General features: G+C 42.7%; 3 protein-coding genes and 1 pseudogene across 10 annotated transcripts; 3 read left to right on the top strand and 1 right to left on the bottom strand.

Annotated features, from left to right (window-relative positions):
• On the top strand, positions 7,456–16,379 carry PTH (parathyroid hormone). 2 transcript variants are annotated; one of them, XM_018058986.1, is made up of 3 exons: positions 7,456–7,546; positions 15,678–15,768; positions 15,888–16,169. In XM_018058986.1, the coding sequence occupies exons 1-3, from the start codon at positions 7,456–7,458 to the stop codon at positions 16,147–16,149; spliced, it is 444 nt and encodes a 147-aa protein (XP_017914475.1). In that variant the 3' UTR covers positions 16,150–16,169. The 2 variants fall into 2 exon arrangements, with proteins under 2 accessions (XP_017914475.1, XP_005689654.1); XM_005689597.1 differs by lacking the exon at positions 7,456–7,546 and adding an exon at positions 7,568–7,683 and having other exon boundaries at positions 15,888–16,379.
• On the top strand, positions 18,140–18,756 carry LOC102168369 (annotated as a pseudogene). Its single transcript, XR_001296551.2, has one exon. The product of XR_001296551.2 is annotated as a 60S ribosomal protein L17 pseudogene (transcript).
• On the top strand, positions 33,539–110,507 carry BTBD10 (BTB domain containing 10). Of its 3 annotated transcripts, XM_005689599.3 has the most exons (9): positions 33,539–33,700; positions 57,978–58,132; positions 85,656–85,852; positions 87,903–88,188; positions 90,527–90,629; positions 92,085–92,205; positions 103,276–103,473; positions 105,875–105,985; positions 109,391–110,507. In XM_005689599.3, the coding sequence occupies exons 2-9, from the start codon at positions 58,032–58,034 to the stop codon at positions 109,699–109,701; spliced, it is 1,428 nt and encodes a 475-aa protein (XP_005689656.1). In that variant the 5' UTR covers positions 33,539–33,700; positions 57,978–58,031; the 3' UTR covers positions 109,702–110,507. The 3 variants fall into 3 exon arrangements, with proteins under 3 accessions (XP_005689656.1, XP_005689658.1, XP_005689655.1); XM_005689601.3 differs by lacking the exon at positions 57,978–58,132; XM_005689598.2 differs by lacking the exons at positions 33,539–33,700; positions 57,978–58,132 and adding an exon at positions 62,293–62,779.
• On the bottom strand, positions 111,242–221,365 carry ARNTL (aryl hydrocarbon receptor nuclear translocator like). Of its 4 annotated transcripts, none has more exons than XM_018059578.1 (20): positions 221,199–221,365; positions 188,062–188,134; positions 147,097–147,225; positions 144,128–144,252; positions 143,282–143,428; positions 141,024–141,062; positions 140,477–140,518; positions 139,021–139,178; positions 137,182–137,261; positions 132,248–132,340; positions 131,071–131,188; positions 128,162–128,311; positions 125,489–125,735; positions 124,048–124,154; positions 122,562–122,712; positions 121,695–121,783; positions 120,088–120,196; positions 117,016–117,109; positions 112,869–112,971; positions 111,242–111,910 (listed from the first exon to the last, which is right to left on the bottom strand). In XM_018059578.1, the coding sequence occupies exons 5-20, from the start codon at positions 143,419–143,421 to the stop codon at positions 111,750–111,752; spliced, it is 1,881 nt and encodes a 626-aa protein (XP_017915067.1). In that variant the 5' UTR covers positions 143,422–143,428; positions 144,128–144,252; positions 147,097–147,225; positions 188,062–188,134; positions 221,199–221,365; the 3' UTR covers positions 111,242–111,749. The 4 variants fall into 4 exon arrangements, with proteins under 4 accessions (XP_017915067.1, XP_005689659.1, XP_017915068.1 ...); XM_005689602.3 differs by lacking the exon at positions 221,199–221,365 and adding an exon at positions 192,094–192,281; XM_018059580.1 differs by having other exon boundaries at positions 111,250–111,910; positions 125,489–125,732.

Below are 276,648 nucleotides of genomic sequence, written 5' to 3'. Positions count from 1 at the left end.
TATCCAGTGTGGGAACAAGTGAAATCATCATGTGTAGACTGAGCAACTTCACTTTCACTTTTCACTTTCCTGCGTTGGAGAAGGAAATGGCAACCCACTCCAGCATTCTTGCCTGGAGAATCCCAGGGACGGAGGAGCCTGATGTGCTGCCGTCTATGGGGTCACACAGAGCCGGACACGACTGAAGCGACTTAGCAGCAGCAGCAGTGTTGAAGAAGAGGGGAATCAGCACTGATGACAATATTCTTTTTTGTCAGTGGTTAAAAATTCAAAAAGTCATTGATCAAGAGATGAAACGTCATTCTGAAGAAAGGAAAAAGTAGTTCATGTGATGAAAGATGGTACCAAGAAAAGTAGTTCACACCATGAGCAAATTTGAAGAGAAGATCCTGGAGTTGGTTTCATTCCTGTACAAATTCAGGATCCCCCCTTATATGATAATCTTGAGCATTTTTTCTCATTAATATGTGTTCAATCCAGAAAATAATAAAATAATTTGGATGTAGTCATTATAGAAGCTATGTAACAATGTAGCTGGAACATAGACTGTAACTGCAAGAAATCGTACAAGCAAATTCTACAAAATAGAAACTATTAAGAAAAGCCAAATCATAAGGGAAATATAATTAAAGAAGGAGGTATGGAACTCGGATATTTATTTCAGATAAACGCAAATAATTTTTACTACACACATGGCCCATGCAATATCCTTTTAAATTTCAGTATGTATTTGCATAGGTACTTAGAAATAATTCAAATTTAACTGGTTGTCCTGTGGATTTTTAAATTCCTGTGTTGTTGTTGTTGTTAAATTTTGGGCCATGCCACGCAGCTTGTGGGATCTTTGTTCCCCAATCAAGGACTGAACCTGGGCCCTTGGCAGTGAAAGTTCAGACTCTTAACCACTGAACTGCCAGGGACTTCCCTAATTTTTTTGTTTTAATTGTAGATAAACCATTTAACAGGAGATTTAGCCTCTTAATAAAACTTTAAGTATAGCATACATTATTGTTAAGTGGTGTTCCTGTGTTTTTATTTTTGAATCTAGTGATCCTACTGATGTCAGGATCTGAATTCAAGTCTTCTGACTCCAAATTTAGTGCTTTTTCCTTCCTTATAATTGATTTTATAAAATAACCAGCCACACGAATATATTTGGAATTGTTTCACAGTGACTTTTTCATAATTTACTGGTGCCCTGGACATCTGAAGAATGTCCTTGGCAGGGAAATATAAAATCTCATTTTCATGTCTCTCTTTGTACCCATTAGATTATTCTTCTGGACAGTTTGTTGAGTTAAACCATGCTGAAGATTCTCTTCATTGTTGAACGATGAAGTCAATAGCATTCCAGGTAGCCTTTAGATAAGCTCTGTGATGTTTGAAATGTCAGGCAATCAGCTTGAAAGGGGACACCAAAGCTGCGAACTGGAATTACACGACCTTAAAAGGATTTATAAAAATAATTATTGTTATTAATAGTTGTGATTTTAATCAATACCAGGTAAGCAGTTGACAAAATGCATTCATTATTCTATGTGATCCTCACAATAACATGACTTATCCTGGGTTTTACAATTAATAAGTGCCAGACCTTTGCCCTCATCTTCCATCTTCAAGTCCTGAGTGTTTTCACTGCATAGTGTTGCTAGATGGATGGATATGAGAAGATCATAGCTTCTAGGGCTGCCTGTCAGTTTAACTTGTGTTGGAATCCACTCTTCAACATTTTGTTGTACATTTTGTTACCAACAAAATGAAGATATGCTTAGTTTTTAGTTTAAAATTTACAATTCCTTGTGCAATTCGCAAATTTAAAATGAAATTTATGAACACCACAACCATCTACTGCCTCAGAATTCTCTGCACTTCAGGGGGCTGGGCTAGTGGATCTTGGTGGAAGAGAGAAGATTGACTTCAGGAACTCAACACTGTCCATGTTTACTACTGGGGACTCCCAAAATGAGGATGGATCTATGTGAGAGAATGGGCAAGGGACACTTTCCTTCCAGATTGAGATTCAATATGCATTTTTTGAATGCCAGTTACATGTAAAATACTTTCACATAAGATAGCTCATCTCTGAAAGGGAAGGCAGTGTTCTACTTTGAGATGTGGAATTTGAGATCTGAGAAAGTTAAGAAGCTCCAACTTTAAAAATATCATGAGAAAACAAAGTTCAGGGAGAAGATTGTGATCAGGGAAATTGCTACTGTTGCTTAACTAGTTGATTTTAGGTGCTCAACAAATCTTTATTATGTTGGATTGAAATGGTAATTTAGATTGACATGTTGGCATTCCTAACTCAGACTCTGAGCACCCAGATTCTTCAACTTAAAGCTTCACTAATAGGAAATCAATACTCACTGTCCTGCTATATTTCCCGCACACTATTGTAAAACATAAAGAAGGAATCAAGGTAGACAGCCTATTGGCTCCAGTTGACTATTGGGAAGGGATGTGAAAGACACTGTATTTTTTTCCCCTGATATCGTAAATTGTGTATGATATTCTACCAAGAGTAAAGGGAAAGTGGAGTGAAACTAAGAATCTATTTCAAGGGAAAATACACACTTACTGAGGAAAACATATTGTCTATACTCCAAATAAGAACCCTTGATCTGAAAAGTGTGAGTAAATTTATGAGATAATACAAAAAGAATATTTAGAATTAGCAGTGACATCAGTGGTCTTGTCAGCTCACTGAAGAGAGTCGTTAAAAATGTGAGACATTACTTCTCCATTAAATTGTTATGGTTATCCAACTTCCTTATGGTTCCTAAATAAAAGCTCTCAATTGAGCCTACATTCCCCCTACATCCATTTCTTTAAGAAACAGAGATTAGAAATAAATTAAATCTCAGGGGGCTTTGGAATGAGGAACACTCAAGGACTTGTTCTAATCTTTCACAAAAACATTACAGAGGTATCTGCACAACTAGAAATCTTTTCAATCAATAAAGATTCAAAGACTTCCTCAAGTGACACCCTGGTTTACACTGTGACAAGACAGAGACATTCCTCGTTGTATTTAGAAAAGCTGTCTCATCCCTGGCATCCAGAATCTTAGTATTTATTTACCCTCAGCCCCCACCTGTAGAGATGCCTCTTTCTGACTATGAAAACAGGGCATATCATCTTAACACTCCTGCATTCCAAATAAACATGGCAAAGGCTGTAAACACTTGCAGGGATGCACACTCACGAATAGAATGAACAAAAAGCAACAACAGTATTTTATAACATTTGTGAAGGTAGCTGTACTTTTTATTTTTGAATGGCTACTCAGGTATAATGGATCCCAGGGTTTATAACAGCCCATACATATAAAGGGATCAATGGCTTATTAAATACTGCCTATCAGAGAACCACACTCACAATATCCATCAATACAAGGTTATGGAAAAAGAAAAATGAAAAACTATTACCAAAAAACACATGGAAAATCCAACAGTTGCTATATGCTGTCCTTTAACACATTTTTGAAAGTCTGGGGGTTGGTGAGTAGGAGGGAAGAAAGTTGTTTCTGAAAGATCAAGAGCTCAGTGGCTCAATATCCCACAGGAGAGCCTGAAGCAAAAGAGTAGGTGAACTGTTAAGACAGTCATCATCTGATCTGTCAAAACATGGAATTAGGAGACCTAGAGTATTTTCTAGCCCTGGAAATTTCTTCTTGATGTTAAGTTCCCCCATAGTAATTCCTACTGAACAAACAGAAGGAAAAAGTATCAGTCTTAGATTAAACCTCTCACAATGCAAGATAACACATGATCCTTTGTCCTTCCCAAATATGAGGAATACAGTAGGTTATCTGACCCAGGCTTCAGAGAATTTGAGAGCATTAAGAAAGGCTGAGCTTTTCAAAGGAAAAAGCTATGCTCAGCTTTTCCCTGTCACTGTGACATCAGCTTCTTGTGCCCACATAGCCCTTAGCCCTCTTATTTCTAAATGGTTTCCTTCTAATGTCTGCAGTCCCAAAGGTTGATGGTTCAGATAAACTATGAACCATATCGTGGTAGCTATATCTCTTCTTTGTGGGAAGGTCAAAGTTATACTTTACATGTAGTAATTGTATGCCAGAGCCACTCCAGTATTCTTGCTTGGGAAATCCCATGGACAGACGAGCCTGTATAGTCCTTGGGTGGCAAAGAGCTGGACACATGAGTTTAGAAAGGACTACAAAATAACCCCCTTAGGCACATCACACAGAAGCCTTCCACAATTTGCACCACACTTACTATTTCAGGGTCATTACCATGTCCTGTCTCCTGCCATTAGCACATATTCAGTCCTCATGGCCTCCATGCCTTTGCACATGCTATTCCTTTTTTCTTTTCTAACTTTCTGTGATGGAAAACTCATATTCCTCCTTGAGAATACTTTAGCTTTTCAGTAAAACAGCTTCCAACAGCACCAGGAAATTAGTCACTTCTTCCTCTGTGCTTTTTATAAGCCTCTGTTAATGTGACTACTATAACACCTATTATATTATATTCTAATTTATGTGTCAAATTTCAGGGCAGGGATTGTGTCTCAATAATGCAATGACTAACACAGTCTATGGCAGATATCTAGCAATGCATTTTTTGAATGAGTAAACCTTGTCTGTTTTCTTTATTTTCCTGTAAAACTAGTTTAATAATGTGATTGTCTTCAATATGGCAATTTATTCTTAAACAATTGTAATAAGAGGAAGACAGTGAAAACACTGTTTTCAATATTCCTGAAAGGTTGTCAATTATATCAAACTCACCCAAAAGAGCAGAAAAAAATCTCCAAATTACAATGTTAAACGTGGCTTTATAATAATAATGAAATAAATGTGCTGATGAAATCATTTGTTTTCCCAATTCTTCTTCTTCTCAACAGAGTATAATAAAAAATGATACACAAACATCAGGTTTAGACTTTACATCAGAAGACTTTTAAAGGACCAAAACAATAGGGTTTTTTTTGTCAGTCAAAAAGGACCTCTTGGTTATCTAGTTCAACTTTCTGCTCTGTATGAATCTCTATGGTATCTTTGATAAATGCTTACTGAGCTTCTATTTGAATACTTTCAGTGATTGGGAACTCACTATTAGGAAGGTATTGATTCTTTATTTTAACAATCATAACATCCACGTTGAGCTCAAATTTGCCTTCCTGTAGTCTTTAGCCATTGGACTCAATCCTTCCTTCTTAAACCACAGAAAATATCCCTTCTTCCTTATGGAAACCCTATGAAGAATTAAAAACAGCTATATCATCATTCCAAGTCTTTCCCAGTTTTATTCAATTCCTTCTGAGATGTCATGTTTATCAACATTTTCACCAGCCTGGTTCATATTCTGCAGACATGTCACAGTAAGTCTCTAACACTTCTGAAATGAAGCCTGGAGCAACTTCAAGTGAGATTTGACCAGTGTAGAGGATTTCTCAGAGCAGCACTAACATGTACCTTTCACTGTAGACTTTGTACTGGTATTTTAAATTTGGATTGGCTCTTCCTTGATGTAGAGTCAAACCTTGGCAAGAGTCAGCAGGAAAGAGGATAAATGAAGTAGGTGCACAGCTAAGAGAACTGATCCAATTCTGGGCCTTTTGTTGGGAGGCAAGCTGCCTAAATGAACCTTAGACATACCAAGGGGATTCAAGGGGTTTTGGTCAATAGATGGGAACCAGGCTGTAGCAGTATTTGAAATTAGACGGGTGGCCTCCATAGGTTTTTAGAGCAGGTCCTCCAGCAACGGGTGGGAAACATGAGAAACAAGACCCAGTTCCTGTGCAAAGAGGCTGCAAAGGGTTGGGCAAATTAGAGTGAAGAAGACTGGGGTTCAAAGAAGGGCTATATACTTTTTTTATGTTTTATTTTTAATTGGAGGATAATTGCTTTACAATGTTGTGTTAGTTTCTGCTGTACAACAATGTGAATCAGCTATAAGTATACATATATCTCCTCCATCCTGAGCCACCCGCTCCATCCCACCCCTCTAGATTATCCCAGAGCTGAGCTGCACTCCCTGGGCCACATAGCAGCTTCCCCCTAGCTGGCTATTCTACACGGCAGTATGTATACGTCAGTGCTACTTTCTCAATTTGGGCTACATTTCTAAGGGGAAACTGAGGTAATAAGAATCAAAATAGCTCTGGAGTCATAAAGACTGTTGAATTCTATCTTCTCCACTCTCCAACCCCAGTAGTTTCCTCAAGTTAAAATGGAGCTAATAACAGTATTTACTTTAAAGGATTGGTATGAAGACTTAGTTGGATAATATATGGAAGGTCTTGCATATCGTTATTGTTGCTTATTTGCACAGTCATGTCCGATTGTTTGCCACTCCACGGACTGTATCCTGCCAGGCTCCTCTGTCCACTGGATTTCCCAAGCAAGAACACTGCAGTGGGTCTGGGATACAGTTACTGCTTTTCAAGTGTTTTTATTGAAAACTAAAATTAAAAGGGATAAAAATATAAGGTAAATGAATTTTAAAATAGTTTTACTTTTGAAGCCTTTAAAATTATGTACTGAGAGCATATTCTCAAAATATTTTTAACACTTCCTTTAAGAAAAGCACTATACATATTTTTTTGAAACAAGATCAGGAATGATACAGACTGGTCCAATATGGCTTGTAAAGTAAGCATAATGTAATATGATTCATTATATCCTCATAATAATTGTGCCAATGTTATGGCTGTAAGAAATATACTTATTTTCAATTTCACTTTCAAATACAATAAAATGACGTGGTGGTGGTTTAGTTGCTAAGTTGTGTCCAACTCTTGTGACCCCATGGACTGTAGCTTGCCAGGCTCCTCTGTTCATGGGATTCTCCAGGCAAGAATACTGGAGTGGGTTGCCATTTCCTTCTCTGGGGATCTCCCCGACCCAGGAATCAAACCCAGGTCTCCTGCATTGCAGGCAGATTCTTTACCAACTGAGCTACGAGGGAAGCCTGCAATAAGATGATGACTTAACCATAAATTTTTGAAATCTGACTTTTTAAAAAAATTTTGTTGCTGTTGCTCAGTTGCTAATTCATGTCCAACTCTTTACAACCCCATGGACTGCAGCACACTAGGCTCCCCCGTCTTTCACTGCCTCCCAGAGTTTCTTCAGATTCATGTCCATTGAGTCTGTGATGCTATCTAACCATCTTATTCTCTGCCACTTCCCTCTCCTTTTGCTATCTTTCTCAGCATCAGGGTCCTTTCCAATGAATTGGCTCTTCGAATCAGGCAGCAAAAGTATTGGAGATTCAGCATCAGTATCAGTCCTTCCAATGAATATTCAAGGTTGATTTCTTTTAGAATTACTAAAGGAATATATTTTTGGAATATAGAGTCATTAATCCAATCAGAATTACAATTTACTATTTGTTAGAAATCTTTGCATAAACACTTTTCCCAGCCCACGCTGTTTTGCTTTTAATATCCAGTTATCTAAAATTTAAGAAGAATGAGCACCGCCCCATGGGAGTGTATGTGCTGCTCTCTGATCCTATAGTTAAAATTCAGAGAATTGGGAGTGACGTCATCTGTAACAATAAAAAAGCTTCTCAGTGTGTGGAAGGCTTATATATATAAAAGTCACATTGAAGGGTCTACAGCTCAATTTATCAGCTTTCTCAGGTTTACTCAACTTTGAGAAAGCATCAGCTGCTAATACGTTTGAAAGAAGATCGTGTCCTAAGACAGGTGGTAAGTAATTTTTATTTTCTCTTTTAAGTTTCCATGAGTTATTTTCTTACAATCAAGTAGTCATTTAATGTGTACCATTTCCTACTAATATCATGCTGTTTGTTAAAGGTAAAATGTTAAGGGAGGGTTTGAATTATATTTAATATTAAAATGCCACAATAAAAAATAAATTTATGCTACTAAAATATTGTTGAAACACTTGCTTTTGTGATTAAAGTATTTTGAGAGACCTTGCTATTTTTTTTTAACTCATCTGCAATTACACGGAAATAATTAAAATTTGGCATGATGTGCTTTAATGATATCTTGTTAAAATTTTGAAATAAAGCAGCCTAGTGAGAAATGAATAATCCTGATTTAAATAATCAATGTAAATTTATGTCTCTGAGTTAAAATTCCATTTTTCCCACATAATATCCTCACAGAGAGCTCAATCTGTGTACTGTAGTTGGAGAAACTGTTTTACTACTGAATATTTGGTCCCTTTACATAAAACTTTTTCTCGTTTTCTATCTGAAAACTATACATGAATTTTAAGGATGTTTTACACGTTTCTAATGACCTTCTTGTAAGAAGCTCACCTCTCAATTAAGAATAGGAAAGAAAGGCAGAGGCACTAGGTGTAGGTGACAGAGCTGGGACAAACTCCTGTCCTCTGGCTACAGTGATTTTTTTCTCATATAAACCAAAAATGAAGAATATCCATTTGGTGCTCCTCCAATAGCTTATATTGCACAGTGAAAACAAATATAGTAGGTTATAATGGCCCTTATGCTACTTCTAAATGATGGAGTTTCCCACAGCCACCCTATGTGTATGTTAAAATGGAGAACAAGAAGTATTAAGAAAAGGTACTTCTATCATGAAAGCTTTTGCAGTTGTTGAAATGCAGACTAAGGTAAGACTTTTCTATTTTGCGATAAAAAGCTGAAAAGCAAAAGAGCAAAATTCTAAACATTATACTCAAACAAAATTGTTAATAAAATGAGCTGAAAAGATAGAGACAAGCATTTTATATGGAATCAAAGCTCTAAATTTGTATAACAAGTAATTAACTAGATGATGCTTAAATGCTTTGACACATTCTTTTTAATGCTAGAGAGAACTCTGTGTTAAGTTAGTAAAAATCTCTAAATGAGAACCTATTAATTTGGCATTTATAGTTATCATGACATTGAAAGGAAGTTTACTCATGAAAAAGAAATTTGCTAAGTAAACAGACGCTGTTGACAATTTACCTAATTAAGAGAAGTAGCCATTTTCAAGCAAATTAGAAGCATTTAGTCATAATTAACACAAAATGTGGGAGGAAATTCTAAACAGTGAACTTTTTGATTCTTCACGTAGCTTAAAATTCATATAACTTGCACAAGAACTCTCAAAAAGATACCTAAGAAAGTAAAACTCATCTGTCTCATTTCTAAGCCAATTGGGTTATACTTACTATCTACTAATTATGTGTATATATATAATTGTTGTAGCCACACGTTCCAGGAAACAAACTCACTCAGAAGGACAATGCAGATAGTGGAGTGCAGTTTATTACACCGGCGGGCCCAAGGCAGAGTCTCCTTTTAGCCAAGGACCCCGACCAGCATTTGTGAAAATCTGTTATACCCCATGTGTACATGTCTGAATCCACCACTCCAAATTCCTTGAGACTTTCATAAACCAAGGAAAATACAATCCCAATAACCCATCATTCACGTGCTATGTGCTCATGTGCTCAAACAGTCAAACAATTAGCCAATAATCAATAAATCTGAGGTTACACTCTGATAGACACAGAAAAATTTATGGCCTGTCTGGAGGAAGGGTGATTAGTGTATGTTTTCTTTTAGGCGATGAGTAACCTAGATACGATCTTCAAGGTTCCCCTGTCTGGAGGGGGTCTTATCCTTCTGTTGTTGTTTTCATAGGCACTAAACACAGAGTTCAGAGCCCATTGGAAAGGTGGCTGAGCATGATCAGCATGAACAGGCCTAAGATGGAGTCCAGGCCCTATGAATTCCTTCTTCATTCCCCCGTCTTGATGCTCTTAACTCACATTATGAGCACATTCATAGGGATATATTGCACCCTGGCTCTCCGACCGTCAATTTGGGAGAATGACATCAACCTTCGGGTTACTAAGTTCATAACACATTGTAAAATTCAGGGTCCACAAAGCAGAACTATCAAGACAACTATAACAGTGGTAAATACAGTTTTCCACCCTTCACCCAAGATAGAACCGAAGTCCAGAAAGGAATGTTTTCATTTGACGTTGCTTTTTCCTGGTTTTTCATGTCATCTAAAGCAGCCAATACATTGCCAGATAAGTCAGGAATGTATACACAACATTCAACCTTAATTATGGCACAGGTCCCTCCTTGAGCAGCTGTGAGTATGTCCAAAGCCATGCTATTATGAATCACTGCTTTTCTCATTTGGATTTGCTCTTCATTTAAGGCTTGGATGGCTTTTGTTCTATCTAGGAGGGCCTGTTGTGTGAAGTTAGTCAAGGCCTCTGCTTTAATCATTGATATCTGTTGTCCCTATAGAGGATACGAATAAGGCAGCAATATACTCATATCATTGAAACATGGATCTTGTCCATCTTGCATGTAAATAAGGTAGATTTACCAGGGCTACCGGGGTAGATTTACAAGTAGGTTAGGCTTTTGTTACACTGGCATTTATATCAAACGTAACCCCATGACCTGAGTCTATTGAGTGTAGGTCTTACATCAAAAGAGCAAGGAGAGGTTATTGACAAAAGAGAGGAAGGTCTCTTTTTGTCATCCAAGAAAGAGCAGAGTGGCTTAAAATCTCCTTGGCAGAGCGGTGACACCCACCAAGGAAGTCCATCCGTCACTGACAGAGGCACAGCCCTACACACCCAGCAGCTGGGAGTGTGGAAGTCTGCGTGGGAATGTGCCCATGAGATGAAAGCATTGTCCTGAGTTGAAACGGAAGTTAAATTCAAAATCACGTTGGTGAGGCCAAGCAGCAGGAGTTGGTTGTGTGGCTGCATCCTGAAGGGGCTCCTCCAGGATCTTCTTTTCCTTCTTCTTAAGGATGGTCTTAGTCTCTCGAGGGTCAGCGGGGTCCCTCTGTGCAGTCCATTCAGTGTTTTTTGGGTCTGCGTGGTATGTTCTCTTCACCCTCATATGATTGATCCAAGGGACAATACCTGCAACTTTAACTGCACTAGGGGTAGTTAGAATAACATAAGGGCACTTTCACCAAAGGGCTAGTAAATCATGTTTCCAACCTTTGACCCATACTTGGTCACCAAGCGTAAACTCATGAATCTGTTCCCGAGGGGGAACGGCACCCTCTCTTGTACAAACTTAGTTACCCAATTTATTACCTTACCCAGTTCCATCTGCTGTGAAATCCTATTCCCCCTTACCTGAGGCAAATTGGTTGATACCTGTTTTATTATGGGAGGGGGCCTCCTACTACAATTTCGTATGGAGAATAGCCTTGGGACTGTGGGGTCATCCTGAGTCTGAGCAGAGCCCTAGGAAGCAAGTCCACCCAGGAGCAGTCAGTCTCTGTGGTCTACTTGGAGAGTCTCTTTAATGTCCAGTTGGTTCATTCCACCATCTCAGAACTCTGGGCCTATATGCAGTGTGCAGTTTCCATTTGATGTTTAAAGTTTTGCTTACTTGTTGTACTAAATCAGCTACAAAAGCCAGGTCACTGTCTGAACCAATGCTAGTAGGAAGTCCAAATTTGGGAACTATTTCCCTAAGCAGGCACCAGGCTACTTCTGATTCTCTTTCAGTCCAGGTAGGAAAAGCTTCTACCCATCCCGAGACCGTACATACCATGATCAGCAGGTAACGGTAGTGTCGGTGAGGTTTCATTTCAGTGAAGTCCACTCCCAGGTGTTCAAAGGGCAGCGTGCCTTTCCGCTAAATACCCAGGGGTTTTTGTCTGAATACCCGAGAGGCAGCATTAACCTGTGAGCAGGCAGCATGGCCTAGGTGGGTCGCTAGGTGTGTTTGGCTTACCAGATTGTGTGCCAGCTCCTCTGGTACCAATAATTTGCCACTTGGCAATTCCCACCATCACTTTTCAGTCTTAATGGCCCCTTCCGCTTTGGCTAACCTGACAGCCGTTGTCCTTGTTTTATCAGGCTAGTGCCATCAGTATACAGGACCCAACTAGGGTCTGGACCCTTGTGTCCTTCTTTAAAACAAACCCCAGATACCTTACCTCCTCCTTGCAGATCTGTGCCTTCTTCTTCAACAGCCAGTAACCTGCTTCCATCAGCAGCTGGAGCAGTGCTTTTTTCCCTTTCCAGCATTTTTCCTTGGTCTCGGCGGCCAGCAGCAGGTCATCCCCGTAACGTAGGAGCCAACATCCGTAGTCTTCCGGATGGAATGAGTTCAGGTCAGAAGCCAAGGCTTCCCCAAAGATGGCTAGGGGGTTCTTAAACCCTTGTGGGGGAGTCCAGATGAGCTGTTGCTTGGTGCCCCCGAATGGATCCTCCATTCAAAGGCAAAGATGGGCTGTGACGCTGGGGCGAGGAGTACGCAGAAGGCATCCTTGAGATCTAGCAAGTATAAACTTTAGTCCTCGGCAGGAGGAGGCTAAAAGGTATAGGGGTTTGGAACAGTGGGGTGTAAAGTCACAGTAGCCTGGTTGACTAGCCTGAGATCCTGTACAGGCCTATAGTCCTATCCTCCTTCCTTTTTGACTGGCAGGATCGCTGTATTCCTAGCCGACTGGCACTCTACTAGAGTGCCCGCTTGTTTCAATCTATTGATATGGGGCAGTATGCCGGTCCAGGCCTCTATCGGTAGCAGGTACTGGTGCTTTCTAACCAGGGTGGTGCCTGGTTTGAGTTCTGTTATCACTGGGGCTTGATGTCTAGCCAGCCTGGGTGGGGAGCAGGGTTTGTCTTTCACTCAGACCTCAGGGAATAATTGAGTTAGCTCTCTCTCATGCTCTTCCGGCCCACCTGGTTCTTCCATCGGAGGCTCATGCAACCTCCACTCATCTTGGGGTGGTATTGAGAGAGAGAGCAAATAAGTCATAGTCCATCCAGAAGATGGGCCTCTCCTCAGGGGGAAAGTCACTTGTGCTCCCAGTTTGGAGAGCAAGTCTCTTCCCAGCAGGGGTACTGGGCACTCAGGAGTGTAGAGGAATTCGTGAATCACTTGGTGCCCCCCATCTGACATTTTCTGGGCTGGCAAAACGATTTAATCATGTCTTCTCCCCATACCCCAGTTACAGCGGTAGTCTTTTTGGACAGTGGTGCCACAAATTTTGTTACTACCTACAGTTCTGCTCCTGTATCCACCATGAAGTCAATGTTTTGGTCCCCCACTTTTAAGGTTACCATGGGCTCTCGGGGACCTGATATCTCTGAGCCCTGGCAGCCCTATTTAATTTCCAAGTCAGCAAGCCTCACAACTGCGGGAGCTTCTTCTTCCTTTCTTGCCTTAGGGCATTCATTCTTCCAGTGGCTAAAAGCTTGGCACCAGGCACACTGGTTTGGCTGTAATGGGGCCCGGGGCCTCCGTTGGGACCGGCTGAAGGACTGTCCTGTCCCTGGGGCAGAGGAGGTTTTCCGGAGGGCCCGAGATAGACTTTCCCAGAGCAGCAGCTAGCATTGCAAATCTCTTGTCTGGTCTCTTCCATTCCCTCCAGCTCTCTGGTAGAGCACAGTCTCTGCTTAATTCCAATGTCTCCCTTCCCTTCTTGTCAGTACTCACAGGGAGAGACGGGTATAGCTTGGGCAGTTCAGCTGGAGCCAGATCCTGGAAGTGCTGGCCAGAGGCTCTGTCACTGGGATTGGAGCCTGCTGAGGTGGCAGCTCTACGACCTTGGGAAGAGCTGGCAGAGGAGCAGCGGCTGCTGCAGGACTTCACCTGACCCTGGACTGGGCATTAAGCCCGCCTCCAATCCTGGTGGAGCACGGAGGCAGGAGTGTCATTATCCAGTATGGGGGAGGGGTCAGGTCGTCCCGTCCAAATCCTGTAGAATTTCCTTTTTTATCATCAGTCAATTTTTGTGCTATTAATGTTTTCCCCTTTCCCTTCTGGATACAGAACCTTGTCCAAGCAGGAGGGTCTTGAGCTAACCCTAGCCATGAGTCAATATATGGATATTGATCCAGGTGCCCTGGCCCTCCTGTGACTACTGTATAGACTGCTTCCACTATTTTTAAGTTCATGGTGTTCTCTGGTGGCCATCCTACTCCCATAGGGGGCCATTTGACCTCACAGAGTATGTGGAGGCTGTTAGGCTTCATCTTCACCCCATAGTCTCCTCCTAATCCCTTCTCAAAATTTTTAATCATGCACTCCAATACAGTTGCCTTAGATTCACTTCCTCCAATCTTGCTTACCTTCTTGAACCTTCTTCTAATTTTCCTTTTCATTCTGTCTACGAAGTTCTCAGTACCCTCTGTACTTCTGATATTTCCACTCAATGACACTTAAATTGCCATTCTGCCTCCTTCCTATTTGGGGTGAGAAGAGCCTTACCTGCCAGATCCCAGAGGGAGAAGGGGGATCGGTGTGCCTTCACCTGCCGGTCAGCATGGCCAAATCGGAACACCACGTGGTCCAAAACTGTTCCTCCCATAAAGTCCGTTCTGCCTTGGTGGGCTTGATCAGGTGCAGATGAAAACACAGATGGGTTAAATATACCATGTCCCAGGCCATCTCTGGGAAAGCCAATTCATACTCACTTATGTATCCCCTTCCTTCTAGCCTAACAATTCCGAGGGGGTCAAGAATTTCACAGCAGATGGGACACCTCCTGGGGAAGGGCAGAATATGAGCGTACAAGGACGAGTTTCCTATCCTAAAAATCCCCTGGCAATTGCTCGTAGTAATATTCCCTGAGACGGCGTGGACATACCTCCTAAATGACCTTCACAAATTACCTTCCTAAACCGTAGCATGCTCATTGATCTATGTACCAAGCAATCGCTGCTGCCTGCCTATTCTAGGCCCCTGTGGGCCCATGCCCCTTCTAGTCCCTCCCAGAGGGGTGATCAGGCCCCCTTTTCCACCCTGCCGGGTGGGTTCATCCTCATCTGATCGCTCAGTTCCCTTGCTGCCATTCACTACCTGCCAAAGCGAAGAAACCAGGCGTTGAAAGGCTGAATTCTTCCAGAGGGGCGAGGCGCCTTCCCCCCTCTAGGAGATTGAAGCCACAAAGCCTCGGGGTGGCCTCAAATGAGACCTGTCTCCTCAAAGTGAGGAGTTTCCCAGCCAAAGCACCAAATGTTATAGCCACGCGTTCCAGGAAACAGACTCACTCAGAAGGACAATGCAGATAGTGGAGTGCAATTTATTACACCGGCGGGCCCAGGGCAGAGTCTCCTCTTAGCCAAGGACCTCAACCAGCATTTGTGAAAATCTTTTATACCCCATGTGTATGTGTCTGAACCCACCACTCCAAATTCCTTGAGACTTACATAAACCAAGGAAAATACAATCCCAATGACCTATCATTCACGTGTTACGTGCTCAAACAAACAGCCAATAATCAATAAACCCAAGGTTACACTCCGATAGACCTAGAAAAATTTATGGCCTACCTGGAGGAAGGGCTGACTAGTGTATATTTTCTCTTAGGCGATGAGTAATCTAGATACGATCTTCAAGGTTCCCCTGTCTTGAGGGGGTCTTATCCTTCTGTTGTTGTTTTCATAGGCACTAAACACAGAGTTCAGAGTCCATTGGAAAGGTGGCTGAGCATGATCAGCATGAACAGGCATAAGATGGAGTCCAGGCCCTGTGAATTCCTTCTTCATAGTATATAGTAATTATGTGTATATATATATAATATATATACTTATATAAACTGTAAAATAAAGAGACTGATTCCAAAAGTCTCTCACAAAAAAGAAGCCAATTAGTCACTGTCACATTCTGTGCAAACTTGTATGGTTATAAATATAAACTACTATAAACTTAATTGTACAGTTTGGAATATTAAAAGTATTTTTAAATACCTCCATTTTTCTTTTTCTTTTTTAGTTAATATGATGTCTGCAAAAGACATGGTTAAGGTAATGATTGTCATGTTTGCCATCTGTTTTCTTGCAAGATCAGATGGGAAGTCTGTTAAGTAAGTACTATAGCCTATTCTGCATGGTGAGGTCAGGGGAATTGGATTTTTAAGGTTGGCTTTATGATTTGGAAGAGGGGAACTAATGGAGTGATCCTCTCTGATTCTGTTCCCTCCAGGAAGAGAGCTGTGAGTGAAATACAGTATATGCATAACCTGGGCAAACATCTGCGCTCCATGGAAAGAGTGGAATGGCTGTGGAAAAAGCTACAGGATGTGCACAACTTTGTTTCCCTTGAAACTTCTGTACCTTACAGAAATGGTAGTTCCCTGAGACCTCGAAAAAAGGAAGACAATGTCCTGGTTGAGAGCCATCAAAAAAGTCTTGGAGAAGCAGACAAAGCTGATGTGGATGTATTAATTAAAGCTAAACTCCAGTGAAAACAGATATGATCAGATCACTGTTCTAGACAGCATAGGGCAACAATATTACATGCTGATAATGTGTTCACCTGCTATTAAGATTAAGTGCCAATATTTCTATGACCAACCTTTATTGCTAGCTGTGATACCTACAATTTTAATTGAGTATTTTGATTCTACTTTATTCATCTAAGAGCTCTTTTAATAATTCTATTTCTATTGATTCCAAATAAATGAAGTTAAGTATTTCTCACTTGTTATAAAAATATCTTTTGGTTATGAGTAACACCAATATGTTAAAATTGATCATGACTAAGAACAACAACACAAAATGTTTTTTTAACCATATGTTTCACGTTCTGATATTTTGAAATTATCCTTTTAATCTTATCAAAGTACCAGCTCCCTGAATCATTACTAGCTTGATACTATTGTCCTCTTCACTTCAGGAAAGGAATTGAAATGCTTGGCAAGGAGAGGCAGAAAGTGGTCAGAAACATGGCGAAAGCATTTGCCTATACACAAAGCCACTGAGCATATCCCTAGACTGGAAGTCAAATTGCAATAGAATAGAATTTTTGTATTTAAAAGAATATAGCTGTTCATTTGTCCTTCCTCACATGCATTTTTAATAAAGTGAACTGACTTTACCAAAGACAATTTAGAATATCAATGGTCGTTATGGGGAACTTTTGAAATCCCCAAACTCAATCTTCTTAAAACCAATTTGGATTACTATAGCGCTAAGATTTCCAAAACTGAATGAAATGCCTATTTTGATTGGTATTTTGAAGCCTCCGAATATCACCAGCACCCTAAAATTGCCTCTTTACAAAGTAGGATTTTAAGATCAACTGAAGCAAACAAGCAACTAAGGAAAGATAAAGTGACTTCAGAAGCCTCATGCTCCTCCTTTTGGCTCCTTATGATCAGGCTTCACCTTCCCTTCTGTACTACCCACACCTTCTCTACACCCTCAGCTCCCCCATATTAATCCTGTCACTGAACTGTCCTATTTCTTTAAAACACTCCCCACTCCCTTTTCCTCTGAATTTATCAGAACCTGTCCTCTTAAAATTAAGCCTTCTGAGGACCCAACGGCTAAACCCTGAATTTCTTATATTCCCTGGACTAAAGGTGAATTATAAGCCATAGTCAAAGATTTTCCCAAAGTAACTGAAGATCTTCACAGATTTGCTGAGGAATTAAATATAGTTTTTTAAACTTGGCAATCTTGTTTCTCTGACTTAGTTCATATGCTTGCTGGTAAAGGCCAGGCCCACCCAGCACTGTGAAAATTGCTAATTGGAAAAGGAGAAGGAAGAGGAGGAGGAGCGGATGAGAAAGAGGAATAAGAATCCGGACTGGCAACCTTGGGAAGTCAAGGCTGTGGTGGGTAGAAGAGTGCACTTAAGGCTATTTCGGGTTGTCCGCCCTTGGAAATGAGCCCCAAGAAACAGGGCATGTAAAGCAGAAGACTACTCAGATTCCTGAAAAATAAAGGTTTTTGTTAAAAAAAAAAGAAAGAAAATTCCCAATTGGAAATATCCTGAAAGGTCTCTAGAATTGCAACTGGAAGACCAGCTGCTAATTCGTTAAAAGATCAGGATTGGATAGTTGCTGAGTAACTTCATGGAGCAATTCCTAGGGCTTTTCCAAAGCCTGTTGATTGCAGCAAATTTTAGGTTTGCACAAAATATCTGATGAATCTGTTCATGACTATTACAATTGACTTCAGATTACTTTAAAGAAAATTCTGGTCTTCCTTCAGATGTTTATTCCATATTCCACCTGGGTAGCTTTAACTTTATGTTTATTAAGGAGTTGAACTAGAGTCTTTCCTATCTAGTAAAAAGGATCAGGATGGAATGGGAAACTATGTCCACTCCAGACTTACTTAATCTGATAAACTTGCTCTCTTGCACTCTAGATGATTCACCTAAAAGAAATACCACTAGGGAGGGAATTCCCTGGTAGTCCAGTGTTTAAGACTCAGGGCTGCTTCCTTTTCCAGTAAGCGGCCTGAGGTGACTCCTAAAAATGGTGCGCTATTCACTTGACCCAGAAAACCCCACAAAATCATGCAAATCAAGAGGTTCAAATCTTCATGTACACTTTAAGAACACTCGTGAAACTGCCCAGGCCGTAACGGGTATGCATATCCGAAAAGCCACCAAGTGCCTGAAGGATGTCACGTTAACGAAGCAATGTGTGCCATTCCGGCATTCCAACAGTGGAGTTGGTAGGTGTGCACAGGCCAAACAGTGGGGCCGGACTCAGGGTCGATGGCCCAAAAAGAGTGCTGAATTTTTACTACACATGCTCAAAAATGCAGAGAGTAATGCTGAACTTAAGGGCTTAGATGTAGATTCTCTGGTCATTGAGCACATCCAAGTGAACAAAGCCCCCAAGATGCGGCGCAGGACTTACAGAGTTCACGGTCAGATCAACCCCTACATGAGCTCTCCCTGCCACATTGAGATGATCCTTACTGAAAAAGAACAGATTGTTCCTAAACCAGAAGAGGAGATTGCACAGAAGAAAAAGATATCCCAGAAGAAACTGAAGAAACAAAAACTTATGGCCTGGGAATAAATGCCGCAAAAAATAAATGCAAATAAAAGTTAAAAAAAAAAAAAAAAGACTCAGGGCTTTCAATGCTATGGCCTGGGTTAGATCCCTAGCGAGGGAACTAAAATACTACAAGCCATGTGGAATGGCCAAAAAAACCCAAAACAAACAAAGCAAAATTAAGATTAATTTTTAATCTTCAAATCCAGCAAACAAAGACTCTGTAAACAAAACCCTTCTAGTTTCTATTATTGCGAAGAACTAGAACACTGGGAAAAGACTTTACACAGTGGTAAAGAATCTACCTGCAATGCAGGAGATACAGGAGATATGGTTTTGATCCCTGAATAGGGAAGATTCCCTGGAGAAGGAAAAGGTAGCCTGCTCCAGTATTCTTGCCTGGGAAATCCCACTGACAGAGGAGCATGATGGGCTAACACAGCAACTAAACGACAGCACCATACATTCAAGTGTTTCAGGCACCTTTGGCCTTCTGACAAGTCTTTCCAACATCCTCCCAGTCCTTGTTGGTGGGGCTCTGAGAAACTACAGGAGCTTTTCCCAAATATCCATCTTAATCTGCTAGGAGAAATGTTTCTCCAGATTGGGTATAAATTTCTTCCAGTCCTAACTGACACCAGAACCACACTCTCTGCTGCTCAACTTCACTAGTATAAAACAGCACCTGCCTCAAAGTACTAAATCAGTTCAAATAGGGGGGGATCACTATTCAGCCTCAAGAGATGCCTGTCTCCGAACCTGTTTCCTTTTGTTTTGGCCCTTTGAGAAGTATACTACCTTTTCTTCTTATTGCCTCAACCCCATTCACATATCAGGCTTAGATTTCTTAGAGAAGTATCATGCTGGAATTTCTTTCTTCCAGAAGGATAAAGGATAAATAATTCTAGAACTTGACAGTTGTCATTAAAGTAACCAACCAGGTGAATTAAATAACCCCTTGATAGCTCAGTTGGTATAGAATCGCTTTCAATGCAGGAGACCCTGGTTCAATTCCTGGGTTTGGGAAGATCCACTGGATAAGAGATAGGCTACCCACTCCAGTGTTCTTGGACTTTCCTTGTGGCTCAGGTGGTAAAGAATCCACCCGCAATGCAAGAGACCTGGGTTCGATCTCTGGGTTGGGAAGATACCCTAGAGAAGGGAAAGGCACCCACTCCAAGTATTCTGGCCTGGAGAATTCCATGGACTGTATAGTCCATTGGGTAGCAAAGAGTTGGACACGACTGAGTGACTTTCACTTCACTTTGATGTCTTTTACAGGGTGGGTGCTTATCCAGGACCTTTGACTAATAAACAGCTTAGTTGTCCCAACATACTTCTGTTCCTAAACCTCATACACTGCTAATATCCATTCCCAATGGAAGTGGTTTCTTTACTGTAATTGATTTATTCAGTGCATTCTTCAGTAGTTCAGCCGATAAAACTAGTCAACACCTTCTTTACTTCACTTGAAAAACAATTCACATGGACAATAATGCCTTAGGACTTACCTATTGCTCACAAATGTTGAAGACTTATCCAGGTGATAAAAAGTTCCCTAGAAGTTCTATTTTGTTGTAACATGTGAATGAAATCTCTTTGCTCTCCTTCTCAAGCCTCTTCACAGGAATAGGCTAAAGCTTTCAGCTTTAAAGGGACATACAGTTGCCAAGGAAAGAATGCAGTTTGCCCAAACCCAGGTTTGGTATTTAGTTGGGCTTCCCCGGTGGTGTAGTGGTAAAGAATTCACCTGCCAGAAGACCTAAACAGACATTTCTCCAAAGAAGACATACAGATGGTAATAAACACATGAAAAGATGCTCAACATCGCTCATCATTAGAGAAATGCAAATCAAAACTACAATGAGACATCACCTCACACTGGTCAGAAGGGTCATCATCAAAAAATTGCTCCATTCATCCCACCCTCTCCTTCCCCTTTGTGTCCACAAGTCTGTTGTCTACATCTGCATTTCCACTGTTGCCCTGAAAATAGGTTCGTCAGTACCATCTTTCTAGATTCCATATATATGCATTAATAAACAATATTTGTTTTTCTCTTTCTGACTTACTTTACTCTGTGTAATGGGCTCTAGTTTCATCTACCTCATCAGAATTGACTCAAATGTGTTCCTTTTTATGGTTGAGTAATATTCCATTATATATGGAATATATGTATCTTTATCTACAACTTCTTTATCCATTCATCTGTTGATGGACATCTAGGTTGCTTCCATGTCCTAGTTCCTTCTTCTCCACACTCTCTCCAGCATTTATTGTTTATAGAATCCGCCTGCCAATGCAGGAGAGACAAGAGATGCAAATTTAATGCCTGAGTCAGGAAGATTCCCTGGAGTAGGCAATGGCAACCCACTCCAGTATTCTTGCCTGGAAAATTCCATGGATAGAGGAGTCTGGCGGGCTACAGTCAATGGGGTCACAAAGAGTGGAACATGACTTAGCAACTGCACAACAACAACCTTTGATCCTAGTACTCTTCTCTCCACCACCAATGACATCCCTCATGACTGCTTAACACTGATGGGTCACCTCCTGACTCCTGGTGACAATCTACAGGCAATTCCTCTATGTAACACTGGTTTCTCATGGTTCACTGTTGGTTCTTATTCAAAAGATGACAGTGGCAAACATTGCGCTGAGTAGTCTATTGCAACTCCTTTTGATACTGATGAGTCTAGACCTAGACTTTGGCCCAACAGCCTGAATTGTACACTGTTACCCAGGCTTGTGCTTTAGTCAAGGGCAAAACTTCTAATATGTATACTGATAACAGATATACTCTCAGAATAGCTCATAGCTTTGGAATGTTTTGAAAGCAACATGGCTTCCGTACTTCTAGTAGATATGAAATGTTAAATGGTCCCTTTGTTCAGGAATTGTTGGATGTAATACTTTTACCTGCCACTTTAGCTACTATTAAGATTCCAGGGCATTCTAAACTTGACTCTCTGGAAGCTTAGGAAAATCACTTTGCTGACATTTCCATAAGAAATGCTGCCCTTAAAGGAACCAAGAGAAATCAAATCTCTGTCACGATCCAGAGGGATATTTCCCCAAATATTGTCAGATTAGGCAACTGACTAGAGAAGCCCAATAGTTGGCCTCAGAAAAGAAAAAACAAGATTGAAAATACACAGTTTTTGGTTTGAAAAAAAAAGAGAAATCTCTGATTCAAACCAAATAACATCCTAGTCCTGCCAGAAACTCTAAAATTCCCACTGCTAACCATTATACATGCATTAAACGATTGCTCTATTCACAAAATGATAGCATTCATGCATCATTGTTGGTGAAGAAACATTAACAAAGCTACAAAAAGTCCCTACCCTACTTGTCCCACTTGCTCTAAATACAACCCAGGAAAGTCTGTTTGTAGCTCTTAGACATTTTAAACTGCCTAATGGACCATTTGAGTTCTGGCCAATGGATTTAATACAGCTTCCTCCATTTCATGGATATACATGTTTTAGTAATGGTCTATATGTTTTTCACACTGGACTGATGGACTACTGCCTGTTCTGTGGCTAAAGTCCTTTTGGATAGGATTATCCCTACCTAGGAAGCTGCTCTTGAACTTCATAGTAATCAAGGAACCATTTTATTGGTCAGGTACTTCTACCAGTCTGCTCTGTTTGGCTGGTTTTGTAACAGCTTCATTGTGCTCAATCCTCTCATTTGGTTTAATGTACACAGTGTTATTAAGATTCAATTGACAGGGACTTCTCTGGTAGTCCAGTGGTTAAGACTCCAGGCTTCCACCGCAGGGGGGGATGAGTTTAATCCCTGGTTGGGGAACTAAGATTCCACATGCCACCCTCACTCCCAATTCAACTGACAAAATTTGTAGAGGTCCTCCAAAGACCTTGGCCAAAAGCATTGCTGGTGGTCCTAAATCTCAGATCCACCCTTTTTGGAACACATCAAATCTCACCCTTTGGGACAGTCACAGGATGCCCAATGCATTTGGCTCCTGCCTCTTTTGACCCACCGCTGATGAAAGGAAAGATACTGCAATATTGCAAAGATCTAGTTGCTTCTATTACAAATAATCACAGAGCATTCTTTTCACCACGCATTCCTGGAAGAGGAAGACCTTAAGCATCATACTTTGCCAACTGGAGATTTTGTCTATTGGAAAAGGCACCTCCACAAAGACCCTCTTTAACCTTGCTGGAAAGGCCCCTATCAGATACTGCAAAACCAATCTTTGTGCTACCAAACTCCAGGGAAAAGACTTGGAGATTCATGTGACACGTCTAAAGAAAGCACTGGCCAGACCTGCACATTATCTAGTGATCTGAAAGTAAAGATTCCTGGAACTGAAGCAGACAACTTTTGATAAGATAGTTTTCCAAAGCTATCTGGACCATGCCTGTTGGAAGTCTGTCTGCCAAACTCGATGATGACATAATGCTTCAGGTGATCTCCAATGCATAATATCTTGATACTATATAAACTTCAGAGAAAAAGTGCCTGAAAGTTCTCTCACTTACATTCTTTATTACTCAAATGTGACTTCAATAGGTTTCCAATTTGTGTACTTTTTCTGAGGTGAGACACTATACTCAGGAAAAGTCTTTCCTGACATTGAGGGACAGAGAGCTGATAAAATCAGAAAACCTGACCCTTGATCAGTGATTTTTTCAAAGAGAGATCAAGATTAGAAGAGGAAAATATTAAAAAAAAAAATTAATAAACAGAAACGTCAAATCATCAGGAGACCAGAAGGGGGAGCTCTAATGCCCTGGTTCCAAAGCAGGGCCCAACGGGCAGATCTTTTCTCTCCTGCCAACTACTTGGCCAAGGAAAAGTTCTGGACTGTTTATTATAGCTCTCCCAACTTCCATTTCCCTTCTGTGAAAGGGTTCTCCTTCCCTTGCTGTGTGAAGACTTACATGTTGCTCACCATGGTTGCAGATCCTGAACTGTAATTCATTTTTTTTTTTTTTTTTTTGCTGGAGAAATGACTAACAGTTTATTTATTTTAGGTCAACACCTTAAACTATGAGCCTCTTGGGTTTAGTTCAACTTCATCCCAGACAAAGCCCAGTATTTAGACTTAGGTTTTAAAATCAATTTTTTGTTTTAGCAATTCTTATCCTAAGGCTTCATTTTCTGTTTAAAAAAAAAAAGATAATTTTCTCAATCATGTAAACTCACAGTAATATCAAAAGAGCTTGGGGGCATATGATCCATTAGTTTCATGCTATACACTTTTCTTTTGGGATAAGAGATCCCATATATCTTTGAAAGGACTATGGCCAAATTTTAATATTTGTAGCTTTCTTGGCACAAATCTTCACAGGTTACATGTTTTCTTCCTGTCTTGGGATCCCAGGGGAAAAGGGTGGGTACAGGAGGCTCCAAGATAAGACATATTTGCGAAGATGTATAAATGAGAACCATCAGAGGCATTGAAGAATAAAATGGCTTTCAGGTTCCAATCCAGAAAAATCCTCATCTTTAAGTTTGAGCTCACATGGAGAATAGTCCTGGTTTTTGTACTGGCAGTGACTTAACGTCTCTGCCTGGGGCTCACAACTCAGAATCCCAGACCTGATAAGGTCATTCATGATATGCAGATTCCCTGCAAACAACCACAGACAATTTCAGCCTTTATTCAACTTCCGCCTCCTAATAATGACAGCCAGAAGTGAAGCAGAACAACCGCAGGACACAAGCAGCAGAAATACATGTTTTGGCATCCGCTGGTGGTCTTGTCTGAAACTACCTCCTTCAATGCTCTGCAAGTCATTAAGAGAATAAGAGGAAGTTACTGTTTATAGCCAGATTTAGAGTCATTCTCACATAGAATCTCAGCACAGGCATCATCGCTTTGATCTCAGTCATCAGTTTCCTCAAGGCCATGCTGGTCTGGATTCTCTGGATCCTGGGGATGTCCAGACACTGGAGTCAAGAGAACAGGCTGTCCTGATTACCCCTCTCCAAGTGCCTAAGGCAGGTAAGGCATAAATTCTGTTTGCAGAATGTCAAACAGGGATCTGGTCTTTTTCTAGTTTTTTCTGCCATGGGCACATTTCAATACAGCTGCTATTGATTTTGTGCTTCTCTTGGGTACTGAGGGCTTCCTTGGTGGTTCAACTGGAAAAGAAATCTGCCTGCAATGCGGGAGACCTGGGTTTGATCCCTGAGTTGGGAAGATACTCTGGAGGAAGGTATGGCAACCCACACCAGTATTCTTGTCTGGAGAATCCCTTTGGACAGAGAAGCCTGGCAGGCTGCAGTCCATAGGGTAGTAGAGAGTTGGACACAACTGAGCAACTAAGCCAGGGTACTGCAACTTCTTAACTGGATCCTAGACTTCTCATAAAGATACTTTGCTTCATATACTACTGCTAAATCAGTGTTTCTGTGAGGAACCAAGGGCTAGGACTTTCTATTCCACCATATTGTTGACTTTGCTAACAGAGGTTTCTTTATTTATTTATTAAAGATATGTGTATTTATTTATTTATAGCTGCACTGGGTCTTTGTTGCTGCACATGGGCTTTCTTTAGTTGCATGGGCTTCTTGTGTTGTGGCTTCTCTTGTTGTGGAACATGAGCTCTAGGACATGCGGGCTCAGTAGTTGTGTTGCACAGGCTCAGCTGCCCAGTGGCATGTGGAATCTTCCGGGACCAGTGATCGAATCCATGTTCCCTGCGTTGGCAGGTGCATTCTTAACAAATGGACCACCAGCAAAGTCCAACATCGGTTTGTTTTTGAATTCTATGTATTTATTGTTATATTGATGTATTTGCCTGTTCCTGCATACTTTATGTACACACACACACATATTCTTCTTTATAAACCTCTTTTTTACTATTCAATAGTTACATGGAGTTTGAGTTCTTTTCTAAAAAATCCAGCTGCAGTTTTATCTGGATAGTATTAAAATTAAATGTTAATTCTAAGAATTGTCACTTTATTATATTGTCCTATTCATCAACATAGTAAATGTTTTCACTCATTCTAATCTACTTTGGTGGTGGTGGTGGTTTAGTTGCTAAGTTGTGTCCAACTCTTGTAACTTCATAGACTGTAGCCTCCGAGGCTCCTCTGTCCATGGGATTTCCCAGGCAAGAATTTCAGTTCAGTTCAGTTCAGTTCAGTCGCTCAGTCATGTCTGACTCTTTGCGACCCCATGAATCACAGCAAGCCAGGCCTCCCTGTCCATCACCAACTCCTGAAGTTCACTCAAACTCACGTCCATCGAGTCGGTGATGCCATCCAGCCATCTCATCCTCTGTCGTCCCCTTCTCCTCCTGCCCCCAATCCCTCCCAGCATCACAGTCTTTTCCAATGAGTCAACCCTTCACATGAGGTGGCCAAAGTACTGGAGTTTCAGCTTTAACATCATTCCTTCCAAAGAACACCCAGGCTGATCTCCTTTAGAATGGACTGGTTGGATCTCCTTGCAGTCCAAGGGACTCTCAAGAGTCTTCTCCAACACCACAGTTCAAAAGCATCAATTCTTTGGCGCTCAGCTTTCTTCACAGTCCAACTTTCACATCCATACATGACCACTGGAAAAACCATAGCCTTGACTAGATGGACCTTTGTTGGCAAAGTAATGTCTCTGCTTTTGAATATGCTATCTAAGTTGGTCATAACATTCCTTCCAAGGAGTAAGTGTCTTAATTTCATGGCTGCAATCACCATCTGCATGATTTTGGAGCCCCAAAAAATAAAGTCTGACACTGTTTCCACTGTTTCCCTATCTATTTTTCATGAAGTGATGGGACCAGATGCCATGATCTTCGTTTTCTGAATGTTGAGCTTTAAGCCAACTTTTTCACTCTCCTCTTTCACTTTCATCAAGAGGCCTTTTAGTTCCTCTTCACTTTCTGCCATAAGGATTTAATGGGAGACCTGGGTTCCATCCCTGGGTCAGGAAGATCCCCTGGAGAAAGAAATGGCAACCCACTCCAGTATTCATGCCTGGAAAATCCCATGGACCAAGGGGCCTGGTGGGCTACAGTCCATCGGGTCGCAAAGAGTCGGACACGACTGAGCGACTTCAATTCACTTCACTTCACTTCAAATAGAGTTTAAACATTTTTTTTGGTAGAAAAATCTTATGTATCCTTTGTTAATTGCTAAATTCTAAATGGTTAATGTGAAAGGTATCTAAATGTTTATTATATTTTCTAATTGGTTAATTTTGGTATAGAGAAACAGTGTTCATTTTTCTAATTTTCTTTTATTACCAAGAAACTTGCTGAACTGTCTTATTAATTCTAATATCTTATTTACATTTGCTATTCTATATAGATGATCACATAATCTCAAAAAATGACACTGTTCTCTCTTTTCTCCCTGTGATTATACCTCTTTTTCTTTTTTTAATATTATTATCTAGTACTTCAATACCATGTTAATGAATGAATGTGCTTCCTTATCATATTCTGGACCTTAATAGGAATATACATATAATTTCTCAACAAGACAATAGCCTTTAAATATTGATGACATTCCCTTATGTAACTAGTTTTCTAAGGGTTCTTTTGAAATTATAAAAGAACCTTATAAAATGCTGTTTCTCAAAAAATATGTAACTTTTCACCTTTAGTTCATTAATGTAATAAATTAAATATTTTTGCATGCCTGGAATAAAATCTACTTTATATTGATGTGTTTTTACTTTTTAAAATAGTAAAATTTATTGTACATAGAAAATTTATTGTACATATATATATAGATTTTTAAGGAAAAGAAATTTACTATTTAGATCGTGAAAGAGAATATTGTTACTACCTCAGAAATTCCTTGTAAGCCCTTCCTTAATCACATTCCCTTCATCCTCACTTTATCATTATTCCTTTACTCTTCTTTATAGAAAATCAATATCCCTTGATTAGATTGGATGGTCTAATAAATATTTTTCATATTTATGGTCTGCATAGCAAAGGTTCTATTTTTCTAGCCTGTGGTGTCTATTTTCTCACTATCCATTATGGCTAAGCCTTTGCTCCATATTGTTAGGTTTTTACCAGTCACCTTTTTATCCATTTAAAGGTACTCATCTCTGAATTGGCTAGGGTGAGCGAATTGCTCTAATAGATCCCAAATATACACCCACCTAAATTAAATAGTATTTTATTTCTTGTTCACATAATATTACTGGAATGTTATACTACTAGGCAGGTGAACAATTCAATAGGATAGCCAGGAACTCAACTTCTACCATGGTAGCCCTAACGGTCACCTATCCAGATAAGTGGAAGTGAAAAAGGAATGCCACGTGGGAAGTTTTTACTGGTCAAACCTGGGAAGGTGACATCATCTCTTCATATTTCACTGATTATAATATAGTCATGGAACCATACTTAATATTGTAAAGAAGGGTGGGACAGCTGAAAAATTAAGTCTCTGACTGGGTAGATGCTTCCTAGTAACAACTCTTTATTTTCTGTATAGTATGGTAAGTCTATATTTAACTTAAAAATCTACCAAAATTTTTGCCAGGTGGCTGTAATATAATTATGTTCATGCCAGCACTGTGTAAGAACTCTTCTCCCTATTTTCATCTACACTTGCATCTGATATATTATATGCATTCCAGTGTGGATGTAGCATATTTAATTGTGGTTTTGATTTACATTTACTTAATGACAATGACATTTAGCACCCTTTCCTGTGCTAATTAGTTAGCTATTTGTATGTCTGCATATAAATGTCTTTGCAAGTCTTTGCCGTTTTTAAATTGGGTTGTCTTATTTATTAGCGAGTTGTAAGAGTTCTTTATATATTATGAGTACACATCCTTTGTATGATTTGCAAACATTTTCTCTCAGTCTATGCTTTGTTTTTTCATCCTCTTAATACTATCTTCTGAAGCATAAACTAAAACAAATTCTATTTTAGTGAAACCCCAATTTCAATTTTTTCTTTTATGCTTTGTGATTTTGGTATCATATCTAGGAATTCTTTGCCTAAACCCAAATTGATCAAGATTTTCCCTCTAATTTCTTTTAGCAAATTTATAGTTTTAGTTTTTATATTTAGGTCTATGTTCCATTTAAAGTTAATTTCTTTTTGAAATAAGGATCCAAGTTTTTGTTTGTTTTAGCTTTTTTTTATACAGATATCTAACTGTCCTGGCATCAAACACCATGATTTTTAAAAAGCTATCTTTTCCTCATTGAAGTGAATGGTCTTGGTGCATTTGCTGAAAATCAATCAACCATAAATGTAAGGGTTCATTTCTGGACTCTCAGTTCTATTCCATTGATGTATTTTGTTAGCTCATTGCCAATACCACATCATAAAAAAATTTTTTTTATTGTAGTACAGTTGATTTACAGTGTTGAATATCACACTGTCTTGATTCCTATAGCATTGTAGTAAGTTTTGAAATCTTGAAGTGTTAAGTTCTTCAGCTTTGTACTTTTTCATAATTCTTTTAGCTATTCTAGAACTTTTACATTTATACATAAATTTTTGAATCAGCTTGTCAATTTCTACAAAGCCAGCCTGAAAGCATTTGTCAAAAACTGTGAAAGATCTGAGATTTCACTCTATCACCAGCTAATAAGTTACAGAAAAAGTAAATAAACTTTTACTTTTAATCTAACATTCCAAGGTCTTTTTGTCCCAATTTCAATCTTCTTATTCTTTTTAATTGCTACTGTTCTCCCTACATAAGGGCTTTCCTGATGGCTTGATTGCTTGGCAGTAAAGAATCTGCCTGCAATGCAGGAGATGAGGGTTCGATCCCAAATGGGGAAGATCCCCTGGAGGAGGGCATGGCAATCCACTTCAGTATTCTTGCCTGGGAAATCCCATGGACAGAAAAGCCTGGTGGGCTGTGATCCATGGATCACAAAGAGTTGGACATGGCTAAAGCATGCATGCGACTGAGGACCCTACAAAACATCGAGTTTAGCTATTTATATGCCTTTGTTGATCTTTCCATAGGAATGCCCTTTCCTACCATAGCTTCAAACCAGACTCCTATCTATTCTTTACAACCTCTAAGACAAACATTCTTCTTTTCCTCCCCTTTTCTGCACCTTTTTCATATTTTCAGTTGGAAATCATCTTTCCTATTTCTGACCTCCCATAGTGCAATTTCTCAATCTCTGTATGACCCAACTTGTTTTCTTTTTGTTATTTAATTACACATCTCTTTTTTTTTTCAGTAGAACCTGTATATTGATAATGTCTGTTATCTCCCCTTACATTCTTATACACAGTCTTGATCAATAAATATATTTGCTGAGTAGAGATACAGATCTTTTGTGTGTATGATTTTCCTGTTCCTGATGTTAGGTGACAGTGCTTAAATAGTACAAAGAAATCTAAGGCTTTAAAGTTAAGTAGGATACTGGGTATGTGGCTTATCATTCATTCTCTGAATAAATATTCAACTAGAGGTCTACCTTATCTGCCTTGGAAACAACCTTGTGTTAGCGTGCTATGTGGTACGATAATATAGACAACTGAAAAAACTTGTCTGTTCATTGTCTATGAAATTTCTCTATTTCTGTTTTGACCTCTTTGATATATAGATTGATATTGTGGAAAGAAGACTTGTATTAAGGGTCTGTACCTTAGCTCATTCAGTCAGCTAGCATTTATAAATTATTGCACAAAAGTTTTTGATCAATAGCATTATCTACTAGGTGTAAAGCTGCTACTATGCCCCAAAAAGTTGCTTGTTTAAAAAAAATGACAATGATAGCTTTATTAGATTTTCTTTTCTTTTTTTAAAAAAATTACAGAATAAAATGAACTGTAGGTCCTTCAAAGCAAGGTTAAAATGACTTAAGCTGATTCTAAAATGGAATAAAAATTCCATACTTCATCTGAAATCTTTCACTAATTCTTCCAATGTTCTCCGGAAAATTCCTAGAACTTGGAATTGTTACTGTTTCAGTCATCAAGTCGTGTCTGACTCTTTGTGACCCCATGGAAGCCAGGCCTCCCAGTCCCTCATCAGTTCCTGGAGTTTGCCCAAGTTCATGTTCACTAAAGTGGTGATGCCATCCAACCATCTCATCCTCTGTCACCCTCTTCTCCTTCTGCTTTCAATCTTTCCTAGCATCAGGGTCTTTTCCAGTGAGTTGGCTCTTTGCATCAGGTGGCCAAAGTACTGGAGCTTCAGCTTCAGCATCAGTCCTTCCCATGAGTATTCAGAGTTGATATCCTTCAGGACTGACTGGTTTGATCTCCTTGCTATCAAAGGGACTCTCAACAACTGTGTGAATTATGATAAGCAGAGCCCCTGACTGGCACACACAAGAGTCTGAAGTACATTTTCTAAAATTTTTAATTTAAAAAATTGAGGTATAATTTATATTATTTTCAGATGTATAACATAATAATTCAGCATTTGTTTATGACTTAGGCTTATTTGTATGGAGCACAGGGTGAGCCAAATGTTTGTATAGTATACATATACATGTGCGTGTGCTCAGTCGCTCAGTTGTGTCCGACTCTTTGTGACTCTATGGACTGTAGCCCACCAGGCCCCTCTGTCCATAGAATTTTCCAAGCAAGAACAGTGGAGTGGGTTGCCATTTCCTTCTCCAGGGTATCTTCCCCACTCAAGGATCCAACTCGTGTCTCCTGCATTGCAGGCAAATTCTTTAATCTGCTGCGCCACCTGGGAAGGTTGGATAGTATGAAAATAATGTCTAAAGGGAGATTGGCAGAAATACTACAGTAGAATATCAGGGTCTCTCTTTAGGAAACAAAAAGTGAAAACTATTCAGTCATGTCTGACTCTTTGTGACCCCATGAACTGTAAGTCTGTCGGGCTCCTCTGTCCATGAAATTCTCCAGATAAGAATATTGGAGTGGGCAGCCATTTTGTTCTCCTGACCCAGGGATCAGACCCAGGGATCTAACCCAGGTCTCCTGCACTGCAGGCAGATTGATTATCATCTGAGCCACCAAAGAAGCCCCTCTTTAGGCAATGATAGCTTTTATTTTGATACAGGGAAATAATTCCTGTTACAGGGAAATAATTCCTGTTTGACAGATCTCACGAACCTTAACTTGGACTGTAGAATTTCTTCTCTTGATCTTGTCTTACAGAAGAAAGCCATGGTAATACATAAAGGTTAATGGGGTGTTTGTTGTTGTTTTGTTGCCTGAGGGTTTTCTTGAGGTTTCTTCATGAGATATACCTGTATTACAAAACTATTAGATTTTCTTTCTTAGAAATCTTTGAAGATTTCCACATTAGCAGAAGGTGGCAATGATAATTTGGTGTACTATGATAATAACCTGTTTCCCTGGTGGCTCAGATAGTAAAGAATCTGCCTGCAATGCAGGAGACCAGGGTTCCATCCATGGGTTGGGAAGATCCCCTGGAGTAGGGAATGGCTACCTACTCCAGTATTCTTTCCTGGAGAATTCCATGGACAGAGGAGCCTGGAGGGCTACAGTTCATGGGGTCCAAAGAGTGGGACACGACTGGGAGACTAACACAACTATGACAATAACCTGTTTCCCTTAGGTCTCTCATATGTAGGTGGCCTGAGATGTGGAGGAGGATGTGCCCTATCCTCTACTGTGCAGGTCAACTGCTCATCTCCATGAATATTCGTTTGAAAAAACATTTTTGTTATCACATGAAGGAGTCACGGAGTTTTCTCTTCCCAACCAAACAGTGATTAACAGGTTTTCAACAAAGTTCTTTCCGCAAAATCTGTTTCCATAGCAAATTACTCAAACCCGGTCCTCTCCCTCTTCGCTTCCTCTGGGGAATGAATGCTCCTCCCACTCTTCTCAGAACTGGGGAACTCTTACCTATCCTTCAAGATTCAGCTCAAATGTCATTCCCTGTTGGAGATTTCCTCAACATGGCAGGCCAAGTCAGTTTCTTCCTCTCACAGCTTATAACTTGGCCTTTACCACAATTTAACATAGGACTTCCCTGGTGGTTCAGACAGTAAAGCTTCTGTCTAAAATACGGGAGACCTGGGTTCGATCCCTGGGTCGGGAAGATCCCCTGGGGCAGGAAATAGCAATCCACTCCAGTACTATTGCGTGGAAAATCCCATGGACAGAGGAGCCTGGCAGGCTACAGTCCATGGGGTCACAAAGAGTCGGACACGACTGAGTGACTTCACTTTCACAGTTTAACAGGATTGTCTGTTTCAGGGTGGGTCTCGCTCCCAGGGCGTGAGTTTTGAGATCAGAGACCTTCTTTCATTTTTTCCATTTGTGTAGTCTAGCATTTGACAGACAGTAAAGATGAGTGACCGAAACCCTATGACTGGCAACCTTCTGCCGCAAGGAGCAATATGCCATCCACGTTGCTATAGATGTTCCATAGAGGCCCAGCTGCACAAGTTCCAGCTAGTACACGGATTCCCGCTCACCCAGTGTTTAAAAACAAACAGCTGCGGACGATAGGAAATAGAGGATGGCTCTGACGAAAACCGTTCTTCCTTAAGTCAGATCGGTTAATAACCGCCGGCTGAGCCGGCAAAGGCGTTCGGAGTTCACCCAGTTGAGGAAAACGCCTTCCTTGAGTAAACTCAGAGTCCTTAGGTATTTCTCCAACTCTGGGATGTCCGCTTTTTTCTAACGGTAACAAGAAATCAAGGGAAAATGTGGTACTGAAAGATTTGGAGGTGACAGCTCGCAGCCACTCAGGCTCGAGGATCGCAGTAGATTCTGACGTCTGTGGACACAAGCGCTTCCCGTTTTGGGGCACCCCCAGGCTGAACGCCCACCCAAGGCTGCCACTCCCTCAACCGCCGGCACCCTCTGCGCCCCGCCCAACTACATTGGGCTCCGCTCCATTCTCGCGACGACTCAGCTAATCTCGCCTATTCGATCTGAGGGATCTCGCGAGAAGCAGCCTGGAGCCGGCCTGTAACCTGCTGGGGCGGCTTTAGTAGCCGCAGCCGCTCGAGCGGCCGCAGCCACAGACACCTCTCTGGAGGGATCTAGTTGGGGAGGAAGCGAAGGTGTCGCTGGCCCTGGCCTGTGCCTGGACACTCAAAGGGGACTACAGGTTCGAGGGTGACTGGACTCAGTTGGGGAACTCAGTGGGGGCGGCGCCGGAGCCTGGGCTTGGTGGGGGCGAAGGAGGAAGGGGGCGGAGGACGAATCTGGGCTTGAGAGCTCAACTGCTGTGGCGGTGGTCTGGGCGTCCCAGATCCTGCTGGGAGACCGTGGGTGGGGTTCTGGGGTCCGGCCGCTGGCTCCCAGTTTGGAGAGGCAGCGAAGGGACTTGGGTTTCGGGGGTGCTGTTTTTGGGTTGGAACTTCTGAGGCCTTTCCCCAGAGATGAAGGCGATACCCTCAACCCTCTTTCCCAGGGCAGGGGAGCCCTGTGCCCCGCCCCTTTTCTGTCATTCTGGGTTAACGCCGCCACATCCTGAGGAGGGCGCATCACAATAGGGGCTAAGTTGGCCCCAGTCTCGCTTTGGGTGAAGAGGAGTGAGACCCCAGTAAGGTGTTGCGTGGTTTTATGCTGTAACGATGTGAAGTGCGGTAAAGCTTTGTTTTCCCAAAATTCGCCCAGAAAAGCTGCTTATTTTTTTCTTCTTTAGATACAAGTCTTTTGACACCCTTTATCTTCTTGAATGGTGTGCAGGGAGGTTAGACATCACGTAGTAACTTGTTAGTGTGGGGACAGTATGACCATCATTGGGCCGCACAGATTTCCTGCTAATTTTTCTCTTTAGTACTTTGAGTCCGTGATGAGAAGTCACTAGTCCAAACATGCTAGAGCATCAGTCTCTTGTCGCTTTATGCATTTAACATACACAGTTTATTTAAACTTTTTTTTTACTCTTTAAGAATCTTCATTTTTATTTAAATTAATATCAGAGAAAACTAACAGTATGTTGATTTTCTTTGTACAACTGGTATCCCCACCCCCTTACACAAATTTGATCAAGACATTTTAGAGAGGGGGTTATAGATAAATTTTGAATGAAATAGACTGTAGAAATTGGAATAAGAGATATAATAAGGAGTGCAACTGTAAGGGCCAGAAAAGTTTCTATACTGGAGAACCCATCTAGGACTGAAGCCCAGGCTTTGAAAGTGAGGACTATAGTCATTAGAATACAAAACAGAAAACCGTAGAAATAACTCGGGAGAGGATTTGATGGTGAATAAAGACTATTAAAAAAGTGTGTGAGGAGAATTGTTTTTGAAGATGTATATGTGTTTTCATAAGTTTCTATTACATTTCTCAGAGTTTATGGCCTAACTGCTGTTGTTATACATAAAGAGAAAGTGGGAAGGGAGGTTCTGAAGCTTGGAGTGTGACAGGGAACTGGAGTAACATAGGTTCAATTAGGAAAGCTTTCAGTGTCTTGACAAATGTTTTTGAATTTTTACCTCTTTTTTTCCTTCTAGAAAAACTTTCAGGTGGGCTTTTTACATTCTGTGTTACCCTTCCACCAGTCTGAATTTTTTTCTTTCTCAACCTTTCTTCTAAGTCTTGTAAAAAAATTTTTTATCATTAACTGTGAGGTTGCAAACGAATATGTCCTGCTTTGTTGCTTTATACATTAGGTGACTTGTTGAAGTGGTCTGGAAAATATGCACCTTTCAACAAACTTACATGCTTCAGATACTAGAAAATAAAAATGAGTGAAATACACTAGAGAGTTTATGCCTCATGTAGAGAGGAATATCCAGTTCTCAGGTTCACTTGATTAGTGCAGTAATGAATTTGGGCCCAGTCTTCAACCTTCTCAAGAGAATACAGGAAATCTAGATTTTTGCTTGCCATTCTCCTGACTTTTAAAAATATTGACAACTACTTGAAACCATTAAAAATAACTTCATGTGGCTCAACCAAACCAAACCTGTCAGTTATTGTATCCTGCTCTCTAGGTTTGGAGCGTTGTTCTAAGTAAAAATGAATAATTGTACAACTAAAAAAGATTTTAAAGCAAGTATGCCAATTAGTTTGCAGTTTCAAAACCAGGAGTACTTGGGGGGAAAATACCGGTTCTAACTGAAAGCAGTTAAGTTTAATAGCCTTTAAATATGGTTGGGCAAGTTGAACTGATGCTTAGTAATATTTTAAATAATTTAAATTTTTAAATATTTAAAAACATATTTCCTTGTATGGAAATAAGGGAAAAACTCTCAGTATATATGGTTTAATAACTGAGGATTCTGAACAAAGCTGATTTGTAGGTTTCTTGAATTGATATATTGAGAAGCTTTTTATTGTACTTGTGATTAATACATAAAATCTTGGAGACCCTCTACTCATCTGTGGTTTTGAATGTTTATTGTTTCTACCATCACTTGTCTTCCTAGTCACTGACTTTTATTGGAAGCAATATTGATTCCTGGAGGATGGGGTAGGGAGAAGGGGCACTGAGATGTGAAGAAATGGGAAGAGAAGAGTGTGAGGTGAAGCAGGCACTCACATGCTTCTCTTTTACACTGTCCATTACAAGATTGATTTAACTAGTTTTCTTGTAAGAAGAATAGGTACTTTGATTAAACACATGGCGCCTTGTATGTAGTAGAGCAGAGCTTAATGATATTTGTGGAATTGAACCCTGTGGATTAAACCACATTTACCCATTAGAGGGAAATACTTTAATCACATAATCTGATTCATACTTAGTTGGACTGAGGGGAATGGGAGTTTCGAGGTCAGTTCTAAGAAACAAGTGAACCTCAGACATATAGAGGGCAAGGTGAAGGTCTTTGGAGGGAGTAAGGTTGAGAAAGGCTAGGTGAGGGAAAGAGTTTTAAAAAGGAAGATAAAATGGTTAAGTACTACTTTATCTTCTGTGCAGCTTTACAAAGAGCTCTGCCTTTTACAAGACAGAGTTATTTATCATAACTTATGCAAAGACTGCATAGAATATTGGTTTTCAATCAGGTCTACTTTGGGAATTGGCAGACTTAGTTTTCTTTCTTTAGCCCAGTCTTTTTAGGTCAAGTTAGTCTAACACCTCTTCACCCAATCCCTGCCTCTCTGGTGCGGGAAGTGAAACAGGAGAAGATGGTATGTTTTCTGTGAGGTGTTCCTCTTTGAGAGTTTAAAAAACATCCTGAAGAATCTGTTATGTAGTTTTGGAGATTATGTTTGTTGAAGGAGGAACCATCATTTTCCTCTCTCCATGTATCTACATGACTTGTAAAGTAAGGAAGTTCTCTCTTGGAAGTATTTTTCTCCTGTCTTTCAATTCCTTGAGTGAGATGCCTTCCCAAGGGAAGATTAGATGAGGCCTGTGAAGCAACTGAATATGCTTTTGCTCAATGCCTTCTGGTTCTATTTTTAGAGCCTTCAATTCTTAGGACATAACACTCTCTACTCCTCTGTATGGTAGATGCATCTGAGCAGGCTGGACGCTATGAGGGAGAAGGAAACGAAACATCTACAGTTCTAAGTTTAATTTACAATGAAGTAATAGGAAGCTTTTTTAGCCACTCATTTCAGCTGTATTTTTATCTTTGACTCGCTTTTTTGTTTGTTTTTTGTTGGTTATGAACCTACAATAAGGGAGAAAGATGCTCATTAATGGAGGAAGAACTACTTTGAAATGTTTTCTCCTCTTGGATAGAATGTTTATTAGGGCTTAAGCTAATGTTGTGTTTTCCTACTATGGCTTTCTCTTGTTTGCTTTGTCATAAACTGAGTCTTGGCTTGTTAAGGAAGCAGAAATCTAGAGCTCAGCTTTGGAAGATAAGCAATCAGAATTCAAAGAGATGCTCTTTGGGAGAGGATTAAGAAGTTGGTAAATGTTCCATGTAGAAATAATAGAAACTCGACATTAAAGGGGAAAGATATTATCTGGAATATGTGACCTTATGTCACAGATTTTTGAAGATTTGTAAAATGTTAAAAGTATGCCAATAAAAGAAAGCATCTTTACTTATCCTAATAGTTTAATTATATATTTTTGTTTAAAAAATGTAAGATATCTGATTACATGGTACTTGTTTTTATTTTTTTGTAGTTGAATGACCTATTAGTACTTTTGGTCATGAACTGAAATTAACATTTTTGATATTTGGTTGAGGGTGAGAGTCTGTCATAGTGAAATCACTAACTGAAATACTTGATTAGAAACTATTAATAACACTTTTCTAAGCTCATTTAACATTGTAGTCATACTTTTCTACTTGGAATACCTTATTTGGGATCATTTAGATCTGTGTTTAAAGCTAACTGTTAGGTCTATGACGTAAAAGTTACTTAACTACTCTGAGACTTTGTTGGCTCACATGAAAAATGGAGGTTGAACATAATTGTCAGGAGTTTAATAATGAAATAAATTATGTAAAAGTGCTGTGTAAATAGTAAAGGGAATATAACTCGTTAACGCTTTATACTGTGTTTATTCTCAGAAAATAACATACCTTCTGGTAATCTTAAGACACATCGGGGAAATTTACATTTACATCTAGCTGTCTCATTTGTAGGGATAATATGGCAGTTCTGTTTTTAATTTTTTGAGAAGCTTCTATACTGTTGTCCATAGTGGTTGCACCAGTTTACATTCCTACCAACAATGTAACTTTACTGAAATTATTTGGTTAGTGGGTTTTAGTAGTGTATTTAGGATTTTCTGTACTTAGTATCATATCATCTGTAAACTAGGACAGTTTTACTTCTTCCTTTCTAATTTGGATTTCTTTTATTTCTTTTTCTTGTCTGGTTACTAGGGCTAGGACTGCCCAACACTATGTTGAATAAAAGTGCAAGAGTGGGCATCCTTGTCTTATTTCCGATTTTAGAGGAAATGCTTTCAGATTTTCACTGTTGAGTATGGTGTTGGTTGTGGTTTTGTAATATGTGGCCTTCTTTATTCTTCAGCTTGCCAATGTGGTATATCACTTTGATTTGAAGATTCTGAAAAATCCTTGCATACCTGGGATAAATCCCTCTCGATAACAGTGTGTGATCCATTTTATGTATTGTTGAATTTAGTTTGCTCATGTTTTGTTGAAGATTTTGCATCTGTGTTCATCAGTGATATTGGCCTGTAATTTTCTTTTTTTGTGGTATCTGTCTGGTTTTGATATCAAGGTGATGCAGGCCTTGTAGAATGAGTTAAGAGGCATTCCTGTTTCTTCAGTATTTTGTAATAGTTTAAGGATGAATGTTAGCTATTCTTTAAATGTTTTGAAGAACGTACCTGTAAATTCTGTCAAATCTGTAAAATCTACCTGTAAAATCTGGCCCTGGACTTTTGTTTGTTGGGAATTTTTTTTAAAAATGGATTCAGTTTTATTATTGGTAATTGGTTTACTCAGATCTTTTTACTTCTTCCTGATTCAGTTTTTGAAGATTGCATGTTTCTAGGAATTTATCCATTTCTTCTAGGTTGTCCATTTTATTGGAATATATTTGTTCTTAGTAATAGGGTCCTTTGTGTTTCTGTGGTGTCGTTTCTATTTTATTTCTTTTCATTTCTGATTTTATTTATTTGGGCTCTCTTTTTTCCTTGATGAGTCTGATTAAAGGTTTATTAATTTTGTTTATCTTTTCAAAGAATTACTAATAATTTTATTGGTCTATTATTTTTTTAAGTCTCTTTCATTTACTTCTGCTGTAATCTTTATTATTTCTTTCCTTCTACTAATTTTGGGTTTGTTTTTTCTTTTTCTAGTTCCTTTTGATATAAGGTTAGGTTGTTTGAGATTTTCCTTGTTTCCTGAGATAGGCCTGTATCACTGTAAACTTCCCTCATAGGGAGAGAACTGCTCTTGATGTGCCCCATTAGATTTGGATTGTTGTATTTCCATTTTCATTTGTTTTCAGGTATTTTTTCATTTCCTCTCTGATTTCTCCAATAAACCATTGATTGTTTAGTAGCATTTTTTTAATCCTTCTCATTTTTGTCTTTTATAGCTTTTTTCCTTGTAGTTCATTTCTAGTCTCATGCTGTTTTCAGAAAAGATATATATACTTTTACTAAGAAAAGATACTTATAATTTCAGTATTCTTAAATTTATTGAGAATTGTTCTGTGGCTGAGGGGCTTCCCTGGTAGCTCAGACGGTAAAGCAGCTGCCTGCAATGCAGGAGACCTGGGTTCGATCCCTGGGTCGAGAAGATCCCCTAGAGAAGGAAATGGCAACCCACTCCAGTATTCTTGCCTGGAGAATTCCCTGGACAGAGGAGCCTGGTAGGCTACAGTCCATGGGATCGCAAAGAGTCAGACACGACTGAGTCATTTCACTTCACTTCACTTCTGTGGCTGAACTTTTGATCTACTGATTTGCACTGAAAAGGATGTGTATATTCTGCTGGTTTTGGGTGAAGTGTTCTGTATATATCTATTAAAATCTGCTCTAATGTATTATATAAGGCCAGTGTTTTGTTACTGATTTTCCATCTGGATGATCTGTCCATTGACATAAGTTAGGTTTTAAAGTTTGCTGCGGTTACTGTATTACTATCAGTTTCTCCCTTTATGTTTGTTAATATGTCTTATATATTTAGGTGCTCCTACGTTGAGTGCATGTATATTTATAATTGTTTATATCTTCTTATTGGATTGATAACTTTGTCATTATGTAATGGCCTTCTTTTGTTACAGTCTTTGTTCTAAAGTCTGTTTTGTCTCATATAAGTATTGGTATACCAGCTTTCTTTTCATTTCCACTTACATGGAATACCTTTTTCTAGCCCCTCATTTCATTTTGTATGTATCTGTAAATCTGAAGTGACTTTCTTATGTGAGCTTATGAAGTTAAAGTGTTAGTCTCTCAGTTGTGTCTGAATCTTCACGACCCCATGGACTGTAGCCTGCCAGGCTCCTCCATCCATGGGGATTCTCCAGGTAAGAGTACTAGAATGAGTTGCTATTTCCTTCTTCATGGGATCTTTCTGATTCAGGCATCTAACCCAGGTCTCCCGCATTGCAGGCAGACTCTTTACAGTCTGAGCCACCAGGGAAGAGCATAGGAACGTATATATGGGTCTTTTTTTTTTTTTTCCACATTTCGTTGGAGCATTTAGTCCATTTACATTAATTATTGATAGGTTTATACTTTGCCACTTAAATTATTTGCTGATTGCTTTCGTAGTTATTTGTAGTTCTTTTGCTCACTTCCCTTGTGATTTGATGACTGTCTTTAGTGTTATACTTGAATTTCTTTCTCTTTTTTTGTGTATGTATCTATTACAGAGTTTTGGTTTATGGTTACGATGAGGGTAATAAATGTATACACACATATATGGTTGTTTTAAATTGATAGATCTCTTCATTTTGAACAAATTCTAACCACCCTATATTTTTATCTCATATATATTTATTACTTTTGACATCATATTTTAAATCTTTTTGTATTTATTATGGCCATACATTATTTTATTACCTTTGTCTTTAGCCTTCCTGCTACTTGCTGCTGCTGCTGCTAGGTCACTTTCCTGGTGTTATAAAGCCAGTAAATAGTAACTATTCTGGTTCTAAAATTTGCAGTTTCAATCATGATGCCATCCTGTCTCCAAATATTTGATTTTCTTTTCACCTTAGATTTTTTAAAAAATGAAACTGTTCTTTAGTGTGCATTGTTAATTGTATTAAGGAGAATAGATGTCTTTCCTTAATACTTTGTCTATAAATTAGCTAGAGAAAGTAGGTTTGGCAAGGTAGCTAAGTCACTTCAGTCATGTCCAACTCTGTGCAACCCCATAGACGGCAGCCCACCAGGCTCCCCCCTCCCTGGGATTCTCCAGGCAAGAACACTGGAGTGGGTTGCCATTTCCTTCTTCAATGCATGAAAGTGAAAAGTGAAAGTGAAGTCACTCAGTCACGTCCGACTCTTAGTGACCCCATGGACTGCAGCCTACCAGGCTCCTCCGTCCATGGGATTTTCCAGGCAAGAGTACTGGAGTGGGTTATAATGGCTGATCTATTACCTTTACTGTATGTTTATCTTTAAAGTTGTTTCTTTCCTTTCATAATTTTCATGTTTCTAGCAGTGGACCTTTCTTTTTTACTTATAGAAGTTCTTTCAACAATTCGTGTAAAGCTGATTTAGTGAGTGATGCTGACCTCTTTTAGGTTTTGCTGATCTCTAAAGTCTGTTCCCCTTCAAATCTGAACAATAACCTTGTTGGGTAGGGTATTCTTGGTTGTAGGTTTTTTTCTTTCTTCAGTTTGAATATGTCATGTCACTCCCTTCTGGTCTGCAGCTTCTTCAGAAAAGTCAGCTGATGGTCTTTCGGGAGTTCCTTGTGTGTGACTAGTTAGCTTTTCCTTCACTGCTTTTAAAATTCTCTTATCTTTAACTTTTGCCATTTTAATTATAATTTGTTTTGGTGTGATTAAAAAAAAAAAAGGACCCATATATATGTTCCTATGCTCTTCGTGGTGGCTCAGACCGTAAAGACTCTGCCTGCAATCTGGGAGACCTGGGTTTGATCTTTGGGTCAGGAAGATCCCATGGAGAAGGAAATGGCAACCACTCCAGTGTTCTTACCTGGAGTGGACGTTCCATGCTTCCTGAACCTGAATGTCTTTTCCTGGGTTAGGGAAGTTTTCAGCTGTGATGTCTTCAAGTAAGTTCTCTGCCCCCTTTCTCACTCTGTCTACTCCTTCTGGGACCCCTATAATGTTAGTATGCTTGATGTTGCCCCAGAGGTTTCTTAAACTATATCCTCATTTGAAAATTTTCCATTCTTTTTTTCTGTTCAGCTCAGGTGATTTACAGTACTGTGTCTTCCAGATTGCTGATTGGTTTCACTGTATTTTTTATTTCATTTATTCTATATGCTTTGTTGTTCTTTGTATTTCTAGCTGTTAAACTTCTCACCATGTTTATTCATTCTTCTGATTTTGTTGAGTATCTTTATGATCACTACCTTGAACTTTTTTTTCAGGTAGATTACGTTTCTTCATTTAGTTATTTTTCTCAGATTATGTCTCATTCATTCATTTGGAATATAGTCCTCTATCTCCTTAGTTGGCCAAATCTTTGTATTTCTTTCAATGTCTTAGGTGGGTTATTTATGTTTCCTTATCTTGAAGTGGCCTCATGTAGGAGATGTCCTTTGGGGCCCAGCAGCACACTCCACTCTGGTTACCAGAGCTGTGTGCTCTAAAGGTGCCTTTTATGTGAGCTGCATGAACCGTTATGTTGTTCTGGAGCTGAATACTGTGAGTGTGCTGCTAGGCAGTACTGTCCTCTGTCCAGTTAGCTGTGCCTTGCGTGGTGACTGCAAGCCTCCTGGAGGGCAAGATAGGCTTCTTGTATGGCTCTTTGCAGGGCCTGGTGGGCACAGGGCTGCTGCTGGCTCATTGGAGGGTTGATTGGGTCCCTGGCACTAATAGACTAGAGAGGACATTCCAGAATGGAGATTGCCTGTACTAGCATTAGCATGGTAGGACCAGCTCCCCCAAACCGCTGTTGCCATCATTTTCTCCCCCAAGGAGTGTCCCATTTGCCTCCTGTCTCTCTGGGAGGCTCTCTAAGATCAGCAAATGGGTCTTGCCCAAGCTTCTTTCAAACTACTGCCTCTGATTGGGACTTGGAGCATGTTGAGATTTTGTGTGCTCCCTTGAAGAGCAGAATCTCAGTTTCCTAATGCCCCATACCCGCCTCTCAGGCTCCCAAACATAAGCTTTCCTGTTTTCAAAGCTAGACGTTCTGGGGACTTGTTTCCTGGTGCACAACCCCATGGACTTGGAAACCTCTTGTGGGGCTTGAACCCTTTTCCTTGGGCATGACCAGTTGTAATATTTCTCCTATTTGTGGGTTGCTAAGCAAATGATGAGGGTCCTGACAATACAGTGTCTCCACCCTTCCTACCTTTCTCATGGGGTTCCTTTATGTCTTTAGCTGAGGAAAATCTTTTCTGCAGCAAGTTTCCTGCAGCAATCTAATCTTCAAGTTGTTCCTTTAGATAGTTGCTCTGTGAATAGTAATTTTGATGTGTCTGTGGATGGAGATGAGTTCTAGGTCTTCCTACTCCACCATCTTGGCCATCTCCTCTATTTTCTGTAATATGAATGCCAGGTGGAAGAGTAGAGAAAAGGGAAAAGAGAATATACTGTAGAGAAAAATGGCATGACATTTTTTTAAAAGTATTTTCTTTTTTATTTAACGGCATGACATTTTAAAAATCATCTCTTTGTTGACTACATTAAAAGTAAATTTTAAAGCTCAGATACCTAAGGAAGTATTTCAGGTGCATAATTGTGATCATATTATTCAGGAACCCATTCTGGTGCTTACTGGTCATTGCTTATTATTCTAGCATAGATGATAGTTACAGCCACATTAGTTTAGTTCAGTTGCTCAGTCGTGTCCAACTCTTTGTGATCCCATGGACTGCAGCATGCCAGGCTTCCCTGTCCATCACCAGCTCCTGGAGTAAGTCCATTGAGTTGGTGATGCCATCCAACCATCTCATCCTCTGTCTTCCCCTTCTCCTCCGGCCTTCAGTCTTTCCCAGCATCAGTCTTTTCCAGTGAGTCAGTTCTTTGCACCAGGTGGCCAAAGTATTGGAGTTTCAGCTTCAGCATCAGTCCTTCCAATGAATATTCAGGACTGATTTCCTTTAGAATGGACTGGTTGGATCTCCTTGCAGTCCAAGAGACTCTCAAGAGTCTTCTCCAACACCACAGTTTGAAAGCATCAATTCTCCGGTTCTCAGCTCAGCCACATATTGCTATTCAAATTTAAATGAATTAAAATGGAAAATTAAAAGTTCATTTCATTGGTTGTACATTTCAAGTGTTTCATAGCCACATGTGGCTAGTGGCTACTTTTTGGACAGTGCAGACATAGAACATTTTCATTATCACACAAAGTTCTATTGGGCAATACTGCAGTCAAGAGAGCTTGAGTCATGCTTAAGGCCTTTTTTGTCTTATTCAATTGAGGGCAGTTAAAAAAGCAAACATCTGAAAGGAATGGAAGGTAATGGAATAATGAATGGGTCAAAATGCAACAGCATAGTAAAAGTTATATGAAAAATATCATGTAACTTATTTTTAAAACCTCTCAGAGGGGAAAAAGAAGACATTGTTTAAAAGTTTGACTTTGTTTAAAGGATCATTGAGGAAAAAATAGAACATTGCTCAAGTCTGCCTTTGTTTAAAGGGTTCTTAAGGAATTGAATATAATCTCCTTTGATTTAGGCACTTCATCAGCTTATTGGAGATTTGCCTATATTAAATTTTATGTCAAGGTGATTTGCTTCAACTGAGATGTTTCTGGTTTTGAAGACAATGCTATTTAGTCATAGAAGAAAATGAAAAATAGGGACATACACATAGAAAATAAAACATTGATACTTTTTTAAGAAAATTAAAAAAAATCATATATGCCTTTCAGTGAGTTTTAAGAATTTAGCACTGTAAACAGCATCTAGTTCATTATAATGCTAATTATGTAATATAGGCATTTAGAAAATGCCTAAGATAGAGACAGATTCTTCAAACATTGATTGAGCTGTTAAAGATGGGGAAAAAAAAAATGATTCTTGAAGTGTTAATGTCTTAAGACGTTAGCAAAATTTCAATAGAAATTCTATAAAAGTGATAAAATCAGTTAGCTCAGAGATTTTATCTGCAGGTCACCTCTGGAAGTTCAAGGAGTGAATATGAGCTGACTTTGGAAGTCTTACATTTTGGTGGATTTGATAAAGAAGTCTTTCAAATAGACAAAGTACCCTACTTTTAATGGAAAATTCATGCAATTTTATTAAATCTGTTGGTTAGGGTATCCCTAGCAGTTAGCAAATGCGAGGAAAGATACTGAGTACTCAATGAATAGATTTTGAATGAAAACATTATTCAATTGAATTTGATATCCTGAAATTATTTACATAAAATTTAGTCAGATATAATCTAGTATAAAAGTACCAGAATAAAATTCTCGGTTTTATTTACTTGCTTTATTTTAATTGTATCAAATTAAGAAAGAATGCAAGTCTTGAAAGTGCTTCTGTGAGATTTAGACAGGCAGCTTTGAGGAATCTTTTGGGGAATATTAGGGATCATTTGATAATATCTTTAAAAATGTTTACAGGAATGTTTGTTATGTTCCATCCTCTAACGCCACTTTTTTAGTGTATAGTTCCTAAAAGTGAGTGTTGGCATCAGGTAGTTTTTGCTCATTTGAGGGTAAAATTGGCAAGAGTGGTGGGTATGATTGTACAATACAGTTCCTTTCAAAGATAAACAACTAAGTTAAACTAAGTTAAAGTGAAAGTTACTCAGTCATGTTTGACTCTTTGCGACCCCATGGGCTATACAGTCCATGGAATTCTCCAGGCCAGAATACTGGAGTGGGAAGCCTTCCCCTTCTCCAGGGGATCTTCCCAACCCAGCAGTTGAACCCAGGTCTCCCTCATTGCAGGCGGATTCTTTACCAGCTGAGCCACAAGGGAAGCCCAAGAATAAGTAAGTAAGTGTTAGTCGCTCAGTCGTGCCCGACTCTTTGTGACTCAGTGGACTGCAGCCCACCAGGCTTCTCCGTCCTCAGTCCATGAGATTTTCCAGGCAAGGGTACTGGAGTGGGTTGCCATTTCCTTCTCCAGAGCCCAAGAATACTGTAGCCTATTCCTTCCCCAGGGAATCTTTCCGACCCAAGAATCAGACCGGAGTCTTCTACATCGCTGGCGGATTCTTTACCAACTGAGCTCTCAGGGAAGCCCAAACTAAGTTAAAGACTCTCTGTAAATCTTCATAGTAGTGTATTGTGTTAAATGAAAAGCGCTTTAGCTTCCTTTTATCTTAATTTTATTCATTAAAATATTTTGTAAAAGCTTACATACAACATGTACTAAGCTGTGGGAACACAAATATGAGTCAGACTTTGTTCTTGCCTTCAGGAGTCTTACAGTTTTAAGGGAAGACATGGCAGAAATATATTCTACCAATGCATAATGATGGGGTTCAGAACATGCTACCCCAAAGTATGGAACCTTCATATATGAAATATTTTAAGCTGAAGGAATTAGAACAACAGCATATGCTGGAGGAGCTCTCTGACCTGCCTCTAAAGCAGGTTATAAAGTCCTCATGAGAAGTTTCTTTCCTATTCCCAGAGGAAAGAGCATCTTTAGCTCCAAAGGTGAAGGAACGTAGAAATCTGAACAACAGCTAATACTAGTAAGTTCACTGTACTCAGCTCATCCTCCTTGTCCTGTTGTATCTTTCCATGATTTTCTGCTTTTCATCAAACTTGGCATGAGAACACTCAGGTTTAATTGTTTCTTCAGGTGTTCATTTCCTTATGAAGGCTCCAGTGTCAAGTATTGGGTTGGCCAAAAAGTTTGTTTGGGTTTTTTGTAAGATCTGAAGAAAAAAAACGGATGAACCTTCTGGCCAACCCAGTAAAACTTATATTAAATAAATTTGTATGCTTTTCTCTTGTTAATCTGTCTTGTTACAGGGCTCCCAGTTGAAAACTTAGGAAGGGTAGGGGAAAAAGATTTTTCCTCCCCTACAATATGTATTGACCATATTTAAGCAGTCAGAAACAAAAACAGAATTATAGGTAAGCAGTAAAATTAAACAAGACAGAAAATTTCTGTAACAAAGCCATCTCCAAATACTTAATCCCCCCTTTCCCAGTTTTGAAAACAATGTGTCAAATAGTATAAGAAGAACAATGAAAAGTAAAGTGTTAGTTGCTCAGTCGTGTCTGACTCTTTGTGACCCCATGAAGTGTAGCCCGTCAGGCCCCTCTCTGTCCATGGAATTCTCCAGGCAGGAGTACTGGAATGGGTAGCCATTTCCTTTTCCAGGGAACATCCCGACCCAGGAATTAAACCTGGGTCTCCTGCATTGCAGACAGATCTCTACCGTCCGAGTCACTAAGTCTCACTTCAGCCTTTCCTCAGAGGCAACTGATTATAAGTTTTATGTGATACTACTAGACATTTTAAAAATATAAAAACATGAGTGAGTGTTTGCATACATATTTTAAGGCTATATTGGAGTGCGCAATATGTAACTGTACCATGCTTTTTATTTTATTTATTTTTAAAAGGATTTTTTTAAAGATTTATTTTATTTATGGCTATGCTGGGTCTTCACTGTTGCACATGGGCTTTCTCTAGTTGTGCTGCATGGACTTCTTATTACAGTGGTTTCTCTTGTTGCATAACATGAGCTCTAGGATGCTTGAGCTCAGTATTTATGGCTCATGGACTCTAGAGTACAGGCTCAATAGTCATGGCACACTGGCTTAGTTGTCCTGTGGCATGTGGAACCGATTGAACCCGTGTCCTTTATAATTGCAGATGGATTCTTTACCACTGAGCCACCAGGGAAGCACTGTTCTGTGCTTTTTAGCATACCATTATATCTTGGAATATTTTTTCTTTTCAGTATATATCTCATTTTTACTGGCTTCATGATATTGTGCAGATTTTTAACCAGTTCATTTCTGATGGACATTTAGATCAATTCTAGGGTTTTGTTATGATAAATAATGCTGTGAAGTCAAGGAGATTAAAAAATGTGTTTTGTGTTAGTATAGGGATATTATAGTTCAGTCAGTTCAGCTCAGTTGCGTCCAACTCTTTGTGACCCCACGGACTGCAGCATGCCAGGCCTCCCTGTCCATCACCAACTCCCAGAGCTTGCTCAAACTCATGTCCATCAAATTGATGATGCCATCCAACCATCTCTCTGTTGTCGCCTTCTCCTCCTGCCTTCAATCATTCCCAGCCTCGTGGTTTTTTCCAGTGTGTCAGTTCTTTGCATCAGGTGGCCAGAGTATTGGAGCTTTAGCTTCAGCATTAGCCTTTCCAATGAATATTCAGGACTGAAAATTATTACAGTTAGCACTATACTAACACACGTACACACAAAGCATATACATTTCTTTTATCTCCTTGACTTCACAGCACTATTTGTTACAGCAAAAAGTGGTAGGTATGTATAATTAGAGGGCTTCCCAGGTGGCTCCGTGGTAAAGAATCTGCTTGCCAATGCAGGAGACTCCAGAGACATGGGTTCAGTCCCTGGGTTTGGAAGATCCCTTTGCATGGGCACTGGCAAGCCACTCCAGTATTCTTGCCTGGAAAATTCCCTGGAGGTCACAAAGAGTTGGACACAACTTTGCACACACACACGTGTAATTAGAAAAGGCTGAGCACACTTTTAGTGTTATAGTAAGGTAGAATGTTTTGGACAGTATGGTGACAGACCCTAAGGTAGTTCCATGAGCCCTGTCTCCTGGTGTTTGTGCCTTTGTATAATCCCTTTCCCTAAAGAGTGAGCAGAATAGATGGGGAAACAGTGGAAACAGTGCCAAACTTTATTTTGGGGGGCTCCAAAATCACTGCAGATGGTGATTGCAGCCATGAAATTAAAAGACGCTTACTCCTTGGAAGGAAAGTTATGACCAACCTAGATAACATATTCAAAAGCAGAGACGTTACTTTGCCAACAAAGGTCCGTCTAGTCAAGGCTTTGGTTTTTCCAGTAGTCATGTATGGATATGAGAGTTGGACTGTGAAGAAAGCTGAGCGCTGAAGAATTGATGCTTTTGAACTGTGGTGTTGGAGAAGACTCTTGGAGTCCTTTGGACTGCAAGGAGATCCAACCAGTCTGTTCTAAAGGAGATCAGTCCTAGGTGGTGTTTGGAAGGAATGATGCTAAAGCTGAAACTCCAGTACTTTGGCCACCTCATGAGAAGAGTTGACTCATTGGAAAAGACTGTGATGCTGGGAGGGATTGGGGGCAGGAGGAGAAGGGGACGACAGAGGATGAGATGGCTGGATGGCATCACCGACTCGATGGACATGAGTTTGGGTGAACTCCGGGAGTTGGTGATGGACAGGGAGGCCTGGCGTGCTGTGATTCATGGGGTCGCAGAGAGTCGGACACGATTGAGTGACTGAACTGAACTGAACCAAAAGAATATGCTAAAGGTAATGTAATCACTGACTCAATGGACATGAGTTTGAGTAAGCTCTAGGAGTTGGTGATGGACAGGGAGGACTGGTGTGCTGGAGTTCATGGGGTCGCAAAGAGTTGGATGTGACTGAGAGACTGAACTGAATGTAAAGTTACTTCCCTAATTATGTTACATAAGACTCCATTTTACTAGCAGACTTCCTATCTCTACATCATTGGCTTTGAATCCTCATTCCATAAGGAAATGAATTTGTTACAATCTCAGTAACCTTGGAAGTGAATCATTCCCCAGTTGAACCTCCTAATGAAAATTTAGTTAGAGTTGACACCTTGGGTTGTAGCCTTGTAGGAGACCCTGCTAAACTATACTGGATTCCTAATCCACAGAAGCTAAGATGGTGTTGTCAGCCACTGGATTTGTGATAATTTGTTATGTAGCAAGGAGGCTGTTACATCCCAATGAGAGAAAAAATTTAAAAATTTTAAGCTTCTTGGATATGGCAAGAATATTCTGATTAAAAATAACTGAAGGAATTTTCACAGAGGTTAAAAACTAGGATAATAGGTCTATTCTTCCAGAGATTACAATGTGCTTTTTTAAGCTAAGAGTATTTGTTTTACATCATAGTTACTATAGGAACGATGTAAGGTTTTGATTTAGCTCCTAAACTGTTACCAACTATGATGATATATTCATCTTTTTATTCCAACCATGTAGCACGTTACAGATGCTCAATAAATGCTTAGCAGCTGTCTGGGAATTCTCATTTCCAGTGATCTCAAAAGGCAAATAGAAAGTCATGAATGAACTAATGAAATATTATGCAAAATTTGTAATAAGTAGTCTACAAGAGAAATTCAGCAAGGTACCCAGCACTGTGTTACTATATAAGGTGTCCTGTCTCATTTATTCTTTATAATAATTTGATTGGCAGTTATGTTAGTAATAGATAAAATGATGGTAATGAGAATTGTATTTTCATCATTTCACATTTAAAGAAGTTGAGCTTAGAGGTTAAGAAGCTTGTACCAAGTCATATAACTTAGTTTTATCTGATTCTAAAACCTTTTCTGTAAGTCAATTATTATTGTGGCAGAAGTAGAAAAATTCTCACCAGTGTTTATGATTGAAAATTTGTATGTGTCTTCTATGGCAGTGGGAGGATGGTAAGAGAGGCAGTATGATGGGGGGGTTTTGATCAAAAAACAGTTTAATGTCACGCTAATATATTTGATACTTGGATTAAACATCTCTGCTGCTTTTTTTTTTCTTTTTAAATTTACATACGATAAAATTCTAGTGGGCCGTTCTCAGGAGTTTTGACAAAGACATACAATTGTGTAACTGCCACCACCACAATTCAGATACAGAATAGTTCCATCACCCCCCAGAGTTACTTTGTGCTATCCCTGTGTAGTTCCCTCAACTCTGACCTCTGCCTGTTTTATCTATAATCCCTACAATTTTGTCTTTCTGTGTTATATAATGAAATCATATGGTATGGAATCTTTGGTTTGGCTTTTTTCACTTACCATAATGTTTTTGAGATTCCATTTTGTTGAGTATATTAGTAGTGACTGTGATTACTTCTATGCTGTATCATTAGATGCTGTCTCATCTGTGTTTGCAGAGCTGTTTTTCTTTAATCTTTCTATTCTGTGGGTGGAGTGATTTCTGATGCTCTGTTTTTAGGTTACCTGAATTTTTTGTTGTTGTTCATTCCATCTGCTGTTGTGCCCATCTATTAGATTTTTCATTTTAGTTCTTTTCAGCTAGAGCTGAATTTTTTTTTCTTTTTTATTTCACTTCTCTATTAAGCTTACCTTTCTGCCACTCAGGGCCATTTTCTTATTCTGTACTTTGTATATACTTTCCTTAGATTGTTTAAATTTATTTATAATATATGCTTTGAAAAGTCTTTATTTGCTAAATCCTACATCTAGACCTGATCTTGGAGAGGCAGCAGTGAGCAGTGGCATGAAGTAAGATCTTAATTTCCTGGCCAGAAATTGAACCTGGGTAGCCTGGATGAAAACCAGGAATCCTAGCCACCACACCAGCAAGGGCTAGAGGCTAGAAACTATTTTTCCCTGGCTCTTGCTCCCAGTGAAAAATACATTTCTCACAGAGGCAAAAACCATAATTGCAGGTACAAAGTTTATTATTAGAAACACAGCATAACAACAAATGACAGAGCACACAGAAACTGTTAAGATAGAAACAAGGCAGAGAGGCACATCGGAAAGAAAAAGTGTGTGCGGCTTTCCTAATGAGTGCAGTACAGAGGTGGTTACATGATTTATATAGGGCAGTTCTTCTGGGTCTTTGCCTTTGGCCAATTATCTATCTGGTTTCTTTTTTCACACCTGCCCTTGCCCTAGGACCCTCCCCAATGCGCGTGTGCAACTTTTTTCCAAGATGAATTCTAGCCCAGAGGCCTATGGGACAGTCTTAGCATCACATATTATGGATTTTATGGGGTGGTGCCCCCTCCCCGCTTTTTGACCCCCAAGGAGCCTTTCTGCATGTGCAGTGTCTCCCTTACCCAAGAGTGTTCCGGAAGTATATGGCATCTTGATCCTTTACTCAAACAAGGTTTAGCCCCTCTCTATTCCTACCATGACTGTTATCTTAAGGTATCCACAGGAGACAAAGCCTTAGTGGCTCAGTCGTGCCCCAACTATTTGTGACCCCATGGACTGTAGCCCACCAGGCTCCTCTGTCCATTGGATTCTCCAGGCAAGAATACTGGAATGGGTTTCCATTTCCTTCTCCAGGGGATCTTCCGAACCCAGGGACTGAACCCATGTCTCCTGCATAGCAGGCAGGCTCTTTACGGATGAACCATTGGGGAAGCTCACATTGTATGAGACAGTTGATACCTGTGCTCAGTTCTTTCTTTCAACTACTTGTCTTTTCACTTTGGTCTCCTGGAGAGTAGGATAAGGGTAGGGTTCTCTGTACCTGTGTAATTTGGTGGTCAGCCAAAAATTTGGGCAGAGTTTATAGTCAAATTTTGGAGCTCACCTTCCCTGTGGTTCCCTACTTCTGGGGATTTCCTCCTAATACCTATTTTGTTTGCCAGTAGTAATCTCTGTCCTCTGACACCTCCAAGCCAGTAAGGGCTTCAGCTTTCTGCTGCTTGGGCTGTGTATGGTTGGGGAATGCATTTGGTTTAAAAAGCATCAAACTTATATAGATCTTACGCCATGCAGCTTTCAATTCTTCTATGGTCTACTGTAGAAACTACCTGGGGTCTCTTCTCCACCCTCCCATTCATGTGTAATTTAACTGAGCAGAGTTTATGCTCAGATTTTTGTGCTCTTGTGGTTCTTCCATTCCTGGTAAGTCTACCTTAAATTTCTAGCTGCACTTCAATCCCTGAACTGTTTTGCCTACCACTTTGAGCTTTGTGACTGCCTTCACCTTATCTGTGGGGGGATAGGAAGGGCCCTCAATAGAAAAACTTCAAGTTGATCTCATGATTCTGTTCCCTTCCATTTGGAGTTTTTCAAGAGTAAACTCTTCTTTTACTACTGTGTATTTTGGGCACTTTCCAAAAAATGCTTTAAAACAATTAAAAAAAATTTTATCCAGGTTTAAATAATTGTTATTTGCAGGAGACTTGCACGATCATTTCTCTCAGCTGTGCAGGAAGTTCCTTCTCATCCCTCTGTTTCCTTTTCTTTAAAAGTTGCTTCCACCTGTTCTTTTTTCTTTGACAGTTACATCTATATTATGTATTTTGTGCCTTTTAGATGGTACAGTCTCTCTTTTATGGCTATAAGAGGGAATCTCATCAAATGATCCCTTAGGTTTCTAGCCCTTCAGAAGTTGTTCTTACATCTAGACCCCTCTGACTATGTCAGTGTTTAGGTGTTTGCTCTTTCAGTCTGCCAATCTCAAAATGACTCATTTGCCCTGTGGGACTATCGCTCCTTTTGATCTTTTCCACCAAAGGAAAAGTTACCTTAGGACATTTTACTAGCTCAGGTGCCTTCTTGACTGCCTTTTGTTCAGTCTTTCCTACCATACCTCTGGATATTTGGCTTTCTGTGCAGCTGAAGACAGTCCTTGGTGATTGCCCTGGGTATCAATGTGTGATTCTGTTCTCTTCACTGGTTTCTTTCTCTTTAAGGTCTTCCTCTCCAATAAACACCTCACTTGACTTAGTTTGTTTGCAAAATTTGAGAGATAAAAACAATTTCACTTAATAGAAAAGCTTTTGTATAGTGACCCTATTTAGAGTGAGATCTCAGTAGTTTGGGAAAAGCCACAAGATGGCTGCCGTTAAGAAGCTACATCTGTTAGCAGTAAGGAGCAAATATATGAACTTGTGTGTACTTCGCTTATTATGTTGGAAAGAACATGGGCTTTCAGTTAGGCTGAGATTCTCATCTTAGCCCTAACATTTCCTCACCTATGAAACAGGGTAGTAATTTTGGGTTGTTTTGAGCTTTAAATAGGAGAAAGTATATAAACTTCCTAGCACATTGATAATAGTAAGGACAGAATAAATTGTATCCATATACCATCATGATTTTTTTTTTTTTTTAACTCTTCTCTGGGTCATTGCTGTCAAGTAATGCCTGGAAGTGGTGTCCTAGGGAGTGCTTACTTATGATACTATAGTTGTTAAGATTCTGGTTCCCTCCACAACTTTTATTTTTAAAGATACTAATATCCAAGAGGAGAAACAATTGAATCACTTTTTTTCACAATTGACTTTTGGCAGTGTCCTGAATGCATTCTTTAGCCAACAGGCCAAGTTGATCTATACAGTTTATTTCTAGATTATTTAGAGTTTACATTATTTCTGTCATACCTAAAAATAGTAACGAATTTTGTCTATTTGTTTTGTCTATTTGTTTCCAATCACCTAGTAATTATTTTTTAATGATTACAAGATCCCAACAAGGTATTTATTTTGCCTAATATGAAGTAGACATTGGGGATGCAAATGTCAGATTTTAAAGAACTTTTTATGGTAAAGAATTTAGATCAGGAAATAAAGAGCCATTAAAAGTTTTTAGAAAGATAATTGTGATTACAGCAGAGCAAATGTGGAATTGAATGAGATAAAGAAGTCAACTAAGAGGTTTATTGATGGATGTTAAGGATTTAAATGAAGGCAACAACCTTATGATTGATAAGAGAAAGAAGGAGTCAAAAGAAGAATTTGAAGTTAGATTTGATGGTAGGAAAGGAGAGGTCAAAGATGACTTCCGGATTTAATTCAGTATATATTGTGTGTAAAACATGGTGTTTTCAAGGGTTTGATTCTTATTTCTTTGTCTGCTGTCTTCCTGGACCTAGCAGATGAAGATGGAATCCCAAAGAACATCCAAGATTTAATGAGGTTGAAAAATTGGGGTGATGGCACAAAATTACTCAGGTAGGAGAGATACAGGAGTAAGTGGTATAGAACTGTTAGTGGAGTCTTTTTTTCCCTTACTACAGTGAACTTTTTGAGCACAAGAACAACGTCCAAGGGACTACCCTGGTGGTCCAGTGGTTGGGAGTCTTCCTGCCAATGCAGGGACCTTGGGTTCAATCCCTGGTCTGGGAAGATCCCATATGTGGCAAAGCAGCTGGGCCTGTGCGCCACAACTACTGAGCCAAAAGTAAATAAATAGAATTTAAAAAGGAAAACAAAAACAACATCCAACTTGCTTTAGCATCTGTAAATTTCTTAGCATATCATATTAGGTGTTCAGTAAGTGCATGAATGAATAAATGAAATAAGATAAATATAACTTCACTGAGTATGGCACAGAGATTGGTTAAAATATAAAAGATTAGCATTTGAAAATATTAATAGTATATAATGTGTCATTTGCTTTTTTATCTATTTCTAGTTAAATCTGTTCAGTTCAGTTCAGTCGCTCAGTCGTGTCCAACTCTTTGCGACCCCTGTAGTATTTAAAAATGTGCTAACGTGTAGGCAAACAGGCATATTTTTTTCCAACTTCATTTATATATTTGTACCCTTACTATTGGGAATCAGAAGTGGGGGTGAAATCCTTCACATGGTGATACTCAAGTTTTATTAACAAATGAAATGTAAATATGATTTTTCAATTGACTTTCAGTAGTCTTCATCTGAACATTCTTTACTTTCTTGTGGCTGGCTGCAATTTACATGTTGTTAATTTCAGTAGGATTGATTTGGAATACATACTGATATTTTCTTGCTACTAGATATGTGCTACCCTCTATAAAATAGTGGAAAATATGAGTCAAAATTTACCTTATTCATTCCTTGGGGTTGTATTTTGTAATCAGTGTCTCCCATGGATTAGGATTGTTCTTTTTGTTCATTTGTTTGCTCTGCCATGTGGCATGTAGGATCTTAGTTTCCCCCTGCACTGGGAGCATGGAGTCTTAACCACTGGCCCCCCAGAGAAGTCCAGGCTTATTATTACTTTACTCATTGGCCTGTGGGTTTCCAGAAGGGTGTGTCTTATATAGTTAAGGGTTAGAAGCTAATGTGCCCCTTGAAGGAAATGCTAATAGCTGAAATAGCTTCCAGGAAAACCTATCCATCCAGTAAGGAGAAAAAGCTCTAAATCTCATTCTACAGATCGTGCTAAGCCTCTGCATCTTTCTTTCCCCCCTTTATCTGTTTTCCCTACTATTCTTTTCTACCTTTTGGGTCTCTCTTGATCTGTGGCCATTGTTTCCTATCTGAGTTTCTCTTTTATCTGATTTGTCCTCTTTTACATTTCTCTTTTGCCTCATCTTTTCAGTACAGATACCTAACTACAATACCAAATTGAAGTTTAAAAAAGTTTATTTAGTAAATACATTTTAATTTTTCTGATTAAAAAAATCAAATGAGTTTTTTTGTTTTCATAACAGTTTTGTGGTTTTTATATTCATATAATATATGACTGATTTTTAATCATTCAGCAGTCTTTCAGGAAACATTTTCTTTTCCAGAAGTATTAAGCAAATAAACTGTGTGTCATTTGCTGAGGAATTTGAATTAGCTGTTGTATAATTTTCTTCCTTCTCCCTTTACTATTTTTATTTCACTGTTTGAACTCTTTCTTTTCATATTTATTATATTAACATGTTTATGTATTATTAGGTTTTTTCAGTTGTTTTAGAAAGAAAGTACTAGGTAACTATGCAGAAGAAAATTAAAACATAGCAAAATAGTTTCTTTAAAATTATCTCTTTTAATGAGCTCTGAGATAGACTTAACACTTTTCATGAGTTTATCTTTGGCATTTTTGGTGAAATTGTACTGGAATAGCCTATACAATTCAGTGAGGTACAGTATTTCCCCAATTCTGGATTCCCTTTGCCTTTGTTTATTTGATGGAGAATGTGGGCATCCATCCCACTACCTCTCACCCCTTGTCTTTTATGCATAACTCCTTACTTCCCTCTGTCAAATCCGACTTAGAAAAGTATATACAAAGCATGCAGGAGTGGGTGTCTGGAAACCTGGATTCTAATCCAGTTTATATGACTTTTTTCAAATTGTTTACCCTTATTTGTTTTTCTTTTGGTATTTGTGCAGTCTTTGAGTCAAATCTGACATACTATTTTTAAACAAAATACTCCAGTCTGAGCGTTTGAGCGTTTTTCCATCTTTCAGTATCAAGACTTTATTCTGTGTAGTAATACATTCTCATTGTTCTTTAGAATCCTGCCGTTTACCAGCATTGTGACCTTTGGCAAAGTTACTAAACTGTTTTCTCTTCTGTATTCGGGGAGTATAATGCCACCTTTGTAAGTTGATTGTGAAGATTAAATTGGATAGTGAATATACTTTAAAGTGCTTCGTTCAGGTATTTTGTAAAGCTATTGTTAAATGAGTTTTCTTATAATTTCAGATGACTGTAGTAGCACTAACAGTCATAAGCCTTACATATGAAAAGGCATAAAATATAAGAATCATTGATAAAATGTTTTTTGATAATTGCACTGTAAGGAAACATTAGGATGTTTACATACTTATTAGTTTTGAACAAATATTAAATTTTTATTCATGGTCTTTAACTTGGTTTAAGAAATAACAACATTGTCGTCTTACTAGGTGTTTTGTTAAGCGTCTTAAACTTTTAAGTAATTAAGAAATGTATTCCAAATGAAATTTTGTCTAAAAGAATCATTCTTTTGTGGAATTGCTTTTGTCTTTTTGGCTGTATATTACTGTTTGGAAACATGAGGCATAAGGTACTAAAATGGCAGTTAAGTATATTTGCTAAATACAAATGGCATATTATTAAAATGTTGTACAGGAATGACACATTTAATCAGATAATCATATGAAAAGTACCTAAAAAGATGTTGGGTTTATTTGAATCTGATTTGTGACATTTTGTGTGTCTGATGTTTAATAATCCTGTTTATCACTTTAAAAAAATCAATAATATCAGAAAATATGTACAGTTCTGTGACTGTTTGATTCTTCATGGAACAGATTTAAAGGCCCACCTGCTCTCTTGTGTAGGTGTGGGCTGCATGTGTGCTCTCAGAGCAGTAGTGTGAGGAAGCTTGCAGTGGGATGGCAGGACGGCCTCACCCCTATGACAGTAACTCCAGCGATCCAGAGAGCTGGGATCGGAAATTGCATAGTAGACCTCGTAAACTTTATAAACATTCAAGGTAGGTAGAAAAAATGTATTTCACATATCAGAACTCTGCTAAAATTGATTTTTATGAAGAACCAAGCTGTGTTTGGTTGTGGCAAAGCCTGTCAGAGGATGGGGGCCAATTTACAAAATACTATGAATATTTGCATTTCTCTTTAAATAGCTTTTAGGGAAACATCTTCCTTTTAATTTTCTTATTTGTGTTTATTTAGTTCTCATTTATATTTTTATGAATTTTTGTTTCTGTTTCTAAATAATGTTAAAATATCCTTAGTTGACCCCATGAATCAATGCTATAGTTAATTTAATTGGGAACTTTGGCAAGACAGAGTAATCCTTTGTATTTAAAACTCTCTAATAGAAATTTATTTTATGCTCTAAATATATTGTGTATAATAATTTATAGGCTTTTGTCAGTCTTTGCCTCTGTACATATTTAACTGTGTGTATTTATGTTGGGTTATCATCCTGATCCTAGTGATAAAATCAGTCTATCTGCTGTGACTCACCTGGTTTATTTAAAGTTTGATGCATTAAATGAAACTCAGTTCAAAAGTTTCAGCCCTTTTATATATTATTTTTAAAGCTTTCTTTTTGTGCTGTGTGACTTAATGAGAAACAGTTCATTTAGAACACTTTATGATCTGATATTTTAAGGTATTAGCAGCTCATAAACCTCACATAATGCAGGTATGTAAACATTGTTTTCATAGAGAGTTGTGCTTTATGAATATTTACTTGAGGGATATTATTGAACATTTAACTTACTTGAATGTAAAATTATCCTGATTAGGATAACTAATACCACCTTTCTTAAAGAATAAAACATGCAGTGATATTGAAATCCTTTCTGTAATTTTAAAGAAATGATTCAGCTACTTTTAAACCATATACATGGCTAGAAAATATGAGTGATGAGTACTATTCAAGTCTCCTGACAAGAAGTATTTTTTATTGTGGGCTTTTAATGTGGTGAGGTCTAAAATGAAGATGTTGAAGATGTTGAGTTGTTTTAATTATAAAGTTCACACCAATGGTGTGAGTGTTTTTTGGTTTGTTTTTTTTCGTGTGTGTGTCCTTCAGTTGGTGCTCTAGTTTTCTTTCTGCAGCCTCTTTACATAGATATTTATTTTGTTTTTGAGGTAAAGAGATACTTGTTTTATCTCATTAAATGTGGGGCTTTATTTATAGCTGATATATTGTATACATTTTTTCAGGTGATTTTCAACTTATCCTTGCTAGTTCTTAATATTTTTCTGATGTACAAAACTGCATTGTATATTAGGTGGTGACAAGGTAAAAATAAGCTATTGTTTGCTTTATAAAAAGCAAATGTGCAAACAGTGGGAAAGATTTATTAAAAACGGTAGTTTTAAAATTCCTGTTATTTAACTTCAGTAACAGATATAGCTCTTCCTGATTTCTATAACATCAGTACCTTTCTGATGCTCTTAAATATGATTGCAATAAAATTGGTTGCTTACGTGAATACAAATTTATTGATTTTTTTTTAAATGGAAAGATGAGGAAGTCCTTTGACCTTATTTTAACTTAATTCGTGGAAAATCTGCCCATGGGAAAACAGTTTACTTTTTGGGAGCTTTTGTTCCTATGTACTTATGAACATATAACTTATGATGCTTTAAAAAATAATTCAGTTTGACTTTTTTAAAGTGGCAGTTTTTTAAATTAATTGTAAATTTATTGAGCAGTATTAAAAACTAATAGTACAAGTATTGTTGAGAACCTGTGATCAGTTCTGGAAAGATTCAGCAGTTTGTCACAGTACCATCATGAAAGACTTTAATATCCAGGTATGGAACAATTAGAGGACAAGAGGGCAATAAATTGTGGTAATGAGTTGTAGTAAAATAAGAGTTCAGAGAAGAAATCAGTGCCAGCCTGAGTAGGTAAAAATGAGACTTGAACTAATCCTTGGATAATTGGATAGATAGAGGGCATTCCTGCCAAGGACCTTCTGGAAATTACCTTGACTAAATCTGAAGGTTGAACTCTATGAATAGTATTACTGTCTCCAATTAACAGATGGAAAAAATGAGGTTAATAAACTTGTCTAAGACTATCAAACTTGTAGATTACAAAGCTGGAATTTATAAACAAGCTGCTTATTCTTTTTATTTTTAAAAATTTTCAGTAACTTATTTTGGTGCATTTAAAATACATGTAAGAGAAAACAGTTATAATGAACCCCTATGTACTCATTCGCCAGCTTCAAGTTATCATTTCATGGCTAATTTTGTTTCATCTGTCCTTCTACATATTTTTGCATCTTTTTTTTTTTTGAATCTTGTGTATTTTATTTAGGGATATTTGAGTAAAAGCCAGAGTAAACACTGGCTTAAGTTAGGGTGTTATTTTTTTTGTACACAGAAGTCCATAGGGAGGCATCACCTGATGTGGACTTAGTGTCTTAGTATCCTTAAGGATATTAAGGTCAAAGATCTTTGATTTTTCTCTTGTTGTTTCCTCATGATCACAAAATGGCTTACTATACAGTTCCAGCCATCATGTCCACCCTCCAGACAAGGAGGAATGGAGACAGGGATAATGGGAAAGAGGTTTCTTTTATATCAGGAAATTAAATTTCTCAAAAATTTCTAGCAGGCGTCTGCTTATAAATTATTGACTAGAACTATGTCATATGGTCATCTCTAGATCATGGAGATAGAAATGTAAGTGCTCACACACCTCAAACAGAATTGGGGATTTAAATCTACAAAAACTAAATGGCTCAGTCTGTTAGGGCTGTTATAACAGAATACCATAAACTGGGTTTTGTTTCACATAGTTCTGGAGGCTAGGACGTCCAAAATCAAAACGCTGGCACATTTGGTGTCTGGTAAGGGCTTGCCTGCTGCTTCAGACTTTTTTTTTTTCTTCTGTGTTCTCACATGGTGTAGAAGGGACTGGGGATCTTTCTGGGATCTCTTTTGTAAAGGTATTAGTCCCATTCATGAGTGCTCTTCCCTCATGAGCTAATTACCTCACCTATAAATATTGTATCAGTATGTGAATTTTGGAACTAAAAACACTTAGACTTAAGCAATAAAGAAATAAGCATATTTATTGATTCAGTTTTTGCAGTTTTTCTAAAAAGTTGTCTTTTTACATATTGGAATAGCCTGCTTTCTGAAATCCTTTTCCTTTGATTTTTTTTTTTCTCTACTTTTCCTAACTGGCAAGGATAAAAATACATTTCTTGAATTATAAAAGTAGCAATAGTAATTACTATATTCATATGCTATGTTGGAGGTTTGAGGGTTTGGTGAATATTGAATTATGATTTCTCTTTTACCTAATACAATTAATAATACCTAATAATACTTTTCTTTTGTGAAGTTTCTTTGAATGTAGATTTCATAGGTATAACACTGATATAAAAGACAAGACAGGGAAGCTGATCTGGACATGGATGAAATTCAGGGTCCCTATGATTCCTCTGCAAGTGCATACAAGTTAGTTGAAAAATTACTCAACTTTTCTTTCTGACTAGTAGTTGTATAGTTATTACTTATATTGGGGAGTTTGGTAGCTTGCTGAGAAGTTAAAGATCATTTTATTTGAAGTTTATTTGGCCTGAATTATGACACCTTTCTTTAAATTATAAATTAGAGGAGTTTTTGCTATTTAAAAAGGAAAAAGAAAGAGCACCTTATCTATATAACCAATGTTAAAATGCCCTAGAGTGACAACATGCTAAAAGCTCTTGCATATTTGAATTGGGTCGAATACAGCTATTTAAAACTCAGATCTGCAGTCTGCTCAGGTTACTAAAGATAAATGCATCATACATTCAATATCAGACTTTGCCGCAAGGGTTCATTCCCACATAGAAGTACGCATGCTCCTTTCTTCTGCATGAAGATTGAGCTTTCCAGTTTCCTTTTTAAGTCACTCTTTAGTCCTAGCAGCAGTTTAGAAATGGAAAAGTTGGGTTGCTTTAAAGAGTAGTTCTTTTAGTGAGTCCTTAAAGTACAGATAATATTTTCTCTTTGGTTTTAAAGAGAAGCTTTATTGCCCAGAAAAGGTACATAATAAAATATTGAAAGGAAAAAAGAAAGGTAGCTGCCTCCTAGTTTTTTAAAACCTAGCAAGCTGGCAGAGCTAGAATTAGCTTTACAGATGGTATTTGGCAACATATCTACATATCACTAACCCTCATCTCCTGAGTTTTCTTCATCCTGTCTATCAATTACAATATCCAATCACTGCACAGAGATGGAGAAATGGGATGATCACAGCTCACACGATGCTGTTTGGTTAGAAACGTCAGTGCTGCACAACCCACGGCTGAGTCAGTGTCTGTGAGAAAATGAACTGAATTAATACAGAGCGGGGGTTGTATCTCTGAATATTTAAGGCCAAAATAACTGCAATAGCATTATTACACAGTAGAGGGAGGAAAGCTAAAGGAAGTCTGTAGACAGGTGAGGTAGGGGACTGGGAAATTTTTTCATTGTTCAAAGGAATTCTGAAGATGATGGAAATATCAGATGTGCTAAAGTTTCCTAGTAATGCCCAAGGATGCTGACCTGGCTTTCAGTGCTGCATTGTTTGAAAAAGCAGAGTCCCTTTATTCTCTGATTTCAAAATTTTTTTCTTGTTTTTGTGTGTCTGCCTTGGCATATACTAAAGTAAGGTGTGTATTCATTTATTACATGATAATATGCTGGGTTATAATTTTATAGATTTATAAATATGAGAGAGGTGGAGAGATATGTTTGGCTTTTGTTTCATTATGATCATTTATGTTTTTGAATGTTAAAGATCATATGTCTTGATTGTCAGTTTAATGGCACGTTATTTAAAATAGTATGTGTTTTTTTTATTTTCATGGATTTGAGGCTTTGTTTCCTATTTCATTTAAAGTCTTAGTAGAATCATGTAACTTGAGAATGCATTATGTTTGATCTTGTTTCTTATGAATGTCATACAAAATTTTATTTAAGGAAAAGCTAATTTTGAAATATTTTTTATATATTTGAAAATGAAATTCAAGATAAATGAAATAATTGAAATAATTTCCTAAAGAAGGTGAATGTAGTTTTACTTTTGGGTGAATTAAGGATTAGTTGATCCATTTTATATGTATTTTATAGAAATGAATGTATTTGAATGATAAAGTTTTAACTGGTGAAGATGACTTTTTTCCCTAGTCTTTTAGAACACGGACGCTGAGTAGATGATCTAGATACTGCCATTGAAAGAGTAAATCAGATAAGTTTTAGGATTATTATAAATTGATTTTCAATGAGAAAAACATTCCTAAATAAAGAGAATTATTCTTCCTATAAGATTTTAAGTCTTTACAGGTGACAGTGCTTACTTTATTAGGAAATTCTGGCACAAGTTAGAATAATTTGATTAATGGTATTTTTCCTTTTGTCTTCATTATCCCTATCTACTGAGTCTTCATTTTGTAGAGATTTGGTGGGATATACAACATTTTAAAATTATTTTAAATGTTATTAAGTAGTTTGTAACATTCTTTTACTTGAAATGTGAGGAAGTTCTTGTGACTTTCCCCATTTAATTTCTGAAAGTGTGAACAAATCGTTACAACTTGTTTGTTTAGTTAGACTAACTGGTGGTATCTTGTTTTGGCCTTTTTTTTTTTTTTCCTGGTTTGGTGTCCAGAATTGTTTTTCTAAGCTTGCTTAAGTATAAAGTTATAAAGGCAGAAGTCTCATGTTAGACTTTTTGGTCTCATACTTTATAGAATTTTTTTTCTCTAGTTTGGCTGATTTTTAAAAAGATAATGCCTGTGTTATTATAAGAGAATACATATTTATTACATAAATTTGATAAAGAAAAGCACATAGAATAAAATACACATATTATCAAAAGAAAAACTTTAAATATTTTTGTATATAACCTTTTTTTCCTGTGTATATATAAAAATGTAAATTCATATGTATACACTTAAAAAGATTTAGGGATATTACTACATGTACTGTTATATAACCCCCCCCTTTTTTAATGAAAAGCAAGCTTAATCATGAACATTTCCTGTGTCACGGGGTAGTCTTCTATAGCATAATTCTTAAGAATTGCATAGTGTTTTCTGTATATATGTTTTGTAATGTATTGAATTTGAGTTTTTCTGGTTCTTGATAAAAGATCAGTTTGATTTCACAGCATAAATTTCTCTAAAAAAGAAGAATATCTTAAGGAGTTCAGTAAAAATACAATTTTGATACTTTTCAGAAGGAAAAAGATCCTTAATGTGATTATACAATGAATTCTTTAAAGATGTGCACATTATTTTTAAAACAGAGCAAATAAGATTGCCATAATAACGTATAGAAAAATTTTTTTAAACATCAAGGAAATGAGCTCAGATGAGCTGAGACTTTTAAAAAGCTATGGCCAGCCAAAAGAGTTTCTTATGTTACACTTTCAAAAGGTTGTCAATGAAAGTGTAATACTAGTGAATGGGAATGAGAGAAGGAAAAAAAAAATCCATCAACTCTTATTTAGGAGCTTCTTTGGCAGAAAGGAAGAGCAAACTACCACCATCATCAATAATAATAGCAAACACATTTCTAGTAAAGAATGAAACCACCATTAATATAGAGATAAGTAATGTATCTGGCTAAATGAATTGTCTTCTGGAACATCTTATAGTTAAAAAAGAACCTGACTGTAAAATCTTAAAATTATCGATATTATTTATTGTCTTTAAAAGGTTTTAGGAGAATACAAGAAGTACTAAAAGATGGGAGATCCTAGGCCTGATTTTGAAAAAGATAGGAGATTTTAGAGCAAAAAACAAAAGATAGTTTATGACTAACTTGAAGGAAAAAACAGGTTAAAAATTATCCAGAATGGGTTTGCTAAAAATAGATTGTCAGAACAACTTTTAATTTTTCTCTGATGCAGTTGGTAGTTTAGTAGCAATATATATTTGTACTTCACCTTCATTTTAACTTAGTTTTTGGTGAAGTCTTTATATATATCTCCCCTTGGGTGAAGAAAAATGAGTTGACCATTAGTAGATTGTGTTAATCAACACAGTTTTCATTTTGAAGGACCCTGTTCAGAGGTTATTGATCTTAGAAGGTAGCTGTGTTCATTGCTTTGTCTTACTGCTTATGGAGAAGGAAAGTTCTTAAATTTATAGGTAACAGTGAAGAAAGGATAGTAAATAAAAACCTAATGATCCAAAGTGATTTCCAAATCTGATTTGTTGAACTAAATTAAAATGAACTTCTGAAGAATATAAGTAAGAACTGAAAAGCAAATATATATTGTTAGCAGGACTTTATAGCATCACATTTGGAAAAGAGGGGTAGTTGTTCGCAATAAACTTGATATAAAACAAAAGTACAGTATGGCTGCCATCATCCCATCTTTTCCCCTACCACCGCTCCCCTTAGAAACCATCATAATGAATGGGAAAGAAGGTTAGAGCCACTTCATTACACCAAAGTATTGTCTTTAGTTCTGTGTAAATTCAGAAGGAAGGATGTGAGTACATTGGATGCCTTATCAGCTTAGGAAACTGAATTTTCAGAGGTCTTGGGGGCAACTGTGATAGATGTTAAGGAACCTCACAATAAGAGTTGTGTCTTCAATATGTGAAGTTGTCTTCAAATACGTGAAGAATTGTCATTTGGAAAAAAAACTAGACTCACATTCGAGTCAGACTTGGTTAAGGTTAAAAGCATGAACTCTAAAGTTGTGCTTCTTAGGTCACATCTCAGACCTGCCACTTGCTTAGCTACATGATTTTAGGTAAGTTGTTTAGCCTCTAAACCATCATTTTCTCAACTGTGAAAAGAGGATGGTTTTGTGGATTAAATGAAAATATGTGTAAAGTGCTCACTGTTGTTCCTGACATATTCTGAAGGCTCAAATGTTAGTGTTGTTGTTATTTGGTCCTAGAATATAGAATAAAGACAGTGGTTCTCAACCAGATGGTTAATGGTTTGCACTTCATTGAGCACTTGGTTTAATCTTTAATTTTATCAGTCTAATTGCAATGTAGTTCAGATTTTAAATTTTAATTCTTAAAATTTTAGTATGAAGCATAGGAGGAGGGAATTTAATGGAACAAGTTAGTTTGTGTTTTCAAAAGGCCATTTAGGGGACTTCCCTGGTGGTTCAGTGGTTAAGACTCTATGTTTCTAGTGCAGGGGGTGCGAGTTTGATCCCTGGTCAAGGAACTAAGATCTCACATGCTGTACAGCCCCCATCCCCCCCAAAAAAGGCCATTTGAAAATGAGTGATTGTGGGATTGCTTTGATTTCTCTCTAGAATCTTGGTTTGTGAAAGTAAGCTTTGTTAAAATATTCATGGTCATGATAAATATTTCTAAAACTAAGTATTGTATTTGTACTTCATATATTTTTTTCTATTGGTTTTACTTTTTAGTAGAAAAAGATGCTCCCTAGGTCTTAAAAAAGGAACTCTTCCCCTCCTCTTTTCTGAAACTGAAAGACATGCAGGATGTTAGTTCTACAGAGATCTGACCTGTGTCTCCTTTTATTTGCCATGAAGTGATGGGACCAGATGTCATGATGTTACTGTTTTGAATGTTGAGTTTCAAGCCAGCTTTTCACTCTTCTCTTACCCTCATCAAGAGGCTCTTCAGTTCCTCTTCATTTTCAGTCATTAGAGTGGTATCATCTGCATATCTGAGGTTGTTGATATTTCTCCTGGCAGTCTTGACTCCAGCTTGTGTTTCATCCAGCCTGGCGTTTCAAATGATGTGCTCTGCATAGAAGTTAAATAAATAGGGTGACAATAAAGGAGTATACAGCCTTGTATACTCCTTTCCCAATTTTGAATCAGTTCAGTTCCATATCCAGTTTTAACTGTTGCTTCTTGACTTGCATACAGGCTTCTCAGGAGATAGGTAAGGTGGTCTGGTATTCCCATCTCTTGAAGAATTTTCCAATTTGTTGTGATCCACAACAGTCAAAGGCTTTAGCATAGTCAATAAAGCAGACTGTTTTTTTCTGGAATTCCCTTGCTTTCTCTACAGTTTAACAAATGTTGGTAATTTGATCTCTGGTACCTGTGCATTTTCTGAATTCAGCTTGTACATCTAGAAGTTCTTGGTTAACATACTACTGAAGCCTGCCTTGAAGGATTTGGAGCATATCCTTACTCGCATGTGAAATGAGCACAGTTGTATAATAGTTTGAACATTTTTTGGCATAACCCTTCTTTGGGATTGGAATGAAAACTGACATTTCCATTTCTGTGGCCACTGCCGAGTTTTCCAAATTTGCTGGCATATTGAATGCAGCACTTTAACAGCATCATATTTTAGGATTTTAAATAGCTTAGTTAGAATTCCATTACCTCAACTAGCTTTGACTTCACACTCCAGGATGTCTGGCTCTAGGTGAGTGACCATACCATCATGATTATGTGGGTCATTAAGACCTTTTTTGTACAGTTCTGCTGTATATTCTTGCCATCTCTTCTTAATCTCTTCTGCTTGGTCCTTGCTGTTTCTGTCCTTTATCGTGCCCATTCTTGCATGAAATGTTCCCTTGATATCTCCAGTTTTCTTGAAGAGATCTCTAGTCTTTTCCTTTCTATTGTTTTCTCCTATTTCTTTGCATTGTTCATTTAAGAAGGTCTTCTTATCTCTCCTTGCTATTCTCTAGAATTCTGCATTCAGTTGAGTATATCTTTTCCTTTCTCCTTTGCGCTTTGCTTCTCTTCTTTTCTCAGCTATTTGTAAAGGCTCCTCAAACAACCACTTTGCCTTGTTGCATTTCTTTTTCTTTGGGATGGTTTTGGTCATTGCCTCCTGTACAATATTGGGAACCTCCTTCCATAGGTTTTCAGGCACTCTGTCTACCAGATCTAATCCCTTGAATCTATTGTTTCTTCACCTCCACTGTATAATCATAGGGATTTGATTTAGGTCATACCTCAATAGCCTAGTGGTTTTTGCTACTTTTTCCAATTTAAGCCTGAATTTTTCAATAAGGAACTCATGATCTGAACCAGTCAGCTCCACGTCTTGTTTTTGTTGACTGTATAGGGTTTCTCCATCTTTGGCTGCAAAGAATATAATCAATCTGATTTCAGTATTGATCATCTGGTGATGTCCATGTGTAGAGTCATCTCTTGTGCTGTTGGAAAAGAATGTTTGCTATGACCAGCATGTTCTCTTGACAAAACTCTTACTAGCCTTTGCCCTACTTCATTTTGTACTCCAAGGCCAGACTTTCACCACCAGACATATCCACAGCTGAGTGTCATTTCCGCTTTGGCCCAGCCTCTTCATTCTTTCTGGAGCTGTTAGTAATTGCCCTCTGCTCTTCCCCAGTAGCATATTGATACATTCCAACCTGGGAGGGCTCATTTTCTGGTGTTATATCTTTTGCTTTTTCATACTGTTCATGAGGTTCTCACGGCAAGAATACTGAAGTGGTTTGCTCTTCCCTCCTCCAGTGGACTGTATTTTGTCAGAACCCTTCATTTTGACCTGTCCGTCGTAGGTGGCCCTGCATGGCTTGGCTCATAGCTTCATAGAATTACACAAGCCACTTTGCATGACAAGTCTGTGGTCATGATTGTGTGTGATCTGTGATCATCAGTTCAGTTCAGTTCAGTTGCTCAGTCGTGTCCGACTCTTTGCAACCCCATGAATTGCAGCACGCCAGGCCTTCCTGTCCATCACCATCTTCTGGAGTTCACTCAGACTCACGTCCATCAAGTCAGTGATGCCATCCAGCCATCTCATCCTCTGTCGTCCCCTTCTCCTGCCCCTAATCCCTCCTAGCATCAGTCTTTTCCAATGAGTCAACTCTTCCCATGAGGTGGCCAAAGTACTGGAGCTTCAGCTTTAGCATCATTGCTTCCAAAGAAATCCCAGGGCTGATCTCCTTCAGAATGGACTGGTTGGATCTCCTTGCAGTCCAAGGGACTCTCAAGAGTCTTCTCCAACACCACAGTTCAAAAGCATCAATTCTTCGGCACTCAGCCTTCTTCACAGTCCAGCTCTCACATCCATACATGACCACAGGAAAAATCATAGCCTTGACTAGACAGACCTTAGTCAGCAAAGTAATATCTCTGCTTTTGAATATGCTATCTAGGTTGGTCATAACTTTCCTTCCAAGGAGTAAGCATCTTTTACTTTCATGGCTGCAATCACCATCTGCAGTGATTGTGGAGCCCAGAAAAATAAAGTCTGACACTGTTTCCACTGTTTCCCCATCTATTTCCCATGAAGTGATGGGACCAGATGCCATGATCTTCGTTTTCTGAATGTTGAGCTTTAAGCCAACTTTTTCACTCTCCTCTTTCACTTTCATCAAGAGGCTTTTTAGTTCCTCTTCACTTTCTGCCATAAGGGTGGTGTCATCTGCATATTTGAGGTTATTGATATTTCTCCCGGCAATCTTGATTCCAGCTTGTGTTTCTTCCAGTCCAGCTTTTCTCATGATGTACTCTGCATATAAGTTAAATAAGCAGGGTTACAGTATACAACCTTGACGTACTCCTTTTCCTATTTGGTTGTGTGATTATAGTGATTATCAATTTTTCAGAAATATTTTATAATTTTCTATGGTAGGGCTTGAAAATACAAAGTATATAATGGTTTTTAATTCCCCAATTTTTATCTCTAACCTGGACTTTTCCCTATACTTTAGACTTGTATATCTAACTCCATATTTGATATCTCCACTTGGATGTCTAATAAGCATTTCAGTGTTAATGTGTGTAAAAAGCATTTATACTTTTCAAACCTAATCCTCCCACTGTTATTTTAACATGGGAAAATAAGTCAGAATCTGAAATGTTTCAGTTTTTCAGGCCAAAATCAGAGTCATCCTTGATTCCTCTGTCTCACCTCTTACTTTTAATCTATCAAATTCCAAAGTCTCGTTCTTCCGAATATATAGTCTAGTCCAGTGTTTGCCATGTTCACTGCTACAGCCTTGATCCAAGTCACTTTGGCTGTCGCCTGGATTATTTGTAGTAGCCTCCAAAATGATCACTGACCCTACTGTTACCTTCTTTCTTTCATTGTCTGCTTCATCTAACATAAGTTAGATCATGTAATTCAAATTTTATTGGTACCTGTTTCACTCAGATCAAAAACAGAAAAGCTTTGAACATTCTTTGAAGGTCTTTCATAATCTGGTCCTAGTCTTATCTCTGAGCTCATCTTTTAATACTGTCCTTCTCGCTCTCTGTGCTCCAGCTGTCCTAGCCTTCCTGAATGCCTTTAAAAAGCCAAGGATTGCTTTTGGCACAAGATCTTTTTTATCTACCCTTCCCTCAGTCTCATAGTTTTATGTCTTACTTTGTTTTTGCTCAGACATCTTCTCCTCTGAGAGTGCTGCTTTGACCACTGTGTGAAATAGAACCTTTCACCTGAAAATGATGACTCTGTCCTCTTAACTCTGCTTTATTTTTCCTCATAGCACTTACCAGCATATGGTATTTAATATATTTATTATATATGTTCTGTGTTTTTGTACACTTGAATGTATAAATTTTAAGGGCAGAGACTTTCTGATTTATGTCCACCATGGCTAGAATAATAAGTAGTATATAATAGATATTCAGTGAATATTTGGTAGAATGACTGCATGATAAAACTTAAAAGCATTGCTAGAGGAGGGAGTAAGAATAATTTTAGTTATTATGGAGTATAATTACTGTATATTGCAAGTACCTAATGCTTTAGTGATGAATTAAAACCATGATTATTTTTTAGAAGTAAAAAAATTAGCAATGTAACAATTAGATAACTTCTTTTCAGAGACTCATCATTTTGGAGAGGTTCTTTCCTAGCAACATCTTCCTTTATTAAAAAAGTTCAAAATCTGAGAAACCTCTGTCAAAAGAAACCTTTATTTTAAAGTCAAAAGAAACCTCTGTCACTGTCTGCATGAAAATAATTTTTGTCAGTTAGGAAAGCTGACAGTTACCTTGATAGTAAAGTGTTAAATGTTTTTGACCAATAAGAGTTCCTTTTCCAGTGACAGTGCTTTAAAAAAATCAGTTAATCCTTCTAGACAGAGGAATCTATAGAATCGAGAAAAAGCTTAGGGGGGAAAAAATGAGTATCTGGAACTTTTCAGGCTATAAAATTGGCCTGAAATATCAATAAATATCTTTTCATATATAAAAAAAAAAAGAGTTCCTTTTCTGTCAGAGTTCTTAGGATCTAGGTCTTCATTTCACTTCAAAGAAAAGATACTCTTAGAGTAGTCATACAACAGTATATAAGGCTCCCTTGCTATTGCTACTGCTTCTCACTAGAGTTGCTGACGTGTCTGACAGTGAGATTTTAAGAAGAGAAAAACTAGTATTAAAACTTTTCTTGAGCTATATTTCTTGTCTTTTGGCGGCATGGGGGGAGGGGAAAATCTGGGACTTAAGTATGGTTTAAAATATTTATGGACAGTATGTATCAAACAACATACTAACAGATGGCCTTTTAGAGCATAGCCCCTTCTTCAGTTGAGAACTGCCTTTTCAGTGATTAGTTTTTGTTGGGAAACTGACCATAAATTAAGAAGAACAAAAAGCTTATAGAAAAGGCAAACTGAAAAAAAAGGGAAAAGAAGGGAGAGAAATTTGCATTAAACCTGTTGAAAATAAGTTTAAAAGTTTAATTGCATTTCTTTTTTCATCACAGTTGCTGACACTTAACGTGAGGATCAGCAGAGTTTTCTGTAAAAGGCTGGATAGTGAATGTTTTTGGTCATGTGGGCTAGAGTCTGTCAAAATCACTCAGTTGTGCCATTATGGAATGAGAGCAACCATAAGCAATATGTAAATTAATGGGCATGGTTGTGTTCTAATAAAACTTTATTTATAAAATGAGATAATGGGTTGAATTTGGCTTTGCAAACTCTTCACCTAACATATTAAAAATGCTTGTAAAAATCATATGCAAATTGATTGCTTAAAATATATTAATATAAGTTCATTTAAATGGTTTAGTTAAATCTAAAACAATATAGAACATAGTAATAGAAACACCTTTTCTTCCCTCAAAATAATATTGCTTCTTTAATATGGACAGACTAATTAAAAAATGGATGGAAACATCTAATATGAAATTTACAAACATACTTACCTTGTTTTTAAGAAAAATGATGCATTTTTAAAAGATTAAATGTTTAAAACACCTCATAAACTGTAAAGCTTCATGTCTGTATCTCTACAGACACAAATACATATACATGGAAATATTTGCAAGGAAAAAACTGTTGATATGGGAAATGCTTAGATGTTATATATCCTGAAATTTCAGCTAAATTCAGCAAACATTAAGAAGATGCACCAGGATATGATGTTGCTGGAAGTATTTAAAGATAATTCCTCAAAACAGGAAAGTGATATCATATAAGGTTGTATTTCCCATCTGTATACTATATAAGGGGACCATACATATATAAGGGGACCATACATAAGTGGGGCTTCCCTGGTGGCTCAGAGGTTAAAGCGTCTGCCTGCAATGCGGGAGACATGGGTTCGATTCCTGGGTTGGGAAGATCCCCTGGAGAAGGAAATGGCAACCCGCTCCAGTATTCTTGCCTGGAGAACCCCATGGACAGAGGAGCCTGGTGGGCTACAGTCCACGGGGTCGCAAAGAGTCGGACATGACTGAGCGACTTCACTTTCACTTTCATACATAAGTGAGTACCACTCACTTTGTAGATATTTTAGTTTTGTGTATTTGTTACAATATTTTCTAGCAGCAGTGCTGGTAATATTTATTTTTGGAAATTTTTCGTGTATTATTTCTTTGATAACCCCCTCTTTTCTCTGTTCTGTGTGGAACATATATTATTTGAATATCGAGTGTCTTCCTCTATTCAGGGCTTCCCTAGTGGCTCAGAGGATAAAGCATCTGCCTGCAATGCAGGAGTCTTGGGTTGGGATGATCCCCTGGAGAAGGAAATGGCAACCCACTAAAGTATTCTTGCCTGGAGAATCCCATGGACAGAGGAGCCTGGCGGGCTACAGTCCACGGGGTCGCAAAGAGTCGGACGCGACTGAGCGACTTCACGTTTTCTCTTTCACTTTCCTCTATTCTCACCCTTTCACTTTCATTTTTTATTTCCTTTATCACCAGTTTTTTCTTTCAGCCTTCTTCTAACTTTTAAAAATGGCTAAGAACTCTTTTTCATTCTCTTAATTAAAAAATTCCTGTCCTTGTTTTATGGATATTTTGTTAATAGCTATTTCAAATCCTGAAAGATGATGCTGTGAAAGTGCTGCAATCAATATGCCAGCAAATTTGGAAAACTCAGCAGTGGCCACAGGACTAGAAAAGGTCAGTTTTCATTCCAATCCCAAAGAAAGGCAATGCCAAAGACTGCTCAAACTAATGCACAATTGCAGTCATCTCACATGCTAGTAAAGTAATGCTCAAAATTCTCCAAGCCAGGCTTCAGCAATACGTGAACCATGAACTTCCAGATGTTCAAGCTGGTTTTAGAAAAGACAGAGGAACCAGAGATCAAATTGCCAACATCTGCTGGATCATGGAAAAAGCAAGAGAGTTCCAGAAAAACATCTACTTCTGCTTGATTGACTATGCCAAAGCCTTTGACTGTATGGATCACAGTAAACTGTGGAAAATTCTGAAAGAGATGGGAATATCAGACCACTTGACCTCCCTCATGAGAAATCTGTATGCAGGTCAGGAAGCAACAGTTAGAACTGGACATGGAACAACAGATTGGTTCCAAATAGGAAAAGGAGTGCATCAAGGCTGTATATTGTCACCCTGCTTATTTAACTTACATGCAGAGTACATCATGAGAAACGCTAGGCTGGAAGAATCACAAGCTAGAATCAAGATTGCCAGGAGAAATATCAATAACCTCAGATATGCAGATGACACCACCCTTATGGCAGAAAGTGAAGAGGAACTCAAAAGCCTCTTGATGAAAGTGAAAGAGGAGAGTGAAAAAGTTGGCTTAAAGCTCAACATTCAGAAAACAAAGATCATGGCATCTGGTCCCATCACTTCATGGGAAATAGATGGGGAAACAGTGGAAACAGTGTCAGACTTTATTTTTTTGGGCTCCAAAATCACTGCAGATGGTGACTGCAGCCATGAAATTAAAAGACGCTTACTCCTTGGAAGGAAAGTTATGACCAACCTAGATAGCATATTCAAAAGCAGAAATATTACTTTGCTGACTAAGGTCCGTCTAGTCAAGGCTATGGTTTTTCCAGTAGTCATGTATGGATGTGAGAGTTGGACTGTGAAGAAGGCTGAGCACCGAAGAGTTGATGCTTTTGAACTGTGGTGTTGGAGAAGACTCTTGAGGGTCCCTTGGACTACAAGGAGATCCAACCAGTCCATTCTGAAGCAGATCAGCCCTGGGATTTCTTTGGAAGGAATGGTGCTAAAGCTGAAACTCCAGTATTTTGGCCACCTCATGCGAAGAGTTGACTCATTGGAAAAGACTTTGATGCTGGGAGGGATTAGGGGCAGGAGGAGAAGGGGACGACAGAGGATGAGATGGCTGGATGGCATCACTGACTCGATGGACGTGAGTTTGAGTGAACTCCAGGAGTTGGTGATGGACAGGGAGGCGTGGCGTGCTGCAATTCATGGGGTCGCAAAGAGTCGGACACGACTGAGCGACTAAACTGAACTGAACTTGGTAATAGCATTAAGTTAAGTGGGCCTTACAAAGCATCACTATAAACAAAGCTAGTGGAGGTGATGGAATTCCAGTTGAGCTATTTCAAATCCTGAAAGATGATACTGTGAAAGTGCTGCACTCAATATGCCAGCAAATTTGGAAAACTCAGCAGTGGCCACAGGACTGGAAAAGGTCAGTTTTCATTCCAATCCCAAAGAAAGGCAATGCCAAAGACTGCTCAAACTACCACACAATTGCACTCGTCTCACATGCTAGTAAAGTAATGCTCAAAATTCTCCAGGCCAGGCTTCAGCAATATGTGAACCATGAACTTCCAGATGTTCAAGCTGGTTTTAGAAAAGGCAGAGGAACCAGAGATCAAATTGCCAACATCTGCTAGATCATTGAAAAAGCAAGAGAGTTCCAGAAAAACATCTATTTCTGCTTTATTGGCTATGCCAAAGCCTTTGACTGTGTGGATCACAGTAAACTGTGGAAAATTGTGAAAGAGATAGGAATACCAGGCCACCTGACCTGCCTCTTGAGAAACCTATATGCAGGTCAGGAAGCAACAGTTAGAACTGGACATGGAACAACAGACTGGTTCCAAATAGGAAAAGGAGTATGTCAAGGCTGTATATTGTCACCCTGCTTATTTAACTTCCATGCAGAGTACATCATGAGAAACGCTAGACTGGAATAAACACAAGCTGGAATCAAGATTGCCAGGAGAAATCTCAATAACCTCAGATATGCAGATGACACCACCCTTATGGCAGAAAGTGAAGAGGAACTCAAAAGCCTCTTGATGAAAGTGAAAGAGGAGAGTGAAAAAGTTGGCTTAAAGCTCAACATTCAGAAAACGAAAATCATGGCATCTGGTCCCATCACTTCATGGGAAATAGATGGGGAAACAGTGTCAGACTTTATTTTTTGGGCTCCAAAATCACTGCAGATGGTGACTGCAGCCATGAAATTAAAAGACGCTTACTCCTTGGAAGGAAAGTTATGACCAACCTAGATAGTATATTCAAAAGCAGAGACCTTACGGTGCCAACAAAATCCGTCTAGTCAAGGCTATGGTTTTTCCAGTGGTCATGTATGGGTGTGAGGGTTGGACTGTGAAGAAGGCTGAGTGCTGAAGAATTGATGCTTTTGAACTGTGGTGTTGGAGAAGTCTCTTGAGAGTCCCTTGGACTGCAAGATCTAACCAGTGCATTCGAAAGGAGATCAGTCCTAAGTGTTCTTTGGGAGGAATGATGCTAAAGCTGAAACTCCAGTACTTTTGCCACCTCATGCGAAGGGTTGACTCATTGGAAAAGACTGTGATGCTGGGAGGGATTGGGGGCAGGAGGAGAAGGGGACGACAGAGGATGAGATGGCTGGATGGCATCACCGACTCGATCGGTGTGAGTTTGAGTGAACTTCGGGAGCTGGTGACGAACAGGGAGGCCTGGCGTGCTGCAATTCATGGGGTCGCAAGGAGTCTGATACGACTGAGCAACTGAACTGAACTGAATTTATTGATTATAGGGTTTTTGTTTTCTGTGTCTACGTTGTCTTTTGCCTTTTTGTTTATGTTTATTAAACTTATTGTTAAAAATCTTTATAAGAAGTTAAAAAAAATTGTACTGTGAGTTCCTGGGTACTCTTCATCCAGCTTCCTTCTATGATAACATCTCACTTAAGTGTATCAAACTGGGAAAATGACAATGGTACAATTCTGTAACTGACTATAGACATCGGCTTCTATATGTACTCTTTTTCTGGTATTTATTGCTTGATGTTTTTATCACATACAGATTTGTGTAACTACCACTACAATCGGGATGCAGAACTTTGTATCACCATGAAGAAACTTTCATGCTGCCCCTTTAGAGTGTTACCCTTTCCCCGTCCCTAACTTCTGGCGACCTCTGATTTGTTTTCCATCACTGTAATTTTGCTGTTTTGAGAATAATATGTAAATGAAATCAGATAGTATGTAAACTCTGGGGTTTGGGTTTTTTCATTGAGCATAATGCATTTGAGATATCTACCACGTTGTTGAACGTGTCAGTAGTTCATTTTTCTTTTAAATTTTTCAGTAGTATTCCATTGTATCTATGTGCTACACATTATCCATTCTGAGAGTGGCATGGGTTTTGTTACAAACTTTGAAATATTTTTGAATTAAAAAATTTCTCTCTATATATTACTTTAGTTTTATTACCCCCAACCCCTGTAGGAATCGATCTTTTCACTGTACAAAATGATAGAGACTCTAAAATTTCTCTTTGTTAGGAACTTGTCTATCATTGGAAGTTGTATATATATATATAGAATTTTTTAACAAATTAGGTGGCAAAGTCACATGTGTAAATTCATATGAAATTAATATTCCAAAGTTTGATATAAATAGATACTTGCTTCTGAGGGTGACTATTTTAGTAAGATTTAAAAACTTTTGGAGAAAAAAAAAAACCTTTTGGAGAGACTTACTGCCTGTTGATTTTGATGTTAAATGAAAGTTGGTATAAGATGAAGTCAGAAGCTCATAAAGTTGTAAATTTTAAAAGTGAAACTTTTTTTGCAAAAAAAATATTAGGATTTGTATTTAAGATGGGTTTGTTTACATATCTACAGGTGCTGGAAGTCTTTTTTAAAAAATTTTTATTTATTTTTATGGATACACTGGGTCTTCGTTGCTGCACGTAGGCTATCTCTAGTTGTGATGAGGAGGGTTACTGTCTAGTTGCACATGGTCTTCTCATTGCCGTAACTTCTCTTGCGGCGCATGGGCTCTTGGCTGGAAGCATTATTTCTTAGTTAATAAAAATTGTGATCTTAGAGGATTCATGATTAAGGATTCTTATTTGAGTTCTGTATTAACATTATTGGATAGTAAATTTGATCTGTGAGATTTTCAAGTGGTAATCAGTTGGAGATGGTAGTTGGAGATGGTAGTCTGATGGTATAAAAACTTCTGGTTTCATGAGAACATGAACCATTTTAAGAGGCGGATGCAAGAATCTATGTAGTTTTGTGAAAGATAATTTATAATTTAATAGGAGAAGAAAGGCATGGCTTTTTTTACTTGTGTGTAATTGAAATGATTAAGTATCAGCTTCCTGGAAGAGTAGTCTTAATTGAGCTATGTTTGGCCAAGAGGCCAGTTTTGCTGTATAGTTTGGTAAGTTTTGATGTATGTATGCACTTAGGAAACCTCATCACAATCAGGGTAGTGAACAAATTGATCACATGGAAGTTTCCTTGGGGTCCTTTGTAAGCTTTTCCTCCTTCTTCGAACTTCCATACTCCATGCCTGGACAAACCACCAATCTGTTTTCTGACACAAGACATTAGTTTGTATTGCCTAGAATCTGATACAAATGTACCATATTTGGGGAAGGAAGGGTATTTCTCGTCTTTTCACTGAGCTTAATAATTTTGTATGTGATCCATGTTATAACTTGCATCAGTAGTTCATACTTACTGTTGTTGAGTAGCATTCCGTTGTATGGTATACCACAAATTATTTATCCAGTCGCCTGTTCATAAACATTTAGGTCATTTCAGGTTTTGCTTTTTTAAATGATGTTGTTTTTAAAATTTAGATTTCTGATTGTTTGTTGTTGCTAGTATATAGGAATATTGTTTACTTTTGAATATTGATCTTCTATGACCATAGTAAACTCACTCTTTAGTTCTAGTAACTTTTTTGTACTAGAGTCTATAAAAGATGATTATCTTCTCTGTAGATCAGGACAGTTTTGCTTCTTTTTATAATCTGGATGCCTTCTATATCTTTTTCTTGCCATATTGCTCTGGCCAGACTCTTCAGTATGCGGGAGAAGAGAAATGGTACAAGTGGACATCCTTGTCTTGTTCCTGGTCTTAGGTGGAGAGCATTTGGTCTTTGACCACTAAGTATAATGCTGGTTGTAGGTTTTATCCAGCTGATGAAATTCCATTGTATACCTATTTTATTGAGGGTTTTTGTTGTTATTTGTTTTTTAAAATCAGAACTGGATTTTGGATTTTGTTAAATGTATTTTCTTTGCATATTGAGATACAAGTTTTTCATTAATGTGTTAATATGGTGAATTATATTGATTGATGTTTGAATATTTAACCAATGTTGCATTTTTGATACAAAAATCTATAGATCATGTTTTGACAGTTTTGTATATTGTTGTATTCAAATTACTAAAATTTTGTTGAACATATTTGAATCTATGTTCTGAAGGTTGTAGGTTTATAGTTTTCTTGTAATATCCTTCTCTGGTTTTGGTATCTGGGTAATGCTGGCCTCATAAAATGAGTTAAGAAATATTATCTTTTCTTTAGTTTCTAGAGGATTTTGTGTAAGATTGCTATTATTTCTATGTTAAATGCTTGGTAGAATTATCAGTGAAGCCATTTCAGCCTGGAGTTTTCTTAGAAGGAAAGTTCTTAACTACAAATTCAAATTCTTTAGTAGACATTGAATTGTTCATTCCATCTATTTCTTCTGGAGTGCAACCCTATGAACTGTAGCCCACCAGCTTCTGTGTCCATGGAATTCTCCAGGCAAGAATACTGGAGTAGGTAGCCATTCCCTTCTCCAGGGAATCTTCCTTACTCAGGGATCAAACCCAGGTTTCCTGCATTGCAGACAGATTCTTTACCCTCTGAGCCACCAGGGAAGCCCAGTTTAGCTAGTTATTTTATCAATTTTATTGACCTTTCCAAAGAACTAGCCTTTGTTTTCAGTGATTTTTTTTCCCAATTCTTTTTCTATTTTCTATTATTTTGATTTTCACTCTGTTCTTTAATAATTTTTTCTGCTTTCTTTAGGTTTATTTTGTTCTTTGTTTAGTTTCTTTAAAAAAAAAAATTTATTCAACTGCTTGGGTCTGGCTCTTAGCTGTGGCTTGCAGGCTCAGTAGTTGCCGCGTGTTGCCTTTCTAATTGTGGCTTTAGGGCCTAGTTGCTCCGCAGCATGTGGGATCTTAGTTCCCTGACCAGGCATCAAACCTGTGTCCCCTGCACTACAAGGTGAATTCTCAACCACTGGACCACCAGGGAAATCCCTGTCTAGTTCCTTAAGGTAGAAACTGAGGTAATTTTTCTTAGACCTTTCTTCTTTTCTATCATAGGCATTTAAAGATATAATTTGCTTCCTAACTAGTGCTATAATATCATGCCATTCCACAAATTTTGATTCATTGGGCTTTTTCCCTTCAAAATTTTCTCTTTTCCTTTCTAATTTCTTTTTTGCTCCATGGGTTATTTACAAAGATGTTATCTAATTGCAAATGTTTGGGAATTTTCCAGGTATCTCTCTGTTACTGAATTTTAATTCACTTGTAATCAGAGAACATATTTTGTATGAATTTTTTTGAAATGTATTAAGACTTGTTTTATTGCCCAGAATATGGTCTGTCTTGATAAATGTTCTATGTGCATATCAGAAGAATGAGTTTTCTGCTCTTGTTGGATAAAATGTTCCATAAATGTCAGTTAGGTTAAGCCAGTTGATAGTGCTGTTCAAATCTTACTCATCTTTACTGATTTTCTGTCTGCTTGTTCTGTTAAATATTTTAAGAGGGATGTTGAAATCCATTACAATAATTGTGGAGTTCTCCTTGTAATTTTATTCCTTTTTTTGCTTCATGTGTTTTGAAGCTCTGTTACAAGGCAGAAGAACTTTGGGGACTGTTAAGTGCTCTTAAGGGCTTCCCTGGTGGTAAAGAATCTCAGCTGGTAAAGAATCTGCCTGCAGTGCAGGAGACCCCAGTGAATTTACCCCTTTATTCTTATAAACTGCCTTGGTAATATTCTTTGTATTGAGGTCTACTTGGTCTGATATTAATATACCATTCTTGTTTTCTTTTAACTAGGATTAGCATAATTTGTCTTTCCTTATCCTTTTATATTGAACCTCTTTCTACCTTTATATTTAAAGTGTGCTTCTTGTAGATGGGGCATACTGTTTGTTGGGTCTGGTTTTTATATCCAGGGTGATAATCTCTACCTTTTATGGCTTAGACCATGTACATTTAATGTGATTGTAGATACGGTTAAGTCTGTCATCTTGCTGTTTATTTTCTGTTTGTCCCGTTTGTTCCTGTTTCCCTATCCTCCCCTCACCTTTTGCCCTCTTTTGGATAGTGTCTTTTTTTATGATTTCATTTTATCCCCTTTATTGGCTTAGTGACTATAATTCTTTGACTCTGTATTTCAGTGGTTGCTTTAAAGCTTTTAATATGCATCTTTAGTTTATCACTATTTACCTTTATTATATTAAATAATTCTTGTGTCATATGAGAGCCTTATAATATTGTACTTCTGTTTCTCTCCTCCCAAACTTTGTGCTATTTCCAGTATTCTTAATTCCTTTATGTGGCTCAGATGGTAAAGAATCTGCTAGTAAGCCCTGGGTTGGGAAGATCCCCTGGAGGTTCAGTCCTTGAGTTGGGAAGATCCCCTGGAAAAAGGCACAGCAACCCACTCCAGTATTCTTGCCTAGAGAATCCCATGGACAGAGAAGCCTGTCCGTCCATGGGCTGCCATCCATGGGGTTGCAAAGAGTTGGACATGACTGAACAATTAACAATACCATATTTTCACCTGGAGTTATTTTTTTCTTCGGCCTAAAGGATGTTCTTTAAATTTTATTTTTCTGTGTGTATGTCTAAAAATGCATTTCCCTTTTATTTTTGAGAGATATTTTTACAGGATATAACAATCTTAGGTTGCTAGCCGTTATCATTTTGGGTTTTATTTTTTATTAAAATGTGTTCGGGATTTGTTGTGCATGTTGCATCTGTAGGTTTGTAATTTTAATTACATTTCAAGACATTCTTCAAATGTTTTTCTTTTCCTCACCTTTCTTCCTTTGTGGACTCCATTTATACCTATATTAGGACTCTTAAAGTTGACCCATAGCTCACTTATGCTTAATTTATCCTTCTATAATGAATAGTGTATTCATTTGGGTATTTCCTACTGCAGTCTTCAAATTCATGAATCTTCTGTAATGTATACTCTTCCATTAATTCCAGATGAATGTATTTTTCTTCTCAGATACAATTTTTGTCTCTAGAAGTCTGATTTGTATCTTTTTAATATTCTGTATTTCTACATAACTTTTTGGAGGAATATGGTTATAATGACTCTTAATGTTTTTGTTTCTAATTTTAAGATGTGTGTCTAATTTTAAGATTTTCTTATTTTAAGATATTTGGGTTGGTTTTAGTTGAGGTTTTTTTCCTTCCTTTTTGCTTGCCTGGTAATTTTTAACTGGATGCCATGTATTGTGAATTTACCTTGTTTGGCTGATGGATATTTTTGTACTCCTATAAATTTTCTTGAGCTTCATTTTAGGATTTAGTTTACTTACTTGGAAACGATTTGATTCTTTCACATCTTGCTATTAGCATTCGTTGGATGTGACTAGGACAGTACTCAGTTTAGTTTAGTACTCAATTATTTCCCACTTCATAGCCACAGATTCCCCCTCTAGTGCCCTTTTATGAGGTTTTCTAGCCTCACTGTGGGGAGAGAGGGACAGGCCCTTTTCCTGGCTCTCTGCGAGTCCTGGGCAGTGTTTTCTCTAATTCTCTGAGTCCGTTGTTTCTCCAGCTTCATTAATGAGGTTTCCTCATGTGTGTGTTAATTAGTACTGGACTCTGCAGATTGCTGAGGTTTTCTCTGTGCTGCTCTTCCCTCTCTGGTATACTCTTTCCTTAGAACTCTGCCACCTATTGTCCCCAACCTCTCAGCTCTTCATCCTTAACTCAGAGTCCATCAGCTTCTGCCTGGGTTTTGCCTCTCTTGTGTTTCACTTGAGAACTCTTCTCAAGGTAGTAATTTGGGACAGTGGTTGGCCTTTGTTGTTGTTTAGTCGCTAAGTCGTGTCCAACTCTTTGCCACCCCATAGACTGTAGCCCTCCAGACACCTCTGTCTGTGGGATTTCCCAGGCTAGAATACTGGTGTGAGTTGCCATTTCCTTCTCCAGTGGATCTTCCCAACCCAGGGATTGAACCCATGTCTGCTGCATTGGCAGGCAGATTCTTTACCACTGAGCCACCAAGGAAGCCCATGGTTAGCCTTATCTGATTTGTTTTTTCATCTTCCAGGGATGACTCTTTTTTCCAAATGTCCTATGTCTTGTCATTGTTTCATATATTTTGCTTTTGGGTAGTTTCAGACAGGAAGGTAAGTTTAGTCCTTGTTTCTCTGTCTTGGCTAGAAGCAGGTATTGGGGCTGATTCACTTTTCATCTCCTTTCCTGTTCTCAATTCATGTATCCCAAACTCTTAGATGCAACATGAAGCAGAGTTATCCTCTATGAACTTGCTTGTCCTCATTTTCATTTGCACTTGTTAATTATGTTTGCCCTTAGAGTGCTTTCCTGATCTAAAATTATTTAATTAAATAGAGTAGGACATAATTAGTCTCCCATGACATCTGATTTTGAAGGTCTCATTCAGAGTACATTCCATTTGAGAATGAAAAAAAGGAACAGGAATATATTATGACACCGTTTGCATTTGTTTAATGTCTGAACAGTTTAGAAATGAAGCCAGTATTTTAGCAAAATACTTAGTGGTATTTAATCTTTCAGCTATAAAGATGTCTAGTTGAAATCCTTTTTCAATTAATCAGTTGGCTTGGTCCTTACTGAACATTTATCCTTCATTTGCCTTAGTTGTAATTGTGTTTGTATCTTATCTGTTATCAATTAGATTCATATTTAGAAAATGTGTTTATTAGTACATTTAAAACTTAGCTAGAATAATTTGAGGGTTTTTTCTAGTATATAATGCTTATTCTATTATTGTGGATTCCTTTCTTTTTCCTACTTTAGGAGATGAGTCAGAAATTCCATTGTTCCTGTTGTAAGGTTTTTAACTTAAAAGTATGATCTTTGGATTTGTTCTATTTAAAGAAAAAAATTATGTTCCAATGATGTGATCCTGCTCTGATCTTTTTCACTGGAAGGAAGGTGGGAATAGAGGGTTGTTTTGTTCTTTTTTTTCTTTCTGTAGATTTATGAGAGACAGATGACTGATAAAAACTGGTCAATTGCCTTTATTTCCTTAGAAATCACTCTTAGGGTAGATACAGAGTCAGCCTTATTTATTGTGTTTTTAGTCTGTTATAGTGAGATGATAACGATCTTCATAATGAAAGAAACCACTCAAATAACAGTGTTACAGCTAATAAATCAGAGGAGATGATCCCTGAGCACTGACTCATCAAGATTAAATTTTTAAATAATGTAGTTTTGGTGAAGGACAATAAGGTAACATCATGGAAGAGGCTACTGGAATAAATTGAAAGGATTAGCTTACAGTGTTATGAGCATATCTACTAAAATTCTATGTGACTCTGAGTACAATCTTGTGATTTTGAACTTTAATGTCATCGCCTGTTAAAACTAAATAAAGTAACATTTAGTGGGTGATTCTGTTGTGCCAGGCACATTATTGGTCAGTTTACTGATTATACCTCATTTAATCTTCATATTAAACTTAGAAAGTCAGTAGGATCTACAGTTTACAGATGAGGAAACTAAGGTTCCAAAATGTTAAGTTAGCATTCAACATGTTGAGCAATTAAGTATTAAAAGACAATTTGATTTTAAGTCTTTATTACGCTGAAGCCATGAAGTTCCTTCTATTCCTGTCTTTCTCCTGTTTCTGAAAAGCACTTAACATTTTAAAATGATGAACTATGTTATTTGCTAATAAGGTGGTAAATTTTCACCTGCCTTAGGTTAGGCTCTTTCATTTTTGTTCCTATCAGTTGTCTTACTTGCAGTGTACTTTGATTATTAAAATCTTAGCTATTTGTTTGTGCCAGGTTCACCAGCGATTTACAGTAACATCTTGTGAGATCTTAGAGCATTTATTGTCTGTCATTCATTTATTAATTGTATTTGAGATACATTTAACTATTTCATATTTTAAATTTGGGATAACATTTGAATTGTTTACATTGTTTAAATGGAATAATTCATGTATAGCTGCTGCACTTAAATCATAAGCATTCTAAGGAAGCTAATTCTATCCTGGCATGTAATAGCATTGTGCACATAGTACATATAACTTAATAAATAATTGTGTGAATGAATGCTGTCAACTAGAATATCTTAATCATCCTCAGTTATTCACTTCCCATGGGCAAATTTGTTCTATGTAAGATGTTTTAAAATTTTAGATTCTGTAACTTTATTTAGTCAGTGCTATTAGCTTTTTAGAAAAATGCTTTTCAACATTTCAGAAATGCTTTTCAAAGAGAGTTCAATCAAAATGAATTGATTGGAGTTAGCATGTATTCTTTTTTTTTTTTTAAATTACTTTTTGACAATGTTTCATGGCATGTAGAATCTTAGTCCCATGCTCCCTGCATTGGCCTTGGGGGGAGTCTTAACCACTGGCCTACCAGGGAAGTCCCTAGCATGTATTCTTATTTTATTTGGCAGCAAGACCAATTACTTTGTCCCATACCTCAGTGTTTAAGAGTTCCAGAAGCTGATGCTCACCGTCTCCTTTTCCCTTACAATCAGAAAAACCAGGAGAACACTTGAGTTATGTTTAAGAGATTTGGATGTTGTCTACTGCTATTACTACTGCTGCTAACTACTACTGCTACCTCTTCTGCCATGCTACTAACTCAACATTCAGTTAACCTTTCTGGGCTTTAGTTTTCTCATCCTTAAACAAACTGAATTGGAGTATGTGATCTTTAAAGACATAGTCTTCCAGAATTTATAAAACCTGCAAGTTTAAAATAAATTAGGTTTCAGAATTGTTAAGTGTAATAGTATTTGACTGTTGCACTTCAGAATATTAGTAGTTTTATATTAATTGGGAGTTTTTTTGGAAAGCATTTGCAATTTCATGTTCTACTTCTATGGTTAATTTTCTTTTCTAATTTATCAGCACTCCCTCACGTGTTGCTAAAGGAGCTGTTGACCACACCAAAATGAGTCTGCATGGTGCTAGTGGGGGACATGAGAGATCAAGAGATAGACGAAGGTCAAGTGACAGATCACGAGATTCATCTCATGAAAGAACAGAATCTCAGCTCACTCCTTGTATTAGAAATGTTACTTCTCCAACACGGCAGCACCATATTGGTATGTAAAATCAACTAAACTTCCCAACAGGTTTCAAAAACATGCATCTACCTTTTTTTCTTTTTCTTTTTTTTTATTTGGCTATGCTGCATGACTTGTGGGATCTTAGTTTCCTGACCATGGGTCAGACCTGGGCCCTGGCACTGAAAGCGCTGAGACCTAACCACTGGACTGCCAGGAAATTCCCAGTGCATTTACCTTTTTAAAGTAGTAATAACAGTGAATTATGCCTAATTCACAAGTAAAATTAACATCTTACTTCTTTTCAGTTGCTTCTGTTTTAACTTAGCTTGATTCTTGCTTTTTAAAAAAAATCTTACTAAATGAAACTTTAAAGTGAATTTTTTTTTCAGAGTTTGGGACAGTCTTAGAAATAATTTGAACAGCCTTTACAACTGTAATATGTAGATATAAAATTTTTTCAAGTAATTTTTATCTTGTGAGATATATAGCAGTGGTTTATTTAAAATAATATGTAGTAAATTATTGATAAGAATCCTTGTTAATCATAATAAAAAAGGAAATGAAAGAGTAACCATCATGGAGTCATTTACCTTGATTTTTGACAGTATTTTAAATTTAATTAAAAAACAGAGAAGAAAAAGCAGGGTGGAAGTAGGTTTTTTTTCCCCCTTGACTGCTCAGATCTTTATTCCTCACTACTCTTTATTATAAATGAATGCTATTCCTCCAGGTAAATACATTGTGTGACTATAAAGCACCGCTTCTTAAGTAGATGTACATAAACAATGTGAGCTTGCTGATTTTTATTTTTCCCTCAGAAGTGGCAAATTAAATATTTTGACTTACTATTTGAGGCAGTTTCTGATTACCTCATATAAATCAAAATCATATATTAGGTCTAACTATATGGAGAGATTGTCAGTATCTAAGTAGGTCTTTAAAATCAGAATAATACTAATAAGCTAAAAACCAACAAAAGTATAAATAAGAGCTGAACAGTTTGTTATATGGAAAGTTTAGTATCTGGGAAGAGAATAGGAGATATAATAAGTTATTTTATTGCTTTAGCAAATTTTACTTTTAGGGTGCTACCAACATTGTAGAAATAGGCACTACAAGGGAGGTGTCAGGGTATCTCTGGAGATACAGCAAGCCTAATTATATAACCAGTAAAGCTGTACAGAGTGTTCTAAGTAGCCTGAGTCATGAAAGAATTTGGCAAAAGCTGATGAAACTGATGAGATGGAGGTACATTTTTAGGTCACCTTTAAAGTTTAGTAATCTAATCTCTAAAGAAAACATCACAAAATCTTAGTTTTAATTTCTCTTTTGTACACTGTTGGGACAGCTAAAGAAAATTTTCTGAATTTTAACAGTGTTTCTTTATATTAAAATTGTAGGTAATAATAATATGATCCTATAAAATTTTTAGCAGTGCTTTTTTCAAAAATGAGAGTGAGAAGAAAGCAGTATATCATCAGCTATTAAACTAATTTGGTAAAACATTAAAAGTCATTTGAAAACATAAATGCTTCTTAGTGTCTGTGGTAAAAATATTTTCTTTCTTTGGTACCTTCCTTTTGTGAGATAAATTGCTTGTTTGGGGGTTTCCTTATTAATGTAGTTAAGAGTCCAAAGTTTGTACTTTGTGTTTTCAGAATAGTATTAATACTTTCAATATTTAGGACAGTTAAAATTATTGTTAATCTTTTACTGACTTTCAATGCTTGCTTATTTGACTTAGAATATTGTACTCCTTTTGTTTCTGTATATTTTTAAGTAGAGCAGTAATATAATTCAGTTTAATTTTGATCTTAGTCTGGGTCAACATTGGTTAGGTAAACGTCTTTTTTAAAAAGTCTACAAAATTAATTGTTTTAGAAAACAATGTAATGTTTTAGGTTTTATTTCTAGAAAATAAATGAAGGTTGATGATGTTCTGTGAAAATGTTATTTGAAATAAAAAACAGCAGAATTGCTATGATATAAAACTACTTTTCTAAATCACTATTTTCAAAAGATATATATGTATCTCTTGTATCTTTTAAAAGAAAATTTGCATAAATTTGTTTAACCTCTATTTCAGAACGTGAAAAAGATCACAGTTCCTCTCGTCCAAGCAGTCCTCGTCCTCAGAAAGTGTCTCCAGATGGATCCAGCAGCAGTGCTGGGAACAGCAGCAGAAACAGTAGTCAGTCAAGTTCAGATAGTAGCTGTAAGACGTCTGGGGAAATGGTATTTGTGTATGAAAATGCAAAAGAAGGAGCTCGGAATGTAAGAACATCAGAACGAGTGACACTTATAGTGGATAACACTAGATTTGTTGTAGACCCATCCATTTTTACTGCACAGCCAAATACAATGTTGGGCAGGTTTGTATTATTGTGATTCTTTGTATTATTAATAATAAGCACTTTTCCATTGCCTTTTTCTTAAATTTAAAATTTTACAGTAATTCTCTAGTAGAATACAGTGTTGCTGTTGAGCTATGGAATTTAAATAACTTGTTCAAGTTAATCCAACTAGAAATTGTAGAGGCAGATCTTGAGCTTGATTTGATTTTGAATAATGTTTGCTGTACCTAGAAATAGCAAATGCAGTAGTTAAATGAAGACAGGATACTTAAAGATCTGAAAACGTAGATTGTATTTGACAAGATGAATTTAACAGTGATGTTTCCTTCACTTGCGGCTTCCAAATTAAATCTTCAGATACAGCAGGTATCAGCATTTGGTTAGCTGAAAAGTCAGCATAAGTTATCAGTTTGATGTATTTACTTTAAAGAAATAATGTTAACAATTAGTCAGTAGAATGAAGGAGAAATAATTGTCTCAATCTGTACTGGTCTGGAGTAATAAATTAATATAAAATTTGTAGTTAAGGGAACCACATTCTAGAATTGGTAGAGACAATATGGGCTGTAGTTATGGGAACTTCAGTATAGAATTGATTTTCGAAGTGTTCAAAAGTAGGATCAAACACCTTTTAATTATAAAATTAGTGCCTTTTTTCTATTCATTCTAATATAAAATGAAGGAAACACATAAATGGAAGTTTGCATGAGGTTAAAAATGAAAACTAGAATTTTTTGCTTGGTTGCATTTGAGTAGCTATTCGGGGTACCTGTGTATGTGTGTGTGTATGATTTGTAAGTATCTCAGAATCCAGAACAAATGCCAGCATGTGACACTGTTTACATTTTGGGTAGACAAATATTTCCTTTTAACATTAGCTCTAGACTTTACATCTGTAAGGAAAAAAATGCTTGTACTCTATAGGCTTTTACATATTATTAGAAGCATAGGAAAGACTCTTTTTTAAAAATCAAAGCATGTTTATTTATTTATAAGACATTATAACAAACAGTAAAACTTTAAGGAAAGATTGTTCATGGGAGATTTTTAGAAGGATAACTTGACACTGATCATATTTTATATTTTTACCTAAAACAGTTGAAAGGCAGAAGTAGGTATTTGAAATTTTTCTTCAGCTGATAGGCTACGTTTTCTTTTAAAAATAAATCCAGAAGATTTTTTTGTTTGTGATCCATATTGATCTGAAAAGTAACTTTCCTTTTTTGTAAAAAGTTCAAGTATTTGAGAAAATTGCATGACATTTGATTCCTGAAAGACTCACTTCTTTCTTTTCCAAATCAGTGAAGGCTTCTTTTCATGTCAGTTGACTAAAGCATGTCTTTGGGAATGAAAATTAATATTCATGGGAACTGTAAAAAGCAGTTGGCATTCTTTTGAAAACTTTGAAATAAGAAAGCTTTGTTCTTAATAGGTTCTGTGTTATAAGAAAAGAGGGAACTATTTAAATTGGGAAATTGTTGAATAGGAAACTTAGATCAGCTATATTGACTTTAGTAATGATGTTGTCATTGAATTTAGAGATTCAGATTCTTTTAATCACACTTTAAAAATTTGCTTGGAAGTTAGGCATTCAGCTTTTTGTTTTGAAGGACATATTTAGCAGATTGCTTTTTTTCTAAATATTTACTGTTAAAGGGCCAACAACATGACTTGAAAGAATAGAAATTCATTTGCATCTTCTTTTTATAAAAATTAATATTATGAGCTTGTTACTTATTTAGAATCTTCATTCTTTTCTTCATTCCTCTCTACCCCAGTATTTGATTGCTTATTTTTCAGTTCTAGGATGCCAGTGTAAGAGTTCTGTGCAGGATTTGTTACATTTATAGTTTTGTGAAAAGTAAAATAACCTAATCTGCCTATACTTATTTTACTTTTTTCTAGTTTAGATTACCATACATGCTACTTAATAGACTAACATTGCATTGAAGATAGTAGTTTCCCCTTTCTCCCTCTCTCCCTCTTCTCTCTCTTTCATTTTTTTCTTTGTCTGGACAAAATTAGTATAAGAATCTCTCCTAGGTTGATTTGTTGTTTTTTTTTTTCACCCCTGAAGAAAAGGAACTGGAAAGTTATTTAGGTTTTGAATCTTATTAATTGATTTTATTTTCTTATGGGGAATCTTTACTACTGTTTCCTCCCACAAAAAAATTTTTTTATAATCCTTCATTTATCACATTTGCCAGAATAAACGTCTGATAAATATTCATGGGCTAATTTAATGATATAACTTAATGCTAAACTTATAATTCCTTTTTACTTTTGTACATGAAAACAATTTTCTCTTTTGAAAGGATAGCCTGTTGATTTATTTCTCAATTACTTGCTACCATAGGATGTTTGGATCTGGCAGAGAACATAACTTTACACGTCCTAATGAGAAGGGAGAGTATGAAGTGGCAGAAGGAATTGGCTCGACAGTATTTCGAGCAATCCTGGTAAGTGCTGTTTCTTGTGTGTATTGATTGGGTCAGTTGACCCTTTCTCGGTAGGTACTTAGACTGAAAGCAGAATTGTATTTGGATATCACTATGGAAGTATCCAGTGTATTTTTTAATATCATTTAATTCATTTTCTTTTGGTATGCAAATATAGCATGATAAAAATAAAGGAATTTTATAACTTTTGCAAAAATAAGAGGGGATGATTCATCTCTTAGGTCTGCATAGGCAGCTCTTTCAAGGGTTTAGTGGTAACCTTTCTATAGTCAGACGACTCCATTTTCCCTAATTCTATTAAGTACAAGAAGTTGATAATTTTTTGCTGTCACAATAAATGTGGCTACTGGAATTCTAATGTTTTGTTGCATATAACTAGTGGTGGACACTTAGGAACGTTTGAAAGTCAGCTCTAAAATGTATTTCCTATCGTTTTTTATTAAAACTTAATTTTTTAACCTATTTTGAGAAATATTTGAATTAGTACTACAGTCACTAGTTGTGATTTTAATCAGTGATAAAGGTTTGATTTATAGCGTGTGACAGTTTATTTCACAGTTTGAAAATATGGTTTCCTTAAATAGTTTTGTGGGAAGAGGAGAGGGAGAATCCTGAGGTACAAGACAGGAAAAGTAGTTGATCATGATCAGTACTAACAAGTACTGGAAAAGTACCAGAAGATGTCTTGGTTGATTCATGTAGCAACTTCAGAAATGGTGTTAACTGTGGCTCTGAACATCAAGAAGCTTGAGGCAGATCTTAATTTTTTGAGAAGTGCTTTTTCAGTTGCCCATACTTCCATTTGTCCCCTAATGGTATTGACTCAGCTATGGAGTAACTTATCTGTAGCTCTGGGCCAGCCCCTAATAGCGTTTCAAGTAGATTTTGGAAGTAATAGCTGTTATTGTTTGTACTGATGTGGGAAATACCAAAGAACAGTATTTGGAAGAAGAATAATTGTGTGTTCTGTTTCCATATATTTGAATACTTGGAAATGATTTTGAAGTTCCTTACTAAAAGCCTCAAGTTTTGCTCAATTCTCTAGGTAATATTTAAGGTAATGTAAAGTATATCATTTAACTTCCTTAAAATTTCTTTAAAAAATATAGGGTAGGTATGTAGACAAATAACTTGTAAGGGGGGAATACATGTGAATTAGCATGGTACAGTAGAGAGAAGAGATGCATAAATAATGAGGAGACACGGGTTCTAACTTTATCTCTCTTGTTAAATAATTTAATAACTGGATGAGTCAGTGAATCCATTTGGACATATTTTTCCTGTCAGTAAAGTGAAAAAGTGGTTAGGTGAACTGAGGTCCTACCTAACTTTAAAATTCCACAATTCAGAAATCTCAAGAGTATCACAATTTTAAAAAATTGTATCAGCCCAATCTTAAATATACAATTTGTCTACCTTGTGCATTCTTTTATGCATTCTTTATTTTTTTTCCAGGATTATTATAAAACAGGAATAATCCGTTGTCCTGATGGCATATCTATTCCTGAATTGAGAGAAGCTTGTGACTATCTTTGTATCTCTTTCGAATATAGTACTATCAAATGTCGAGATCTCAGTAAGTATGATGTTTTGTGTGTGAGTGGTTTGTAGAGTTACAATGTATTGGAATGAACTACCTGAAATAGTGCTATTTACCTAGACTTCAAGTATTTGTTTAATTGAATTCTAAAACACAAATACCGTGAAGATTATTTATGAAAGTCCACAGAGATCGTTTGGTGCAATTTTCCAAAACTTTCTTTCAACTTAATTTTTTTTGTTTGTAGAGTCTCCCATATTTATGCTTCTATTTGTTCTTCCTCTGTCATTTTTTGCCAGTCTGTATCTTCCAGCTTGGTAGCCCTGACTTTGTCCAAGTGTGTATTTGGCTTCACTCCTCAGATCACATCAACCAAGAATTTATAATTTCTTCTTGTATTTGCCATGTAATATAACATCCTAAGCAACTATGGAATATACAAATCATTCTCAATAAGAGTATTTGTCATTAAAGATCTTAGATTGAATACCAATTACCAGCCCTCATTTATACAAAGAATTAAATAGCTTTATTCAGGAACTTCAAATATAGTCTTCGAGCAAGTCTAGAACTTTGGAAATCCTAACTCTTTGATTGATATTTTCCTGTCATGCTACCCCCCGGCCCCCATGCCCATCCCCTTTACTGTTATATTATGCCTAAGAAAAAAAGGTGATTATACACAGAAAATTCAAAATGTATATGAAAATTATCAAATGTTGACTTGGTTATTAAGCGGTTGGAAAAGCTCAGAAGAAGGAGATGTCATTGTGGGCCAGTAGGATTAGGGAAGAGTTCAGAGGAGACAGGTTGTAAAGAGTGAACAGGAATGATTTAGCAAGAGTAGAGTAGGAAGGTTAGGGGATTACAGACATGAGTGGTATACTTTGGAAATAACCTATATAAGAGAAGGAGATGAGAATAAATATGGGGGGCCAGATTGTGAAGGTCTTAATATTACATTTTATGCTGTATAATGTGGGAAGCCATTGTAAAACTTTGCTACCTGTGGTTATAGATGTATGTTAGTCCCAAGTATATGGTTATGTTTACTTCATTACCTAAATGTAACACTAGCTTAGCAAAGTGGGGCCATACTTTCTGAAACATTGGTGTGTTAGAGATTGGAAATGGGAAACTTGTAGAGCATCTATTATATATTTAAATATAGCTGTCCTTCATGCTTAATTATGGTCTAACTTCTTGAAAATGAGTGGTCCTTATTAGGTCTGTCAAGTACCAGTTTTTCTTTGTTTGGCCAAATATCCTTTTAAAGTCTCCATAAAAATATCAGTAGGTGAGACAAAGAAGATTAGATGGTCCACCTCTGAGTCCATTTCTATATAAATGATATTTAAAAGTTTAAAACCAAATAGTTGGAGAGCTGAAGCATACAGCTGTAAAGTTGAACAAATTTGCTGTCTTTTCACATCTTAAAAAATGTTTTTTGTTGAAATCAGGAGCATTATTCTAATTTATAAATTCTTGACTTCATAAAACCTTCTATAAAGGTTTTGTGTTTTTTAATTCATGGGAACATTTTAATTTAATTGCATATGACTAAATGTTGAATTTTGGTGACTGTCAGATTAAAAAGACACTAGAATTCCTTAAAGATAAATGGATTTTAGTTCTGTAATCCTTTGGACATTGTTTACCTTGTCATCACTATTAAATATCATTTACTTGTTACAAAATTAGCAATTCTCATAGACTTTATTAAAAGAATACTATATAGAATCTGAAGAGATAGAAACGGTCTTGTAAAATATGAAAGTGTACTGTAGGAGTAGACTTGAGTCCAAAAATGATTTTTATCCTGGAAATATGTGCTTTTACTGAATATTGTAATGGTACTTTATACTAAAATGTCTGTTTATCTCTTACTTAAAATTATAAAAGTACTCAGTGTATTGAATATATTGAATACAGCATCCTGGATTTCTTGGGCAAGTTACTTAAAACCTTATTTCTTAGTTGCCTTATCTTTAAAATGGGAGACTAATATTACTTACCTCACAGGGTTGTTTTGAAGATTAAATGGATAGTGCTTGACACATAAGAGCTTTCCAGGTGGTTCAGTGGTAAAAAAAAAATTTGCCTGCCATTGCAGGAGAAGGAGGAGATGTGGGTTCAATCCCTGGGTCAGGAAGATCTGCTGGAGGAGGAAATGGAAACCCACTCTAGTATTCTTGCCTAGAAAATCCTAGGGACAGAGGAGCCTGGTGGGCTACAGCCCATGGGATTGCAGAGTCGGACATGACTTAGCGACTAAGTGTGCATTCACGCTTGACCCATAGTGTTAGATAAGGGTTTGCTTTAAAAAAAAAAGAGCAAAATTAGGAAATAAGGTAAAGTAAAATAAAAATAATAAAGGATCATATCACACATTCTGTTTTGTATTTCCACATGAAAATATATTGTGAATAACTATATTAGAAGATATCCTTTAGTAACAACTTATTCAATGGTTTACATAGTTATTGCTCATTTCTACATTTTTATTGAATGCTCATTTTATACCAAATACTAGGTATGTAAAAGGAAACAAAAAAAGACAAGATCCCTTCTCTTGTGATGCTTGCAATGTAGTGGAAAAAGCAGATAAGTAAATTATATTGTGTTAGAGGAAGAATGGGGTACTAGATGAGCATGTATGAGCTGTATTTAACTCAGGGCTTGAGGAAGCTTTCTGGAGGAGAGGGAATAGGAAGTGTGTTTCAGGCAGAAGGAATGCTATGTTTGGAGGCAACTAGGCTTTGATTTCTTCATTGTCCTCATTATCTTCCCAGGCAAGCACTGTAATCCAGAAGAGGTTTTGAGAACCAGGGCTGAACTCAGGAATGAAGGCCTGGGGCTAAGAGAAATGAAAATACAATGTCCCAGGTGAAATTGGTATTTGTTCAGTCTCTAAGTTGTGTCCTACTCATTGTGACCCCGTGGACTGCAACACGCCAGGCTTCCCTGTCCTCCACTGGATTTTGCTTAAATTCTTGTCTGTGTCGTTGGTGATGCCATCCAACTATCTCATTCTCTTAAACCCCCTTCTCCTACTGCCCTCAGTCCTTAGCCTCGGGGAATTTTCCAATGAGTTGTCTCATCACATCAGGTGGCCAAAGTATTGGAGCTTCAGCATAAGTCCTTCCAGTGAATATTCAGGGTTGATTTCCTTTAGGATTGACTGGTTTGATCTCCTTGCTGTCCAAGGGACTCTCAAGAGTCTTCGCCAGCACCACAATTCCAAAGCATCGATTCTCAGTGCTTAGCCTTCTTTATGATCAACTGTCACATCCAAACACAGCTACTGGAAAGCCTTAGCTTTGACTATTCGGACATTTGTTGGCACGGTGATGTCTCTGCTTTTTAATGCCCTGTCTAGGTTTGTCATAGCTTTCCTTTTAATTTCCTTTTAATTTCATGGCTGCAGTCACCATCCACAGTGATTTTTGGTGCCCAAGAAAATATAATCCGTCACTGTTTCTACTTTTTCCCCACATATTTGCCATAAAGTGATGGGACTGGATGCCATGAGCTTAGCTTTTTGAAAGTAGTGTGGAAAATGAAATTTAAACTTTGCAAAAGGACAAGTTCAGAAGGCCTAGGAAGAAAGGCACCACCCTTGTGGTGGACAGTGGGATTACAAATGAACATCAAAAACTGAAGTTACATTTAATTTAGTTTAAGAAAGGATATTAAGAGGCAGAGACTACTTTTGGAGTCACAGAAATAGAGACACTGAAACAACAGACACTTGTATGTTTTCTCTTTGTCTTTCTCTGTCTTGCCCTTATTTTCAGTTTATAGCATTAAATCAGTTGAATTTGAGGATGGGGACTATACCTTTTTTTTTTAATTTTTTAATTATTATTATTTTGGGGGGACTATACCTTTTCACTCTGTCTGTAGTGTCAGGCACATAGTAAGGACTCAATAAACATTTGTTGAATGAATAAACTCTTTTATCCCCTCATGCATTTATAAGACACTTTTCCCCTTATTGTCTTCTCTAGTATCATTAGTCTTCCCCTCTTTATAAAGTAATCCTCAGGCTTAAACATACTCCAGTCTGACCTGTGTCTGTTGTAGGCATTCAAAAATACATCATTTGAAAATTTTTGAGCTTTACATTGATTCTTTGAAGTTATTTTTTGGTAAGAATTAGCAGAACTCTATTAGCCTTTGCCCTGCTTCATTTTGCACTCAAAGGCCAAACTTGCCTGTTACTCCAGATATCTGTTGACTTCCTACTTTTGCATTCCAGTCCTCTAAGATGAAAAGGACATCTTGTTTTGGTGTTAGTTCTAGAAGGTCTTATAGGTCTTCATAGAACTGTTCAACTTCAGCTTCTTTGGCATTAGTGGCTGGGGCATAGACTTGGCTTATTGTGATATTGAATGGTTTGCCTTGGAAACAAACTGAGATCATTCTGTTACTTTTGAGACTGCACCCAAATTCTGCATTTCATACTCTTTTGTACTGTATCTTGCTCTTTGGAAGAAAAACCATGACAAACCTAGACAGCATATTAAAAAGCAGAGATATTACTTTGCCAACAGAGGTCCGTATAGTCAAAGTTATAGTCAAAGCTATGGTTTTTCCAGTAGTCAAGTACAGATGTGAGAGCTGGGCCGTAAAGAAGGCTGAGTGCTGAAGAACTGTTGCTTTTGAACTGTGGTGTTGGAGAAGACTCTTGAGAGTCCCTTGGGCTGCAAGGAGATCAATCAATCCTAAAGGAAATCAACCCTAAATATTCATTGGAAGGATTGATGCTGAAGCTGAAGCTTCAATACTTTGCCCACCTGATGGGAAGAGCCAACTCATTGGAAAATACACTAATGCTGGGAAAGATTGAAGGCAGGAGGAGTAGGGGGCAACAGAGGATGAGATGGTTGGATGGCATCACTGGCTCAGTAGACATGAATTTGAGAAGCTCAGGAAGATGGTGAAGGACCGGGAGGCCTGGCATGCTGCAGTCCATGGGGTTGCAAAGAGTCAGACACTACTGGGTGACTGGACAGTGACAACAAGAATTAACACATTTATTATACTGCTTCCTATTCCAACTACTATGTCTTTCCATTTATTCAGTTTTCTTTTGTGTCTTCTGCAGTGGTCTAAGTTTATTCTTTGATAATTTGTATTTTTGTTACTGTTATGTGTAGAATATGTTCAGATTTTCTAGCTGCTAGCATAAAAGAAAATTATTGAATTTTCTATATTTGTGTTTAGCCACCTAACTGAGAAGGAAATGGCAACCCACTCCAGTACTCTTGCCTGGAAAATTCCATGGACTGAGGAGCCTGGTAGGCTACAGTCCATGGGGTTGCAAAGAGTCGGACACGACCGAGCGACTTCACTTTCACCTAACTGAACTCTGCTTATTTCTAGTAGTTTTTCAGTTGTTTCTTACATATTCTTGGTAGATAATTGACCCTTTTGTAAGTAAAACTTTTTATATCTTTTTGTCTTGCTGAATTGACTATAATATTTTGAACAATGTTAAATTAGTGGTAAATCTGGTATCTGTCTTTAAAGGCATTTCCTTTAGGTTTCACTGTTTTTTTTCCTTGACTCTTTCTTCAATACTCTGGCCCTTTGACATCCTTCTTTAGATCTTCTGCTAATTTTTTTTTCTCACCTGCTTCCTGATCATTTATACCTTGAATGTGTTCCTTGCCAACAGTTTTGTCTTCAGCTACCTTCGCTCTTACAGAATCTATACACTTAAATCTAAGTAATGCCATTCGTCACTGGGACTTCAGATATTACCTATACACCATAGTTATCCAGCTCTTTATCTCTTAATTCCTGTGTACCAGTTTTATGTTTCTAGTATACTGTTTAACTTCTGTAACTTTTTTCCCTTCTTAATCAGGCTTTCAGTGAGTTTCATATAGTACATATAGTGATGAACAAGAAAGACTTTGTCCCTGTATTTATGGAGTTTACAGTTTAGCGGGGAAGACAGGCATTCAAGAAGTAATGAAAAGCTGTGAAAATAGAGTAAAGAAGTGAGATACTATGACAGAATTACCACAGAATACTATGGTAAAGGGGCTATGGAAGATCATTATCTGACTCAGTGACATTAAAGCTGAGACTTAAGGGAATGGGAAGGAGAGTGAGACAGTCTCCAGGCAGCAGAAATGGTATTTGCAGAGGCTTTCAGGTTTGAAGGAATATGACATGCTTAAGGTCCTGGAAGAAGGGAAGTATGGCTAGATTGGAAGAGATAGTGTTTGAGTGATGAGACATAAGGCCAGAGGATAGGGAGAAACAAAACTAGTTAAGTGTTTTATTAACTGTTCATTCTGTACCAAGTCCTGTGCTAAGTTTGGGGGATGCAGCAGGAGCAAACCAGGCAAAACTTCCTGTTCTAATGGAACTCTCACTCTTTCGGGGGACACAGCCAACAGACGAGGTAAGCAAGTAACATGAACAAATAACATGTGATATGATAGACAGTGATATGTGCTGAGGAGGGAGAAGAAAGGCAGAGGGATAAAGAGTAGTTTGAGAGGCCTTCATTGCAGAGGAAAATTGAAGTAAATTTCAGGCAGAGGTTAACAGTGAGAGCAAGTGTTGAAGCAGTTTGCCTGGTAAGTTCGAGAGCAGCAAAGAGGAGTTGGAGTAGAGTGAGTGAGGGTGTCAGTAGTGGGAAATGAGGTGGCATAGGGCCTTTATCTTCTGACTTTACTGAGTGAGATAGGAAGCCATCAAAGGCTTTTAACAGAGAAGTGATATGATCTATAAGGATGCCATGTTTTACCATTTCATGGGCACACTGTTCACACAGAATTCACTGATTAGAGTCATGCAGTGGTGTATTCCTGATGTGATATATATTTTAAAAGAACCACTCTTGGCTCTTGGGTTGGAGATGGACTGCAGGGGGAACTAAGGTAGACACAAAGAGGGAATTAGGAAACTGTTATCATAATTTAGGTAAGAGATGATGGTGGCTTAAATTAAGGTGGAAGCAATGCGAAATGATCAAATTCTGAATATATTGGATGGGAGAGTTGTAAGGATTTACTTGTTGATTTGAATATGAGGCTGAAAAGAGAGAATAGTACTTAAACTATCTAGAAGTATGGAGTTAACCATTGATTGAAATGGGGGAAGACTTCATGGGGGCAAATACTTAAAAGCTTGGCTTTGGACCTAAGTTTGAAATACCTGTTAGACATTCAAGTGGAAATGCTGAGCAGAACATTAGGTATACATGTCTAAAGAGAGAAATGTGGACTAGATACTTATATGTGGGAGTCATCAGAATTTAAAATATTTTTCTTTAAATACTATCAATAGTATTTAAAGAAAAAAATTTTTTTCAAGTATTGTAGACACTGATCTATAACCTCCTTTTTCACATAACAGGCTTAAGGACCAGGTTGAGGATTTGGGACTTTTTTCTGAGATAGCACAAGCCATGAAAGGTTTAAACTAAAGACGTCTATTTGTATTTTTTGGGCTACTGTGGAGAAAATGAAGGCAAAAGCAGCTCATGAGTTTTACAGTGGGACAACTGTAAGGCTGGGTTCAGTGAGGATTGTCAAACAGAGTATCTACATGTGACCTCTTCATGTGGGCTCAAGCCTGGAGACTGGATCAGAGAGGAAGCATCTGAAGAGCAAGCATTCCCAAGACCAAGGCAGAACCACAGGTCATGTACCCGTCACCTCTGCTGTGCTCCCCTAGTTACAAGCAAGTCAGTATAACCAGCCTAAATTGAAGGGGAGAGGAATTGGACTTCTCCTACTGGGAGGAAATATCAAAGTCCCATTGCAGAAAAGTATGTGGCATGAGAAACTTTTTAGCTGTCTTTGGAAAATAGCATCTTTCAGAGAAAGAAATAGCACAGTTCAAGATGTATTTAAGATGTGGACTTAATAGAGCTTGAGGAATGGTTAAGAGATGAAAGAGGAATCAAATATTCATTTATTTTACAAATATTTACAAGACTGTCATATGACTAATATTCATCTGACATGGTTCTGAGAACTTGAGTGCTTGGTGATGATGCCATTTACTCATTTGAAAAACTGCAGAGAGAGACTGAAATGATTAAGTTCAACTTGGAATATATTGAGTTTGAGATGCCTGTGAAAGGGCATCCTAGTGGAGATTTCAGGAGGCAGTTTGAATACAATGCATCTGGAATATAGCAGGCAGAATTAGTAGAATAAATTTGAGAATTGTCAGCTTAAGGTGAGAGAGAATAAAGAACCTACCTAGAACTTCCCTGTGAAATATCAATATATAATGGCCAGCTAAATATTTAGGAAATATTTAGATAATTTCCTAAAGGAAATCAGCCCTGAATATTCATTGGAAGACTGATGCTGAAGCTCCAATACTTTGGCCACCTGATGTGAAGAACTGACTTACTGGAAAAGACCCTGATGCTGGGAAAGATTGAAGGCAAGAGGTGAAGGGGATGACAGAGGAGGAGATGGTTGGATGGCATCACCGACTCGACGGACATGGGTTTGAGCAAGGTCTGGGAGTTGGTGATGGACAGGGAAGCCTGGTGTGCTGTAGTCCATGGGGTCACAAAGAGTTGGACAAGACTGAGCAACTGAACTGAATGGCCAGCTAGAGGAGAAAAAATTGAAAAAGGTGACTGAAGAACAGCAGCCAGAAAGGAGAAAGAAAACCAGGGATAATGATACCAAATCTTAGTGATGAGAGTGTTTATTAGAGAAATGCAAATCAAACTATAATGACCTCACACTGGTCAGAATGGCCATCTTTAAAGTCTATAAATAATAAATGCTGGAGAGGCTATAGAGAAAAGGAGACCCTCTTAACAGTGTTGGTGGGAATGTAAATTGGTGTAGTTAGTACAGAGAGCAGTATGGAGGTTCCTCAAAAAACTGAAAGCAGAGTTGCCATATGATCCAGCAATCCCACTCCAGGGCATATATCCAGACAAAACTGTAGGTACCCCATGTTCATAGCAGCACTGTTTATGATAGCCAAGACATGGAAACAATCTAAATGTCTATCAATAGACAGCAATGGATAAAGAAGATATGGTTTGTGTGTTCTTGTGAGCATATAAACACACAATGGAATATTACTTAGCCATAAAAAGAATGAAATAATGCCATTTACAGCAACATGGATGAACCTACAGATTATCATGTGAAGTGAAGTAAGATAAAGACAAATACCATATGATTTCACTTATTTGTAGAATCTAAAATAGGACACAAACATACCTATGACACAGAAGCAGACTCAAGACATAGAGAACAGACTTTTGGTTGTCAGAGGGGAGGAGGGTAGGGAAGGAAGGACTGGGAATTTGGGATTAGTAGATACAAACTAATATATACACACACACACACATACATACAGGATAGATAAATAAGAAAGAACTACTGTATAGCACGGGCTTCCCTGGTGGCTCAGAGGTTAAAGCATCTGCCTCCAATGCGGGAGACCCAGGTTCGATCCCTGGGTCAGGAAGACCCCTGGAGAAGGAAATGGTAACCCACTCCAGTACTCTTGCCTGGAGACCCATGGATGGAGAAGCCTGGTAGGCTATAGTCCACGGGGTCACAAAGAGTCAGACACAACAGCAATTTCGCTCACTCACTGTATAGCACAGGCAACTGTATTCAATGTTCTGTGATATAATGGAAAAGAATTCGAAAAACATTATATGTATAACTAAATCATTTTGCTGTACAGCAGAAATTAACATTGTAAATCAGTAAAATTTTTTTACTTCAGTAAAATTTTTTTTTAAAGATATTCATTTTCTTTAACAATCCAGACTTAAAGATATTCATTTTCTTTAACAATCCAGACGTCATTTGGAGACTATATAAGAGAATGTATTTATATGTATAAGAATTTACCTATAAAGGGAATTTTAAAAAATCATAATGGAAATATGCAGCCTAGAGAGAGACATGGCTAAATAATAATAACATAGTTAATTATTTAATTGTTTATTATATTAATAGTTACTAAGTAACATGTTGTAGAGAGGAAAAAAGCTCTGATTTGGGAGATTATAGATTTGAGTTTTAGTGTCTTCTCTCACTGTCCTGGTAGTTCCTGAGGTAATAGATCCTTAGATAAGAAATCGGACATTGCTAATGAAATAGGAATAAAATAAAAATGATTAGGACCCACTCCAGTGTTCTTGCCTGGAGAATCCCAGGGGCGGGGGAGCCTGGTGGGCTGCCGTCTATGGGGTCACACAGAGTCAGACACGACTGAAGTGACTTAGCAGCAGCAGCAGCAGGTTGGTGCAGGTGAGTTTGTGACTGCGTATTTGGAAAGTTAAAGTTGTTTGTTATGTCAGAAGAAAGGTCAGGTGAAGTGTATCTTTCATTCCTCTCAGTTCTAGGGTCACATAGCTATGTGATTCCTGTGTGCTCACTCGTGTCTGACTCTTTGCGACCCCATGAACTGTAGCCCGCCAGACTCCTCTGTCCATGGATTTTCCAGGCAAGAATACTGGAGTGGGGTGCCATTTCCTTCTCCAGTGGTAATTCCTGTACCATGCTGTATTTTGCTTGATCTTTTGCCACCCTTATTCCCAAGTCAAGTGACCCTTTTCATCTCACTCTGCTTCCTACACAGTAATATCAGTGTTGTTTGTAAATAATTTTCTGAGAAAGAAAATGTGGGAAGTGGACTGTGGGGACTATTTTATTTCATATGGATAATCTGCAAAAATATCCTTAGAGTATACTTTAAAATATAACCACATACATTGATTGAAGACGAAATGATATAGTGAAAAATAACCTGGACTGAGAATAGAGTCAAGAGGGTGGATTTAATTCTGACTTTGAAAATTAGTTTTGTAACCTTAGGCAGATTGCTTCATGATGTGTAAAGTGAAGAGGCTTTTGTTGGATGACTTTAATTGGCCCTTCTTGCTATAACATTCTGCAGTTCCATAAGAACTCTTGCTGAGAAAAGTTTTAGTGACCGAAGAATAACCATTGTATTATCTACAGGGTCCCGAAGTAGATGCTGAACTAATGTGGTGTTTTGTTTATGTGTTTGTTATTTCTGCTCTTCTTTTACTTATCAGTCACCCCTAAAGCGAAGTTATTTTTGTGGGTTTTATTTCAGGTGCCCTAATGCATGAGTTGTCAAATGATGGTGCTCGCAGACAGTTTGAATTTTACTTGGAAGAAATGATCCTGCCTCTCATGGTAGCCAGTGCCCAGAGTGGGGAACGCGAATGCCACATAGTGGTGCTTACAGACGATGATGTTGTTGATTGGGATGAAGAGTATCCACCACAGATGGGAGAAGAATATTCACAAAGTATGTACTGTGGTATATTTTCTCTCTCTTAAATCACCACAGATTTTCTCTTTATCGTTTATAATACTGATTAAAGGACAGTTTTTATAAAGAAAGTTTTCTGAACTCTTTCTTATACCAGGAGTGGACAAACTACAGCCTGTGGGCCAAATCCAGCCTTTTGCCTGTTTTTATGAACCAAGTTTCATGTATTGTCTATGGCTGCTTTTGCGCTACAATAACTGAGATGAGTAGTTGGAATGAAGACCGCATGGCTAGCAAAGCCCAAAGTATTTACTATACGGCCCTTTACAGAAAAAGTGTATTCACCCATGTCATGCATAGAAATGGTTTGCTCTTTGTTGAGTATCCAGACCTTAGTTTTTTTTGTTGTTGTTGTTTTTTGGCATTTAGAAGCATCCAAGAGAAATAGATCCTGGAATAGTAGATAATGAAAAATAAAGCTGTTTCTTATAGAGATGAATTTTTATTTGTATATAAAATAAGAAGCTTCAACTCACTGATAACAAGGATGACTTTTAAGTTCTAAGACATTCCTTTTTTAATGTCATGTGTGTTCTTGGAGAATACATGACTCTTCTGAAAACTTTGTGGAACTTTAGGTATTTTTGGTCAAAACAGCACAACTTGAGCAGCAGTGACTTTTTTCATACCGTACTTCTAAACTTCTAATTAGAACCTTTGCTTTTTTTTTTTTCTGTTAGAGAGTATATATCATATTGATTTTGTTTGTTTGAATGTTTGTTTTTTGGTGAGCCCAATATAGTATTTCTGAACAGTTCCATAGATTGAGAAAAAATTACAGGTAAAAGAATGATTCAAGAACAGGATTTATATGAAGTATTAGCACCCTTTAAGCTCTGGTTTTTCCATTTTATTTACCCTTTTCTAAAAACAAAGCAGACTTTCAAGTGGTATGCTTTTTTAATTTTAATTCCAAAGATTTTCAGATGATTATTTCAACACAGAGTATGGTAGTAGTTTTCAGAATTTACGTTTGAGACGTTTCCTTTGCATGATAACACTTGAATGAGTACTGTGATTCTTTTGTGGACAGTTGCAGTAATAAAATGTTGCTGTTTCCTCATTCCTAGGCTTTTTGCTGTCCATGGTTTTCTATAATATGTGGAATAAAAAGTTGAGCTTTAGTTTTCAGAAAGTTTGACTTCAAGAGAGGAGGGCCAACCGTAGAGCACAGAGTGACATTATAGTGATAGAGGAATAATATTAGACCTGGCTTTTCCTTTTTAGTTATTGAGCTTTTCATTTCAGTGTTTTTTTGGTTTGTTTGTTTTTTTGTTTGTTTCTTTTCTTGAACTTTGAAGTTTAAAAGGACTGGAAGCATTTTTATTTAATTTGTCTAAATATATATTTTATGCCAAGATGTTCCAACCTAAAGAAGATAACATTTGAGGAGATAAGAGATAGCCTCTTTCTTCAGGCTGATTTTCCTAAGAGTGACATACACTACCCATTCTGAAATGTCAAAAAAAATCTTTATCTTAAAGTGTCAGTAATCTTAAGGATGTGGTAATAATCACAACTTTCACCCCGTGAATAGCTTCTGTGTACGTTTTTTCCTTTTATTGGCTCTTAAACCAGCATGTTTGGTTTGTGAGTGTGTTTTTCTTTTTTTGAAAAAACCTTTGCAGTTCACCTTTTAAGGGAGATAACTCCACCTGAAAGAGAGAAGGCGAGGAAGGTCCATCAGTCTAACTCCCTGAAGTGCCCAGCACATTTGGAAGACTCAACATGTTGTCAGTGGAGTGTCTGTCCTTTGCAAAACCAGTTTGCTCTAAACAGACTAACCTAGGCAGAACATGCTCGAATCTGCCATTTTTAACATCAGTATTAAATGGGGCTGTTCGCCTGAATGGAAAACAATTTGTGGGGAGGGTCTTTGCCTTTTGGGGGAATTATTAATAGTTGCTCAATCCATGAAATGTAAGATGTATCCATTTTGTACTTTCTGACAAAGCAGTTTTTTCCCCTCCAGATGAGGCCTTGTAGGCATCCTAGCAAAGTCTTTTACTTTGCCTGCTTGATAATGATGTGATACTGATACCTTTTTTTCATTCTCTTTATTTGAAGAAATTGGGGCAGACCCCATTCCAGTAAGTCTGTGTATGATATATCTTTCAGAAGGAGAGTCTTCCTATGGATTGGGTTACCTGATTGGTTATTAAAGCTTTTCTTGTTTCATCTTATGTAGACATTTGCTTCTATATTAACTGTACTGAATTGTCCTGTCATGTTGGCTAGTCATCCTTTGGCATCACTGCATCCATTATTTGGGCTTTTAGGGTTGTCAGGCCCCTTTGATGATCAAGATAAATAAGCTTGAGTCATCTCTAAGTACTTTGATTTTAATAAGAAAATATTTTTGTCTCTTTGTTTCCAGTTATTTATAGCACAAAATTATATAGATTTTTCAAGTACATTGAAAACAGAGATGTGGCCAAATCGGTTTTGAAGGAGAGGGGTCTTAAGAAGATTAGACTGGGAATAGAAGGTAAGACATTTTCACTTTTTTTTAAAAAAATTAATTATCTTTTGGAACCAGCAAGGTTTAAAAGCTGGATCCCATTGAGATTATATTTTGAATATTTTGAGAGAATTTCAGACAAATGATTACTGAATGCTCATGCAGTAAACAAATAACAAAAGTCAGCTTTCTTTATCTGAGAAGAGAAATAGAAGGCCCTTAAAGATTAGTGTTTATTCTGTAAGATTCTCTAGCAATATAGAAAGATGAATTTGTCTTTTCTGCCATCACTCTACTTAATGCATTTTTCACTAAGCCCATGTAGTGTGTTTGGCACACGTGTGTATACTCCCGTAAGAGATGACAGGACTTTTTGCCTAACGGTAATTGTGATCTAGCCCAACAGAACTAAAATCTAGTACTTTTTTGAAAATTCATGTAAAAACTGGTGGTGGTGGTTTAGCCACTAATTTTCCAAGATTTTACCTAGAAAATCCTATGGTCAGAGGAGCCCGGCGGGCTACAGTCCATGGGTCACAAGACTCAGACACGACTTAGCAACTAAACCACCAGCATCACTCTTTTTACATGAATTTTCAAAAAGTATTAGATTTTAGTTCTGTTGGGCTGTGATCATGATTACTATGTGTCTTAAGGTGTCTTAAGGTATGATAATAGCTTATTTTCAAATTGAATGTCCATGTACTTCATCTTACTTAAATGCAAACTTTTTAGATTGCTTTTTACCTTGTGATTTAAATGAACTTTTACAGATGCTACCCTCAGATCCTTCTTTTATTTTAAAGTGCCCATACTAAAAACAAAATATCTTCCTTGGCCTAGAGTAATGAGTAAAGGTTCTGGAGCCAGATTGCTTGTGTTCAAAGCCTATGATTTAATAGCTGTATGACCTTGGACAAGGCACTTTACTTTTTTTTGCCTTTGTTTTCTCATCTAAAATGAGAGTATTAATACATACTTTATAGGGTTACTGTGAGTGTAGAATGAGTTAATTCATGAAGAACACTTTAAATAGGGCCTAGCACATAGTACTTTCTGTGTTTGTGATGGTGATAACAAAGATTACGGTATTCAGATCAGTGATCAGAGGAGCTGTTGGAGATGATGATGACGGACTCCTGAGACATACAGGGAAGAATGACCAGAAATGAGGTCTTTGCAGGAAGAGGAGGGGAGGAAATTTGGGGTTTAAAAAGAGGGCACATTAGCTTCACCAGTATATGTCCTCTTCTGTCATTTTGCAAACAGTGAGTTTTAGCTGCTTGGTTTCAAAGCTAAAGAGACTGTATCTGGAGGGGGAATTACTTTAGCAGGCCCCTAGCAGGTATTTGAACTGATAACAAGTGGGTTGGAACTGTGTTTAAAAAAGCCTGATACACTGTGCTAAGGAATATGGACCTTCCCCTTTAAGCATGAAGAAACCATTGGTAGTTCTAAAGCAAGGATGTAATATGATTATACTTGTGTTAAGAAAAAAAAAAGTGGTGATTCAGTGTGGAGAAGAGATTGGAATACAATGAGATGGGAATTTAAAGACTTTCTAATAGTCCTGGAGCAATCAGGGACAAGGGAATAGAGAAAGGGAAACCTTTCTGACCTCTGGAGCTGCCCTTCAGATGGTAATTGGAAGTATGAAATGAAGAAGACATTCTATAGAAGGTCTTTAGAAGGTGTTGGCCCTGCTTACCCCTGTGCCTCCCTCACCTCAACCACACACCCCCCCACCCACCCACCCCCCACCCCACACACACACACACACACACACACTCCACACATGGCTAAATATACTAGCTGCCAGTGATGCCTGCATAACAAACTCCTATGCAGGAATCCTTAATTAAACCCCGACTACGTGAGGCCTGTGTGGTGGTGGGTTTTTTGTTTTTTGTTTTTTGTTTTTTTTCTGATTTTAACTGTGGCCCATAGGCCAAATCCAACTCACTACCTGTATTTTATAAATTAGGTTTTCTTGTAACATACTCATTAATTTATGCATTGTCTGTGGCTGATTTCATTTTATTATGGCACAGTTGAAGTGTGATAAAGACCATATGGCCCACACGCCTGAAGTATTTACTGTCTGGCCCTTTACGGAACATGTCTGCCTGTGCTTGGTCTAAACTAGCAATTCATGCTAGCAGGAAAGAGAAGGAACTTGTGATAGCATCTAAGGAAGGTGTATCTTTAGAGAAACTGCCATACTGGTTAATGACTGAAATGTTCCCAAGACTGGGATGGTTGTTACCAGTTGTTACTCTTTAGTGACTATGATTTAAGAGAAGGAAGATGTATAATTACTGGGGAAAGCTGTGTCTACTGAAAAAAAGTGTTGTACAACTTGGAAGTTCAGAATTATGTTTTATTTAATGGCCTTACTGTCAATTGTAGCCTTGGATATAGCCTCTCACATTACCCTGAGAAACTGTTCCAAGGAGGTAAGGGAGAAGCTGGGATATGTAGGAATTTTTGCTGGGACAAGAGAAAAAAATGATCAAAAGATTACTGCTAATCACAAAAAGCAGACATCTCAAGTATTGATTTTAGTGCCTCTCTGCCTTTGGGGAAATGCAGGAGTCTGGGCTTGTTGAAATTATTCCTTTGATACACATCTTAACTATCTAGGGCTATTTTTCCACCCTGAGTTCCCCTCAGCGGCACTGTTGGGTCAGGGGTGGGCTGCAGGGGCAGATGACTTGATGGCCACAACATTTCTATTTACTGAAATGACAGGCAACTTTTTTTTTTTTTTTTTTTGGTCCATGCTACTTTGGAATTGCCAGTCTGAATGAACTTGATTGTTCAGAGTAGTAACATTTAAATGATATACAGGTTAAAATACTGGCTTTGTTGACCTAGACACAGAAATACCTGGAATCAGTGAAGCTGGAGATCACTACAGCTTCTCGCCACTTGAACAGTAAAAAGGAAAGAAAAAACCCAAAATGATGTAAAGATGAGATTTAGGTTTAAAGAAAGTAGAAGGCTTATATGGCAGTAAATTGCAGGTCCTGAGGCCAAATAATTGTGTGGGGAAGAGATCAGGGATATCAAGGTCCACAACCAGAGCCCATGATACACTGGATTTCTTCCCATTGTATTAGGGACCCAGCCCCACTATGCTCTCTGAAAGTTTTTCTGGTGGTTGGTGAGAGGTTTTGTGAATTATATCAGTAGGATTTCAGTTTCTTGCTGTTGAATTAATGACCAAAGAGAATATTGGTTTCCTTCTTTATTTTAATCTATGTTTTGTTCAAGAACTATAGTAACCCTCTTTAGGTTAAATTGAATGAGGAATGTGGGGACCTGTGTGTGTGTGTGTGTGTGTGTGTGTGTGTGAGTGAGTGTGTGCACGCACACGCGTGCATAGGTGTGTGTATGCATATCCTGTTTTTAAAAACTTCTCTCCTTCAGGTTATCCTACCTACAAAGAAAAAGTAAAGAAAAGGCCTGGGGGCCGCCCTGAAGTGATTTACAACTATGTCCAAAGACCCTTTATTCGAATGTCTTGGGAGAAGGAAGAAGGAAAGAGCAGGCATGTAGACTTTCAGTGTGTGAAGAGTAAATCTATCACCAACCTTGCCGCCGCTGCCGCAGACATTCCCCAGGACCAGCTGGTAGTCATGCATCCGACTCCGCAAGTGGATGAGCTGGATATTCTACCCATCCATCCCCCTTCCGGCAACAATGACCTCGATCCTGACGCACAGAATCCGATGCTGTGACGGTGATGTTTCTTGAAACCATAGCATGCTACTCTTCACAGTGATGCTGTACTCTCCTCATCCTGCACTGCAAGGCCACTCTCTTCATTGTGAGATGCACAGAACAATGTTTAGGATATTGCAGTGTAGGCTTTTTTTAAAGACCAAAGGTAGCTGAATGGTTTTTTAAATGAGTACAACTCTAGCATCTTGAGGTTCCAGTTATATAAATGTATTTGTTTACCAGTAGGTTTGTGAAATTGGTTCTTTGTATGGGGGACAGTCCTTTTTCACACATCTAGATCTTTCCAGAAGTGGTGGAAATTGGCAGCTGGGGTACTTTGTCTAGATTGATATTCATCACACCCCAGATAAAATGTAGAACATTATATAGTTGCACTTTATAAATGGTGGTTAAGTGGAACTGTTCAAGCCATTTTTATAGTTGTGATGCACAATATAATTTAAATAAGTGCTTCTATCAAAGTATTCCTTCAGTAAAATGTGTATAGTTTGCTGCCCATGATGAGCAAAAAATGAGTATCACTGGGCTTATTTGAATGATGAGGATGAGATTCAACCATATCTTATCAGTTATCTCAGTGCCGTTTTCATCCTTTTCAAGTGTCACATGCAGGGAGTGTGAACATCAGAGGTGGGTTATTATCCGGTCTGCCTTACCCTTAATCTGTTCACAGATATTTATTTACTAATGATTTTTTTTGAAAGTTATGGGATAAGAAAATGAAGTGTTTGCTCTTCATTTACTAAATGATTGTAAACTCGTTTTTCATCCAAATAAAATTCCATTGTTTTAATGTTTCTGATCTTTATAACCATCTTGACCAGACTTTCAGTTTTATATTTTGCAGATTTCCTGTTTTATTGGTGTCAGTATAATTAGAAACCAGGAAGTAGCTCAAGAAACTCCAGTTTGATACATGTGTGATGAGGCACTTATATTCTCCACTAACTATAAAATATACTATAAATCCAAAACATCATTAGAGCTGAAAAGGGAATATTTTCTAGTGCAACCTGATATGAAAATACTTTTACTAGGTTCTATAGTAACCTTAAGTTTCAGACCCAAATTCTGATACTAGTTCAGTGCTTTCTTCATTATACTGTGCTATTCTGCCAAGCAAATTGTTTATGCATGTTTTTGCTTTGTTTTTTAATATTTTGTGACTCAGTTCAAGAAGAAATCAGAAGTATTTAGATGCTTTCAGTCTGGGGTCACTTAATGTCTGAAGCCATACAACTGGTAATAGAGAAGAGTTGTATTAGAGAAGCTAGTTTGTTCTAATCTTGAGTTTGTAATTTCAGAGGACTTGAAGTTTGTGTTTAAGCAGTAATATCTTTGTTCTCACAGAAACTAAAATTACAGTACAGCTAAACAAGTGACGCAGGAAAATTATGTATGTCCTAGAATTTTTATGAAGACCAGAAAGGCACTGTAAACGTTTTTGGTGTGGATCATCCATAAACACCCACCCTGGAAAATCAATGATCTAGCCCTATAGCATTTTTTCCTTCATTATGTGAAATGTGAACAATATTTATAGAACAAGGGAAACATTTATTAAAAATATTTAACTAATACATTATACTTTAACCCATATTTATAGTAAAGGATTCTTACAAGGAAGAATAAACAGTTTTATGATACAATTAGTATAAGAAATATCCACATGGGGAACTTCTTTGTAGTGTAAAAACACCATACATCTGAAATGACCATTTGCATATAAAAGCTACCAATGATGCTTCTGTGCACAATGATTAAAAAATTCAACACAAACAGAATCCAAAATATACAATTAATGCAAGCTATCCACAGCTAGCCCAATAATCAATGATGAGGAAACACTGGAGCAGGCTTTAGTTCCACTTTTTCTGAAGTTACACATAGTTAAGATTGACTTGTATCAATGGCTCTGAGATGGCTTTTATGAAGACAGTACATAAAAGCTGTTCTCTCCTTATCCAGTAAGCTTCACAGACTGTATAACTCCATCAGTAATGCACTTTGATACTGTAGCTGTCGCCAAAGCAACATATAGTGTTTACAGCGGCCATGGCAAGTCACTGAAGTCAACAGGGCCACCAAGTCCAGCATCTGCTTCCAAGAGGCTCATTATGACAGCCATTGCTGCTTCATCATTACTGGGACTACTTGAGCCTTGATCATTGTCTATCATGTCTATGCCTATGTGAGGGTTTTCACCTGTGGGAGGAGATAAAGACTGGTGAGTGATACTTTAGTAAGTGGTTAACTTTAGTAAGCAGTTCCTAAGTACACTTTTAATAAGAAAGTTAAACTTAACAGTAGGGCAAGAAGGCTGCTTTGCCATTTTTTAAAAAAATACTCGTGTTTTTCAGCTGAAAGACCCAACTTTTTAAGAAGGAACTACTTAAATTCAATAAAAATTAAAAGTACGAGCTGACCTCAATTTAATATTCTGATATAACCAGTTATAAGGAGAGAATTATAGAAGGAAACCATGCAGGAGACCCCGGTTTGATTCCTGGGTCAGGAAGATCCGCTGCAGAAGGGATGGGCTGCCCACTCCAGTATTCCTGGGCTTCCCTTGTGACTGAGCAGGTAAAGAATCCGCCTGCAATGCAGGAGACCTGAGTTCAATCCCTGGGTTGGGAAGGTCCCCAAGGAGAAGGGAAAGGCTACCCACTCCAGTATTCTGGCCTAGAGAATTCCATGGACTGTATAGTCCCCGAAGAGTCGGACACAACTGAATGACTTTCACTTTCAGAGATTAGAGGGAAAAGATCTAGAAAGAGAGGTAGAGAAAAAGATGGGTCGAGTGGGAGAAGCAAACTCTTCATTGCTTAGTTTCTTTCAATACCCTCTGAAATGCTTTTTGATCACTCTTTCAGAGGTTCTGTCTGAATCTGCATGAGCTCTCCCTCTGAAGATATTATGTTCCACACATTGGGAGAAACCTGTGTCCAGGCTGCCGGAAACCCCTCTTGAATTCTAGAGACACCCCCACCAGAACCCAACCATTAAACTTAACTTTGAAGTAAAGATTTAAATAAATTTTAAACCTTTACTTTGTTCTTAACAAGTTTACCTAGAACTGATTTGTACATTCAGTTCTTAAAACGGATGTCATACCAGATGTTTTTTGCAAGCTCACTGCAATAGAAGTAATAATGCTACTTACCAAGAACAGAAGAGCTATCAGAATATGGATAACCTGGGTTCTCCTGAGCCTGCCCTGGTAGTAGGCCACTGGAAGGAATGTCTGGAGTCCCTCCATTTAAAATCTACAAACAAAAGTGAAGTTTTCATGTCATCAACAGTTTCAATCGGTATTTTACGCAGTGTCACTAAGAAAATGAATTGTGTTGAAAAGAGGAAGGTGAGGAGAAAAAGCTTCAGGTGGCTTCGGTTTCTTATTGAATGATTTCATACCAGAGACTGTTAGGAATGGTCACAGTAAGGAGAAAACCTCTCCCCCACACTAGTATTCTCTACTCGATTCAGCCCACACAAGCAAGTTAAAGGCTGAATAAAATCCCTAGAACACTCATTACCTTGGACTAAATCCCAATGAACTCAGGTGGGCAGGGCCCCTCCCCTGTTAGGGAGTAAGATTCCTTATAGCAACAGATGCTGCTGAAGAATCAGTAAGAAAGGGTGGTTATACTGGAAAGAGACACAGCTCTGAGGAATCACAAATGAACAACAGAACACTAGAAGTAGATGATCATTAGTTGTCCCACAGGGGCCAACATTAGTAACCAGTGGCTTAAGCTCAGAGAGGCTACTGAGAAATACTGAGTATTACTACCACTCCTCAGTAGAAGAACTCTGTCTTCCCTCAACTGTCTACCCCCTTCACCCTCCTATGACCGATTCTCACAGAAAAGCACCTCTGAGAGGTTATCTGGATGTGGATGAGGAAACTGGTAGCGGCTAGATTTCAGGAGAGGCAGTGATTTCAGACCTTGCCAGTAGATGGCATTACAACTTTATTTCCACAGTTCAACTGTCTGAAAAAGTGTTAAAAAAACTTTATACTCTAAAAATGATTAAGGACTCCAAAGAACTTTTGTTTATATAGGCTATATTTATCAGTATTACTATATCTGAAGTTAAAACCACTAAAAGTTACAATAAACTTTTTACACATGAACATGAATAGCATTTTAATGAAAAAAATGATTTTCTAAAATAAAAGTTGGAAGTATCATTTTATATATATATACACATATATTTTGCAAGTTGAATGTCTAGCCTAACAATTTAATTGGATTCTCACTTGCTTCTCCATTCAGTCTGTTTAGGTATGCTGTCTCAAGTACATGGCTGAAGAAAATCTGACCTCTCATAAACAGGCAGTTGGAAAAAGGAGGCACTTTCATGGCCTTTTCAAATAACCGTGGTATTCTTCTTTGATATTACATCAGAACTCAGCAGGTGGAGGTTTCTTAAAAGATAAGGCACAATGTGGAATCTGAAACCATATCATTGAAATTTTGGTACTCTGTAAAAATCCACTGGTGTATATTAGTATTTAGGATGTATCTTTTTTTACCTTCACACGATTCTGAAATATATTGGCCATTTGGAAAATACTGGCTTACTGAGTTATGCAGATTTTCCAGATGTTGACACACTTCATTGTATAACGTTAAAACATCACCGCTGTTAATATTACCTATGATCAGAAATATCTTAAGCTTTGGCAAGCAGTCAAGCTCAAAGCAGCAGACACAAGTTTTCTCCCAAATTCTAACTTTTGCTTGAAAGCTAAAATGTTCTCACTTGCCAGTTGTTTTTCCTTGAAGTTGCAGGTTCACTCATTTTCAAGAAAATGTATGCTAAATACCCAAGTCTGAAAAGCCATAGTTTGCGATAGTAAAAATGGTGTCCTATGAAAAAAGTGATTGATTGGTTCAGTTTAAAACTTACACCGTCGCACAAGCACTTTTTCTTGATTCAACCATCATACTTTGTGTGCAGCATAAGTGCTTTAAGCACATGTCTCATTCTGTAACTATTAAAAAGATTTACTCAAGGATTTTATAAAATTATTTTACTGCTTTATTAAGGACATTCTTAAATGAAACTGGCTTTTAAATTTATTGTTTTTTTATTGCAGGTATATGGTGGTGAAATACAGTGACTGTCAGTACAGTTTGGTGCCACAGGCTTAATTTCTTGCAAAAGCACCAGCAGTTTTGTCCAACATTGCTTTTGCACTGTCAGTTCACATAACAGCGCAATCAGAAAAAACTTTTAGCATTGTTACGAAAATACTTTGGACCACACAGACTCCTGAAAAGATTCCCCCTCCCTTACCCCCACCAGAAGACCATAGATGATGTTTAGGAAACTTCGGCTTTATCTGACCCTGCCTTGGTGCCTCTGGAGGTCCAGAATCGCCTGGAATCTGAGGCTCACTAACCTTACCCCTTTTAACTTGACCTTAATTGAAACAACTGGCAGGCCAGATGACTCATTTTTGGACCTGCCCAGTTTGAAAGTGACTGGGAAGTGTTGGAAGCCCGGGCCCACCTTTAGTCTCGTGGCTTTGGTATATAGCTAACGCTGTCTTTTAAAACTCTGTCTTGTTTAGATGCCCTTCTTATAAGTTCTGCTGCTGCTGACTCAGAATACATTCTGAATTCCTTCTCAGATCCACTTTTATAAGTCCAAAGGAAAAGAAACATTTTCCGTAAATGCCTCAAAAATACTTGGGCTCTGTGATGCACAGTATACTTTCAGATCTCTGGCAGTTGTTGGTATGAAGAGAATCAGAAGTCAAGACACCTGAATTTAGTTTGGGGCCATACTTATTAAATTCTGGGCTAGTCATATACCATTTGGTAGCCTGGATTTTGCCAACTATGAGGTTGTGAGGATAAAATGAGAGATTGTATATGAAAGTTATCTGAGTAATATTTAAGCACTGAAGTGATGACCTTCCAAAATAGAATAGTGGGATTCTTGGTAATACCAGAAAGTCAAGTGCCTAAAAGTTGAATTGAGACCCAGAGAAAAGGATACCACACTAAGACGGTAGATCCAGTATGGAAGAAGGACCCAGCAGTGTAACGAAACATGGCTAAGAGCTCAGCCTATGAGCAGTGGCGGGGGCTGTGCCCAGGCCAGACTTCATCTGTGGATGCAATACTCAAGTCAGTACCAACCAGGCACTTCCATGTATATTGTCTCATAACAGGACTTCATGTGCAAAGATGCTGGCTGCCCTAGCTTATTATTAGCCTCATTATAGAGAAATCAAGGGCTTAAAAAATTAGACAAGGCCACACACCAGTGCATGGCATAGGCAGGCTTCAAACCCAGGTCTCTCTTCCAAATGTGCTCTTCCCCATTAATGGCTTTCAAACCTTTTTCCAAATAAAAATTGTTATGGAAGACTCACACATCATAAAACAGAAATAAAGCTACCCTGGTAGAAGCAGGAGTCCTGACCTTATCTTTCTTATCAGCTGGCCCCCTTCCAAGCCCCACCCTACCTAGCAGCACCACAGCTCCTGGTAACCTGAGCCTCTGAGAGGCCAAGTTTTGAAAACCCATGCCCTGCTTTTGATACAATTTGTGCCTCAGGAGTCCAATCTGGGTAAATTCTTTCTTTGTGTCTATGTTTTGGGAGATAGATAGGGGAAGGAAGACTTTATGTCTCAAGATGCTGTTGGGTCATCCTAACCTATGTTAACATCAGACACTATAAATAGATTTATGATTTACAATTAACACTGAAATGAAAACAGATTACTGGTTTCTGAGACTATAATGTAGTCTTCTGGTCAGTTCTTCATTAGGGCTGGCAACAGATGAACTACTTGTACTTAATGCTGTCCCATCAGAGAAAACCAGACAGATCCCTAAGTATTCTGCAGCTGCACAGGCATGACTTGCCTTCCAAAGCACCACTGGCATCACTGTTTCCAGGGCCTGCACTAGACACTAATGATACTTTCTCCCTTGAAGACTCCTGGCAGAGAACTAGGTAATTTTACATACCTGTGAATCCTTCCTTCATGGGAGCTCTTGAATTCCTCCTTCCATGCAATGGACTAACAGCTCTCCAATCCTTACAATGATCTCTTTCTGCCTGCCTCTGCTCACATGGGATAAACCCTCTAAGGATGTCAGCAAGCCTCCCTGGTCCACTGGTGTGTTTTGTGCCTCACCTAACACAGATGCATTTACTTCAAGGAGGAAAAAAAGGCCCTACTTGTTTCAGCAACCACAATTACATACTCCCAGTATTTCAGAACTTGGGCAAGAGCTCTCTACATGAAGAAGGGCCTTAGTCTAAGAGTCATCAGCCCTACCTTCTTGCCTCCTGGAGAAGAGGCATCAGGGGGAGGTGTACTTGTGATGTTCAATGGGCTGGAGCCACAGCTGGAAGGCGATGACCCTCTTATCCTGTCAGAGAAAAGAGGAGTTAGTTACATTGCCTTTCCTTTTTTTCCAGTGCAGTGTGTGTGTGTGTTGAGGGATGGGGGTGAGAAGATCTAGAATAGGGATTGGCAAGCCTTCAGTAAAGGATAGGAGAGTAATTATTTTAGGCTCTGTAGGCTATATGGCCTCTGTCACAATTACTGAACTCTGCCACTATAGCTGGAAAAAAAAAAAAAAGCCAAGACCATATGCAAACGAATGGGTGTAGCTGTGTTCCAATAAAGCTTTATTTACAGGTGATAAACTGGATTTATCCCATTGGCACCTGATCTAGAAAATCCTGGAGGCAAGCTTCTCACTGACAAACCCCTCGGATTAAGGTTTGGATTTCAGGTTTGTGAATTTCAAGTAGGTGGCCAATTTCCTCACAGCCAGATCTCAGAGTGGATTGGCAGAACTTTAGAAGTCCAAATTTATCTCTGATAGATGGACTAGACTCCACAGCAAATGATTTATCCTCTAATCCACAAACACTGCTTTGCTAGTGAATACTCAGGAGATGGAGGGTGCTGGGGCAGCTCAGCCACGCCTAGAAACTAGCCTTACAGTCGCAGTCGTCATCGCCTAAGGAAACAGGTGATGAAAAACGGGTTCAAGCCCTTCTCAGCTAGCTTATTTCTCAGCATAGTAGGTTTACAGAGGGAAAGCCTTAGAACTATAAATCCACATAAACTCTGGTCAAGCTGAAGAACCTCAGTAAGGGAGACCTTGACCTAGCACCACAGCTAGAGTCTGACCTGAATGGCAGCTGTGTGACTACCAGGCTCTTGGCACCTGCATGGATGGATAAATGCAGCTGCTGGGTGACCCTGGTCTCCACTGCCCAGGAGACTTTTGGCTCTTGGCTGTACTGCCTAGTTCTGTAATTTCTGAGTAAACAAGATCTCTCTCTCTCTCTTCCCTGGACCATAAGCTCCTCAAAGGCAGGATACAACTATACACCAGGTATTCTTCACTCACATGGATGACTACTGATTGCGTATTGAAAAAATTATTCAATGTCTCCTACTTTTCCCCACCTACACCTGTGGAACCACTATTGCCCCAGTTTCCCTATGTTGGAATTGCCTTTTCGTCATTACTTACTTCATCTTCAATATCTAGTCCTTAAATTACTGACTTCTCTTTTGGACACAATTATCACTCTAGAGTGGGCCTCATTTTGAGTCGTTAAGCATGCTCACCTTCATCTCTTCCTATTCCAATCCAACTTTGAGGCTTATTAACATACATTGCTCAGGACTCTACAATGCACAGTGTCTTCACATTTTCTTCCAGTCTCAACTTCTCAGCATCATTTCTTAGAATTCTTAGCAATCTCCCATCACAACTCTGTGGTTCTTTCCTACAAAGAAGCTGCCCAGGCATGTGGCCTGCCTTTTTTTTTTTTCAATCCTGAATATGCCACTCACATGCCCACTCGAGCGCATGGCTGTCTTTTCTAGAAGGAATGCACAGTTCAGTTCAGTCGTGTCTGACTCTTTGTGACCCTGTGAATCGCAGCACGCCAGGCCTCCCTATCCATCACCAACTCCGGGAGTTCACTCAAACTCACGTCCATCGAGTCAGTGATGCCATCCAGCCATCTCATCCTCTGTCATCCCCTTCTCCTCCTGCCCCCAATCCCTCCCAGCATCAGAGTCTTTTCCAATGAGTCAACTCTTCGCATGAAGTGGCCAAACACCTTCATCACAAAACAGCTAAAGCCAAGTTCAAACCCTTCCTCGTTTGCTTCTGCCCAAGGAATCTTCGTTTTTGCTTTTATCATGAAGAAAATAGAATTCGCAAAGATTCAAGGGCTGTTTTATACTATTCTTGGATGGTTTCAAGCAAAGCACTGGATATGCACACAGTGGCTGATCAGCACCACATTATCTCGGCACACCACCCCACCCACCTCTCCTTCCTGAGACAGACTGAAGCAGCTACATCCGTCCTTCCTGAAGGGCTGCAACAGAACTGTGCTACCCACTGGGATAAGAGCCCCTCTGCGGCCAATTAGAAAACAAGGCCAGCTTCCAGTTCTCCTCAGAGGATCAATCCAGTGGCAGCAGGGATCCTCTGATTATGTCCCATTAAGTGTGCATTCCCAAGGACCTGGTTTCCACCCTCTCCTTCTCTAAATTCAAATGGACTGATAATTACTGCTTCCCACTCTGACTGCTCTTAAAGACTTAGATTTAATTAACAATTTTTGAGCACTCACCACATGTCAGTTTCTGTCGCTACATGACACCACATGTCAGTTCTAGGAACTTTCCTGAGTTCTCTCACAGTCCTAGAGCAATCTGGGGGAGACAGATAATTGCCTTCCTTTTATGGTTTAAATCAACAGAGTCCAAGTTGAGTGACTCTCCTAAACAGAGGCCCAGGACTCAAACTCAGGTAAACTACTTGAGCTTCTCTTTCATATGCAAAAGAAGGCCCACCCGCACAAGTTTCTATTACGAGCTGATTAGCTTGGCCTCTATTACTAATCCTAGGCAGCTTTTTGACCGGAAGTGTCAGGCTCAGATCATGGCAGTTCAGGGCTCTGTTTCTGCAGCTCTGTTATGTTAGTGCTCATCTATCTGCTGGAAAGCTCCTTGGGTGGTACACAAAGTAATAAATTTGAGCCTCCTAGAGTTCCCTTTAGCTCTGACCTGTTCGGGTTTAGCCTTTTTAAAGGCACTACTTCTTAATCCTGACACTACTGACATTTTGGACTGAAAAATTCTCTCTCAGGGGTCAGGGGTTGGGAGGGCTGTCCTGCGTCCTGTAGAATGTTTAGCAAGCACCATCCCTGTCCTCTCTCCCCTGGATGTTTAGCAGTAATCTCCCACTCAGCTGTGACAACCAAAAACCGTCTCCAGACATCAACAGATCATCCCAGGGGGAGAGGGGGGGCAAAATACCGCAGCATGGAAAACACTGGTTTAAGGGAACAGTTAGGTGTTACTTGCCTGTGGATTTCCATGATTTCCTCAGCAATCATTCGACCTATTTTTCCTGCCCCAGCCCTGGTTCCCCCTGGAATCCCTGGAACAGTGGGGTGGATCCTCTTCGGGCCACCTGCAACAGAGGAATCTGAGAGTCGGAAAGGGGAAAACCGAGGGAGAAGACCCTATTTCGTGTTGAATTAAAACAAGTTCTTCCCATGATCCATTGAAGTTCAACCTTAGGGTTGTGCCTGAAGGACACTAGAGCCATGGCTTTTCAGGAAAGGGCATTCCAGCAGGAAAAAGCTCACGTTTCCTTCCAGGATCAGACATGTTGATATATAGCCTCTACTTACTCATGCACGCCACATACATTTACTGAACACCACTGTGCTGCAGGCCAGGGGCACAGAGATTAAGTCGGCATCCCTGCCCTCAAGGAGCTCACAGTCTAAGAGGGAGACACGTAAGACAGACAAGGGCTGGAGCACACTGTGATAACTTTGACAGGGCGGCACCAGGCATTCAGGGGGGCCAGGTGCAATTTCCTGGAAGAGATTAACTGAGCTGAGTCTTGTGAGAGGAGCACAAATCAGGGTGGCAGAGAGGAAAGGAAGGGAAAGCATTCCAGGCACAGCCACCAGTGTACACAAGAGCACTGAAGAGGGCACAGCTTGGGAGACGACACCAAGAAACTCAGTGCGATGACGACGGAGTGAGCGAGCGATGAAACGGAGAAGCAGATACCGGTCAGACCAGGAAGGGCCCTGGATGCCACCCTAACAGATCTGAGCCGTACCCACGGGGGATAACCAAAGGACTGCCTCAGATGGGGGTTACTGAGAAGTTCAGAGGAGCTGCACAGGAGCGAGCTGTAGTGGAGGACGGGGGCGCAAAGTGGGGAGCGTGCGACTAGGGCTGGGAAATTACCTGCAATAATCCAGGCAACAGATGGGGAAGGTGGTGATGGGGAGGTTTAAAGATAGAAGGGGCAGGATTTCGTGTTTCCATATAATGGGAGAGCGGTAGGAGTCATGGCTTCTGGCTTAACCAACCAGGTTGGGGGTAGGGGGCTGCTGTTGCACCGAAAACCGACGTGGACATGCTGAGTTATAGGTGCCTCCTTTGGGACTCCAGGAGGCAGCTGGAGGAACAGACCTAGAGGGACCGGATGTAGGATTCATCGATGAAGAGATGGGGACTGAAGCCATGCAAGCAGAGGCAGGCCCAGGAAGGAGTCAGGTGCCCAGGGCGGCGGCCCGGCACGGCTCACCCCGTGGTGCTGGCAACACCCCCCTCCCACCTCAGGAGCCAGTGGCCGTGACGGAAGAGCCCTTCACATCACAGCTGCTGGGCAACACAGTGGGAGGAAGGCACACACAGCCAGGAGCCGGCCATTTCATGGGCTTTCAGGATCCAGGCAGCCTCAGGAAAGGCAAAACCAAGTTTCCAGCATTTCAAGCTCAAAAGAGAAAGTGAGATGACAGCGTCCTTAGTGATCACTCCCGCGAGGGCCCCGCCTTGTTCCACAGAATATGGTGGCTGGGGACCCCAAACACTGGGGGCAGGGGGTGGTGGCCACAAGCAGCTCCTCACAGGCAAGCCCCAGCGCCCCGGTGGCACATAGTTACCTTCTCCAGAGGGCAGCATGCTGTCCATGCTGTGGGGGGACGCTGTGAGCTGCGGGAAGCTGGGGTCCCCGCCTTCCAGGACGTTGGCTCTGTGAACATCCCAGCAACAAGGAAACGTGAGTCAGGCCCGCCCAGAACTGTGCACCTTTCACCTTGGCCAAGGTGTCCGGTGTCCACTCTGGACCTGGACAGGCCAGAAAACGAAGTGTCTGAGCGGCTCAGTGCATCTCCTCGCTGTCAGAGGACACGGCAGACAGTGTCCGGGGCTCTGGCCTTCCTAGCGCACGCGGGGTGCGGTCCCGCAGGGGTGGTGATGCAGCGGCCACCGCCGCTGCCATGAGGCTCCTCTCCAGGTGGCCAGCAGGGCACCGACCGCAGCCCCTCAGTCAGCTCTACCTACGGGTGGGGGGTTGCACATCACCAGGAAGGAGATGCAGGGAGCAGCCGGCAGAGAGGGGCCTTCCCTTCCCTGCTCGCCCAGCAGCTGGCAGCCTTTGAGGCGGCATTCCGCAGCGGTGAGTGCTCAGGCCACCAGCCTGGGGGGCACAGATCCCCATCCCTCCTCCGCCAAGGCCCGTATGGGCTGGTGAGCCTTTGAACTCAAAGGCTGGCTGCTTTGTCGGGAAGGAAAGGCTGCTGTCTCCGAGAGCCTTTCCAGCAGCTGGGGGCCTGAGAGTTCTGAGTACTGAAGCGTGTCCTTTGTTAGCCACCTTCTGGCTTCTGCCAGTCCTGAGGCTTCCCAGGATATTAGCAAGATGACAGTAAAGGATGGGATACTGGCTGTTGCCTGTACCGCCTTTCCCGGGTGAGGGGCCCAAGGCATTCCTCCTTGAAGCAAGGGAGCTTCTGAAATGGAGAGACACTTACAAAACAACGGTGTTCGTGGAGACAATGTATTCTACTTCCTTGGTCCAAGGGTTCATGAAACTGAACCACCGACTCCGCAGTGTGATGAAAGAGCCATCTTTGATTTTAAACTTGTAGCAATTAGTGGTAATCTTTTCTCTTGTCTGTAAAACTGAAAATATAAAGAAACCAGGAACATTGCTGTTTCCTCAGAACAATGCATTAAACTAACCAAATCCTAAATGCGCTCAGGCTTCAAGGCCATCCCCTCTTTAATAAGCCATGGGAGGTGGCACCTCAGAGAAGAGGGTGTTTCTGAGGGCCTGATTTCTGAGCCTTCCAGTTGGGTTGTGAACCTGTCACTATTCAGAGTGTATGAAATAAAGGAAATAACAGTGCATTCTAGACATCTAGCTGGATTCATCTATGAAGTGAATGCCACACAAGAAGGCTCAGTCCACAGGGACCATGTAATCTCCCCATCATAAAGCCTGAGGACATCCGGATTCAGACGGCATCTCACCCATGGAAACCTCATTCTTTCATGTAACAAACATGTAGCAAGTATGCTTCATGTGCCAAGTACTGGAGATAAAAGAGGAGACAGGATATGACTTGCACCCTTAGGAGAGGAATGAGGGACAGCTACGCAGAGGAGATCAGAGCCTTCAGGGGTGAATACAAGTTTGCCAAAAGGAAGGAGGGAAGAACCCAGTGCTACCTGAGGAGTGACAGGGCCTGGGGTGGGAGTGGGAACAGTGAGATGTCAGTGAGTCTGGAGGACAAGGCCTCTGCAGACAGGGATCGGGTCGGGAGGTGAAGCTAGGGAGGTGGCTCAGGGCCAGGACGTGGAGGGTCTTGAGCATCTGTCAAAGGTGACTGCGCAGGGGGTTTTGAGCACAGATGTGACTGTCAGGCTCAGTCTGTCAGAACATAAGCGGGACAGCAATAGAAGATGGACTGGCGGGTCAGAGGCAAGTCCATCACAATTATCAGGTGGGTACCAGGGCTGCATCAGGGGCTTGGCAGAAAGGGGCCTCCTTGGAGATGCATGGCTGAGATGAATGAACAGTTCCGACGGAGGAAAGAGTCAAGGAGGGACTCAATGTTGGCTACTGTCTCAGGAGGCTATGTATGTGGCCACGCCATTAACCAAGAGGAAAATGCAGGAGGCGGTGCAGGGATTTGTAGGAAATTAGATCCGCTTGGGCCACACTAAATCTTTACATAGTCCAGGGAAACCCTCTGAACCAGAGGTGCCTTCCAGAAATTGCTCCAGCCCGTGTAGAGATCTACTAGGCAGTCGGGGTGGGCGGTTATCTGGAAGGGGGTAGATGGGGCCTGGGGGAAGGAGCAGCACCCTCTCCTCCCAGACATTCTGGCCTGCAGGTCCCTGGGCTGGCTGACTCCCACCTCACAGGGGCAGATTTCTCTGCAAGGGTCCATGGACATGTCTAGAAGGAGGACACTTGAAACTTCAGAACTGGTGTACAGCCCAGCAGCTTACCTTGCCTATGACATTCTGCGAGATGTCCTATGTCATCTTGGTGGAAATACTCATAACACGACGTGCCTAGAAGTTCTTGTGGTAGATATGCCAAAATAGCTGTTGCCCTAAAAGGGAAAAAAAATTTTTTTTTTTTGATAAAATAACATTCAGACAATTAACAGATCTCTGCAGTGGATGACTCCTGCTACAGCCAATGAAAACAAGGTCAAAGCTGGGTGGGTTCAGAGGGCTTATTACACGGATTTTGTTCTTTCTCATGAAGCTGACTTTAATCGGGGTTATAAAAACAGAGAGAGAAAGCAAAGACTTTCAAAGCGGCTGTTAGCACAAGACATCAAATTTTAGGTTTAAAAGTAGTAACTTTTAGATTAAAAAAAAGTGATAGGACTCTAAACTCCAGGTCAAAACTTCTCTAATTTACTGCCTGCTTTTTATCAGAGTGACCAGAAGCCCCAGTTGTGGGGCCCATAGGGACCTTGAGAAGCGGCTGCCTCCTTTTCTAGTATTTAGTGACTGGCTATTTCCAGTAGCCAGAAAAATTGCTAGCCTGTGGATACTTGTAAGGAAGCAGCAGAGAGCAGTGGAAATTTGGGTTCTTAGCCCAGGTCTACGGCCAACGAGTTATGAGTCTTGGAGGGGGCTGGTCTTTAGGCTGAGCCTCAGTTCATCAGCCATAAAGAATGAGACCGGACTAGATCAGTGTTGTCCAGCAGAACTTTCTGTGAAGACAGAAATGTTCCGTTCCAGTACCATTAGCCGCTGTTGCTGTTTAGTCACTAAGTTGTATCCAATCCTTTGTGACCCCATGGACTGCAGCCTACCAGGCTCCTCCGTCTATGGGATTTCTCAGGCAAGAATACTGGAGTGGGGTGCCATTCCCCTCTGCAGGGGATCTTCCTGACCCACGGATTGAACCTGCATCTCCTGCATTGGCAGGCAGATTCTTTATAGCTGAGCCACCAGGGAAGCCACATGTGACTACTGATACTTGAAATGTGGTTAGTGAGCTGGGGGAATTTAAATTCACATTTTATTTAACTTTAATTGATTAAATATATGGGGTTACTATAGCCAATGATTACTGTATTGATAGCTCAAGACCAGATAATCTTTTCAAAGTCCCACATCCCAGAACTCACATTACAGTAATTAATGGAACACTCCATAGATTCAGATAGCATGTTATGCCTATTATTTCTCTCTTAGCCACGGACATCAAGCCACCCCACTTCACTGTCTCTACCTGCCCAAGAATGACATGGAGAAAATGTCTGTATTTATGATGATAACCCACTAGGTCTCATTTTTCAGCAGATCCACCCATCACTTCCACCTCTCTATCCTTAAGAAAGGCAGCCAATGGCCCAGTCTGCTCTGCTTTACTCAAGGTTGAAAATCTGCTGCCAAGACAGTCCAAGGGTAATGTGAAGACTCTTACCTCTGGTCTACAAAAACAAACTTCCCATCTATTGCGTGCCGGGAGACATATTCCATTGACTTCACCCTGATTTCCCCGTTTGCCGGTTGTGGAACCATGTGAGAGTGCAGCCGTCCGATGGCAACAAGGCAGCTAAGATTACACCCCTCATTGTCTGGTTCGTTGTCTTCATCCAGCCCCATCTTTGTGGGCGGCCAGCTTTTCAAATAGCCTGTGCTGTGGATTGTGCAGAAGCTTTTTCGATCTGCTGGAAAGCAAAGTCCGATGTCAGTGGGGCTTTGGGGCCTGGAAGCACAGGCAGCCTATCAGGCATTGAGATGTAGGGAGGGACTGAAAATATAAAAATCAAAGCCTACTGTCCAGAAGATAGCATCAAGTGAAAGAGAAAGACAGAAAGATCAGGCATGATCCAGTGTCATGTGTGTTTCGTAGCAATGATGACACCAAATGGGCATCACATACACCAAGGAAGGAGCAGCACAATCCCCCTGGCAGAGGAAGGCTGCCCAGAAGACCTGTGTAGGAGGAGAGCTGGGAGGGATGGGCACTGGCTAAAGGACCAGAATGTGTAAAGGGTGAGAAGGTACAAAGACCCAGAGGGGCATCCTGTACAGCAAACAGCAGAGCGCTCCGTGCAGGTGAAGTGAAAAGGGAGGTGCTGGGGGTAAGTGCTGGGAAGGCAGGTTGGCAGCATACTGTTGGGGCCTTGGATCATTTGCTCACAAAGGTGTTAACCTTTTCCAGACTGGAAATGGAGAGTTTCCAAGGGCACTTACAGTGGGGAAACAGCAAAATCACATTGTGATTTGGATGCTTTAGTGACGGGGGGCGGTGGGGGACTGGAAGACAGTAACAGCCAGGAGGAGGATAGTAATCAGCCAGAGATGCCGGGGACTCACGATGGCAGTGCTGTGGAGATAAGGGGGAGGCAGAAAGGACGCAGGGGAATTTCTGAGCTGAACTTTTGGGATCTGGTCTGAGTATCAAATATTTGGGATGAAAAAAGAAAACACAGATGAGTTCAACTTTTTCAGGTTGAGTGGTTACAGGTACAATTTGTTGACTCAGGGGAGAGAATACAGAGTGTGTTTTAGAGGAGAGGGAGAAAGATTTCAGTGTGGGACACGTTAAGCGTGAAGCATCCGTGAATTTCAACAGTACGCATATTTTTTTTTTGTCGGCGGGGGCGGGCTGCCTTGTGTCGAAGCTCGCGGGATCTTAGTTCCCCAACCAGGGCTCAAACCTGTGCCCCCCTTGCCATGGAGGACTGCCAGGAAAGTCCCAGTAGACACATTCTTATGGAATGTTTACCAAGCATCAGATCTGTGCTAGTTACTGGGAAAGAGTGGAAAACAAGTCAGGCACGCCTCTGTGGAATTTACAGTCTAATGGGGGGGAGGTACTTCAAACAAATAACCCACAAATGACTCCATAACTGCAATGGGAGCAAGTGTTACAAGGAAAACCTGCAGGGTGTGCCATGCAGACAGAAGGCAGTCTGAGGGACTGAGCGACAGACATCGGGGTCCACTCTGAAGGGGGGTTTGCAGAGAGCCAGGGAGGGGAGCCAGTGGCGAGGGAGGCATTTCCTTCAGAGGTGACACCACGTGCGCAGATACTGAGTGGAAAGGGGTTGGAGGCATCAAACGGAGGTCTGCACGGCTCAAACCTATGGAGGAGTGTCAAGGTAGAGCGCTACAGGGTCACATTAAAGATTTTAAACTTTTCTTCAAGAGCAATGGGAACCAATGAAGGGTTTGAAACAGGGGACGGATACAAAGATTTGCTTTTAGAAAGGTCACTCTGGCCATGGGAAGGGCTGGAAAGCGTGAGGAAAGTACTTCAACAGACTCATGAGACCCAGGACAGCCTCGATCGAGTAATGGCAGTAACAAACACACTTCTTCAGGGGTGATTCATAGCAGCAAGAACCCTAGGTCAGGGCGGAGGGAAATGGGGAGAAGGTGTCTCCCAGGCTCTCAGCACACACAGCTAGATGCGAGGAGCCGCCGTAACATTCCAGAGGAAGCCTGGGTGGTTACTTCCATGCCTATCACCTATGAGATGCTCTTGAGATGTCCAAGCAGATAGATTAAATAAGCAGTTAGTTTACAAATCTGGAGTTCAAAAGAGCAGTGTGGGCTAGAACTATGAACCTGGAGATTACTGGCATATAAATGTCATTGAAAGGCACGTGGGTAGGTGACATTACCTACGGACTGTGTATGTATCTACTCCTCTTAAGAGGGCTGGAAAGGAACCAACAGAAAGAACTCAGAGGAGAGTTCAGAGTGGGAGGGGGCAGCAAGGTGAGAAGAAACACTTCACTGTGGAAGAGAAATGGCATGTCCACTGCTCCTAGCCGCCTGTAGGCACTGGTGAACCTAGGGTAACTCTGGCGGGTGCTGGGGACACAGGGAACTGTGACTGAGAATACTCTTCCCCAGCCACACGAAAACAAACAGAATTGAAACAGAGGAAGCCTTTCCATGAATCTGTCAGGGCTTCCCGCCTCCCCGCGGCTCCCCAGCTGCCCTCACAGAAGCAGGGCCACAGAGGTCCTGGCTGCAAACCTGTTACCCGCCTGCTCTGAGCCCACGCCCTACTGAGAGCCCCTCTGTGGAAAGGCCAGCCTCACCCGTGAAAGGATTTAATGAACTCTTAAGTGGTTACCTTTTTTCTTGGAGCAGGTGGAGGGGAAATCCTTGTCTTCCACTTTTACTGAAGGCCTGTTACACTTCATCCTACAGAAGAAAGAACGCCGTGCTCCAGAACATAATCGAGATGGCCCAGGGGTTATATCTGTTTTAACTGGAAGTCCAGCTGCAAATCAATACACAAAACGTGATAAACTGAGGGTCGTGTTGTCCGTCAGGCAGGAGAGCATGCCCTTGAAGAAAGCCTTTTCTTTCCTGCCTCTCTGTTCTGTAACAGGGGCCTGACAGCAACACTCCTCCTCACAGGCTTGCACAGATGCTCTGCGCATGGGGTGCTGTCCGCCTGCCGGTCTTCTAGAACATGCAGAATGCAGCTACTGATGGACGGACTACGCGCTCCGGGGAACAAAGAAATACACACGGGACCCGCTCCTCAGCGGGAGCTGAGAGGGGGGGATGGAAGCTGACCGGACGGACTGTGCCCACGCCACACACGGTGCATGACTGAAAAGTGCCAAATAAAGGGCAGAAACAACCGCTGTTTCCCAGAGGAGGCAGAAAGTGGGCCGGGACCTGGAGAGTGGGCAGGGTCTGGACACTGGAACGGAACAGAGGCAACAGGGTTGGCTCGAGTTCTCAAGCCTGGCTGGACACCAGAACCCCCAGATGCTGTATCCACCTGAAGATGCTTGAGCCCCACTCTAGACCTGTGCCGCCCAGTGCGGGAGCCACTAGCTACATGCAGCTGCTGGGATCTTCAAACTGGAAGCGTGCTGAACATGTGAATATACCCAAGATTTCAAAGACATAGTGCAAAAAAAAAAAATCAGAGAGACTTCCTTTTGGATTGAGTATTAAATAAAAGATAGTTTTAAAATAAGTTTTGCATTTATTTTTACTTTTTCAAATGTAGCTATCAGGAAATTTAAAATCATATATGTGGCTCATATTTGTGGTTTGAATTCTAGTCTTGGACCAACTGAATTACAATCTCTGGAGAAAAGCCTGACTGTTATCCTGATAGAAACATGGGCTACTTGTCAGCACAGAAGCCAGGGATCTGAGCCTGCCCCCCCGCCCCTCCACCCCGCAGTCCTGCACTGCGTCCTCACGGGGATCTGAGCCTGCCCCCCGACCCCTCCACCCCGCAGTCCTGCACTGCGTCCTCACGGGGATCTGAGCCTGCCCCCCCACCCCTCCACCCTGCAGTCCTGCACTGCATCCTCACGGGGATCTGAGCCTGCCCCCCGACCCCTCCACCCCGCAGTCCTGCACTGCGTCCTCACGGGGATCTGAGCCTGCCCCCCGACCCCTCCACCCTGCAGTCCTGCACTGCGTCCTCACGGGGATCTGAGCCTGCCCCCCGCCCCTCCACCCTGCAGTCCTGCATTGCAACCTCATGGGGATCTGAGCCTGCCCCCCGCCTCTCCACCCTGCAGTCCTGCATTGCAACCTCATGGGGATCTGAGCCTGCCCCCCGCCCCTCCACCCTGCAGTCCTGCACTGTGTCCTCACGGGGATCTGAGCCTGCCTCCCCCCGCCCCTCCACCCCGCAGTCCTGCACTGCGTCCTCACGGATGAGAAGGTCTGTGTCGTCCAGCCCTCCCCCTCCCCTGAATGTTTTTCTCCCGCAGCACCAGCAAACCCCAGCACCACCCTTCTGCCCCCATCCACCAATCATTTCTTCTGCTACTTTCCTCCCTTCATCACCTGGCAAATATTAATTCATCTTTTCAAACCCACCTGGAGCTGTCACCTACTCCATGATGCATGTGCCCACACCCACATGCGGATGAGTCATCATTCTCTGCGGCTGGTACTACGTCTATGGCTGCACTTATTATACACAGTGCTGTCTCCTCATCGCCCTGACTACGTGGGTAACGGCCTTAGAGGCAAGGACCGAACAGCATTCACCTCTTCCTCCTGAGGGCACTAAGACAACTGCAGGACCAGACTATAAAGGGCAGCAGGTCGCAGGGACTACATTGTACTTGTAGGAAGATGAGGAGTGCCTTAGTGAAAAGGATGACTTAAAGGAGATTCCACTGGTGGTCATTTCCTTCCAGAGAGTATAATGGAGAGCCTGGGAGCAGGAAGCTAGTTAGGCTATGACGGCACTGGGCCAAGGTAAATACAACGTTGTGCTTACTATGTGCTGGAAACAGTGTGCTGTATGTTTTTAGCATAGTAAATCCTCACAGCAACCTGATGAAGTCGGTGATACTGTGCAGGGAAAGAAGCTGAGGCACAGAGAGGTTAAGTAACTTGCTCAAGGTCACGCAGCTAGTAAATGGTGGAGCCACGATTCGAGCCCTGCCTCTGACCTCGGAGTCCACGCTCTTCACTGCTGGAGTACAGAGCTCCCCGTGGGACTGAAGGGGGAGAGAGCTCAGGCAGGCAGGGGGGCAGGTGCAGGAGCAGGAAGCCGGGGAGGACGTGAGTGGTGCTCCACCACTGCCACGAGGAAGCAGGGAGGCAGGTCGGGGGGTGGCGGGGAGGGACCTCAAGAGAAACCACTTTGGTCAGAGAGATATCATATTTATACTTTTTCATCTTACAAGGCTGCATGAGTACAACTCAGACACACAGAAGTGATTTTTTGGTGGGAACAAATCAAACTGATGTGAACCCTTTTAACTCAGGAACATACAACTGGGGATTCTAGATCCTGAAAAAAAAAACTGACTAAAAATCAGAAAGAATCAAATTAAAATGGTTGTTTTTCCCCTCATGAATTTGGACATTGAAGTTTTTTCTTCTTCATGTAAACCAGAATAGAAACAAATACGAAGTAATATAATAATTCCATTCAGCCAAAGAGCACTTGTGACCCAGATAAAGGGCAGAGAGGTAGGAACCCAGCCGCTGAGGCCGACAGAGCACACACCGCGCAGCCTGGCCCTCGGCGGCTCCCGAACTCACTTTTTGCATCTATGAGCCGCTCCCGGGGTGCAGTGTCGGAGGAGGAGAGCTGCTCCTTGACTTTGGCGATATCTTTAGGATGCAGGTAGTCAAATAAACTCTGACCAATCAGATCATTCTGTGGGAATGCATCACCAAGAAGGACAAGTCAACGGCACGCGGAATATAAGGGCTTTGCCTTTACTCTGCACGTTTAAGCATGAGAATCTTAAGTATTTCACACGTTAACATGGACACACGTCCAGGCACTTTGCCTAGATAAGGACACCATGAATGAGGCACTGAGAAGAAGGGACAAGGGCTCACCCACATCAACAGCTCACGCTCCTCTAAGGCAAAAGGCTTTCACAGCGTGTATCCCTTTACCTCCCACGCCCACAGATTCCCTTCCAAGACCTCAGCGGGAGGAATGCAGGGCGTGGGCTCTGACTCTAGCTCCATTAGACCTCTGTTCTTAAACAAGTTGTGTCATACTATATGCCTCACTAGCCTAATTGTTAGCAGAGTTATAAATAACTTCCTCCACAGCTTTGCTCTAAGACTGAAAAGAGCAAAACACGTTGGAAACATGAAATTTACATTAATTTATATAAATGTTATTTTGATACTGCAATTCTTCTGCTTTACCAAATTTCCATGCAAATACCGGTATGAGCATGAGTGAATGAATGAAAAAAATGAATAAAAACTCTAGGGACAAAACAGGTGATAAGCTCTTTTCTAGAAGCTTTTACTTAAATAGTTATATGATTCTACAAACAGTCATAGAATGTATGGATTGTTACAATCATTTTATAGAGGATGCTGAGGTTCAATAGAGCTAATAAGTGATACATCATTGTAGATACAGTACGGGTAGATTCCCATTTTTCTTATTCTCTGGCCTTGTACTGTCTGTCTTCCCTGTCAAACAGCCCCTTGTCTCCCTACCCCTACACTTGCAGCAGTGAGAAAGTTACAAGGCTGATTAAGGTCAAACTTCCCAATGGAAGCATATTAAAGGAAGTTTTCTAAGTTTATATTCATTTCTGTGTTACGAATTTTCTGGAAGAAGGATGGGGTTGGGGAACAATAGAAGCATTTCACGTATCACTTGTCTATTAATTATTCTGAGAAGTGGGGTAGCCTTTTTGGCCACTGTAAGGCTGCCCACCACCAATGGGAACAGGGACAGTACCTGGCTATAGTTGAGGATCTTGAAGACAGACTCTGACACAAAGAGGATCTTCCCTCGGTCACATCCTACGACAAACAAAAATCCATCTGCTGCCTAATCAGGAGAAATGGATAGTCAATTTATCACACTTTAGGAGACATGACTTATAATCACTCTGATAGCAAATAAGGATTTATTTTCTAAGTGTCCAAAGCATGGGACTGCAGTCACTGACAGTTTCACAGGTGTCCTGAGAACAGGATGCTTAGAACAAATACCTTCTGAGAATGATAAGATTCTCTCCAAGGCAGACATACACACATGTATCACTAATGATTACCAGGGAAAGTCCAATTACAGAGTTTTGTTTCGAAGGAGAACTCGGTTTAAGATTTTTCCTTTGACTGCATGAAGGTCCAGAGAAATCCATTTCATTGTTCTAAGTATAACAACACTATAATATCATAGAATCTGAGACTAGAAGGAAACCTTAGGGTCAAAATTCCCTCTCAAATATTGAAGCCACCATCTGTCCAAGACTTCAACACCTCCATTTCGAGGGAGCTCTCTGGAACAGTGGGTTCAGCACCTGAAGTGTGGTCTGCTTTTGTTGTTTTATGCTGATGGTATAGAGTGGGGCCGGATCACTGGTATGATTTTTACCCCCTCCCCTACTTACCCCCACCCTAAAGCGATTCTAATGTCCACAGGGCTGAGAACAACTACTCTCAAGTTTTATTCCCTGATGCAGAGATGAGCTGTTTATATCCTAAATGAGACAAGAAAAGCCAAGCAAAAATTTCTCCTGACATTCTTTCACCTCTTCATTTTAAATACAGGCAAAAATCCAAAGTGTCGACAAAGATAGCTGTGGAGACAGGGCAGTATTCGTTGGACAGACTAAGGCAGATAAATACTGAAGCCATGGAACATGAGAGCTTAGGATGTTTTGTGCAAATGTGACTGAAGCCTACCCAGGGCTCTCCAGATGGATGACCCCTAAGAACCCCTGCTGGGGCCTTCTGGGGAGAGTGCTCCCCGCTCTACCATGTACTTGCTCTATTCTCAGGTTGCTGCTGTTCAGCCGCTCAGTCAGGTCCGACTCTTTGCGACCCCACGAACAGCAGCACACCAGGCTTCCCTGTCCTTCACCATCTCCCGGAGTTTGCTCACACTCATGTTCGTTGAGTATACTCAGCTACCACAGACTAAACCACATGCATCATTACCTTCTTTATTTGCTGGTCCTCGGTCTGTTCTTTGGAATAGACTACTAAAGAACCTGGGGCTTTCCCAATGGCTCAGATCTGCCTGCTCATGCAGGAGACTCAAAGAGACACAGGTACGATCCCTGGGTTGGAAAGATCCCCTGGAGAAGGAAATGACAACCCGCTCCAGTACTCATACCTGGGAAATCCCATGGACAAAGGAGCCTGGTGGGCTGTAGTCCATGGGGTTGCAAGAGTCGGATGCGACTCAGCACACATACACATGCTAATAAAGAACCTACTCCCTTTTCCACAAAAGGGCCTTTGGGATGCAGTTAAACTCAAAGAACTAAGGAAATGAATTCACGCACCAGAAGGTAACAGAATGGTACGTGCACTTGTGCTGGGCTAAAAGACGTGAGTGAGAGGGGACAGACTCACTACTGCTGTGAGAGGGCCCGGCAGGCCACCTGCCAGAAGGAAGCTAGGGCTGATCCTTTCCTAACTTAGGCCTCTGCGCTGGCCTGGGGGCAAAGGATGACAGTGAGGGGGAAGCCACTTCCCAAGCACCATCTGCTAGAAGCCTCATTCTGTCAAGAAAAAGAGGGTATTAATAACTTCCTCATTTGCCTTGCAGACAACCTCATATCTCAACTACAGAAGAGAGTATTTTGAGGCTTTTCATTAATGAAGTGATATGGCTCAAAAGGTGCTTGGAAAGAAAGTGCCTGGGACATCCTGGAAGAGATGCTGAGCAGACTCAGGCCCAAGCTGATGACAAGCGGAGTGGATTTCAACACATTCAGGGGAGGGAGAGAAGGTTCCAGAGGCCGGTGAATACAGTCAGTGTAGCGGAGGCACAAAACATTCCGACTCCGCTTCAGTCGGGCAGATGAGCACCAGCAGGTGAAGGAGCCAGGCTGAGGGCCAGCCAGAGAGCAGAGGGGTGAGAACAGGAGCCCCCAGGGCTGGGGAAATAAAGGCAGGCTTGGCCTCAGGGAGAACGGTGCCGAGTTAATGAGTGACACGGAACCCAAGGGGCTGCCTCACTTTCAAAGCTCGGCAGGTACAGGTTCCAGACGCCATAAACCAGTCAGGCTCACTGCTCCTTGACATGCCAGTCATTAAAGGTATTTTTGAAAGCACTTGGTAAGGAAAGCAATTAGTCAGATTTGCACTGGTAAGGGAGACTGAAAGTCCAGGTCCTGCGGCCAAACGGTTCAGACATCATCTGAGTGGACCCTGCTGTCTGCTGAAGCAAATTCCCAGGGGCTCAGCATCCAGAAGTGGCAAGGAATTAGACAGTGCTTCCCAGACACTGAGACAGCGCAGAGAAATGAGAAACATTCCATGAGAGAAGACAGATCACCACTGACGTTGTATGTGAGAGAGAAGCAGAAAAGGCAGGCCCAAGATGAAGTCTTTCACTTGAACAGCATTAAAACCCTTATTCCAGACCCTGATAAGTATGAGCATCTAACTGAGAATCATTTAGAAAAGCAGCAACAATTACTAAACACTTGTTGTTGTAAAAGGAACTTGTTTTCTATGTGTACATACATATATGCATTTCTTTAAAAAACACCAAATTACCAATATGGTGATCAGGACCAGTTACATAATTAGTGGGGTCCAGGACAGAATGAAAATGCAGGGACCCTTGTTTTCAAAACACAGTCTTCAAGATGGCAGCAGCAGAGCATTAAACCAAGTACCGGGTCCTATGTAGCTGCAAGGGTTGCACACCTGTGAAGCCAGCCCTGATGGCTTCTCTGGAGATGCTGCAGAGACAGTTCATATCTTAATCCTAGTATGTCCTCCTTGAACCAGGACATTTTTATGAGAAGGATGGCAAGGTGAGTGCAGCGCTGAGTCCTCCGAGTCTGCCTTGAGAGGTAACCAAATGACCATCACTAACTTGCTGAGAAGCCTCGCCTCCACCCTAAGGTGTTAATCAGTGATCGGATGTTCGTAGGACAGTGCCATGCAAAACCCATTAAGTACTAAAATGTTGAATTAGTGAACAAATGAAAATGGAAGACAGAGGCTATGCCTATCCAATCTATAAGTCACACAAAGCTCTGAAGGATCGCTGGTGATAAGCTGGAATGTGGGACTAACCAATTAACAGATTGACAGAGAAGTTCAAAAAGACGAACTGTACCTACACAAGATGTAGAAACCCTCGCCTAACAATAATTCATGCACAAGAGAGCCAGGGAGGGTGCTGTGACAGCTGTCCCAGATGCGGCACTAATGAGATGGCTTCTCCTGCAAGGAGGCACCAGCCCCACCCGACCCCAGGCCAACCAGACCACAGCTGCAGGTCCACACCGGGTCATGACTTTAAATCAGCCACCACTGGAGGGAAATCCAGCAGACGGATGTGGCTCTGGAAAGAACGTGTGCCATCCGCTGCTCCTGACCCCTCTGGTGCCTGCTGCTCCTCTGGAGGCTCCTGACCCCTCTGGTGCCTGCTGCTCCTCTGGAGGCTCCTGACCCCTCTGGTGCCTGCTGCTCCTCTGGAGGCTGGAAGATCTAGATACCTGTGCTGCAACCTGCTTTGCACCTCTGGGGGCCAGGTGGCGTCTTCAAGATCAGCTGAAGTCTACTCCCGTGCTTCTAGGAAGGCATGCCTTTTCCTGGTACAAAGCGCAGCTGGCCTGGAGTCTCCCCTGCCCTCTTCCTGGCTGGTGAGCTACTGAAACCTGGCATAACCATCTCCCTCCAAGGTGAAAAATCTGGCTCAGCAGGGTGGTGCAAGAAGACAGAGAGGGCCTGGCTCCTGCTGACCTCCCTGAACCTCCGCAGCAGCCCCTCGCTGCCTAACCAGGACTGGCTATGCTTGAGAAACAAAGCTCTGTTGACTCATAACATCCTGTTCCTTGCATTTAATACAGCATGTCACAAGGGGATGGGCAGACACTATTGGAATGAACAGGGAGGCCAGACTAACAGGGGGCCTGAAGCCAGGGTGAGCTGAAAATGGGTAGTGAAGATGGAGAAAAACAGAGGAACTACCCTCTATGCTGGGGCCTTGCAAACTTTTTGCTCAGAGATGCGAGGGCAGCCCTGGCTGGGGGGAGATGGGGCAGGTATTCCTCCCTTAAGTTAGGTTTCTCTGGTTTTCTTTCTACTATTTGCAAGAGGACATGTCTCTGAATTTAGTGTCTCTCTCTTCAGTTTCCAGGTGAAATCTTGCTTGGCCCAGAGCAGACCTGATTCTGCACAGAAGCCAGGTTCCCACGGCGCCACCCCAGCTGCCTTCCTGCAGAGGCCAGCCAGAGGAGCGAGTGCTACGGTCAGGCAGGTGAAAGCACCTGCCTCCTCCACTCATCTTCCTCCCCAGGGCTGCGACGTCTTTGGAAGCTTTGTTGTTTTGATGGAATTTTAGTAGAAAGGTTTTAGGTGGCTGTTTCTATGTTAGTGGTCAAGTGAGGATGAGAGAAATTCTCAATGGTTATTAGTTTCAGTCCCTTTCTAAAACCTTCACATGCAGGAAGGGGATTCTTGATTACCTCCTATTTTTAACAAAATCCTGCTCTTCTGATTTAAAGTCCCTAGACCTTCCATTTTTGTTTGAGTGAGGGTAGAAGAGGAGGGTCCCAGGGAAGAGATGTGAGGCCTGTTCAAACAGTAAGAACAAGGTGGAGACCCTGACAGAGGAAGTGGGCCTAAACAAGTTCAGTGTTGAGACATCAAATTCCCACACACTTGTGTAAAAACAATCCCGTAATTGCAACATACCCTGAGAATAAGGTGTTTCAGTTCATCATCTGACAGAAAAGTCGGCTTGTAGTTTGCCTCTGTGTATGGATTGGTGGCACCTTCCGGGGGAGAAAAAGAGAAAGAGTTGGAACACTTTATTTTCAGATAATGTCTCGTTTCACTCGACTGCCTCAAGCCTTCCAGACACAGCCTTGCCCCTACCCCCTGGGAGCTACATTTTATCTTCTCTCTCCTTGGCGGAGATAAGGCGAGCTCTGGCTTTGGACAGAAGCCTCTAACGCCAAAGAGAATATCATCGAAAAGTGAACACTGTTGACCACAGGAGACTTAGCAAGCTTGTTTTTGTCACCACAGCAAAAATTCAGGAGCTAACAGAAGTTTAGAAACTGCTTCTAATAGAGAAGGAAGCTCTAGAAACAAACTGGTCGAGACTCCTAGGATGCTCCCTCCCCACAACATCTATATTAAATGGGTTGTCTAGCGGGTGCTCAAATCACCACTCTAAATGTTCTTGGGAAGTCATCCAGTCTGCCAGGCCCTGAGTAAATACACTGTGGAAGGCGTTTGCTGTGAGTTCCTCTTCATCAGGGTTGAGTTAAATGAGCTTGGCAACCCAGAGAAATGCATTACTTCAGTAAATGCAACTTGAGCTCTCAGGACTGAAAGGGCATAAGACTTATGTTTAAAAGGCTGTCAATCTGGCATCTTTTGGGAGAATAACTTAGAGAAGAATGCCAGCAGTAAACAACTTGGAATCTAATCTGCAGAACGGTTAGTAGCACAGTGAAGAGATAAACTAAAACAGCTCATGACAATTCCAAAGACCACCAGGAAGGAGGGAAACAGAACCTGTCTGTGACTTTCAAATGAACTAACAAGGAGCATATTACTGATCCACACCCCTGCTTTTTAGGATCACTTGAGTTCTGCCACTCTTTTCTTTCCAATGAAACAGAAATTAGTTGTAATGATTTAATCTCTATCTTCCCTAATATGAATTTTAAAATGCCATTCTCCAAGCCCAGGATACAACACTTATATTTTTGAATCAAGGTCAAAAGACAAAACCAGCTACTTCTCATTTCTGGTGGCTTTGTAGAAATATAAAAGACGTAATTCTTTTTACCACGCAGGTCAGAGATCTGAGTGAGCGCCTACTTTCCAATTTCCTCAAATAGTCCAAGTCTAGCTGTGGAAAATTCCAGGGAAGGCCTTCCCTAAAATGCCTGCCACAGTTCAGATTTCTCCTGTGGTTTGGATAAGTCACTTCCACGTTTCTGCCTCTGTTTTCTCACCCTCCCCACACTCGGAAAAGAAGGAAAACACTGCCTCCCTTATAAAGAGTTGATCTGGTTTGGGAAAATTCCAGGAAGATGAAAATATCATCAGTGTTCACTCAACAATAAAATGTAGCAAGTGCCGTCAACCAGTGACTCACTCTTCAAAAGGAACCAGAACGAATTTTTCCTCTTAAAAACTGGAACAGAGTTTCCTGTGTCATGGAGGGCAGCTACATTTCTGATGTTTATCATTGTATGGGCAAGGTCCACACATATGCAAGATGGGATGTGTGCCTCTCTGTAATGTAACCTGGGTTCGTACACACACACATGCATGGCACTCAGCCTCTACCCTCTGGGGATGCAGGAGAGCAAAACTGCATCTTGATACCCACAGAAGCTTGCTAATGCCGATTTCATTTGGCATAATGTCTGCTGCTGAAAATGACTGGTATACTCCTCAAGGCTACACATTTGCAAGTAATAAACATTGGCCTTAGCGGGGCAGGGATATTCTAAGTAAGGGTGGTAACATTTGTGAGCAAGGGCATAAAAAACAATAAAGCCGGGATCTCACCTCGTAATGTTTTCATGTGCTGAACAGCCATCCTCAGCACAGTAAGTTTATCTAATTTCCTAGACATCGCGTTGCACGTTGGTACCAAAGAAGCCAGTTCATCAATAAAACTGTTCATTTTATCCCGACGCCTCTTTTCAATCTGACTGTGAGCTTCCCTGAACAACAATATGAAAAATGATTTCTGTAAAATGTAACAGAGCATCAAGGAAACAATGATGAAAATAACTGTTTTCAATATTCATCTGACAAGGCAAATTCAGAATCTGAAGAATGTTTCAAACTGGGCTTTTCTACTAAAGTCACCCAAAAAAGTGCAGCTCACTGCCAAGTCGGTATTAGTTTTTTTTTTAATGCTTACCTTATCCTTCGAATTGAGAAATGTTACAAAAATTGTCTTTTCACAGTCAACTGCGCTTTTAATTTCTCCTCATTTCTATTCTTCTCAGCCCCAATAAAGTTGGATTTTAAGATGGGGGAGAAAGAAAGAAGGGAGGTGGAGGGCTTGAAGGGCAAAGCACCCAGGAAGAGACATCAGTGAGGGCCCCAGGCTGAGCTGTCTCTGAGGTCTGAGGGGAGTCTGCCATGTGGTCTGTGGGAGACAGACTGACTGAGACACCAGGTAACTGATGCTGCTGTCCTTGGATCAGCCGTGACCCCATCCAGACACGGCAGATGCAACATCTGTCCCCAAGAGTCGCTGCCCGCCGAGCAGCATGACACGTCCCACGGCACACACTCTTTTCCTGACTGGTTTGCACCTGCTGTTTGTGACTGTCCCCCAAAGAGGCGTGTCAACAGTGCCGCTGCCATAGCAACACAATCGTGTGATCTCTCGCCAAAGCTGGTCCATGAGGGGAAAGCCAGCAGTTTCAGGTCCTTTGAATTCTACAGCCCTAGTTCTGTGACAGGACACAGCATCAGATGGCCCTGGGGTTAATGGCAGGAGAGCGGAGGACCCCCATGGAAGGGAGTCAGCAAGTATGGCTGGAGGCAGGAAGAGGGTAGTCAGAGAATCTACTTGAGGGAGCAGGGCCTCCCCAGGTCTGGCCTTCAGCCACACCTTGCAGAGCAATAAAGGCTCTTTTTGAGGCCAGGCAAGGCTGGGGAACTGATTCCCTGAGCCAGGTCTCCCCAGAGGGCCCTAAGGCAGGAAGGAGGAGCCTGCTGAAGACAGGGAAAACCTTTAGCCTTGATTTATCTTTGGCTCCCTCCAGAGTTCCCTTCAGATTAAACATGCGTAGACAGCAAAAAGTGAAGGCAGCTCAGCCTGGAGGCAGTGAGGGACAGAGGCCACATCAAGCCAGGCCCCCCTCCCCCCCTTCTCATTCCCTAAGATCACGACAGTATCAAAGACTGTTCGACAGACAGGGAACAGATATTCAGAGCCTCCTTGACTGCCCACTAAGCAACCAAACCAGGATGGCTTATATACAGAAAGAAGGTCCAAGCTCACCTTGCATTTTTGATTCTTCCTTGGTGCTCTGTGTATTCTAACCTGGAAAACAAATAAAAAGAAACATAATCCCCTGGAGATTGACAGCAGAGTTACACATCCATTTTCTTCCCTGCCTGATCCCTGTCCTCTCTACACGACACACAAGGGCTCTGCCTGTTAGCTACACAGAGTGGGGCGTGTGTGTGTGCATGTGCGTGTGCTAGTCGCTCAGTTGTGTCTGACTTTTTGTGACCCCACGAAGTGAAGCCTGCCAGGTTTCTCTGTCCATGAAATTCTCCAGGCAAGAATACTGGAGTGGATTGCCATTCCCTTCTCTAGAGGATCTTTCTGACCCAGGGATTGAACCCTGGTCTCCTGTATCACAGGCAGATTCTCTACGGTTTGGGCTACAGGGTGGGGCATAGGGGGGAGACAGTTCTGAGCCCACAAGCTCACAGCCTCCTTGCTTATCCCTAATCAAGGAGATGGGTGGAACCTACACATTTAATTATGCAAGGAAAATGACTCTAAGGATGCTGAAGTTCAAATGACTAATTCATGGTACCTTCCATGAGGGTCATCTTTGTCTGTGTCCATGCTTTCTCTGAGAAAACAAAAGAGAATATAACTGTTAAGACATACAAAATCACTTCTCACCATAATACAGAAGGCCATCATTTATCCAGAAACCAAGCAACTAGAAAGCTCAAAGAGCCACAGCATTGACTCCTGATGTATAAAAGTAAAACCAACTTGAACCTAATATAAAACCAGACTCATTTTCCAGTTTATCAAATGTTATATATACCACTTCAATAAAGTTTGTGTTCGTGCATTTTACTATATTGATTGCTTGAGAAAATTGGGAATACATGGCATTCATGGAAACTTAGTTAGCCAGAGTATCCAAGTAACTATAATATCTCATTTTCCCAACCCCCGTCACTTTGGATAAATGGAGTTTATTCATTTGTAAAATGTATCAAGCATCAAACGTACATGGGCATATATACTGAATATATGCCTGGTGGTGGGTAAGGTGGGGAGGGAGCATCAAAGTGCCCACGGAGGAGCACTGAGCAGAACCCAAGCCAGCTCCCACCATTGCTGCCCAGTGCTCCGCTTCTCAGCTCGGGGGAAACCCTGAGCCCCAGGGAACTGGGACAGATGGAGGCATGGGTCGGGGACCACAGAGAGTCCTGGGGTCACAGAAGGATCTGCCTTCCCTTCATGGACTCCGGAATCCAGTTTTCACAGCACGCTGTGGGTTCAGTAGAAGACAGACTGAAATCCTCTGAGGAAGGAGTTCTAAATCCCGCAGGTGAGCTCATACCTTCCTCCAATCCCTAAATCACTCAGGAGGACAGACTACCTACCCTCTGGGCCTCTCTCCCTTCTCCAACCATGGCCCTACAGACATCATCATTACCAAGAGCAAAAGCAACTTTCTCAGGAGCACTGAGGTATGCTGCGGGCACTCAGAACAGTGGCTCCCAACCAGGAGCCCTCCACCTCTTCATAGCCGGAGACTTTCTCTACCTGATCCTGAAGTTCAGAAGCAAGTCTACAGGCCACAGGGGAAAATGAAAAGTCCCTCTCCCCTTCTGTCTAGACTCGTGTCTGCTTGCTGAGGCAGGTGATCATCTCAGGTGAAAAGAAGCTCTGCCCTAGGGTAGGAGTTTGGTACATTAAGCTGTTAATAAAGGGATGACAGGTGCTTAATTCATGGGGTGTCCATGAATTACAGAAGCCTTGCAGACTGGGGTCCATGCGGGAAACCTGGAAGTCCAGAGTGGTGACAAGGGTGGAAACCACAGATCCAGACAGCAGAGGTCTTAGAACATGTCAAGGGCTCCATCAGACAAAAGCTCCACCGAAAACATCTGGTTTCCCTGTCGTGGAGTTAGCGCCATGGAAGAACACCCTCTTGGTCCTCACATCCATTCTCCATCCCCTGGGCAGCCACTCCCTTAATCATCTGGGATCACTTACATATTACTCATAGCATCTCCTAGTGGGCATCTGACCTCCAGCCGCTATGCTCCCCCAATCTGACCTGTGAACTGCAGCAGAAAAGGACTTCTGCTGTAAGGGGGCACACCTCCTTGGAGATTTTCTCTCATTAAACAGAAGAAAACTCTCCAATGGACATTTGGGCAAGATTCCACGCAGTTGCCTCTATAAAACAAAATGTGCCTTTTGGGTGTTCTGTGCCAACGTATTCCCTAGATGTCTGTATAGATACAGAAGAGTTGACTGTAAGTGTGAAAATTTACTTACTCCAAAGAAAAGCCATTGAGTCTTTAAAAAAAAAAAAGGTGCTATTTAATGTAAGAGGAACGCTAATTCAAGGACAATGTCACTGCTCCTATACTGTTTCCAGAGATGACCTCTACTTTCTCATTCTACAAACATTAAGTAACCCACTGATGTCCTCCTCTAGAGAGGTCCTTAGGCAAAGTGCTCTTTGGAACCACTGAGGTTAGATCCATGGACTTAGCCATCTTGCTCAAAGGAGCAAAGGAAAATGAAGAGAGTGGTAAGAGGTGGAACTTGGCTTTAAGGCTATTCTTTTTCCCTCGAAAATCTGGGGACCTAGGTGGGGTGCACAAAAGGAGAGTAAATGGCTCAGCTGCAAGGGAGGCTCCCTCCTGCTTGCAATCCAAGGGAAGATAAAGGGAAAAGTCAAGTCAGATCTTTCATTCCAATCCCTTTTCATAGACAGGATCCCTTCTTCCAGAAGGAACAGTAGGGCCCCTGGACGTTCATGCCCGTAAGCTGCCACCAAGCTTAGCCAGAGGAAAACAAGCCCAAAGGCCTTACTGGTAGTCTGTGGAGCTGCCCTTGCGTTTCCGGTTGCAATCCACGCCACCGGTGCCCAGAGGGCTGGAGAGGAGGTCGGTGGCACCTGGAGACATGAAGTCACTGATTGTTGAAGAAATGTCCATTCTCTGGTCGGCCATTGGAGGTCTGAAATAGGTACAAGGAGACAGAGGCGCAATTATTTCCACAAGCTTTTCTAAGGTGGCACTGTGGAAGGACAGGGACTTTATGACAGTGCCGACATCTCTCTCACCCAGCCAGCTGGGACGAGGACAAGGCACCGCCAGAAGGAGCATCATATTTACTCTAGGAGTTATTATAGGCAATTTAGGCTCATCTGCTTGTTTTTTCTGACAAAGACACAAAGCTCAGAGAAATTAGGTGGCTTCTCTTAGATCCCTGCACCAGGGCATGAAGAACTAAACCAGAACCCAAGGCTCTAGTAGGCACAACCCATGTTCCACCCATGGAGGTGACCAAATGTCCCAGATGTTCTCACAGTCCTAACTTAATTTTCTTTCAATCGAATCTAATCAATGAAATAAATATGATCTACTTGTTATCTCTGTATTTTCATTACAGCTTTTATCAAAGTTGTAGGAAAGAATGAAATATCCTTTCTCAGCCTACAAGTCCCACTTGGGATTCAAAAGAGTAGTCCCTCCCCATCACTGGTCCAGGCAAAGTCTGTCTAATCTTCTCTGCCTGTCCTTTTGCACTTGGGATTCCACTGCAAGGAAAACTGCATAATGAAGTGAAAGCACGGCAAACCTTTGCAAAGCATTTTGAGAATTCATATCTTAAAAGTGCAAAGCAAGTCAGCTCAAAAGAGAGACTGGCAAGTACCTTGCAAGAGACTCCAACTCCAAACCCAGGTGAAGGGGGCCGTGCACTGCCCACCGTTGGGGTCTGAGCTCCAGGTGACGTGGCTGGGGCTGTCACTCCCTCTCTCTGGGCCTGAGTTTCCTCATCTGTAAAGTGAAAGGCAAGGGTGAGCTTCTGTTTCCACTGTGTCCACAGATTAGTGACCGGAGCCCTTGTGGTCACTCTCACCATCGTTGCTAGAGTGAACACTGTGCACGTAGCTCCGTGCATCCGAGCTATTATCTCTTAGTATAAATTTCTAGGAGGAGGACTGACGGGCCTAAAGGGGACACACATTGCATGTTTTGTTAAATACAGAAACACTGTGCTCCAGAAGAGCACAATACCTTTTATCCCCAATAAAAGCTCTTGTCAATCTGAAGGAAAAAACAAAACCTCACTATTTTTACTTGTATCTTAAAATTATTATGGATGGTGTTTCTGTTTATAGGCATGTCTTTCTTTGATGTGGACCTTTTTTTAAGTCTTTGTTGAATTTGTTACAATACTGCTTCTGCTGTTACCTTCTGGTTTTGGCCATGAGGCATGTATGATCTTAGCCTCCCAACCAGGGATTGAACCTGCGTCAGAAAGCAAAGTCTTAACCACTGGACCACTAGGGAAGTCCCTATAGGTGTTTCTTGGTTACCCCTGGTGCCCACTTGTGTCCTGTTTTCCTACCATACTGTCTTTAGCATCGATGGGTCTCCTAACTCACACTCACCTGGGCACCTGAGCCTGGTGGAGAAAAGCACACAGCAATCCCTGACTCCCCTGCTCTGTGACCACACTTGCGCTTTCCTCCTCCAATCTCCAACATCTCGATTTTCACCCTTGGCCGATAAGTCAGCTTTCTACGCCACTGAGAAAAGAAGCCAGTGACCACTTCTACCAGCAACCTAGACACTACTGGCTCGGACCCCACCCCAAAGCATGCTGTGCCCTCCTCTCTCATGAGTGTGGACCATCCACCCCAACCCTGCATCATCCACATTCCGCATTATTGCTTCTATAAGGACAAGAACACACTGCAACAACACTCATCTTGGGGGGTTGGGTGGGGAGTAAACTCTTTTGAACTAGATTTCCTTCCAGTTACTGCCCTATTATTTTGTTTTCAATTGCTTTTCTCTTCCTCACGACAAATAAACTCAAATCAGGCTTTTGTCCCCATCATTCCAATATATTGGCCCCTGCTGGGTTCATTAATGACCTCCTCATTGCTAAATCCAACGGCCAGTTCTCCATCCCCTCCCTGCTTGGCCCATCAACACATCTAATAGAGCTGACCTCCCCCTCCTGGCTCTCAGCTTCACCGTTCTCCTACTTCAGTGGTCACTCCTCTTTCGTCTCTACAGCTGTTTCCTCTCATCTCCCTCACCTCTAGGTGAGCGACCCATGGATGCTCTTGGACCCCTCTCTGCCTACACTCCCTCCCTGGGAGATCTGCCTAGTTTCACTGTTTTAAATAACTACCTACACTATGACAACTCTCATATTTACATCTCCAGCCCAGACCCGTTCCTGAGTTCCAAAGCATCACCTTGACATCTCCCCTTGAACATACAACAGAAACATGAAAAATCCATAACCAATCCCTGGTTGCCCACAAGCCCAGCCTCTTGGTCATGCCCAGGTCAGTAAGTGGTACTTCAATCCTGCTTGCTGCTTAGGCCCCAAACCTAGAAGTCACCCCTGACTCCTTTTTTTCCATGACCTGCATCTAATCCATCAACAAATCCTATTAGCTAAACAGTCCAAAAAAATCCAAAATTCAACCACTTCTCCCCTTTTTCCTTCATATTTCTGTTCAAATGTCCCTTTATCGGTGAAGTTTGCCAGGATAACCATATAATACACACCCCCACAACTCTTTCTAACCACCTCAGTCCTGCTTAATTTTTTTTCCATTGCCCTTATCCACATCTGGCCAGCAATAACCTACTTAGTTTACCAGCTGTCCTCTCCATTAGATCATAAGCATCAGAAGAGTACACACTTTGGTTTACTGCCTGTACCCTTAGTGCCCAGATCATGTTTCAGCACATAGTAAGCACTCAATAAATACATATTGAAAAATAAATAAATTTGTATGTTAGGAATATTAATCTTTGCTGATCACAGATGCTGTAAATAATTTTCTCCCCTTTTTTTCTTTTATCTTTGCTTATGGTGTTTGCATGTGATACTAAAAGTGGCAGGTTTTAAAAACTCTTTTCTCACCCCTAAACAATAAAAATATCCTCTTTGCTAACAATTTTGTAACTTTAAAAATTCAGTTTTAATCCACTTGGAAATTATTTTTGGTGCACTCTTTAAGGTTGGGAATTTCTAATTTCCCTCCAAAGAATACAGTTATTCCAACACTACTTATGAGATCTACAATATCCTGTTACCAGTCACTAGAAAGGCGACTCTTCTGGACTCATTTTTTAGTCTGAACTTTCTATTCTGTTCCCTTGACCAGCTTATTTCCATTCTGGCACCACATTGTTGATGACTATGGCTGTAAAATACATTTTAATATCTGATAGAACAATTTCTTTCCCTCTTTGTACTTTCTGTTTTCAGACATTTCCTGGCTAGACTGATGTATTCTTCAAAGAGTATTTTATAATCATTTAATCACACTAAAGGCCCTGCTGCGGCTGCCGTTGCTGTTATTATTACCAGTACTACTGACATTAAGAGAAGCAGGTCAGCCGTGAGCAGAGCCCTACACTTAGGGTCTCGGTGACCATCTGGGCCACATGTCAGACCTGGGATGCCACCTCCGGCCCCACCGCTCTTTCTGAACAGCCAGACATTTGCATGAGGTGGAGTATTCCAGGTTTCAGGGATTTTGGGAGAAACCACACTTCCTAAACAAAGAACGACCGTCGGAGCTGCAATGATAGTGTATCTAGGTGGGGGTGGGTAGGACAGTTAACTGAAGTTAACTGAACTGTTACCTGAAGTTAAGGTTCTTAAACCTTAGATCCACCTTGGGAGAAGCAAGGGGCCGCTGGACTTGTTGGTCACCTCAAAGCAATTTTCATGTTTTGTCGCTTCCTTTCAGGCAGTCAAGTTCTTCCAGAAACCTGCAGTGGGGCCCAGAGGAAAAAAAAAACCCAGACAGGTCACTTTGAAGTAGATACAGTTGAAAGTCTCACAGCGGCTGAGGGAGATGAGGAGCTCAATCATGACTCCCAATTACAGGGAGCAATGCTGAGCTCACTATCCCATCCTTCAGCTGCCTGGTCAACTCAACTGCAAACACATGAGGAAATATGCCGGGAGGTATTTTCTGTGAAAAACAATGCCTTTAAAATTACTAAACGTAGATTCTTGGACACGGCCTTAAGAGGAAGAAGGTAATTATATTTTTCATTTCTCCCACTGGGTCAAGCAATAACAACAGTGAACGCTGACTGAGCGTGTAGTTGGCATCGGGCGCTGTTCTTACTGCACCATGTAGACCCTACGATAACTCTGAGGTAAGTATTAATACTACTGTTTCCACATTTGACCAAGGAGAAGATTGAGGCAGAGAGAGGTGAAGAAACCAGCCAAGGTCACTCAGCGGGGGAGAGCAGTGGGGCTCCGGGAGCTACACCCGCCCCTGAGGGCACCACTCAACTTGCTCCAGCCAAGTGAGTTACCTAAACACGCACAACGCGGAACAATAGAAAGCAAGTCTTCAGGAAACATTAAGCCAAGACGAAATGCCAGCAGGGCCAATGCCTGAAATGGCTGGGAATGAGCTAAGATGTTTAAAGAAAATGTCCCTGAATTTAAGTATGTCTGGTAGAGAAATCAGTTCTGAAAAGCTGCTGACGTCAAAGGGGGGGGCGGGTGGTGCTGCCCTGCCCACCTCCTGCTGGCAGGATTACAGGGTCTCCTCCCTGTCCCTGTGAACCCTGAAAGGGGAACAGGCTCTAGAGAAGCCCCCTTACTCCTTCCCTGCTCTGCCTTGAGGTGAAAAGACAGGGGCTTTAAATGGGGTTTTCCTGACCCTTCTGAAGCACAAATCCTGGCACTTCATATTCCGCGAGTTAGTTCTGGCCTCTTGGATAACCTACCTTGCCTAGATCATTACAAAGGTCTTCAAATGAGTATCCAGGGAATAGAAAAGACCGTGTCCTTCCCATTTACTCCTCTTTGCAGTCTGGTTCAGAACCCCTCCCTGTCTGACGCTGGTAACCCCATCCCAGCCCCTACAAAGATGTGTCCAGGAATTCCGGGCTTCAGTCCCTAAGCCTTATGGATACAGTAGCGGCATAAGGATGCAAAGTTCCCAGGGTAAGGCTGCTGGGGGCAGGAGGGGCTTACCACCCAGGACCCCACCATCCAGGTCCCACACTATCCTCCCAACCCCAAACAGGCAACTCAGGATCCACCCTGGGCATAAGCCCCTCTCCTTCCAACACCCCAGAGCTGCTGCCTGGCCCTTGGATAGGAGGGTCCAGCCACTTCCCTGCTCCAGCCTTGCCCTCTCCTCACTGTGCTCAGAGGCAGGACACCCCCTTGCTTAAAACATTTCAATGGCTTCACTGCTCGCCTAGGCCCTCCAGCTGCTGCTGCTACTAAGTCAGTTCAGTTGTGTCCGACTCTATGCGACCCCAGAGACGGCAGCCCACCAGGCTCTGCTGTCCCGGGGATTCTCCAGGCAAGAATACTGGAGTGGGTTGCCATTTCCTTCTCCAATGCCTGAAAGTGAAAAGTAAAAGTGAAGCTCAGTCGTGTCTGACTCTTCGCGACCCAATGGACTGAAGCCTACCAGGCTCCTCCGTCCATGGGATTTTCCAGGAAAAGAGTACTGGAGTGGGTTGCCACTGCCTTCTCCAAGGCCCTCCAGATAAAACCCCAAACACCTAGCAGGAAACACCAGGCCTCCACAGCGGGCTTGCTCATTCCCCAGCCCAAGAGTGCGCATCCGCTGCCTGAGGAGCCAGGCCACTGAAATACTTCAGTTCTCAAGAGCACGAGGCCTCAGCTGCGTCCACTTTGTTTTGCAGGGAGCAGGCGTGGCTCCCTTTGCCCACTCGGTCACCTCGTGAACTCCTGCGTGCCCTTCAACTGCCCTCAGGTGTCCCCTCAGGGAAGCCTCCGGCTCTCCCCGGCTGCCGACCCTTCCCCCGACCAGCTGCGGCCCCGCCCCCGCCGTCCCGCCCGCCCCGCCCCCTGCACCTGGATCTCAGGGTTCCGCATCTCCCAATACCGTGCCTCTAGTTTTCTCTTTCCTCCACATCCCTGAAATTTAGACAGAGGTCCTCAGGACCAAAAGCCCCACGAATTCTCATCTTGATCATTTTTTTCCAATGCTCAGATTTCCTTTATAGAAATCATAAATGCTAACAAACATTTTAGCACTCTATTTTGCAAAATCTAAACTGTATTTCTTACATGCTTGGACAAGAAAGCTGAATCAGTTGTGACAAATATTTTTTGGAAAACTGTTTTCTCTCCAGGAAGGTGTTCTTAGATATAAGACAATAAATGAAACAACAAAAGAGACAAAAACCTTTTCTGTGCTAATTACCTCTTAATAGAGGTTTGAGCCAAGGAAGGGGGCCCCAAGAGACCAAAGGTACCTGGGAGGGGGACCCCAGCTGAACAGGGTTTGGGCCAGCCCTGGTGCTGCCATCCAAGTGACACATAGTGAGGATGCTCTGGGGAGAGCCTGGCCCTGGTCCTAGAGTGGGTGTCACATGTGTGCCCACTTCTGAGCTAGAGATTTCCAATGGTGGGAAGGAGGCTCTCTGGGTGGCCAGAGAAAGCCAGGCATGAAGGGACCTGGGAATTGTGCCTTGGAAGAGCTTGGGGGCCCCTCGTCCCACCTCAGTCCCCTCGTGGTCCTCAGAGCCCAGGAAGAAGATTCTCTGTGGCTCCACACAAAGGAACAAGGGGGCTGGACAGGCGGGCATGTCAGCCACTGTTAGACACCCAAAGGAGACCACCGCCCCTTCGAGCACAGCAGGGCGAGGCTAACCGCCCCTTAAGAAGCCCACACACACACCGTCCACAGGAAGATGGCCACAGGGAGCCCTCCAATCACAGACCAGGCATCTCTCAGCTTTCCCTCTCCCTGCCCCAGCACCCCAGAATGACAAGAAGAGAAAGCGAAGTGTGCGGATTATACTAAGGTTCAAACCTATAGCTGCTCCTCTGTATGGGGAGTCAGCAGGCTGCCCCATGTCAGGCCCGGCCAAGTGACTCTCCCGGACAGATGAACATGAGCGGAGGGGACAGCAGCAGCCTTTGAACTGGCCCTGACTAACTACCCCCTTACCAAGAGACCAGCGACTGCCACATAGAGCCTCCCCCTTTAGCCAAGGTCTCGGATGGATGGTAGTACCAGCAAGAAGAAAACCTAGGCCACTGTAAGCTCCAGAGATGCTGAGATTTCTACTAGGGTGACCAGCTCTTCACTTTGCCTCCGACCTTCCTGTTTGAGCACTGGAAATCCTGCATGCCAGGAAACCCCTTTGTCCCAGACAAACCAGGAGGGCAGGTCCCCTGCTTTTCTCCGCTGCATCACTCATCCTGAGCCGACTGACAGAGGCACGAAGAAGGAAAAACCAACTCCGATTCTGGAGCCACAGACCAAGCCTGACCTGGGAGGAGGGAGAGGGAACAGTGCAGGTCACACTGGCAGAGTCAAATCTTCACAGTAACCTATCTATTCCTCGTGGTCATTACCCCAGTTTTCCAGGTAAGGAACTCAGTATTGAAGAGGTAAAGACATCTTGCTTAAGATGACACGGTTAACAGGTGGGGACTGAAATCCATGTGTGTCTGGCTCACTGGTGGTTCTTCTTTCTTCTGCCACATCACTGCCCATCCAGCCCCCAAAGCCATCCCCACAATGGAAAAGACAAACAGCCCAAAACAAGCATTCCCGGAGAAGGAATCAGGGAAGCGATGAGAAGAAGCAGTCCTGGTTCAGGAAAGCTACAGAAATCCCAGGAATCTGGGATTCCTGGCAGCCAGGGCAGAGAGGGAAAGGCTCAGCCCTCTTCCTTCATTAAGGTTACCAAAGAGGGATACCTGTCTGGGAGACTGTGGGACATGAACAATGCTATGCCAGTTGGCTCTGGGAAAATAAGCTTTGAGAAGGGACAGAGGGCTTCTCCTTTTATAAAATAGGACCCTAGTAAAAGCATGTCCCCCCTCCTGCCCCCACCTGCAAGTGTAACAGCTAGACGGAGCTCTACTGAGACGACTTTATGAAGTCCCAGATGTCACTGGGGTACTGGTTTTTGGTGATGTGGCTTAATAAAAGGGCATGGCTCAGGAAAATATGGATGATAGTGAATCAATATCCTGTCTAGTCAGCTGCGTGCTCACTGATGGACTTCCCTACAAAACCCCCAGCTCCCTGCAAGGACCCCTGTGTGGCCACCTCTGCCTCCCCACAACCTACAAGGAGCTGGCCCTGGACACAGCACCTGCTCCAATTCTCCATCATATTCTAAACTTGAGGTTTTACTGTGGGGAGGAATGTGGAGTTGCTCAGGTCTGTTCCTATGGTGGTGGCCTTTGAGCAGAGATGACAGACTGAATGGTCTCTGGCCCCACTGCAAATCCCCCTGAGACCCTCTGGTTATTCTGACAGCTTGTGGGGAGTTTGGTTACCTTCCTTTGCAACAGATGGATTTAGCGATCATTCACCCACAAAACCAGATACTTCAAGTCTAAGGTAACAGGGGCTTGCACCAGTATCATTACGCAAGCATTTCTTCAGCCCAAGTGGAAGCCAGGGCACCTGGGACACAGAGGGGAATGTTTGCTACTGCTACTGCAGCTGCTAAGTCACTTCAGTCGTGTCCGACTCTGTGTGACCCCATAGACAGCAGCCCACCAAGCTCCCCCGTCCCTGGGATTCTCCAGGCAAGAACACCACAGTGGGTTGCCATTTCCTTCTCCAATGCATGAAAGTGAAAAGTGAAAGTGAAGTCACTCAGTCGTGTCCAACTCTTGGCGACCCCATGGACTGCAGCCTACCAGGCTCCTTCATCCATGGGATTTTCCAGGCAAGAGTACTGGAGTGGGGTGCCATTGCCTTCTCCGAGGGGAATGTTTAAATCCCCTCAATCCTGATCACTGCAATAGGCAGCGCCCTGCTTGCAGTCGTGCGAGCAGCTCCCTACCCAATGCCAGTATGCATCTTCACTTCTGTAAGTGGCAGAGATTTGTAGAGCATTTACCCTAAATTTCCAGCAGGTGGTGGTCAAGTGTCTTGAGGAAGGAGTGTCTTTTTTTCTAGCTGTGGGTGCAATGTAGCTGAAGTATAGGAGCAGAACAGAAGAGAAAATGGTTAGCTTATTTGATGGTGTGTGTGGGGTAATGGAAGCAGGAGGGACCAGGGAGGAGGTGAGTCTTGAACCAGGTGTTGTAGATGTTTGCCTGGCAGGTTGGATAGCTGGAATGATGTTCTGAGCAGAGAAGAGCATATTTGCAGTGGCTGTCAGGGACCTGGGGAGAACCCCGTTTGTGGCCCTTATGTACCCAGTCCTGCTGGAAGCTTTAGATGCTTGGGAATCCTGAAATCAAACAAAAATCAAGGAGCTTGCACTTGGAACTACAGGACTTGAAGGGCCTGTTGAGATGGTCTCACAAGGGGCAGGGGCTGTGAATTCTGGATTAGATTGTGAACAAGGCTAGTCGATGCAGAAAAGATCCCTAACACCATGGCCAGAAGAAAGTCCACAGCACTCCAGTCTTGAAGGCCTACTGAGGGCTGTGAGATTCTGCAATCTAATTAAGAGGCACAATACAGGGCATACTCCTAGCCTAGCAATGGCACTAAGTAAATGTTTGCTGAATGAGTGATAAAAGGGATGCTTTCTTAGACCTTTACCAAGTCTATCACTGAAGTACAGGAAGGAGAAAAGCCAGAGAAACAAGCTACAGATCCACAGTGCTTTCTGGGAGGACCCTTGGTCCTGGATGGGGATGCACAGACCACTAGCGGGACCAGTTTGAAGACTGGCCCAAAACTGGTAGACAGTTGAGCCGCTGCCCAAATTGAGGTAGATCCGCATATGAAGGCAAAGCAGAGAGGTCATAAGAGAAGGGTCATAACTTTTTTGGACACTGGTTGAAGGAGAATTTTTATTTTATGTGCAGAAAACAATGAGTGGGCAGGCAGATGCAGATTACCCCTTTAACAGGTTTAATAAGAAAGACTGCAGAGTGACGTGGAGTCTCAGGAATGACATATCTCCCGGCAGATACCCATGAATCCCCTGAAAAGGTAACGGATATTCCTTAGTGCCTTCAGTGCACCAGGCCCTTTATGACATGGTGGTTTGGAGCATGCTCTCTGCTGGGGGGCGACGGTGAGGCTTCAAATCCCGACCCCACCAGGTATCAGTGCCTGGGGTGCAAATCTCAGTTCCAACATACACACAACCCTTAACTTGGTGTGTCATGGCCTCCTGACCTGGGAGATATGGATGACAATATATCCCGCCTCAGAGCTGTGGCGAAGATGAAAAGAGAGGCAGAAAGTGCTTAGTCAGATGTGCGGACCCAGAGCAAGCCTTGCCACCCCAGACATCGAGCATCTCCCCCAGGCCCTACGCTGGGCACCTGGGTGCAGAGGAGAAAAAGGCCTGGATCTTTCTGGGGGAGGCAGCACTTGTGAGCCCCCCGGCAGCTTCAGATTCCATTGTATTTGACACATAATAAGCCCTCCAAGTGGAAACTATCATTATTTTCTCATTTAACCATCACAGCAGCCCTGTTAGGTGGCTAGTGTTCTCCCATTTTAAAATTGAGGAAGCTAAGTTTCAGAGAGATGGTCAGGTAACCTGAGCAAAGTCAGAGATTTCACAGGAAGGTAGATGTAAACCCAGGTCAGTCCTGTCTAAAGCCCATAGTCTTTCCTCTATGTAGCACGGCCTCCATGCAAAATAAGAAGTGGGCACATTCCAGAGTATGCAGGGATTGAAAAATTCTCCACAGCAGCACTTCCCAAAGAGCTGTCACAGAACATCGACTCTATGAGATTTAAATGCAAAGACATGGGAGGGGGGGAACCCATGGTCAAAGCAGCATGGGGAATTCTGGTTAAAGGCTGCGTTTCTCCTCTGCAGGGCTTCTAGGAACCTGAAACAGGGCCCTGCAGAGGGCGACGGCTGGGGAGCAGCAGGGTCTCCATCTCCCCGCAGGCGCTGGTCCCCACGCTTTCCTGCACCCAACATCTAGTGGACGGAGCTTGGGTGGGGCACGCTAAGGGGACGCTTGCTCTGCAGGATCACTCAGGATGCAGCGATCCTGCTGTCCCCTCCTTCCCTGCCCACTTCCATGCCAGAAGGTGCTTGGCAAGGCTTTGTCAGCTTCTCGGCCCCTCTGAGAAGAGCCTGAGATCCGAGGTCTCTGTCCCACCTGTCCCTGGCCACCTCCTCCGCCCAGGGCACGCCCTCTGCTCCGTTGTGCCCTCTGCCTCTCAGCACCCACGTGCATTCAGCCCATCCGCCAGCCGAGACCCAGGATTTCTCTGCACTCCCTGGAGGACGGCAATGGAATCTGAAGTTGCTGGGGGCAGGGGAGGGGTGCCTGCCTCAGAAAGATCCAGGCCTCGTTCTCCTCTGCACCCAGGTGCCCAGTGTAGGGCCTGGGGGAGATGTGCGATGTCTGGAGGCAGGGCATGCTCTGGGTCTGCACATCCTGGCTGCTCTGTCCTGTCAGCTCTGGGAGGCAGGCTCCTGAGGGCAAAGCTCTCTTCCTGACCTTTAGCCCTGACACACCCCTGCATTTAATGATGGCACAGGGATGACCGCTCCTGCCCCCCACCAAGAAGGGTCATTAACAAAGACACATCAGCCTGGCTTCATGTTGTTGCTGTTTCTTTTCTTTCTATTCCCCACCTCCACCTTTTTTAAAAAAATGCTACAGACTAAGAGAATAGAGCTTGGCCCTAAAGACTCAGGGAATGACCACTCTTTTCACCAAAGAGCCTGCTGCCTGAGGTTGAAAAAAAAATTATGGAAAATATCTGCATCTTGTTCTAAAGGAAACAAAAGGATACACTGTTGTTATTTGGTGATTAAGAGGAGGGGTTTCCCAGGGGGCGCTAGTGGTAAAGAACTCTCCCCTGCCAATGCAGGAGGCGGGGGTTTGATCCCTGGGTTGGGAAGATCCCCTGGAGGAGGGCATGGCAACCCACTCCAGTATTCTTGCTAGAGAATCCCATGAACAGAGGAGCCTAGTGGGCTACAGTCCAGGGGGTCACAAAGAGTTGGACATGACTGAAGTGACTTAGCACACACACAGAGAGAAGGATGTTGGTGTTGAGGGGAAGCAGAAGCAAAGATGGGGCACTGAGCGATATTATATGGCTTGAGCGATTATATTATATGCCTTGGCAGAGAACAAGGCCAACTGCAAAGTGGGGAAGGACTTGAGGAGCAGCAGAGCTCCCTGGTGGGCAAGGCCGTGCAGTGAGCATTTATCCAGAGATGGTCAACCAGGCCTGTGACTTCCCCTGGCTCCCCAGGCTAGAACAGAGGAAGAGCCAGGGTTCCCCTCCTGCCGAGCAGCAGCAGGACAGACGGGAAGGCAGTGGGGTGGACAAACGGGAAAGGGCGTGATGGGGACAGAAAAAGAGGATGGGGCAGTGGTCAGTCCTCTGAAGCCAGACCGCCTGGGTTCAAATCCCAGTCCTGCCGCTGACTAGCTGTGTCCTGAGCCAGTTCCATGACCTCTGGGAGCTGCAGTCTCCTCGCCTGTAAGAGGAGGATTTCTCTTTCCAGACTGAATGAGGCCAATGCACAAAAAGCACTTAGGATGCCTGTTGGGTTAACTGTGGTTACCAAAGTGCTGAACTGTGAGGAGAGACCAGGAGCAGAAGGCCGGGGACTGGGCATAAGTATGGAGGTCACAGAAAGCAAGCTTGGACTGCAAATCTGCCGTGAAGGGGCACAGAAATGGTGGGAGGACAAGCCTCTGGGGGAGAGGGGAGGGCCTGGCCAGTGGATAAGCTCTGGGAGTAGAAGGGAGAGGATGAGGGTGATGGGGAAAGGCTTGAAGAGGGACCTGGGAGTGGGGCTGGAGAACACTCTGGAGGCCCGTGTGCTGCAGTGGGCAGCGCGGAGAGCACCCCTGAATCTGAAACCGAGGATGCTGCTTTGAGAGTCCACCCCTTTTGTCCTACGGCCAGTTAAACTAAAATCAGAGAAATAACTACCATGGGAAGCTGGGAAGACGATAACGAGAAAGCCAGATCAATAGGTAATACTAACAAAACTGTAGAGTTACCAGGAAGATGAGATGGTGAAAGCAAAGGACGATGACCTCCCTGCAGAGATGGGGATACAGGGGAAGGGGGGCCAGTGGCTGACAGTGCCGCCAGAACCAGGATGCACGGTGGGGAAGCGGGGGGACGAGGGGCTCGGGGATACAGTCCCGCCTGCTGCAGGGTTGGACTGATGGGGAAGGAGGCCTCGGATGGCTACCACGGCCCCAAAGCCCCAAAGTAATGCATCCAGCAGAACTTACTAGGCACCCCTGTAGGCCAGGTAATTTCCACAATGAAAGAACTGGTCATCGGAGTAAACTTCCACCACAGATTGCCCGTGGCCGTCAAATTTCAATTCGGGACAGTTTTGTAATGATGAAGACACTATGCGTGTGCAGTCCCACAATCCTTCGTGAATCTTTCAACAGATATTCACTAAAAGCATCCAGGTACCATGCACTGCTCTCCATGGCAGGGCTGGGGTGGGGAACACAGACCCTTGCCCTCCTCTCATATACATTCTGGTGACCAAGGCCAGCAGAGGGATAAAGAAGTAAACGATGCTGGGAGGTGGGAAGTGCTGGGGAGGAAAGTCCGCCACGGGGCAGGAGGAGCGCTGGGGAGGAAGGTGGAGACGTGGGGAGCCAGAGAAGCAAGGAGTGTTCCAGGCGAGAGAGGAACCGGTGCTGTGGTGGAGGCCACAGGGTGCTGGGCCAACCCCTGTAAGGACCTTGGCTTTGACTCTGAGTGAAAAGGGATGGCATGACCCACCTGGGATTTAAATCTGGCTGTCGTGCTGAGAAGCAAGGTGGGGAGGGGGGACCCTGTGGGGGCGGTGCTGTGCATATAGCCATGCACAGTGATGGAGGAGCTGTGTGTGTGTGTGTCTGTGCGTGCATGTCTGTGAGTGTATATGGCGGGTGATGTGTGTGTGTGTGTGTGTGTGTGCATGCATGTCTGTGGGTGTATATGGCAGGTGGTGTGTGTGTGTGTGTGCGTGCATGTCTGTGAGTGTATATGGCGGGTGATGTGTGTGTGTGTGTGTGCATGTATGTCTGTGAGTGTATATGGCGGGTGATGTGTGTGTGTGTGTGTGCATGTATGTCTGTGAGTGTATATGGTGGGTGATGTGTGTGTGTGTGCGTGCATGTCTGTGAGTGTATATGGCAGGTGATGTGTGTGTGTGTGTGCGTGCATGCATGTCTGTGAGTGTATATGGCGGGTGATGTGTGTGTGTGCGCATGTCTGTGAGTGTATATGGCGGGTGATGCGTGTGTGTGTGCGTGTGTGCGTGTGTGCATGCATGTCTGTGGGTGTACATGGTGGGTGGTGTGTGTGTGTGCGTGCGTGTCTGTGAGTGTGTATGGTGGGTGGTGTGTGTGTGCGTGTGTGCGTGCATGTCTGTGAGTGTATATGGCGGGTGATGTGTGTGTGTGTGTGTGTGTGCATGCATGTCTGTGGGTGTATATGGCAGGTGGTGTGTGTGTGTGTGTGCGTGCATGTCTGTGAGTGTATATGGCGGGTGGTGTGTGTGTGTGTGTGCACGTATGTCTCTGAGTGTATATGGCGGGTGATGTGTGTGTGTGTGTGTGCATGTATGTCTGTGAGTGTATATGGCGGGTGATGTGTGTGTGTGTGTGTGCATGCATGCATGTCTGTGAGTGTATATGGTGGGTGATGTGTGTGTGTGTGTGTGTGCATGTATGTCTGTGAGTGTATATGGCGGGTGGTGTGTGTGTGTGTGCGTGCATGTCTGTGAGTGTATATGGCAGGTGATGTGTGTGTGCATGCATGCATGTCTGTGAGTGTATATGGCGGGTGATGTGTGTGTGTGTGTGTGCATGTATGTCTGTGAGTGTATATGGCGGGTGATGTGTGTGTGTGTGTGTGCGTGCATGTCTGTGAGTGTATATGGTGGGTGATGTGTGTGTGTGTGTGCATGTATGTCTGTGAGTGTATATGGCGGGTGATGTGTGTGTGTGTGTGTGCGTGCATGTCTGTGAGTGTATATGGCAGGTGATGTGTGTGTGTGTGCATGTATGTCTCTGAGTGTATATGGCGGGTGGTGTGTGTGTGTGTGTGTGCGCGTGTGCGTGCATGTCTGTGAGTGTATATGGCGAGTGATGTGTGTGTGTGCATGCATGTCTGAGTGTATATGGCGGGTGGGGTGTGTGTGTGTGTGTGTGTGTGCACATGTCTGTGAGTGTATATGGCGGGTGATGTGTGTGTGTGTGTGTGCATGCATGTCTGTGAGTGTATATGGCTGGTGATGTGTGTGTGTGTGTGTGCATGGATGTCTGAGTGTATATGGCGGGTGGTGTGTGTGTGTGTGTGTGTGTGTGTGTGTGCGCGTGCATGTCTGTGAGTGTATATGGCGGGTGATGTGTGTGTGTGTGTGTGCATGCATGTCTGTGAGTGTATATGGCGGGTGATGTGTGTGTGTGTGAGATAAAGGTAGCAGCATCACCAGTGAAAGCCAGTGAGGAAACATCTAGAACAGTGAACAGTCAGGAAAAGATGACACAACTCAGGCCCGGTCTGAGGAGTGACTGAAATAATTCGAGGTATATTTTCAGGCAGGCTGTGCGGATGAATGGGATGTGAAGTCTAAGAGGAGCTGGGGCTGGGTGGCCATGGTGGGGTGGTGAGAAGCTGCTGAGTGTTGGATATACTGTGAGGGAACAGCTGGTGGGATTCCACATGTTTTTCTGGTATGAGGGCTGTAGCCCTTCCATGAACAGAACAAAGGCCCCCAGCCCAGGGAGCCAGTGGGAGAGAAGATCCCCCCTGAACTCCCCTTGCTGGGCCACGTGCCCGTGTGACGGCTGGTGGAAGAAGAGCCTTCCTGTGGTCCAGCTAGCAGGGCAGGAGCAGACGGTTGGGGACATGTTGAGTGGGAGGTCTGCATCACAGACTACACTGTGGTCCATGTACCTGCCGCCTGCCTTCCTGGAGCAGCGCCCAGCTCCCATTGACTGAGCATGACACATGCTGAGGACGGTGCTAGCCCTTACCCAGCTCATTTGGTTCACCACGACCTTTTGGGGAAGGTATTATGATCACCATCATGTAAAAAGATGGTATTGAGGCTCAGAGAGGTGTAGCAACTTGTCCAAAATCACACAGCCAGAATGGGGGATCAAAGACAGAACCCCGACATGCCCGACTCCCAGAGCTAGAACTCTGCATATGCTTTGTTGCTGCAGAGACTCAGCAAAGAAAAGCAAAAGTGATATCCCACGTAGGAGGAAGAGGGCAGGGCTGGCTCTCGCCCACCTGCCTCCCGCCTCTGGTTCAAGGATGCCCAAACGGGTCACAAGGCTGTGAATCGACCACAGTGCTGGGGGCACGGCTGGTGTGTTTGGTTAAACACTAAATCAGATGGTCCCTCCTGTTCCAGTCTGGAATGCCTGGGAACCTTTCTGAAATGTACTTGTCCACTTGCCTGCCCTGGCAAACACAGTTTGAGGGCGACGATTTAACTGTATGATGAGTGCCAAGGCCTCCTGCCAGCGCCCCAGATCTCAGATGTTCATCTGAGTGTTTCCTGACCCCAGGAATAACCCTGCAAGTTCCTCTTTTAACTAAAATGGAATCTGCTTGTTTTCTTTCACTGGTCTCTTTCCTACACGAGGAATAAACAAAATTTCAGCGATTTCAGTTTCATTTTTCTGAGCCTTAGTAATAGCAAGTGAGAGTTATATGTCTAAGAATCTCAAACAACGTGAGTTGTAGAGCTCAAGATAATTTTTCTGAGAAAAATATTCAGTGCAAGAATCACAACAAAAATGACGACACAAAAACTGGCAGCAGAAACCACGCACTGGGCTTTTATTTTGTGCCATGAAGTGTTTTTTCATCTAGTTCTCAGTTAGAAGTAACTAATCCTCAGAGAGGTCAAGTAAACTGCCTGTCAATTTTTAGCAAATGAGTGGGAAAGCCAGGATTCAAACTCAGGGTCATCTGACTCCAGAGCTCTGTGGCAGGTAAAGAAATATTATCCTTTCTGAATTAAGTGAAACAAAACAAAAATAAAACCTGCTGTAAATCCATGAAAAGCCAATCACCTCAGTGGAAAAATAAAGCACGTGAATAGGTAATTTGCAAAACCTGTACAGTCCATTTGTTCAGGCAGAGGTCACAAAACAACAAAAACAAACTTGGTAAAAGCAAGGAGGGCTGCCTGCCTGGTTTTCCCTTCTGAAAAATCTACACATAGATGGTAACACACACACACACACACACACACACACACACACACACACAGATGGGAGTGATGAAAAAAATAAAGATGGCCAAGCTGAAAAAAGCTGATGATAAAAACTGTGTTTTAGACTCTAAGATTATATATTTTCTAAAAGGGCCAGGGGAGACATCAAAACACTTTATTTCTCTGACAAGGGATGCAGTTAAATTCTGACTTCTATTACATATCCTTACGTAAAAGGAAATTTCTAAGTGAAACCATTTCTTTTTATTTCAAGTCTATCCTAAGGTTTCTCCAGCTGATTTATAAGCTAACACACACACACAAACTCTCCCCCTCTCTCTCATACTTTCAAAGACTCAATACAGATATTTTTAATATTCTTTTCATTCACTTGAAATAAAATTTGTAAATCATATAACCTGCCAACACTTACAATTTCAAGACAATCAACATTGCTGTAATACAAAGAAGAAAGAAAATAAAGTTAGTTAAAGTAAAATAACACATCCATCAATATGCAGAGGTTGGGCACAGCTACTCTCCAGACATAGTGAAAGATGTAATGAGATGCCTATAGCTATTTATAACAAATAGGTAAACCTCATATACTTCGGTGCTTGTGTTCCTGGAAAATTCAGTATATATTAAAAACATGCAAATTTTATTTTTGTTTATATGTAAAATGAAGTCACATTCCAGGCCCAGGTCATTACATACACAGTTTCACCTACACGAATGCCCTCTGAACTTTAGGAAACTGGGTGGGATGCTGGACAGTTCTTTGTTCTCCATGTGTTAATCCAGCATCTCTGCTGCCCTGCCCCGCCAGGCGAAAGCCCTGATCCCCACAGTGACAGCCCAACCACCTTGCACATTCCCAAGACGTCCTATAGGGGGCGCTACGCACTCATTCAGAACCAGTATGTTTCAACTCGTCTGCAAAGAGAAGGGTCAAAGAGAGGGGTAAGATAGTTACTAAAGCCATATAAGAAATCAACAGCAGAGTGGATGGCGGAGAAGAAAGGGGATTGTTATAATGTTACGCCATCAAGGATCTCATCTGATCCTCCTCCCACCCCGTGGGGTCAGTTCTATTACTGCCCCCAGTTTTCTGACAGAGACACTATGTTTCAGGGAGGCTAGCCCAATGGTCAGGGCCCCGTTTTTGGTAATTACAGAACCAGATTTTATCGAGTCCTGTTTATATTGCTTCAAGCTGCTCTCCTTCCAGATTTCTGGGTCCAGACCTCAGAAATCAGGTCCCTCACTTGGCTGCTTACCTCTAAAAAATAGTAACCAGGATGCATGCAATCTAAAAAACAACTGATGAAGAGAAAGATGGTTCAAACCCCGTTTCCCAGCACTTCCGGCTCAACCCGTGTGTGACCACCGCCTGGAGCAGAAAAGCCCAGGGATGCGTGAGCACAGGAAGCAGACTCTTGATGAATCACCTTTTCCTGGACTCTTGGGGCAACCTGGCCTGAGCGTTGGGGTCAGGGCAGGGTGACTGATGTGGCTGCAGGCTGGGTCTTGGGGATGGTTACTGCCCCAGAAGACCCCACACGCCCCCAATCCCACTCCATGCCTCACAAGGCAGTAGGCAGCTGAAGGGCTGGGGCCCATGCTAAAAGCAGGAAGGGCCAGACAGTGAACGAGGGTTTGAGGTATCACGTGGGGAAAATGGTCTGAAACAACCACTGCAGCTTCATGGCACATCTGCCTTTGCTCATTTAGCCTAAAAGAAGCATCCTTAGGAAAAGACACTGTTACTTCTGTCTTACAGAAGAGGAAACAGAGATCACGAGTGACCTGTGCCTAGTCGCACAGCTCAGGGACACAGCACTCAAGTCCAGTTCGGACTGGCCTTGACATGCCCTTTCTCATCTCCCTCACCTGCGCTTCCAAAACCCTTCCTGATGCATTTCAGGAAAATGTATATTTGGCACCTGCCATCCCAGCTTTGGAGGGGAGGCGGTATCGCATCTCTCCCTTCCACAACTGCTAGGGCTGTTCTGGGAGAGTGAATGCTGAATTAGGAACTTGAAGCTATGGTCCAGTCTTAGAAGTCTTAGGGACTTTTCCCTCTCTGCTTTATGGCCACCAAAATCATGATGAGGCATTCTGAACACGAAACCTATTGCACTGGACTTCATATGCAGGAAAAGAAAATACTAAGAGCCCACGTTTGTCACCCTGATCAAAACCCACTGCACCATGAACTCTGCAGGGCCTGGCAGAGTTTGGATGAACCCATTTGTTGGTGACAAGGCAAAGGCCTCTGGACTGCAGTAGTTCTATCAAAACAAATTCTGAGGATGTTTCACAGGAAATGATTCAACTCAGGCTCCCTCGAAATGACTCCTTGCAAAATCACATTAGGGGCCAGTCCCAATCTAATGCACCATGGGCTTATTTCCAGCGTTATGGCTATAAGATAGTATGGCCCCACAGTTGAGGGCATGGGCACTGGAGCCCGACCACCCAGCTCCAGTCTTCACCCCACCACTTCCTTGTGTGATTCTGGACAACATTTGACCTCTGCTCCTCAGGTTCCTCATTGGCAAAATGCAGCTATTGGCAGTACCCACCTCAGAGGTGATTGTGAGCAGTAAGAAAATTCATGTGAGGAGCTTAGGACAGCACCTGGCCTATGAAAAGCACTCAATGAGTGTCGCCAATCGTTAATATGGACTGCCATGTTGCACAAGGGCAGTGGAAGGCGCTGGAGAACAGAGACACTGGGGAGGGAGATGAGAGGGTGGGAGGAGAAAGGAAGGGGGCCTGTGAGCACGAATTCCAAACTCTACCACGGACCGCCTATGGACCTTTGTTCTGTGTTGGTACGAAGGGCAGAACTAGGTCAACAAGGAAAACAGTGCCAAGAGGCAGATCTGGATTAGAATAAAGAAGGATTTCCTAACAGGCGAATATACCCATAAGGGAGGGAGCAGGAGGCTGGGCGTGTGGGCTTCCGGGGGGACCCGGGCCTGACTGTCCTGATGAGCACAGATGGGGTCTTCTTGCACAGGAGGGTGGCCACAGGAAGTGACCCCTGGATGCCCTTCCCCTGGACCATTCTGTCACTCTGATAAGGAGCAAATAAGTGCTGATAGCCAGGGTGTGGCTCATCCAGCCAGAAGGATGGAGGGTGGACTTTGAACAGGTCTTAACATTCACAACCCTCAGGACTTTCACTTGAAGCTCTCAGTACTCCAGGTGGTGGTGGTCGAGGCAGCAGGGCCTCTGACCAGCAATGGCTCAATGAACCAGAAGTGTTTCTTGAATGCCAGTTGGGTGGCTGGCACAGTGATGCAGAGAAAGTGAAATGACAAGAGCTGCGGCCACGGACCATGAACACTGCCTTCCTTTCGAGAATTTAAAGCTGGCATCAATTACGAATGGTATTGCTACATAGGGGACACATAATATGAAGCAACCAGGCCTGCTAGTAACTCCGTGGGCTGGGACGGGGACAGGAAGGCCACAGGCAACTTCCCAACCTCTTCTCAGGCGAAGGTCTCAGGGTTCTTTATCCCGGAACCTTTTACTGACACAGCCCTTGACCTGGGTTTCCTTGGTCTCCTGGGCTGAGCTGCACACAGAGAAAGATGCTGGGACACAGTTAAATGCCAGGAGCAGGATGCAAGACAGAAAGGGGAGAATCTGCTCCTTGAAGTTTGGTTCAGAGGTGGGACACACAGGAGGAATCTACCACACTGAAATCGTGTTACCTTTATAAACTATAAAAATGAAAAATTTTATTTTATCAACCAAAATATTGCTAGGTTGTATTAAAACTACAACACGCATCTGAGAAAAAGTATGAACGTCTCAAACTAAAATGCTTGCCCCTTGGAAGAAAAACCTAAACAGCATATTAAAAAGCAGAGACATCACTTTGCCGACAAAGGTCCATACAATCAAAACTACGGTTTTTCCAGTAGTCAGTCATGTACTGATGTGAGAATTGGACCATAAAGAACGCTGAGTTTCAAAGAAGTGATGCTTTCAAACCGTGGTGCTGGAGAAGACTCTTGAGAGTCCCTTGGACAGCAAGGAGTTCAAAACAGTCAATCCTAAAGGAAATCAATCCCGAATGTCCCTTGGAAGGACTAACGCTGAAGCTGAAGCTCCAATACTTTGACCACCTGATGCAAAGAACCGACTCATTGGAAAAGGCTCTGATACTGGGAAAGATTGAGGGCTGGAGAACAGGGTGACAGAGGATGAGGTAGTTGGATGGCATCATCGACACAATGGATATGAGTTTCAGCAAACTCAGGGAGGTAATGAAGGACAGGGGAGCATGGCGTGCTGCAGTCCATGGGGTCACAAAGAATTGGACATGACTTAGCAACTAAACAACAACAAAATCTTATCAGCTATTTTCCAGGTAATGGAAACTGCTAATTTATACATTCTTAACTCAAAAGCAGGTGAGCGGCTGTAGGTATCAAAAGAATAACTAAAAAACCCAACAAATTATGGAGGTGACACCAAGGATATTCCACGTACTGACTTTATTCTTTGCCACATGGAAACACCTGGCAACATGTTTGAGAACCACTGTCCAGAGTGGGAAGGAGCTCACTGGGCAGGAAGACAGACTCTCTGCTCAGAGAAGAGTGTGCTCAGTAACCCGAAGGCCCAGCCTGAGTAACTCAGGCCAGCCTGCTGTGGCCCCACCTCCTTCCTTTCCACCGTGGACTCCGAGGTCCCAGCATGTCACTGTCCTTCCCTCTCCACTTGGCTTTTTGTCTGTCTGTAAGTAACTCCCACAGCTTCTTCTGGCCTGTGATCTCTTCCCTCCCACTCACTCCTCTCTGCGCCGCCCGCTACAACCTCAATTGAAAATCACTGCCCTCCAGTGCTGCAAGAGGAGTCTACCCCAGAAGCTTCCACAGCCCCTCCTTCCTCAGAAAGGCTTCCTCAGCCTCCTCTGTCCCCTCTCAGACTCAGAAAGAACTAACACCCAGGGCCCACTCGGCCCAGGCATGCGCCGGGCATCGGTCCAGGGCAAGAAAGAGACACATATTCCAGCTCCCATGCTAGCCCCAGTCCATAGATACTGGCCGCCCAGAGGGCTACACAAAGAAGGATCCTGAGGGTCAGAGAAAAGGACCGCCATGATCTGCTATCACCCTTCATTCAACCTGGAGGTTGGAGGGCTGAGAACAGCAGCACTCACGCCCCTCCCCCTCACTGTCCCAGGATGGGGCAGAGCGTCCCACAGAACTCAGACCACCCACCCTGGCCTGCACCCCAGTCCTTCATTCCCTTTGGAGTTCCCTTGAAATCTCCCCAGTGATCCACTCCCAGGCTCTCCAAAACTGCAATATTTATATCCCCTCACTAGCACCCACGGATGCACCTCACTTCCCCTCCTGCAGCACCCAGCAAATGTGCTGCACCTTTTTGCATCAGAAACTTCATGGCATCTATAAAGCTCTGCCCAAGCAGGTCAGAGAGCAACTGATTTTACCTTCGTCTTGGTATCCAAACACACAGATTCCAAAACTACCCCTTTCTTAACCATCATCTCCTCCACTCACTAGCTGGTTTATTGTACATATAACTTGGTTCACTCATGCACATGATGATTATTCGACCATCTGTCTGTCTGTCTGAGACTGTCAACCCTGAAGGGCAGAAATCAGGTCTGTTTAACTCATTAGCTTCAAGCTCAGTAGAGCAGAGACTGTCAGAGAAAAGGGTAGAGACTGTGGCCTCAGGGCAGTTCTGCTGTGACTTGCCACTCTGCTCTCTGAGCCTCAGCTTCCCCAACTACAATAAGATGTACTTGAACTAGAGGGTCTCTGAGGTCTCATCCAGTTCTGATGCTCCAGGAGGCCAAAAAGCACTGGAATCACATCATTTAATGACATACGTGGGTAATAATTACTCAGGGTTGGGCTCAGCGAGATACCACGATATAGCTCCTCTGAGAAGAGTGGATCCACCATCACAATGAGTGAACAGCCCTACAGTGGATATTTAGTGCGGTGGAGTATAGGCTTGGATGGCTTAAGTATGATGGACAATGAAGAGTGATTTTTATTTCCCTTTGAGAACATAAGTACACTATCCTATATTTATATCCTCCATCTCCTAATTTAGACAGCGTAGAACTTCTGATCAGCACTCACTTGCCAATAACTTCCCTCTACATCTAAATGAAGAATGGGAGTCATATAAGTTCACAGATTGAATGGATGGTTGATTTACAAAGCCCTTAAAACGTGGCTGCAGGCCGACGCTGGCAACCCCATAATTAGATATGGCATACTCTGCGATGATGTATTTTTTTACTGTTTTTTAATAACTCAGTTCTCCTTCTGGGATGAGGGGAAAAATGGAATTTGTTAAAAATAAATTGAGATTTAGTGGCTTTTGAGCTTCTGCTGCTTGTTGCTCACAATACTCTATAAATAAATGAAGCCCTGCCCTATAGTGCACTGTAAACACCCACAGACACTCGGAGCCAAATTCTTCCAATTATGACCCTGTGCCAGTTGCCAAGCTACTGCAAGGACCCACTTGAAAGGCGGCCATCTAGGCCATTTCCTGATTAAGCTGCCCAGTAGCAAGGAATCAAGGCCTGCTGCCTTGGCATCATATCTGGTCACAAAGAATTGCCCAGTGTTCTTGAAATTAAACCTTTTCCTTGTGATCGAATTACCATTCAGAAGTAAGCGAAAAACTAAACTACCCATCCATCCACCCATCTGCCTGGGTCATGTGTGTGGTTAAGATCCCGGGCCGTCACATGTTAGACTTAAATCATCAGCAGGAGTGTGTTTACAACGGTGTCTTTAATTGTACTGAGCAAATCAAGGTCAAACAAAAGTAGGTTAGCAATGAATGTGACAGGTGAGTCAGAGGCAGCCTGCCCTTCTGCTCAACAGCCTCCCTCGCCAGTTGGTTTGGGTCACTGTTGCCCAAGATAGAGGCTGAACAGTCATTTAAAAAATGCATACTGCGGCACTTCCCTGGTGGTCCAGAGGCTGGGACTCTGAGCTTCCACCACAGGGGGAGTGGGTTCAGCCCCTGGTCAGGGAACTAAGATTCCACATACCATGCAGTGAAGCCAAAAAGTAAATTAAATATATTTTTAAAAATCAGTAATATTTTTTAAAAGGCATACTACACATGAGAGGGGCGATGTGGTGGGCATGGGAGGTTGGGCTGATGGCCCTGTGGTCCAACATACAAGTTGGGGTGGCCCAGCTTTCACATGGCCTCCACAAGCCATTTAAAAACTGCATGCAGAGAATCGGGAGACTGCAGCATGAGAGCCTCCCAGAGAGAGACTCTGCCACCAGCAGCACTGGAACAAAGCGGGCTCTGGTTAGAAACGGATCGCCCTCCCTCCCGACACAGCAGAGGCTCTTCATTCAGTGTCAGCTCCGCTGGGTGAGCGGGTAGCAGAGCTTCTCAAGCTCGCCAGAAGGGGTTCTAAAGGCCCTGAAACAGAGCCCCAAGCTCAGGAATGGGGAGCCAGGTAAAGGAGAACCTACATGTGCTCACTGGTCAGATCTTCCAAACTTAAAACCGGGACCTACCCCTAGAGGGCAGAACTGTTCACACTGGGTGTCCTGGAAAACTTGGGGCCCGCGGGTCACAAAGCAGTGAGCCTCTCCTCCAGAGACGGCCCCACGCATCCTTCCCAGGGCTCGCAAACCACCTGGGGCAGGGGGTTCTAGCTTCTTAATTTCTGAAATGGCCTTGAGTCTTTGTGTCGCCTCTGATTAGAATGTGTGCTTCACTGGAGCTGAGGCCCCCTCTGTCTCATTATTGAGTGTTTCCAGAGCAACTAGAATGCTGACTGGTTCGGAGCGAGTGCTGAATAAAACAGTCACTGCGTCAAAGAATCCACACCAAACCTCTGCAAATGCGTCCTATGGACCGATCTCCCTGAATTCTTGCCACAGTGTTAGGAGGTGGAACTCTTCTTTCTCCGGCACCAGGAGAAAACCAAGGCTGCAGAGAGCATGTGCATTTTCCCAGGCCTGCACATCTAATGAGCTGATGGAGCTGGAATTCCAAGCCAGGCGTGAAGAGTTCTAATCCTGGCTTTGAAGTGAGCATCTGTTGCTTTTACAATTTAGAAGAAGCAAAGAAGAAATACTTTAAAGAAAAAAACTACGCATCAGAAAAAGCTTTCTGGCAAATGATCTAATATGTGATGAATTCAGTTCCTGCACCCGAAATCCAAGTCCCACTTCTAACTGCAGAGGGCACTGGCGCCGTGGCCTGAGCAGGACGAAAGATTCTGGGGCTTCCATTAAGGAAGGTTTGTTCCTGTTTTTCCGGAGGACCCGAAGAATGAGCAGGGAGGGGAGCAGCCACCAGGAGCCACACCTACAGTCTCCGCTACTGCTAGAAACAGCAGGCCTGTTCCACGCTTCACTGGAAAGGCTCCAAGGACAGGCCGACAAACAAGTCAGAAGACTGAAGATTTAAGGTGCTTGGAAATCAGACCCCCACCTTGAAAACTGGAATGAAGAAAGGGGAAGAAGCATACTTTTTAAGACTGAAATTTCAAAAATGAAGTTAAGTTTAAAAGTAGAGATTTACATTTACCTGAATCTAGACCAGTAAACCCTACTGAAGCTAAGCTTATGCACCATTATCATCTATATATCATGATAAATGGAGAAGGAAATGGCAACCCGCTTCAGTATTCTTGCCTGGGAAATCCCATGGACAGAGGAGCCTGGTGGGCTACAGACCACAGAGTCGCAAAAGAGTTGGACATGACTTAGCAACTAAACAAAATAACGATTAAATTCCTATTAGTCTGATGTGTGCATGTGCTAAGCCCCTTCAGTTGTGTCCGACTCTGTGACCCCACAGATAGTAGCTCACAGGCTCTTCTGTCCATGGAATTCTTCAGGCAAGAATACTGGAGTGGGTTGCCATTCTCTTCTCCAGGTAATCTTGCCGACCCAGGGGTTGAACCCACCTCTCCTGCATTGGCAAGCAGGTTCTTTACCAATAGCACCACCTGGGAAGCCCATTAGTCTGATTTTTGGGGCCAAAAAAACCCTCTCCAGTTGGTCTGCTAGGTACAGGTTATGGCTTGAATTTATGTGCAAACCAGCAGGTCAGTCTCACCAAAATGACTAGGTCAGTTCTAAGGCATGGATACATTTCTCAAATATGGGAAAGAAATGAAAATGGAAAACCATATCAGTAAAACAGGTATTTCCAAGTGCTACCAGGATGGCCCAACAGCCTTCGAGTACAGCCTATAGACACAGAACAGCCTACGAGTATGTGAATTAACCTTCTGAGTCTGAATTTCTCAGCCAGGATCCCTGGGTGGGCTGCAGGGAAAATGCTGGCCTTACCATGGCATTTTTTCTGGAGAGAGGCTTCATAAATTTCACCAGCTTCACAAAGTAATCAGTGACCCCAAAAGATAAGGACACATACCAGCCCTTTCTACTGCCACACCTGTTTTCTCTGGATAATCCTACTGATATAAACAACCATACAGGAACCTCCCTCAACTTCCCAGCTTTCACAGCAGACAACACAACACTGACGATCAAGGAAAACTGTCCAAGCACTTTGCTGAATAGTGCAGCCACTGGGGACGCCCAGTCAATGACTGAAAAGAGGTCACTGGCTGGAAGCGACTGAAGGTCTGCTGAGCCCTGGCTTGAGCCTACTGTCCAGATGGGAACAAATGGGACAATCAAGAAGACCAAGAGAGCAAACTTACGGACCAGAGAGTCTCGGACAAAATGAACTTGAGAGTGTGTCACATGGGGAAGAACGTGGGCTCTGGCAAGAAGAACGTGGGGAGCCAGGCAGGGTTAGGTTCAAATCCTGGCTCCATCTACATACTAATCCTGTAGCCTTGGGATGGGGATGATGGTACTGATGCTGAAAGCAGTATCTACAATGAGCTGTTATTTACTGACAGCACAAAGTCCAGCATTTAGTAAGCAAGTACTTGTATCTTCTGAAATAACATATGTAATATTATTTAATTTTTCACAGCAACCCTGTGAACAATTTCCATTTTACCTTCACTTCACAGGGACAGCAAACAGGATTAGGAACTTTGGACCAAGGATTAAGAGCCTGGGATGACTTACTCCCCCTTAAGGGATAGAGTAGGGACACCTCAGCAAGATGGCCAAGAACGTGTTTCTAGATCTGGAAAAAAGAAGGTTAAAAAGATTAAGTAGCATTCCCAAGGTCCACAGCTAAGTGGGATTCAAACCTGGGTCTATTTGACTCTCAGCCCAGACTCTTAACAACTAAACTTCACTGCACTGCCAAGCCTCAGCTTCCACATCTGTGAAAAGGACAATAATACTCACCTCTGCAAGGTAAGAATCTGCCTGCAACACAGGAGACCCAGGTTTGACCCCTGGGTTGGGAAGATCCCTTGGAGAAGGGAATGGCTACCCACTCTAGTATTCTTGTCTGGAGAATTCCAGGGACAGAGGAGCCTGGCGGGCTACAGTCCGTGGGGTCACAAAGAGTTGGACACGACTGAGCAACTAACACTTCACTGCAGGATAAGGATTAGACAGAATGCATGTGAAAGGCTTAACACAGTACCTGACATGCAGGAAGCTCTATAGTGTAGCTATTAATGTCATTCCTATGATACCTAGACCTTTGGAAGAGGGGAGAAGATGTGGGAGGTGGCATCTGGCCACAGAGATGGGACAGCATTTCACTTCACAGGATTAGGAACTTTGGACCAAAGCTTAAGAGACTGGGATGACCTTGTCCCCCTTAGGGACAGAGAGGGGACACCTCAGCAAGATGGGTAAGGATCTGTGCACTCAGAGATGAAAGGCTTTGCATCAAAACTTGAGGTGGACTGGGGATTTGGGGAGAAAGAAATAATTCAAGCTCAAGAAGACATTCTCAAGAGACAGTGCCAGAGAGCACGACTCTGCCTGGTCTAGGAATGTGGGCCACTGTTTATCTGACTCCCTGACGCCCTGACACCCAAAAGAGGAGAAGAGTTCCTGGGCGTGTTTGTCATGAGGGAGATGCTGAGCCCCTAAGTTACCAGTAACCCCCACCTGGAACTTGAGCAGAGCCTAGGAATTCTTAATGAAACAGAGAATTTGTTAGTGTGAGTCTCCTTTGGAGTTAAATATAAAGACATGTACCCAATGCAAGAAAGAATCAACCACTTATTGTGGCTCGTAATGTGTAACATCAACCCATCAGCAGAAAGAAGTATCAATCTTACTGACACCATCACTGACTTACTGACAACTTTCTTAGTGAAAGACTCAACAGGGAGTTTGGAGCAGCAGACTCTCTCCTCCAAGAGATAACTGCACGGCCGGGGACGTGCACCCGGACGCTGACATCTACCTAGGGAGGAAAACTTTATGGAGTGTCACTAGCCTCCCGCCCAGGCCAGCTAGTCCCCTCCTGTTTGTCTTTTAAAAGGATTGCTATACCAAGTTATTCTGGTAAGAACCAAAGATACGCAAAGGTCTTCACCACCTGTCATCGGTCCCCTCTTTCCCTCTCCACAGCGCTACGTAGGCCTCAGCATCAATTTCCTGGACCATTTTAACTGCCTCTAGCTAGTTCTGCTGCCTCCTCCAGTCCAGCCTCCACACTGCCACCAGCTGGCTTTCTAAATAAAAGCGCTGACCACGTCACTCACCTCCTGAAAGATGTCTACTAGATTCACACTGCCCACGGAATAAACACAAAAGTCTTAACTTGCATTTGTTCATTCATTCATTTTTTTGGATTACCGACCTAACGTGTGATGATCACCTACTGTGTGCCAGGCTCTGTTTTAGGGCCTGGAGATAGGGTGGTGAATGAGAGAGATAAAACAAGGGCTCATCCTCATGGATTTACATTTCTGCGTGTGTGTGTGTGTGTGTGTGTGTGTGCACATGCTCAGTCAGGTTCAACTCTTTGCGACCCCATGGACTGTAACCTGTCAGGCTCCTCTGTCCATGGAATTCTCCAGGCAAGAATATTGGAGTTGGTTGCCATTTCCTACTCCAAGGGATCTTCCCAACCTAGGGATCGAACCTGCGTCTCCTACATTGGCAGGTGGATTTTTTTTTTTTAACCACTATGCCACCTAGGAAGCCCAAAGGTATAAGACAAATGATAAAGAAGACAGATAAGAAAGCAGAGTAAGAGGAAAAAAAAAATGATGGTGTAAAGGGTAGGACAGGACAGGGCCTTTTAAACAGAGGAAAGACCATGCAACGCTGGGGGTAATCCAGGCAGAGGAGAGCCAAGTGCAAGGGCCTTGAGGCAAGAAAGAAGGACAGAAAGAAGGGATAGGGGCTGGAATGGAGTGAGCAAGGCTGAGTGCTAAGAGATAAAACCAGGGAAGTAGGAGGGGCAGGCAGGACAGGGCAGGGAGTTCAGATTCTATTTCAAGATGCTAAGAAGCCATGGGGTGTTTTGAGCAAGGAAGTGACACAGTATTATTTACTTTTTAAAAGGTCATTCTGCCTGATTGTGTGAAAGGCTGGTGGCAGTGGGGGCAGAGTAGAAGCTGGGAGACCAGCTGGGAGATGGGAGCCCTCTGGACTCGGGTTGGGAGGTGTGGCGGTTTTCAAGATATACTGTGATGGAACAGCTGGCAAGACTGCAGACAAAGTGAAGGGTGAGGGAAGGAGCAGAGTCAAAGATGACACCCACGTGTGCGGCCTGAGTAACCAGGTAAATGGTGGCGCCACATAACATGGGGGAGCCTGGGGAGGAGCCGGGTTAGGTTTCTGTCTAAGACTTCTGATTAGTTCTATTGCTTCTGGGGTGCCCATCACACGTCAAAGGGTGGATGCTGCGTGGGCAGTGAGTGTGTGGGTTTTGGGCTCGGGGAAAAGGTCCCGAAAGGTCATCAGTGTGCAGATGACTAGCAGGACGTGGCCACTCAGGTCCTTCACCCCTTGGCCCTGGCTCCATACAGACACCCAGTGTTGCCTCCCCTAGGGCTCTGTCTGGACTTGTGCAGCGTGGACTCCTCCTCACTTCTGAAGATCTGCTCTTGTCTGCTGGGTGCCCAGGAGAGGCCACTGGGTCCTCTTCTCCCACAGCACCCTAGGACACACCTAGGTGACAGCACAGCTCGTGTGTCATACTCTATGCACCTCTCCCCTGGGAGCTCGAGGGCAGCATCTGTGAGCCGGGTCCTCTCCATGTCCCACCCCTCACCTGAAGCCTGGGCACAGCGAACACTAGCTAGCTGAATGGCATCCTCCTCTCTGCAGAGAGATGCAAAAGAAATGATAATACATACAGGCAACTGACTCACGCTGCAGCTGCTGTCTGCAGGGCAGACGGGCAAGAAAGGAAGGCGCCGCCACGGAAACAGCAGCAGAGCTCAATGGGCTGCTCCCTTCCTTTGAGGAGTTTCTCAGCCACACAAATGAGCTTCAAGAAATCCGGGAGGTGAGAATCTCAGGGTGCTGGAGGTGTGATAAGCACTGCACCTAGGGAAGGTGTTTTGGGTTTCCGCTGCGGAAACACTGCCAAGTCCCCAGTCAAAGCACTTGGGAGGCGGAGCCAGAGGGAAGAAAATGCCCTCTTTCCCATGGACTCCCATCATCCAGACAGTGAGCCTGGAAGTGAGTCCTACTTGCATTCCTTTACAGATGCAGACAACCGAGAGTCAGAGGGGTTAGTGGGTCTGCCCAAGGTCACACAACTGGGCAGATTCACACTCGGGGCTTTCTGAAACCGAGACCTGGGTCCCTTCTGGCACATTCCACAGGCCCACTCCATCACAGGAGTTCCTACGGCAGCGGGCAGGATAGCTGGGGAGCACCTGCACCCTGGATCACGCTGGGGAAATACGGCTGTAGAGAGAGGATGAAGGGTTCCCACAGTTACTGGGGAGTCCCCAGCAGGACAAAGCTGGAGCCTCATCCTCAGATGTGCAGGCTGGGCCCTGCATGTACCCTGTTATCATTCCTTAAGTGGAAGAGACAGAGCAAGAGAGAAAGTTTAAGTCAAACCTAGCTGCTTATAAGCAGCTCAGAAATAAAAGCGAGAGGAACGGGAAATTGTGGTTTTTGTCAATTATTGCTGTTGCGTGATTCGGAGAGTCCGGTAATAGGTAGGACGCTGTGTGAGGAGACTTGGCACCACATCAGGTGGGTTACAAAACCAGCAGCACAAAAGCAGGGCAAGACCCAGGGCCAGGCAGCAGAGAACGATGGGGAAAGGACTCCAGAGCAGAAATACGGCTTCATGCTTGTCAGATGTCAGTATATTAACCTCTCTAAGCCTCGGTTTCCTCATCTATGAAAAAGATCCAACAGTCCTCGTTTCACTGTGTTGTTCTGGCTACTAGATGGGATGGCACAAGCCCCTGTATACAGGTGTGATGCAGAACATATCGAATAACTGGTAGTTTGTTCACTGCTGAGAAAGCAAAAGAATTTGCTCATAGTATAGAAAAAAGGAATGGGGGGAAAAAAAAACTACGCCAAACTCTTATAAAAACTTAACAGGGAAAAAAAAAAAAACTTAGAGTAAAATGGCATCTACCAAATGGCATCTCTGAGGACCTACTAAAGCATACCAAGACTTGTTAGGAAATTGTTAGCAGCTGAGGTCCTTAATTGTCCGGAGCTGCGGTGTTAGAGAAGACTCTTGAGAGTCCCTTGGACTGCAAGGAGATCCAACCAGTCCATTCTGAAGGAGATCAACCCGGGGATTTCTTTGGAAGGACTGATGCTGAAGCTGAAACTCCAATACTTTGGCCACCTCATGCAAAGAGTTGACTCCTTGGAAAAGACTCTGATGCTGGGAGGGATTGGGGGCAGGAGGAGAAGGGGACGACAGAGGATGAGATGGCTGGATGGCATCACTGACTCGATGGACATGAGTTTGGGTAAACTCCGGGAGTTGGTGATGGACAGGGAGGCCTGGCGTGCTGCGATTCATGGGGTCACAAAGAGTCAGACACAACCGAGGGACTGAACTGAACTGAAGACCTTAACGTATGGTAGGAAGGAGAGGCAGAATGGGAGGAGAAATGAAAGAAATGGAAAAGAGAGTGGATGAATTTGAATATTTCAGTGTATTAGTAAGAGTCAAAAGAAGTTAACATATATACATTAAAAAATGCAACTTTATTACTAATGAATAAAATGGCCTGTAACTCCTATAAAACCTTCAGTACCCCAGTTGCTTGATGACTTCTTTGACCCCCTTCCACCCTCTTCCACCTGGAGTTTAATTACTCTTTCCTCTGATAATTGATTCTTGTCACTGCACAAATTACACCATCTCTGCTCACTGAGCTCCCCTACCAAATAGTGAGCTTCTGAGGGTACACACTCTTCAAGATTCATTTTGGGGCTCATGTGGTGGCCTTGTCCTGGCCGCAGGATCCCCAGCTAGCAGCTACCAGTATGGAGCATCTCCAGAGAAAAACCTTCTTTCTATAGCAGGAAAATTTGAGACAGGACTCACATTTATAAAGTGTTGAACATCTTAGAGGTACATTTCAAATCTTAATTCATGTATTTCTCGAAATGTCCTTATGAAGATCATTTTCCCTATCTTGCAGAAGAGGCTACTGAGGCTCAGAGAGGTAAGATCAGCAGTCAAAGGTTCTCACTGCTAGTAATAAAATTAATGGGGCCAGGATTTGAACCAACTCCAGATCCCTGTTTCCACTAGACCAGATGAACTTGCATGGATCTCATGCAGCTGACAGCATCCTGGAAGGGTATGCGGGGGGCTTCCCTGGTAGTTCAGACGGTCAAGAATCTGGAGGGTTTGATCCCTACGTTAGGTAGATACCCTGTAAGAGGAAATGGTGACCCACACCAGTATTCTTGCCTGAAGAATTCCACGGACAGATAAGCCTGGCGTGCTACAGTCCACAGGGTCACTACAGTTCATGGGGTCACAAAGGGTTGGACATGACTGAGCAACTAATACTTTCATCAAATTTACCTTCAGGCTCACAACTGAGGTTAGGGCTAAGGAACTTTGGCCAATACAGGGTAACCTGTTAGCAAGTGCCAGACAACAGGTCAGACAGGTAGAGAGGAAGCCTCCGGAGAAGATGGAATTTAAAATTTCACATGCCCAAAAGTGACCACAGTAAGTTGGGGAATGTCACTTCCCTTTCTTGTCTCCACCCCCAGCTCAGTAAAGGAAACTTCCATAGTGTCCTACAGGCAAAAAGCTGCCTATCAGCCTCACAGGCTCCAACCATAGTTGGAGTCAGAAGACCTGGCCCAAGATATTGACTCTCAGTGGCTGTGTGACACTCACTAAGTCAAACCTTTGAGCCTAAGTGGCTCCAGATGTAAACGAGGGGTGAGGGGAGTGTCTGCTTCGCAGGGAGGTCATGCAGACACCATGAGAAAATACAGGTGGGAAGGACCTATCCATGTGAAATGGCTTTATATGTCAGGAGAGGATGCTGGAACACCTTGGATACCTCAAGACATCACCTGCCATCTCCCCATGCCAAGGCCTGGCACTGCTGTTTAAATGCTGACCTGACCTTTGCCCTGAGGGCTCAGACCCTAATAGAAAAGACAAGCCAGGCCTAGTAGAGCAGCGGAAAAGGAAGACGTGACTTATTCTCCCAAAGGCTCCCTGGGACAGCTAAAATCCTCACACAAGTATTTAATAATTAAACTGATAACAACAGTTGGAGGACTGTAGGATGATAACTGTCACCAAAATCAAGGTAGGTAAATCATTTAATTAAGTCTATAGATGTATATTTTGAATGCTTTTCTACGACAAATGTGTGATTTTCATGGCATTATTTGTGAGCTTTTAAAGTTTACTTTTCTCATGCATGGTGAAGTGAAAACTGGATTACTGGAGCCATAATTGGATACTCTTGAAAGGACTGTGAATTAGTACAGCTTTTTTGGAGGGCAATCAGACAATATTGATTCAGTTTGTAAATGGCAAACTATTTAAGCCAAATGTCCTACTCTCAGGAGTCTATGTGCAAGAAAATCTCATGCAGAAGTTCACAGGTGGGTGTAACAATTTCCACATCAGCAGTGATTGTAATGGTAAAAAATCAGCAACAAACCGAGTGTCTACCAATACAAGGATGATTGGATAAGTTTCAAAGGTACCCATACCATGGATTACAACTGTTATACATCACAAGGCACATTTATCTGTACATGTCAACTTGAAAAGAAAACCATAATGATTGAGAGTTGGCTAAAAAAAAAAAAAAAGGAAAACTGTAGGCATAGAGAGAGTCCATTTCTACAAAAGTAAAAACATGTATGTTGGGCATGAGGGCAAAGGGAATACAAGGGGATACAAAGGGGTTAAGGGGATACAAAGGGGTTAAGGGGATACAAGCAAATGAAGAAGTCCAGGACTATACCCAACAAAGCCTCAAGAGTGCCAATCCTGGGGGAAGGTGGGGAGGGCAGGTGTCACAGAAGACTTTCTTCCTGTATGCTGTACACTTCAGGGTTGTCCAAATTTCTTACAAGTGTATGCTTTCTCATGATAACAAAACCCAAACAATGTTGATGCTCATAGAATAATAATAATTTTAAAATTGCTTGCAAGGACTCCCATTAAGTAAACACTGTGAGGCCCAGCACCCCCTTCCTGCATGTGGCCCCCAGACCTGTGTGTGCTCACTAGCTGGAAGAGGGTGAGGGCCTGCCTGAGAAAAACTGATGGATAAGGATGATTTCCATGACTAAGAATCCCCAGCTTCTCACCTCTTTCAGTAAGGATTCTGCTAAATTACAACTATTTCAATGAGATGAACTCAACATTCAAAAAACAAAGACCATGGCATCTGGTCCTATCACTTCATCACAAATAAATGAGGAAGCGATGGAAACAGTGACAGACTTTATTTTCTTGGGCTCCAAAATCATTGCAGACAGTGACTGCAGCCATGAAATTAAAAAATGCTTGCTCCTTGGAAGAAAAGTTATGACAAACCTAGGCCACATATTAAAAAGCATAGACATTACTTTGCCAACAAAGGTCCATATAATCAAAGCTATGGTTTTTCCAGTAGTTGTGTACAGATGTGAGAATTGGACCATAAAGAAGGCTGAGTGCCAAAGAATTGATGCCTTCAAACTATGGTGTTGGAGAAGACTCTTGAGAGTCCCTTGAACTGCAAGGAGATCAAACCAGTCAATCCTAAGAGAAATCAACCCTGAATATTCATTGGAAAGGCTGAAGCTGAAGATCCAATACTTTGGCCACTTGAGGCAAAGAGCTGACTCATTGGAAAAGACCCTGATGCTGGGAAAGACTGAAGGCAGGAGGAGAAGGGGACGACAGAGGATGAGATTTGGATGGCATCACTGACTCAATGGACATGAGTTTGAGAAAACTCCAGGAAATAGTGAAGGACAGAGAAACCTGGCATGCTGCCGTCCATGGGATTGCAAAGAGTTGGACATGATTGAGCAAATGAACAACAACAACGAGATGACCAACAAAAAGGACTAAGTATCTTTAATTGTTCAAATTTGCAACATCATAAGTTACTAAATTAAAGCAGGTAACTTGTGTTGAACCTCCCATAAATAGAAGCAATCAAAATTTATATCTGGCCTTAGCTAACATTTTACATTGACTTGTAAATCTTGCTAAAGACTTCTCAAAAATTATCAAGGACAGAAACCCACAGGAGGAGAGAGGTGACTGTACTAAACCCGAAAGAGTCTAAATAAAACACTGAAGCTACTTGGCTCATCACAAAAATGACAGCTTAGCAAGTGAAACAATCTTCCTCTCTATGGTCAAAGTTGCGGGTGAAAAGAATTCTCAGTTGATGCACTGTGTCTAAGAGGTGTTGGTTACATTTAGCACAGACTACAGATTCAGTTACCTACAGGCCATGTACAGGAGCAAGGGCTGGGAGGGGCTGGGCAGCTGGAGAAACAGGTCCTTCTAAGAGGGATGCCCATCTTCATCGACGCCATGAGGGTAGATGGACCCAGTGCTGCCAGATCTTCGGATTTTCACGAAGATCTAGAAATCCAGATTTCTAGATAACATCTCTCAATTTTTAAATGCTACCCACATTTAAATGTTACCCGCTAATTTAAAACATTGTGCTGCTGAATCGCTTCAGTCGTGTTCGACTCTGTGCAACCCCACAGATAGCAGCCCACCAGGCTCCACCATTCCTGGGATTCTTCAGGCAAGAACACTGGAGTGGGTTGCCATTTCCTTCTCCAGTGCATGAAAGTGAAAAGTGAAAGTGAAGTCGCTCAGTAAGTGTCCGACTCTTCGTGACCCCATGGACTACACTCCTCCGTCCATGGGATTCTCCAGGCAAGAGTACTGGAGTGGGTTGCCATTGCCTTCTCCGAGCACTTAACAAAATACATCTGCAGGCCAAAAGCAGCCAGTGAGTAGAAAATTTTCAACCTCTGTCTACATGTTTGATTTTTGATCAATTTTATTTTTGGAAGGATGGGTGGAGGCAGCGAAATGGTATGGGATGGAGATAAACACCAGCGAGGCAAACCTGTTGATGTTAAGAAAATATTCCTAACATACTTGAGAAAACAATGGTAGCTGTCTACATCTAATGCTGAATAAATTGCTTCCATTTCTTCAGCTATATTGGGTACAAATCTCAAAGAGTACGTATTTCTCAAGCAACTTCTCAGAAATTTGTCCTAAAGCAAATGCCCACAATTTACTGTCAATGAACTTTACAAAAACTTAACTATACCACTACGTATTAAACGCTTATCATAAAGATTTAAAATAAGATGAGCAACCACAGAATCGCTCCTCTGTGCCAGGTGCTATGCAGACATTTGGCACCTGGCATCACCAATGTAGGTCACACAGCCTCTGGGCAAGATTCCAGTGAAAGCCTGTCTGACAAATCTCCCTCCAAAACAAAAAAAATAAATAAAAACAACAAAGAATTTAGAGTCCACATCATAAAGTTGTGCTCAGCCATTTTTTCCCAAGTCAAAACGATAAAAGAGATATTTGTGTTAATAGTAACATCCAATAATAATAATAACATGCTAATAACAATATCTGCACACAGTTTGCAATTCACAAAGTGCTTTTCCTACACTACCATCTCATTTACTCCTCACAACTTTTAATGGTGCATTTTAGACTTCGTATGTTGTCCAAAGCTATTGACAACACTACTTTTTAAAAACAACATTAAAATAATAACATATTCAGCATTTTCTACATACTGTGTACCGTGCTAAGCATGTTTTCATCTCACTCTCACAAGAACCTCACAGAGGTGATTAGTATGGTCATTGTCCCATTTTACAGATGAGAAAACTGAGGTTTAAAGAGCATGGGTCCCCACCACTAACAGGCAGAGTCAACACTGTGAGGCATGTCTGCCTCATACCAGCATCCTGAGTGTCCCAGAGGCCATTTCCCTGTGAGCTGACTTCTCTTTGTTGCCAGCACGTCTGGAAGCTGCAGCCAAGTCCTCCTGCTCCTCGTCCCCACCCCACCCATGCCCACTTTCCCAACTTGGTCAGAAGCCATTTTTAATTTTTATGTTTCCCACTCAAAACCAGCATGAGACACTTGGAGCTCAGCCAGCCTGCTCCTGGAGGGCCCTGGAGGCCTGGTGAGATGCCCCGGGAGACCAGCCTTCCCTGCTGCGAGCCAATGCAGAGTAGCCTGGCGCCCTGCTAGCCTGCTGGGGTCTAGGTGGGGCTTTCACATCCCTGTCGCCTGAGTGGGGTCTGGGAAGGGGGTCCTGATAGTCCTAACAACCCCATGAAATAGTCGCAGGGGTATCAGAGCGGGGATGGGGAAAAGGGGAGGTGACTTCGGCTAAACGGAGGAGGAGAAAATCTATTCAGCCGACAGCTCTGTTGTATCTGTTATTCCGAGCCCCACATCAGACCCCTGAGACAGGGAGGCATGGTCTCTAATGTGCACAAGGATAAATTATGCAAGCAAAAGCATCACGCAAGAAACACACACACACACACACAGTTACCAGCATAGGCACCCACACACACTTGGAATCACGGAGCAGCTGCTTGTAGGGCAGTAACTCCTGTCCTCTTATCCCCTCTTGTGGCCCCCTCAGTCCTGACTGTACAAGATGCTACCTGCCACAGAGGCCACACCAGGGATGGTCCCAAGTGGCTGCAGAAGGGCGAGGAGGCAGGCACACAGGTCAGGATGGCCCGTGGTGGTCAGCGCCATCCCAAGTGTGCGCAGGTAGGTCCAGAGGAGCAAAGGAAGGGCGAGGGCTCTGTCCTAGGGGAAGAAGGGGGTTCACTCTCTTATACAAGGATGAGGGTGGGTTCACAAGGTGGAAGAAAGATGAAGGGACAGACCCTGCCAGGAACAGATGCCTCCTTAGCACCACTGACTAGGACATGGAAACGGGAGGGGACAGTGCGGGCTAAATTGTGAGGACCCCCAGGGAGTTCATGTTCACAGCCCAGACTCTTGGGATGCAAAGGGCAAGGAGATCCAGCAGGTGAGTGGCTACCTGAGCAGGCAGGCTATTGGTCAACTCTGTGCTGAGCTCCTGCCTAGAAGTCGAGGCTTAACAGGCTGCCCAGTGAGTGAACACAACTTTTATTCATCTATAACCAAACACATACATGTGAAATGGTCTGTGGGATGAGGGCTGAGAATGAGTAGGAGGATGGGCTGCCGAACACCTGGAGAAGAACGGGTGGGAGCGAAGACCCAGTCAGGCTCCTGGGTGCAGACCCTGCTCTCATGCCTCCAACTGATCTGGACCTCTGGTCCTCTGAAAGGTATCTGCAATAATAATGCTAACCCTGACCTCAGCACACACTACTGAGGCTCTAATACTAAGTGGTTACCCACCCGGCACTTTGACAGTGCCTGCCCTGTGGTGAGCAATCAATGAGCAGCACAAAGGGATCACAGTAATGGTGATGATAAGACCCAGGTTCCTTATCGAGGAGGGCAGGGAAGGTTTCCTAGGAAGAAATGAATCAGCTGATATCAGACGGGTGAATGGGCATGAACCAGGCAGGGCAGAAGGAAAGCATTCCATGCTGAGGGAACAGCTTCTGGGAAGTCCCTGAAAGGGCAAGGGAAAGCAGCAGCAGCAGCATCAGTGTTTCCAGGAGAGGAAAGCAGCCCAAGCGCCTGCTGGAGCACTCTGGTTGGCAGGACACCTCTGGGCGGAGGAGGACTGCTTCTTCAAGGAAGCCTTCCCGGATTACTTTAAGCTCCCAAGGAGAAACTGCATTCTCGGCATAATTTCCTGGTTCTGTGGCAGAACTAGAGGTGAAGGAGAGGCAAGAGTATGAAGTTGAAAGCCCCAAAGGAGAACATGAGAATGTAGCAGCTCGCACTGGGGTGTACTGCAGGAGCTCCCAGGGTGGGGGCACACAGATGTGGCCCTGGCATCCCTGGGCTCATAGCTGCTTCCTGTTAGCTAGTCCTCAGTATTCACTGGGCAAGGTCCCTGGTGGCTCAGTGGTAAAGAATTCACCTGCAATGCGGAGATGCGGCAGGAGCCGTGAGTTCAATCCCTGGGTCGGCAAGATCCCCTGGAAAAGGAAATGGCAGCCCCCTCCAGTGTTCTTGCCTGGGAAATCCAATGGATGGAGGAGCCTGGTGGGCTACAGTCCATGGGGTTGCAAAGAGTTGGACACGGCTAAGTGACTGAGTGTGCACGTGTGCACACACACACAGTATTCACTGAGGACTTTACAAGGTTCCAAATGAAGATAAAGATGCCATTGGGCCCCTCTAGAAAGGACCACTGGCCTTCCTCATCCCCCAGCCAGAAAAGCACTCGCTGCTGGACTGCACAAGGGAAAAGCTGTCAGTGGTTAGCAAGAGTCATTACTTTGGCTAATTTAGGAAATTTGGGATCTGTCCAGAAAGCTGGGTGGACCTCATTCTTCAGCATTCCGTGATGGACTATTTTTCATTTTGAATTGCTTTCCTAGCCCATCAACAACAGGAGTTAAAAATACAAAAGTCAGGAGCAAAAAATATAGAGAAGTTATGTTCCCAAAGCCTCCACAGGTGGGGAGATGCAATAGGTAACCACAAACCCCAGCCCACACCAACCTATCCTGCCATCAAAACTGAGAAGCAGGGGGGCCCCAACCAACTCAATAACCAATGAAACTCCAATTTCAAATACATCTGATCATGTTATAAATGTGCTGTTTGGCTGCACAAACAGACTCTGCTATCCTCACTCTTTCAACAAAGACTTCCTGAGCCAGGTGTTCTGTGCTGGCACCAAGAACCCAGAGATTTTGTGGGTGTGCGTGTGTGTGTGTGTGTGTGTGTGTGTGTGTGTGTGTGTGTGTGGTCTCCACCCTTAAGGAGCTCAGTTTTCTGAGTGTAACAGATAGTAAATCAACAGTTACATCAATAAGTGCTTTGGGAGAAAGAGCAATGCAGGGTGTTCTGGGAGCCAGGAGGAAGGTCATGTCCAGGGCAGAGAAGTGCAGGGTTGGGGGAAGGTGTCCAGAAGAGCAGAAACCTGAGCTGAGTTACTGAAATGGGAAGCAGGGGAAGGGTCATTCCAGGGAAAGAGCCCAGCTCAGGCCAAGGCACCAAGGGGTGACGGCGTTGAGAAGCTAGGCTGAGGTTAGAAATATGGGCTATGGAAAGAGTGAAATGGGGAAGGTGGCTGAAGGCCAGTTATGAAAAGACTACAGGCCTGCTGAGGGGGCTGGGGTTCTCTTCTACAAGCAATGAGGAGCCCCTGGAGAGTTTGGGGGTTTTTTGGCCACGCAGTGAGGCATGTGGGATCTTAGTTCCCTAATCAGGAGTTTGAACCCTTTGCATTGGAAGCCTGGAGCCTTAACCACGGGACCACCAGGGAGGTCTTGCCCCTAGAGAGAGCTTTCAGCAGAAGAAAGCCTCGATAGATGTGTGAGTTAGAAACTTCATGCTGCGAGGAGATGGGGGTGCGATTAGGAAGACAAAAGCGGCCCCAGGAAGGCCAATGAAGAGGCTATTGAAACAACCCAAAGGAGGAGTCCTAAGTGAAGAGGTGGGGAGGGAGAAGGAAGGAGGGAGGGATGAAGGAGAAGATGGGCTTTTCCAGATGAGGTAACACGTGGAAGATGACAGTGCAGGGAAAGGACAAAGCCAAGGATGACTCCTGCAGCTGGCACGCCTGAGGGGGTTTAAGTTACACCCACGGCAGGCACCGCAGGAAGACAGACGCACAGGGTACCAGGAGAGGGCTGACCGGAAGTCCCCGCGGACCATAGCTCGGAGCGCGGGGTGGGGGCGGGGTGGGGGTTTGGAGAGGCTCTGGGCATTTTCCGGCGATTTCAGGGTACAGGTGAGCAGTGGATGAGCTCGGCGGGGAGGAATACTGGGGCTGACCCGAACGGGATCAAGCAAAACCTTATTAAGCTAAAGACAGAAAAAGACAACCGGCACAGCAGGCTGTGGAGGCCAGGTCTACAGAACTGCAGGGAACCAGGGGGTGGCAGGGCAGACAGAAAGTGAGCAGAGGAGGGGCGCGAGAGCGGAGCGCTCAGCCCCGCCAGAGGCAGGAGGCCCCTCTGACACCCAGGGGGCGCTCTCGCGGCGGGGAGCAGTTAGCTGGTATCAGCAACCGCACCAAGCCTAGCAAAGAGAACAGTGTGGAGGAATTCGCAGTCATCCCGAAGAGCATTATCACCGCTTTCTTCAGAGCCTTATCCTGCCTGTCTGACCTTAGATCTCACCCCCTCTACTCTGTCTGTCCTGCTCATGCATCTGCCTCATGAGGACAGAACTTGTCTGGTGTCTCCTCTATGACCACAGTGCCGAGCTCAGTGCCTGACACACCGAGGTTAAGCACCTTGTCCCAGGCTGCCTGGTTCACTAAAAACAACAAAATCCAGTGGGCACATGCTACACACCTGATACCAGCCTGGATGCTGGTGGAGAGCAAGACAAAACAGGACTCTGCCCTTGGAACCTGAAGTTGGAGGTGAGCAGAGAGAAAGTCAAGTATTTCAACAAAAAGCAGATTATCACTGCCGCAGAGCTAGGACTGGAATCTGACTGTCACGCCTTCTAGTGAGATTTCCTTTCCAAGCCCAAGGGTGCTGCCTTCTCCACCTAAAGGGACATTTCAGCTGCGGAAACAGTCAAGTAAGTGTTTGAAGTTTGGCCTTAGTCTCTTCCAGGGGTCCCACACTCCTGCCATCCTTTTAATAGACTCCTAAGAAGCAGGAACACCCGTTGTAGGCTCTAAGTATTTAACCTTAAGAGCTCATGCTGACTCCAATCCTTCTACATAAGACAGAGGAGCAATTCTGGATTTAGGTGGGAATTAGGTGGGAAACAGAAAGCAGTGCAAACCAGGGGTCAGATACTCTGGGTTCAAATCCCTTCTAACCTCAGGCAGGTTACTCAGTCTCTTGTGATTTGATTTCCTATTGCTGAAGTGGAAACACTAATGCCTCTGTCACTGGTTGTTGCAAAGATGAAATTAAAATGATACCTACAGAGCACTCAGCACTGTGCCTGGAACTCAGTGAGATTTCACAAAACAGAGGCTGCAAACCTGTTCCACCTGTTGCTTTAATGACTCCATCTCTAACTGATATATTTGTGAAAAGTGAGCCAAAAACTACTCGGAATTCAAACCCAAGGACATACACTCAAAGTGTTCAAAACATAAATTGCTATCTAGTTGAGTGACTTGAGGAATTGTCTCAAATTCCCATACTTGGGCAGACTCTGCGGTAAGGAGTTTCATTTCCATTTCTTGCTCTATCCTATTTTCTCCTCCAATTCAGGCAAATGCAACTATTTCCCCAACAGATCGCATCTTGTCTCGTGGCAGGGGTCCAGACACGGACTGGATTCCACTGGTGCAAGTTGTAGCAGAGCTCGGAACGCCACACCTCAAACAAAGCGTAAGAACACAATCGCAAGCCCAAGGTACACACAAACTCCCAAACACACTTGGCTCCAGAGGACAGGAGACCGGTCACAGCATGCTTTGCTGGCCTCAAAGCTAAAAAGCTTATTTTGGCATTCAGATGCTGAAATCTTTGTATCTCCTTTCTTTTACCACTCAAACTCTCCATAACTGGTCTCTTTTTACTAATGTCTCTGATTCTTGATCCCTCGTTTATGATGGACCCTGTGCAACCTCGCTGCCTTCCCCCTTCTGCCTCCCCGCAGCATGTTCTCAAGGCCAGCTGTAACCACCTTATCACTAATACAGCAGCCTTCCCTCAGGTCCCTTTCTCCCTGGTCTCTGCTGCCCCATCCTCTCTGCTTTGAGACTCTCTCCCCCTCGGCATCTGGTTCTCTTCCAGTTTCTGTTTTTCCCATCCCAGAGTTATGCACACTTACTAAGGCTCCACCCTCGGCACATCACGGGGAGAGCGTATTAATCCTATGCTTCTCTTCTCCATCTCCAGGCCTACCCTTCCCAGCCCAGGTGCTGACCGTGTATCTCCAGTGATGTATTAGACACGTCCTGTGGATGAACCACTGCCACCTCGAATTCAGTATACCTAAAACTGGGTGCACCAACTATCCTTCTCCACCCCAAACTGCCACATTTTGGTCAATGGTTATGAACTATCACGTTTAAACATTCATCTTCTTTGGCTCCTGTCTTTAAAGTCTAAGAATACCATAAACCCTGCGTTTCTCCCTTTGCACTATCTCTTCTTTTGGTCCTTTGCTCCATCTTAACTGTCGTTAGCCACGTGACTTCATGCCTGGACTGCTGCTGCTGCCTTGGAACAGAGTCTATGCTTCTTGTCCAGAATGCCCCTAACATGTTACTTCAGCCATTTTACTTCTTTGTTCCAAATAACTTCAATGGCTTCTTGCTGTCTCCAAGTGCCTCAGCCTAGCATTCAAGGTCTAAAAAGGGGTGGGCAAACTATAGCCCACAGGCCAAATTCGGTCCACTATCTGTTTCTGTAAATAAAGTATAATTGGAACACAGCCACACCATCACAGACATATTATCTATGGCTGCTTTCCCGCTACAATGGCAGAGTTGGGGAGCCATGATAGAGACCATATGGCCTAGGGAGCCGAAAATATTTACCATCTGATCCTTTACAGAAAAAGTTTGCTGACCCTGGTTTAGAGTAATCAGCCACCAGCAGATGCTGCCAAACTTCTTACTCACCACTCCTTTGGATGAAATTTTTGTTCTCGTGGGTCTTTTGCTGAGTCCACTTTCTTTCCATCTTATACCCACCTTCTCAAGCCAGAGAAGCATATTTCATCCCCCAGCTGGACTTGTCAATCATTCAGAACACAGTCAAGCTCTGCCTCTCTGTGAGGCCAGCTTTATCTATCCTCTGCACCTGGGATACTTCCCCTCTGGCCTCTCTCTCTGAATCTACCACAGAAACATAAATTGAGATCCCTTCTCCTGCAGATCTTTTCCACCTACGCTGTGGGCTTCTCCAGAGTACAGGCGCAGTACCCTTCACAGAGCAGTACCAGTGATAACGACCTTGCCCTTCATTCCAAATACCAATCCTTGATAGCATAATTCGGTAAGAAGGCATCAAACAAACTTACCGATGAAGGCCTAGCATTCCACATTTGAAAAGTTAAGCTTGGGTCCAAAAACATGCACGTTAGACAGCACCACCTAAAAGCCAATGAAATAAGAGTTTAGCTTTAAAAGAGAACATTTCTACATTTTCTTTAAATTTACAACTCCCAGTGAGTTGTGATTCACTGTCCTCCCAGGCTGGCCATCTCTGCCTAGAAAATACTGCTCATCCTTCAAATCCACCAGACAGTCTCTCCCTGGAAGCCACCCCGGTGTCCCAGACAGGCCAAGCACCCCTCCTGTCAGCTCCCGGGAACTCTGGTGAGACATTTATGGTAACACAGGGTACAATGTAGCATACTTCTTATTTGGGAACAGGGTCTCCTTAGACTGTACACTTGTCAAGAGGAGAGATCTGATAAATTCACCCCATCCCTTATCCCCACTGCCTAGAGTACTATGGGCATTTAGATAGTTCTCAATAAATATTTGTAAAATGGGTGGAAAAGTTAACCCACTCAATTCATAAACACATGCCCAGGTATCTAAAATTCTGCTGGACCACAATTGTCATCCTAGAAATGCATGCTTCAATCTCACTGCTTTTAATAGGCAATGGTTTAACAGGAAGGCTAATGAGATTAATCTTCTAAATGCACACCTTTGGAATGCCACTTCCCTGAGCAGAAACCTTTAGAGGCTCCCAGAACCTAAGAAGGCAAGCCGGACCCCACAGGCAGGCTGCCAGGCCTACAACAACTGGCCCAGCCTGAGTCTGCAGCCTCAGCTCGTGTGGTCTCCCCCAGTGGACCCCTCACTCCAGACAGAGGACTGGTGGCCAGTCCCTTCTCTCAGCATTCTTCCTCCCCTTCTTGCCACATTATCTCCTTCTATACTGCAGTGACCTCCATTTCAACATCTTGTTCCAGACCAAGGTCATGATGGGGCCCAAGAAGGTTTTTTTCTCCTTTAGAATTATGTATGTGTGTGTGTGTGTCTCTGTGTGTGTGTATGTGGTAGTGGTGATAAAAAAACATAACAAAATTTACAAGCTTAACCATTATTAAGTGTGCAGCTCAGTGGCATTACATACATTCACACTGTTGTGCAAACACTACCATCCAGCTCCAGACACTTTTTTATTGTCCACAAAACTGAAATAACAGCTTTACTTTCTCCTTTCCTCCCTGTCCATGGCACCCAAAACGTTTCTGTGGAATGAATGAATGAAGACATGAATAAATCTGATCTCAATCCTCCCTACAAAAGCCAGAAGTACTGTCTCTTTCTGCTGGACTTCCATGGTATCATCTTTACATCTTTCTCAGACCTATTTCCCCCAATCTTAAATGACCCTTTTTGCACACTTGTATTCCCCTTCAAAGTGGGAACTACTACTTATTGGAAAGGCTGTGCTTGGGTCTAAAAGCATGCATTTAGCTTCTCCTCCATGTTATTCAATCTGACGGGCAAGTCTATGTCTTCCCCATATAGCTCTTGCAGTCAGTGAATCACTCCCTCTTGTTGACATCTCTCTTCACTTGGCTTCCAGGCTAGCGTTCGAGGCTTTCCACCCACCTCACTCGCTGGCTGTTCGTTCCCTTTGCTGGTTCTTCCTCGTCTCCCCACATCTTAATGTCAGCAAGCCCCAGGACTCGAATCATAGTTCTCCTTTCTGTATTCCTTCAATCCCCCCCTGGGTGATCTCACCTAGTCTCCTATACATCAAGGATGCCCAGATTTCTCTCCAAGCGCAGGTCTCTCGTTTGGACTCCTGGCTAGTATATTCTACTGCCTGCTTTAGGGAAGATGTCAAGTGGAGAGGAGGTCTCTGTGAGATGTGTTTGCTGGATCAAACTTGACACATCTCACATAGACCCCTGACCTTCCCCCAGACTTGCTCTTCCCAGAATCTTACCAATCTTAGTTTAAAGGCATGGTCTCCTGGTCTTCTAGTTGCCAGGGTGAGAGGTTTGGAGTCATTCTCATCTCTCTTTCTCTCTCCAATCCTCACCAAAACTGGCTTTTACCTTCAAAATAATGGGTTGGTCAAAAACTTCGTTCGGGTTTTTCCGTAACATCTTGGTTAAAATCCAAATGAACTTTTTTGCCAACTCAGTATATTCAGAATGTGGCCATTCCTCACCCCCTCCACCCTCGCCACCCTAGGTTATTGCCAGAGCCTCTAACTGGTGCTCCTGCTCTCGTTGCTTCTGTGTTTGGTGTCACTGCCACCTCCACCCATAGCCTAGTCTCAATACAGGACAGAGTCTGTTATGATGTAAGACACATTACGTCACTTCTTTGATTAAAATTCTTGTAAGCTTTCCCAGCAAGGACAATGCCTAAGGAACAAGTGTTTCCAAAGTAGACTGGCGGGCCCCAGGGTAGGCTGATGGGCAAGGCGGGGTCTTCCAGCCAGTGTCCCTGGCAGTGCTGATATATCTCCTATTATCTGACTCCTTAAAGAAAAGATACTTCTTAAAAGGAGAAAAATATAATTAATCAACTTACTTTCCCAGTTAGGATACCACAAGAAGCCAGTAACATTCACATTTCTTAAGAATTCGTAAGAAAGGCATGTTGAGTCTGCCACCAATTCATAACTTGTTTCCAAAGAGCAAGTTTAGCCTTCCGGAGAACAGCTGTTACCTGCTCGGTGCTGGTGGCGAGTCCTCCTGAAGCCCCCTTCACTCACCATGCCCTGTCTGCCTGATTGTCTCCTCCAGACTCTCTCTCTCTCCTTGGCGTGCCTGATGCTGTGGCTGGAGGTGAAGTCCAAATGAAATAAGAATCGAAGGACTGGAAGTAGCTCAGCTCTTATCCGTTCTCCTCAGAACAACAGCAGCAGCCTCTCAACCAGTCTCCCCAGATCTACCCATTGATGGTTTAGCTGCAAGTTGGGTCCAGCTCTTTTGCGACCCCACTGACTGATTTTCAACCACAACCTCATACAGTGATAATTTTAAGAAAACCTAGATTTGATCAAGTCCCCTGCTTTATAACTTTCCAAAGAGCTCCTGGGCTTCCCAGGTAACACTAGTGGTAAAGAATTCACTTGCCAATGCAGGAGACATAGGAGCCACGGGTTCGATCCCTGGGTTGAAAAGAACCCCTGGAGGAGGACATGGCAACCCACTCCAGTATTCTTGCCAGAAGAATCCCATGGACAGAGGAGTTACAGTCCATGGGGTCGCCAAGAGTAGGACATGACTGAATGTCCCAGCACACACAGAGTTCCTACACATTGCCATATGATAAATTCTTCAAAATATATTACAACAAACCATAGTAAATATTCTCTTTTTTTAATCTTCCCTAGATACTTTTATTCTGCTTTCTTTTTAAAAAGGTCTTGCTTGACCCAATGGGGGGTGGGGGTGGGGGGTTGGGGGGCGGTGCGGGTAGGGTAATCCATCCAGCTCAGATTAGAGCAATCTTCACCCCTCAACAGTCAGTTGTGCTGTAGTGTTCCCAAAGGCCAAGCACATCACCCAAGCTGGGCCATCCAGAGCCGTTCTCTAGAACTGATATATGGATGCAGAGAACGGAGTTCTCCCTTCGCTGGAATGGCTACACTGGGGCTATCAGCAGTGGTGCCTCACAGAGAGGGAGGCCTGTCTGCAGTAAGAAAGAGTGATGCTAACGCACAATGAACCGGAGGCGCCAGATGGATCCCCAGCAGTGTCAGCTCCTATTCCGGAACCTCCTGCTTTTGTGAACTCCTACAGCATCCAGCATCCTTCCCAGTTATGGAACCAGTAACTACCCACTCATGCCTCGACGAGCTGGAGTCCCAACAGGCCCCCTGGGACGTTTCCTCTATCCGTGCCTTTCTCCACATTGGTTCCTCTGCCCAGAATGTGAGCTCCCTGGGTTTTTACATAGCAGCCAGGCTTCCCCTGTGAAGTCAGCCCTGAAGGCAAGCACAGCAAGTCCAGTCTTACTGACATGCTCTAAAAGGCCTAGAATATACCCGCTAGGTTACACTCACACCCCTCCCCTGCCTTCCCAATCTCCTAGCTAGTTGCCCAAGCTAGAAATCTCAGACTCACCTGGTCTTCTCAGACTTCCTCAAGGCCCATGTGGACTCCCCCTTCTTCTTTCTGCCCCATGTCTGCTGTCACACTCCAGAACCTCATCCTCTCCTCCCTGAGCTCAGGTACCAGCCTCTTGGTCTCTCTGCCTCTCCCCTTCCCCATCCCTCCACACCATGGCAGAGATGACCTTCCAAGAGCCCTTCTACCAGCTACAGAGTCAAAACCCTGGTGTGAAGGCCCTCCACGTACTGGCTTCCACCCAATCCTCTAGTTTCTCTAACCACTTCCACTTCCAGGAGGATGAAGAAGACACACTCTCCCCTTTCCACCTTCTGTGTACAACGAAAACTCCTACACGGGACACACAAGGCAAACGCGAGAAGCCTCCGAAGGCAGAGTGAAGAAGGCAGTCCAGCGAGGGGCCTCAGGCCCCGAGGAAGGACACTGTGGCGAGCGGCCCACGGTTGCTTTATGTCCCACTTGGAATGGAAGAACCTGGAGATGCCAACAAGCACAGACCAAAAAGGCTCCAATGAAAGCTTGCTGCCTGCAGCAAGACAGACAACTTTTAGATAATAACTGCGCTATATCAGCCAACACCACAGAATAGCCCATGGTCCCACCCATACCCATACGACGAAGGGCAAATGACATCTGTAAAAAACATCTATAGCTAACCGTGCGCTTACCAGTGAAAAGACTGAACGCTGCCCCCAAGATCAGGAACAGACGATGCTGTCCACTCCCAGCACCCTCCCTCTACCAAGTGCTCCAAGTCCCAGCCAGCACCAGAGGCCACAAAAGCAAACGAAACAAACACCGGAAAGGAAGAAATAGAACCGTCATCTCTATTTGTAGATGATGTGACTGTCCAGATAGAAAATCCTGAGGACTATAACCAAAAAAGAAAAAAAAAAATGCCTACGACCAATGAGTGAGTTTAGCAAGGATGAAGGATACAAAATAAAAACAAAAACTCAACTGTTTTCCTGTATGCTAGCAATGAACATGTGGACCCTGAAATTAAGAATACAGTATCATTTACAATCACTAAAGAAAAAAAAGGAATACTTGGGTGTAAATATAATTTCTTGCAGCAAATCATTCTAGTCTACTCTGCCAGGAGGGCAGGAACAGTATATACTTGTTTCCCTCTCCAATGAAACCAAAAAACTGAGCCAGTGCCCAGCACCTAGAAGACAGGCAATATTTGTTGCCACAGCTCATATTCTGCTCTGTTTAAGATAGACTTTCTTTCCCTTTATGCTCCTAGTGGGAGCATCGTCCACTAAAAAATTCCCTCTCTCATTTCTGCCTTGGCAGGTCATGATTGCCAAGGAAAAACCAGGGAAGCTGTTTCTGCTCCCACTCCAAAACACAGTTATATTCTTACATTACACACAGCATGGAAATGGCCTCTGCAGGCTCCTCTCTATCACCCAGAGGGAAACTGGGCACCTTCCACATCAGCCCGAGGGAGGAGCCCTGAGGCTCAGCCTTAAGACCCCCGGTAATGACATGAGACCCCTGACAGTGCTGTCCCCTCCGGACTCTGTGCTGAGAGGAGCCATAGATGTCCCCCCAGTCCCGCTGTCTAAAAGCTCATTGTGAAAAAGAACTGCCTATCTGTGCTGAAGAAAGTACTGTGGAGGAGAAGAGGCTATGAGAGACAGGTCAGGCCCCAGAGGGTGCCTGGATACCTTTTTCCAAAAACTCTTCCCCTCTTTTTACTTCTAAGGGTTGAAAGTTGAGTCTAATAGTCATTAAGCAAAAGCCACAATCTCAGAACCATCCTGAGTCCTCTCTTTCGGTCCCACCCCACCACCCATTCCCCAGCAAAACCTGTTCCACCTTCAGAACAGAGCTCAAATCCAACCACTTCCCAGCATCTCCACCACCACCACCTCCACTCGGGACCTAGCTGCTCTCATCACTCACTGGGTAATGCCAACACACTCAACTTCTCTCCCTGAGTTCTCCTTCAACACAGCACCGTGAGCCTGTCAAGATATGACTCAGATCATGCCATTCCTCTTTCAAAACGCTGAAGTGTTCCTGGCTCTCCGTGTCAGTCACAAAGCAACCAAGTCCTGACGACGGCCTTAGCGGCCTGGCCCCCTTACTTCTCCGCCCTCACTTTCCACCACGTCTTCCCCTTCTCCTCACTCTACTCCAGCCACTCTGTCCACCCGCTGTTCCCAAGCCTGACTCTCTCCCCCAGTTAGACCCACGACTAACTTCTCCACCTCATTCACTAGACACTATACTAGGAGTTTACCCATCTTTGCGAGCCTGTCAGACTCCTCTGTTCACAGGATTTTTCAGCCCTCTGGGCTCCTCTGTTCATGGGATTTTTCAGGAAAGAATATTGGAGTGGGTTGCCATTTTCCTCCTCCAGGGGATCTTCCCAAACCAGGGATCGAACCCGCATCTTCCGTGTCTCCTGCACTGCAGGTGGATTCTTTACCCGCTGAGCCATCAGGGAAGCCTGCATGCTATGAGTTTACCAAAATCCATTTCCTTTTACTAGTAAGCACATGGCTGGACTACATTTCCCAGCTTCCCTTGCAGTCAGGAGTACACATGTGACTGAGTTCTGAGTATGAGGGATGCAAGGCTTCTTCCACACTGGCCTGTAAAAACGTTCCCAAAGTCCTCTCTCTTTTTCAGCTGAATGGAAAGGAATCTGAGGGCCTTGACAGAGACACAAGATAGAAGGAGTGTGGGTCCCTCAACAACCATCAGGAAGGATGCCTGCTAACCAGGAGCAGCCCCACTGGAACTTTTCTCTCTGAGAAATAAAAGTTTTCTTGAGTTGACACACTGAGATTTGAGATGTCTGTTTGCTATCTGACCTAACAACTCTGTCTCCTTCTCAATGGGGCCTTTGATTACTCTGTTTAAAATCCTTCCAACACTTCTTAGCTTACCACCTTACTTTGCTTTTCCCCACAGTCCTTATTACCATACAGCATACTGTATATTTTGTTTTTTGTTCCTCTATCTCTCCAAATATGAATGTAAGCTAAAGGCAGGAATTTTTGCTTTTCTTTTTCTCTTCTTGTATCCCCTGGGTCTAGAACAGTGCTTGGCAAATTGTAACAACAATCCTGTGTGGTTGAATGAATGAATAAATGAATGAATGGGACTACATGGGCTCCAAGGTCAGAAAGGCCTGGGTGGAGGCCTGCTCTGCCATTTACTGTGTGACCTGGGGCAAGTTACTCTCCCTCTGCGAGACCCATTTTCTTCATCTGTAAAATGGGAGGAAGTAACAGTACTTTTTTTATGGAGACTGGAAATAATTAAGATCATGAATATAAATCTTTTAGTGCCGTGCCTAGAAATAGCTCAGCCTCCATAAATGCTAATTACCAACATTGTCAGCTCAAGGCCAGAGGACAAGACTGGTTGTCAGGCGCTGACAAGGTCACTGGCAGGGACATCCGTCAGAGAGGAAGGAACTGAACAGATATTTACATGCACAAAGTCTTCTGGAAGAAATCGTGGCAAACACCCAGGTAGTGAGATTCAACGGAGAAAGCAATGGCACCCCACTCCAGTACCCTTGCCTGGAAAATCCCATGGGCAGAGGAGCCTGGTAGGCTGCAGTCCATGAGGTCGCTAAGAGTCGGACATGACTGAGTGACTTCACTTTCACTTTTCGCTTTCATGCATTGGAGAAGGAAATGGCAACCCACTCCAGTGTTCTTGCCTGAAGAATCCCAGGGACAGGGGAGCCTGGTGGGCTGCCATCTATGGGGTCGCAGAGAGTCAGAGACGACTGAAGTGACTTAGCAGTAGCAGTAGCAGCAGTGAGATTCAAGAGCTGCCTGAAAGTTCTCAGTAAATTGCAAACGATCAGAAAACATGACAACTGGTGTCAGGGGTGATGAAAAATGAGTGCAGAGTCTGCAGAAAAGCATTGCTCTGGAGAGAGCACCACCCCAGTGATGAGAGATCACTCTGTGCCTTTTAAGAAACAATTTTCACAGCAAAGCTTGAGGAGAAAGAGGCCTCTTGCATCATGAGGACAAGGTAATAAGGCTATAAAAATGGAACTCAAATAAACCACACACAGAGCCCACATGGGCCCAATTTTCCAGGAAAAACAGCGATTGCTGCAGCTTTCAGATGAGGCAGTCACACTTATGCCTGAGCATAGCAAATAGCTTTCAGAAATCATTAGGCTGCAGAAAAGCCACTGGGTTTGCCAAATTAGCCGTGCCAGCTCTCACCTGCCCTCTCTGTCACGACTGCCTCTACCAATAAGAGGATACAGGCAATGATAGCCAGTGCCTGCACCTGCTTTGCCATCTTCAGAATACAGAGCCTCCTGGAGCGAACAGCACTGCAGTCAGGAGAGCCTGGGCTGATGCTCCTGTGTCTGCAGCCTGGCTGCCCCCTCCACACAGACCCTCTAGGCTTTCTGGTTGGCTCAGACATGCCCTCAGATCTCACCTCCTGGAACTCTCTGCCTTGTTAACAAACCCCTCCTTGAAGCTCCTTCTTCCTGAGGCTCCTTCCACAGCTCTCATCAAACTCCCCCAAACCCACCACCATGATCCCTTTCGTGTCCATCTCTGGCCCCCTCCCACTTCTGCATCTCTAAACATTGATACCCCAAGCCTCTAAAATATGGTGTCTACCCACCTTTCTAATCCGTGTGTGTTCTTCCTCTATATGGGAGGCAGGACAGCTTTCTGGTTAGAAGCAGATATTCTGGAGCCAGACCAACTGGCTCTGATCTCAGTTGTATAACACTATGGTCTTAGGCAGTTAATAAACTGTTTTATGTCTATCCATTCATCTGTAAAATGGAGATGATTATAAAAGACCTCATTTGGGTCACTGCAGGGATTAAATGAGCTAATAGAGAGAGAAAGTTCTTAGAACCATGCCTCACACCTGATACACTCCATAATGTGCTGGCAGTGACTGCTATTACACGAGCCATTGTTTAAGCCAAACCCCGAACATATACCCTGTCCTTCCGCCTCAGTTTCCTCCACTCAGGCCTTTTATCTTCACTGGAGATGTCCAGGCGCTATCTCAGCCAGTCCTTAAGGTGCTGACAGGAGTAACCAGTCTTAAACACCTTTCTGTAATCCCCCACCCCAGCTGTCCAATGAGATGGAATACCTCCCTTCTCTAACAGGGTCGGGCTGACTTCTCCCAGGACCCTCTTCTCAACCTCTCTTGAGTAATCATCAATTTCATTTTAGTTTTTTAAAATTTTTATTTACTTCTTTTTGGCTGAGATGGGTCTCTGTCGCTGGCACGTGGGTTTTCTCTAGTTGTGGCAAGCGGGGGCTACCACCCTCTAGTTGCAGTGAGCAGGCTTCTCATTGCAGCAGCTTCTCCTGTTGCAAAGCATGGGCTCTAGAGCCACGGGGTGGGCAGTTGTGGCGCACGGGCTTAGCTGCCCTGAGGCATGCGGAATCTTCCCCGGCCAGGGATTGAACCTGTGTCCCCAACATCAGCAGGTGGATTCTTAACAACTGAACCACGGGGGAAGTCCGAACAGTCATTAATTTTAGACTTGTCTTACCTTCCCACTCCCAGTTCATAAGCTCCTCAGAAACAGGGGTGCATTGGGTTTGTTTTTTTTTCCCAAGTTTTTATCCCCTGTTACTTTATTCACTGTAAAGACTCAGTCAACATTTGCTGGATTATGTGGAAATGCAAAGCCTGGAGCCTGGGTCTACATAACAATCAACAGAGACCAAATCACCAACCAATCAGCAGCACGGAGGAAGCCTTCCCCATCACCCCAGTACAGATGTCAAGTTAAAAAGAATACGAGGGACCAAGTGAGTGACATCTGTTTTTCTGTTTCATTCTAGCCATTTACTAATGGCCAACAAAAAGCCAAAACCTTTTCAGGAAGTTGGCAATCTGCTTCAACTGCGAAGAAGACTTCTCTCCCTGACAGGCTCACTCTGTCTTAGGGAGACATGGTTTCTCCCTCAAAAATCCTATTTACTTTTTCTTGTTTTAGGCTATTTCTCTAAAACATCCTCAAGAAGAGATCATTGTTTATTTTGTTATTGTTTTAAACAAAATGCCAAAAATACACGGAAACATAATTCTTCAATTTTCCACAGGCAGATTACTCCTTAAGAGGATGTATGGGGCTCACCTCCACACTTAAGAACAAACAAGCCATGTATTACTTGTAAATACACAGCCTTTTCCTTACGTCTAACCTTACAGTCTAATCTTACATTACCGTTACCCTGCTTCTTCAATCATGGAAAACAGGACAAAAACCTTCCCAGCATTTAAAGTAAAATTTGAATATATCCTCAGGATATTCTTCTTGGAAAAAAAAAATCTGATTCTTTATCTAATCTTGGGCCATCGCCATTAGCTAGATAAATGCCAACCTAATGAAACGATTCTGTAATACACAAAGATGGCTTAATGCAGCATTAGCTGAAAGAGCAAAAATTAGAAGTAATCAAAATGCCCCATAACAAGCTCATGTCTTAATGAAGGCATTCCCTTGATAGACTACTACACAGCCATCATAAAGAAGCATGTTGGAATGAGGGAGCCATGTGGAAAAAGGCTGAAAGTATTGTCTTAAGAGGAAATGGGATGCCAAGTGTAGGATGTGTGTTCTTGCCCCTAAGGTTGCCCCAGCTGGGCAGACGAGGCCCAGAGTTTGAAGTCAGAAGCAAGGAAAGTTAAGGGAAGGCTAAGAAAAAATCTCAGTTAACAGGGCCAGTGGGGCTGGTGGTAGGAAGATGAGAAGCTTGTGTATGGGGCAGGATCCCTGCCAAGGAGTAGAGAACAGACGAGGGTAAAGGTGCCCCAAAGCCAAAGTCATTTCAGGATTCCATCCCAAAGCAGGCGAGGGGAATGAGAACGGGAACCCTTCCATTGCAGAACGAATCAATCCCTGGGTGAGAGAACAACTTTCAAAGCCCTAAGACGCTTAAAGTCAAGCCTTGGCCTTTCCACGGGGCTCCCACCAGAAGGCTCAGTCCTTCCCAATCCTCTGAGGCTAATCCTGCCCCAAGGCAGGAGGGATTTAAGGGGCTCTAGCCTAGAACCCAGGGATTTAGCTTGTTTGCTGATAGCCTGGCAGATAAAGAAATTGAGCCCCCTGAGAACAAGTATCTTAGCCAAGGCCACACAGAGAGTTAGGGGCTGAGCTGACACTTGAATCTAAGCCTGCCGGTCTCTGGGTTTATAGCTCTTCTGCAGAGCAACTTGGTGCCAGACAACTGACAAGTCAGACCAACTGGCCTTGCCCGATGACAGAGAAGCAGTGGATTATGACCAGGTGAGCCAACCAGATCAGGGCAGGAAGACCCCAGGACACCAACAACAGTACCCAAAGAGGGACATGAAGAGGCCCCCAGGGGCCATACTGTGGAAAGGCCAAGGCTTCAGGGGTTTGAAAGTTGTTCTCTTAGGCAGGGATTGATTCATTCTGCAATGGAAGGGTTCGCATTCCCCTTGCTTGCTTTGGGATGGAATTCCTGAAGTGACACCCTGGCTTTGGGGTGCCTTTCCCGCCTTCCATCCTCTACACCTTAGCAGGCCCCTGCCCCGTGCCCAGGCTTCTCATCTTCCTACCACCAGCCCCTCTGGCCCTGTTAATTGAGATTTTCTTAGTTTGCCCCCGCCCCATACCCCAACCCATGCCAAACCCCTGCCTCTAAGCCCTCAGCCTCCTGCACTTTGTTGGTCCAGCTGCAGCTCACTGCCCTGTGGGTGTCACTGCTGGTCCCTGAAGCCATGCCTTCCAGCACTGCTGTGCCACCTTGTGGGTCCCCCAGGACCATCTCTGGACACAAGAAAAAGACTCCAGAGCTCCTCCCCACAGCTCCCATCCGCCTTGACTCCTACCCCTACCTCCACTAGAATCGCCAATCTGAACATCTCCTGCCAATACAAGAGACCAAACTCCCTGCCTGGCATGTAAGGTCTCCCTCGTGGAGCCCAAACCACCTACCTGACCAGGCCTCCTAAGGCACCCACCCTCCTCCCCAGGCTAAGCAGGGGCTCGTTCCTTATGCCACCTTCAGAAGGCATGCACCCCTCGCCACCCCAATGCCCCTAAGCGCCAGCTCAAGGTTTCTCTCATTTTTTTCTTCCAACCACACTGATCTCCACTGAAAGAACCCAATCCTCTGGGGTCTAAGTAGCCAAAGAGCCAGGCTCTCAAATATGGAACATGCAGCTCATCCTGACACCGTCATCCAAAGGGCTATGCACAGGGGTGCCTTCTCTCCCCAAATCCACTTGAAATACACCAACAGAGAGTCCGTCATAAATGCAGTTGTCAAATTATCCCTTGACCCCCACCTTGGGAACGGATGCGAACGTTAGGCAGTGATGCTGGAGCCAGAACAGCTGGTAAGGATCCTGGCATATTCAAGAGCATCCCACTTGCAGTAAGCACTTCCTGGGCTCCTATTCTGTGCCAAATGGCAGGCAAAGGGCACAAAGACACAAATTCAGACACACCAGTCATTGCAGGAATTCAAAGTCAAACAAGGAAAGGAGTGAGATAAGCCTCACTAATGCAGCATGACAAAAACCACCCAGAGAGAGAAGGCACAGAGGGAAGAAGAGCAAGGAAGAGAGGCAGCAAGGATTCAGTTCAGCTGAGAAAGGGGTGGGGAAGGGCTCAGAGAAAGCCGAATGTGAGCTGGTCCCTGAGGGGTACTCAACAAGAAACACAACAGCCGTCCCCACGTACTGGGCGCTGACTGTAAGCTGAGCACTGCGCCAGACACTTCACTTGCTCTGTCGCAAACTTATCCATTCATTCATTATGGACCGGACTACCTGTCAGGCTCGAATTTAGGCACTCCAGATAAACACAAAATAAACACAATTTGTGGCCCTCAGAACCTAGACCCTGTTGAAAACCGGCAGACAATAAACCAGATAAGTAAAATATATTATATGTTAGATGGTGTAAGAACTAAGAGGAAAAATAAAGCAAAAAAGGGAAAAGGGAAACATGGGGGTGGGGCAGTGCACTGGGTGGTACAACTTTACACAGAGTGACATTAGAGAAAAGACCTGGAGAAGCTGAATGAACAGCCATAGTGGTATCTGGGGAAGAGCATTCAGGGCACAGGGGCGCTCACTGGCAAGAGCTTGGACAGGAAGCACATTTGGTGTGTCTGAAGAACAGCAAGGGCTCCAACGTGGCTGGAGAGAAGCGAGAGGGGGCAGACAGGGTCGAGGCGGACAGCTGCACATGTCGTGCACTGCACAACTCAAGAAGGCGCAACTCACATGCACCACGGTGCACCATGCAGAACCCAGTCTGCTCAAATCCTCACCAGGCCCTGGGGTGGGAGATGAGGTGAGAGAAGTACCAGGAAGCCCTGTGGGCCAGGAGAAGGCTTTTCCTCTGAGCGAGATAGGAAGCCGCTGTCAAGAGGGTTCTGAGCCTGAGGCATGACCTGAGCTGATCTCGTCTTCGCGGGATCATGGGCCAAGAGCACAGTCAGGAGGCAGGCTGGAAGCAGGAGACCGCTCGGGAGGCTACTTTTAATAATCACACTCAATTATGTATCTCACATCCTCACAATCCCGTGAGGCCAGTGCAATGCTCACTCTTTCACAGATGAAGAGATTACGCTCCGGAGAGATCTAGTCACTAGCCCAAGGTTCTGGCCTAGGCAGTGGCAGACGGGCCAGGAGTGGGAAGTGGGGGATGTGAACATTCCAGGGGGAGTGAACAGCGTCAGCCATGGAACAGGAGACTGGCAGGGCTGGCATACTTGGGGAAGGACAGGCTCATGGTCCAGGGAGGGTTGAGGCAGGGCTGGCACATGGGGGCAAATAGCCAGGGCTGCTAGTGAGGCCCGTCTGTGCCCTGGCCACTCCCACATGGCTGCCTACCAGCAGTATCCAAGCCAGCACCACTGCCTGAACCAGAACCACCACCTCCCAACCCATCTCCCTCTCCATGATGGCATCCCTACCTAGTCTACAGGCAATCAGAAGAGTCCGTGAACAACAGAGATTAGATACTAGCTGCTTGCTCTCTCAGCACTCCAGCGGCTTCCCATTGTGCCAAGCGACCAGCAGACCCTCAGCTGATGTCGAGTGAAGGGATGACTCCCTCATCCCTGCAGCCTCATCCAGGCCTGGCCCTGGAAGGTGGAGGACCCCTTCCTCCTCCCTCTTCAGCAGGTGTGGCTAGTGAGACCCTATTAATCCATCAACATGCAAGAGGAGATGGCAGCCATTCAGACCACCTGGGGGCAGCTTTGAGATTCAACTTTTTAAAATAATATTGCTTACTTCAGAGCAAGCTGGAGGCACTTTACCAGGCTGTGGCCAAGGAGAAGGAGGTCTGCAGATATGCCCAGGCTGGAAAGACTGTAAGAGGTGCCTTGTCCCTGAGTCCTCAGCGCTCTGGACAACATTCTTCGTGTGGATGATGTCTAAGAGCTGTGTCAGCAGGACAGAACGGCACGCACTAGGCAGGTAGTGAAAGGCTTTCCTCCCTGAGACTGTGAATTCAAGGGGTGGAGCCAATGACTGCATTCTTTCCTGGAGGCCTAATACAGTGGATCCAACGCTATCTCAGAAACTAGGGAAAACTATGAAGGTGAAGGTGAAGGTGAAGTCGCTCAGTCGTGCCCAACTCTTTGCGGCCCCGTGGACGGTAACCCACTAGGCGAAGCTAAGGCTTAAAGAAAACTTTACAAAATGTGAGCCAGCCAGGCCTCCTGAGGCTCAACTCGCTGCAAAGCCCTTTGTGATGAGTAGAAGGAGATACATAAACATACACACATGCATGTATGTAGGTCTATTTTTAAAGGAATGGTAACAACACCAAAGAATGAGAATAGTAACAAGCTCTCCCCCACCCACCCACCCAGGAAAACTGAATTTAGCAACAAAGAGCCTCCCAAGGAGGCCCTGGTAGGAGTGTTAGCTGAGCACTGCATGAATGACTTGTTTCTCTGGTTAAACGGCGCCACTGTGGGTGGGAGAGGGCGGGGGTGCACTGGAAGCCAAGTGAGTCCCCAGACCCCTTCAGAAGGCAGATAACCTCCTGGTTTTCTGTACTGCATCAAACAGGTACGAGAAAAGCTTCAAAGGCTTTGTTCTTTGTGCAGGAAGATGGGAGAAGTAGGGTCAGAAAAGCAGTCCTAATGTCTGTAGAGGAACGAGGCTGAGTCTCCACAGGGGTGAGGGACCTGTGTGTCCCGGTTTTCAAAGGACGGGACACAAAGAGCAGGACGAATGGCTGAGTCCTACCCTGACAGAGAAATCAAATATAAAAGACAACTCAACAAGGATGTTCAGGGAAACTGCTTTCACTTGCCCAACTCCAAGCATTTCTGGGCAGTCTAAAACCAAGCGTGTAGTGAGGCAGAAAGATCCTGCGAGAGTTGGTCATCAAGAGTTTCAGAAAGGGCAACAACGGCTCAGTGAATCCTTCCAAATACATGCAAAGGTCAGACTCAGCCATTAGCAAAAGGACTGGGGGTGGCTGGATGACGGGGAAACCCAATGAAGTTAATTGAAACCAGTTTCCTGAAGGTAAGAGCCCAATGTTCCACTGAAGGGACAACGAGAAGCTGGTCCTCATTCAAAGTTGAGAATTATGGAGAAAATGTTAGCTTGTCTTTAGACAGAAGTTCAGGCATGCATAAATCTAGACTCCTGTGTGCAAACTGGCTCATCACTGTTCAGAAAGGATGGACACGCACTTGGGTAATCCAGACATAGGAAAGGGGAGGGGCAAAAGAGCCAGCCCCTAGTTCATGCCTTCAACTTTTGCTTCCTCCACCTGTGGACTCTGGCCGGCCCAGGCTGACAGAATGGGAGAAGCAGCTCAGAGGTCTCAGTCATCTCCTCCTTCTGCACCAGTAAGAACTGAGGATGCAGAAAGAGGCAGGCCTTGGAAGCCTCCCAACACCAGACCTTCCTGCTCTACTACAAATGGGGGCACCTCTGGGGCTGTTCTCACAATCTGTAATTATCTTTATCACTTATTTCTCTGTCAACTGTTTCTCCCACCCAAATGAAAGCTTCAGGGACCAGAGGCCAGGTCTGCCTTGCTCATCATTGTGCCCCCAGCCAGCCTTTAGAGCAGTGGCTACCACATTGCAGGACCATAGCCGAATGCACGGCTTGGGGACTGCCTGGCTTCAAACACCAAGCACTCATCTCGAAGAGCTGCGGCTGAACCTGTCCTGCCTGGAGTGGGCTAAGTGCTGGATGGATCACTTAGTGCCTCCCCCAAAGCTCTCAGCTAGCTCAAGGCCCCCACTGCGCCCTGGCCGTCCCGACTCATTCTCCCCACTGCACTCCAGAAGCACAGTTCAGACCATGCACCTGAGCCACAAGGAGAAAGAGGAAGCCGCTACAGGGAAAAGGGTAACAATCACTCTTTAAAAATGTTGGTGGAAAGAAGGCATAACCAAATCTACAAAGTCATGAGCAGATGGAGGGGACACTAGAAACGGAAGGGTCCTGAGAGAACACAGGACAGGGTTGCTCAATTCCAGAGTAATAGCCTCAGAGGTACCTGAGGCACACAGGAGTACAGGACAGAAAAAAAAAAAAAATAAAACAGTCACACAGCGAATGGGAAACCCGCAAAATTCATCTCCTTTGGTGACTATAATAAAGGCCAGCTAATTCAAGGAAGAGCATTACTCAGGACATCTTGCCTAACACATGATAAACACTTAGCTTTGTATGTTAATTTCCAGAAGGAAAACATCCTCTCTATAACAAGTTCCTAAATGCCTCAGTCAGAAAATAAGCTGGATAGGTCTGCGTTAATTTGATTTGGCTGGAGAGTATTAATTTGTGGGACTAATTTTTAACTGGCCCTTTATGACTATAAAAGTAATACATGCTCATTGTTGAAAAATAGGAAACTGCAGAGAAGATGATGAGAATAAAAATTACCTCTAATTCCACAAGATGAGAGCCACTGTTAACACTCTGGTGTGTTTCCCTCCTTCTATGAATGAAATTTTAACACAGTTGAGGGCATACTGTGAATACAATTTCAATTCCTGGCTTTTGCCAGTAAAGTTCATTAAAAATACTTCATTGGGTTCCAAGAAAGAAGTCCACCCTCAGTGAATATACAAATTAAAAACACAGTGAATAAAAGTTATTCATTTGTAAAGTTAAAAAACAAAGCAAAACTGATTATTTCATTGAGTCCCCATTTCCTTACTAGTAAAGGAAAAAAAATCACAATTATTAAGATTAAAATGGCCCAAAAGATAGAAACATTAAATTCATCTTTATATCCTCTTACCTACACCATATTTTCAAGAAATGGTTTTTTAAAGCCACACATTTTTTCAAATCAACAGAAGAATTTTATAACTGGATCTTATTATTATGAAGCAAAAAGTCAAGTTTTAGTGGTGTTGGTAAAGTTTTATCTTCCAAACTGCAGGTGAACGAAACCATTTAAAAATGATCAGTTCACATTCATGGACCGTGACATCCAAATGAAAGTCTTATCTCCAGTTTTGCTATATTCTGTGACCTAAACTGTGGAGTAAACAAATCACCCTGCAAAGGACATACTATGTGTCATACGCTTCCCGGCTGGGAGCTGTCCTACTGTCTGCCTGCACCCTGGTAAGGTACCCGGTTTTACATGTAGGTCCAAGGTCTTGGCCAGTGGAGAGAAGAAGAAATGTTCCACCTAGCAGAGAAGACCGTCCAAGCTCAGGAGCTCTGTAGCACAACACAGTTTTTCCCACCCCTCATACTAGTTCACACCTCACTGAACAAATGTGTCCATGCCAGGCACTGGGCTGGATGCTAGGGACACAAAGGTCAATAACACAGACGCTGTGCCCGCTGCCATGGCGCTGCAGTCTGCGGCACTTCCGCATCCATCATCCTCACACTAAGCCTGGGAGACAGAAAGGTCACCACCACTGTTCCCATATTCTAGACGGATAAACTGAACATTCACTGGATTATTTTATCCCAGGTTATGGCATGGAAGAGCTAGACTCAAATCCAGGGTTTCTGACTCCTCATCCAGGGCTCTTTCTGCTGGTGAATTTCTTTACTGTCAACTGAAGTCTTCTAGATTACTCATACTCCCTCCAGCACCTGGGTTCTACCTGGCCGCCCAGTGTCTGAGCAATGCGTTCCCCTGATCATTAAATGGCTGTGTGTATCCTGGTTTCCGGGAGTCTTCTTAGATTCTGACTCTGGGCTCGGGTACCTTTCCAGCTTTCCTGGTATGAGCTGCAGACCCCACTCACTCCTTCCCACAGTGTAGCACACTGCTAGCCTCCTCCATTGTTCAGTCTCCTTTCCACCTGAAAAGTAGATTTTGCTGCACTCCTGAGAGCTTTCTCAGCTTCCTTTGCAGGTAAATGTAGCCATTTGACTAAGTTCTGGCCACTGGGATAAAAGAATGTGCGACTTCCAGGTCTTGCCCTCATGATGACTGCATGTATGACTCCTTGACCCTTTTCCCCTGGGAGATGGCACAAAGCGAGGCTTCCACCTTCAGCCACCAAGCGGAAGGCACGCACTGAAGGCAGTGGGCCTGGACCACTATCTACTAAACTGGCATATGAGAAAGCAGCCAGCTTCCACCCAAATTCAGCCAACGTGCCTGTGGATCTCCCTAAGACAGGAATGTGCTCTGTGTCCCAATCGATACAAAAAGCTTGAGTGAAATCAGTTCTGCATTCTCTTGGCAAAGCCCTTTGTCTCTGATGAAATACCTTATAGGGGATGTTCAAAACTGTGTGGGTAAGTATTGCATTCAGGTTTATTCCATGGAAAACCTTTCAAAAATGAAATTACCTCAAATGAAATTATCTCAAAGATGACTTATGTTCAGGTCACAGGAAAATCGAGAGGGCCCAGAAAAACAAACCTGCCTCCTGTAGTAACAGGAGGGGAGAGAACTCTAAGTGATAACACAACCAGTCCTCTCTCCTAAAACAGTTCACTCCATTCCTAGAAAAGGCACGGAGAGCTGAAATCACGTGAATCAAGACTCATTTCTCCATGGAAACAATGTGATAATGAGAGCGTGTGTTCCCAACCAAGAACTCGATGGTCAACTTTGTAAAGAAATTACGTAAACTCCATGTTTTATCATCTCTTAAAGCCTTGGGACTTCTAAAGCTAGAAGAGCTGATGGTCCAATAATACACCACAGAAGATCTATGTGTGTTCCGTACCATTGAAAGTAGGTGCAAATCAATTAAACCAAACACAACAACCAATCACATGACTGACTACTTATTTGGATTCAGTAACAGCAGAGTGTGCAACACAACATATTTCACCCTAATAATTCCTGCTGGCCTCTGAATACAGTAAATCAGAACCTTTAAGAATGACTTCAACAGAGTAAGTGAAGAGGAACTTGGGAAGAGAGAAGAAGTTGTCAGAGAAGTGGTGTTTAAGCCTGACTCTGCCACTGACTAGCTTCGGGCCCCTGGACAGTAGTTTAAGTTCTTTATATATTTCTAGTGTGCAAAATGAGACTTTGTAACACCTGTCCTTGTAGGGTTGTGTCCTTGTAAGACAAGAAAACAGAGGTAAAAACTGCTTTGTAAATCACACGAGTGGTGCATGGCATTGTTATCAGGACCATGACTTCAGGATAGGCTTTCATAAGATCTTGACGAGCATCCACATGAAAATGGAGTAAGCTACCAACCACCCTGTCACTTTCTGAGAAACTGACCCAGAGCAACTGTTTCATCATTCTTCTCTTCCCCCAACACCCCCCTCCCCCGCTACCACCACTTGCACTAGCCAGCACAGTTAGTCAATCCAGCGCATTCATTTTTGGCATCCTTTGCTCATAAGCCACAGGGCAGTCGGCAAGAGCTGCCAGATGCCAGCCATGGGCTGTGAAGGAGGGAGAGCCGTGGTGAGCCAAAGTCACTATCAACCAAAAATGCCTTCCAAAGACCTACTGTGCTGTCAGAAACCTCAAAACCAGATTCAGGAAGCATTTTAGGGTCCCAGGAAAAGGGAGGAAGAAGACTGCAGCAGGTAAGAGGGAGAGTGTTCTGGGTTTGAATCTTGGCTTTTCCACTCACTGGACCATCAGAGGCACTGGATCTCGGTCTCCCTGACTAGAAAGGGGGAATCCACTTGACAGGGCTATTGTGAGTATTAAATGAGAAAAGTCATGTGAGCTCTTAACGTAGTTCTCGGCAGATGGTAAATACTCAGAGGTTAAGTACTGCTATAATTATTATTATGAATAATAAATACATCATGCAATACTAACAAAAATTAAGATTCGGCAAATCTCCAATCCTTCATGTCAAGACTCTGCCACAAGCTTTGTAACCAAGTATTATCAGGGCAGCATGCTGGCTCACCCACTAATTTTCCAAAGTAATCAAGGTTCTTCTGGATTTCTGCCTATGGCCCCAGGACAGGTGAAATATCTAAGAATGCCCAACTGGCCAGCTGGCTGGATCCTGACACTGGTTTTTCCAGCTCACAGCAGCCCATTACTAACCTGAGTGGTGTGCACAGAGGAGTATAGATTAACTAGCATGTCTGGCCTAACTTTTCTACCCATGCCCAGGCTGGTTCCCCTATTTCTGAGGGTGAAATATACCATTATCTTTAAAATATGGCCCTACCCAGCAAAGTGAGGCTAGTCAGCACCCATCTGGTGGACAGCGCCGCATCCCTAAACACACCCTGGAGACAGGAGAACTTCTGTGCCCTTCAGGCTCTGCCTGAAAGGCTAGTACACCTTCACTATTAAAAACACAACTTCTGCTCCCTACAACCAGGGAGCAAGTTTACAGCTCTTATCTTACTCCAGCATTAGAACGACACTGTAAGGGGCTGGATAAGAATTTATACCTGTTCCACAGATAAGGATCAGCCACAGCTAGAGACATTAAATTTCTGGCTTAGGCTATCCGGGGCTTCCCTGGTGGCTCAGGGGCAAAGAACCCGCCTGCCAATGCAGGAGATGCAGGTTTGATACCTGGGTCAGGGAGATCCCCTGGAGAAGGAAATGACAACTCTCTGCAGTATTCTTGCCTGGGAAATCCCATGGACAGAGGAGCCTGGAGAGATATAGTCCATGGGGTTGCAAAAGAGTCGGGGACAAGACTTAGTGACTAAATAACAACAATCTGATGCTTAGGTGTTGGAAGCAGCCTAGAATGCAGGTTATCCCATTTCTAATCAGGGAACCTTCCTGGCAAATGTGGGTATTTGTTTTTAAACATCTGACTTCCATAATGGTGCTTTGCTTCTCGAGAAGTCATTAACCAAGGTGTCACGGTCACAATACACTGCAGATTCACATACTTGAAAGCCACTCACACAGGCAGATGTTCCCCACACTCTAAATTCTAAAGGGCAGCTGAAAACAGCCATGCCGATTAACATAATTGACAATTAATTCCCAGTTCTGGCTCCACTCAGCTGAATCTCTGTCTGGATTCAGCTAGTAGCCTCCTACCCTGTCTCTGCTGCAGTCAGTCCCTCCGCTCCAATCCAGCTGGAACACTCACACTGGACTAACGTTTACGCGTCAGTTGCTTCAGTCGTGTCCAATGCTTTGCGACCCTATGGACTGTAGCCCACCAGGTGCTTCTGTCCGTGGTATTCTCCAGGCAAGAATACTGGAGTGGGTTGCCATCTCCTCCTCCAGGGGATCTTCCCAACCCAGGGATCGAACCCACGTCTCTTACATCTCCTGCACTGGCAGGCGGGCTTTTTACCATAGCGCCACCCGAGAAGAATGATTTCACGTCACTAAAAACCATAATCATAACGAAACCACCTCACCGGTTCTCTACCAGTCTCTACCTCACTAGGTAAACGGTGACTTGCCATGTAAGGTTGCTGAGTTTCTTCTGCAAAATGAAGAAGTAGACTAGAGTCTTGTCCTTTACAGCTCGTGACTCTGAAACTCCCACCCAAACCCAAATCCTGCATCTGGAGGATGGTGGGAGACAGCGGCTTCCTCTGGTCAAGAGTCTCCACGGCCTAGTTTTTAATCCTGGATCCGCTGCTTCTTGGCTATGTGACCTCAGGACGGTTACTAGATCACTCTGTGCCTCAATCTCCTCATCTCTGAAATGATGCTAATAATAGTATCTCCTTCATGGGCTTCTGTAGGCATTAGATCAGATAATATATGAGAAGTACAAAGGACATCATAAGAACTCTCGATGTGTTAGTAATTATTATCGTCTGAAATTAAAAACTCTCCATTCCACACAAGTCTGTGTCCCTGAATACACACTGGTCATCCCTACCTCGATGCTTTTCATATGCTGTGTTCCCACCTACCTACTCCCTGGAAACACCTGTGCTACGCTTTTCTGTGAATCTCAATTCTACACATCCTTAAAAGTCTGGATTTGATCACGTCCACGAAGTTTCCTCTCGACCACAGCAACTCAAAAGGAGCTTTCTTGTCTCTGAAATTCTGTAGCAATTACAGATCATCTAGGCCACTTTATTGGCATTGTATGTGGCCTTGGGTTATCCTCTATATGCAGATAAAACTGCAGGCTCCTTGGCCATAACTATTTCTGTTCTTCCTCTGGGTCTAGCATTGTGCCTGGTATATGGCCCTTCAGATATCTGTCAACTGAATAAAGAAATGCATAGTACTACACCCAGAGAAATACACAGGAAGTTTTCTTTAGTTGATGTGGCCCAGCTATTGATCTGCTGTACTTTGGAGCCAATTAAAGATAACATAAAGATGAACATCAGCAGGGCAGGGACAACCACGGCCAGGTAAGTCCTGATCATCAATAAAAGATACTGGTATCTGGCCACACTGAAGAATAAGAAAAATACAGATGGCAAAAAGAAAGGGAAATCTAACATCCAAGGTACCTCGCAAGACCAAGCACATGAGCCTATACTATCAGACAAGGTGGGAAAGCTGAGGTTTTCCCAAGCTGAACTCACTCAATCAGCAGCTATTTATCGAGTGGTTACTCTATGCAGACACCTTCTTAGAGGCTGGGGATACAGCAGAGAACAAAACAGACAAAATTCCTGCCAGTATTCCAGGATTCAAGCAGAAAAGCTGGGTATAACACTACCCTCTAGCTCCTAAGTGAAATCCACACAGAGCAATAACTTCTTGCACCAACTCCTCTTGCTATGCCTTCAAGCAAGGGAAAAAGAAAAAAATGGAACATACCATTCACAAGTAACCAAGCAGACGCAGCGCTCAAAGTGCACCGTCACTGCCAATGAGGCTCCCCTCATTCCAGAATCTACTGGGGAAGCCATCACATGGCACTCTGCACCCTAAGAGAGCTGAACTCTAAGCCTCTAATACCCTAGGTCCCAGCTGAGCCCCGAGACTAGCATTTGCTTAAATATCAAACCTCTCAAACAGCAAATGCCACTCTTGAGGCCAAAAACAAGACTTAGAGCTGGGAGAGGAGGAAGAGAGGGGTGGCAGGTAAAGAACTGGGTAGTTTTCGCCATGGTAAAACCTGAGGCTCTTCTCCTTCAGATCAGAAACCTCTTCTATCATCTAAAGCCTTGAAAAAAAAAAATTTTTTTTCTTCCAGCAAGATACTGAAAATAGCTTTGCATTTAACATTTAAAATTGTTTTTGATCCCACACTCCTTCAGCTCTGCTCTCTCCTGCAAACTCGTTCCATTCCCTAAGGGCACTTGTAAGTCTATTTCAAAAGCAACAAACCAGAGTCACCATTTTTATCCCTAAGAGTTAAAAAGAAAAAACGATTTACATAATTATAGGGAAGATAAGTTGACCAGGAACACAGGAATCTTATCTGGACTGAAAGTTCTAGGACAGAATTTCTTTCAACTGGTCAAGAGAGATAGCAGATCAAAGTCAAGGTTCATACTTGAAGGCATTAACTGTTGAGCACTACACATGGGAACTCACTGAGTTCCTCATTATTTTGTATTCCACCTGATTCTTCAGTAAGAAACTGGAGGTCGCTATTGGAGGGCAGGTGTGAACAATGTATGTATGTTTTCCTGTTACACTGAGAAAACAGGATTTTATAGCCAAGACCTGACTACGGTTTTTCCTGAGGTCATGTATGGATTTGAGAATTGGACTGTGAAGAAGGCTGAGTGCCGAAGAATTGATGCTTTTCAACTGTGGTGTTGGAGAAGACTCTTAAGAGTCCCTTGGACTGCAAGGAGATCCAACCAGCCCATTCTGAAGGAGATCAGTCCTGGGATTTCTTTGGAAGGAATGAAGCTAAAGCTGAAACTCCAGTACTTTGGCCACCTCATGAGAAGAGTTGACTCATTGGAAAAGACTCTGATGCTGGGAGGGATTGGGGGCAGGAGGAGAAGGGGACGACAGAGGATGAGATGGCTGGATGGCATCACCGACTTGATGGACATGAGTCTGGGTGAACTCCGGGAGTTGGTGATGAACAGGCAGGCCTGGCGTGCTGCGATTCATGGGGTTGCAAAGAGTCGGGCACGACTGAGTGACTGAACTGACTGACTGACTGACCTGAGAAATCAAAGTTCACTGAGGGCAACTTCACTCAGGAAGCCAGTTGTTGGGCCGAGACTGGAGCCCAGGTCTCTCCCAACTTCCAGCCCATAGTTTCCCATTTTTCACACCATTGTCTCATTTATAACACAAGAAATGAAATCCTAAAGGCACAAAAGTAAAAAAAAAAAAAAAAAAAATCCCTTTGATAAAGCTTTTCAGACTAGAAAAATTGCAGGAGAAGTGGCTGAGTTCAATAAGTCCCATGAATGCTAAGAGTAAATGATCTTTAATGTTATATAAATGGGGGTCTGGCTTTGGAAGGCTTAATTAATGCTGATAATGCTTTAGCACTAAACAGTATAGTTTCAGTTATCATAGAATCAGCATTAAAAGGCTTTTATGGGCTTGCTTGGGAACTAAACCACCATTTAGTTCACTTTTTTCCACAGAAAAATTTATCCCGAGTTTCCATCAACTGCCTTATAAATGAACTTTTGGAACCAAACCTGTTTTTAAGATGGCTGTGCATGTAAAACAGAGTTCTGAAGTCTGAAGCTCTGCACTAGATGTAATTAAAACAGTTAACAGTGATAAATGCTAAGAGTATATTTATGAGAAAACTCATCAAACCCTTAATTGGTTTATATGCATGCAATATAATGTTTTATTAAAAGCCTCTGAACAGAATATGGTCAACTGCCATTTATACAATGTATAACCAAGGGCAAATGCTCCAATTGTGAATGCAAGTATTTACAGGGCCTTTTAACACTGGGCTAAGGACTGTTGTGGTTGTTGTTTAGTTGATAGGTCGTGTCCAGCTCTTTGCTACCCCATGGGTTGTAGCCCACCAGGCTCTTCTGTCTATGGGATTCTCCAGGCAAAAATACTAGAGCGGGCTGCCATTTTCTTCCCCAGGGGATCTTTCCAACCCAGGGATCGAACCTGCACCTCCTGCATTGGTAGGCGGATTCTTTACCACTGAACCACGAGGGAAGCCTGGACTGAGGATTAGAGGGAGGACAAAACATCTATCTTCAAGGAACTCATCATCCAGTTTCACTGGCCTGTACTTTCCTCAAAAACAATCAAGCTGCTTCTAATCTCAGGGCCTTGGTACTGGTTGTTCCCTCTTTTTGAGATACTTTACCCATATCTTCCTTCAGCTGAGCTCTAATGTCACCTCTTGACCCAAGGACCCAGCTACAGCAACCTCCTCCATCATCACTGCTGTTTTACCCTCTGGGGTTGCTTACCCAGTGTCTATCACTACAAGGAGGTAACATGCTTAGGTATTTTCTATCTGTCCCCTCCCCCTAGGATTCTGTTTTGTTCACTGCTTTATCTTCTATGCCTAAAACATTACTACGCACATGGTAAGCATCCAAGAAACTTCGTTGAATGAGTGAGTATAGGTGCAGGGTGGGGAAGTAAGGACAAGGTAATTATTCATGAAACAACTAAAACATGAGAGCACTGGCCATCCTGATTGAAAGTGATATGATCATTATGATAACTATGTAGTACCAATGCTTCTGAATGAATGGCTGGCAATCAAAAGTAAAAAAGAACAAAAGCAACAAATGTCATCAGAGGAGGCTTCACAAAGAAGAGAGTCAAGGCAGACTGGGCTAGAGAGGAGAGGCCTCTCTAGTCAAGGGAGAATCCAAGAGCAGGAGAGAGTAGGGCACAGGGTGGCCTAGGCAGGGACAAGCAGAACTGCACTGGCAACCTGCTCGGCACGGGAGTGGAGCGGGGTGGGGGGACCGCGGGGCGGGGGGGCAGACTCTGCAGAGCCCGGAGAACCGGACACAGGGGTGTCGACCACGGGCCACTGGCAGCAGGGCTGCTCTTGGGAGGCAAGGTTGGATACATCATGTGGAAGGAACTGAAGGAAGCAGAGGGTAGAGCAGAAAATTTGTTAGAGGATGACCTTGATGGTCTGAACAGGAAGGAGACAAAAAGAGCCCCTCCCCTCTGCTTAGACATCAGAGAGATGCAAGTGAGCAAGGAGCACTCCCCCAGTTTAAAAAAAAAAAAAAAAAACAGACAACTTCCAGAGTATTTCCCAGTAGCATTCCATGGCAGATTTGGGTCAAGTTCCCAAACGTCCTGTCTATACTTGGAGCATTCAAGAAGAGGAACAGAGGTTCAAAATGATAACTCTGAGGGCAGGGCATGTCTTTCCATGCCTTTCATATCTGAGATTAATTACCTTCAGTAAGCCTGTGTTTACTGTCTTTTTATTCTTTGGGGAAAAAAGTAGTATTTAACTTCACTGTGCAGTATATATTTGAACATTATATAACACATTTTTATGTAACAGGTTCTTGACATAAAACAACATTTTCCTTACTATCTAAATGTATTCAGGGAACAACTGGCATTAAAGAAATCTATCTATATATACGTACACATTGAGGCTGTGGACATCTGTCTTTGGGGTGAGGCGTAGGGAAGAGGAGGGGAAGGTGAGAGACTTGACAAAAGTTCTCCTCCCAGTGATGGCCACGTCAGGGGGCAGCGGTAATGAGTTCTGTTCATCTCTCACAAGCTCCCTGGGGAGGGGCTGACTGAACCACATGAGGCCCATGTCAGGGCAATGCCACAGGGAGGCAGGGGGGAAGCAGGAGACACACACCCCAACGTAAGGAGCATGCCCACAAGCCCCTGTGAGTGCCCCTCGGGCAATATCCAAATGTGCACCCCTTGTGCCCCCCTCAGAGGACTCCAGTCCTGTTTAGCAGGAGGCATGCACCACGCTTGTGAACAAGAAGTGAAGTGGAAAGTGAAAGTGTTAGTTGCTCTGTCATGTTTGACTCTTTACAGTCCCACAGACTGTGTAGCCTGTCGGGCTCTTCTGTCCATGGGATTTCCCAGGCAAGAATACTGCAGTGGGTTGCCATGCTCTCCTCTAGGGGATCTTCCCTAACCAGGGATCAAACCCAGGTCTCCTACCTCGCCAGCAGATCTTTACCACCTGAGCCACCAAGAAAGCCCGTCAACAATAAGACCGGTTACCAATCACCGAGGGCCTGCTTGGCTCGACACTGATCGAATCCAGAGGTTCCTCCCGGCCGGCATCCACCGCCGCGTTTAGCGAGCAGACTCTGACCCTCCCCCTCCCCCTGCCACAAATCCAGCCGGGCCCCATCCCAGCTGGGCAGTTCACAAAACCACCTCACTTGTAAAATAAGGATAATCGCTCTACCTACCTCATGGGGTTATTATGAGGATTGAACAAGTTAATAAACATAAGGTGACTAACATATCTGCTGGCACTCAGAGAATGTTCAATAAACATTAGCTGCCCTTACCATCATTATTATTATTTCTATTTTGCAAATGAGGTAAATCAGACTCAAAGAAGCTAACTAATTTGCCCAGGTCACACATTTCAAACAGCAGTTGAACACATAAACACTTGTAAATGTTTTACTTAGCATATGTACAAAATCTAATGGGTAGAGTATTAACTAGAATATTAAATTAGACAGACCATCCATCCCCTTCTTTAACCAGGCTGGCTAAACATGAGTTTATCCTATTTAAAAGGACAGCATGTACTAATGTAAAAATCATTTCCCATCATATGCCAGCACTCCACGTTCTCCTGAAGCAAAGATGACTAAAGCTTATCCAATTTCGTCTCCCCAACTGTAGTTCCCCAACTCAATCCTTCCTTCCACTTGGACTTAATTACTCGTGGCCACGTCCACTGGTGCCCCCGTTTCACTCCCTCATCTCATGCCCCACCTCTCCACAGGTGGACCTCCTTCCCTCTTGTGCGTAGTCCCTGAGTGCCTACCCCACCCCATCTCCTCCTCCTCCTCAAGATCATTCACTGGGATTGGACAAACATGTCCTGAAGCTCCGTGGGCCTCTAATTTGGGGAAACCAAGACTGATGCTCCAAAAGTGATTGGCCTGGAACCTGCAGGTAAGATATTCCCAGAGACAGCCGAACACAATATGGGGTGCAGCAGTACCTAAAATAATCAGCGCTAGCGAGATCAAGGGCTGGGAGGACACTGCTGCCCAGCAAGAGAGGAGGAAAAACACAATGAAGGATAGCTCCAGGAGGACTAAGCATTTGAGCTGGAGCTTAAAGAAGCCTAGGATTTGGACGAGGGAAGGTTGAGGCACAGAACAGGCCAAGGGCTGGTCCAGGGAGCCGACAGTCCCGTGCACACTGCCAGGCGGGCTGGGTATGGAAAAGGAAGAAGGAGCAGCAAACCTGACAGCTAATATCCGTGAATGCTCACTATGATTCATGAAGCGCTTTATGTATTTTTCATTCCTTAACTCATTGAATCCATACTGCACTCTGAGGTAAGGACTAGAAAGTGAAAGTGAAGTCTCAGTTGTGTCTGACTCTTTGTGACCCCATGGACTGCCAGGCTCCTCTGTCCGTGGGATTTTCCAGGCAGGAATACTGGAGTGGGTGACCATTTCCTTCTCCAGGGGAATCTTCCGGACCCAGGGGTTAAACCTGGGTCTCCAGCACTGCAGGCACACTCTCTACCAGCTGAGCCACCAGGGAAGCCCAAGGACTCGAGTAATTCCCATCTTATTGATGAGCACACCAAGACAGAGAGCAAAGCAACTTGACCACAAGTCGTAAAACCAGTAAGGATATAAAATCTGGCTCCGAAGTCTGCACTTTTAGCCACCCAACCAAAGTCCCTTTCAGGACAGCCTGATGGTGAAGCGGTACAGCTATCCTGAGGATGAATGAGACCATGTGTGTAAGTTGTTTGCAACCTGTTACGCCAAGGCCACCGATGCTGGCAACAGGCTGCAGTTAATATCCACGATGGATCTGCTAGCAGCTGAAGCAGGAGAGACACATCAGGACAAGAAACGGGACCCAAGCCAACAAAGACAGTGTGAAGAGCAGAGACCTGGACAGACACCTACCTTTATGGTGTGTAGGAAGAAAACCCAGAGGCTGAGGGAGAAGGGGATTTCAGGAAGGAAGAAAAGACAAGTGGGTAAAAGCTGCAAAAGGGCCAAGATCAACAACTGAGGACTAAGAATGGGCGCCTGGAATTCAAGACTTAAAAGTTTTTGGAGATATTTGAGAAGAAATAAGAAGGATGGTAGAGAAAGAAGCCAGAGGGCAGGAGCTGAGGATGGAGCAGATGAGAGAGTCGAGGGGGTAAATGTTCATAGCCCTGGGAGCGGCTGCGGGGCAGGGAGGGGAGAGAGAGGCAGAGGGACCCAGGAGCACAAGCGCACATATGTAAAAGCTGCCCGCTGCACAGCAGCCCACAGTAGGCCTGTTTCCTCCTCTTCCATCCTTCTCTCATCAGTCAAGACAAGGGCTTTTCTGGGGTTGGTGAGGAGGCTGAGAGAAAGAAGCACGAAGCAAATTCTAGTGGCAGCACCCTGGCAGTGCTGGGAAGGGAGTGCAGCAGGCACTGAGGGACGGCTTTCCTGTGTACCTGGCATCTTACACGTTATCATCTCCCCTGATCTTGGGACTCCAACGGGCAAGCACCTTCACTACACCACTGAGGCGGAGCCTGCGGTCAGGGGAGTCCAGCACTTGTCCAAGGACACACCATCCAACCCAAGTCCTAGGTCCTGCTACCAGAGACCAGGCTCCTGCCCAGAGGCTCCAAGAGGGAACAGGAAAGAAATTCACTTGCTTTTTCCAAACTAAGAGGCGAGGAGGAGAGATGAGGGAAAGAGACAAAACATTTTGAGCAGAAAGGAAGAGAGGCTGAGGTGCTTAAGTCAGAGCAGGTCTTGTTTAGAGAGAGGAGGAGGAAAGCCAGGGTGGATGTTAGGAGTAAGTCTGAGTGTTATGATGAAGCGGCAATGAGGAGAGAAGAGACTGTGGAGAAGGGTGACATGCCTGCATTTCCAGGCTTTCGATTAAACCTCAAGGTTTAAAAAGAAAGTAAACAATTACTTCCCTTCATTTGCTACCATGAAGTTAATTGAAATCACTGCCTGTGATTGTAATATCATTTGGGGCAGAAAATGTTCCTTTAATATTTTACTTTCTCCAACTACCATGGGAGTCGACGATAGAATCACAAATAGAAGAAAACCCACAAAAGGAAGGCAGCCCTTATACCAAAGAGAGATACTGAATATTTAGCTTTGACATATGCATATGCATTTTGTTAACGAGTCTTTCTACAGTGCCTGTCCCTTGTTTAGTATATATAAATGGCATATAGATCATTGGTATGAAGTGATAAATCTGAAAGTAGGGCCACTTCCTTTTCCTCTCTTTGGTAGGCAAACCTCTTCTGCAAATAGCTGACAAACTCCTGAATAGTCATCATTTTATAAATCATTTGAAACGGATTCTTTAAAACACCATCTGTTGATCTGTTTAAGTTTCCTATGAAAACAGGACGTCAGCTCAGATATTCTGGAGGTTCCAGCAGGTAAATACCAACCCGAATTCAGCCATATTAAATATTTAGAGAAGCACAGAACTTTAGAGCATAAGGAACTGTTGAGATCACCCCGGTCTCCTGTCTTACTTTCTATCTGAGGCAAGTAGAACCCAGAAGGGTTCTGTGACTTGCCCCAAGTGGCACAGCCGTGAAAACCCAAGTCTGGGCTGGAACCAGGAGATTCTAACTCTCAGGCTAGCACTCTTCCACCACCCCTGCTCTTTCCTCTCTCCCTCTTTCTAAACCTTAGGGGTTGGAATAAGGTATACATTTAACAATAGTTTTAACCTATTTATATTATTCACCAGCTACATCTACAATCAAAACAAAAAATACGTCTACAGATTCAGCTTTAGATATACAGGCAATTTCAAACCCTGCCCGGGAAATTTTAAAGCCTTCCAAGTATGTTCAACAAAGTGTTTTAAAGACTTAGCAATAAAGTGAACTCAGTAATAGAGCATGGAGTGAAAGGCTGAACTTTGTATTAAGAAAACATTTTGGAGTTTCATTGATATGGAAATCGAAATTAACAGCAGTGATTTTTTTTTTTCTTTTTTTAAGTCTTGCAAGCACGGAGAGCATGAGATTATTCAAAACTGCTCTGGAGCAGCAAAGATTATTTTAAGCTCATGATTCAACCAGCACATTAATTAAAAACTCTACCAACCCAAATCGACAGATCCTGATATCAATGGGACAAGAAGAATTAAAATAATAGTTGTCACATAAAAATAGATTAAAAGAGGGAACAGCGGCGGATGTCAGAAGGGCAATGACAAGCAAGCGTTGTGGGAAACTAGATGCAGCTAATGGGCAGCTTTTATGGATTTTTTTTTTAAAAAACGAAGATCCTAGAAATACACGTACAGTCAAGAAATGCTTCTTTGAATCTTGTTTCTGGAAGCTAAGTGATAAAACTTGGCTAATAATTCCTTGCCGAGGAGTAGCTATGCAAGCAGGGAGAGGAGACCACAACCGCGGAAAGAGACAAAACAGGGCTAGGTGATCGGAAGGGGCCAAAGCAGGGGAGGGAACAGGGCATTGAGAAACGTGAGGTGAGGGGGCACAGCCTGTTACTCCAACGGCCAGCACCAACTTAACAACAGACGCCTATGGCCAGTAGTGCCTTTCCTTTCCCTGTGTCTGCCCTTGGCTCTGCAGCCGGCTCCCACGACCCCTCGGGGTGACTGACTTGATCCCCACAAGGTCGGCATTAATTTCTATTCTTCCACTTATTCCTCCGAGCAAACGAGAGCTCTCTCGGCTGTCAACGCCCGACAATCTCGAGCGGGAAGATTTTTCTTTGACATCTGTCAAATCCGGTGCTAAAGCCAGCCTCGCTGCGCCCTCCGCGGGTCTCCAGGACTCCAGGGCGGCCGGCGGGCCCACACCTGGGCACCGGGTGACATTCCGTCTGTCGTGGAGCACCTGCTCGCAGACCCACGGGGATCCTCCCCGGACTGCCCAGGACCCAGACGGCGCAGGCCGGACCGAAGTTCGAATGCTGGGGTCGGCCGCATCCCCGGGCCGGGAATACCAGGTGCAGCCCCAGCACCCGTGAAAGGGTCAAAGGGGTAGGGGTGGCTCGGACTCCCCAAGCCCGGCGGAGACGCCCTCCCAGCCCCCACCCAGCCCTGCAGGCTCCCGAAAGGAAAGTAGAGAGAAGAGGGAGGAAGGGCAGAAGCCGCATCTCTAACCCAACGCCCTTGGAGTGCAGCCGTCAAGGATGGTCCCCTCGGGGGTCCCTGAACCTTCCGGGGATACATCCTAGGACTAGCCCTCAGCCGGGTCACTGATCCCAAAGGGTGGAGCTGTCCCTTTAAGAGGCAGCTGGCTGCTCCTGCCACCACCACCACCACCGCCCCCCCAACCCCAACCCCGCCACTTCAGGTAGCTATGCCCGCGGAGGGGAGATGGGTATTTCCGCGGACTCTTTCCCGGTCCCTTTAAGGGTGCCTGCGGCACCTCTGCCCGTTCTAGCCCGCAGCGCCAGCCCCCGCGAGGGAGGATGGGGGCGGACGAGCGCGGCGCCTTTAAGGGGCGCAGCCTCCCCGCGGCCCGGGTGGGGGCAGGGAGCGGGCACGGGCCCTTTAAGGCCGGCAGCGGGCACGTCGGGCAGGGCTCCCCGGCGGCCGGGCTGCGCCCCGGGCGGCGGCGGGGGCTTTGAGCCTGCCAGGGTGCTAACGGCCCCGACGGGGTGCCCGCGGCCGCACCGCTGGCTGCGGCCAGCCCGACACTCACCGTGGCTCGCCGGGAGCGCCCGCGCCCGCGCCCCCACTCGGATCCCGCGGCGGCGGCGGCGGTGAGTCCGGCGCGGGTAAACAGGCACCTCCGTCCCTGACCTACTTTCTGCCTTCCCTAAATGTCGCACCACTAACCTACTTTCCGACCAATCCGCTCCCCGCCGGCCCAGGCCCGGCCCCCCGCCCACCAATCGCTGTGCCCAACCCCCCTTCCCCGCCCACCAATGGAGGAGTCGCGGAGCCCGGATACCTGCCTCTTCCCTCCAGCCAATCCTAGAGTCCGAAGAGAGCCGGTCTCGGCGGCCACCCCTGGCCAATCCGCGCGCGGCTCGGCGGCCTAATAGCCAGTTGTGTGGCAGCAAGAGAGGCCGCTGACCAATGGCGAGGCGGCGAGGGCCGGTTTACCTGCTACTTTCCCGCCACCAATCGCTTGGCGCACAGAAGCACACGCCCCAAGGAGAGGACCAATCGACGCGTTTTCCCTGGATTTCCTCGCCCCTGTCCTCTCTCTTTCCCCTGGTCTCCCGTTAGCCTTGGCCACTGCGGGTCCAGACGCCGCACTCTTTGCAGTCGCTTGAGATGTCCTTCTCTAGGTTCCTGACTTGCTTCTGGGTCACGGCTCTCACTACATCTCCTTTTTGCACTCGGGGCATCCTGACTAAGGCAACATTTCCTCGTTCCCCTACCTCCAACTCCATCTAGGAAAACAGTTTTAGGAACACAGAGTGCCAGACCCTACCCAAAACATCCTGGTTTGCCAACGTCCAAACGAGAGAAGAAATACTTGGTATTTCTAGAAGGTTTTTCAATTCAGTGTCCTTACGTTCTTTTCGTTCTTCCTGACCTCCAAGCATCCGATTGGAGCTGTCTTTCCTGTTCAAAAGAGAAAACTCTAGCCTGGAGCGATTCCAGTGCTTTTCCTTTCAGTGGCCGCACTACTGTGTAGCAGACAACTTCCCAGTGGCTCTGTTTCTACCGTAGAAAAGCTGTCCAAGGAGTGAGACGGAAGGAAACAAATAGCTGCAGAAAATAAATGTTTCATAACAAGATACAACTTGAGTACTGAGAGGAGGAAGAATCTTATTTTTGCATCTCAAGCACTTGACAGAGGGCCTTTAACACAAAGAGCTCCCTACCCTTTTAGATGTTAAACTCCCTAAATGAAAGGACCTCGTCTTTTTTGTTATACTCACCCCCTCACCTTTAGCACCTAGCTGGGAGTGAGATGGAGGGATGGGGGCAGTGCCTGATTCCTAGCATGTTTGTTGACTGGATATGGGAACAAATTGATCTAAATCACTTAGCTCAATTTTGTGACCCAGACTACTCTCCAAGACACTAGATTTCTAGCCGTGTTCATTGAACACAGAAACTGCATTTTAAATATTGTAAAACGGTAGCCTGTCCTCAGTTCACTGCCAGGTACATAGTGGTTGTCTAAGCTCACTGCCAGGCACACACAGTGGTTGTCCAGTACATGCTTGTGGCCTGAATGGTGACCATTTGCAAGGTTAACCAACTTCATCACTAGCTTACTACTTTTCTGACATTTACCTGCAGGTGGAATTTGATTGCTGTTTACTTTGTCTCTGCCCTGATTTCATGAGGTGACCACACTATGTAAGTGGGATTTTAGCAGTACTTAACAAGATGTTGTGGACAAGATGAGGAACTATAAATCTAGATTCTAATGTAATTAGTTGGATAAGAAACTTGTATACTAACCATTACCTAAAGATGCTGATTAATGAACCCCTGTCCACCTGAAGGAAGAGCGGAGGTATAGCCATTTGTGCAGCATCTGCTGTATGCTAAGCGCTTTCCCTGTATCCTCCTTCTTAATCCGGACAATCCCACTTTACTAATGAGGAAACTGAAACTCAGAGTTTAACCAGCTGACCCAAGGTCATGCAGTAGGTGGATCCATAGAAGCTTGACATTTAAAGCAAGATGGGGTTACAGTGCTGCCCAGGGGTGGTCATTATACATGTGGAGTATCGTCTCCAACGAAGGCCTGGCAAAGAAAAACCCTCTACAGGCCCAGGAGAGGGACCAGGATGTAACAAGGCTGGGAACTATGTCATAGAAGGAAGGATTAAAGGAAGCAGAAGGTTTTGCCCCAGGGATACAAGATAACTGTCTTCGTACATTTGAAGAGCTGTCAAATGGAAGAGAAAATGGACTTACTTTTAAGGACCTCATAAGGTGAAAGGGGGACCTATGGGTAGAAATTTTAGAATGACTCAATTTTCTAATAACTAGAGCCCCTTCTGCCCTGATAAGTTGAGTTTCTTGTCACAGAAAGTGTCCAAGTAATAACTGGATCCGCACGTTATTTAATATAATCTTCACATCACATTGGCCCCAGCAATTAAAAGCTGGCTCTCCACACTTGCTACGTAGGCAACTTCTATCCAATAACTTAAACCTTTTTTGCATCCCATATAGGGATAGTAGAAGTATTAGTCACTCAGTTGTGTCTGACTCTTTGTGACCCCATGGACTATAGCCCACCAAGCTCCTCTGTCCATGGAATTCTCCAGGCAAGAATACTGGAGTGGGTAGCCATTCCCTTCTCCAGCGGATCTTCCCAACCTAGGGATTAAACCCAGTCTCCCACATAGCAAGTATTCTTTACCATCTCAGCCAGCAGGGAAGCCCCATATCTACTTCACAAGATCGTTGTGAGAGAGAAGTGAGATAATAGACAGAAAGCCCCTAGCACAATGCCTGGAACACAGTAAAGAGTCAATGTGTATTAAATTAAAATTCTATGAAATAGATATTTACTGCATCCATTTTATAGATAATGTTAGTGAAAACAAAGTAGCACAATCCAAAGTAATCCTCCAAACTCTGATTCAATAATCAGATCCACTAGAATTAACTGAAGAGTTTTTTTTGTTTTTTCAATACAAATTCTCAAGCCCCAGTCTAGAAGATTCTGTTAAATATCTTTGGGATTGGAGATGTAGTCAAATTTGGGAATGACTGATTTAATGGAATAACCACAGGCTCTGAAGTCAAACAGACCTGAGGCCAAATTCTAGGACTGTTGGATTGAATGGAGAAGCTAATGACAGGACCAGGAAGTCATGCAGTCTGATGTCTTTGGAAAGAAGTTGAGAAATAAGCAGAAATGTGTTGTATAAATGGTAGCATGACAACAATATTTACTGCAGGTTTACAGTGAGTCTGGTACTCTTCTAAGAGCCTTATTGCATTACCTCAATTTTCACGAATTCCTATAAGGCAGTTACTTCTACTATTCCCATTTTACAGATGGGGAAACTGAAGACATCAGGCTATTTAAATAGTCTGACCCCAGAGGTCACACTCTTAAGTACTTCAGTAAATTACCTCTTCCTTTTGATGATTCCTTTGGAAAACAAAGAAACTTCATACATTAGAGACGTAAGTTCAAGAGTCACCAATTCAAAGGTGGTAAACATTTTTTTTCCCCCAAATGATTAGGGTTTCATGTAGAAGAAAAGAGAATGCACAGGAGTATGCCTTAGAGATAGGGATGTCATCTCAGACTTAGGAAATGCAAGAAACAGAAGCCTCTCAACTAACTTAGTCCAAAGAGGGAGATTTCTCTGGAGGAGACAATGGTAGCTCAAAGACTCCTAGAGTAAGAAGCACAGCATATCCTTATATAGAGGGTTAGAACTGGGATGTACCAGTTAGGCATGAAGCAGTTCCCATTTTCTCCTCTGGGGTCGTGTGGCCTCTGGACTGGTCTTTTCTCTATCTGCCTGATGATCTTTTTTTTCTGTAGCTCTTTATTCCACCCCATTTGTACATGGTCCTTTATGGATGCTCTTAACCCCTGAGAGAGAGAGAAAGAAATAGGAGAGATTGTCAAAGTGGGGCATGGGCTGAGCAACAGTCCCCAAAGGTGACTACTGAAGTGAAAGAAGAATCAGACCAGGAGGAAATACAGAGTAATAAGAGAAAAGGAAGGAGAAGCAAGAAAGTGAAAAGCTGCATTTGAAAAACTGGAAGAAAATTTCAACAGGTGTAGAAACAGGATGCTGCTGCTAAGTCGCTTCAGTCGTGTCCGACTCTGTGTGACCCCATAGACGGCAGCCCACCAGGCTCCTCCGTCCTTGGGATTCTCCAGGCAAGAACACTGGAGTGGGTTGCCATTTCCTTCTCCAATGCATGAAAGTGAAGTCGCTCAGTAAATGTCCAACTCTTCACGACCCCATGGACTGCAGCCTTCCAGGCTCCTCCATCCATGGGATTTTCCAGGCAAGAGTACTGGAATGGGGTGCCATTGCCTTCTCTGAGAAACAATAGAAGGGGAACTTATACTTGAGCAAAAGGTTTTGTTACAACAACAAAGAAATTTGACTGTAAAAAAGCTGTTTTCCTGAAACTGCTTCTAGAGTCAGATCAATGTAGGATATTGGGAAAATCGAGCATAAAAAAATCAGTGAAGACAATGTGTCACCAGTGAATACAGATGGCTTTTTGAAGACGTTTATCATTTAAGGGGAAATTAGGAAAAGAATCATCTATCACAATAGCTGATCCAGTTGAGAGTGATTTATGATGATATGTGTAGGTGCACTTTGATTTTTTTAAACTGAGGTGGACATATCTGGGTGTACAAAAATGGGAACTTGAAACGATCAGGCATTGATGAGTTAACCAGTATTTATAATACTTTCAGCTGATTTTCTTTAATGACCTTCCTTGACTCTTTTTTGAATAAGATAGTCCTAGCAGCTCAGAATGGGAAAGCAGTAATACCTTATTTGGAATGTGTCCTAGACCGTGTAATTAGGCTTTAGATTAGATCTTGTTTGCAGACAGGGCCAAGATTTCAGAGATGCTGGTGATCAGATGTCAAAGGGGCTTTTCCATTTGGCTGAGGGGTGTTTGCTAGAGGGAGCTAAAGCACCAGTAACCGCATTGCTTCCCCCACAGAAGCCTTGAAGAACAGACACTGTCTTTATAAAACTGGCATAGGTTTTGCCCTGCTTTGCTAGAGTAAGCGTCACTAAAATTCATGCTCCAAATTTAAAAAAAGAAAAAGAAAGTTTCTAGTTAGTAAAGCAAAGTGAAGTGTTAAGTCAAGCCTTTTAAGTAATACATTAACTTAAACAAAATCACAATATGCTTTTGAGAAAGAAAAAAGGGGATAGATTGGGAGGAATTTGACCTAACACATTATCAAAGCACGCTACAAAAGTATGGCAATTAGTGTGGAATTGGTTTAGAAACAAACCAATAAGTGAATGAAAAGGCATCTAGAAATAGACCCAATGGATGTGAAAACTGAGTATAATATAAAGATGAATTTTAAATTATCAGGGAAAAAAGATGGATTTTTCAATAAATGCTATTAAAACAACTAGCTAGCCATGTTGAAACACATAAAACTTGTTCTTTACCCTAATCTTTACAAGAAAATATAACCAACCATTATTTAGGATTTGAATGTAAGAAGTGCAATCTATTAAAAAACATTAGAAGAAAATGTGAGTAAAATTTTTATAAACTTGAAAGGCCTTTCTAAGCTTTACACAAAATTTAGAGACCATAAAAATGAAGGCTGATTATATAAATGTATGTGCACACCTATAGACCCACACACACACCCACACACATCATGAGAAAAAGAAATGGGACAACCAGCAAACAAGCCAAGAACACACTATTAAGAATGCATCCAGATTTCCCTGGTGGCACAGTGGATAAGAATCTGTCTGCCAATGCAGGCGACATGGATTCGATCCCTGGCCTGGGAAGCTTCCACATGCTGAGGAGCAGCTAAGCCCAGGCACCACACACTACTGAGCCTGCATTTTAGAGCCCATGGGTTACATCTGCTGAGTCTGTGTGCCGAAATTACTGAAGCCCAAGTGCCCAGAGCGTGCGTTCAACAGCAAGAGCAGCCACGGCAACGGGAAGCCCATGCACCGCAACTAGACGGTAGCCCCTGACTGCTGGAAACTAGAGAAAGCCTGCACAAAGCAACAAGACTCAGCGCAGCCAAAAGTAAATAAATAAATGATGCACCATGCATAATCCAGTTAAAAGGTCAGAAGTTAGGATAGTGAGACATAAGCGATACTTCTGGGGGTATTATTTAAACCTGTCATTTGTAATAGAAAAAATACTCTTTTTAAAGCATTATTGCTTATAAAGCTGTCCTTGTTTTGACTTTCCCTCTCTTTTTGTTTCTTTAAAAGTCAGTAATCTCCTTAGAATGTATGTATGTGTATAACTGAGTCACTTTGCTATACAGTGGAGATTGGCATAACATGGTAAATCAACTATACTTCAATTTAAAAACTGTGGAAAAAAAAATAATCACCAAGCACTATCCCAGGCAACAAAGCCTTCTGGATTCTCTGCAGTAACTCTGGGTCCTTTACTCCATTCATAGGAAAGCTACTGATTCTATACCTGCCTAAGGAAAACTTTCATTTTGCACACAGATGTGTGTGCATTAAGTGAATGATTGCTACTCAAATCTTTCCTTTTTCTTTGCAATTAAAAAACAAATGAAGGAACAAGAAGAAAAAGAATATCCATTGCTTTTCTCCCCCGATTATAAAACTAATACATTTTTGTGACAAAAACATAAAATAATGTATAATCTCACTAAGCGTATATAACCCCCATTAAAATATTGATGTATTTTCCTTGTCGAGTTTTCTTTGTAACTATGTTATATTATAATCTAACTTTTATCACACTGAAATTTTGTTTGGTATCCTTCTTTTTAAAATTAACCTGTTGTGGGACTTCCCTGGCAGTCCAGTGGTTAAGACTCGCACCTCCAATGTAGGGGGCGCTGGTTCCATCCCTGGTCAGGGAACTAAGATCCCACAAGCCTCATGGTGTGGCCAAAAACATTAAAAAATAAAAGGAATCTATTGTGAACATTCAGCCATGTCATTAAGCCTTGTTCTACAACATGACACCTAATGGCTACAGGCTATTTCATTGTATGGAGTCACCATACACCAACAAGCACAACCTTCACATTGTCTCCAGTTTCTTTTATTGTTAATAGTTTTTGTAGAGTATAGGTTTATGGAATGGGCCCACAGCTTCCTTACCCTACATCATTACCCCATGGGGTTCAAAGAAGCAGTTGGTATAGACAATGAATACCACACATATTTTCTTGTCAGGTTTTGGGTTTGTTTTTTTTTTCCCCCTCCTGTGACTATTTCTCTCTCTGTCATAAATCTTATGTTAAAGATACAAGAAAATTTATATACAGTCCAATTAAAACAATTCAGGAAATGATTATAGCTTGATAAGTGGTCTTTGGAAAATTTATTACCCCAATCCTATGTTTCAAAGGGCACTCCAGCTATCAAAAGGATTGATTGACAATAAAACATACTGTAAATAAAGATATTCAAATCTTGAATATCAATAGAGTCATTTAGTTTCAGTTGTATTATTATTTTTGCCCCCATGCTGAGTCTTTTTCCTTATCTGCTGCCAAATCGTTTCTTTGTGCATTTGTACATCTGCCAGAGGGAGGCAAGGAAATATGGTTAAATGATGTTATTTCTTAGACTTTGAGAGATTGGATAGGAGACAAAAGTTGAAAGTTATCAGCAAAACAAGGTTGTACACTGACTCCTCTGCTTGTAAATTTCCCTCACTCTCAGTGCCTCTGTTCATGCTAAGCTGGCTCACACCTGCTGCTCCAGTTTGAAGGTCACTTCCTCGGGGAAGCCTTCTCTGACCTCCAAGGCATAAAAAGCACCCTGTGCTTCCTCTCTCAAAACATTAGTACACTTGTGATGTCTTGTCTTCCCATAAACTCTGTGAGGCAGATACCGCACCTCTGTGGTTCTCTCCTATCTCCCACAGCTATCAAAATAGTACCTTCACAAAATCAAATATTGTTTGGATGAGTAAATAAAAAACAATGAGGAGATGTGAAAGTGTACTGCTCTTCCTCCATGGATATACAACACCTCCTCCCACAGAAACACGTGGGATTCAATTGTTCCCTTCAATTGCTCCCTCATCCAAAAACTCCCCAGACCACCCTCCTCATTTCTCCCAAACTCATCACTCTCCAGGCCTCTGCCCTTCTTGGCTTTTCTTCAAATACTTTTTACTATCTGACGTTCTGTTATGTGTTCATTTATATGCTGCATACCACCCTCAATGATATGTGAGAGAAGGGGTATTTTTACTGCTGTGGCTCCCACACTTAAACTCTAGCATATAGTAGGTGTGTAAATATCAGTTGAATGAGTGAATGAATGAATGAGATTCCAGAACGCAGAGCAATCGGGCCGTTTGGGCTTTTAGCGTGGTTATATCAGACTTCAGCAAAATCCACTGCATTATAAACAAATAAATTATCTTTAATTTTCCCTTTAATTATTTGCATTGTTCCTATTATTTGTCATTTTTAGATGTGCCACTATCAAATTTTTATGGCTTATTACTTAAGAGTGAGTTGACAATATGTTCTCATAAAATATTTCATTGGGTATAAATAGAAACAAACAACAAGCTTTTCCAAAAGCTATAGTAGAAACAGGTTTTTTTGTTTGTTTGTTTGCTTTGGAGTTTTTATGTTCAGAGAGCCTGACAATAAGGAGTAAGAAGTTTGATTCACCTTTGAGAAAAATAATTTATCAACTGGTTATGATATTATGTTATAATATGTTAACATGTTAACATGTTAAATAAAATATTTAACATGTTAAATAAAATATTAGACCAGAACTATACAGAAAAAGTCAAAGAAAAATATAAAATAATGCCACATCCAAAATAAAACCCCATCATATCAGAGTGAATAAAAGTAAAGATATGTGTACATATGGACAAAGTTGTAAATATTCATAGAGATAAAGCTATGGGTAAGTTTTCTGCAAAGTTGTTTACAATAATCAAAATAATTTTAATATGAAACTAGGAGAGCCAAGTGCCCCAGAACACTTTATGTGTTCTCTGGCACCACTTCATGTTATTCTGGTTTTGTCTCCTTAGTTAAAGTCACCAGTTATCCACCTTCAAATTGGACAGCCTTTGAGATAACTTGCCGTACTGGGCTGGGATCCCTGGAAAATTCCAAGGTACTCTGCTCTTTGGCCTTGAAACCCCTTTTTGTCTCAACATAAATTAACTGAGAAATACCAAGAGCCGCCTTGTGAATTTCCAGTTCCAAGATGAATGCAAAACAACTTAAACAGTGTACTAGTAGTGCTTAGTGTTGCTTTTATTTCCAAATATTCTCCAACTTCAAGCCCTGCCTCTGGGGAAGATACTTTGCTGCCCAAGAACATTCGGAGCTAAGGAACCACCACAGTGTAATACCAGAACCTTGTATCCCACACCATGTCATTGCCTTGACTGAGGGTCCCAGTATGGACCCAGATGAGGGAAGTATATTTTTTTCTCATTGACTTCCTGCTTCTTGGGAACAGCAGGTTTGAGAAAATGAAGATGACTAGGTGACTATATTGCTAGGGGTTCTCATATGATCCCTACCTCTTTTACTCCTCTATCCTCTTCTCCCATCACAGAATGCCATATTGGCACCTTGGTTGGTTGGCCTCAAATCCTGGTTCATTACAGTGTTTATGAGTTAACCTTTCCAAGTAGGTGAAGCTTAAATAGTTGGCAACCTCCCCCCACCCCCGCTTTTTTTTCCTTTCCACCTACCAAATGGAAATTCAGTATTAAAATCAAAATTTCAAAGTCTTCCTCCCATACAGCTTTAATGTAAGAAAAAGTAGACTTTCATTTTATTTTAGACAGGAAAGTAGTATTTATTGGTGGGTGAGAGTAAGCAGGGGATGGCATCAAGGCTTTTGTGAATGCAGGGCACAACTGGGGATGTATTTGACCCTACAGCTCTCCATCTGGCATAAGCTACTTTTCTGCCCCCGACTTTTCAAATTCATCCACGTTAAACTTAGCAAAACCGCACTTCTTGGAAATGTGGATTTCTGGCAGCCAGGGAACTTGAACTTGGCCTGCATAGGGCCTCAGTCACCTGCTCCTTGTTCTGCAACTTGGTGCCAATGGACATTATGACTCTGCCAATGTGGACCCTGGCCACTGTGCCCTGGGGCTTTCCAAATGTACTGCGCATATCTGTCTGGAGCCTAGACTAGGGACAGCATGCCAGACATGAATGTCCACTGGAAAGGGCTGTCTCCAAGGTTCCTTAGGGCAACTCATACAAGCAATTGGCTGCTTGCATTACGCTATTGCATAAACACCACATTACTGCCTGCAGCCATTGCACAGCAGGCCCCATGGGGTAAACAGGCAACCTACCTTTTAAAATGACATTCCCACCACCATCCCTGCCTAGTCCTAGGAACTAAGGATCTATCTAATAAACAACAATTTTGTTATACTGTGATGGCACCCCACTCCAGTACTCTTGCCTGGAATATCCCATGGATGGAGGGAGGAGCCTGGTAGGCTGCAGTCCATGGGGTCGCTAAGAGTCGGACACGACTGAGCGACTTCCCTTTCACTTTTCACTTTCATGCATTGGAGAAAGAAATGGCAACCCACTCCAGTGTTCTTGCCTGGAGAATCCCAGGGACGGGGGAGCCTGGTGGGCTGCCATCTATGGGGTCGCACAGAGTCGGATACGACTGAAGCGACTTAGCAGCAGCAGCAGCAGCAGCAGAAAAAAAGAATATGTTAAGACTTTCAGTCTACTTAATACTTTAGACCAGGTTTTGGGCATCCAGCTGTCTTCATTTGCAAGACATCACATATTTTCATATTCCACAAATGGGGCTATTGAACAATGATGAATGAATGAAATACAATGCAACTATTTTTAGTATAATAATTGTAATTAAAAGGCAGTGGAATGATAATCTTGCCCAAGCATGTCTGAGATTTCCTTTCCATTTTCTCAAAACAATACTTTCCAGGTCTGACTGCAGAGACTTGTTGCTTGTTTCCCTTCTGGTGAAGAATAGGTAACACGACATTCTTTCTAAACCAAGCGAACTTGCGGTTTTTGGCTAGACACAATCCTCTTTTCTCCGTTTCTCCATTTGCACATTCTGGAGGATGAAATTTTCTTTTCATACGTAGTGATAAATTGCCATAAACCAAATTAGTTTCTTAGGAAAGTAACCCTATTATCTACCTATAGTTTTTTCCTTAGCTTGAGATGATTTGTTATGATTATTTAAGAGGCAGAAAGCACACATAATAGTAATAACACTTCCATAGTGGGTATCATATGCCAAGTGTTATTCTAAACACTTTCTGTATAGTGACTCAACCCAACACATTCCACAAAACAACTCTAGAGGTGACATTTTTAAAATTCGTATTTATTTGGCTGTGTCAGATCTTCATTGCATCATGCAAGATTTTTCCTTGTGGTGCAGGGATTCGCTATTTGCTGCACACGGGCTCTCTAGCTGTGGCACCGGGCTCCAGTAGTTGCAGCATGTAGGCATGTGGGATCTTACTTCCCAACCAGGGATAGGAACCCGCATCCCTTGCATTGCAAATTCCTAACCACTGGGCCACCAAGGAAGTCCCTTTTTCCCATTTTATAAAATCAGGAAATTGATGCAATGGAGAGCTAAGCCCTAGGTTCCTAGCAGGTAAATGGCGGAGCCAGAACGCAAAACTGGTATTTGGCTTGAGAATTTCTGCTCCTAATCCATGTGCCGTCCTCACAGCAGCAACCCAGGGATCTGAGCATTATCCTCATTTTATGGGTGAGGCCGCTGAGGCCAGGAAAGGTGAAGTTACTTGCCCAACATTGCAAAACTGGTAAGCAGCTGACCTAGGATTCAACCTGGGCTCAAGCCTCTTTGGTTCCAATGTCTGTGTTCTTTCCATCCCTTGAATTGCACTACCTAGGCTACAGTCCATGGGGTTGCGAAAAGTCGGACACGACTGAGCAACTTCATTTTCACTTTTCACTTTCATGCATTGGAGAAGGAACTGGCAACCCATTCCAGTGTTCTTGCCTGGGGAATCCCAGGGATGGGGGAGCCTGGTGGGCTGCCGTCTCTGGAGTCGCACAGAGTTGGACACAACTAAAGCGACTTAGAGCAGCAGCAGTAGCAGCAGTACCTTTTGGGCTTCCCTGGCAATGGCACCCCACTCCAGTACTCTTGCCTGGAAAATCCCATGGATAGAGGAGCCTGGTAGGCTGCAGTCCATGGGGTCGCTAAGAGTCGGGAACGACTGAGCAACTTCACTTTCACTTTTCACTTTCATGCATTGGAGAAGGAAATGGCAACCCACTCCAGTGTTCTTGCCTGGAGAACCTCAGGGACGGGGGAGCCTGGTGGGCTGCCGTCTGTGGGGTTGCACAGAGTCGGACACGACTGAAGTGAATTAGCAGCAGGTGGCTCAGACACTAAAGAATCTGCCTGCAATGCAGGAGACCTGGGTTTGATCCCTGGATCAGGGAAGATTTCCTGGAGAAGGGCACGGCAGCCGACTCCAGTATTCTTGCCTGGAGAATTCTGTGGACAGAGGAGCCTGGCGGGCTACAGTCCGTAGGGTCACAAAGAGTTGGACACAACTGAGTGACTAACACTTCACTTTCACAGTGCTTTGTATTCCTACTGTCCTTTTAAGTATATCTGGCTTCTAAATTTGTGTGGACTAGGGTGAAAATCTAGCCATTGTAAAGAACTTTTTCCCCATTAGAAAGTGATTTCAGACCTCCAAAAGCTCACCTTATAATTGACTACCTGCAATTCATTACATCTGAAAATTGTGGATTGAGATTAGGAAATAAAATTGTAAAGTATTAGGTGCCACACGCAGTCTTTTGAAAAGGTAGACAAACATTCCATTTTGGTTCTTAATCTACAAAGGGTCTATCAAGTTGGTTGCACTAGAAAAATACATTTTCTCTAAAACAAAACAATGAATAGAAAAACAAAAAATATATAAGTAGTACTTTTTTCCTTGATTAGTTACTATTATGCTTCTAGATTTCTTATTCTTTGCAAAGCAAGCAATAAGAGGCCATTAGCTGCAAAGCAAAAAGTTCTCTCCCTCTCCAAGCTTCCCTCTCCAAGTTTCTATTTGCAAAAAAGCCCTTGGTGCATATTCAAACACACTGAGGGGAGTACAGTAGATGAGCTTGCCTGAATCTTAAGATAAAAGCTCCCTGGAAAAAAGGAGTCAAAACTGACTGTCATAGAACTCCATCATTTATATTTTCTTGTAAACATGAAGACCCAAAGGGCCTAATGTATGTTTTTATTTCTATTTCAGCAAATTTTCAGCTGAAGTGTGACTTCCATGTTCAGCATTTATTAGGCTTTTGCTGTGCTTTGAAATTTGCTATCATCTGTTTCCTGTGCATTACTGTTTTTGAGACCGGCTCAGCCAATGAGAGTCCTGCTTGCTCTCTCCTGCCTTGGTATGCAGAACCTGATTTATTGAACAGTGTTCTTCTCACAAGGTGCAGCCCATTTTTAAATATTTATCCTTTAAAGCAGCAACAACTTGTTTGAAAGAATAGGCTTGGGAATCCATTGGTAAAGAAAATGTCCTTGGAAGGAAATACTAAATGAGTTATGTGTTTATTTGAACATTTGCTTCACAGAACGTAGAGGAAAAAATTGTAGGACTTTAGATTTAAGAATTTCTGTTACTTTGTGTTAAAATCATTTTGAATCTGGTAGATATATCATGTGTGCGTGATTAGTCACGTTCGACTCTGTCGACCCTATGCACTATAGCCTGCCAGGCTCCTCTGTCCATGGAATTTTCCAGGCAAGAATACTGGAGTGGGTAGCCATTTTCTTCTCTAGGGGGTTTTCCCAACCCAGGGATTGAAGCTGCGTCTCCTAACTGGACTTGTCAAATGGTTTTTCCTTAGTCTTCAGTCTCCTGGACTTGAGGGTAACACAAATGGACGGAGTTTAATGTTAGGAAAATAATTATCACAGTTAATTTGACATATATTAAGTGATAAGTAAAACAGTATTTTGCTGCTTAGTAATTGGAAATAAATAGAGATTTTAAGCAAATATCGTAAATGACTTTAATTGACAGTGGTAGTTTTACCCAGATCAATCAAGTTTCATTTTTCAATTGTTCTTTTTGCTTTATTTTATCAACTACTTTAATACTTTAAAAATATTTTATTTAATATTTTCTATGTGCAAACACCATGCTAAACATTTTAGGCATATTATCTCATTTAATCTTCACATGCTAACATTATTGACCTTATTTTACCAATGTTAAAACAGAGGCTCAGAATGATTGATTTATCCCAGATGATGTGGCTAATGATGGAGCAAAGATCTGAGCCCATCTTTGTGAGACATGAAAGTACCTGCTCCTAGTTCTCAGTGAAAGTGAAAGTGAAGTTGCTCAGTCATGTCCGACTCTTCGTGACCCCATGGGCTGCAGCCTACCAGGCTCCACTGTCCATGGGATTTCCCAGGCAAGAGTACTGGAGTGGGTTGCCATTGCCTTCTCCAGTTCTCAGTATCTACACACAATATCAATTGTGATCGTTTTTTCCTGGCACCACATTCATTTTAATAACTTTTAAACACATCCATTTATCCAGTTGGTGTGGCAGACAATAAATATTTAAGTGTTAAGTGAGATACCAAAACAAGACACAGTCTCACCTATCTAGGAATTTATGGTCTTGTAGGGAGTATGGGTCAATAAAAAATTCATAGTCCTGTAAGACAGTTATCATAATAGAGAGATGTATTAAGTGCTATGAGAGTGAGGAATGGCCAAAATCTGTCTGGGGAAATGAGAAAGCTGTCAGAAAACAGCCTTGATTTGAAGACCGACTTGAAGGACACGGAGAGGTTTGTGGGCAGAGAAGAGGTGGACTGGGGTCCAAGGCAGCTTGGCTCCAACAGCTGGGAGCTGCGTTTTCCATGCTTTCAGATTCCTCTGGAATGTGTGCACTTACCTGGAATACTAGCCAGCTAGTTCATCAAGGAGAACAACATATCTTAGAGATAAGAGATATCCAGTTCTTCTGGCTTAATGTTCTATTAATCCTGTTTTCCTTCCTCTCTAATATTTTATTCCAATGGCTCTCAAAGAGTGCTTGTTGCGCCACCAGCAGCTGCTGCATCACCTGGGAACTTGATTGAAACGTAACTTCCTAGACTCCACTCCAGGTTTAGGAATCAGAATCTCTGCAAGTGGATTCCAACAGGGTTTTTCTTTTTTTAACTTTTTATTTCATATTGGAGTATAGCAGATTAACAATGTTTAGATTGTTTCAGATGCACAGCAGTGACTCAGCCATCCATATCCATATATCCATTCTCCCCCAAGCTTCCTGCCACCAATGGTTTAACGAGCCATCCAGGTGATTCTCATAGGTGCTGCAGTTTTATATGTCTTCTCCTCTGTGTGTGTACTTTAGCACAGTAAAGGTGATTTCCCTAACAAACTGAAGTGTAGTGCCTCTGTTTTGTTCACCCCTGCACATCCATCACCCAGGCCAGCGCTGGAAACATAGTTGCTGCGGCTGCTGCTGCTAAGTCGCTTCAGTTGTGTCCGGCTCTGTGCAACCCCATGAACGGCAGCTCACCAGGCTCCACCGTCCCTGGGATTCTCCAGGCAAGAACACTGGAGTGGGTTGCCAAGTAGGTATTCAATAAATGTTCGTGGAAAGAATGGATGAATAATTTAAAAATTAATCCCACAACTCCCAATATCCTTAGAAGAGCTAACTTAATTGTACCACAATCTCAATGTCTGACCAAAATGAGTAAGGGCAGAAAGTGAGAGGTCTTGGGAAGGAAAGAGAATTAACCTCTGCCCAGGGAGGGACTTTTTCAGCTGCTCTCTAATATCTTCACAACAACTCTGGGAAGCAGGTGTCATCCTCACCCAAAAGATGAACAAGCTGTGGCTCAGAGAGGAACTGTTCCCAGAGTCACAGGTGCCGGTGGTGACACAAACCCAGGGTCCTCTTGTTCCAGAGACCTTACCCTTGTGTTCTCTCTGTGGCACCTCTAACGACCACTAGCAACCTGTGAGGGGACAAAGAGAGACAGAAAGCCCTGAAGGGAAGGACAAACGTAATTAACCACAATATTTCTGGTCCTCATCACCATCACCTCCACATTGTTCAAGCCACAGAGCTAAGCAGAGTCTTTCCCTATCAGCAGTGTGTTCTTAGGCACGTTATACTGTAGTTGGTCTCTTCTTCAGAAGCCTCCTTCTCACCCTTGGCCCTGATGTCACACCCTGGAGACGTCAGTTTGCTGATCTGTCCACGTCTGGGCTGGCTGAGATTTCTCAGGCTGGGTCAAATTAGGCTTCTGGCGCCGCTCCTGATGCTGCTTTTCACGAATTCTTTTACATTTCGGTTTTGCAATCACATTACCCCTGGAGCCTAAAGATTTGGGTTCCCAGAAGTGGCGTCTCTTTTTTTCTTCCTTCTCTACCCTTCAAAGGTTTCTTCCATTCTGTGAGATTTGCTGATATTTTCATCTGGGGCCCTGAGTCTCACTATAGCATCCATCTACCTGCTGGATGTTTCACTTAGGTATCCTGCCTTCACTTTAAATGTACCATATTTGACCCTAACCCTGAACTTGTTAATTTATCCTCCAACTTTAATCTCTCTCCCAAACTATTAGTTTTTGCTATAGGCACCACCTTCTCCCAGGCATCAGGCTTTTAAAACCTACCCATCTGAGTACTTAGCCTTTCCCTTCCGTTATGGTTTCTTCCCCATCTCTCTTCCTTCCTTCTGCCTTTCTTCCCTCCTTCCCTTTCTCTCCTATACCTCTTTCCACAAATATTTATCAAGTACTTCCAATGTGCTAACCCAAGCATTGTCTTTGCCTTCCTGGAGCCTACATTCCAGAAAAGAAAAAAAACCAACAAGCAAGAAAATAAACACTGTAGTTTGTGATATGTACAATGAAATAAATACACAGGGGGCTAGGTAGAGAATAGGGGGAAGGGTGTCCAGAAAGAGTCTCCTTCATTTAAGCTGAAACCTTGAGGAACAGTGAACATGGGAGGCTGGGGTAAGGCCACTGCTGCTGCAAGGCCCTGCTGGGAGCCAGAGCTTAATGAACTGGCGGGAGAGTGGAGGAGCCAGGACAGACATGGGTGGGGGCAGGTCATGGGGGAACAAGAGAATAAGAAGGAGTATGACTTCATTCAAAGGGAGCCTTCAGAGAGATTCACAAGCCAAGTGGCCTAATCTAACTTACACTTGGAGGAAGTGTGGAATGGGCTGCAGTCTTTTGAGCTGCTCTCTGGAGGAAAGAGTTGGACAAATACAGAAACCTGGGAACTGACTTTTATCTTTCAGTGTCTTCCAAATAGAATGCCATATTCTAATTAGGACTGATACTCTCGCTTCCATCAGAAGAATGATGAACCACTCGATAGTTATGTCTCAGAGGGAGAGGTTCTTGGGCATTGGTAATAGGCAACACCAGCAACAGTAATAGAAAAGCTTACTGAATGTTACCATGTGCCTGTGATATGGATACTTACACACATGTTTTAATGTTTAATGCTATAAGGAGTATATGATTATCTTCATTTCACAGATAAGGACAGAGAGGTTAGTTAATTTCCCCAAAGTCACACAGCTATTAAGGCAAAAAAGAATAAAGAGACCATTTCCAAATAAACATGGTCAGTCTTTGTTTCTTGCTGTTTTCCATATTCACTGTAGAAAATTCAAATTGTTCAGAACTATACAAAATACAAAGTTAGGGTTCCCTATAATCCAGCCCCTAAGGTATGAGGCGGGTCTATCACCAAGGTTTTACCCCTAGCAGGGCTAATCCTTTATGTTGGCAATGCTGAGAAGCTCTCCAACACAGTCCCCAGGTCCTCGGAAGTGGCTGTTTCTCTCTCAAGCTGGTTTAGAAACCAAGGGACATAGAGCCACTTTCTTACCATCTCTGCTGCAGGAAGTGGACGCCAAACTGTTCTGGTTCCAGAAGGAACCACACCCGTTTGGGGTGAAAGAACTTCAGTGAGTTTACATCACTGCTTAGAAAGACAGGCCAAAAACAGCAGAAGGGGACAATGAGCGATTCCCTACACCAAAACCCAACAAGAAGAATCAGAGGTGAAATCGCATTGTTTACTTCTCCACATTTTCACGTCTCATTAAGACAGATCATTTAGGTTTCCTTTGTAACAACAACTATAACTTCAGCAGGAAAATTAATCGCAACAAAATGATATTCTGGTGTCATTTATAATTCCAGTAAAAGCCTGGAGGTGTTCACATTTCTAAACCCTACAGAATAAAAGGCGGTTTTCCAAGCGGGGGTAGGCCACACTAACTGTTGAAGAGGAAAAGTAATTAGCATCCTGTGTGAATTATCTTGTCTTTTTTTAGGACCGGAAATCAAATGGGAAGGGTTCCCTCCTGTTCCAAGTGAGTTCCAGAAGAATTACTCATGCTCCTTAACCTATGAGTCACACAGGAGTCTAGGAGAGTGTTTCCAAAACAGGCCGACAATAAGATAAACAGAGCAATTGATATGTGACAGTCTGGAGGGGCAGGACTGCAACTGACCAAAGCAAGTGACTGAGTCTAGAGCAAGAGGACAGTCAGCCTAGGATGCCTGAGCTTCCCTGGAGAATCTGTGGACAACCAGACCTCAGCAAACCAACTCAGAGCATTTCCTGAAAATGAACATCCGCCCCGAGGTTTGTTTTTGGATCCTTTTTTCAATTTCATTGACTCAGTATCATGGAATTATAGCATCTTTCCCCCTAAATGACTCCAGGGGCTGACTGCCACCACACTGCACTGCTGGCTCTCCAAAGGCTTTGGCTATCAATGCGTTTTGACATCTCACAGCACAGGATATTAATCATTTTGGGACTCTGGGCCTGTTCCCAGTGTCCATATTTGCCATTGTTGATCTTCAGCCAGAAATATAACTCCTAAATGACAAAGGCTTTCCCAAATTGAAATATAGAGTCATCGCAAACGCTCCGCTTAGGAAATAACCAGTATCGTGCTGGACTGTCTCTTGGGCACATAAAGGATGAGCTTCCTCTCCGCTCCCTCTAGGAAGCAGTCCGAAGCCAGGTCTCAGCTCTGTCTGAGCCTGTCGAGGCCTGCAGGCGTCTCCTCTGCAGGAGGGTAGCCGCATGCTCCGAGCCTCCTGAGGATGCCGCCCCACCTGCTTGTTTCCTGCCATCCCCAGGGAACATGGCTGGGGGGTGCTGCATGGTCCGCCCAACCAGGGAGGAAGAGCTAGGACTGGCCCATGCTTTTCTCCATCCCCCGTTAAAACCATGGGGGTACAGAGGTTAGGCTGGGGTGCAGGGGCGGTGTCTGTCCTCCACACAGTCAGAGTGATATCTAAACACTGCTCTGATCACTTCTCTCCTCCTAAAAATCTTTGAGGTCTTCCACCCTTTCCCCTCCACCTACAGGAGAAATTCTAAAGTTCTTCGTAGGCCATTCAAGGCCCTTCATTCCTTGATTCTCTGCCTAACTTTCAGCTTCATCACCAGCCACTCCCTGACCTTCTCACCACAACTGCCTGCTAGTTATTTCCTGAAAATACTGTGTACTCTCAGCTCTGCTTCCTTTATTCACGCTGCTCCTTCTATGTGGAATGAGATTCCCCTACTTCTGCCCCGCCCCCAACATCACCTCTTGTTGCTAGAGGCTCCTAGTCCCGCCCTTCACTGAGTGCTTTGCCCCCTGATGTGTGTTTCCATTGCAGGCAGGCTCTCTCCTAAGTTACTATCTGCGTGAGATTGTCCCTGGGTCAGTCTTTCCCACTTGTCTGCGAGCTCCCTGAGGACAGGCACAGTGTTTGCTCTGAGACTCTTAAAAATCAACAATGTTTAATTGAATGAAAGAGAGTTTCACATATCAATTATTATACTCTTTGCTATTCAGATAATAGCCAGAAGTTTAAAAATGCTGTACCCCAGCTCCTTGCTCTCCTTCCTTAAAGCTTTTTGCAATTTCAATCTGACTTTCAGTAACAATTGGCTTGCATAATGAAACTTACGGTAATCAATTTCAAAGAGTAATGGTTTCAGAGAGCACTGATTTCTGTGTTTAATTGTTTAAAATAGAGACAGATAGCATACTTATATTTCAAACTGCCCATCCTCTTTCTCTCCATCTGTCTTTGTCTCACACACATACCACAAATATAGAAATTCCTATTAATATGTGAATAAAGGTTACAGGGACTTCCCTGGTGGTCCAGTGGTTAAGAATCTGCCTGCCAATGCAAGGGACATGGGGTCGATTCCTGGTCTGGGAAGATCCCACATGTCAAGGGTTAACTAAGCCTGTGTGCCACAACTACTATGCCTGAATGCCTAGAACCCGTACTCTGCAACAAGAGAAGCCAATCCATTGAGAAGCCGGAGCACCATAAGGAGCAGTAGCCCTTGCTCACCACAACTCAAGAAAGCCTGAGTGCAGCAATGCAGACCCAGGGCAGCCAAAAATAAATAAATCAATTAAATTAAATGGGGGGGGGAGCTTATAGTACAAAACTCAGCATTAATAAGAATTTTAAATGCCACTTAATACAAAAAGCTGATAAGTTCACAGATATTTCCAGGTGTTCAGGGAGCTCAGTTCATGGTGTTATTTTGAAAAAATAGTCATAGTGACTTATCTTTCATTTTCAAATAAGCCTTTTCTCTGCTTAGTGTTGTACATGCTGTTCTCTGCCTAAAAGGCCTCGGCCCCTCCCCTCCAGCCCCTTTATTAAGTGAGTGCTCTCACCCTTCAGGATTCAGATCAAACACACCTACCTCCGAAGGGTCTGCCTAGACCAAGCCTCCTCATGGTCACCATTTTAGTACTGTTGACATTTTCTTCAAAGCCCTTGCAAGCTATTTTTATTTTATTATTTTATTTAAATGTGTTTGCTGTCTTCTCCCATTAGACTGAGAGCAGCTTGAAAGAGAGGGTTCGTATGGGTTTTATTTATTATTGTATCCAGAACACATAGTAGGTGTTCAATAAATACTTTTGGGTGAATGAAGGTACAGTCAACCCTCAGTATCTGTGGGGAATACCACTCTAGATACCAAATGCCACGGATGCTCAAGTCCTATAGTCGCCTCGTGCATCTCTGGTTCTGCATCTGAGATTCAACCAAACAAGGAAAATGAATACAGTACACAATCTGCAGTTGGTTGAATCTGAGGATGCGGAACTCTCAGATACGAAGGGCCAACTGTAGTCTTTAAAGGCAACATTCCACTTGTAATTTAGGGTAGTTGCTTTAATCAATCCAGTGCCTTTTCTTGCCTGGCCAGCTCCCTGGCCCACTCCCCCTAGTCTCCCAGGTATTCACTCCCTCATCCTGGGAGTGTCTTTCTTCACTTTCTCCTTTTAACACATTCTTGTTCACCTCACAGCACCGTGTCAGCCACCATCTCCGTTGTGACACTTTCCCCAAGCTGTTAGTCACTCCTGTGTCTGGGCTCCTAAAATACTTTGATTTCTTCCACATTTTCCCATATTTGTTTCTTTCACCGCAAAATTAGAAAATGCTCCTAGAAAACTCAAGCAAGCATCACAGAGGTGTATGAAGTCCAAAGCAAAATCCTCCCTTCCCATTCCCAGACTGCCATTGGTACTACTGAGTTCTTTTCTCTGCATTTACAACAATACATTAACTTCTTTTCATTTAAATAAAGAAAGGAAAGTAAAAAATGGATCATACAATAATACAAGTGAGTGACACTTTTCAATTACTCTTATTTTTCTTTTCATGTTGGAAGAGAACAAGCTTGATCTTTCTGTGGCTGATTATTGGTCCATTATGTGCTTGTACCATCATTTAAAACATCAGTTTCTTGATGGCTCTTTAGGAAGCTCCTAGCTAGAAGGAAATGGCAACTGACTCCAGTGTTCTTGCCTGGAGAATCCCAGGGACGGGGGAGCCTGGTGCGCTGCCGTCTGTGGGGTTGCACAGAGTCGGACACGACTGAAGCGACTTAGCAGCAGCAGCAGCAGCAGCAGCAGCAGCAGCAGCAGCAGCAGTTTTTCTAAATTACAAGCAATACTGAGATAAATCCCTTTATACATTTGAGTGGCTCTTTCTATGTTATTGTACCAAATGGCATCCCATTTTGTACTTTGATAGACTGTCTGATTGTCTTCTTAAAAAGCAGTGCCCAGTTACCCTCCCACCATGGCTGGTAAGAATGTCTGAATCTTCACAGCCATGACTGGATATTATCAGTGTTTCACCTTTGTTATCTAATTGGTCAGAACTTTTCCTGCCTTTGATTGTTGTTGAAATTGAATAGATTTTCATACTTAATGACCACTAGTGTCCTTTGTCTGTAAGTGATTATTTACATCCATTATTCATTTTCCCATTGAAGTGTTCAATTTCACTTTTTACTCATTTGTAATGGCTTTTTAAAAAACTATGGTAAAATACACATAACATAAAATTTGCTATCTTAACCATTTCTAGCCTAATTTATGTCTTTCTTTTTAAAATTAATTAATTAATTTTTAATTGGAGAATAATTGATTTACAATATTGTGTTGGTTTCTGCCATACATCAACATGAATCAGCCATAGGTATACATATGTCCCCTCCTTCTTGAACCTCCCTCTCACCTCTAACTCTATGCTACCCTTCTAGGTTGTCACAGAGCACTGGGTTTGAGCTCCCTGTGTCATATAGAAAATTCCCACTAGCTCTCTATTTTACATATGGTAATGTATATTTCAATGCTACTGTCTAAATTTTTCCCACCCTCTCCATCCCCCACTGTGTCCACAAGTCTGTTCTCTATGTCTGCATCTCCATTGCTACCCTGCAAATAGGTTCAACAGTACCATTTTTCTAGATTCCATATATATGCATTAATATATGATATTTGTTTTTCTCCTTCTGACTTACTTCACCATGTGTAATAGGCTATATCTTCTTCCACCTCATTAGCACTGACTCAGATGCATTCCTTTTTATGCTGAGTATATTCCATTTTATGCTGAGTATAGTCCATCCTTTGTATCTACCACAACTTATTTATCCATTCATCTGTTGATGGACATCTAGGTTGTTTCCATGTCCTGAAAGTGAAAGTGAAAGTGAAGTCATGTCCAACTCTTTGCGACCCTGTGGACTGCAGCCTACCAGGCTCCTCCCCACATGGGATTCTCCAGGCAAGAGTACTGGAGTGGGTTGCCATTTCCTTCTCCAGGGGATCTTCCCAACCCAGGGATCGAACCTGAGTCTCCCACATTGTAGGCAGATGCTTTCCCATCTGAGCCACCAGAGTGCTGCAGTGAACATTGGGGTACATGTATCTTTTTCAATTATGGTTTCCTGAGGGTATATGCCCAGTAGTGGGATTTGGGTTATATGGTAGTTTTATTCCTAGTTTTTAAAGGAATCTCCATACTGTTCTCCATAGTGGCTCTATCAATTTACATTCCCACCCAGTGTAAGAAGTTTCCCTCCGCACCTTCTCCAGCATTTATTGTTTGTAGATTAAAAAAAAACAAGTTAATTTATTTTAATTGGAGGCAAACTACTTTACAATGTTGTAGTGTTTTTTGCCAAACATTGACATGAATCAGCCATGGGTGTACACGTGTCTCCCATTCTGAGCCCCCCTCCCACCTCCCTCCCCATCCCATCCCTCTTGGTTGTCCCAGTGCACTGCCTTTGAGTGCCCTGTTTGATGCATCAAACCTGGACTGGCGATCTGCTTCACATATGTTAATATACATATTTCAATGCTATTCTCTCAAATCATCCCACCCTCACCTTCTCCCACAGGGTCCAAAAGTCTGTTCTTTATATCTCTTTTGCTGTCTCGCATATAGGGTCATCATTACCATCTTTCTAAATTCCATATATATGCATTAATATACTGTATTGGTGTTTTTCTTTCTGACTTACTTCACTCTGTATAATAGGCTCCAGTTTCATCCACCTCATTAGAACTGATTCAAATGCATTCTTTTTAATAGTTGAGTGATATTCCATTGTGTATATGTACCACAACTTTATTATCCATTCGTCTGCCAATGGACATCTAGGTTGCTTCCATGTCCTAGCTATTGTAAACAGTGCTGCAGTGAAGATTGGGGTACACGTGCCTCTTTCAATTCTGGTTTCCTCAGTGTTTATGCCCAGCAATGGGACTGTTGGGTCATATGGCAGTTCTATTTCCAGTTTTTTAAGGAATCTCCACACTGTTCTCCATAGTGGATGTACTAGTCTGCATTCTCATCAGCAGTGTAAGAGGGTTCCCTTTTCTCCGCACCCTCTGCAGCGTTTATTGTTTGTAGACTTTTTGATAGCAGCCAGTCTGACCAGCGTGAGATGGTACCTCATTGTGGTTTTGATTTTCATTTCTCTGATAATGAGTGACGTTGAGCATCTTTTCATGTGTTTGTTAGCCATCTGTATGTCTTCTTTGGAGAAATGTCTATTTAGTTCTTTGGCCCATTTTTTGATTGGGTTGTTTATTTTTCTGGTATTGAGCTGCATGAGCTGCTTGTATATTTTTGAGATTAATTCTTTTTTCAGTTGCTTCATTTGCTATTATTTTCTCCCATTCTGAAGGCTGTCTTTTCACCTTACTTACAGCTTCCCTTGTGCAAAAGCTTTTATCTTTAATTAGGTCTCACTTACTTATTTTTGCTTTTATTTTCATTACTCTGGAGATAGGTCATAGAGGATCCTGCTGTGATTTATGTCAGAGAGTGTTTTGCCTATGTTTTCCTCTAGGAGTTTTATAGTTTCTGGTCTCACAGTTAGATCTTTAATCCATTTTGAGTTTATTTTTGTGTATGGTGTTAGAAAGTGTTCTGGACTCATTCTTTTACATGTGGTTGACCAATTTTCCCAGCACCACTTGTTAAAGAGATTGTCTTTTCTCCATTGCATATTCTTGCCTCCTTTTTCAAAGATAAGGTGTCTGTAGGTGCATGGATTTGTCTCTGGGCTTTCTGTTTTGTTCCATTGATCTAAATTTCTGTCTTTGTTCCAGTACCATACTGTTTTGATGACTGTAGCTTTGTAGTATAGTCCAAAGTCAGCAGGTTGATTCCTCCAGTTCCATTCTTCTTTCTCAAGATTGCTTTGGTATTTGAGGTTTTTTGTATTTCCATACAAATTTTGAAATTATTTGTTCTAGTTCTGTGAAAAACACCTTTGGTAGCTTGATGAGGATTGCATTGAATCTATAGATTGCTTTGAGTAGTATACTCATTTGCACTATATTGATTCTTCCAATCCATGAACATGGTATATTTCTCCATCTATTTGTGTCATCTTTGATTTCTTTCATCAGTGTTTCATAATTTTCTATATATAGGTCTTTTGTTTCTTTAGGTAGGTTTATTCCTAAGTATTTTATTCTTTTCATCTCAATGGTAAATGGAATTGTTTCCTTAATTTCTCTTTCTGTTTTCTCATTGTTAGTGTATAGTATTGCAAGGGATTTCTGTATATATCCTGCAACTTTACTATATTCATTGATTAGCTCTAGTAATTTTCTGGTGGTGTCTTTAGGGTTTTCTATGTAGAGGATCATGTCATCTACTGTTTGTAGATTTTTTGATGATGGTCATTCTGACTGCATCTTTACCATTTTTAAGTGCTCAGTTCAGTGGCATGAAGTACATTCACATTGTTGTGCAGTCATCATCACTATCCATCTTCAGAGCTCTTTTCATCTTGCAAAACTGAAACTCTGTTCTCAGTAAACAATAACTCTCCATCCCACTTCCCTCCAGTCCCTGGCAACCACTATTATCTTTTCTGTCTCTATGAATTTGAATACTGACATGGCTTTTAAAATAGTATGTATATAAAGTTTTGTTTGTTACAGAGATTAAACATTTTCCAAATATTTAGTTTTCACTTTATAAAGTCTTGTCATATAGAAGGTGTGCATGTTTTCAAGGTTCACATTTTTATGTCAGTGAATATGACCATCATTTGCTTTATAGCTTTTGAGTTTTAGGTTTTTCTTTGAAGAACTTTCTTTCCTTGAAGTAATCAAGTATATGCCTGATTTCCTCTAGTAATAAAAGTACTCTGGTCATACTTATAGCTCAGCCCTTTTCCTTTTTTTCCTGTTTCTTATTTTATTGAAGTATAGTTGATTTATAATGTTGTGCCAATCTCAGCTGTACAGCAAAGTATCTCAGTTATACACATATATATATATTCTTTTCCATTATGGTTTATCACAGGATATTGAGTATAGTTCCCTGTGCTAAATGTTGTTGGTGTTATTTGCTAAGTCATGTTTGACTCTTTGTTAACCCCATGGACTGTAGCCCTCCAGGCTCCTCTATCCACAGGATTTCCCAGGTAAGAATACTGGAGTGGAAAGCCATTACTTTCTCAGGATCTTCCCAACCCAGGAATTGAACCCGAGTCTCCTTAGCAGGCAGATTCTTTAGCACTGACCCACCAGGGAAGTCCATGCTATACATTAGGACCTTGTTATCTACCCATTCTAAATGTAATAGTTTGCATCTACCAACCCTAAACACGCAGCCTATCCCTCTCCTCTCTCCTCTCCTCGTTGGCAACCACAAGTCTGATCTCTATGTCTGTGAGTCCATTCCTGTTTTGTAGATAGATTCATTTGCACCATATTCTAGATTCCACATTTAAGTGAAGTGATACCATATGGCATTTGTCTTTCTCTTTCTGACTCATTTCACTTAGTATGATAATCTCTAGTTGCATCCATGTTACTGTAAATGACGTTATTTCATTCTTTTTTATGGCTGAATTATATTCCACTGTATATATTACTACATCTTCTTTATTCATTCATCTGTCAATAGACATTTAGGTTGTTTCCACGTTTTGTCTATCATGAACATTCAGCATTTCTCCATTTTATTCTAATATTAATGACTAGCATTGATGAGAACTGAGTTCCAGGCTAACTTCATTGTATGTTATCATCTTGTTTAATTTTCATACCAAGCCAGTGAGGTGGGGCTTATTCTTATCTCCATTTAATGATGAGAAAACTGAGGTTTAGAGAGTTTGAATAACTCGTCTACTTCAAGTGGAAAGCAGCAAGGTTGTGATTTGAACCTAAGCCATCTGACTGTACTCTAACCATGAAACTACAGATCTGTTTTCTCTGTTAAATAGTGGTTCTTGAGAAGGCGAACTGCATCTTACCTGTATTCTAACTGAGCACATAGATCCTCAACAATTATTTTTGGAGTGAATTAGTCCCTATAACTTAAACTCAGCAGCTGGAGCACAACCTCAGATACTGCTATTCCTCTGTCTTCTTTTGCTACCTCACTCCTTTATGAATTCAGTCTTGACTTTCTAAGCCCAAAGAACTTCTGCTTTTGCATAAGGATAAGCTTCCCTGGGTTGTCAGTATTCTCCCCAAGCATTACTGCCACTGTCTCAAGGGAAGTTGACTGCCTTCTCAAGACCCTGCTTTCTTCTCTGAGTTCTCCCCAGAGGCCACTCATGCTCCACCTCCCTGTGCTCTCTCTTCTTGGGGAACTGATAAGCACATGCCTTTCTTGCTAGATCACAGACCATAGGCTTATCCTTGTCTGGTAATGGCCTTCCCTCTTCTAAAGCCCACTCCATCCATTTAGCATTCCCTCGTGCCATGACTTGGCTTCCCAGTGGCTCAGTCATAGAGAATCCACCTGCCAACCAGGAGACACAGGAGACCTGTGTTCAATCCCTGGGTCAGGAAGATCCCCTGGAGAAGGAAATAGCAACATACTCCAGTATTCTTGCCTGGGAAATCCCATGGACAGAGGAGCCTGGTGGGTTACAGTCCACGGGTTTGCAAAGAGTTGGCCATGACTTAGCAAGTAAACAGAGACATAAGCAAGGTACCATGACTAACTGCCTTCTGGGCACGTCCCCTTCCTTCCTCAATAGTTTCCCCACTAGGCTTATGGCCTTCACTTCTCCAGCTCCTACTGTCTCCCTGAAGGATTCTCATCCTCATATTAATGATTTTTCCACTGTGCTGGTCTCAAAACTTCATTTTCACAACAAGGATCCTTTCTCTTCTAATGTCTCTAACATCAGCCCAGTCCCGACCCTAGACTCAGTCACTGAAAAATGCTGCTCCTCCTCTGGCTCTCTTGTTTTTCTGCCGCAGTCTCCTCATCCACCTCCTTGCCAACTTCTTCTGCTGCTGCTGAGTCGCTTCAGTTGTGTCCGACTCTGTGCGACCCCATAGATGGCAGCGCACCAGGCTCCGCCGTTCCTGGGATTCTCCAGGCAAGAACACTGGAGTGGGTTGCCATTTCCTTCTCCAATGAAAGTGAAAAGTGAAAGTGAAGTCACTCAGTCGTGCCCGACTCTTCACGACCCCATGGACTGCAGCCCACCAGGCTCCTCTGTCCATGGGATTTTCCAGGCAAAAGTACTGATGTGGGGTGCCATTTCCTTCTCCGTGCCAACTTCTAGGCCTGGACAAACACTTCCCATTGCATCTACTTCTCCTTGTTGCTGAGGAAGTTCGGGAAACTAGGCTGTTTGGATCCACTCCAAGTTCCTTTGGTGCAACTTCAGAAGGACCCTCTCTGCTGCTTGGCCAGCCCCTCATCACCTGCAACTCGCTTCCTCCTTCACTTGCTAGGAAATCTTCTAAACCTTTCCAACTCCTAGAGCTGAGCTCCACTTTCCAAATTTGCCTCTGCCTCCTCCTTGACTGTGGAGGACAGGCCATCTTGCTGGAGCTCTCTCCACTCCCCTCTCCTCCTCCATGTTCCCTTCTTTCTCATCTTAGAGGGGAAAATCTTTCTCTTCCCCTTCACCCTTTGGGGTGCTTATGAAGAATAATGGGAAAATATGGGCATTGAAAACTGACCACCTTGGACCTGAATTCCAGCTCAGGTATCAAGTAGTCTTGTGTCCTGGAATACTCTACTTAATGAACTCTTTCTTTCCTCACTCCTAGGTGAGCCTGATAATAGTATCTGCTTCAAAGGGACTTATAGAAAGCCCTGAATGGATGGGAGCACGGGCAGCATGTGACGCCTGCCTAGATTTTCTGAGTCTTCTCCCCCAACTCCCACCTTCAGCTTTTCCACCTGAGTCCCCAATCCTGTTCTTTTTCTCTTCGGGTGCTTTGTTCCTTCAGTTATCTCCTACTTGTTTTCTGATATTTTATCTTTCCCTTTGACTATTTTCTACTGAGATAAAAACATGAAGTTCCTTTATCCCCAGATTCCTTCTTGCGACTCTGCTAAGAATTCCAGCCTCCATTCCCCCTCTCATCTTAATTTTCTCTCCCTGGAGAGTAGTCTACACTAGCCGATTCTGTTTCTCACCTCCCCACGCTCTCCTTCATCCCTTGCTGTCAGGCCTCACCACCTTGTCTCTCTCCCTCATCACTGTACTTAAATTGGATTCCTAAAGCCATGACAATCTAGGCCCTTGGATTCTTCGTTTTCCTTTGTCTTCAGTCTGCCATGCTCAGCTGCAGCCCTGGACAGTGCCAGTGCCCTGTTCTGCTCGAGAAATCTGCCCTGACTGCACTGTACAATTTTGGTTCTCCTCCTATCTCTCTTGCTCCTCTTTCAGTTCATTTATTCAGTGTGTTTCAATTGAGGATTTATTATGAACCACAACTGTGCTAGGTGATGGGGATATGGTGGTGACTTACACAGGCATCATCACTAGCCCGCTGGCCCCTGAAAATGTATGGTCTAGGAGGACAGACATCAGACAAACACTCATCTATTTTCTTTGTATCAGTTACCTGTTGCATCTGTGTGTGTGTGTGTGTGTGTGTGTGTGTGTAGCCATCTACTTACCAGAGTCTTACAAAAGAAAAACAGGGAGGAAGACAGAGAAGGGAAGCCAAGGAAGGACAGTTTGAGGAAGTGATATTTAAGCTGAGATCTGCAGGATGAATAAGTGTTAGCTGGGTGAAGAGTGGAGAATTTGGAGGGGTAGCTTCCAGGAAAAAGAAGGAAAGCTGTGAAGGTTTGGTGAGAAGGTGCTTGGCAAATTCAAAAAACTGAAAGCAGGCCAATGTGGCTGAAGGTGGTGGAGAGATGAGGTAGGAGCTGTAAAGAGAGGGACATATTGAGCAAGGTCTTGCAGGACATGAAGAGGGTTTGGGATTTACTCCCAAGAACAAGGGACAGCTAATGAAAACCTCTCTTCCTCTGCCTGTTTCCTCATTTTGGGTGTGCCTCACAGATGGGTCTTTGGTGCTCTGCTCTTGGCACATTCAGTCTCATGGCTGAGTAATCACTTCTTTGTGGTTAATTCCTGAATCCTAATACCCTCCTGAATCCCAATCCTTTTCCCATATAATCTTAGATTATATACTGGGATCTCTTTCTGATACTGCAGGTTAAATGTTGGAAACTGAATTCATTTTTCTTTTCAAAATCCTTCCTTCTCTTGTATTTCTTATCTTGGTCAGTGGTGCTCCTACTATTAACCCAGACTGGAAATACTGGTGTCTCCTTGACTTCCCCCTTTATTTATTTGTACACTGATGCTGAGGATATAGCAGGGACTCAAACTGAAGGAACTTGCATCCTAGTGGGATGCCCAATGGTAAACACATCAACATGTATTATAATGTCAGTTAGTAAATGATAAGTGCTGTCAATAAACATAAAGCAGATAAGAAGTGAGGGGTGGAGATACTGCTTGCTTTCATTACAGAAGGAGTCTTTGAGGAAGTAGCTTTGAGCAAAGGCCAGAAGGAGGTGAAGGATCGAGCCATGCGGATATTGGGGAAAGAATGTATCGGGCAGAGGGAACAGCCCTTGAGATGGTCCAGCGTGGGAGCATATTTGAGGAGCAATGAAAGCTCAGAGGCTGGAAAGCATCAAGTGACAGGCTGAAAGTAAAGAGACAAGGTCAGAGAACCGGTACATTCAGACTGTGCTGGAAAGGGGGTTGGATTTAGTTCTAAGTGTGATGAGAGCCTTTAGAAGGTTTTGATCAGGAAAGTGATATGTTCTGGTATACAAACACCATAGGGTCCCTCTGGCTGTCATGAGAAGAATCAATTACAGGGGGTAAAGCGAAGACCACACAGGAATCCGTGTCCTCGCCACATCACAGGGTCTTGCCCACATCTATCACTCTCTCCCATCTTCATAGCCACTGACCTAACTTAACCGCCTCCATCTCAATGTGAATTGCTGTTGTGGTCTCATAAATGATCTTCCCATCCTCCCAGAGCATGCCTTTCCCTGGTGTTCAGGCCTTCAGTTGTTCCTCGCCCCACATATATGAAGTACAACTTCTTCAGTCTCATACTCAAGACCCCTCTTGTCTCCCAAACCTGTCTCCCACTGCCGCCTTTCACAGATCCCGTGCTAAAATCACATAGAACTATTCAGCTTCCTACGTAAGCTTCATGCCTTTCCACCTCCAAGTTTTTGCCTAACCCGTCCCATCTTCCCATGAAGCATTCTTTCACCATCCTTCGTCTCTGTAAGTTCCAGATTTCCTGATCCTGATTCCAGATTCTCTCCTGATTCTCCCAGGCAACAGGGATTCTTCCTGCCTTTGGACTCGTACATCTTTCCAATTACCCTAATCATTCTCTACGGTGTTATGACTCTTTATTGTACACATCTTATCTTCCTCACTAAATCGTAAATTTCTAGAGGTCAGGGTCCAAACTTGATATATCTGTGCACGTACCATCTACAAGGCCTAGCCCAATGCTCATAGTGAGTACACTACAGATATTTGTCCAGTGAATGAGTTCCTGGCACCAGGGTATTTAAGCAGTCTATTTGGAGAGACACAACCAAGCCATACAAGTGAAGAATAGAAGACAGTATATAAAGGAGGGATAAAACAACAGACTGGTTCCAAATTGGGAAAGGCTGTATGTTGTCACCTTGCTTATTTAACTTATATGCAGAGTGCATCATGTGAAATGCCAGGCTGGATGAAGCACAAGCTGGAATCAAGATTGCCAGGTGAAATATCAATAACCTCAGATATGCAGGTGACACCACCCTTATGGTAGAAAGCGAAGAGGAACTAAAGAGCCTCTTGATGAAGGTGAAAGAGGAGAGTGAAAATGCTGGCCTGAAACTTAGCATTAAAAAAACTAAGATTATGGCATCCAGTCCCATTGCTTCATGTCGTATAGATGGGGAAACAATGGAAACAGTGACAGACTTTATTTTCTTGGGCTCCAAAATCACTGCAGATGGTGACTACAGCTATGAAATTAAAAGATGTTTGCTCCTTGGAAGAAAAGCTTTGACAAACCTAGAGAGCATATTAAAAAGCAAAGATATCAGTTTGCTGACAAAGGTCCGTATAGTCAAAGCTATGATTTTTCCAGTAGTTAGGTATGGATGTGAGAGTTGGACCATAAAGGAGGCTGAACACCAAAGAATTGATGCTATTGAATTGTGGTGTTAGAGAAGGCTCTTGAGAATTCCTTGGACTGCAAGGAGATCAAACCAGTCAATCCTAAAGGAAATCAACCCTGAATATTCATTGGAAGGACTGATGCTGAAGCTGAAGCTCTAATACTTTGGCCACCTGATGCGAAGAGCCGATGCATTGGAAAAGACCCTGATGCTGGGAAAGATTGGAGGCAGGAGGCGAAGGGGACAACAGAGGATGAGATGATTGGATGGCATTACCGACTCAATGGACATGAGTTTGAGCAAGCTCCTGGAGACAGTGAAGGGCAGGGAAGCCTGGTGCGCTGCAGTCCATGGGGTTGCAAAGAGTCATACACAACTGAGGAACTGAACAACAATATCAGGTGGCATATAGTCTATGGCCCATAGGAATTCAGAAGGAAGATGAGTAAGAAGTGGACTGCTCAGGGAAGACCTGATACCAGCTGATGGTTCTGGAGTACTTATTCTATGCTGGGCTCCTGGTTGAATGCTTTACAGGCATTACGTTATTGTTCTTATCTACCCTGTCCTATAGGCACCAACATATAAGTAAATGCCTCATCTACAAATAAGGAAACTGAGGAAGGGAGGTGAAGTAATTTCCTTGCAGTCACAGTGTTATAAAATCTACAGACTTGTAATTTGAACCCATGCCTGTCTGATTGGCCAGACTACAGCAATCACCCCACCATCCTGCCTTAGAGAACAAAGGAGAGACTTAGCTGTGAAAATAGGGTTTGCATTTTATTTCCTGTCTCATTCCAAAATGAATCTATAGCTGCTAAATATGAGCTAAGCTATGCCTGAGAAGATGACTAGGATTTAAGGATGAGGTAGGTGTTTCAGGTTAGGAAAGCAGCTATTTGTGGACTGTAAGGCAGACTTGTTCCTGGGCAGAAGCAGTGAGCTGACTAAATTGGTGGATGGATCTGGAGATGGGTTAGATGGGTAAGTGGATACAATGTGTGGAGGGCGTTAAGTGCCAGGGAGAGTTGTTGAGTGTCGATGTGCTAGAACACAAGGAGAGGCTGAAGGGTATATGAACTGGTCAGGACATAACTTGATTAAAAGAACATTCATGGGGACAGATTTAGCACTAAGCAGATGAATGGAACTGTAGGATTTCTCCCTGCCTGCTCTGGTACCTCTCAAACAGCTGACAATCCTCTGAGACAAATAGCACATTGGATGCAAACAAAGCACAGTGGAGACCAAGTTGGGAAAGAAGAGTTTATTGTTGTTGGTTTTAATTTTTATTTATTTATTTGGCTGCATCAGGTCTCAGTGGCGGCATGCAGGATCTTTTGTTGTGATGCATGGACTCTAATTGTGGTACATGGGCTCAGCAGTTCGGGCTCACAGGCTCAGAGGTTGAGGCACGTGGACTGTCTAGTTGTAGCACATGGGTTCCAGAATGGGCGTACTGAGTAACTGAGGTGCACAGGCTTAATTGCTCTATGACATGTGGGATCTTAATTCCCCAACCAGGGATTGAACCGGCATCTCCTGCATTGAAAGGCAGATTCTTAATCACTGGACCATGAGGGAAGTCTCTCAGAAGAGTTTTAATGAAAGATCGAGGGTAATTTCTAGGGCTGCGGTGTTTGGAAGAGGGCTTACAGACTACTGGGGATAGAAGAATAGAAGAGTGTGGCCACTCCTGGGACTGGAGGAAGGTGGTTTTGAAAGAGCATTACCCCGGTGATCACATACAGGCTGGACCATTAAGCAGTCCCTAACACATTTCAGAGGAAGAAAAGCACTGTAGGTCAAAAATCCACCTGCATAGGGAGCAGCACCGTGGAAAAGACTTGGGGGTCTTAGCCGTCATCAAGTTCAATGACAGAACAGAGCTGCTTCACAGTCTAAGAAGCTAAGGTAAGTGCCTTAAAAGATGCAGTATCTTAGAAGTGTTGCACATTCAGCTCCAGACTCTATCGTGAGAATTTGTCTGTTTGCAGGCCAAGCTCTACACCTAGCACTCCACAACTGTGGGTGATTTTGATCTGCATTTGGTCAAAAAGGGGACATATGGCAAAGTCTGGGGAGATTTTTGGTTGTTGCACTGGGAGGGAATGCTACTGACATCTAGTGGGTAGAATCCAGGGTTGTTAAACATCCTACACAGCACAGGACTACCCCTGCCTCTCAAAACAAATTCCAGATTATCAACAAATTATCAATACTGTCAAGCCTGAGAAACCCTGCTCTAGAGGATGAGGCAACCAGGGCATGGTTAGTGGTGGTGACAGTTTTTACAACAGTGTCATTAGGAGCAGTTGAAGAGAGTAGGAATGTTTTTCCTGGAGAGGATTTAGAGACCTGGGAAATAACTTAGTGACGTGGGACGAGCTGAACTGTCCAGACCAACTGTCTGAATTTCCACCATCACTGACCCTAACTATTGTAATGAGAGTTCAACCAGACCCAATGCTGGAAAATCAGAAAAAATATTGTAATAACAAACACTTACATACTGTTTACTCTATCTCAGGCACTCTTCTAAGAGTTGCACATATACCAACACATTTATTTCTTACAACAAACCCATCGTGCCTATTTTATAAATGGAGAGACTGAGGCACAGAGAAAAGGGTAAGTGACTTGCTTAAGATCACCAAGCTTAGCGAGCAGCAGGTCTTAAACACTGTATAGTATTGCTATGCTGCATTGGAAAGAGATAGATCTGGGCTCAGTCCCAACTTTACCACTTAGTAGCTGTGTAACAGTTGGCCTGCTACTTCACCTCTCTGAGCCACAGTTTCTTCATCCGGCAGAACAGGGATAGGAAGATGACAAATACTTACTGGTTCTTTCAAAGAGTGATAAATGTAGTTCTCACTGCAACTCAAGGACAGATACATTTACTACCCTCACTTTATACACACGAGAATTTGTGGCTTAGAGAGCTTGAGTGACGTGCCCAGGGCCACACAGCGAGGAAGTGGGGCGGCAGGATTTAAATCGACATTTGTCTAACTTCAGAACCTGTTTTTAACCACAAAGCCATTACATTTGCAAGCTTCTGAAGGGAGCATGGCAAAACATACAAAATTGCCTGGAACATATTAAGCAATCAACGATAGCTATTTATGATTATATTAGAAATCATAGTTATTATCCTCATGACCTGCTCAACCAGGTGCGCAGAAGGCAGCACAGTATTCTAGACAAAAGAACAAGATCAGCAGAAAATGAATAATATAGTGGCTTGTGTGCGGATCACAAACCCTCCGCCAGCTATTCCATAATCCTGAGCTTCAGCCTCCCCGGTAAAGCGGTGTCACGATTGATTCATTTGTCCTGCTCTCAGCACAGTCTACTATTCATAGCACAGGAGTGGGAGGAGCGGGGACAGTGTGAGGCTAATTTAATGTCAAGGTTTCATAGCCTATACATTTCACAGTCATAGAAAAAAAAAAAAAGAGGAATGTAGTGCCTTGTGCAAAATGGGAAAAGTCACCACATACTCACATGCTCCACTGTGAATAAAACTACAGCTCACCTGATGGTTAATTCCACTGGGAAAGGATTTTGTTTTAAAACAATTGCCTGATTTCATTGTAGGGAATGCTGTGTGAGTGTTTCCCACAGAGCGAGGTGGCATCTGCCTAGCTGGAGGGCTGGCAGCACACCGAATCTGCCTGCAGTGGATTTTGAAACGTGGAACTGTGGCTAGTGGGATGTCAAACAGACTGAGAGCTGCTTGCCATGATGGAGGTAGGTACCGAGGGCAATGGGAACCCTGGGCAGGAGACCATCAACTGCCTAGGTAGGGGAGAATGATCAGAGTGATCCTTCACAGGGAGGGGCTATTTGAGTTGGGTCTTGAGGGATAAATAGGAGTTTGTCAGGTGGAGAAGGGGGGAAGGTATACAGACCAGAGAATGACAGCACTGCCAAAGGTCTGTGTCCTGGGAACTCATGGCCACTCCTAAAATATTCCATGGCTGGTTGTGGCAGGAGCTCAGGGAGAGAAGGCTGTGGAGTCAGGGAGATAAGGTTGGATATGTGGGCTGAAACCACCTCATAAAGGGCCTGCAGGAGGCTTCTGGGCAGTGTGCTACAGTGGAAAGGATTCCTGGCAGTGTGAGTAGAAACGTCCTGGGGTTTGGAGTGAACTGACTCTGAGCTCCATTACTTGTTGTCTCTATGACTAAGCTCCATTACTTGTTGTCTCTATGCTGATACCTCTCTGAGTATCAGCATCCATGTTTATAAGATGAGAAAATAATGCCCAGCCCAGGGCTGTTGATAGGATGAAACAAGATGAAGTATAAATTCCTGGCGCAGTCACAGCATATTGTAGGCTCTCATCAATGTTAATTCCCCTTTTTTGGATAGGTGGCGGGGGGTAGTTGTTTCCCACCACAGAGATTTCATCCCATTTCTCTCTTAGAACAGTAGCTCCAATAGATTGTTGTAGAGATAGACTAGAGGCAGAAAGAAGACTCCACTCAGGAGGCTGCTTTGCTGGTCTTGAGCTATTCATATTGGATTTTAATAGCTTCAGTTTCAGGGCTTTACATTCTCATTACCAGGAACCAGATCCTGGGCTATCACCTGTGGTTCCACCATTTGGACCCCTCTGAGAAGACTGGATAATGAATTGTCTGAGCTTCTTTAGTTTTTCTAAGGTTGAAGGTATACAGTTTAAACAAGTTCAGATTTATTTGGCCACATGCAAGTTGTCTCACTCCTGCTCTCCATTTCATTCATTCAATTCACTTGTTCATTCACCAATTTATTTGTTTGCTCATTCCTTCATCAGGCAAGCATTTATTACATGTCAGCCAATACCTGGGTTGTGAAGGTCTGGAGACACAATTGCCCACTCTCCTATCTGGTTTTATAGGTCAGAATTTGAAGAAACAGTAATGGCATCCCCTCCCAGGGCCCACACATCACTGAGGCTACCCTTGGGTTAGGTGGACTCATTCCTGGCCTTTTTGGAAGATAATTATTGCTCTGTGCCACACTTTTTCAAACTCCCAATTTTCTAAAATCTCAGCAAGAAATTGTAAATCTGAGATGAGATATCCTGAACTCTTTCTGAGAAAGAGGTCAGAAAAGAGAGATGAAAACAAATAGCTGGTGGGCAACATGGGCTTCTTACTCCTAACTGGACTTGAGTAAATATACTCAGAGAATAAAGTGGATTTCTCAATTTGATAAATCAGGGAATCTTATCTCAAGTCATGAAAATTTAGAGAATTAACCAAGAAAAACTAAGTGGATGTAGTTAAACAATCATGCTATCACCAAATTTAAAGGATAAAATCTACAATGTTAAAGCTTCCACATCTCATTAAGAACTCCTCAAACACTTCCCTTTCCTCCCAAACCCAGACCACCGTCTCCTCCTCTTGCGAGCCATTCCACAAGCCTCCTCACAGGTCTGCAGGCTATGGTGCAGACACCTTGCTGTCCCTTCTCCATGGTGTCCTCAGAGTGCTCTCTGAAGACAGAGAGAACCCCGGCCCTCTCTGTTCAGGCGCCTCTCTGACTCCCAGTCTCCCTCCTGGGGTTCAGGCTGCCCCAAGCTGGCCTCCCCTGCACTCCTCCTCTGACTGCTCTGCTTCTTCCTTCCCATCTTTATTACACAGCGGGATGAAACTGGGACACAGTGCTGTGACTCTCTGGCTGAGAATTATTTTCTTTTCCATCCCCATTTCCTTGAAGTCCAGCCCAGTTGCCACTTCTTCCTAGCACCTTTCTCTGCCTCTCCCACCAGAGGCAGTGCCCTCACCTGCAGGGTCACCTCTGTACTCTAACGCCTCCCATGTGGCATTTTCAATGCTGTGTTCTACTTTATTGGACACTGTGTCTTTCTTACCTGCAGCGACCTTCACACATAAGGACATGGACTCTGCCTTCTAGTTCTGTGTTTCTCCACTGCCAGGCACAGTGCCCAGCACATGATAGACAACTCCATATGTGAGGTGGTTTTTTTTTTTTTTTTTTGAGTTGAATTAAATGATGAAATGGAAGGGAGGGGAACAGGTGTTCTAAAATAGAAGACAGGAAATAAGACCGACCAAATCTGACTCCTCAGCAGACAGTCAATACCCCTCTATTATGGGGGCTTCTTTGTACAAGGGGGTAGGAACTGGGCCCTGATAACCACCCAGTCTTTGCCCTTGTGGCCTGTTGCTTTAGACTGTGGGCTTTGGAGCCAAACAGGCTGTAATGCCAGGCCTGAGACTTTCTGCATGATTGGAGGCAAGCGACTTAACTTTCCATACCTTGGGGTTTTATCTGTAAAATCAGGGCAGTGGTGATCCCTAAATATAAAGGTTTGTCATGAGAATGAATGAAAAAGTCCTTGTGAAGCATTTGGCCCAGTGGCTGGCATGATGAGCATGGGACAAAATTCAGCTACTATTACAGAGCTCACTATCAAGCAAACTTGGTCACGGGACAATCAAGAGCATCATTATTGAAATAATACTATGTTCTCGGTGGAATGTGCACACACATCCACAGGAAGACTTTAGGTTTGCTGGGTAAAGTTTTTGATGAGATGCTCAAGGATGTGGCTTTGATACCAGAGGCATGATTGGGCAGTAGGTGTGGTGGTGGAAATGTTCTAGGATTAGCTAGCTCGAGATCAACCCTGGGATTTCTTTGGAAGGCATGATGCTAAAGCCGAAGCTCCAGTACTTTGGCCACCTCATGCGAAGAGTTGACTCATTGGAAAAGACTCTGATGCTGGGAGGGATTGGGGGCAGGAGGAGAAGGGGATGACCCAGGATGAGATGGCTGGATGGCATCACGGACTCGATGGACGTGAGTCTGAGTGAACTCCGGGAGATGGTGATGGACAGGGAGGCCTGGCGTGCTGCCGTTCATGGGATCACAAAGTCGCACACGACTGAACTACTCAACAGCTGAACTGAGGATATTCAAGGCTATGGCTAGATCGGCATTACTGGAAACACAAAAAGGGATGGGTCTGTGGGAAAGAGAGGAGGTCAGACTATCAGTATCCAGGTGGAGGGCTTTGGCAAGGAAAGTGAGTTTTCAAAGCTGAACTTCGGAGCTACTTTTCTGTAAAGTGTGTGATACAGCCTTCTCCTTGACCTTCCTAAGAGGTCCTCAATGGAGTTCCCTTCACTCTCATTGCTGTTGGAACTTATGTGCAGAGTACATCATGAGAAACGCTGGGCTGGATGAAGCACAAGCTGGAATCAAGATTGCCCTGAGAAATATCAATAACCTCAGATATGCAGAAGATACCACCCTAATGACAGAAAGCAAGGAGGAACTAAAGAGCCTCTTGATGAAGATGAAATGGGAGAGTGAAAAAGTTGCCTTAAAATTCAACATTCAAAAAATGAAGATCATGGCACCTGGTCCCATCATTCCATGACAAATAGATGGGGAAAGAATGGAAACAGTGATAAATTTTATTTTCTTGGGTTCCAAAATCACTGTGGACGGTGACAACAGCCATGAAATTAAAAGATGCTTACTCCTTAGAAGAAAAGCTATGACGAACCTAGATAGGTATTAAAAAGCAGAGACATTACTTTGCTGACAAAGGTCCATGTAGCCAAAGCTATGATTTTTCCAGTCATGTATGGACATGAGAGCTAGAGAATAAAAAAGCTGAGCACTGAAGAATTGATGCCTTCAAACTGTGGTGCTGGAGAAGACTCTTGAGAGTCCCTTGTACTGCAAGGAGATCAAACCAGTCAATCCTAAAGGAAATTAACCCTGGATATTCATTGGACGGACTGATGCTAAAGCTAAAGCTCCAACACTTTGGCCACCAGATGTGAAGAGCTGACTCATTTGAAAAGACCCTGACGCTGAGAAAGATTGAGGGCAAGAAAAGAATGGGATGACCGAAAATGAGATGGCTGGATGGCATCACCGACTCAATGGACATGAGTTTGCATAAACTCAGGGAAATAGGGAAGGAGAGGTAAGCCTGGTGTGCTGCAGTCCATGGGGTCACAAAGAGTCGGACATGACTGAACAACAACAAGGAGGAGGAACGTGAAGTCTGGGCTCCAGGTGGTTGGTGAGAGTAGTGATGTCCCCAGGAGGCTAGCCACATCTGGGCTACAGATAATGTCAATCTCACATGAGAGGTTCAATGAAAAGGGCACATTGGGTTCACAGAGGCCAGAGAGGCAAAGGCAGCCTTGGTTGCAGGTGCAAAGGATGAAGATCTTGCCATTGCTAAATGTAGAGTGGAACAGTACGAGAGTCAAGTTCGAGTATCTTGTGACTGCCCTTCAGAAGTGCCGGCAGTAGATAAACCAACAGGAATCACTAGGCGTCTCTGAATGAATGAATGAATCACTGAACATCCCTCATATTGTATCTAATTAGGCTGTTTCCAGCTGGAGCAGGTAAGGAACATGGCACCTGCCCGAAGACTTGAAGTGATGGCTCTGTGTGCCTGAAATGCCAGATGGGACCAAAAGACACAGCACTGGTTTAGTTTGTTCACTTCCAGATATCTAACTTTAGGTACTTACTACCTGCCAGATGCTGTGCTAAGTGCTTTACTTGCATCCTTTCTTTTCATCTTCCCTAAAACTTGAGTTTGGTAAAATTATTAGCTCTCTGCTACAGATTAGAGCTTCCCTGATGGCTCAGCAGTAAAGAATATGCCTGCAATGCAGGAGACACAGGAGATGTGGGCTTGATCCCTGGGTCAGGAAGACCCCGTGGAGGAGGAAATGGCAACCCACTCCAGTATTCTTGCCTGGAAAATTCCATGGACAGAAGAGCTTGGCAGGCTAATAGCATCGTAAAGAGTTGGACATGACTGAGCATGCATGCAGGCACTACTCAGAAAACTGAGGTTGAGAAAGCCTAACTGACCCAAACAGGGTCACACAGCTTGAAAGTAGTAGAGCTAGTCTGCATTCTATCAGGTCTCTTGGAATCCAGAGCCGGAAAACTTAATAACTATGATAACTGGTTTGGAAGGGATCAGAGATTATCCAGTTCAATCGACTGTAAACCTAGAGGGAGAAACTCATAGTTGGAAAGTACATGGGACCAGGAGATCATTTTTACTCTGTTGAAGGCACTTCTGTGTGACACTGGGCAAGTCACAGAATCTTCCTCAGCTCCAGTTTTCTTTTCCAAAGGTAGGGAAGAGAAGAGTTCATGTTCTGTTTACCTTGTAGGTTTGTTTTATGGCCTAACATACGGACTGGAACAGGATGAAAGCTACCATTTTGTCTTCAACAGACAGCAAGCATATTCTAGTCATCTTTTGTGGAGTAGCTACTTTCTGGTACATCTAGCCAAATGTGATTAACAAGGAAAAATTTAATATAGAACCACTCCCTTTTCTGACTCACTAAGAAAATGAGATAATCTTGAATATTGCATTAAAATAAATAATTTAAAAGTTGGGTTTAATTTTTGGCTGTTATACGCTGTCTTTTCATATGCATTTAATCTCCAGTAAAACAAAATGAGGCTCCCAGATGGTGAAGTGATTGTCTTCAACCACATAGCTAAAAAGTAGTGAGGATTTGAACCCAGCAACTCCAGTACTTTGGCCACCTCATGCGAAGAGTTGACTCACTGGAAAAGACTCTGATACTGGGAGGGATTGGGGGCAGGAGGAAAAGGGGACGACTGAGGATGAGATGGCTGGATGGCATCACAGACTCGATGGACATGAGTCTGAGTGAACTCCCGGAGTTGGTGATGGACAGGGAGGCCTGGCGTGCTGCGATTCATGGGGTCGCAAAGAGTCGGACACGACTGAGTGACTGAACTGAACTAAACTGAACTGAACTGAACTGAACTGAACTGAACTACCTGGTTTTACCTCTAGGAGCTTTTGCATTCAGCAAGGACTTAGACCAGATTCATTCAATTTGCTTATAGAAATGAACAAGTCTGTCTTCATAGAGCCCCACTGTTTCAAATGAAGTCACTGAAACTGCCTGGGAAGGCACCTAATTTCTCCAGGCGCCCAAATGGAAGAGTTTCTGTTTTATCCTCTGCATGTCAAGGTCTAAATGTTTAGCAAAATCCAGCCTCTGCTAAATAAATTAACCAGCTCTAAATCATAGAGGATCCAACAGAAACAGAAGGCATGGGTATCATTTGCTGAGGGATAACTTTCATTCCAAGAGATGGAGAGGGACAGAGAGGCTTGGCCAGCTGCAGTCCATGGGATCATAGAGTCAGACATGACTGGGCAACTGAACAACAACAGCTTTCATAGCTTTGAGGTAAAGGAAGAATTACATTTAAAAAGATGATGAACTATATTGAGTGTGAAGCATTCAAAACAAAACAATGACATGAAATGAGCATGTGAACAACAAAGTGAGAAAATAATTCAACCAAAAATGGCTGAACTTTCAATTACATGATACATGCACGTTGTTGTTGCTGCTTGGTCCTTAAGTCATGTCTGACTCATTTGTGATCCTGGGACTATAGCCCACCAGGCTCCTCTGTCCATGGGGTTTTCCAGGCAAGAATATTTGAGTAGGTTGCCATTTCCTTCTCCAGGGGATCTTCCCAATCCAAGGATTGAACCCATGTCTCCTGCACTGGGGAGTCTCACTGAGCCACCAGGAAAGCCCCATACATGCATATGAAGGAGCAATTCAAATTTGAAAAGAAAAATAAAACCCAAGGTCTCACTAGGTCAGTGACCTAAAGACATGAAGAGAAAATTTACAGAGAACAAAATACAAATGTTAAACACTTATCCTGACAAACAATTTTTCCTGAATAATAATCAAAGAATTACAGATTAAATAAATTTGATCAACATAATAACATATAATATTTTATAGTTCTAAACATTTACTAAGTGCTTAATATATACAAATTTTCTTAATCTCAAAAATCTTCTTAGGAGATAGTGCTATTTCCATTTCATAGATGCAGAAACTGGGGCCAAGTGATGTTCAGTAACTTGCTCCAATCAGATAACTAGTTAGGGTATAACTGAGGTTTAAACCCCAGACACTTTGGTTCTTACATCCAGGTTACACTTAGGAAATTAACAAAAATAAAAGTACTTAAAAGTATTTTTACTTTTTAAAATATTCAGTGCCAGTAAAGTTCTTGAGAGAATCAGGGCTGGTTTCTTCATAAACTGGTACAACTCTTCTGAAAAGCAACATAGCAGTAGGTAGCAGTAGCTACCTATAAAAAAACACGTTTTATCATGGAAACAACCTAAATGTCCATCAACAGTTGACTGGATAAAGAAGATGTGGTACATCCATACAATGGAATACTACTCAGCCACGAGAAAGAATCGAATACTGTCATTGGCCACATCATGGACACAACCAGATTATCATACTAAGTGAAGTCAGAAAGAAAGACACATATTATATGATATCACTTACATATAGAATTAAAATATGGCACAAATAAACCTACCTATAAAACAGAAACAGACTTACAGACATAGAGAACAGTTTTGTGGTTGTCAAGGGTTGGGGGAGGGAGAAGGATGGACTGGGAATTTGGGGTTGGCAGATGTAAGCTGATCAGACGTAAATGGACCATGATACCAAATAGTGAGGAGAATGGTTTAGAAAATTAATGCATATTAGCCTCTGGAGTTATATAAAGTCATTACCAATAGTAATAACTAAAATCCATAAAAATATATTAAATATTTATTCTTTCTTAAGTAAAAAATTTCATAATATAAACTATTAGTTTAGTAGATATTTAAAATATGTCTATTGCAAACCATGGATGAAGGAGAATGTGCAAACATTCAAATAGTTGCATTAGCAAACTGGGATTTAAAATTGATTTGTCAAAAAGTGTTTTTTTGTTTAAATAGACATTTATTTATTTCTATTAAGAGAATTTTCTAAAAACAAAAAGGACAAAGAAGGAATATTTCATATAATACACAAGTATTTGGAGATTCAATTTTCCATGTTTTAAAAGCTGTATACCCTAATAAATTTCCCATACTACTTATCATATGGGTTTACCCACACTTTGGCATTCTCCTGATAGAGAATTTGGAATTTGAGATAACTGATCTTTTTTGTTTGCTTTTGTTAATGTTGTTAAAGAGTTGCCTTACTTGAAAAATCATTCATTCAAATATTGAATAATATATTTTTTGGACAATGTGATGTTAGGACCATGGCTCATATGTTGTAATATATTTAATATACATTTTATAAACTGTATTTCTTTTCTTTGGCCTATGAGCTACACTGAAAGCTGACCCAAAGATGCCCAATTTTCCTGTGGATTTCTAGAATCAGAAACGAATGACTAAAATTCTATTTCAGGAAAAAATATAGAAAATTTGCTTTCAGTTTTCATTAATATATCTAGTTCAGAAATAAAAAGATAAATGGATGAGTCTGAAAAAGAAGAATGGCTGAAATTATAAAAGTGATTCTAGAATGGAAACCATATTCCATCCAAAATTCAAATTGATTCTAGAAATGGATGGGTTAGGTAAAATTAATGACTGGATTCTGAACTTGGAGAAGCAGCCACTTCAGAGGAAAGGTCATGAGTGTGGGGTCAGAGAAAACAGTTCTTTGGGAAATTGCATCTTTGCATCCATATCTGTAGAACTGAAAGGCATAATCTCAAACTCATAGGTAAAGAGTACTAAGTAAGAGCACCCACTTCATCATTCATTGCACCCTCTTATTTTACAGATGAGGAATGTAAGTCCAGCATGGTGAAAATGGTCTTGGAACCACATGTCTTGCTTGAGTCAGTATTCTTCAAGCACAAAAGGTGGGAACCCGGGTTCTGGAGTCGGAGGGCTCTTACAGTTTTGGTTCTGCCAGCCTCTGACACCATGACCTTGAGCAAATTGCATACATTCTCTGTCTCGGTTTCCATACCTGTAGAGTGGGGACGGTAACTGTCTAATTCAAGATCAAGTATGGTAATTAAAAAGAGACTAAGGGTGGTATCTGGCACATTACAAGCTCTCAGTAATTGTTCCCTATTATAAGCAGTGGTCCCCAAACCAATTCTTATGATTGTCTTTATTTGACACTCAGTAAATTTTTACACTTGGACCATCACTAGAGGGAGGATTGGCAAATTATACCTCAGATGTTTTGGAGCAGGGAATTTCTGCAGTGGGGGAGGGCTTAAAAGGAAGAGAAAGAGGAGATGGGGGTTCAGGAAAGAGCTGGGCATGGAGGTGTGGTTCTGACGGGGGAGACTGGCAAAAAGTGAGCATGAAGGCAGTGCAGCACCCTGGTAACAGCATCGTTTGTTGAGCACTTCTTGTAAGACATTCCCTGGTGGCTCAGACGGTAAAAGCATCTGCCTACAATGCGGGAGACCCGGGCTCGATCCCTGGGTCAGGAAGATCCTCTGGAGAAGGCAATGGCACCCCACTCCAGTACTCTTGCCTGGAAAATCCCATGGGCGGAGGAGCCTGGTAGGCTACAGTCTATGGGGTCGCAAAGAATCAGACATGACTGAGCGACTTCACTTTCACTATGACTTTCTTGTATGCTAGGCTCTGTGCCTCATCATTATTAGATTCTGCCTCTGGAAAATGGGAGTAATAATTATACTTCCTTTATAAGAGTTGTTGGGAGTACTTTGTGTGATACTATGTGTCAAAGTACTGCCAGTTCTAGATCTGGGAGACAAGGGCCTAAAGAACTATGGATGGAGGTTTGCAACATTGTACAGGAGGCAGTGACCAAAACCATCCCAAAGAAAAAGAAATGCATGAAGGCAAAGTGGTTGTCTGAGATGGCTTTGAAAATAGGTGAGGAAAGAAGGGAAGCAAAAGCAAGGGAGAAAGGGAAAGATATACCCAACTGAATGCAGAGTTCCAGAGAAAACCAAGGAGAGATAAGATGGCCTTCTTAAATGAACAATGCAAAGAAACATAGGAAAATAATAGAATGGGAAAGACTAGAGATCTTTTCAAGAAAATTAGAGATATCAAGGAAATATTTCATGCAAGGATAGGCATGATAAAGGAAAGAAACAGTAAGGACCTAACAGAAGTAGAAGAGATTAAGAAGAAGTGGCAAGAATGCACAGAACTATACAAGAAAACTCTCAACTACACAGATACTAAGCTGTTTAAAATCCTAAAAGATGATGCTGTTAAAGTGCTGCATGCAACATGTCAGCAAATTTGGAAAACTCAGCAGTGGCCACAGGACTGGAAAAGGTCAGTTTTCATTCCAATCCTAAAGAAGGGCAATGCCAAAGAATGTTCAAACTACTGCACAATTGCACTCATTTCACATGCTAGCAAGGTTATGCTCAAAATCTTTCAAGCTAGGCTTTGGCAGAACATGAACCTAGAACTTCCAGATGTACAAGGCGGGTTTCAAAAAGGCAGAGGAGCTAGAGATCAAATTGCCAACATCCATTGGATCATAGAGAAAGCAAGGGAGTTCCAGAAAAATATCTACTTCTGCTTCACTTTCTATGCTAAAGCCTTTGATTGTGTGGATCACAACAAACTGGAAAATTCTTAAAGAGCTAGGAGTACCAGAACACATTACCTGTCTCCCGAGAAACTTGTATGGAGGTCAAGAAGCAACAGTTAGAATCTTACATAGGACAACAAACTGGTTCAAAATTGGGAAAATAGTACAACAAGGCTATATATTGTCACCGTACTTATTTAACGCCTGGAGAAGGAAATGGCAACCCACTCCAGTATTCCTGCCTGGAGAATCCCATAGACAGAGGAGTCTGGGAGGCTACAGTCCATGGGGTTGCAGAGTCGGACACAACTGAGCGATTAATACACACACGCTTTTTTAACTACTCTGCAGAGTACATCATGCAAAATACTGGGCTGGATGAATCACAAGCTGAAATCAAGATTGCTAGGAAAAATATCAGCAACCTCAGACAAGCAGATGATATCACTCTAATGGAAGAAAGTGAAGAAGGATTAAAAAGCCTCTTGATGAGGGTGAAAAAGGACAGTGAAAAAGCTGACTTAAAACTGAACATTCAGAAAACTAAGATCATGGCATTTGGTCCCATCACTTCATGGCAAATAGAAGGGGAAAAAGTGGAAACAGTGGCAGATTTTATTTTCTTGGGGTCCAGAATCACTGCGGACGGTGACTGCAACCACACAATTCAAAGAGGCTTGCTCCTTGGAAGAAAAGACGTAACAAACCTAGACAGGTTTGTTCAGAGAAGGCAATGGCACCCTACTCCAGTACTCTTGCCTGGAAAATCCCATGGATGGAGGAGCCTGGTGGGCTGCAGTCTGTGGGGTTGCTAAGAGTCAGACACGACTGAGTGACTTCACTTTCACTTTTCACTTTCATGCATTGGAGAAGGAAATGGCAACCCACTCCAGTGTTCTTGCCTGGAGAATCCCAGGGACGGGGGAGCCTGGTAGGCTGCAGTCTCTGGGGTCATACAGAGTCAGACACAACTGAAGCGACTTAGCAGCAGCAGCAGCAGCAGACAGGTTTGTTAAAAAGCAGAGACATCAGTTTGCCAACAAAGGTCTATATAGTCAAAGAATGCTTTCTCCAGAAGTCGTGTACGGATATGAGAGTTGGACCATCTTTATGGTCCAACTGAGGCTGAGCGCCAAAGAATTGATGCTTTTGGTGCTAGAGAAGACTATTGAGAGTCCCTTGGACTGCAAGGAGATCAAACTGGTCAACCCTAAAGGAAATCAACCTGGAATATTCATTGGAAGGACTGTTGTTAAAACTGAAACTCCCATGACTGTGGCTAAAACTGAAGCTCCAATACTTGGGCCACCTGATGTGAAGAGCCGACTCATTGGAAAGGAATCTGATGTTGGAAAAGATTGAAAGCAAAAGGAGAAAGGGGTGGTAGAGGATAAGATGGTTAGATAACACCACTGACACAATGGATATGAATCTGAGCAAACTCTGGGAGACACTGGAGGACAGAGGAGCCTGGTGTGCTACAGTCCATGAGGTTGCAAAGAGTCAGACTTGTCTTAGTAACTGAACAACAACAGCAACAACCTGTGTCAAATATTTGAACAGTGAGTACCTGACATACAATATAAAGTTAGTTGTTACTATTATCATTATTAAATCTCTCGTGTTTCAGATGAGGAATGCTTAGTAACATACAGCATGGAGCTACTAGGTGGCAGAAACCACTTTTTTTCTGACTGTGAGGCTCTAAACTATATAGAGTGCCCAAGGTAAGTAGAGTCTTCCATCCTCCTCCTTGCATGCAGCCTTGCCTCTCCACCTTCCAATGATGTCAGGATGGGCTCTGCCATCACTTGGACCTGGAAGGGAGTCTTGGCTGTGTAATCTAGGCAATTCACTTCCCCCATAACTCCTTTTGCTCATCTTTGAAGTGGAGGATGGTATATTTCATAGGAATTTCATGAGAATTCAACAAAATGTTCTGAGTACAGTTGTTTAGCCCAATCGGCAAATGAAAAGTACTCAGTGGGTATTACATTGTTATTATAAAGTGGGCTCTTGGGTTCTTCTCGACTAAAGTTCCCAGCCGCTGACATTTCCATACTTAACCTTTATACTGGAACAGTCTGTGACAAAAGGAAACTCTCAGAAACCTAGGCTTTGACAGCTCTCTCGCTGTCTTTGTAATATGCCATTTTTTAATTCAGCACCGTGTGAAGCAATGTGGCTATCTCTTCCAGCTTCTAAATTCATTGATGGGATCAGTCGGTGATGAAATGTCAGAGCACTTGGATCCAACTGTCCCACTGCTGGTCTCCTGGCTTTCCCTGGGTGAATGGTAACATTTTCAAATGGATAAAAATCTCCAGGCAACGTCTCTCTCCTCCTCCAGAGCAGATTTATTACGGAGTGGCTGGCATTTCCACACGCTCTGCATTTGTCAGTGTCAGATTCGTATGCGTTCTTAGGTCTCTATACATATACAGGCATAATTCAAATGGCAGGCGAACAAAGGCTATTTTTCTAGCTTGGAGATATTCCAAAAGATCTTTGCATTTCATCTATTTTTAAATGTTTGTGCAATTTAAAAGTATGGTAATATCAAATGGTACAGGGGAAGACTGAATATTCAGCTTACAGCAACTGATCATATGCCACGTACCAGGCACTTTTTATGCAATATTTTACTTAACTGTGGGATGCATATGCAACATTTTTGGTCTATATAAAGGGGAAACTGAGGCTCAATGAGATGAGCTACTTGTTAAAGTCACACATACACACAGATGAAAATCATACTAGTTGAGGGTGGTGAGTGTGGGACGAACCACTTTGATTTTATATTTTCTCTTTCTGCCACTTTATCATAGCTTCTTCAGCAGAATAAACTATTTACAGAGCACCTTACCATATGCCAAGCACGCTGCAAGTATCTGGTGATACAACAGTGGAAAAAAACAAGCAGCAATTCCTGCCTTCAAGGAACTTACACTCTAGTGGACAGACAATACATTCTGGGACGTGGTGAAAAGCTCACCTTCTTTGGATAGGATGAGATGGAAGAACAGGCAGCATACAAGGATGGCTGAGAGCGTGGTTTCTGTTCATTCCCAGATCGCACCAGAATGAGACATGTTCAGGGTAGGCCTTTGACAAAAGTTTGAGAAGAGTGATGGTGCATTAAGCCGTGACAGTTCCAACCAACTCTCTATTCTCTCCCCTGCCACATTTAGATTGCTCAGGGTTCAGATGGTAAAGAATCTGCCTGCAATGCAGGAGACCTGGGTTCGATTCCTGGGTTGGGAAGATCTGGAGAAGGGTGGCAACCCACTCCAGTATTCTTGCCTGGGAAATCCCAAGGACAAAGGAGAGTGGTAGGCTACAGTCCATGGGGTCACAAAGAGTCGGACACTACCGAGCAACTAACACACACTATTGTTCCTCTAGGGCAAGTAGAGATAAAGTGGGCTATTGGCATCCCAGGTGGCTCAGACAGTAAAGAATCTGCCTATAATGCAGGAGACATGGGTTCAATCCCTGGGTCAGGAAGATTCCCTGGAGAAGGGAATGCCTACCCACTCCAGTATTCTTGCCTGGAGAATCCCATGGACAGAGGAGCCTGGTGGGCTACAGTCCATGGAGTTGTAAAAAGTCAGACATGACTAAGTGACTAAGCACGCATGCACGCGCACACACACACACACACACACACACACACACACACACACAGTGAGCAGCAAGCCATGGGGCGAGACATTGTCAGGGCAGTGAGGTTGGAGGAGTGGGAGTCTCAGGATGCATCTCAGTAAACGATAGTGGCACACTGTGGCCACAAACACTCCTTTCCTCAAAATTCTGCAGTGGAGTAAATGGGAAAAGAACAACTCATCTTCCTGTTACTTTCAAAAGCAGTGCTACTAACTATCATTGATGCAGCCATGTCTCTGTGTCAGGCAGTGTGCTACATACTCTGTGTGCAGTGTCTCATTTAATTCCAGAAGAAAAAAAATGAAATTGAGACTCAGAGAAGCTAGTGAATGGAGAAATTGAGATTCAACCCTGAATCTCTGCCACCCTACACTGACCTGCCTTAGTTCCCCAGAAAGCTTTAAGGAGAATTAGAATTAATTCATGATTTGTTCCATGTATTCTTATTCTTGCATCTCAAAGTGCTGTCTGTGGACCAGCAACATTGAGATCCTGTCAGAAATGCAGGGTCTCAGGCCCCAAGCCAGACCTATGGATTAAAATTTGCTTTCTGCTGAGTTTCCTGGGCAGACTGAAGTTTCAGATGCACTGTTCTGTATCTCTGCCCAAAGATATGACATAAACACTCCAGAAGATGGTGGGCACATACTTCTCTCTGCCTCCAAAAATGATCATTTCTAGAATTGAATTGATGGCTATTGTTAAATTTAATCAAGAAGTGGAAGTTTTAAAACCTTATCTGGGCATCTGTTAAATAAAATGGAAATGGGAGAACCACCGAGTGATCTAAGAAGTGAGCTGAAATATAGAGGGAAATTTTCTGTTTCAAGGATGTTTTTCTAGGCTTTCTAGGAAAGGTGCTCATCGTTAACGACTTTTCTTGATGAGAATTAAGATCATATAGTGGGAATTTCAGATCATATGACAGCAGTTTGGAGAATGAATAGGGTGTGGGGTGCAGCTCATTAACCTGGACATAGGATAAAATGTGGTAGGTTTGAGCTTTTATCCCAAATTTGTCCACAAATTCACTTTATAGTCTTGGGCAAGTCATCAAAAGCTCTCTACCTGGTGGTCTTGGCCTGGGAAATTCAGCACAACGTGGGAGTGTTTTTATGCTATTATAAGGATAAAAAGGGAAACCAGTTTTAAAGGCAGGAATATTAAGTAAGTTAGTATTCTGGAACCTCAAAAATTCATACGAGTAGACTAAATTGTTAGTCCCTTTCATCAAGCAATAACCCAATCAATCAAGCCACTAAAAAGAATTTATTGGAAAGTTGCCGAGTGCTTGGAGTACAAAAAGAGGCATACTCCTGGGGGCAGACAGCAGTAATTATGAATCACTTTCAGTCTGCTCACTGCTCCAAAAACACTAAGCACAGCCATGAGTGTAAAGATGCTGTGACGACAGGACCTGGGCACAGGGGATTAGGTGGGTGGCTGGGAGAAGACTGTTTCTTTTCCTGTTGGCTCCTGGCCTGACCCTTCTTGCCTAACATCCAGATCAGAGTTTTCCAAGGCCTGTTGAGCATCCACCCTGGAACTCGGATGGAGGTCAGGCGCCATGCTATGAAGGCAGAGAGAGTAAGGGCTTGGAGTCCCTTAGCCCTTCTCACCCTTCCCCACTCAGTCCCATTGGTCCTAACCAGTGACCTGAGTGCTTTCTTGTCTCCCTGCCCTCCACATTACATTCATTAGCCTGAGCCCTCTGTCTTTAGGCCTTCCTGATCCAGGACAGATCAGGTCCCTTGTGTCCTCAGCAACATTTAATGGCTCCTCATCAGCTTCGCAAGTCCCACTGCCTTAGCTTGGCATTCGGGGTTCTCTGTGACTCGGCCTCACAGTCCTTCTAGTTTCACTTTGTCTGTCTCTTCCCAGTCTCCAGCCATCACGTCCATATATACCATGTGTATATCCAACTCCACACCTTTGTGCTAACTGTTTCATTCTCCTTAGACTGCATCTTCTGATCCACTCCTCAACTCTCAGAATCTTCCTTCCACCTTGCGTAGGGTTACACTTGAAGTCATGGAGACTTGGTCTCCATGAAGACCTAGGAACACTTTCCTTATTTTCAGCCTACAACCTTTCTGAGTCTGTCCCACATAATGATCGATGAAAATCTTTCTTTCTTTTGTCAGGCTGTGGGATCCCAGAGCATAGGAGCCTTAACTTTGTGTCCTCGGAGGCTAACCCAGTCCATGCTTTTAATTGAAGAACACCCCTGAGCAAGGGCCACTGCTCTTGGCAGGCTATAGGAATCTACACACTTAGTATAAAGAAGTACTGGAGGGTCTCTTCATACTAAGACAGACACTTACTAGTTGTGTGAAAAAGGAAAGATGAGCCTGTATTATCCGTGGTAAAATGGAAGTAGTGATGACGTCTGCTTTACAGGCTGATTGCAAGGATGATTGTAAGTGCAGGAGCAGGCAGTTCTTGCTGTCTGAACGTTAACAGTTCGGTGACCTTTACACTTTCTCCTCCCCAGGCCCCTTCCCTCCCACCAGACTTCTCCTACACACTCTTCAGATCCCAACTCTGAGGTCACCTTTTCACCAAGTAGCTCCCACCCTCCCCCACTTCTGTGGGAAGTGCCCCTGATGTGTCTTTTCAACAAGACCCTGGCTTTCCTCCATCACTAGCTCATCTCACTGTGAGGTCATTCCTTATAGATACACCCATAACTAGGGCAAGAACAATAATTTTTATTGAACTCTTACTGTGTGCCAGGGTCCATACTAGGTGTTTTTCAAGGTATCTTATTCAGTTTCCATAATGACCCTATGAAGTAAGGTTTTCCATTTTACAGGGGAAGAAACAGGATAGACTGGATTTAATAAATTGTTCAAGATCACCCAGTTAGTGTCATGACTGGGATTCAAATCCACCTTGGTCTAACTGGGACCCCATGTTCTCAATGCCAAGCTCGAGGCTCCCTGAACCAAGTTCCTGAATATGCTAAAGCAAACAAATCCCGAAAAGCAAAACCACAAAACAAAGCAATGTTTAAAATCAGTGCTTAGTAAATGGATAGGCACTGTAAGAATCTCCCTCTTTCCTCCTTTTTTTTGCCCAGGAGGGTCTAGGGAAGATAAGGGAAGAGCCTCCTTCTCCGGTTTGCAGCATGGTTGGGACTGAGCTCATTAGAAACCCACGGAAGTGAATTAAAGAAACATGGCTTGTGCCAGCCTACCTAGCCACATTTTAGGTTCCTGGGGCATATGGGCACCAGCTCATTTAAAAAGCATTTTTAACAAAAGCACACAACAGAAATGTTCAACATATGTTAGAGTAGGTAGGGATTCATGGAATCCTAAATCAACTTGCTTTTTATAGCCCTCTGGAAAGGGGCAAATGAGTGCAAGCCCTTTTCTCCTTCAGGGTACGGAAGGAGAGACCAGGCTGAGGAGCAGGGCTGGAGTGGCCAGTATCAGTGCTGTGGATTGGAGGGTCCCAAGCCCCCAGCCCCCACCCTCTGACAGGTTCCCAGCCCCCATGTCTCTCCCACCCACCTGCCACATCATTTGAAATATGCCCTTCCATGCTCATTCTCTCCAAGACAGTGCCAACTCTAAGCAACCATTCCCAAAAAAGGTTTTTAAAAGGATGACATAAGTAATATATGCTAATTAGAAAATAGGTTTAAAGGCGAAAAATCATCCTTATTCTCACTTTTTAAAAGAAAACATTTTGATGTCTATCCTTCTAGTTATTTTTGTTATTAATTAGATGTGTGCTGATATAATATGTATACAATGTTACGTATATGATGTAATATATATACACATGTATGTATATATACATATAAATATACATGTATGTTTGTATTTCTTTCTTTTACCAATTGTGATTATATTAAATGTCTTATAATTTGCCCCCCCCATTTAATACTACCATTTCAAGTCAATAGTATACATTTACATCATCCTTTTTAATAGCTCTGTGGTCTTCAGATGAATGGCTTATCATAATTTATTTAACAATCCAGTGTTGTTGGACATTTAGGTTGTCTAACCAGCTGCTGTTGTCATTAACACCTCCAGAAACATCCTCATTTACTCCACTCTGAGCAAACAAATTCCCCAGGCACCCGATCTTAAAAATAAATGACAAATTACCACTGGGTATTGTAATCACTATTTAATAGATTGCTGTTAACTTGTTCAGAGGCTCCTTTTTTTTTTTTTTGTAAATAACAGTTATGAGCTCTGACCAAAAAAAAAGGAAGTTTATTGGGGTGAGGGTGGTTGGGTGTTTGGGAGAAGAGGGGACAGAAGGAAGAATATCTTAGGGATGTAAAAACATCACTAGAGGAAGGTAGGACTTGGTGCCATTCCCCTAACTCAGAATTGTAGGATCAGACTAAGGATATTGGATCAAATAAAAGAAAAACAATAACACCTCTTCCTCAAAAACAAACAGACAAACAAACAAACAAAAAAAAAACCAGACAGCAGAGATGCGAAGCCTTCAACATTTTCCTCCCTAAATTGCAGTTTTGCCAATTTTGGACTTTGGCCTGAAATCTTAGCGTGACCATCATTGTTGACCTTTTGGAAAGTATCTTAGCAGTTAAAGAGCCACAAAAATATTTCCACTATTTGATTCAGTAATAGTACTTCTGGAAATACATCCTAAGGAACTAACTTCAAGGAAAGATAAAGGTATGTGCATAATGATGTTCCTTACAGGGACTTCCCCGGTGGTCCAGTGGCTAAGACTCCATGCTCACAAGGCAGGGAGCCTGGGTTCAATCCCTGGTTGGGGAACTAGAAACCGCATGCTGCAACTAACACCCAGTGAGGTCGAATAAATAAATAAATATTTTAAAAAGATAAAAAATACATTCTTTACAGACTTAGTAAAAGTAAAAAACTTTTACTCAATGAAATGAGTCACAGTTAAGTAGATTATGATACAGCTACCTGCCAGAGTAGCATATAGCCATCTGATACTTACTAGCTATGTGACCTTGGGCAAATTATTTAACCTTTCTTATCTATTAAATGGAAAAGACCCT

Source organism: Capra hircus, chromosome 15 (assembly GCF_001704415.2).
Source record: "Capra hircus breed San Clemente chromosome 15, ASM170441v1, whole genome shotgun sequence".
In the NCBI taxonomy this organism is placed as follows: Eukaryota; Metazoa; Chordata; class Mammalia; order Artiodactyla; family Bovidae; genus Capra; species Capra hircus.
The sequence above is the reverse complement of the archived record's forward strand: the minus strand, read 5'-3'. Positions and strand labels throughout refer to the sequence as shown.

Excerpts from the sequence above, each read along its gene's own strand:
- ARNTL (XM_018059578.1), bottom strand. The coding sequence starts at position 143,421 with ATGGCCGACCAGAGAATGGACATTTCTTCAACAATCAGTGACTTCATG. Across the intron at positions 122,713-124,047 it reads CGCAGAATGTCATAGGCAAG|TTTTACAGACAAGAGAAAAG; the intron begins GTAAGCTGCTGG and ends TTATATTTTCAG. Across the intron at positions 120,197-121,694 it reads CATGCTGCCCTCTGGAGAAG|GTGGCCCGAAGAGGATCCAC; the intron begins GTAACTATGTGC and ends CCTCTGTTGCAG.
- PTH (XM_018058986.1), top strand. The coding sequence starts at position 7,456 with ATGGGAGTGTATGTGCTGCTCTCTGATCCTATAGTTAAAATTCAGAGA. Across the intron at positions 7,547-15,677 it reads CAATAAAAAAGCTTCTCAGT|TTAATATGATGTCTGCAAAA; the intron begins GTGTGGAAGGCT and ends TTTCTTTTTTAG. Across the intron at positions 15,769-15,887 it reads TCAGATGGGAAGTCTGTTAA|GAAGAGAGCTGTGAGTGAAA; the intron begins GTAAGTACTATA and ends TGTTCCCTCCAG.
- BTBD10 (XM_005689598.2), top strand. The coding sequence starts at position 62,655 with ATGCCCAAGGATGCTGACCTGGCTTTCAGTGCTGCATTGTTTGAAAAA. Across the intron at positions 103,474-105,874 it reads GGGAGAAGAATATTCACAAA|TTATTTATAGCACAAAATTA; the intron begins GTATGTACTGTG and ends CTTTGTTTCCAG. Across the intron at positions 105,986-109,390 it reads GATTAGACTGGGAATAGAAG|GTTATCCTACCTACAAAGAA; the intron begins GTAAGACATTTT and ends TCTCTCCTTCAG.